Genomic DNA, 288,358 nt, shown 5'->3' on the forward strand with positions numbered 1-288,358 from the left:
TGCTCACAATGCACACAATGAAGCCCTGCACGGATCTCACAGATCCGGCCGGGATTCATTGTGTTGTGTTTTGTCAGGCAGTGTTTTACTAATCACTGCCCGACATTACGAATCACATCGACATTGGAAAATACGAATGTGGAAAACCGGGCAGCTTAGTAAATGACCGTATCAGGATTCAAAAAGTTGCAGTAAAATGCACCCGATACCATTCGAGATCAAACACCCTTAAAATCGGCAAAAACACGAATATTAGTAAATATACCCCCAGAAGAGGCCGGCGACCCTTTTTCTGCGCATCATAGAGCACGAACAAGAAATCCGTTTTCTGACCCGAGCTGTGCGTTTCACATAGATCTTCAAGGCACGCACAGCATCCAATGCCTCCGGAGGAGCAGAAGCGTCAGAACTGGATGGAACCAAATAGGTTGATTTAGGTGAAACGCTGAGACAACCTTCAGCAGGAACTGCTCTCTAGTCCTGAGCTCCGCTCTGTCCTCGTAAAAGACCAAGTAGGGACTTTTACACGATAAAGCCCCCAATTCTGAGACACGTCGAGCAGAAGCCAGGGCCAGTAACATCACTGTCTTCCATGTGAGGTACTTGTCTTCTATCGTCATCAGAGGTTCAAATCAGGAGGACTGTAGAAATGCCAACACTACATCCAAATCCCAGGGCGCCGTAGGCAGCACAAAGGGTGGTTGTATGTGGAGTACCCCTTGCAAGAAGGTCTGAACTTCTGGCAACATTGCCAATTTCTTCTGGAAGAAAATGGAGAGGGCTGAAATCTGGACCTTAGTGGAACCCAAACGTAAGCCCTTATCTACACCAGCCTGCAGGAAACGTAAGAAACATCCCAAGTGAAACTCAGCAGGTGGAAACGTGCGCTCATTGCACCAAGAGACATATTTCCTCCAGATATGAGGATAGTGTTTTGACATCACAGGTTTCCTGGCCTGAACCATGGTAGCAATAGCCTTGGAAAGTCCCTTGTGAGCTAGGATGTTCTGCTTAACCTCCACGCCGTCAAACAAAGTCGCCGTAAGTCTGGGTAGATGAACGGTCCTTGTTGAAGATTGCTTCTTAGTGGTAGAGTCCAAGGGTCTTTGATGGACATGTCCAGAAATTCCGCGTACCACGCCCTCCAAGGCCAATCCGGGGCAATCAGAATTGCCTGGACACCTTGATTCCTGATTCACTTTAGCACCCTTGGGAGCAATGGAATTGGAGGAAATAGATAGACCGGCTGGTATGGCCAAGACAATGCCAGTGCGTCCACTGCCCTCACCTGAGGGTCCCTGCTCTGTGAGCAATACCAGGGAAGTTTCTTGTTGAGATGAGAAGCTATCATGTCTATTTGTGGGCAACCCCACCGGTCGATGATCTGTTGGAACACCAGATGGTGGAGCCTTCACTCCCCCGGGTGGAGATCGTGATGACTCAAGAAGTCCGCCTCCCAGTTGTCCACACCCGGAATGAAGATCGCTGACATTGCTCTTGCATTTCTTTCCGTCCAGAGGAGTATCTTTGAAACTCTCGCATGCAGGCTCTGCTTTTTGACCCTCCTTGACGATTGATATACGCCACTGCCGTGGGGTTGTCCGACTGTACCCGGATCGCATGATCCTTGAGCAGAGGAGAGGCCTGAAGCAGAGCATTGTAGATCGCCCGAAGTTCCAGAATGTTGAGCGGAAGGAGGGCCTCATGGGCTGACCACCTGCCCTGGAACTGCACCCCTTGGGTGACAGTTCCCCATCCGCGTAGACTTGCATCAGTCGTGAGGAGGTTCCAATCCTGAATCCCGAAACTCCGGCCTTCCAGGAGATTGGAGGACCGTAGCCACCACTGGAGGGAAATCCTAGCCTGAGGTGACAGCCGAATCAGCCGGTGCATCTGTAGATGCGATCTGGACCACTTGCTCAGGAGATCCAACTGAAAGGTTCTGGCATGGAACCTCCCATACTGGATCACCTCGTATGAGGCAACCATCTTTCCCAACAATCGTATGCAAAGATGGACGGACACTATAGTAGGTCTGAGCACCATGCAGACCATCTCCTGAAGTGTATTCACCTTGTCCTCTGGTAGAAACACCTTCTGGGCCACAGTATCAAGCAACATTCCCAGGATCAGGAGCCTCTGAGTTGGTTCCAGGTGGGACTTCTGTAAGTTGAGGATCCACCCATGGGCCGACAAAAGATGGACAGTGCGGTTGATATGGAGCAACAATAGCTCCTTGGATCATGCTTTTAACAGAAGATCGTCCAGATAAGGGACAACACTGACCCCCTGGACCCGGAGTTGGAACATCATCTCTGCCATCACCTTCGTGAATACCCTTGGGGCTGTGGACAGGCCGAAGGGCAGTGACTGGAATTGGAAGTGATTGTTCAGAAGGGCAAACTGTGGCCAAATCAGAATATGGAGATAGGCGTCCTTGATCTCCAAGGAGACCATAAATTCCTGTTCTTCCAGGCCCACAATCACTGCTCGCAGGGATTTCATCTTGTACTTGAACACCTTCAAATAAGGATTCAAGGATTTTAGATTTAAAATAGGTCTGACCGAACCGTCCGGTTTCGGCACCACAAACAGGTTTGAGTAAAACTTCATGGCGCGTTGCGGTATTGGTACTGGAACAATGACATGGGACTAGACCAACTTTTGGATGGCCTGTTGCAATGTACAGTAACTTGCATATCCTCCAAAGCTGGTAAGCTTGATTTGAAAAATCGTTGGGGAGGAGTACCGTCGAACTCCAGCTTGTAGCCCTGAGAAATGAGATCTCTGACCCAGGTATCCTGGCAGGAAGTCTCCCAGACACGGCTGAAGTGATGCAGTCGAGCTCCCACCTCGAGATCCCCTCGGGGTGGGTGGGCACCGTCATGCTGAGGCCTTAGTGGATGCAGAACCGGTGGACTGTTCCTGAGAGCCGGTGCTGGCAGGTTTTCTGGACTTACCTCTGGTGCCTCTTGGAGCCATTGGGGGCACCTCTGGCCTTAGATCGAAATCTGTGAAACCAAAAGGACTGGACAGACGGTCCCGGATAGGAGCGTCTCACCGGTGGGGCCCCAGAGGGGAGAAACGTGGATTTCCCAGCCGTAACTTTGGAAATCCAGGTATCCAATTCAACCCCAAAGAGCCATTGCCCCAAAAAGGGGAGGGATTCCACACTACGTTTGGATTCCGCGTCCGCTATCCACTAACTCAACCACAAGGCCCTGCATGCCGACACTGCCATGGCAGAAGTATGAGCATTGATGTTTCCCATCTCCTTGAGAGAATCACAGAGGACACATGTAGTGTCCTGAATGTGTTTTAGGAGGGTTAACATAGTAACTAAGGGCATATCCCCCCGAGAGGCCCCCCTGAATTTGAATGGCCCAGGAATGAACGGCATGGGTCATCCAGCAACCTGCAATGACCGGCCTTTGTGATGTACCGGGTGCCGTGTATATAGGCTTTAAGGTAGTCTCTATCTTCCTATCCCCTGGATCCTTCATGGTAAAGGAGCCTGGGGCAGGCAGCACCGCCTTTTTAGACAGGCGTGAGATGGATACATTCACCCCAGGGGGTTCCTCCCAAAATTTTCGACCTTCAGTAGCAAATGGGAAAGTGCGCAAAAACTTTTTGGATACTTGGAATTTTTTGTCTGGATTTTTCCAGACCTGTTTGAATAGGTCATCTAACTCTGTAGAGTCAGGGAAAGTGACATTAGGCTTGTTTTGTACAAAGAAAATCGACTGCTGTGACGCAGTGTCCTCTAGAGGGAGCTTTTCCCGTATAGCCAGAATGAGGGGTTCAATCTGAGCAGCATCGGGATCCCCACTAACGGGATCCAGGTCATCCCCATCTTCCTGTATATCATCATCTGTATCAGAAAGTAGAGCAGGTACACCATGCTTCTGTGGATCTGCATGAGAGAGGGGGGACTGTGCATCTGCCCTAGCAGCTAAATCTGCAACAGCTTGTTGTAGTAGCGGAGTCTTCTGCACATTAGCAGTGAGCTGGGATGACATATCAGACATCATAGTCTTAAGAGACCCTAACCAGTGGGGCTCTGGACCCTCTCCCCCAGACTCTTCACTGATTTGTGAATATTGACTGCATTGTTCACGTGAAACAGAATCCGTAGATAATGGAGAGAATCTAGTGTAACATACACTGCACAGCTTGTGTTTACCCATATTCATAGTAAGCACAATAACATACACATACACACAGACAGTTATATTGCAAGCCGGCCCTACTGTATGTGAGAGGAGACGCAGAGAGAGAGAGAGAGAGAGAGAGGACACCAGCACACCTGGAGCTGCACAGCCTAAGTGAGATTGTCAGCTCCCTATATTACAGTAAACACTAACAATTCTTGTCCTAAATAGGACCCAGATAGTGTACACAAGCGGCTCTCCCCCTTTGCTACACCCTGTACCAGATATCCAGCGTGGCTGAGGACTCAGGAAGCGCTATGTGTGCTGTATATGGCTGCAGTAAGCAGAGGAAGGCGCCAAAATGCCTCAGGTCCCGCTCTGATGTAGCCCCACCCCCTCCAATGGCGCCGGAGATACACTAATAGATTATACTGGAAAAGTTCTCCTTTTTAGCTCAAAACATCAGACAGGTGCTAGTCAAGTCTTTTATGCCAGTTTCACACGGGGGATCTTTGCGGGACACCCCCCCCCACTCCATAGGAGGGTCCCGTATGCTGCGCCCGTGGTCAGCCGCACTTTGAACTGGGGGACCCCCCTAGCGGGGCCCCCGGTTTGTATTCACCACCGATGTCACCTTCAGGCAACGTTAGGGGTGTGCGGCGTGCTGCGGCTGTGACTGCCGAAGGCGCAATGCCCCGCAAAACAACAACCCCTCAGGACGGTGGTACTGCAGTGGGGAAGCGGCTCTGCACCTCGTAAGGCTGGTGACCGTTTTCCCCCTACCTCCCACGGTGCAGGCATGCTGTTGCCCAGAGAGCATACCGAAATTAACAAACAGAAAAAGAGAAATTGAAGTAAACTCTCTGGAGCTCAGAGATGTGCATCCTCTTCTGAGGGTACTTTTTTTCTAAACTGTGGGAGGGGGCATTGAGGGGAGGAGCCAGCACACCCAGTTGAAGAAATTTAAAGTGCACTGGCTCCTTTGGACCCCGTCTATACCCCATCGTACTAGATTCCCCAATATCCCTTATGGATGCTAGAGAAATTTATTTTTTCAGCATATTGTTTCCACAGACACAGATTGGAGGTCTGCTGAAATAAATTGGACACGTAAGTAGTTATGGATTAAATGTAGAATCTGCACCATGTCTGCAGAAGGATTATATAAAACTGATCTGCCGAGGATGGGACAAGTGTGCACCCAGCTTAACACCTGTGACCAAAAATAAAAGTGTGCATGAGCAGTTTAACATAAATATTTTATAATAGACAGTTTTATAAAAATTGAAACAAGCTTTAGTTACTTAGCATAATTAAGTATCTATATTTTTGCATAATTGTTGCACATATAGCTTAGATATATACTACAATATAGTGAACATAATTAACAAGAATAAAAGTATATTGTAAGAGTCAGAAGTTTTCTTTTATTTTCCAGTTCAATAGCATAGCAACAGAAAAAACAGAATAGTGCAAAAATAATTCTTCTGTTACAAAACATTATAAAACGTACTGTACAAGAAAAAAAAAAAAACACACAGAAAACCAAACTTTTGCCCAGCAAATGCATTTTACGACAAAGATTGCTCATAAATGAATATGTAATAATTATGTTTTTCTGTCCACTTATTTAGGCACATAAACAAAAGTTATATTTTAGGTAAGAGAGTGTTTTCAAATAAGGTTATTAAACTGAAAGGGTTGTTACATTCACTGTTGGCAGACAGGCAAATTGGTACAGAACTGGTAGTTTGACAAAGTCGCTATGACCACTGGTAACACAAGTCCAGTTACATCAGCGGAACAGTTTTATCAGAATGTTAAAAAACAAAAAAAGCTTGATGAAAAAGGGAGACCAATTTCTGGTGTAAGTTATTAAATAACATGCTGAACCAAACCCATTAGTGACATGTAGGTAGAAACTGTTGATTAGGATAGAGCTATCCAGCAGATTACCAGGACAAAGTATAAAGGAGCCATCAGACAGCAATATCCCTTATAGCAAGGGTCTTCAACCTGTGGCCCTCCAGCTTCTGTGGAACTGCACATCACAGCATGCCCTGCCACAGTTTTGCTATTAAGGCATGCTAAAACTGAGTAGGGCATGCTGGGATATGTAGTTCCACAACAGCTGGAGGGCCACAGGTTGAAGACCCATGCCTTATAACATACAAGCGAATATACTCTTTATTTAAATTACTGACCTGTTACACAGCTTCAAAACAAGAATGTACCAAATTTGAACAGTCTAAGAGCTTAATTCTGAAATCATGTCACATTTATTTTGTAAAAAGAATAACTGAATACCATCAAAAATAAAATTTTGGGGTGCCAAGTGCATTCTTTCCCATTTTGCTTCAATTTTCCCCCCAGTATTTATCATATTCTTTGAGTGATCTACAGTGAAAGGGGTCTTATTCTTTTTTTTTTTACCGAAATAATTGCAGAGGAAGTACAATATTTATATTAAGCTTAGATAGAAGTCTCAACAGGAACGGGATACGTTCGCTAGGTCGACACAGCTTAGGTTGACAGTCATAAGGTTGACCACTGAAGGTCGACATGCATTAGGTCGACATGTACTAGGTCGACAGGTCAAAAGGTCGACATGAGTTTTTCACCTTTTTTCTTCTTCATTTTTTTTTATTTTTCCATACTTGACGATCCACGTGGACTACGATTGGATACTTCTAGGTTCTAATGGGATCCGGTCTCTAGGTCAACAAGACTTAGGTCGACAATCTCTAGGTCGACCACTACTGGTCGACAGTAAGTAGGTCGACATGGTCTCTAAGTCGACATGTACTAGGTCAACCTGACAAAAGGTCGACATGAGCTTTTCAATTTTTATGTAATTTTTTTGAACTTTTTCATACTTTACGAACCCCGTAGAATACAATTGGGAACGGTAACCTGTGCCGAGCGCAGCGAGGCACCTTGCCCGAAGCATGACGAGCGATGAGGGGACATGGTGCACTAATTGGGGTTCCCCGTCACTTTACGAAGAAAACTACACCAAAAAAAGTCCAAAAACTCACGTCGACCTTTTCACCTGTCGACCTAATGCCAATGTCGACATAATGCCCAAGTCGACCTTCAGTGGTCGGCCTGACTGTCGACCTAAGTTGAGTCGACCCAACGACCTGTACCCACAGGTACCAGGAATCAACATTACATGATGCCCTCAAGCTTGTAACACAGAAAACAAAATTTTTTGGAATAGGATTGGATATATTACATGTCAAACTGGTTTTAAAATGAATCAAAAGAAATTCAAAGGTTTATAGCAATACCATGCTATACTGTATCGGCAACAAAAAAAACTCCAAGAGCTTTCCCTCAGTCAGTGACATATGGTTGAGATCTCCTTATTTTTTATTCATTATATACGTTGTAGCCAGGTACAAGTACATACAGAACCAAATGTAAGTGTGAGATTTGCAAAATGCAGAGGTCTCAGCAGTTTAGCACCAGAAAGATAAAGTTGCAATTTTTTACAATGGAACACCAGGTTAGTTTTGCATTGTAAAAAAATTGGTACTAAGCTTTGGGTTCTATAGCCCGCTGCATCCAATCATGTTTATGCCTGAAATGCTAAAGGGCAATGCTTTTTACTAGTGAAACATGGCTATTAAGAGCATTGTCCTTTTCAATTCTGGCCATAAACACTGCGCTTTAGAATCCGATGTTTGGTAAAAAAAAAAAAAAATCAGATAATTTAATTAAGTGCAATGCCTGCATTGCAGGACAGTGCAACGTGTGCAGTGCTGCACATACATTTGCTCAGAAATTGTGAATTTTACTGTGCATTCCTAATGGGCGATGAAAAATGTGTAATTTAGGGGCAAAATCGGGGAGGATTATGGTGCTGCCACTGGCACATCTTCCATAGCCCATAATCAAATCAACCCCTTTAGTACTAAATTGATGAAATCTCTGCACTTTGCAAATCTCTTACTTGATCACAGCTGGGACATAGTTTTTCCTGCAAAATGTTCATGATGCCACTCAATCCTAATAATCAGTTTCTGTCTCATCAATATTGGTTCAGCCAAAAGGTCTCCATGAGTTCTTTTTAACTTTTTTAGTTAATAATTGGAATGGAACTGAAAAGTAAGGTTCCCATTTGTTAGCAACCTCTTACAATGTGCTTTATATAGCATTTACAAGAGTAGCAAAATGTAAATACTACTTAGAAAACTAGGATATTTGCGCAGTCTGCATTTATTTAATTTTTATTCAGTAGGGAAATTGAGGGACAATGTCTTCTTCACAGCAAACTGTCCATACCCATGATCCTTAGCAACAGTTGCCTGACACTGAGTGCATACAATCAGATATATTTCTATGAATATACAGGAAGCCAGCATTTCCTGCCTCCATCCCCTTGGTGTTCTGAGCACAAGGTACTGGCAGCAAGGACAGGAGAGAAGCCAGCAGCCAGAACAACAGGATAAAAATGTATTGGCACTATTACGGTATTTTCCTGCTTAAGCCGGTCTTGGCAAGTGCACAACTAAACTTCTCTCATTTTCAAATTAGTCAGCCTCACAATAACAGCGGAAGCAGCACAATAATAAGATGGTGAAAAGGCAGGAAAGATGCTCGGGTCTTTTCAGAAAAATAAAAGGGAGTAGAAAACTCAAACTGAAATGTGTTCTGTTGGGAAACACCGGAGGCGGCCATTTTATTGTAAGCAAGAAAAAGATCTTATTGGCATGGTCTGTGATTGCCACAAAAGCAATATGGTGCACATTCAGGAAAACCATCAACAGAAGAGTAACAAATCTGCTAGTAAATAAAATGACTGCACAAAAGTAGAATAGATCTTCAATGTTCCAAAGAGCAAAAGAGAAAATACTTTCACATATTACCAAGTTCTACTTGGATTAAAAAAAAAAAAAAAATGCAAATATTTAAATTCACCATTTGCCTACTGCAACTCCCACCAAAATATTGCTCTGCAATACATTGTGGATATCTCTGACAATAATGGAAACAATGGCCCTCATTCCGAGTCGTTCGCTCGGTATTTTTCATCGCATCGCAGTGAAATTCCGCTTAGTACGCATGCGCAATATTCGCACTGCGACTGCGCCAAGTAATTTTACAATGGAGATAGTATTTTTACTCACGGCTTTTTCTTCGCTCTGGCGAACGTAGTGTGATTGACAGGAAATGGGTGTTACTGGGCGGAAACACGGCGTTTTCGGGGCGTGTGGATAAAAACGCTACCGTTTCCGGAAAAAACGCAGGAGTGGCCGGAGAAACGGGGGAGTGTCTGGGCGAACGCTGGGTGTGTTTATGACGTCAAACCAGGAACGACAAGCACTGAACTGAACGCAGATGCCGAGTAAGTCTGAAGCTACTCTGAAACTGCTAAGTAGTTTGTAATCGCAATATTGCGAATACATCGGTCGCAATTTTAAGAAGCTAAGATACACTCCCAGTAGGCGTAGGCTTAGCGTGAGCAACTCTGCTAAATTCGCTTGCGAGCGATCAACTCGGAATGAGGGCCAATATACTAACGGGGGAATTCAATTAGACATGAACATGTGGTCATTTACAGAAATCAAACTTTTTGCAGCTATTGCATGAAAAGTGCTGCAACAAGTGGCTTTTCGAAGGTATGCGCACTTCCGCGATACAACCTATTCCATAGGAAATGCAGGAAAACGGGATTTGTGTGATAATTCTTGCCAGCAAAAGCAGAGAAAAGAAATCTGCCTGTACCCTCCAAAAAAAACCTCATTAACTGACGATTTATTTCGCCAAAAACCGCTCCGAAATTGTCGGTTTTTATTATGAGTGAATTAGGTGAAGAACATGAATTTAACCCTATCCCAAATGATTTTAGTAAAAAAAAAAAAAAAAATGTATTTTATTTAGAAAATTTCCCCCCCCCCAAACAGCGAAACATTGATCGGGAACATTGCGGCTTCCATTTTGAAAGCTGGGACAGCCTCCAGGGGGGTTCTGGGGGTGGCTTGGGAGGGTTAATTTACACTCTCCAGCAGGGGGGGGGGGGGGATCCTGCCGTGGTGACCGATCAGCAGTGATCGGCCGCACGGCAATCAGTGGAGGAGAGTGCAGGGAGGCAGAGGGACCTTTTGGTCCCTCTGACAGCAGCGGGAAGTTTCTCATCCCTGCCGCTGCTAACAATCTCTATCTGACTGGTCGCATCCTGTGTGACCAGGTCAGATAGAGCACTTGCAGGGACCATGCCAGGCAAGTGGTTAATTTAGGAAAACAGAATAGAAGTTTATTAGTGGTCATACAGAAACAATTTTGGGTACTTAAATTGTGTCAGATGGCTTTTATATGCATTTTTAAAAAGAAATGTAAAAATTAGAGAAAGCAGGTGTTTTTCAGCAAAATAAGTGCTCACATTAAATTGGGGGTGCAAAAAATGGGTATAAGTATATATTTGGGTCATTTTAGACAGTTTAAAAAAGCTTTAAAAAAAAAGCCCCAACTCCCTCCTGCAAGCCTATAAATACTTGTCCCACCCATAAAGCACCCCAATATACCTGTCCCACACCTTGTACCCCAATTTCCATCATTTTGCACTTTTTTACCCCAAAGATGACATTTCATTATTGGTCAAATAAAAAATAATTAAAAACTTCTAAGTGCCTAATTAGTCATTTTGGCTGTGTCCCAGGGGTTCTGAACCAAATCCTGACATTTTTACCTAAATATAGGGATTCTGCATCAACTTTTTACCTGCTCAGAGGTGGGGAAAAGAAATCTGCAGTAAACCTGTGAAGACTTTATGACCGATCATTTTTTGTGGAAAACTGAATAGAAACAGCATTTCTCGGCTAATTGAACCCCCCCACCCCCCCCTCCCCCCCCCCATCCACTTCCTCCTTAAATGTTTTTGTTGGGCAAAAATATAACAAATTTCTTTTTTAATTCTACAATAGACTAAACAGCCTTATATTGGGCGCTGCAAAGTCATCAGCTCAGAGTACACTTTGTTATAAATGGGAGAAAGCCTGTAGCTCCTAAGCATATAACCAAGTAAAGAAACAACTAACAATATGCTCTTCCAGCCACCCTAAAAAGTGACATTTACCTGCAGTAAGAGAACTCGGCAAATACATAATGTCCACTTAATTCAACCAGCTTTTATTTAATGAAAATATAAACCTTATTTCACTATATAAAACAGCATCCTGTTCCTGTACTTTGCAAACGGATGACATTTGCACAAGGACTACTGTATGTATTACATGCAGCTTTATAATTACTGAAGATTTCTCTTTATTGCCTTCATTTAAAAAGATTATTATTGGTCCACTGAAAGTACAACTACCCACCATAAATTTGCAGGTAATTAATAGAATCTTAAAAATCTGTCCTATAGCTCAAGCACCGGCTGGCTCAACAGCTTCTTGTTTGCTAACGGTTACCCATTCCTGGGGTACAGAGTATACCCCACAGGATGCAGTCACTCCAAAATGTCAACTGCAAAGTGTTCTTAAAACATACAACACTGTATAAACGTTGTATGTACATATGGGAATGTGGAATTCTAAACTGGTCATTTGGACATTAAAAGAAAATTCTGGCAATATATTTTGAGGCCTGTTCCTTACTGATGGATGTATTACAAAGTTAATGAGGGTGACAGTATGCAGACTGTTAGAACCAAACACCTACAGTAAATAAGAATTTACTTACCGATAATTCTATTTCTCGTAGTCCGTAGTGGATGCTGGGGACTCCGTCAGGACCATGGGGATAGCGGGCTCCGCAGGAGACAGGGCACATCTAAAAAGCTTTTTAGGTCACATGGTGTGTACTGGCTCCTCCCCCTATGACCCTCCTCCAAGCCTCAGTTAGGTACTGTGCCCGGACGAGCGTACACAATAAGGAAGGATCTTGAATCCCGGGTAAGACTCATACCAGCCACACCAATCACACCGTACAACTTGTGATCTGAACCCAGTTAACAGTATGATAACAAAACGAAGTAGCCTCCGAAAAGATGGCTCACAACAATAGTAATAACCCGATTTTTGTAACAATAACTATGTACAAGCATTGCAGACAATCCGCACTTGGGATGGGCGCCCAGCATCCACTACGGACTACGAGAAATAGAATTATCGGTAAGTAAATTCTTATTTTCTCTAACGTCCTAGTGGATGCTGGGGACTCCGTCAGGACCATGGGGATTATACCAAAGCTCCCAAACGGGCGGGAGAGTGCGGATGACTCTGCAGCACCGAATGAGAGAACTCCAGGTCCTCCTTAGCCAGAGTATCAAAATTTGTAAAATTTTACAAACGTGTTCTCCCCTGACCACGTAGCTGCTCGGCAAAGTTGTAATGCCGAGACTCCTCGGGCAGCCGCCCAGGATGAGCCCACCTTCCTTGTGGAATGGGCATCTACATATTTCGTCTGTGGCAGGCCTGCCACAGAATGTGCAAGCTGAATTGTACTACAAATCCAGCGTGCAATAGACTGCTTAGAAGCATGAGCACCCAGCTTGTTGGGTGTATACAGTATAAACAGCAAGTCAGACTTTCTGACTCCAGCCGTCCTAACTATATATATATATATATATATATTTTTAGGGCCCTGACCACGTCTAGTAACTTGGAGTCCTCCAAGTCCCTAGTAGCCGCAGGCACCACAAGAGGTTGTTTCAGGTGAAAACGCTGACACCCCTTTATGAAGAAACTGGAGACGAGTCCCAGTTCTGTCCTGTTCAAATGGAAAATTTTAATATGGGCTTTTGTAAGACAAAGCCGCCCATTCTGACAATCGCCTGGCCGAGGCCAGGGCTAACAACATGGTCACTTCCCATGTGAGATATTTGTCAACAGCATGGTCACTTTCCATGTGAGATATTTCAAATCCACAGATTTGAGCGGTTCAAACCAATATGATTTTAAGAAATCCCAACACTATGTTGAGATCTCACGGTGCCCCTAGGGGCACAAAAAAGCTGTATATGCAATACATCCTTTACAATCTGGACTTCAGGAACTGAAGTCAATTCTTTCTGGAAGAAAATCTACAGGGCCGAAATTTAAATGTTAATGAACCCCAATTTGAGGTCCAAAACACTCCTGTTTTCAGGAAGTGTAGAAAACGACCTAGTTGAATTTCCGTCGTGGAGCCTTCCTGGCCTCACCCACGCAACATATTTTCACCACATGTGGTGATGACGTTGTGCGGTCACCTCCTTCCTGGCTTTGACCAGGGTAGGTATGACCTCTTATGGAATGCCTTTTCCCCTCAGGATCCGGCATTCAACCGCCATGCCGTCAAACGCAGCCGCGGTAAGTCTTGGAATAGACATGGTACTTGCTGAATCAAGTCCCTTCTTAGCTCCCCAGGCCCTTAGTCCTCTGTGAGCATTTCTTGAAGTTCCGGGTACCAAGTCCCTCTTGGTCAATCCGGAGCCACTAGTATAGTTCATACTCCTCTATGTCTTATAATTCTCAATACCCTGGTTATGAGAAACAGAGGAGGGAACACATACACAGACTGGTACACCCACGGTGTTACCAGAACATCCACAGCTATCGCCTGAAGGTCTCATGACCTGGCGGAATACCTGTCCCGTTTTTTGTTCGGGCGGGACGCCATCATGTCCACCTTTGGTATTTGCCAACGGTCCACAATCATGTTGAAAAACTTCCCTATGAAGTTTCCACTCTCCCGGGTGGAGGTCATGCCTGCTGAGGAAGTCTGCTTCCCAGTCGTCCACTCCCGGAAAGAACACTGCTGACAGTGCTATCACATGATTTTCCGCCTAGCGAAAAATCCTTGCAGTTTTCACTGCCCTCCTGCTTCTTGTGCCGCCCTTCTGTTTACGTGGGCGACTGCCGTGATGTTATCCCACTGGATCAATACCGGCTGACCTTGAAGCAGAGGTCTAGCTAAGTTTAGAGCATTATAAATTTGCTCTAAGCTTATTTATGCGGAGAGAATTCTCCAGACTTAATCACACTTCCCTGGAAATTTTTTCCCTGTGTGACTGTTCCCCAGCCTCTCAGGCTGGCCTCCGTGGTCACCGGCATCCAATCCTGAATGCCGAATCTGCGGCCCTCTAGAAGATGAGCACTCTGTAATCACCACAGGAGAGACACCCTTTTCCTTGGATATAGGGTTATCCGCTGATGCATCTGAGGATGCGATCCGGACCATTTGTCCAGCAGATCCCACTGAAGAGTTCTTGCGGGAAATCTGCCGAATGGAATTGCTTCGTAATAAGCCACCATTTTTACCAGGACTCTTGTGCAATGATGCACTGACACTTTTCCTGGTTTTAGGAGGATCCCGATTAGCTCGGATAACTCCCTGGTTTTCTCCACTGGGAGAAACACGTTTTTCTGGACTGTGTCCAGAATCTTCCCTAGGAACAGTAGACGTGTCGTCGGAAAAAGCTGCGATTTTGGAATATTTAGAATCCACTCGTGCTGTCGTAGAACTACTTAAGATAGTGCTACTCCGACCTCCAACTGTTCTCTGGACCTTGCCCTTATCAGGAAAGCGTCCATGTTTCTTTTAAGAAAAATCATCATTCCGGCCATTACCTTGGTAAAGACCCGGGGCGCCGTGGACAATCCAAACGGCAGCGTCTGAACTGATAGTGACAGTTCTGTACCAGGAACCTGAAGTACCCTTGGTGAGAAGGGCAAATTTGGACCTGTAGGTAAACGTCCCTGATATCCAGTGACATCATATCGTCCCCTTCTTCCTGGTTCGCTATCACTGCTCCGAGTGACTCCATCTTGATTTGAACGCTTGTATGTAAGTGTTCAAATATTTCAGATCTCACCGAGCCGGTTGGCTTCAGTACCACAATATAGTGTGGAATACTACCCCCTTCCTTGTTGTAAGAAGGGTACTTTGATTATCACCTGCTGGGAATACAGCCTGTGAATTGTGTGAGGGGGAGACGTCTCGAATTTCCAATGTACACCTGGGATATTACATGTAGGATCCCGGAGTTCCCTTGCGAGTGTTGCTGAAACTCTTGAGATGACCCCCTACCGCACCTGAGTCCGCTTGTACGGCCCCAGCGTTATGCTGCGGACTTGGCAGAAGCCGTGAGGAGCTTCTGTTCCTGGGAATGAGCTGCTTGCTGCAGTCTTCTTCCCTTTCCTCTCCCCCTGGGCAGATATGACTGGCCTTCGCCCGCCTGCCCGTATGGGGACGAAAGGACTGAGACTGAAAAGACTGTGTCCTTTTCTGCCAATATGTGACTCGGGGTAACAAAAGGTGGATTTTTCAGCTGTTGCCATGGCCACCAGGTCCAATGGACCGCCCCTTTATACGGCAATACTTCCATATGCCGTCTGGAATCTGCCTCACCTGACCACTGTCGTGTCTTCGTCTGGCAGATATGTACATCACATTTACTCTTGATGCCAGAATGCAAATATGCCTCTGCGCATCACACATATATAGAAATGCATCCTTAAAATGCTCTATAGACAATAAAATCCTGTCCCTGTCAAGGGTATCAAAATTTTCAGTCAGGAAATCCGACCAAGCCCCCTCAGCGCTGCACATCCAGGCTGAGGCGATTGCTGGTCGTAGTATAACACCAGTATGTGTGTATATACTGTTATGATATTTTCCAGCTTCCTATCAGCTGGCTCCTTGAGGGCGGCCGTATCTGGAAACGGTAACGCCATGTTTTTTATAAGCGTGTGAGCGCCTTGTCCACCCTAAGGTGTGTTTTCCAACTCGCCCTTACTACTGGCGGGAAAAAGGGTATACCGCCCATAACTTTCTGTCGGAGGAACCCCACGTATCATCACACACTTCATTTAATTTATCTGATTCAGGCAAAACTACAAGTAGTTTATTCCCACCCTACAAAATACCCTTATTTGTGGTACTTGTGGTATCAGAAATACGTAACACCTCCTTCATTGCCCTTAACATGTAACTTGTGGCCCTAAAGGAAAAATACGTTTGTTTCTTCACCGTCGACACTGGGGTCAGTGTCCGTGTCAGTGTCTGTCGACCGACTGAGGTAAATGGGCGTTTTTACAAGCCCCTGACGGTGTCTGAGACGCCTGGACCGATACTAATTTGTCCGCCGGCTGTCTCATGTCGTCAACCGGCTTGCAGCGTGTTGACATTATCACGTAATTCCATAAGTAAGCCATCCATTCTGGTGTCGACTCCCTAGAGAGTGACATCACCATTACAGGCAATTTTCTCCGTCTCCTCACCAACATTTTCCTCATACATGTCGACACACACGTACCGACCTACAGCACACACATACAGGGAATGCTCTGATAGAGGACAGGACCCACTAGCCCTTTGGGGAGACAGAGGGAGAGTTTGCCAGCACACACCAAAAGCGCCATAATGTATATAACAACCCTAGAAGGTGTTGTTTCTATATATGGGCTCTTAATATATAATTATATCGCCAATTTATGCCCCCCTTCTCTTTAACCCTGTTTCTGTAGTGCAGGGGAGAGTGGGAGCCTTCCTCACCAGCGGAGCTGGTCAGGAAAATGGCGCTGAGTGCTGAGGAGAATAAGCTCCGCCCCTTTCACGGCGGGCTTTTCTCCCGGTTATTAGGAAAACTGGCCTGGGTTAAATACATACATATAGCCTTAATGGCTATATGTGATGTATTTATTTGCCAAATAGGTATTTATATTGCTGCCCAGGGCGCCCCCAGCAGCGCCCTGCACCCTCCGTGACCGTGTCAGTGAGCCGTGTAGCAACAATGGCGCACAGCTGCAGTGCTGTGCGCTACCTCTCTGAAGACTGTGAAGTCTTCTGCCGCCTGTTTCCGGACCTCCGTTCCGCCGTCTTTCTTCAGCGTCTGTAAGGGGGATCGGCGGCGCGGCTCCGGGACGAACCCCAGGCTGACCTGTGTTCCGACTCCCTCTGGAGCTCAGTGTCCAGTAGCCTAAAACTTCAATCCTCCTGCACGCAGGTGAGTTGCAAGTCTCTCCCCTAAGTCCCTCGTTGCAGTGATCCTGTCGCCAGCAGGAATCACTGATTAGAAACCTAAAAAAAACTTTACTAAACAGCTCCTTAAGAGAGCCATCCAGTTTGCACCCTTCTCGGACGGGCACAAAAACCTAACTGAGGCTTGGAGGAGGGTCATAGGGGGAGGAGCCAGTACACACCATGTGACCTAAAAAGCTTTTTAGATGTGCCCTGTCTCCTGCGGAGCCCGCTATCCCCATGGTCCTGACGGAGTCCCCAGCATCCACTAGGACGTTAGAGAAAATAAGGTAAATTGTTAGGATAACAACATTTATAATTTCATGATAATGGAAAATATAACCAAGAGTAATGCCTTAAAACATGCTGAACTTACATGGTATCAAGCATCATTTAATATAACTTGGCATCTTGGCAACAGATGGATTTGTGATATGTATAGGAGTTTGTGTAGATAACGACACAAATTAGTTCTAAATGCAGCTATATGAATATAATGAGGAGCTGTTGGGAAATAAGTTGACAAAAAGGATAAGAATTCTTGTGATAACATAAGCAAAATGTGCCTAAAATGAAGTTTCAAAAACAGGGCTAAGAATTTAAGCAGATGCATAAATTGATGACATTCAAATGATCTATACAAATAAAACAAAACATAAAAACTTATTTTCATTGTAGTGTAGTTACATGTAGTTAAACAGATAACAGCAGTGGTAACATTCTAGGTTTCTGCAATAAAACACACTAAGGAGTAGATTTATTAAAACTTCTAAAATGGAAAGATGGGAGGTAAACCCATCAGATTACAGCTATTATTTTCTAGAGTGCACTGGATAAATGAAAGCGGTTATCTAATTGGTTGCTACTGACAACAGTTCCAATTTTCCTTGTTAAGACATTTAGTAAATCTACCCCTAAGGCTGGGTACACACTGGAGCGATGGGTATTCGTTCCGACATCAGAATGAATGCCCTTGAGCGGGGATTGCTTGTGCACATTAGAATGAGTTAATGAAGGACAGAACGATTAGGGTCCGTCCTTCATTAGCATAAACAAAGTCACATAAACCTAGCAACCGTCTCTAGCGACCACAAAATCACCCGTACACACTGAGCGATGTAGGTGATCTGTCATTACAAAACAGCACATCGTCCCATTGCTCCAGTGTGTACCCAGCTTAAGAGTTTTGTAGAGATGCTACATAAACATGATGTAGCACAAATATAAAATAATTCCTTGTAGTTTATGTTGTATTGATCTTCTGAGTCTTAGGGGTATATTTGAGCTTTTTTTTTAAGTTGAGGTGTTGCCCACAGCAACCAATCAGATCATAGCTATTATCGTCTAGAAGGTGCTAGAGATGAATAAGTAGAATCTGATTGGTTGCTATGGGTAACAGCTTCACTTCTAAAAAAAAAATACACACTTTAGTAACTATAATCCTTATTGGTTTAACATTAGGAATGCAGCAAAGTTGAAGCAAAATATAACAGCTCTTGCCTGTTGGCAACTTCCAGTGAGCCCAGACAAGCCACAAGTTGCAGCAGGCTGTGAATTACACTCATTTGAACTAGTATATTTCAAAATATATTAAACATCATAACTTAGGCTCTTCTTATTAGTTTATGACTTTGCCAGTGGAAATATCTAACTTGAAGAAACAATTTTGGAAAAGTATAGAACCTTAATGCACATGGAGTAAATTCCATTACTATAAATAGGATTATATTAACGGTTGTACACTATCTGGCAAATAGGACGCATGAGATGATACGGAAAAGGCGAATATTGTCACAAAGATATTGTGTGTAAAAACTAGGGAGATACCTACAGTAAATCCCTATTTGTATGCACTTAGTCATACCAGAGGATGTGTAAAAACTTGCCACTTCTTCTACGATCCGACAGTGCACGCCAACACTTTGTACGCTAGCGCAATATTCTCAAAGTCTCTGCAGTGATGTGACTGGCACTGAAACAAGGGGCAAACTACATTCTTAAGCGTTGATTTAGCCCACCAAATAGCCGTATTTGCTGTGTGTGGAAGACAGGCACACTTTACTATTATTTCCATGTAACCACTAGCTATACTAATTATATTAAATTATTTTAAAACAGAACACCCTTTGTGACCCTAACCAGAGAGGTATGAAACATGGCTGAGAGATACTGTAATCCTTTTTGCAATGGACAATATTTATGTGTTGCATATGACAGCTTTCTATGTATTTCTACACTAAATAAAAAATATGTGGCAGATGTATTAACCTGGAGATGGGATAAAGAAGCGACAAACCAGTGATAAGCGCAAGGTGATAACACACCAGCCAATCATTACGGATTTGAAAACTGACAGCTAAGAGCTGATTGGCTGGTGCGTTATCACCTTGTACTTATCCTGCTTCATCACTTCTTTATGCCTTCTCCAGGCTTAATACATCTGCCCCATTATTGTGTATCCAGATTTCTTTGAATGTGTTCACTGATACCCCTTTTACACCGGCAGCATGTAACACGGGTTATTGCACATGAACGTGCATAACCCGTGTTGCTGCTCAGTGTAAACGGGCAGAGTTGGAATAATCCGGATCGAGTGACCCGGTATTCCAACTCGGGTAGTTTGCGGGGTTGAACACGTGTTTAACCCGGCAAACTGTGCAGTGTAAACGGGAGCCGAATCGCGCGACCCGGCTTCCCGTTTACACTCTATGTGCAGGGGCGCCGCTTGGAGATTATGTGATCTCCAAGCACCGCCCCCATCGCATCACCGGCAACGTCACCAACGCAGCAATATGGTGGGCTGGTGACTCCGGTGTAAATGGGGGCTGAAGCAGGTCGCAGCAGGGTAGCTCCCGTGTCAGGGCTCCCAGCTGCGACCCGCTTCAGTTGGTCTAAAAGCGGTATGAATGTATTTTCGGTTTGATGAATACCAGTACCAGAAGTTAGGAGAACAGATAGCAACACATTAACATAACCACACTAGTCTCTGATGGAATGAAGCAGGTGGTCATAGCAAACACGTGTAAATATAGGTTTATGGACTAAACACAAATTTGCAGTTAGTGTTATCCCTGCAATCCACAATGTAAATAAATGGAACATTGGAATGTTGATATTAAGAAACAGTATGCTATGAAGGATTAATAACAGGCATGCTAGTGTGAAATGATAATTGTTATACTCTACAGTGTCAATATTTTACATTGGTTTTTTTAACAAAGACAAATAAAAAATAACCACAATCTAAAGGTCCATTTGTGTTTTTGTGTATCCTAAACTATCCTTTAAACTACTACCCTTGTAACTCTGTATACTTCAAAGCAGTTACGTGCTGCCATTCTCTGAACAAGTGGAACTGCAGCCTGAGTACATCTTCTGCTGGAAAAATGGAGGTTATCATACATGTCCCACATCTGTAGATAAAATATGCCCTGTCACCAAACAAGGCTGGGTACCAAGTCCTCTGCCAGCAGATCTGCTATGTGCTTTAGGGGTAGCTCTCAGAGGCTCTTTGCCATAAATTACAAAGTTAACCCTGCAAATTCAGGTCCCTTCATTTCTGTACAAAATGCAATAACTTTATTTACAAATATAAAATGTTAAGTTTGCAGGAGTCGGGGGAGAAAAAACCCAACAACTTTTCTCTGCTTAATTTTCAAATATGTATAAATATGCGTAAGAGAAGATCGTCCTATAAATATCACAATAGTTAAAGTAAAAAATATCTGGCTTATATGAGATATTCCACCAATTCCCCATCTGTAAGATCTTGGCCCAGGGGCGGAACAGGGTTTTTTCGATCCAACGTGCTGCTCTGAAAAACTGCATCTATGGAGAAAAACAGAAGTACATTTCAATATTAAAGCTAGAGATTGAGTTTTCTCATTTGCTGCTCTATATCCAATCAGGACATTTATCTAATAGTATATTTAATTATATCCTGATCTTAAGTAAAGAAAAATGGCACTTTAGTGGTTTTATCACTGCAGCCCTTAGCCAAGCTAGAAACATTTTCTGTAGAGTGTATATACAGAACTTATAGGTTCTAATGGTATCCGGTCACTAGGTCGACAAGACTTAGGTCGACAATGTCTAGGTCGACCACTATTGGTCGACAGTAAGTAGGTCGACATGGTCTCTAGGTCGACATGTACTAGGTCGACATGACAAAAGGTCGACATGAGTTTTTCACTTTAAAAAAAAAAAACTTTTTCATACTTTACGATCCATGTGGACTACAATTGGGAAAGGTAACCCGTGCCGAGCGCAGCGAGGCACTTTGCCCGTAGCACCCAATAAAGCATTTATGGAATGTGGTGGAGAGTTCCATTCGCACTCAAGATCCTGCACCTACAAATATCAGGGAGCCGTGGAAAGCTATCCAGATGGCATGTGTCAACATGTCTCCAGAGGTTCTCCGTTCACTTGTGGAATAGAAGCCACGATGAGTTGCTGTACTTCGACGCGCTAGAGGGGGTCCTGCACAATACTGGGCACCTATCCCATGAATTTTGTCACTTCAGTGTATATGAAGACATTATATTGACAATGGGAAGCATTTTGTTATGTTCTTGTTTGACAATCACACACTTAGTGAATGAGAGACGATATAGCCACATATGATGAACCTGTGTCTCAGATTTAGTAGCATGTTAAATACACTGATATCTCCCAATGACAACTGCATAAATAGGATTTAAATTACCTACCGGTAAAACCTTTTCTCGTAGTCCATAAGGGATATTGGGAAGACTTAGTACGATGGGGTATAGACTGGGTCCAAAGGAATCGGTGCACTGTAACATTTCTTCACTGGGTGTGCTGGCTCCTCCCCTCTATGCCCCCACCCACAGGCAGTTATAGGTAAAACAGTGCCCGAAGGAGAAAGGACATATATGAGAGAAGGAACATAACAACAATGAGTGGTAAGATTTATACACCAGTACACCACTGACATGCAACAACCAGTAACAACAACAACCAATATCCCTTATGGACTACGAGAAAAGGATTTACCGGTAGGTAATTAAAATCCTATTTTCTCTAGTATCCATAAGGGATATAGTGGGTCATGCCGACCCGATCGCACGCTGCACTTCTTCGCAGCTGTGCGATCGGGTCGGAACTGCGAATTGCGCACGCGCACCGTCGCCGGGCAATGACGCTGGGAACGAAGAAAGCGGTCGCAGCGGTGACCGCAAGAAGACTGACAGGAGGAAGGAGTGTCGGGGCGTCAACTGACAGTTTTCTGGGGAGTGGTCCAGCGAACGCAGGCGTGTCCAGGCGTTTTGAGGGCGGATGTCTGACGTCAAATCCAGGACCTGCGTCGCTGGATCCGTCGCAAATGGTAAGTAGGTCTAGGGCTGGTCTTGTTTTATGTGAAACTTTTTTAGCATAGCAGGGCTGCACAAGCGTCCGCAGCCCTCCTATGCTAAAATACACTCCCCCATAGGTGGTGTCAGGTTGATCGCACGAGCAGCAAAAAGTTGCTACATGCAATCAACTCAGAATGACCCCTATTGGGGAGACTTAGTCCGATGGGGACGTCTCAAAGCTTCCAGAACGTGCGGAGACTGCTGAAGCACCGCCTGCCCAAACTGGGTATCCTCTTTGGCCAGGAGATCAAACCTGTAGAACTTAACAAACGTGTTCTTTCCCGACCAGGTAGCAGCTCGGCATAATTGAAAGGCCGAGACTCCACGGGCAGCCGCCCAGGAAGAGCCCACCGATCTTGCAGAGTGGGCCTTCAGAGACTTAGGAACAGGTAAGGCTGCCGACACATAGGCCTGTTGGATAGTAAGCCTAAGCCAACGAGCAATGGACTGCTTTGAAGCAGGGCAATCTTTTTTCTGCACATCGTAGAGCGCGAACAAGGAATCCATCTTTCTGATCTGAGCTGTTCGCTTGACATAGATCTTCAAGGCTCGCACAGCATCCAATGCCTCCGGAGGAGCAGAAGTGCCAGAACTGGACGGAACCACAATAGGCTGATTCAAGTGCCTAGTCCTGAGCTCCATTCTGTCCTCGTAAAAGACCAAGTAGGGACTTTTACACGATAAGGCCCCCAATTCTGAGACACGTCTAGCAGAAGCCAGGGCCAGTAACATCACAGTCTTCCACGTGAGGTACTTGTCTTCTACCGTCATCAGAGGTTCAAACCAGTAGGATCAAACCAGGAGGACTGTAGAAATTCCAACACCACATTCAAATCCCAGGGTGCCGTAGGCGGCAAAAGAGGAGGTTGTATGTGGAGCACCCCTTGCAAGAAGGTCTGAACTTCTGGCAACACTGCCAATTTCTTCTGAAAGAAAAATGAGAGAGCTGAAATCTGGACCTTAACGGAACCCAGGTGTAAGCCCTTATCAACACTAGCCTGCAGGAAACGTAGGAAACGTCCCAAGTGGAACTCTGCAGGCGGATACGTGCGTTCCTCGCACCAAGAGACATATCTTCTCCAGATATGATTATAGTGTTTTGACGTCACAGGTTTCCGGGCCTGAACCATGGTAGCAACAACCTTCTTGGAAAGGCCCTTGTGAACTAGGATGTTCCGCTCAACCTCCATGCCGTCAAACGAAGTCGCTGTAAGTCTGGGTAGACGAACGGTCCTTGTTGAAGAAGACCTCTTCTTAGTGGTAGAGGCCAAAGGTCTTCGACGGACATGTTCAGAAGATCCGCATACCACGCCCTCAGAGGCCAGTCCGGGGGGAATCAGAATTGCCTGGACTCCCTGATTTCTGATTTGCTTGAGCACCCTTGGGAGCAACAGAATCGGAGGAAACAGGTAGACCAGCCGGTAAGGCCAAGGCGACGTCAGTGCATCTACTGCCCTTGCCTGAGGGTTCCTGGTTCGTGAGCAATACAAGTGAAGCCTCTTGTTGAGTAGAGAAACCATCATGTCTATTTGTGGGCAGCCCCACCGGTTGATGATCTTCTCAAACACCTGATGGTGGAGACCCCACTCCCCCTGGTGGAGATCGTGACGACTCAGGAAATCCGCTTCCCAGTTGTCCACTCCCGGAATTAAGATTGCTGACATTGCTCTTGCATTTCTTTCTGGCTGCAGGTAGGACTTCTGTAAATTGAGAATCCACCCATGGTATGACAGAAGTTGGATAGTGCGGTCGATATGGAGCAATAAAAGCTCCCCGGATCTTGCTTTTATCAGGAGATTGTCCAGGTAAGGGACAACATTGACCTCCTGGACCCGGAGCTGGATCATCATCTACGCCATTACCTTTGTGAATACCCTCGGAGCTGTGGACAGGCTGAAGGGTAGTGCCTGGAACTGGTAGTGATCGTCAAGTAGGGCAAACCTCAGATAAGCCTGATGAGGTGGCCACATTGGAATATGAAGGTAGGCGTCCTTGATAGCCAAGGAAACCATGAATTCCTTTCCAGGACCACAATCGCTGCTCTCAAGGATTCCATTTTGAACTTGAAAACCTTTAGGTAAGGGTTCAAGGACTTTAGATTCAGAATGGGTCTTACCGAACCGTTCAGCTTCAGTACCACAAACGGGTTGGAGTTGACAATGCTAAATTCCTTTGTCGTATAACCAACCCTTATGAAGCTAAGAACACTGTACGCTGTTTACTTAAGAAGTACCGTAATGGTACGCTATCTGCGTAGCGATCGCTCAGCCGTAGGCGAGACGCTCAAGCGTCACGTTCGCTCGCGGCCCAGTGATCACAGGACACGTTATTGGTTAAGTCTAGGGGAAAGATTCGCTGTTACGTAGTGTACGCTAGAGACCACGAGGAGGTCACCAGCGATGCAGACGCTTACAACACTTTACCTTGATATTAAACCTTATACCAATGAAACACACAGAATACCTTAATGTGAGTACAGGGTGTAAATGCAACCTTGTGTAACCTGACTACCTACAAAGCTGTTTGAGCGTCACCGACGCTCAAATGAACACTTAACACTATAGTAAATACACAAATACTGATTTAGGGTTCCAAAGCCTATTATCTGTATTATATCTAGTATACTTGTAAAAGAGTAACACAGTACAAATGATACACTACAATATAACAAAGACTTCCTAACCAAACACCTAACTAAGGGATAAACTACAATACTATCCTGGTCTAACACAATACAATACAATACTATAAAGTTTAGTCTAGGGGAGATATGAGAGAAAAGAGAAAATAGAGAGAGAGAGAGATAGACACAGAGAGAGAGAGAGGAATTGGCTCACAGAAAGACAATGATTACGGAGAGAACTTACGCACAAAGGGTATGATCGCCAGCGCCTCGATATCCAGCTCCCGATTATCAGCAGATAACCGTTGATGAGAGAGTGAGAGCTGGAAGTGGTTGGTCTGCCTATTTATGCCCCACACACAATGCAATCTCCTAGTCCCTACAATCCTACAGTTTATTGGACACAGGAATTCGGCCCTGTACTGTAACCAAAGGTCATAGGTTGATTCATACAGGTGGGCTGTGCTGATTTCCAACAGCTCAGGTGGGTGGGGAACTGGGTTTCCCGCCGCATACCTGAGTATGTGCAAATCATAGAAATGGACATAAACTTCTTATGTCCATAACTATTCGCACGAGCGATTAATACGCTCCAAACCAACACCGGAATATTGCTAATTAAATACTCTTCCGATGGGTATCAAACACTGCTGTATGACTCCTGTTAGACCCTTCGTGCAATACAAAGAGGGATTCCTCCGCTCAGGGACATTCTATCTAAACCAAACTTACAGAAACTATTGAGGGGAACATGATCTATGAAATACATTAATTGTGAATATTTGTAACGAATGAGTCGCACGCTACGATCACATAAACTCTACCGTAAATGCGCATACTGCGCGTGCGAGTGCACGCTATTGCGGGTATGCGCTTCCACGGGAGAGCGTACGCATGCGCAGCACGGACCAGTGTGCGGTGCAAATATGGCAGTGTGCATTAAGACATTTTTTCTGACTTCGACAGTCCACCCTTTGGCAGTCAATAATAACTGCCACAAAACATTTAAGGAGAAAAATGTAAGTCAGGGGTTAATTGATTTCCATGGTTGGGTAGGGGAGGAGAGAGGAGAAGGTGTGAAGAGGGTATGACCTAGTGAGAAAGTAGAAGCATGTGTGTATGAGTCCATGTTTGGGGGGGTCATGTATCATCGTGCCGTACGTGTGGTAAATCAAGCTTCGAGGTATTGCGAAGTATACATTTGAATTCCTTCTTATCCCGTACTAAGGGTCTGTGGATGGGCTGTCAAACTCTACCGAGCTCATTTCGGCTGTGGTTGCAACAAAATGGGGATGCACATTTTAGTTGATGATACATGAATGGGGGAGGTATGTGGTTGCTGATATCTGTGCCTGTATTCCCTATCGACTATGTGTGTCATTACCTGAGGGTTGTAGAGATGAAGATAAAGAACACTTATGGAAAATGCAATGATATTCTATGCCAGGGAAATGTACATTCGTCGATTGAGGTCTTGATTGGTGTCATTTGCTTGGAGTCTTCTTCTTTGTGCTTTTGCTCATAAATCGTGAGTAAAGCAATCAACGTCCATGGATTTACAAAAAAATGTTGGGCTAGCGTGATTTTAAAGTTCCTAGGGAAACTGGGGTACCCATGGCATTGTCCATCAAAATCTTGTATATCAGGTCGTCTGCTCTTCCTCTTTCCATCTTTCCGTTGTCGGCCCCTTGGCTCATCAAATCCTTCGTCTACGTGGGTCTTTGTACCTCGGAGGAAAACATAGAAATGGGTGAAAGACGGACCGTATACTCATTACATCATTACGTCATGGTTTCTAGCATTGGGTCATAAATCAAATCCAGGTTAATTACAGTTTCCTCACTCCTCAAGCTCATCACTTTCGTACTTTGTTTACACTTCGTCAAAGCCTGCCCGCATCTAAATATCAATCCAATCGATATAACGACACCCAAGATACACAGTAGAAACTTTCCAACATCCATTATGACTCCTTGAGCCCACTCTCCCAAACCGGAGAACCAATTTCGCGGGTTCAACCATGACACCCAACCAGTCAGCTCATTACCTACAGCAACAAGGGTGAGATTGTGTTTTCGACGAAATTCCCATTTTAATTGCAGAATATCATCCATCTTTTGGTCTATGACCTCTACCGGATCCTCGGTACTATTTGTGATGTACGTGCAACACTTTATGCCGTACTGTGTTGCCAATGTAACACAATATCCGCCTGTTACTGCTGTAAGGTAATTAAGAACCATCCTATGCTGAACTAGTTCCGTTTTGTAAGCTTGGAGTTCTCTTCCGGTGTATCTAAACGTGTCATCATACATTTCAGTGATATTATCTAACAAATTGGCGAGTGCGGAAATGTATTTATAATTCATCACTCCTCGAGCGGTACGAGTGAAATCTAACGCTACCAGAACCTGAATCCCGGTGGATTCATGGATAAGATCAGAGGCCGGATGCTCTAACCTTTCTGACAGGTGTCTTTTAACTCGGTGTTCGTAGTGAGTGTGAGTATAAGGAGCTTGGGCACCACGGTGTATGTCTTTCATTTTGTCATGTGTTACAGTCATCACTTCAGGCAATACTTTTCCAATATAACACAATCCTTCAGAGTTTGGGGCAAGCCACTTGTACGCCTTTCTCCCGCATATGAAATATGCATCATCGGGGAGAACATAAGGGACGGAGAAGGACATGACCATGTTACAAACCTTCCAGGTGAAATCTCCTGACCCTAATTCTTCCATCTGTCTAATGCACGTATCAGTTTGTACGATATGTGCACAGTATCCTGGTGATACCTCTCCAACTTTAGTAATCCTATTTCCTAAGGTATATCGATACCGAAAAGATTTTCCTCTACTGGCTATGTGGCGTACGAGCTCTGTATCTGTAGGCATTCTATCTGCTCTGTGTGAAAAGGTCATGGTAAGGTTGCTCCATGACACTTCCCAATTTCCCGGTTTTCTAGGATTGGAGATGTTAAAACATATGAGGGACCTATCCACATGGTATTGGTGGAGCTTCAAACTAGGAGGGCTGGAGATGTTAAACCTCCGGTCCACCGGTCTCCCACCACTTAGCTCAAGTACCTCCCCTAACGTTAAAGGAAATGGTACTAGCCCTGATTTGCTGTGACCCTGAGGTACTTGAGAGCATACCCAACAATCGGTCTTGTTTAATACGTTACCCACTAAGGAGTGATAGTCACTCAATGGATGCCGGTCCATATGGATATTAAAACTAGATTGGCATTTCTTTGTTACAGAGCCTACAGATACAACTTTCTTTTTGAACTAACATTCCTTCACAGTTGTTTACAAATAACATGGTTGTTAGATCGTGCCCGGTACTCGCCTTTGCTTGGTGATTGGGTTGCTATTGGAAATTTACACCTCCGTCTCAGTCATCAGGACCTTTCTGGATCCTTTCTCGACCTCACTGGTACTCTCACCGAAACAGACTGCTCTGGTCAACATCATGGTCAACAGGAAAATCCATATCACAGTCTCTTGGGGCAAGTCCATCTTACAGGAGGAGAAAAGAAGAAATTTGTAAAGGGGGTATAAGAAAATCAGTTTGAGGGGGAGAGAACTCGTTACGATAATAAGTTCTCTCGTTTTGTTGTTCTTCTTGTTCTGCTGTCCTCTCAAAAGGTGCTGTCTCTCAGTCTTCCAAACGAACATTCTGGCGATGCAATATTCCTTCCTAACCGGCGATCTTTCTGTAAGGAGAAAAAAAAAAATCTGGCATTACCATTGGTCCAACTGAGGGGTGACATACCATCTTTAAACCATGGAAACATGAGTGAGAAGAGAGAGAAAATAAAAAAAAACAAAAGAGATAGAGAACAATTCATGTGCATATATACATTACATAACTCGACAATAACCATCAATAAGAAAAGAGAAACAAAGCATTTTTAAACATTGTAAGAAAACATTGTTAGCATTAGAAAAACATTGTCAGACTTATTAGGCTGTCATATCTATGTATCTACTGGTCTCCTTGAGCAGTCCCTCCCCACCAGCACTTGCATTACTCCACTGTCTGTATCTGGCCAGAATACATAGTGGCGGATAGGTCATGCTGGGGTTTGGTAGACTTCTGCAAGGACCAAGTGGGTATGCAATGTGTGAATTCTTACCAATACTCGTCAGAGATGGGGATAGAGAGTGAGAAAAGAGAAAAAGATTTTCACGAATACATTTACAACTTTTCACCCGGTCATTCCTGTGTCTTCAGGGAATGACCTCCCACTTCATTAACCGTTACCTCAGGCTTACCATCAGTCCTAATGATCACCTTTCCTGACCACATATCATGGGTGTGGCCCAAAATTCTTCCTATGTGATCCCTGCTTGTAATTTGGTGTGTCATAACTTTTGCTCATTTTCATGTCTAGGGGGTTGGTATGCCTTCTGTGAATCTTTGATCATACAGTTAGATCTTTCCTAGGATCTGGGTAATCAGACATGATTGATCTCAATTCTGTCCGGGACCAGGGATGGCGCATTGCACTGTCCTTGACGGGAATGGTTCCCTGATCATCAGTCTTCCCATTGGGGACTGTGATCACCCTGACAGGACTAAACTCAATCACATCACCTTGTTTTGGTCTTACAATATGGGGTACATTTGTTTGTGCGTGATATAAAACATTGTACGTACCTGTGGACACGACCTCACCTGACCCTCCGTTAGGGGGTTTGATTATTGCCTTTACCAATTTGGTCGCGTCCACCTGGATGTCTTGTAGGATGGCTTCTGGAAGAGGTGCCGACATCGTTCTGGGCTCACTTTCTTGTTTGTATTCCTGAGGAAAGTTTAACATGGGGTGCGACTTGCATGGGTTAATAGTTGTACATTCAACAGTATTACAATAATCATTGTTACATTTATTACACTTATTCTTATAATCTATATTACAGTTGCTAAGAGCGTTTTTATTGTTCCACCTTTGTGCTTTTCTCTCCGCAATCAACCTCTCTCCTGCAATGTATGGTGGAGGAGGAGCTGTGGCAATCAGCTTCCTGACCGCCCCAGTTCCCGCCGCCAGAGCCAAACCTCTCTGTATCTCACCTTCCTGGTGCCATAACTGCAAGTAATCATGATGCTGAATTCGTCTCTTTGATGATTTTACGAGACATATCCTCCTCCTTAAATTTTGTAACACATCTGGACTGAAGCTACCTATTCTTGGGAACTTGTCCCTGTCTTGTACAGTCATTCTCTCCCATTCATCACATAAAACCTCTGTGTGACTACCGTATTTTTCACACATAATGTATCTTGCCGACCCGACTGGTCGGTTCTCCGAATCAACCTGAACCTGGGTTGATCGCCCCCTACCTGAGCAACTGGCCCCCATCGTCTGTAGGTGTTGCTTAGTCCTCCTTGGATTTTCTGTATCAAGGTTTTCAGCAAGCCTTTACAGACAACCAAATTACTCCACAGTAGGCCGGCGGTGGCGGTTTACCGAGTACCCCACTCACTCGCCCACCTCGACCAATACGACCTGATCACACCGATATGGTGCTGGCGTACTCGATACAGGGCCCCTATGGAACCTTCAGTTTACTGGAACATATGAGGGTTACCCGCAGGACACTTACTCTTTCCAGTAAAGTTGGGGTTGTTAGATAGTTCCTGAGTGACCAGCGAACTTCCCTTCCAAAAATAAAAAATTACACAAATCACGTCAGAATGTACAAGTAGCGTTTGTGACCACTTTTCTCTAATGGTATGAGGTCAGATTACTAACTACTGCACACAATTACGTGCGGTCCAATCGTTCAGTACGCGAGCACTATTTGTCATGTACTGAAAGATTAATGGAATCGATGTTTCCGGCTGCGATTCCTTCAACCAGAGCTTGTATGGCCTATATGGGTTCTGCACCAACACCCCAGGCGTTGTGCCACTGGACTTTTATAGCGGACCTTTTTACCTTATGACCTCCTGGTCTTGTTACCTTATGGTCCGCTATACTCTAATGCTCAAATATTATTTAACCAGGGATGCCTCCCTAGCCACCGTATATGTCACTTACACGTATGTCCCTTTACGAGTACCCGACTTTCCTTTTGGTTCCACCTTTAAAATTGTATAAACTTTTGTATACAAAACACACTCACTCAACACATGTACACTTTTGTTTCTATATCTATTTCTGCGCAGAAATTGTCTTCAGGCCAAGTGTGTTACCAATTAGGAGCAGGATCTGTTAAACTAAATTTCAGATTTTCCAAAAATAGATTTGCGTTATTTACCGCTTCGCGTTATTTATCGCTGTGCGTTAATTATCGCTTTGCGCTAAAATCCAACTTTATCACAACTTGAGCTACGTGGGCGTAACCAGACGCTACGTTGCGTAATGTACGCTGCGTGCGTCTGCCTTTTGGATTGCGTACGCTAGTCTTTGTTAGCGACACGTGTACGCAATGCAAAGGATCCACCGTAACACAATATATATTTTATCAATGTAGATGATCCCTGATCATCTACCGCAATCCACACTGCACCCTGGCTGCCTCGTCTCTCGGACAAGCCGTGTGTTGTTCTATACTTTAACTATTACCTCTATTATTAAATAACAGCAAATCTCCTTTTAGCCCTTTCTATCAACTATAAAAATGTGGCAAACAGGAATAGTGATATACGAAAAATGAAATACACAAGTGAAAAGAAATGCAGGTATATATGCGTGCGTATGCAAGACAAAAGAAAAAAAATAAACAGTTTTAAAAAGACACAAGCGTTTTGTTCTTACTTCCGGTTACCGGGTTCCTTCAGCACTCTTTACCTAAGCGAAGCAGACGCTTATCCCGTCAGCAACTGCGAGACAACCTCCCACCCTTTTGCTGGGGGATAAAGTCTGCTGATCTACCTAGTGCAGATGTGAAAAGGACCGGGCGAGCCCGCAATTGACAATGCTAAATTCCTTTGTCGTATAACCAACCCTTATGAAGCTAAGAACACTGTACGCTGTTTACTTAAGAAGTACCGTAATGGTACGCTATCTGCGTAGCGATCGCTCAGCCGTAGGCGAGACGCTCAAGCGTCACGTTCGCTCGCGGCCCAGTGATCACAGGACACGTTATTGGTTAAGTCTAGGGGAAAGATTCGCTGTTACGTAGTGTACGCTAGAGACCACGAGGAGGTCACCAGCGATGCAGACGCTTACAACACTTTACCTTGATATTAAACCTTATACCAATGAAACACACAGAATACCTTAATGTGAGTACAGGGTGTAAATGCAACCTTGTGTAACCTGACTACCTACAAAGCTGTTTGAGCGTCACCGACGCTCAAATGAACACTTAACACTATAGTAAATACACAAATACTGATTTAGGGTTCCAAAGCCTATTATCTGTATTATATCTAGTATACTTGTAAAAGAGTAACACAGTACAAATGATACACTACAATATAACAAAGACTTCCTAACCAAACACCTAACTAAGGGATAAACTACAATACTATCCTGGTCTAACACAATACAATACAATACTATAAAGTTTAGTCTAGGGGAGATATGAGAGAAAAGAGAAAATAGAGAGAGAGAGAGATAGACACAGAGAGAGAGAGAGGAATTGGCTCACAGAAAGACAATGATTACGGAGAGAACTTACGCACAAAGGGTATGATCGCCAGCGCCTCGATATCCAGCTCCCGATTATCAGCAGATAACCGTTGATGAGAGAGTGAGAGCTGGAAGTGGTTGGTCTGCCTATTTATGCCCCACACACAATGCAATCTCCTAGTCCCTACAATCCTACAGTTTATTGGACACAGGAATTCGGCCCTGTACTGTAACCAAAGGTCATAGGTTGATTCATACAGGTGGGCTGTGCTGATTTCCAACAGCTCAGGTGGGTGGGGAACTGGGTTTCCCGCCGCATACCTGAGTATGTGCAAATCATAGAAATGGACATAAACTTCTTATGTCCATAACTATTCGCACGAGCGATTAATACGCTCCAAACCAACACCGGAATATTGCTAATTAAATACTCTTCCGATGGGTATCAAACACTGCTGTATGACTCCTGTTAGACCCTTCGTGCAATACAAAGAGGGATTCCTCCGCTCAGGGACATTCTATCTAAACCAAACTTACAGAAACTATTGAGGGGAACATGATCTATGAAATACATTAATTGTGAATATTTGTAACGAATGAGTCGCACGCTACGATCACATAAACTCTACCGTAAATGCGCATACTGCGCGTGCGAGTGCACGCTATTGCGGGTATGCGCTTCCACGGGAGAGCGTACGCATGCGCAGCACGGACCAGTGTGCGGTGCAAATATGGCAGTGTGCATTAAGACATTTTTTCTGACTTCGACAGAGTAATAACCCTTTCCTTGTTGTGGTATTGGTACTGGAACAATGACGTGGGACTGGCCCAACTTTTGGATGGCCTGTTGCAACGTAACTTGCGTATCCTCCAAAGCTGGTAAGCTTGATTTGAAAAATCGTTGGAGAGGAGCACCGTCGAACTCCAGCTTGTAGCCCTGAGAAATGAGGTCCTTGACCCAGGTATCCTGGCAGGAACCCTACCAGACGCAGCTAAAGTGACGCAGTTGAGCTCCCACCTTGAGATCTCCTCGGGGTGGGTGGGCACCGTCATCCTGAGGACTTAGTGGAAGCAGAACTGGTGCTCGGTTCCTGAGAACCGGTGTTCGCAGGTCTTCTTGTCTTACCTCTGGTGCCTCTAGCTACATTGGAGTCACCTCTGGCCCAAGATCGAAATCTGTTAGACTGAAAAGACTGAACAGACGGCTCCGGGTAGGAACGCTAGCCGGCGGGGCTCCAGAGGTGAGAAACGTGGATTTTTCTTCAGTGATTTTGGAAATCCACGTATCCAATTCAACTCCAAAAAGCCATTCCCCAGAAAAGGGGAGAGATTCCACACTGCGCTTGGACTCTGCGTCCGCTATCCACTGACATAATCACAAGGCCCTACGCGTCGACACTGCCATGGCAGAAGTCCTAGCATTAATATTGCCCATCTCCTTGAGCGAGTCCGACAGAACGCGTGCAGTGTCCTGAATGTGCTTCAGGGGCTTCACCGTAGTGACCAGAGGCATATTCCCAGAGAGGCCCTCCTGAATTTGAGAAGCCCACGTGTGAATGGCATGGGTCATCCAGCAACCCGCTATGACCAGCCTTTGCGATACACCTGCTGCTGGGTAGATAGACGTTAGTGTAGTCTCTATTTTTCTGTCCCCATGGTTCTTTATGGTAAAGGAGCCCGGGGCAGGCAGCACCGCCTTTTTTGACAGTTGAGAGACTGATACGTCAACTACCAGGGGTTCTTCCCAGAATTTCCTACCTTCAGGAGCAAATGGGAAAGTGTGCAAAAATCTTTTCGACACTTGGTGTTTTTTGTCTGTATTTTTCCAGGCTAACTTAAATAGGTAATCTAACTCTGCAGAATCAAGGAAAGTGACATTAAGCTTGTTTTGTGTAAAGAAAAAACGACTGCTGTGACGCAGCGTACCCTAGACGGAGTTTTAACATATACATATAGCAAGACTGAGGGGTTCGATACCCTGAGCAGAAGCGGAATCCCCACTAACGGGATCCAAGTACTCCCCATCCTCCTGTATATCCTCATCTGAATCAGAGAATAAGACAGGAAAACCACTCTTTTGTGGTCCTGAGTTAGAGAGGGGGGACTGTGTAACATCTGCCCTAGCAGCTAAGTCTGCAACAGCCTGTTGTAGTAGCGGAGTTTTCTGAACATTAGCAGTGATTTGTGATGACATATCAGACATCATATTCTTAAGGGCCCCTAGCCAGGATGGCTCTGGTCCCTCTACCCCAGTCCCCTTACTGAGTTGTGAAGATTGGCTGCATTGTTCACATGAAACAGAATCAGATGATAAGGGAGAGAATCTGGTGTGGCATACACTGCATAGTTTGTGTTTACCCATGTTCACAGTAAATCACAATGACATACACATACACACAGACAGTAAAACTCATCAAGCCTGCCCTTACTGTATGTGAGAGGGAGACATACAGAGAGAGAAGACCAGCACACCCCAGCTACACAGCCCGGGTGAGGCTGTCCGCTTATAATATCACAGTGAAACACTTATGATTTCTGTCCTGTATAGGACACAGATTGTGTACAATAGCGCCTCTCCCCCTTTGCTACAACCTGTACCAGTTTTCCAGCGTTTTCTGAGTGTCAGGAGGAGCTGTGTGTGCCTGCTGCAGTTGAGGAAGGCGCTAAAATGCTGCTGGTCCCGCTCTGATGTAGCTCTGCCATGTTGCCCAAACAGCATACCGAAAATAACAAAAATGTAAAATAAACTGAAGAAAACTCTCTGGAGCTGCAGAGATGTGCATCCTCTCCTGGGGGAACTTTTTTCTAAACTGCCTGTGGGAGGGGGCATAGAGGGGAGGAGACAGCACACCCAGTGAAGAAATTTAAAGTGCACCGGTTCCTTTGGACCCCATCTATACCCCATCGTACTAAGTCTCCCCAATATCCCTTATGGATGTTAGAGAAAAACATTTTTAGGTTTTTACATTGGCATTATTGTAGTCAGACAGCTGTAAAGGTGCAGTCTGGTAAGAAACCACAACCAGCCTCCAGTGCTGAAGATTACCTGTTCTCTCAGAACTGTACATGGGGCTCGGAGTGGCCAGCCTCCCCGGGCCTGGAGATGCGCTCACTGATGGAGATTTGTTCTGTTCACTGCCTCTATCTGTTTGTGTGCAGCAGTCTTTGCTACCAGTCTTTGAATGTCCAGACAGTTGGGGTGTGGATGGAAGTACAGGTGATGGAGTGGATGAGATAGACTCTGAGCGATATTCAGTTCCTAAGAGGACTCCTACGTTTAAAATTAAACATATTGCTTTAATATACAGTACGAATTTGCAGAGTTTATTCCTCACTTATCTCAAGACAAAATATTGCCATTTTACCAGCAGAGGGTGAGGATAAGGATTATCCTTCTACTGTACACATCATCTTTCTGGCTGTGCATATGTTACTGGTGAAGATGGAGAGAAATGCTAAGCTATAAGATTGATCTTGTGGCATCATGACCTACCTAAGCTGCCTTTCCAGCTTTTGTCCTCTCGTTTCTCCTCCAGAATTGGGGTATTGCTCAGTGTAGAAGAGTGAGAGAGCAGGCCAGAGCTGGCATTGGAGATGGACATAAGCGACTTTGATGGGCGCATGGAAGATGGTTGGTCCGACTTATTGGGATCTTTGCGAGAACGTTGCTGAAGCACTTTAATCATGGCGTCCTTCTCAATTATCTGTGCATGCAGAGTCTTTATTCTGGCATTGAAAAAATATATAGATTTCAGTTACTTAAGATTACATCAAGATAAATGAGACTAGTTATTTAATTTTATAACCGATGATCTGTGTGTGTGTGTGTGTGTGTGTGTGTGTGTGTGTGTGTGTGTGTGTGTGTGTGTGTGTGTGTGTGTGTGTATATATATGGTGGCAAATAACTAACAACATCATACAAAACCTTCACTACTGTAATACTGGTAGAAGGTTTATGATGTATTCTATGGCTATGAATCACAAATCTTGTAGCCTCCTTATTCGCCATCATATAGGATAACGTGCGGCATAACTGCCACAAGGACAGTAGTGGCAGTGAGGGCGGCCTGGAGATACATGACCACTCACATGGTAGGCCCTGCTCTTAGAATGTGCTTGCTGCTACACAAGACAAGAAAAGGGAGCTTCCGGTGCTTTAAGTAAATATGCATTACTTCTGCTCTCGTCCATAAAAAACTTTACTGTGGGGCATGTGAGTTACATCAATGAACTGTACACCAAAGTAAAATACGACGTCAGAAGACAAGTTTGTTCAAACCATTCCAAGAGCCACATACCAAAGTCACAAAGAAATGCCCAAGAAGTACTGGACAGATTTCCTTGAGCCTATAGGTTCCATGTCAATTTTAGAGAGATGATCTGAACTTCTGCAGTGACTAAATAGTCAAAAAAAGGGATGAAGTTAATATCCCGGAGCTCAGGATCCAGGCGGTCAAAATCCCCACGGTAAGTACTGGGATTAGGGTTAGGGGTTAGTTTAAGGGTTAGGAACTAGGGGGAGGGCTAGGTTTTAGGTTGCGGGAGGGAACGATTGGGATTAGGGTTAAAATGCTTAAATTTTGAACGCCAGTATATTGCTGTCGGCAATCTGACCATCGGGATCCTGTGCATTGGGATATCGATACCAACAGAGTTAAAAAGGTATGATAGGTCTACTCCAAGTGAACATCAATGAATCATATGACATTAGCTTGTTCTAGAACTCACCTCCCCTCCATGTCTACACATCGTCGATTGGCCAAAAGTATCTCTTCTTCTTCCTTTTGTATACGAGCCTCTAGGGTTATATCAAAACTTGCACAAGGAGAATGGCTGATTGAGCTAGTGTCTCTGAAATGAACCATTAAAGTTGTTGTTATTATTATTGATAGTAATAGTCATAATAAATACTTATTGTTAATTACTTACATAGCATATAGATATTACACATTACTGAGAATATCAGTCCACATCAGTTCATGCCCCGGTGAAGCTTAAAATGTAAATACTTAAAAATCCATATTCTCTAACACACACACTAGGGTTAATGCAAATTATCCTCTTTCTTTGTACTAAGGTGGGAAACTGCAGCAACCAGAGGAAACCCACACACAAACATGAGCAAAACATACAAACTCCAAATAGATAGGTCCTCCCTGGTCAGAATTGAGAGTGTGGGCTGGCACCACTCACTTTTAGGCCCCATAGTGATGGCTACTAGGCCAACTTTAGTGATGCCAGCACTGTCTCTGCACTAGTGGCTAGTTGCCGCTTGCTGCACTCACCATCTACTATACCATCAGTCAGGTAGACAAGTAAAAGCCACTGTCCTTAGACACTCCTAATAAGCACCTGAGCGGATCCATATTTGGAGAAGGATACTTAGAAGCTAAATCATCATACATTTTGTAGGAAACAATGCTCCCATACCTGGAGAATAAGTAGTTAAGTAATGTGCTTACACTAGCTGTCCCAGTAACCAGATATGCGTTTTACAACTTTCAGCTCTTCAAACAGCCATGTCCCTGAAATAACTAGTAAATTCCAACACAGGCCTGGGAAGAGCATGCAGGCAGAGATAAGATAAGGAGAGAATGCAATGCACACCCATCTTGGCCAGTTTTTCCCTACATCAGCACAGCCTGGGAACCATGGGCTGAATTTCCGCACCTGACATTTTATCAAATCAACAGGGTTGGCCTCCAGTGGACAGCACCTTGCTTATGTAAAGTTGGACCACAGCCATAAGGAAGATGAAACCATGTGACGTTTGATGTTCACACACACACATTTATTAGATAGAAAGATAGACAGATAGACAGATAGATAATACACACATATCCATATCTATTCTTCCTTTGGCTTCACAATGTTTAATATGTTTCAGAGAGCATCTAACTTTAGAAAACGAACTAAGGAGCTAAGGAAATGCCACAGAGCATAAATAATAAAGTGAAAACGATGCATTCTATCTTGTTGCAAATACTGCAACACCCAATTATATTTGGATGTGGCTGACAGCACACTGGGGCAGATGTATTAACCACTTAACTGACAATTTATTTCACCGAAAACCGCTCCGAAATTGTCGGGTTTTTTTATGAGTGAATTAGGTGAAGAACATGATTTTAACCCTATCCCAAATGATTTTAGTTTAAAAGGAAAAAAAAATATTTATTTTGCTTAAAATTTTTTTTTCAAACATCGATCGGGAACATCGCGACCGTCTGGAACATCGCAGCTTTCATTTTGAAAGCCGGACAGCCTGCAGGTATACAGGGGGGGGGGGGGGGGGGGATCTGGGGGTGGCTTGGGAGGGTTCATTTACTCTCCCCAGCGGCTGACATTGTCTGCAGCTGCTGGAGGGGGGATCCTGCCGTGCTGACCGATCAGCAGTGATCGGCAGCACGGCAGACACAGGGGTAGAGTGCAGGGAGGCAGAGGGACCTTCTGGTCCCTCTGACAGCAGCAGCGGAGGGAAATTTATCTTCCCTGCCTCTGCTAACACTCTCTATCTGACTGGTTGCATCCTGTGCGACCAGGTCAGATAGAGCACTTGCAGGCATGGTCGCATCTGATGCGACCATGCCAGGCAAGTGGTTAAACCTTGAGAAGTGAGAAACCAGTAATAAGCGCAAGGCGATAATGCACCAGCCAATCATTACGGATTTGAAAAATTACAGGAGCTGACTGGCTGGTGTATTATCACCTGGCACTTATCACTGGCTTTTTCACTTCTTTATCCCTTTCTCCTGGTTTAATACATCTGCCCCACGGCTGACATTAACAGCTCCCACACAACACTGCCAACACAGTCCACCTTAGTGACCGAAGAACGAGCCAGCATTTGGCCGAAATTTATATGAGCTACTTTTTCTCTTACCCATTCTGTACAAGTGGAAGAACTACATTTATCTACATTAGTGAGGTAGGTACCTATAGGTCAGAACACCTCACCATTTTTGTCTGTTGGAGATTTAACTCCTGAAAACCTAACAGGTGATACTGTGCTGCACTGTAAGTACCATTCTCTACACTCAGGTACTCATTGCTGGGACACATATACTAAAAGGGCTAATAATCAGAATTAATTTATCTCATTAGCTTTCTATTTTCTTCAGCAGTAAAGACAACAATGTTTAAATATTTTTTAATTTGTGGTATTCATATATATTTTTATAATACTTTTATGTTTTTTTCCAACGGATGTAGGTTAATAAATTTGATGACATATGTTATATTAATCCAAGAATTTTGTAAGTTCTTGTGTAAAAAGGATAGTCACACATTGGTCTGTATTTTTTGTGACGGTTTGCACAGCTGCTATACATCGGCAGCAGCTGTGTATATGATGAAGCGCCACTAACAGCTCAATCGTTCAGATACTAATTGTAGTTTATTTTACAGAACTCTGGTCACATTTGGTAACGTGACACCAGTTTAGGCAAACACCATAACACAGATAGCCACCTACCTCTGTGCAGCCACGGTGGCAGCAGCATCCAATGCAAACTGCCTCATGACACTCTCTTCCAAGTACTTCTGCTCCCACTTGGTCATGTCTGCCTCGAGGGCCAGAACTCGCTCCTCTTTCTCTCGGAGTAGCTCCATCAGAGTAGCAGTGTTATACTCTGAAACATTGCTGGACTGCGAGTTCCCCTGGCGCTGTGACAAAGGGAGAGAGTTCACTTAAGTTTTACCTTGAACCACTACCAATCGGAGCATAAAACATCGCTGCATAAATGTGACCCAATGAGCTAACTCTCTAAACCAGACGTTGGTAACTCTAACAGGACTGCAGAAGCAACTACAGTAGAATGGTAATATCTATATAGCCATTTAATAAAGCCTACTAATTGCAACGTATAACAATAACATTAACAGATACTACTTTTATGTATAAATCTAAAGTGCATAAGGAAGCAAGTCTATTATAATATATGGTCCAGCAGGAAGCAGCAAAGGTTAACAGTATAAAGTATTAGAGAGTAGAACAATGAGGCATTGATATAGACTTCGTTAAAATTCCTCTCCACATGTGAGCAGGACACAATATACTGTGTGCTCCTCTGACAAGGCTGGTCCTGGCTCCTGAAGAAGCAGCTTGAAGGGACTTGATTAAGTTTTCATTCTGGACACAACACACAAACAAGGCGATTGTTTTGCTGGCCCTCTGCAGGAGCTGCTGACCACAGTTCACCTCTTCTAGCTTCATTCAGGACTCTTGGAAGGCTGAGGGTTTGTAATGACCTTACTGTGCAAATGCCCTGAATAATGTGCGCACACAGCACTTTGGTTGGGCCAAAGAAAGGGCTAAATTTATACTGGCTATTTCTAGGGCGTCTGCCGGAGTCTTGTATGAAGGCCAATGTATATTTAATGCGTGTGTAAGTATACTGAACACAAAGGGGACATTTGTAAATAACTGTACCAAAAGGCAATCATTCAAAAAGTGCTCACTGCACACTTATGATGGGTCTCCCCCTTGTGCCTCTACTTTAGGAGTAAAGGTGCTTCATCTACTCTATTTGTTATTTGATGCTGATCATCCCAATGACATCACATTGCTCTGCATATAATATATAGGCAAATACCACTGACTCATCACAAATTCTCCTGAACCATATAAGCTAGGAGCTTGACATTTGAAAAGTAGCCTGCTTTTGTGACCTAGGCACCTACTAGATAGGGATTTTTCAAAGTCCCCCCCCTCCCCACAAAGGGGTTAAAAGGGGTGAGATGATTCTTGGGAATTCCCCCCTCACAGAGGAGAGTTAAGACAGCCCACCCAGCCGGGGCTATAAAGAATGCAGCCATAACAAGTGGCAGAGGGGGGAAGACACACTTATCTGTTCCTGGACTTCCTTGTCAGTGGCAGTTGCAGAGCAGTCCATTATTCAAATAGGGGAGCCACATCAACTACCACCCCCAAACACTGTCAAACATCGCTGGGTGTGGCTTCCCTATTTGAATAATGGACTGCTCTAAAAGTGCCACTGGCAAGGAAGTCCAGCATTATGGTTCAGGAGATTTTGTGATGAGGCACTGGTATTTGCCTTTTATATATATATAGATCTCAGATATAAGTACTTAAATAACTTATTTCCAGTGAGGAGAGGATAGTGTCTCAATTATCTGAGGTTAACCTGTCACTTGTACTGAACATTGCCGAACCTTCTCAGAGAGCAATAGGAGACAGATATTTTGACTCTTAAATGCATTAAGGTAGTGGTTTCCAAACTTTTTTGAATCACGGCACCCTAGAATATAAGAATTTTTTTCACGGCACCCCTAGGCCAAATATTTCTAATTGAGAAATTTAGAAAGAAATATTACATTAAGTAGATCGCGTTTATATGTCATCCTTAGGGTCAGTTGTGTGGTGAGGGACAAGATTTGCTTCTGTTTGGCCACATATTTTATGACTGGCAGCCACCAGCACTGGTTTTGCCTATTATATTGACCATGAATAATTTGAATTGGTCCTGGACCACCAACCCAGGGCACCCCTGCAAGTGTCCAGAGGCACCCCAGGGAGCCACGGCACACAGTTTGGGAACCTCTGCATTAAGGGAAAGCTTCATAGTCAGCAACTGCTTATCTGCTGTGTAAAGGGTACCAACAGCTCTCCCAGAGACCTTAAGTGTTGTGCGAAAATCTTTACCCAAAGGAGAGTGAGAAGCTAAGCAAGGAGGGCCCTTTGGAATAGAGTCAGCCTATCCCTATCCCTGCAAACCTGACATATTTAACATACAGCGGGCGGAGCTTGGCCTGTCGTGCCAGCATTTACAGCACTGAGCAGGGCAGCATCAGAGGCGTGACGGGGTACAGAAGGAGGCAGATTATTCTCCTCAGCGCCAGCTTTTTGACAGCATCAATCCGGGGAAGGTCCGCCCAGAGGTGCGGTCTGACAAAGATTGTCAGCGGCGGATGTAGCATGTCCTGTTGTAAGTCTAATTGCTGATCTTCTGTGATAAACTAACCAGTTAATTTTAGGTATATACCCCGTTGTCTGGAAAATAAGACATAGAGAGTACAGATCATACGTGAAATTCCGTAGCGAATCACGGCTATTCAGCCAGTGCATTGATAAACAGGAGGTTAAACAGCAATGCGCTTTCTTGGATGACATAAAACGGAACATTAGCCATACCTGCTGCATGCGTAGAGATTCCAGTTCCCTTTCCAGCCTGGTCCGCAATCTGTGTTCCAGTTGTTCGCGCTTCTCACACGCAGCTTGCAGCTGAGCTAAAGCCTGTTGCATCTTCTCTACTTTGTCAACATACACCTGCTTCTTCTTCAGCTAGAAAATAAAGCAAGAAGATTACAGCCATTGTCTCCACTCTGCTCATTATACTTCTGTGACAGTTTGTAGAACTTTTGCATTAGATTCCCTAGTCACCTAAACAGCAGCACTCACCATGGATGCAAGAAAACTCTACATAATGTGTTAAGACGGACACATAATAGTTATAACAGGCAAAGTATCAGCGTACAAAAGAAAATTTGCTCTCAGCAGCATCACCTGTTGCACTTCTATCTCCCTGCAGAGTGAAAATGATTTCTTAATTGTAGGTGACTGATAAGAAGAGTGCAGGAGGACCGCCATAACATCCCCTTGTTATATACGGCTCTCAGCTCTCTATTGCTGTGAAATGCTGCACTATTTTCTGCTTTGATCCTATTTTACTCTCATTCTGGAGTAGATGCAGAGTATGCCCTCATGTATGTACAGGAATAGACTTTATGCAAGTATGTGTGATGCACAGCCCAAAAAATGTCATCTGCATCATGATATGAAGTCACATAACTCCACTGTAGTTGGGCGTTATCGGGCGGGATGTAATGCCGCCTAAATTCGGCGACCACGCGGGATGCTGGCTGAACTCACTCTGATAAATGTCAAATGTGCTGTTTGACGCTTACATCAAACCTCGGTATGTATGAAAGCACATAACTTACAGAAAATCACTACAGTATCTGCAAACAGCTATTGATTTTGCCGACGCCACACTATTGTACAGGTGTCATGGAAAAAATAAGAATTTACTTACCGATAATTCTATTTCTCATAGTCCGTAGTGGATGCTGGGGACTCCGTCAGGACCATGGGGAATAGCGGGCTCCGCAGGAGACAGGGCACATCTAAAAAAGCTTTTAGGTCACATGGTGCGTACTGGCACCTCCCCCTATGACCCTCCTCCAAGCCTCAGTTAGGTACTGTGCCCGGACGAGCGTACACAATAAGGAAGGATCTTGAATCCCGGGTAAGACTCATACCAGCCACACCAATCACACCATACAACTTGTGATCTGAACCCAGTTAACAGTATGATAACAAAACGAAGTAGCCTCTAAAAAGATGGCTCACAACAATAATAACCCGATTTTTGTAACAATAACTATGTACAAGTATTGCAGACAATCCGCACTTGGGATGGGCGCCCAGCATCCACTACGGACTATGAGAAATAGAATTATCGGTAAGTAAATTCTTATTTTCTCTAACGTCCTAGTGGATGCTGGGGACTCCGTCAGGACCATGGGGATTATACCAAAGCTCCCAAACGGGCGGGAGAGTGCGGATGACTCTGCAGCACCGAATGAGAAAACTCCAGGTCCTCTGTAGCCAGAGTATCAAATTTGTAAAATTTTACAAACGTGTTCTCCCCTGACCACGTAGCTGCTCGGCAAAGTTGTAATGCCGAGACTCCTCGGGCAGCCGCCCAAGATGAGCCCACCTTCCTTGTGGAGTGGGCCTTTACAGATTTAGGCTGTGGCACGCCTGCCACAGAATGTGCAAGTTGGATTGTGCTACAGATCCAACGTGCAATCGTCTGTTTAGACGCAGGAGCACCCATCTTGTTGGGTGCATACAATGTAAACAACGAGTCAGTTTTTCTGACTCCAGCTGTCCTTGAAATATATATTTTTAATGCTCTGACAACGTCCAGTAACTTGGAGTCCTCCAAGTCGCTAGTAGCCGCAGGCACCACAATAGGCTAGTTTAAGTGAAATGCCGAAACCACCTTAGGGAGAAATTGAGGACGCGTCCTCAATTCTGCCCTGTCCGAATGGAATATCAGATATGGGCTCTTGTATGACAAAGCTGCCAACTCTGAAACTCTCCTGGCAGAAGCCAGGGCCAACAGCATGGTTACCTTCCATGTAAGGTATTTTAATTCTACCGATTTTAACGGCTCAAACCAATGAGATTTGAGAAAATTTAGAACCACGTTCAAATCCCACGGTGCCACTGGAGGCACTATTGGGGGTTGTATATGTAGTACACCTTTGACAAAAGTTTGTACTTCAGGCACTGACGCCAATTCCTTCTGGAAGAAAATTGATAAGGCCGAAATTTGAACTTTAATAGACCCCAATTTTAGGCCCATAGACAATCCTGCTTGCAGGAAATGTAAGAATCGACCCAATTGAAATTCTTCCGTTGGAGCCTTCTTGGCCTCACACCACGCAACATATTTTCGCCAAATGCGGTGATAATGTTGTACAGTCACTTCCTTCCTAGCCTTAATCAAGGTAGGAATAACTTCCTCTGGAATGCCCTTTTCTTTTAGAATCCGGCGTTCAACCGCCATGCCGTCAAACGCAGACGCGGTAAGTCTTGGAACATACAAGGTCCCTGCTGAAGCAGATCCCTTCTCAGAGGTAGAGGCCACGGATCCTCCGTGAGCATCTCTTGAAGTTCCGGATACCAAGTTCTCCTTGGCCAGTCCGGAGCCACCAGTATCGTTCTTACTCCTCTTTTCCGTATAATTCTCAGCACCTTTGGTATGAGAGGCAGAGGAGGGAACACATACACTGATTGGTACACCCACGGTGTTACCAGAGCGTCCACAGCTATTGCCTGAGGGTCTCTTGACCTGGCGCAATACCTGTCCAATTTTTTGTTGAGGCGAGACGCCATCATGTCTACCTTTGGTTTTTCCCAACGGTTCACAATCATGTGGAAAACTTCTGGATGAAGTCCCCACTCTCCCGGGTGAAGGTCGTGTCTGCTGAGGAAATCTGCTTCCCAGTTGTCCACTCCCGGGATGAACACTGCTGACAGTGCTATGACATGATTCTCCGCCCAGCGCAGAATCCTTGCCGCTTCTGCCATTGCACTCCTGCTTCTCGTGCCGCCTTGTCGGTTTACGTGGGCGACTGCCGTGATGTTGTCGGACTGGATCAACACCGGCTGACCCTGAAGCAGCGGTTTTGCCAGACTTAGAGCATTGTAGATCGCTCTTAGCTCCAGTATATTTATGTGAAGAGACGTCTCCAGGCTTGACCACACGCCCTGGAAATTTCTTCCCTTTGTGACTGCTCCCCAACCTCGTAGGCTGGCATCCGTAGTCACCAGGACCCAGTCCTGTATGCCGAATCTGCGGCCCACTAACAGATGGGCAGTCTGCAGCCACCACAGGAGAGACAACCTTGTTCTTGGTGACAGTGCTATCCGCTGATGCATGTGCAGATGCGATCCGGACCATTTGTCCAGCAGATCCCACTGAAATGTCCGTGCATGGAATCTGCCGAATGGAATCGCTTCGTACGAAGCCACCATCTTTCCCAGGACTCTTGTGCATTGATGTACTGACACCGTTCCTGGTTTTAGGAGGTTCCTGACAAGTTCGGATAACTCCCTTGCTTTTTCCTCCGGGAGAAACACCTTTTTCTGAACCGTGTCCAGAATCATTCCCAGGAACAGCAGACGAGTTGTCGGGGTCAATTGAGATTTTGGAAGATTCAGAATCCACCCGTGTTGCTGGAGCACTACCTGGGTTAGTGCTACACCGACTTCCAGCTGTTCTCTGGACTTTGCCCTTATCAGGAGATCGTCCAAGTAAGGGATAATTAATACGCCTTTTCTTCGTAGAAGAACCATCATTTCGGTCATTACCTTGGTAAAGACCCGAGGGGCCGTAGACAAACCAAACGGCATCGTTTGAAACTGATAATGACAGTCTTGTATCACGAACCTGAGATACCCTTGGTGTGAGGGGTAAATTGGGACATGCAGATAAGCATCCTTTATGTCCAGGGACACCATGAAGTCCCCGTCTTCCAGATTCGCTATCACTGCTCTGAGTGACTCCATTTTGAACTTGAATTTCTGTATGTACAGGTTCAAGGATTTCAGATTTAGAATAGGTCTTACCGAACCGTCCGGCTTCGGTACCACAAATAGTGTGGAATAATACCCCTTTCCCTGTTGTAGGAGGGGTACCTTGACTATCACCTGCTGAGAATACAGCTTGTGAATGGCTTCCAAAACCGACGTCCTTTCTGAGGGAGACGTTGGTAAAGCAGACTTTAGGAACCGGCGAGGGGGAAACCTTTCGAACTCCAGCATGTAACCCTGAGATATTATCTGCAGGACCCACGGGTCCACTTGTGAGTGAGCCCATTGATTGCTGAAAATCTTGAGTCGACCCCCCACCGTTCCTGAGTCCGCTTGTAAAGCCCCAGCGTCATGCTGATGGCTTTGTAGAAGCCGGGGCGGGCTTCTGTTCCTGGGCAGGGGCTGCGTGCTGCCCTTTCTTACCCTTTCCTCTGCCTCTCGGCAGATAAGACTGTCCTTTTGGTCGCTTTTTATAGGAGCGAAAGGACTGCGGCTGAAAAGACGGTGTCTTTTTCTGTTGTGAAGGGGTCTGAGGTAAAAAGGTGGATTTGCCGGCAGTTGCCGTGGTCACCAGGTCCGAAAGACCGACCCCAAACAATTCCTCTCCTTTATATGGCAATACTTCCATATGCCTCTTGGAATCCGCATCACCTGACCACTGTCGCGTCCATAAACTTCTTCTAGCAGATATGGACATCGCGCTTACTCTTGATGCTAGAGTACAAACATCCCTCTGAGCATCTCGCATATAAAGAAAAGCATCCTTTAATTGCTCTAGAGTCAATAAAATACTGTCCCTATCCAGGGTCTCAATATTTTCAGTCAGAGAATCCAACCACACTACCCCAGCACTGCACATCCAGGCTGAGGCTATTGCCGGTCGCAGTATAACACCCGTATGTGTGTATATACTCTTCAGTGTAGTTTCCAGCCTCCTATCTGCTGGATCCTTGAGGGCGGCCGTATCAGGAGACGGCAACGCCACTTGCTTTGATAAACGTGTGAGCGCCTTATCCACCTTAGGGGGTGATTCCCAGCGCGCCCTAACCTCTGGTGGGAAAGGGTATAATGCCAACAACTTCTTTGAAATTAGCATTTTTCTATCGGGGGTAACCCACGCTTCATCACACACATCATTCAATTCCTCTGATTCTGGGAAAAATACAGGTAGTTTTTTCACCCCCCACATAATACCCCTTTTTGAGGTACCAGTAGTATCAGAGAGCTGCAAAGCCTCCTTCATTGCCGTGATCATATAACGTGTGGCCCTATTGGAAAATACGTTTACTTCCTCACCGTCGACACTAGATTCATCTGTGTCGGTACCCGTGTCGACTGACTGAGGTAAGGGACGTTTTACAGCCCCTGACGGTGTCTGAGATGCCTGAACCGGTACTAACTGGTTTGCCGGGCGTCTCATTTCGTCAACTGACTTTTGTAATGTGCTGACATTATCACGTAATTCCATAACCAAAGCCATCCATTCCGGTGTCGACTCCCTAGGGGGTGACATTACCATCATCGGCAATTGCTCTGCCTCCACACCAACTTCGTCCTCATACATGTCGACACACACGTACCGACACACACAGCAGCCACACAGTGAATGCTCTATTGAAGACAGGACCCTCCTAGCCCTTTGGGGAGACAGAGGGAGAGTTTGCCAGCACACACCAAAAGCGCTATACAGTATATAACAACCCTAGAAGGTGTTGTTTTTATATATGCGCTCTCAATATATATTTATATCGCCAATTTATGCCCCCCCTCTCTTTGTTACCCTGTTTCTGTAGTGCAGTGCAGGGGAGAGTCGTGGGAGCCTTCCTCACCAGCGGAGCCGTGCAGGAAAATGGCGCCGAGTGCTGAGGAGAATAAGCTCCGCCCCTTTTCCGGCGGGCTTTTCTCCCGGTTTTTCTAATAAACTGGCCTGGGTTAAATACACACATATAGCCTTAATGGCTATATGTGATGTATTTATTTGCCTCTAAGGTACTCTATATTGCTGCCCAGGGCGCCCCCAGCAGCGCCCTGCACCCTCCGTGACCGAGATCCGTGAGCCGTGTAGCAACAATGGCGCACAGCTGCAGTGCTGTGCGCTACCTCTATGAAGACTGAAGTCTTCTGCCGCCTGTTTCCGGACCTCCGTTCTGCCGTTCTTCAGCGTCTGTAAGGGGGATCGGCGGCGCGGCTCCGGGACGAACCCCAGGCTGACCTGTGTTCCGACTCCCTCTGGAGCTCAGTGTCCAGTAGCCTAAGACTTCAATCCTCCTGCAGGCAGGTGAGTTGCAAGTCTCTCCCCTAAGTCCCTCGTTGCAGTGCTCCTGTCGCCAGCAGGAGACACTGATTAGAAACCTAAAAAAAAAACTTTTCTAACTAGCTCTTTAAGAGAGCCACCTAGATTGCACCCTCTCGGACGGGCACAAAAACCTAACTGAGGCTTGGAGGAGGGTCATAGGGGGAGGAGCCAGTACGCACCATGTGACCTAAAAGCTTTTTTAGATGTGCCCTGTCTCCTGCGGAGCCCGCTATTCCCCATGGTCCTGACGGAGTCCCCAGCATCCACTAGGACGTTAGAGAAACAATAAGTGCACTTTTGTGACTTCTTGTTTTTTTTTTCTTCAAAAATCGGCAAGATTGCCTGCCTGTATATGTGCTTATCTGTCCATCCCCGGGGTCCAGCTGCACGCGAGATCTCACGCATGTGCAGTGGCACCGGCATTGAGGCAAGAGACAGCACATCAGCACTGTGCAGGAACAAGGGACATATTGGTTGGTCGGTCGCATGCACTGCATAATACGGCCAAATTGCAATTTAAAAAATATTGCATCGAACAAATATGCTGGACAATTCGGCATGACAGACTGATCGACATGCTTGTACCGGAAGCGCACATAGATTGTACTGGCGGATCTCCCAAATAATTGTATAATGTATGCTCAGCATGAGGTAGGTTCCCTAAGGAGATTAAGGGGCATAGGAGTCTATACATAAAGCAGTGAAAAGTGTGGAAAAGTGAGCTAGTGGAGAAGTTGCTCATGGCAACCAATCAGCGTTGAAATAACATTTAGAATTTGCATACTATAAAATTATACAGAGCAGCTGATTGGTTGCCATGGGCAACTTCTCCACTGGCTCACTTCTCTACTCTTGTCACGGCTTCATGAATAGACCCCTATATTCATTTGTCTGGGGTGGTCTTCAGTATGCCGGCTGTCGGAATCCCGACAGCCGGCATACCGACACTTATTCTCCCTCCACGAGGGAGAATAAAATAGCGTGGCCGCAGCATGGCGAGCGCAGCGAGCCCGCAAGGGGCTCATTTGCGCTCGCCACACTGTCGGTAAGCCGGCGGTCGGGCTCCCGGCGCCGGTATGCTGGTCGCCGGGAGCCCGACCGCCGGCATACCATACCCATTTGTCTGCGCTATATATTTTTGTTCCCACGGCATGATAAATTTTTACAATTGGGCAATTCAGAAATGTAATTTAGAGTACTTGGGCCAACAATTACATATCATTATTGGGGTGTTATTCTGCAAAGGGCAGAATTATTGGTTAAAAAATGTTGGACAGGTATATGGGGGTGCTGAATGGATGGGACAGGTGATTTTAAGACTACAGGTTGGGTTTACAGCTATTTTTTTTAAACAATCTTTTAAACTGGCTTCACATGACTCAAAAATCAATTTGTGAGCAATTTTAAGCACCGCAAATGTAACTACACAATTTATTTTAACACAAAAAATTGCTTTATATAATTTTTTTCACTGCTATTAAACGTATTCAAAATCAACCAATTGAAATATTTTAAAAGCACATAGGGGTATATTCAATTGGTGTCGAAAACTGCCGTCTGTCGAAAAGACGGCAGTTTTCGACTTTTTAAGGTCGAATCGTGATTCGACCTATTCAGTCCTATTCGACAAGTCGTGGAATTCGACTTGTCGAAAAGCACATGGATCGGCGGAATAGCTGCAGATCCACCTGCTTGTGTCGAAAACGGGGAGAACAGCGCTACAGCACAGCGCTGCAGCAGGATGTATCACAGCCGCGCCGCTCACGGCAGCGTCCATCCAGCTCCAGCAAGTGAGGTCACGCTTGCTGGAGCCGGGTGGACACTGCCGTGAGGTCGGGCGGCTGTGAGACATCCTGCTGCAGCGCTACTGTAACGCTGCACTCCTCCATCTGCGACTGTCCCCGCTGGTCTCCCCCCCCCCCCCCCCCCCCGCTGGTCTCCCCCCCCCCCCCCCCCCCACACACACACACACACACACACACACACACACACACACACACACCTTCTTCTCCTCTGGGTCTCTCATCTCAATTCAACTTTTTAAAAGTCAAATTGAGATGAGATTGAATAGGGGTTGTCGGATCCATTCCGACAAATGCATGTCGGAATGGATCCGACCCTAATTGAATATACCCCTAAATATTTTTATTGTGACTTATAGAAATCTATACGGTTATATTTATTTGATGTTTTTAGGGTACAGGCTGACTTTCCCACTTGTCGAAAAAAAGTTCTACGGATTTTTAAATAAACAGAATTAACCACGGCTAAAAAAAATTTTTACTGAATAACACAAGACTGCGAAAGAGATACTATATTAACTATATATTTCACCTCACACAGTAGGTGAACAGATATGCTATACAATACTATACAATATTACAGGCATAGCAGGTTCATGATCCCATCACTTGGGAAACCTGTACACGTGTGTGTATCTGGGAGGGCAAGGCAGCATTATACCAGTTTGGTCACATTTCAGAGAGCTGAGAATCATTTACATTAACCACTCCATGCCCAGTACTGGTAGCAGCAAAGCAAATAGATACTTTTAAAGGAAACATCTTTCTATGAAGTAATTTATATTATAAGAGACATATGGATAACAGATAATTGAATTTAAAAATAACATCCAGCAAAGCTGTGGGCAGAAATCCTGACAGCAGAGTTTAATTTCTAAAAAGTTGTCTGAATGGACCGAGCTGCAATTCTACTAAGCTATATGAGGCAGATCCTGAAGTGGGAGCAAAAAAATAATTAGGATTTTAGTACCTACCGGTAAATCCTTTTCTCCTAGTCCGTAGAGGATGCTGGGGACTACAAAAGGACCATGGGATATAGACGGGATCCGCAGGAGCTTGGGCACACTGAAAAGACTTTGACTGGGTGTGAACTGGCTCCTCCCTCTATGCCCCTCCTGCAGATCTCAGTTATAGGAACTGTGACCAGGAGAGACGGACATTTCGAGGAAAGGATTTTTGTTTAAACTAAGGGCTAGAACCATACCAGCCCACACCACAAACATACCGTACAACCGGAGTAACAGTAAACCAGATAACAGTATGAATTAACAACAGCAACAAGCTGAAAACAACAAATACACAACCCGTGTGTAAACTAACGTAACCAGCAGGAATACACTGCAAGTAACAGTCCGCACTGGGAGGTACTAAAATCCTATTTTCTCTTACGTCCTAGAGGATGCTGGGGACTCCAAAAGGACCATGGGGTCTATACCAAAGCTCCAACACGGGCGGGAAAGTGCGGACGACTCTGCAGCACCGATTGAGCAAACATGAGGTCCTTCTCAGCTAGGGTATCAAACTTGTAAAACTTAGCAAAGGTGTTTGAACCCGACCACATAGCTGCTCGGCAAAGCTGAAGTGCCGAGACCCCTCGGGCAGCCGCCCAAGACGAGCCCACCTCCTGGTAGAATGGGCCTTTACTGACTTCGGCACCGGTAACCCAGCCGAAGAATGAGCTTGCTGAATCGTACTACAAATCCAGCGTGCAATAGTCTGCTTCGAAGCCGGATGACCAATCTTGTTGAAAGCATACAGGACAAACAACCCCCTGTTTTCCTGGCAACAGCCGTTTTGGCAACGCAGATTTTCAAATCTCTCACAACATCAAGAGACTTTGGAACTGCCACAGCATCCGTAGCCACAGGTACCACAATAGGTTGGTTAATGTGAAACGAAGACACCACCTTCGGCAGAAATTGTTGACGAGTCCTCAATTCCGCTCTATCCGAATGGAAGATCAAGTACGGACTCTTGTGAGATAAGGCCGCCAACTCTGACACTCGCCTGGCAGACGCCAGAGCCAACAGCATGACTACCTTCCAAGTGAGAAACTTTAACTCAACCTTACGCAAAGGTTCAAACCAGGAAGACATAAGAAACTGCAAGACCACTTCAAGATCCCATGGTGCAACAGGGGGCACAAACGGAGGATGGATATGCATCACTCCCTTCACAAAAGTCTGAACCTCTGGGAGGACAGCCAATTCCTTTTGAAAGAAAATAGACAAAGCCGAAATCTGCACTTTGATGGAACCCAATTTCAGGCCTGCATCGACGCCTGCCTGCAAAAAATGGAGAAACCGACCCAAGTGAAATTCTTCCGCAGGAGCAGTTTTAGTCTCACACTACGAAACATGCTTTCTCCAAAAACGGTGATAATGTTTCGCCGTAACCTCCTTCCTAGCCTTAAGGAGAGTGGGAATGACCTCCCCGGGAATACCTTTTCGAGCTAAGATTTGGCGCTCAACTTCCATTCCGTCAAACGCAGCCGCGGTAAGTCTGGAAACACGCATGGTCCCTGCAATAACAGGTCCTATCTTAGAGGAAACGGCCAAGGATCTTCCACAAGTAATTCCTGAAGATCCGGATACCAGGCCCTTCTTGGCCAATCTGGAACGACAAGAATCGCCTGGACCCTTGCTCGTCGAATGATTCCCAGTACCTTTGGAATGAGAGGAAGCGGAGGGAACACATACACCGACTGAAACATCCACGGAGTCACCAGGGCGTCCACTGCACTGGCTTGGGGGTCCCTTGACCTGGAACAATACCTCGGAAGCTTCTTGTTGAGGCGAGACGCCATCATGTCGATCAGCGGAATTCCCCAACGCTTCGTCACTTCTGCAAATACCTCTTGGTGAAGAGCCCACTCTCCCGGATGGAGATCGTGTCTGCTGAGGAAGACTGCTTCCCAGTTGTCCACTGCCGGAAGGAAGACTGCTGACAGAGCGCTCACGTGTTGTTCTGCCCAGCAAAGGATTCTTGTGGCCTCCGCCATAGCTGCCCTGCTCCTTGTTCCGCCTTGACGGCTTATATGCGCCACCGCTGTTATGTTTTCCGACTGTATCAGGACAGGTCGACCCTGAAGAAGGCTTCTTGCTTGTAGCAGGCCGTTGTAAATGGCTCTTAACTCAAGAACATTTATGTGGAGACAAGATTCCTGGAGCGACCATTTCCCCTGGAAATTTCTTCCTTGGGTGACTGCGCCCCAGCCTCGGAGACTTGCATCTGTTGTCAGTAGGACCCAGTCCTGTATACCGAACCGGCACCCTCCTAGGAGGTGAGAACTTTGTAGCCACCACAGGAGAGAAATCCTGGCCCTGGGAGATAGACTTATCTTCCGATGCATGTGCAGGTGAGACCCGGATCATTTGCTCAGCAGATCCCACTGAAACACCAGGGCAAGAAACCTGCGAAACGGAATGGCTTCGTACGCCGCAACCATTTTTCCCCAGAATCCGAGTACATTGATGAATCGACACACTTGTCGGCCTCAGAAGCTCCCTGACCATCGTCTGCAGTTCCAGAGCTTTGTCTTCTGGAAGAAACACTCTCCGTAACTCCGTGTCCAGAATCATGCCCAGAAAGGGCAGCCGAGTGGTCGGAATCAACTGAGACTTTGGCAAATTTAGCACCCAACTGTGTTGTCGCAGAACCGACAGAGACAAATTCACATTTCTCAGCAACCGTTCCTTGGACCTCGCCTTTATCAGGAGATCGTCCAAGTACGGGATAATTGTAACCCCTTGCTTGCGAAGGAGAACCATCATTTCTACCATGACTTTGGTGAAAATCCTCGGGGCCGTGAAAAGCCCAAATGGCAACGTCTGAAATTGGTAATGATAATCCTGTATCGCAAACCTGAGGAAAGCTTGATGCGGAGGATATATCGGGACGTGTAAGTAGGCATCCTTTATGTCGACTGACGCCATAAAATCCCCCCTTCTAGGCTGGAAATCACAGCTCGAAGAGATTCCATCTTGAACTTGAAAACTTTCAAGTATGGATTGAGGGATTTTAGGTTCAGAATCGGTCTGACCGAACCGTCTGGTTTCGGTACAACAAAGAGGCTCGAGTAGAACCCCCCCCCCCCCCCCCCCCGTTGGGACGGGGGAACGGGAACAATGACCCTCTGTTGACACAACTTTTGTATTGCTGCTTTCACCACCTCCCTGTCCGGAAGGGACACTGGTAAGGCCGAAATGAAAAACCGGTGAGGGGGCACCTCCTGAAACTCCAGCTCGTATCCCTGAGATACTATATCTGGGACCCAAGGATCCAGGCCTGACAACCCAGACCTAACTGAAGATCGGACTGGTGGGGGGCCGTCTGCGGGACTCCCCCAGGGAAGCCCCAGCGTCATGCGGTGGACTTGGTAGAGGCAGAGGAGGACTTTTGGTCCTGGGTGCCTGATACTGCAGGCGACTTTCTTCCCCTTCCTCTGCCCTTTGTAGCGAGGAAGGACGAACCTTTTCCACGCTTGTATTTATTTGGACGAAAGGACTGCATCTGCTGATGTGGTGCCTTTTTCTGTTGTGTGGGAACATAAGGAAGAAAAGATGACTTACCCGCCGTCGCGGTAGACACCAGGTCAGCCAAGCCGTCACCAAACAAAACATTACCTTTGAAGGGGAGAGCTTCCATAGCTCTCTTGGAGTCGGCATCAGCATTCCATTGATGGATCCACAGCGCCCTCCTGGCCGAGATCGCCATGGCATTGGCTCTTGATCCCAAGAGACCAACATCCCTCGCCGCATCCTTCAGGTAATCTGCAGCGTCCTTGATATAACCAAGAGTCAAAAGAACATTATCTTTATCAAGAGTATCCATATCAGCAGCTAAATTCTCAGCCCATTTAGCAATAGCACTACTCACCCATACAGACGCCACAGCAAGTCTGAGCAATGCAGCCGTATTAGCGAAAATGGACTTCTGAGACGTCTCCAGCTTGCGATCCGCCGGATCCTTGAGAGCTGCCGTGTCAGGGGACGGAAGCGCCACCTTCTTAGACAAACGGGATAGAGCCTTGTCGACATTTGGAGACGACTCCCATTTTTCCCTGTCATCAGAGGGGAAAGGATACACCATGTAAATTCTCTTGGGAATCTGCCACCTCTTGTCCGGCGACTCCCAAGCCTTTTCACAAAGAGTATTCATTTCATGAGGGGGGGGAAACTTCACCTCAGGTTTTTTCCCTCTGAACAAACAAATCCTTGTTTCCTGCACCGCAGGTTCGTCAGAAATATGTAAAACATCTTTTATAGCCACAATCATGTACTGAATACTCTTAACTAACCGTGGGTGTAAAGCAGCCTCAGTGAAGTCGACATCGGAATCAGAATCCGTGTCGGTATCCGTATCTACCAACTGGGTAAACGACCGCTTTTGCGACCCTGATGGGGTCTGCACCTGAGACAAAGCATCCTCCATGGATTTTCTCCACACCTGTGTCTGAGACTCCGATTTATCTAACCTTTTAGACAAAGAGGCCACATTTGTATTAAGTGTACTTAATATTGTAAGTAAATCAGGTGTCGGCTGCGCTGACAGAGCCAACTCCAGACTCGCATCTGCGCCCCCAGCAACCTCCTCCGGGGAGTAACACTCAGCTTCAGAGATGCCGACACGTAGTACTGACACACCGACACACACACACTGCCTCAGCTAGGGGACAGACCCACAAGGAAGCCTGGATAGAGAAACACAGAGGGAGTATGCCAGCTCACACCCCAGCACCCATATATCACACCAAACAATATATGCTGAAAGCGCTGCTTGTAACAACAATAATTATGCACCAAATATCACTTCCCGGCGTGCTTCAGCCCGCTAAAATTCAAAAATGAAAATGCTGGCGGGTGTACGGAAAATGGTGCCCAGGCACCTAAAAGCCTTCTGCCAGCCTGCAAGACCCAGTAACATGCTGCCCAGGGCGCTCCCCCCCAGCGTTCTGCACCCTGTGAGTGCCGTTGGTGAAGTGTGTGGGTGCATGGAGCGCAGCGCTACCGCTGCGCTGTACCTCGTTACTGAAGTCTTCTGCCGTCACTGAAGTCTTCTGCCTTCTGCATACTCACCCGGCTTCTTTCTTCTGGCTTCTGTGAGGGGGGTGACGGCGCGGCTCCGGGAACAAGCAGCTAGGCGAACCAAGTGATCGAACCCTCTGGAGCTAATGGTGTCCAGTAGCCTAAGAAGCAGAGCCCTTAATTCAGAAGAAGTAGGTCTAACTTCTCTCCCCTCAGTCCCTCGATGCAGGGAGCCTGTAGCCAGCAGGTCTCCCTGAACATAAAAAACCTAACAAAAGTATTTTCTAGAGAAACTCTGGAGAGCTCCCCTAGTGAGTATCCAGTCAGTCCTGGGCACAAAGTCTAACTGAGGTCTGGAGGAGGGGCATAGAGGGAGGAGCCAGTTCACACCCAGTCAAAGTCTTTTCAGTGTGCCCAAGCTCCTGTGGATCCCGTCTATACCCCATGGTCCTTTTGGAGTCCCCAGCATCCTCTAGGACGTAAGAGAAAAAAAGTAACATTGTATCTTCTATAAACCATGTTGCAATGGGGTGTGGATCATTAGATTGACAGTGTCTAGGTCGACAATGTTTAGGTCGACAGTCACTAGGTCGATAGGGTTTGAAGGTCGATAGGGTTTCTAGGTCGACATGTCCTAGGTCAACATGAGTTTTTAATGTTTTTTGGTGTCGTTTTCTCCGTACAGTGACCGGGAAGCCCAATTAGTGCACCGTGTCCCCTCGCATGGCTCCCTTCGCTCGCCATGCTTCGGGCAAGGTGTCTCACTCCGCTACTGCTGTGCTCGGCACAGATTACTATTCCCAATCGTAGTCCGCGTGGATCGTTAAGTATGAAAAAGTTCAAAAAAAGAACAAAAATGTAAAAATGCATGTCGACCTTTTGACCTGTCGACCTAGAACATGTCGACCTAGAAACCCTGTCGGCCGTGAAACCGTGTCGACCTAGTGACTGTCGACCTAAACATTGTCGACCTAGACACTGTCTATCTTCAGACCAGATCCCGTTGCAATGGAAGGGGTGCAAATACATTCATTTTTTTTACATGCAGTATCATTACTGTCTGCTTTTGCATGTAGCCCACAAATGCTGGACAGCTTTATTCATACACAACAAATTAGATCTGAGCTAGGAACACCCCTCCCAAATCTTTACCTCTCTGCACATGTTACATCTGCCCCTCCTGCAGTGAAAAGTTACAGTTCTAACAGAATCTTGCTATGCGCGAACGTCCGAATCAGCCCCTATGGTATGTGCAGTTTACTTCCCCCCAGTCAGATGTCAGTGAGGGACAAGCAGTACTGTTCTCCTGAACAAAAACGTTACCAGACGTGGAACCCCCCATAGTAGTCCAAATTCTTTTTTTGGCGAAGTTATCCTTCAAAAGGGCCTTTCACCCATGCAAGCAGACAAAGGAAATAATTTCTAGCGCAGTCATGATTATTAGATTAAAGTATTAACTGTGCAAGGTATTTTAAAGCAATTAAGTTTTGGAACACTGAGCTCTTTGACAGTGAAAGGACAGAGAAGGGAAACGAGCAGTTATGTTCTGACATGATATTTTCGTGCCTTTTATGGTACCGTTCTAGTATGCAAAGAATCCAATACATCCCAACTCTTTGCCAAGCAAAGACTCTTTTGGAGTGCACTTGACAGAGCTATGAGAGGAATCCCCTGTGTTTATACTGGCTGATGAAGATACCTCTTATGGTATCAGGTTGGCCAGCAATGCCAGTCCATCAGAGAGTCATAATTGTCATAGGGCAAAATAAAATACACGAGAAGGCCAAGAATATGTCACTAAACGCTATAAGTAACTCAACTCAGGCAATGCTGAGCTTCTCTAGTGACAGGGCTGGAGGGAAATTGCAGCAAGCGAGGAATCCTTTTCATTTACCCTTCCAGTTCCATGCCACTAGCAGCAGCATGCCATGATGCTATTTGCTTTAGTGCTGAATAGGTCTCATTTATGTTCGTATAAAAGGTTATACATTCCGGTTTTAGGGCAAGTGCAAACTATTTTTGTTTTACTATACCCCTACTCTCAATAAGCAGAACTACTGGGTTTTCATTGGAGGCACTTGCCATCCTGGCATTTCAGCACTGCTTCTCCCAATGTGGATAACCCAGAAGACCAATGCAAGCATTGCTGTGTCCGCTTTTACTAAAGGAGCTGAATGGAAGTGTTGCAGCTCTGTGCAGTCAGCATGTGTTATACATATAAGGGCCCCATACACTAGGATGATAAAGGCCGATTTCGGGCATTTGGCCCTATATATCGGATGAAATTGGGCATTTTGGAGGTGTTTCTGATCCGATCCGATGCGCGTTCCCGTGAGCATCGGATCGGATCCTCCAGACTGAATGTGCAGCACATTCTGTCTGGTCCGACCCCGCAGGCATGGCTGGGGTCGGCCAGGATCGCCCAAGATACATAGTATGCAAAAGGACAGCATACGATGTATCTTGGGCGATACTGGCCTCCAGGAGGCTGCCGGGGGCGATCGCCCGCGACATGTCAGACGGACATGTCGTGGTAGTGTATGGGACCCTTAACTCAGCTTCTTAAGTAACAGGGATGAGTTAGAGGAAGACTGAAGTTCAGCTGAATGCGTTGGCTTCTGTTACAGGTCTTCTAGAATACAGTCTATTAATCTCACTCATTTACAATATTGTGTTTTATTTCAAACTCAATAAAGCTTTGCTTTAAATACGTAGAAGTGTTACCTGTCATACTGTACACTGTGCAAGGGTGAGTTACCCACTCAGTTACATTTACAGTAACATATGCAGGTTGCCAACATGTAAGCATTAATTCATTAAAACAAACAGAAGGCATATTATATATTTTGTACATATGTATGTACGTACAGATTATACCATGTTTTATTTACGTAGACCAGGGGTGGTGAACCTTTGGCCCTCCAGCTGCTGTTGAACTACACATACCAGCATGCCCTGCTACAGTTTTGCTATTTGGCCATGCTAAAACGGTTGCAGGGCATGCTGGGATGTGTAGTTCAGCACCAGCTGGAGGGCCAAAGGTTCCCCACCCCTGATATAGACAACCTGGATGCTTCTCAATATTTAGTAAATTATTATATTATCTGAAGACTTTTAAAACTCAAAGTTGCTTTGGTTTCATAATTGATGGAGATTAACACCAGTGCTTGCAATGTTTGAGAGAGAGAGAGAGAGAGAGAGGGGGGGGGGGGGGGGGGGGGGTGTCATTCAGAGTTGTTCGCTTGTTGCCGATTTTCGCTATGCTGCGATATGCTGCTAAATGCGCATGCGCATAGTACGCAGCGCGCATGCGCTAAGTTATTTAACTAAAAACTTAGTCGATTTGCTGGTGCTCGTACGACGCTTTTCAGTCGCACTGTTGTTCGGTAAATGATTGACAGGAAAGGGGCGTTTCTGGGCAGCAACTCAGCGTTTTCATGGCGTTGGCTAAAAAACGCAGGCGTGTCAGGGAAAAACGCGGGAGTGTCTGGAGAAACGGGGGAGTGGCTGGCCGAACGCAGGGCGTGTTTGTGACGTCAAACCAGGAACTAAACGGACTGAGCTGATAGCAATCTGAGTAGGTCTGGAGCTACTAAGAAACTGCAAAGAATTATTTAGTAGCTGTTCTGCTAATCTTTCGTTCGCTATTCTGCTAAGCTAAGATAAACTCCCAGAGGGCGGCGGCCTAGCGTGTGCAATGCTGCTAAAAGCAGCTAGCGAGCGAACAACTCGGAATGAGGGCCAGAGAGAGAGAGAGAGAGAGAGAGTGTGAGAGTAAGATTGGCATGTGTCTTATTACGAGAGAAAGAGAAAAAGATTATATAATCAACCATTTTAATTTCAAAATAAATGCAAAAACTTTGAAAATTGAATAAATGACAGATGAAATCTTTTTATAATTAGCCGGCCAGCACAGAGGTTTAATATAGTAATGGAAAGATGCTGGAGATATACAGGAGTGTTTCCCTGATGCTGATCTGTAACCTTCCTTCCTCCATGGAATTCTAGAAACAGCCTGATATTTTCCAGACCGTAAAACAAGAAAATAAAAAACGGTCCCATTTCCACGTACCAAGAATTCCTTTATCCCAGACATTGCCCAGACTCCAAGCAGCAGAAGTGTGAAGTACGTCCAACCTGATTTCCAAATAGACCGAGCCTAAGTTGTACCTATGTATTGTACGGCTACTGAAGCGGTTAAAGGTAAATCTGGCATTTAGCTTGTGGCTCCTTACAAGATGGGAACTGACAGGTTTGGGAATGTTGTGCCACTTACAGAAGAATAATTGGTAAAAATGTCCAGGAATGTGAAGGGTGAGAAGCTGCAGATTCTTACCGACTTGTGCATTAGTAACCAACAAAGCAACTTTACTTAGAGGATAATACTAACACAGGACCATGCAGAATGGGCTCATTTACTGAGAGGATAATACTTACACAGGACCATGCAGAATGGGCTCATTTACTGAGAGGATAATACTTACACAGGACCATGCAGAATGGGCTCATTTACTGAGAGGATAATACTTACACAGGACCATGCAGAATGGGCTCATTTACTGAGAGGATAATACTTACACAGGACCATGCAGAATGGGCTCATTTACTGAGAGGATAATACTTACACAGGACCATGCAGAATGGGCTCATTTACTGAGAGGATAATACTTACACAGGACCATGCAGAATGGGCTCATTTACTGAGAGGATAATACTTACACAGGACCATGCAGAATGGGCTTATTTACTGAGAGGATAATACTAACACAGGACCATGCAGAATGGGCTTATTTACTGAGAGGATAATATTTACACAGGACCATGCAGAATGGGCTTATTTACTGAGAGGATAATACTTACACAGGACCATGCAGAATGGGCTCATTTACTGAGAGGATAATATTTACATAGGACCATGCAGAATGGGCTCATTTACTGATAGGATAATACTTACACAGGACCATGCAGAATGGACTCATTGTAACAGTAATGTGAAAGACATGAGTTGTTGGCTCGCTGTCAGTACAGATTCTAGGTGGCTTGTACAATAAAACTTGCTCTGTCTTTACTTGTGAAAAATGATACTAGCTCCTATCTGACCTGACTGGCCTGCTAGGATTACACCATACAGAATTGTTGTTCATAAGAACACAATAATTCAATACAAAATGTTGTACTAAACTTACTCAAGCTAAAAATGTTGTGGAACTAACACCAAAGATTGACATCTATTATATCAGTGGCCCAAACTTACTTCTTCTTCCAGCTTCACCACTTTGGCCTGCGCATTGTTTAGGGCCTGGTCCCGGATCTCAATATGCCTTCTTTGGTCTTCATTCATGGAACGTAAAGAGGACAGTTCCATCTCCAGCTTCTCTTTCTCTCGCTGTATTTCTTTGTCTACACAGAAATAAGAAATTGTATTTATTTTCCAAATGCTTTATAACTCCACCCATAAAAACTCTGTATCCCAGAGTCATAGTAGCTGAGAAACGCAGCAGCAGGATAGCTGTAAATATATGGAAATATTTTTTAGACTTAATGGGTCAATTTATTAAGCGTTGGAAAGAGGTAAAGTGGATGGAGATAAAGTTCCAGCCATACCGCTCATAACTGCCATGTCAAAGGCTGTGTTTATTATTTATTTATTACCAGTTATTTTATATGGGTTGGGTATGGAATCCCAGCAGTCAGAAAACCGATGCCTGGTTCCCAGCTGCCAGAATGCCGCCAGCAGGGGCGAGCGCTAGAAAGCCCCTTGCGGGCTCGGTGGATCGCTGTGCTCACCACAGTTTTATTCCCCCTCTATGGGTGTCGTTGACACCCACTAGTGGGAATAGCCCTGGTGCAGCCGTCGGCATTTTTGGTGGCCGGATCCCGGCGTCTGTATTCTGCCCCGCAGGATCCCGACCGCTAGGATATTAACTACATCTCATTTATATAGCGCAAACATATTCCGCAGCGCTTTACAGAGAATATTTGCACGTTCTCATCAGTCCCTGCCCCAGGAGCTTACAATCTAATTCCCTTCCACACGTACACACTAGGGTTAATTTTTTTGTCCGGAGCCAATTAACCTACCAGTATATTTTTGGATTGTGGGAGGAAATCGAAGTACCCAGAGGACACCCACGCAAGTATGGGGAGAATATACAAACTCCACAACTTCACAGCGTTTCTCTCTACACTTTAACACTCTCCAAGGCTTAGTACATCTCCTCCTGTGTCTCTAGACATTTTTCTATGGTTGTTCCAAGAGAAACAAGATACGAAAAATAAAATGACCATCTGGAATTAGGAGCCCGACTCATAATAGATGGAGCTAGCAGTATGCATTAGAGCGTGTTGTCTGGTCTCTCTTAGGCAGACTGTCCATATCCTGCAACAGAGGGCACAGCTTTATTTTAAATGGCTGTCATTGTTCCTTATCCCTCTGTTAGTGCCAATCCTTTGACTCATTCAATTACAAAGTAATTATAAACAACATCATTTTAACAACTACTTATTTCCAACTACACATACCAAACATCTGGGTGTGGACCTGGGAGATGGGTGGAATTCTGTGGTAACGCTATGCCATAAACTAATGAGAGAGAAAGCTCTTGACAGGGCATGAACTGGGCAGTTTTACTAAGCCAATGTCATCATGTCATAAGTAATATACAAGAAATGGATCATGATGTTCACCTAAACATAAATATTCAGGGATTATTGTTGTTGAGTGCCAAAAAAATGAAACAATATTAATTAAACAATTAAATATCTGCTCCACCTACAGCCTACTTTTTGAGGGGGTATTGAAAAAAAACATTTCTAAAGCGAGGCAGGGTTAGTTGTGCGACATTCAGCTTCTTCAAGAAACGCTTCAGAAATTACATATGAACGATGTATATTTTTGGGAAGCTTTAGACTCTCACCCCATGCCTTAGGTTTTGTTTTGTTTTGTTCTACATTACACTGAAACATTTTACACAAGGCTTTCTTGATACCCCTTTCACACCGCAGCTATTACCCGGTAAATTGCAGTTTCTTAAGCCTTCCAAAACGGTCCTAGCTGCGGTGTGAAAGGGCCACATTGAATTTACTGGTTACAGATTACTGGTATTTTAAAAGGGTTAAAAAGCAGGGTCCTACACGGTTCAGACCCATTTCATTGTGCAATGTGAAAGGCTCTGAAACGGTATTTCCAAACCACAGAAGGTGATAGGCTGTCTCCATGCGTGATGTCACCAGGCAGAAGCAGGAAATAAACTGGAGGAAACACATGAGAGTGAAGAAGCATTTTTTTTTATACAGAATACAGTTTAAAATGGCAAATTGGAGTGATGAGGAGGTTAGGGAGCTGCTTATGATGAGAGGGGATGAAGAAATTGCTAGACAAATCACTGGGACAGTGAAGGATGCAGTAATCTACAAAAACATGGTAAAGATGCTTGAAGCTGTTGGGTTCCATCGTAAGACTAGCCAAATTATTAATAATTAATTAATAATTATTAATAATGTGTGGGCCAGAAAAGTCCATTTAAAATGACAACCACTGTTTTCTATGGGAGAAACGGGTTCAGTGTGAAAGGTACCAATACGGTAATGAAATGGTAATATACTGGTTACAACATGCGATGTGAAGGGGGTTTAACTGCTCAGACCCGTTTTAAGAACCGTTTCAAGAACCGTTTCAAAAGCAGGGTTTGCGATGTGAAAGCAGCATTAGTGTTGTGTTTTGAATAAATATTGATACATAATGACTGCATACCGGTAGATCCAGCCCTAAAGGTGTGTACACATGGTGCGATATGCACTTAACTTTTCTTACGATTTTGACTATGGGGTATATGCAATTAGCGGCGAATCGCGGCAAATTATCGCCGTTTTTTAATTCGACACAATTCGACAGGTGAATTCCGGCAGGTGGCTTCCGGAATTCACCATATTCAATGAAAAACGGATTCGACAGTCCCGCGGGCGAAAAACGGTCGATTTGCCGGATTTTGCCGCGATTTAAAAAAACGGGGGAAAACAGGAAAAAAACGAAAAAAATGGCGTGGGGTCCCCCCTCCAAAGCATAACCAGCCTCGGGCTCTTCGAGCTGGTCCTGGTTCTAAAAATGCGGGGACAAAATTGACATGGGATCCCCCGTATTTTTAAAACCAGCACCGGGCTCTGCGCCTGATGCTGGTGCAAAAAATATGGGGGACAAAAAGAGTAGGGGTCCCCCGTATTTTATACACCAGCATCGGGCTCCACTAGCTGGACAAATAATGCCACAGCCGGGGGTCACTTTTATACAGTGCCTTGCGGCCGTGGCATTAAATATCCAACTAGTCACCCCTGGCCGGGGTACCCTGGGGGAGTGGGGACCCCTTCAATCAAGGGGTCCCCGCCCCCCCAGCCACCCAAGGGCCAGGGGTGAAGCCCGAGGCTGTCCCCCCCCATCCAAGGGCTGCGGATGGGAGGCTGATAGCCTTGAGGAAAATGACAGAATATTGTTTTTTCCAGTAGTACTACAAGTCCCAGCAAGCCTCCCCCGCAAGCTGGTACTTGGAGAACCACAAGTACCAGCATGCGGGAGAAAAACGGGCCCGCTGGTACCTGTAGTACTACTGGAAAAAAAATACCCAAATAAAAACAGGAGACACACACCGTGACAAGTACAACTTTATTACACACTGCCGACACACACACATACTTACCTATGTTGACACGCCGACTGCCACAGTCTCCGACGATCCGAGGGTACCTGTGAAAAAATTATACTCACCTGCCAGTGTCCAGAGATAAATCCACGTCCAGAGATAAAATCCTCGTACTTGGTAAAATAAAAACACGCACACCCGTACCAACGGACTGAAAGGGGTCCCATGTTGACACATGGGACCCCTTTCCATGAATGCCGGGACCCCACGTGACTCCTGTCACTGAGGTCCCTTCAGCCAATCAGGAAGCGCTACTTCGTGGCGCTCACCTGATTGGCTGTCTCGCGTCTGAGGTCAGACAGCGCATCGCAAAGCCTCTCCATTACTTTCAATGGTGGGAACTTTGCCGTCAGCGGTGGGGTGACCCCACCACTAGCCGCAAAGTTCCCACCATTGAATATAATGGAGGGAGCTGTGCGATGCGCTGACAGCTCAGACGCGCACAGAGCCAATCAGCAGAGTGCAAGGACGTTGCGCTCGCTGATTGGCTTACGAGACCTTTCAGTGACAGCAGTCACGGGGGGGTCTCTCTGCATTCGGGGAAAGGGGTCTCATGTGTCAACATGGGACCCCTTTCAGTACGCTCGTCAGGTGTTCGTTTTCTTTTTTTGACAAGTACGTGGACTTATCTCTGGACCATGGTTCAGGTGAGTATAATTATCTTTTATTTTCAGGTACCCGTGGATTCTACTTGGAGAAGAGGACCGACTGCTTCGTGTCAACATAGGTAAGTATGTGTGTGTCGGCAGTGTGTAATAAAGTTGTACTTGTCACGGTGTGTGTCTCCTGTTTTTATTTGGGTATTTTTTTTCCAGTAGTACTACAGGTACCAGCGGGCCCGTTTTTCTCCCGCATGCTGGTACTTGTGGTTCTCCAAGTACCAGCTTGCGGGGGAGGCTTGCTGGGACTTGTTTTACTACTGGAAAAAACAATATTCTGTCATTTTCCTCAAGGCTATCAGCCTTCCATCGCAAGCCCTTGGATGGGGGGGGACAGCCTCGGGCTTCACCCCTGGCCCTTGGGTGGCTGGGGGGGGGGACCCCTTGATTGAAGGGGTCCCCACTCCCCCAGGGTACCCCGGCCAGGGGTGACTAGTTGGATATTTAATGCCACGGCCGCAAGGCACTGTATAAAAGTGACCCCCGGCTGTGGCATTATCTGTCCAGCTAGTGGAGCCCGATGCTGGTGTATAAAATACGGGGGACCCCTACTCTTTTTGTCCCCCGTATTTTTTGCACCAGCATCAGGCGCAGAGCCCGGTGCTGGTTTTAAAAATACGGGGGATCCCATGTCAATTTTTTCCCCGCATTTTTAGAACCAGGACCAGCTTGATGAGCCCGAGGCTGGTTATGCTTTGGAGGGGGGACCCCACGCCATTTTTTCCGGGATTTTAACATTCCATTTAAAAAATATATATATATATTATTTTAAAAAATATATAAATAATACTTGTGCCTCCAAAAAAGACAAACCAAGTACCTAATCCCTTCTAATATAAATAGATATGCTATTATCAATAAAAAAAAAACACAAAAAAAAACACAGGTTTTAAATTTTTTTTATTAGTTTCACCCACCAAAGTGTGGCGGATTGAAAATGTCGAATTTACTGTCTAAAAGCACTGTTGTCGAATTTCCAAACTTCAATTGAATACACTTTGGTCGAATTGCAGCACTTGTATCATTGCAGAAAAGTCGAATTTGACAAAAGTCGAATTTCAAAAAGTCGAATTTTGAAAGTCCGTTTTTTGGACGGAAAGCACTGAATTGCATGGACGATTTTTTTTTTTGGGCGAAAAATTCCCGAAATTCGACAATTTCGGGAATTCGACCGCAATTGCATATACCCCTATATATTCAAAATCGTAATGAAAGTTAGTGCATATTGCAGCGTGTGTACACAGCTTGTGATGCCGATGCGCGGTCCTGCGGAATCGGCATCGCAAGCAAAACTAGACTGTGCAGGCAAGTCAATTTTGACTATCTCGTGTAAAAGATAGTCAAAACTGTTACTTAGCCAAAATCAGTATCACAAGCACAGTCATCTTTGCTTGCGATAACGACCACAGTCCATGTCGCATAGTGAGAATCGGGCAAAGCCCAAATCTCCCCGTGTGTATGGAATTCTCAATTTCTAAATCCTGTTAACCCCATAGATACATTATTCATTTCATTGTCAAAGTCAGAAAAATATCTCTACACACACTGCCATATTTGCACCTCATACTGGTCCACGCTGCGCATGCGTACGCTCTCCCGTATGTGCGCATACTCACAGTCGCGGGCACCCGCAGGCGCATGGTATGCGTATTTACGGTAGAGTTTATGCGATCGTAGCGTGCGACTCATTCGTTACATATTTTCAGTAATAATGTATTTTGTAGATCATGGTCCCTTTGATAGATTCTGAAAGTTTGGTTAATATAGAATGTTCATGAACAGAGAAATCCCTCTTTGTTTGATACGAAGGGTCAGACAGGAGTAATACAGTGGTGTTTAGTATCCATCGGAAGAATATTTAATTAGAAATATTCCGGTGTTGGTTTGAAGCAGATCAATCGCTCGTGCGAATAGTTATGGACATAAGAAGTTTATGAACATTTACTTTATTTGCACTTTATTACCCATGCGGCGGGAAACCCAGTTTCCCTCCCACCTGAGCAGTTGGAAATAGTCACAGCCCACCTGTATGAATCAACCTATGACCTTTTGTTATAGTGCGAAGCCGAATTCCTGTGTCCAATGAACAATGAGATTGTAGGGACCATTGAATTGTATTGTGTGTGTGGGGCATAAATAGGCAGGCCGACCATATCCAGTTCACTCTCTTCAACGGTTCTCATTGCTGATAATCGGGAGCTGGATATCGAGGCGCATGCGATCGTTTCCCCTTGTGCGTAAGTTTTCTCCGTAATCATACTGTTTCTCTTTTGTTATTATGGGCCATATCTCTCTCTCTCTTCTCTTTCTCTCATTTTTCTCTTAAACTTAATTGTATTGTATTTCTTGTGTAGTTATCTGGTTAGGTAGTCTATGTTATATTGTAGTGTATGACTTGTATTGTGTTTAACTCTTTTGCAAGTATAGCATTCATAATATATATTTTAGGCGTTGGACCCTGAGCACGGTTTCTGTGTGTTTCTTATAGTATTAAGTATTCTCAGAGCGTCGGTGACGCTCAAACAGCTTTTAAGGTAATAAGGTTATACTGTGTTGCATTTACTCTCTAATATTACACTAAAGTTTTACTGCACAATACACTGTTTATGGTTTAGATACAAAGGTTTAATATAGTGAGCGTCAGCTCCGCTGGTGATCTCCTCGTGGTCCCGAGCGTTCGCTACGCTATAGCGAATCATTACTTAAGTCAACAGCCAATAACGTGCCTGCCTGTGATCTCTTGGCCGTGAGTGAACGTGACGCTTGAGCGTCTCGATCACGGCAAAGCGATTGTTACGCAACTAGCGTACCCTTACGGTACTTCATACATAAATAGCGTACAGTGTTCTTAGACCTCATAAAGGGTATTATATACGATAAATATTTAGCTTTATCAATTGGCGGCTCGCCCTGTCCTTCACATATCTGCACTAGGTAATTTCAGCAGACATTATCCAGCAGCAAAGGGCGGGAGATCATATTCCTCGTAGTGCTGTTTGGATAAGCGTCTGCTTCTCTTAGTAAAGGGTGCTGAAGGAATCCGGGAACCGGAGGTAAGAACAAAACAATAGTGTCTTTTTAAAACTGTTTATTTTTCTGTCTTGCGTACACACGCACGCACACATATATATCTGCATTTCCTTTTCATTGGTGTATTTTCGTATGTCACTCTCCTGTTTGCCAGTTCTATAGTTGATAAACGTATAAATTGTGTTACGGTGGATCTTTGCTTTGCGTACACGTGTCTCTAACAAAAGACTGAGACTTGCGTACGCAATCCAAGGGCCGACGCACGCAGCGTATATTACGCAACGGAGCGTACGGGTACGCCCACGTAACTCAAATCACGTTTTTTTTTTTCTCTCCTCTCAACGCGATAAGTAGCGCCACGCGGTAAATAACGCCAGGCGATAAATCGCGCAAAAATTTTTTTTTTTTAAATTCCAAATTTAAATTAATAGATCCTTCTCCTAATTTGTAACACATATGGTCTAAAGAGAAATTTCTGCGCAGAAATAGAAATAGAAACAGAAGTGTATATGCGATGAGTGAGTGTTTGTTTTTACAATTTTTAAGGTTGAACCACAAGAAAAGTCGAGTACTCGTGAGGTACATGCGTGTAAGTGACGTACATGGTGGCTAGGGAGGCATCTCTGGTTAAATATACAATTTGAGCATTAGAGTGTAGCAGACCAGGAGGTCATACTGTAACAGACCAGGAGGTCATAGCAGACCAACAGGTTCAGGTACAGCAGACAAGGAAGTCCGCTATACAGTCCACAGGCACAACACCAAGAAAGGGTTGGTGCAACACCCATATAGGCCATATAAGCTCTGGCTGAAGGAATTCGCAGCCGAAATTTTCGATTCCACTGGTCGCTCAGTACATAAGATTAGTTGCTTGTGTACTAAACGATTGTACCGCACGTAATTGTGTGCATTAGTAAACCTGACCGGTACTATTTGTGTACGAAGGTCATAAACGCTATTTGTACATTCTAACGTGATTTGTGTAACTTTTTTTATTTTAAGGGAAGTTCGCTGCTCACTCAGGAACTATCCAGCAACCAATAGTTACTGGAAAGAGTAAGTGTTCTTCGGAGCACCCTCACAGGTTCCAGTAAATAGAGGTTCAGGTCGCAGGGGCCCTAGGTCGAGTACGCCAGCACCATATCGGTGTGATCAGGTCGTATTGGTCGGCGTGGGCGAGTGAGTGGGGTACTCGGTAAACCGCCACCGTCAGCCTATTTTGGACATTTGGTTTGCGTAAGGGTTGGTTAAACAAAGCAACACCTTCGAACTATGGGGGCCACTTGTTCAGGTAGGGGGCGATCAACCTCGGTTCGGGTTGATTCAGTGAACCGACCAATTGGGTCGGCAAGGTATGTAATGTGTGAGAAATACGGAAGTCACACAGAAGCTTTATGTGATGAATGGGAGAGAATGACAGTACATGACGGGGAGAAATTCCCAAGAGTAGGTAGCTTCAGCACAGAAGTGTTAACGAATTTAAGGAGAAGGATATGTCTCATTAAATCAACAAAGAGACGAATCAAACATTACGATTATTTGCAGTTGTGGCAGCAGGAAGGTGACATACAGAGAGGATTGGCTCAGGCGGCGGGATCTGGCTCAATCAGAAAACTGATAGCCACGGCCCCACCGCTACCATACATATCAGGAGAGAAATTGGTTGCGGAGAATGACGCACTAAGGTGTAACACACAAACACTTAGCAACTGTATAGATGTTAAAGATAATGTTAACCAATTAACCAACGCAAGTATTAACCCGTGCAAGTTGTACCCCGTTTTGAACTTTCCTCAGGAGTGTGATCAAGAAGACGAATCGGCAACAATTTCAGCGCTCTCTCTAGCAGCCACCATAGCAGAGACCACAGTAGGCACAGCTCCACCCACGAGATTAGTAACAAAGGCCCCTAGCGGAGGGATAGGTGAGGTCGTGTCTACAGGTAAGTACGGCACCATACACTATGCTGAAGCCATTTCACCACAGGCTGTAGAACCCACACAGAGTGATGTTGTTAGAGTTAATCCTGTTAGGGTAATAGCTGTTCCAAATGGGAAAACTGACACAACAGGGGTCACCCCTGTGAGGAACATTGCCATGTATAGCCCATTTTCCAGAATGGAATTAAGGACCATCGTGTCTGAATTCCCTGACCCTAGAAAAGATTTAGTTGCCTGTCAAAAATACATCAGAGACTTAGGTAACACTGTAGAGCCCAACAATAAAGACTGGCAGATATTGCTGAGAGCATGTTTACCCTCCAATGTTGACGCAACTCAATTTTTAGCTGATTGCGGATTAGATCAGGATGTACCTCTTACAGATGTGTACAACAAAGACAATGTAAAAAGAATAAACTTACAGTTAAAAGAATATTTCCCAGCGGTAGTCAGATGGAACAAGATATTCTCCATTAAACAGAAGGAGTCAGAGACAGCTGCAGAGTATTTTCACAGAGCATTATCAGAAATGGCAAAATACACAGGCATAGAGGACATTAAAACAAACATAAACCATCGAGAAGTAGCAGTATCGGTACTGATGGATGGTTTAAAAGAGTCATTGAAGACTAGGGTACAGACCACACAACCATGTTGGCGAGGTCTGTCTGTGGCTACTTTGAGTGAGGCTGCTATTGATCACGATAGGAACATCACCAGACACAGGGAACAACAAAGTGATAAGTTAATGGCCGTAAGTATACAGGCCCTGACCACAAGGCAGCCTTTGTTTGTATCACCAAACCCTGTGGGTAAGTCAAGTGTGGTTACTTGTTATTCTTGTCATAAACAGGGACACATGGCACGAGATTGTAGAGTAAAGAATGTACGAAACTCATACCAACCCCCTAGACAACGACACGACACACGACATTGGGAGCAAGGTCCGCAGAAACGGAGTTATGAGCCACATGCAGGGGAAACAAAAAGATACCCCCCAAACAGAGATTGGCAAACCTCTGGTAGTTCCCAGCTAACTCCCTCACAAGGTAGTTGCTGCCAGCGGGATTCAGGGAGGTCACCATACCCAATAGGGGTGTGGCCAAACCTGTAATCTGCAGCCAGTAAAATTGATTGCAAGTCTTGGAAGTGAACCAGAAATTGCAATCAATGTAGCTGGTAAATCATTAAACTTTCTTGTAGACACAGGGGCGGCCAAATCAGTGATAAATTCGACAGTTGGCATGAGGACCACTGGTAGGACAATTCCAGCCGTGGGAGTAACAGGAGTAGTCCAGCATTACCCTGTTAGCAAACCAGCAGAGATTACAATAGGGCCTTTACATACCAAGCATTCCTTTTTGCTGGCTGCATCGGCACCGACCAATCTCCTGGGAAGAGACTTATTGTGTAAAATGGGGTGCGTCATTTATTGTACTCCTGAAGGTGTATTCTTGGACATACCTGAGAATCACGCTCAGGAAGTACGAGACATGTTAGACTCCCCGTCAAAATTAATGTCACATACCACTATGACAAATAGGACTCCCTCCCAAGTAGAAGAAATGACATCTCAGATACCAGAGTCACTTTGGACAAAAGATGGACAGGACACTGGATTAATGGCAAACGTAGCTCCGGTAGTTGTACAAGTAAAAGATGGTAGGATAGCTCCAAAAATCCCACAGTACCCTCTGAAGCCAGAGGTGGAGTTAGGAGTTTACCCAGTAATAGAGCGCTTGCTACAACAGGGCATTCTGGTAAGAACGTCCAGCACTGCTAATAGTCCCATCTTCCCTGTGAAAAAGAGTGGGGGGAGGGGTTACCGGCTAGTGCAGGATCTAAGGGGGATTAACAAAATAGTTGAGAGTCAGTTCCCCGTAGTGCCAAATCCAGCTGTCATCCTAATGCAAATCCCTCCCACTGCGAAATTTTTCACTGTTATTGACCTCTGCTCCGCTTTCTTTTCGGTACCTCTGCACCCTGACAGTCAATATTTGTTCGCATTTACATACAGAGGAGTCCAATACACATGGACTCGATTACCACAAGGATTCATAGATAGCCCAAGTATATTTTCTCAGGCTTTGCATGATTGTTTACAGTCTTTCCAACCAGTGAGTGGATCAGTATTAATACAGTACGTGGATGATCTACTACTGTGTTCTGATTCATTGGAAGCATCCCTGAAGGATACGAAACAGCTCCTGTTTCATCTTTCAGACACAGGACACAAGGTTTCCAAAGACAAGTTGCAATTATGCCAAACTAAGGTAAAATATTTGGGACACTGTTTAACACAAGGACTGAGACACCTGACCGCTGATAGAATTCAAGCAATTAGAGACATGACTCTGCCACAAACCCAGCAACAGATCAGAACATTTTTAGGAATGTGTGGGTATTGCCGTAATTGGATCCCAGGGTTTTCCATTTTAGCGTTACCTTTGCAGGAAATGGTCTCCTCAAACAAACCTGATCGGATTTCGCATACAGACGAGTCTGAGGCAGCATTTGAGAGACTTAAACAGTGCCTAACGCAGGCACCAGCATTAGGTATGCCGGACTATGGGAAACCCTTTGAACTATACGGAACAGAAAGTGCTGGTTGCGCGGCAGGCGTACTAACCCAAAAGCACGGTGATGCCAGCAGGCCAGTAGCATATTACAGCGCTCAGCTAGACACGGTAGCGCGATCCCTCCCCACATGCTTGCGAAGCGTTGCTGCGATAGCATTGCTAGTAACGAAAAGCGAAGACGTCGTGTTAGGTCACAACCTCACAATTCATACACCGCATGCAGTGTCAGCCTTGTTAAATTCTGCCCAAACCAGGCACGTCTCATCAGCGCGGTTTACAAGATGGGAATTGGCACTAATGGCCCCCGTAAACATCACCATAAGGAGATGCAGTGCATTAAATCCTGCAACATATCTCCCAAGTGTGTCTGGACAGACCCAAAGGGTGGAGGATGAGAGTACTGGGGAAGGAGGATTTAATACAAAGGAAGATACTCATGATTGTATAGAATATTTGACCCAAAATTTTACCGCAAGGCCTGACATCAGTGACAACCCACTGGAAGATGCAGAACTTACGTTCTACACGGACGGTAGTTGTCATAGACAGTCAGACTCGGGAGACTTGTGTACTGGATACGCAGTCGTAGATGACCAAGGCACCATAGAAGCGGAACCGCTAGGCCCACCTCACTCAGCCCAGGTTGCTGAACTGGTCGCCCTAACCAGAGCATGTGAATTGGCTAAGGGCAAATCAGCCAATATCTACACCGATTCTAGATACGCATTCGGGGTAGTCCATGATTTCGGAGCCCTATGGCGCCTCAGAAATTTCATGACGGCAGCTGGTACACCGGTAGCGCATGCAGCTCACATAAAAAGGCTTCTAACAGCGATACAGGAACCCGACAGAGTGGCTGTTATCAAATCTAAAGCACATACATATAGCCAAGACCCAGTATCGCTTGGTAACAGCCGAGCAGACGAAGCAGCTAAGTTAGCAGCTGCTACCCCCAGACAGACAGACACCACACAACTGATGGTATTTAATACCATCAACACACAGAAGTTGTGTGAGATGCAAAATTTGTGTTCCACACAGGAAAAGGCAGTCTGGAAGGCAAAGGGATATGGCCAGGAGTCCTCAGGACTCTGGACGGATGGACAAGGTAAACCGGTGGCCCCCAGAACATACCTTCCATGTTTGGCTGAGGCAGCTCACGGGCTGACTCATCTAGGCAAGGAAGGGATGTGCAAGTTGGTAAGAGCATATTGGTGCGCCCCAGGATTCTCCTCTCATGCGAGTAAAAGAGCCATGTCGTGCCTTACCTGTTTGAGAAAGAATATTGGAAAGGCAATACCTACAGAACCATCCCATATCCCACCTGCCGGCGGCCCTTTCCAGGTAATACAGATTGACTTCATTCAATTACCCCCTTGTCGAAATTTGAAATATGTACTTGTTTGTATAGATGTTTTCTCAAATTGGGTCGAAGCATTTCCGGCGGCCACAAATACCGCTATGTTTACTGCTAAGAAAATTGTGCAGGAATTTGTATGTAGATATGGTATCCCTAGAATTATCGAAAGTGATAGGGGTACCCATTTTACAGGTGATGTCTTTCAAGGAATGTGTAAATTGATGGGAATTGATAGCAAGCTGCACACTCCGTACCGTCCACAGGCGAGTGCGAAGGTCGAAAGAGTGAACAGCACTATTAAAAATAAATTGAGTAAAGTGATGGCAGAGACAGGATTGACATGGCCAGAAGCTTTACCCATTGTACTGTACAGCATCAGAACCACTCCCAGGTCCCCTCTTAATCTGTCCCCTTTTGAAATCTTGTTTGGTCGACAACCGCATGTCATGATTAACCCTCAGGATGATTTGAAATGTAACAATGAAGTAACTGTAAAATACTTGATTAACATGAGTAAACAGTTAAGGAATCAAAATGATAATCTGAAGTTGGTGATTCCTGATTTACCAGATAGTAATTGTCATGACATTGAACCTGGGGATTATGTAATGATACGGAATTTTCTACGCTCAGGTTGCCTTATTGACAGATGGGAAGGACCATACCAGGTCTTATTGACTAGCACTACAGCATTGAAGGTTGCTGAGAGAGAGACTTGGGTTCATTCGTCCCACTGTAAGAAGGTCGTTGATCCAGAGAAGTCCTGTGATAAGGAACAGACGGTAGAGGTTGTATCACTAGAGTGTCTGTTCCAGGAGGACTGAGGCGGCACCTGAGCAATGAAAATCACAAGACCAAAAGCAGTTGTCGATCCCCTGTTCCCTTTTATTGTTTTTCTCCAATTTCCCATCCCATCTCCCTCAATTATTTTTTTTCCCCCTCTCATTTTTCTTCGTCTCCTCCTATAAGATGGACTTGCCCCAAGAGACTGTGATCCGGATTTTCCTGTTGACCATGATGTTGACCAGAGCAGTCTGTTCCGGCGAGAGTACCATGGAGGTCGAGAGAGGTTCTGGAATGGGTTCTGATGATAAAGATGGAGGCGTAGTTTTCCGAGAACAACATAATCAACAAGCAAAGGCGAGTATCAGAAAACGATCCGATAGCATTGACCATAGAAGGAATTGTGAAGGATTGTTACCTGAAGAAAACTATCTGTAGGCTCTGTAACAATGTCATTGAGGATGGGTGCATTAAGAAATGCCAATCCAGTTTTAATATCCATATGGACCGGCATCCATTGAGTGACTATCACTCCTTAGTGGGTAATGTGTTAAACAAAACAGATTGTTGGGTATGCTCTCAAGTACCTCAGGGTCATAGCAAATCAGGGCTAGTACCATTTCCTTTAACGATAGAGGAGGTACTTGAGTTAAATGGTGGGAGACCGGTGGACCGAAGGTTTAATATCTCCAGCCCTCCTAGTTTGAAGCTCCACCAATACCATGTGGATAGGTCCCTATTATGTTTCAACATCTCCAATCCCCGAAAACCGGGAAATTGGGAAGTGTCATGGAGTAACCACACCATGACCTTTTCGCATAGAGCAGATAGAATGCCTACAGATACAGAGCTTGTACGCCACATAGCCAGTAGAGGAAAATCTTTCCGGTATAGGTATACCTTAGGAAATAGGATTACTAAAGTTGGAGAGGTATCACCAGGATACTGTGCACATATCGTACAACCTGATACGTGTACTAAGCAGATGGAAGAATTAGGGTTAGGAGATTTCACATGGAAGGTGTGTAATATGGTTATGTCCTACTCCGTCCCATATGTTCTCCCCGATGATGCATATTTCATATGCGGGAGAAAGGCGTACAAGTGGCTTGCCCCAAACTCTGAAGGGTTGTGTTATATTGGAAAAGTACTGCCTGAAGTAATGACTGTATCACATGACAAAATGAAAGACATACACCGTGGTGCCCAAGCTCCTTATACTCACACCCATTACGAGCACGTTGTTAAAAGGCACCTGATGGAGAAGACAGAGCATCCGGCCTCTGATCTGATAAGTGAATCCACCGGGATTCAATTCTTAATCGCGTTAGATTTTACCCGCACCGCTAGAGGAGTGCTGAATTATAAATACATTTCTGCGCTCGCCAATTTGTTAGATAATATCACTGAAATGTATGATGACACGTTTAGGTATACTGGAAGAGAACTTCAGGCTTACAAAACAGAACTGGTACAGCATAGAATGGTTCTCAATTACCTCACAGCAGTGACAGGCGGATATTGTGTCACACTGGCAACACAATACGGCGTGAAATGTTGCACATATATTACGAATAGCACCGAGGATCCGGTCGAGGTCATAGACCAAAAGATGGACGATATTCTCCAATTGAAGTGGGAATTTCGCAGGAGACACAATCTCACTCTTGCTGCTGTAGGTAATGAGCTGACTGGTTGGGTGTCATGGTTGAACCCGCGAAATTGGTTTTCTGGTTTAGGAGACTGGGCTCAAGGAGTCATAATGGATGTTGGGAAGTTTCTCCTATGTATCTTAGGTGTTGTCATATCGATTGGATTGATATTTAGATGCGGTCAGGCTTTAATGAAGTGCAATCATCGTACTAGGGTAATGAGTTTAAGGAGTGAGGAAACTGTAATTAACCTGGACTTGATTTATGACCCAAATGTAGAAACAATGATGTGATGAAAATGCGATTTCTACGGTCCGTTTCTTTCACCTGTTTTTCTGTTTTTCTCCAAGATAAAAAGACCCCCTTGGACGAGGAAGTTGACAAGACACTATACAGACAACGGATTGACCAAAGAAGAAGTTTTGACCACTTTAGATACGGACATTTGATGAACTTTGCCATGGATCCCCAGTTTCCCTAGAATTCTTAAACTCACGCTAGCCCAACATTTTTGTAAATCTATTGGCATTGACAAAGCTTTTTGCTCGCACCTAATGGGCAAAACAGCGCAAAGAAGACGACTTTCAACTGATACCGAACAAAACCTCAATCGACGACTGTACATTAACCTGACATAGAATACCACCGCATTTACCGTAATTATGTCTTTTCTTCATTTCTACAACCCTCAGGTAATGACACACATAGTCGATAGGGAATACAGGCACAGATATCAAGCAATCACATATCTCCCCCATTCATGTATCATCAACTAAAATGTGCTTCCCCATTTTGTTACAACCAAAACCGAAAAGAGCTCGGTAAAGTTTGACAGCCCATCCACAGACCCGTACCACGGGATAAGAAGGAATTCAAATGTATACTTCGCAATACCTCGAAGCTTGATTTACAACACGTACGGCACGATGATACATGACCCCCAAAACATGGACTCATACACACATGCTTCTGCTATCTCACTAGGTCATACCCTCTTCCCACCTACTCCTCACTCCTCCCTTACCCAACCATGGAAATGAATTAACCCCTGACATATATTTTTCTCCTTTTGAAATGTTTTAGAAGGTGGAAGTTATTATTGACTGCCAAAGGGTGGACTGTCAAAGTCAGAAAAATATCTCTACACACACTGCCATATTTGCACCTCATACTGGTCCGCGCTGCGCATGCGTACGCTCTCCCGTATGTGCGCATACTCACAGTCGCGGGCACCCGCAGGCGCATGGTATGCGTATTTACGGTAGAGTTTATGCGATCGTAGCGTGCGACTCATTCGTTACATATTTTCAGTAATAATGTATTTTGTAGATCATGGTCCCTTTGATAGATTCTGAAAGTTTGGTTAATATAGAATGTTCATGAACAGAGAAATCCCTCTTTGTTTGATACAAAGGGTCAGACAGGAGTAATACAGTGGTGTTTAGTATCCATCGGAAGAATATTTAATTAGAAATATTCCGGTGTTGGTTTGAAGCAGATCAATCGCTCGTGCGAATAGTTATGGACATAAGAAGTTTATGAACATTTACTTTATTTGCACTTTATTACCCATGCGGCGGGAAACCCAGTTTCCCTCCCACCTGAGCAGTTGGAAATAGTCACAGCCCACCTGTATGAATCAACCTATGACCTTTTGTTATAGTGCGAAGCCGAATTCCTGTGTCCAATGAACAATCAGATTGTAGGGACCATTGAATTGTATTGTGTGTGGGGCATAAATAGGCAGGCCGACCATATCCAGTTCACTCTCTTCAACGGTTCTCATTGCTGATAATCGGGAGCTGGATATCGAGGCGCATGCGATCGTTTCCCCTTGTGCGTAAGTTTTCTCCGTAATCATACTGTTTCTCTTTTGTTATTATGGGCCATATCTCTCTCTCTCTTCTCTTTCTCTCATTTTTCTCTTAAACTTAATTGTATTGTATTTCTTGTGTAGTTATCTGGTTAGGTAGTCTATGTTATATTGTAGTGTATGACTTGTATTGTGTTTAACTCTTTTGCAAGTATAGCATTCATAATATATATTTTAGGCGTTGGACCCTGAGCACGGTTTCTGTGTTTCTTATAGTATTAAGTATTCTCAGAGCGTCGGTGACGCTCAAACAGCTTTTAAGGTAATAAGGTTATACTGTGTTGCATTTACTCTCTAATATTACACTAAAGTTTTACTGCACAATACACTGTTTATGGTTTAGATACAAAGGTTTAATATAGTGAGCGTCAGCTCCGCTGGTGATCTCCTCGTGGTCCCGAGCGTTCGCTACGCTATAGCGAATCATTACTTTAGTCAACAGCCAATAACGTGCCTGCCTGTGATCTCTTGGCCGTGAGTGAACGTGACGCTTGAGCGTCTCGATCACGGCAAAGCGATTGTTACGCAACTAGCGTACCCTTACGGTACTTCATACATAAATAGCGTACAGTGTTCTTAGACCTCATAAAGGGTATTATATACGATAAATATTTAGCTTTATCATCATACAAATATATGTTCAGTTCATAAGGGATACACTAGGAATAGGAACAATAAACAGTCTCCTATGGGACTGGCCACACTTGTGGAGAGCTCCCTTGCAACAGTAAGACAGGCTCGCCATAAATGCTTACAAACTAAAGCAATGTTACCATTTCCACCTAAAAATATGGATTTCTACTTTCTATTATGAGTCGGAAAAGAAAGAAAGAATAAAGGTGCATACACACTCGGCGATAAAGTAAACGTAATTGCTAATTTTGCACTTCCTAAGCGACGTCGTTTACCATATCGACTAGTGTGTACACTTCCAAACGATGAGCGATACGTAGCACCGCAGGTCATTAACGGCCCTTGCTGTCGTCCAAAAGCTGCATGCACGGCCAGGCCGCGGCGTGACGTCACTTAGCGATATTGTTTGCATATCACTCCGTGTGTACGCACTAGCGATGAACGCCCCAGCAGGGAAAGGAACACCCTAGGCGACGTTGCTCATAGAGCACATCACCTACTGTGTACCCACCTTTAGGCTACAATAGCAAAGGTGACTTGTTATTAGACATCCAAGTTTGTACTTGAGATCCTTCACATATAACACAATCTGATGGAGATTATTTGTGAAAGAGGCATGAACTTTGAAATATGATAAACATCAAGAACCATAAGATCATGTTTGTGAACTATAATGTTCAACAACAAAAAATAAAAAAAATCACAAAAACAAGGACGATTAAACAAATAGGCAGAGTTATTTTTGCAAGACATTGACTTCTGTACAGAGCACCGGATGGGAAACGGTCACTCCACCCTAGAACCGAAGCAGGGCACCCCTAATGGAATATGCAAATTCAGGAAAGCAAACATAATAAGCAATCACATCTTCTAGAACAATTGACTGGTATATGTTTAGAAGGTTCAAGCATCAATGAATTATACAAACATTAAAAATATAAAATCTATAGATATCGTGCAAGAGGATGGAAATATGAGCAGACAGTGATACGGAATAGAAATAAGTCAAAACAGAAGTATGAAGAGTACGCCACAATTTATCACTTCATAAATGAACTTCAGTCTCTAACAGGATTCTGAAAAGTGACAGGATTTGCGAGATTACAGACATTACTTCATGAATACAAAAGTCAACAGCAACAATAACTAAACAGAAAACCCATAACACGAGTCCCAGTAGTCATTAACACCCAGGTCTGATAGACCGGTACATCTGCATTCCGGCAGCAAGTCAGTGGGAGGATGGTGAATCAGGGCAAAGGATTACATGTGAACAAGACTGAACTAAAGCCTACCACTTGTAATGATCTTTACAAAAAGGCTTTCATCTTTCTGTACCCACCAGGAAGCCAAATAGTAGGTGAAATGCTCACCACTTGACAAGAGTTTGGTAACGTGCTTGCACATACAATGTTAAAAGCACAAAAGAAAAAAGAGATGTAGTCTTTATTGTGTACATGAGCAAAAACAAAAGCATATTTAATAGCAAACAGCCAAGAGTGTTGAAACTCATAGCAAAGTGATTGAACGGTTTGTCACGATGTCAGACACGATGTGTCACAAGAATTTCCAGGTAATAGAGGACAATTTGTAATACAAGTTAAAGCTATGTATGTACTGTACCTGAACTAGATTGTAGCTGTAAATGAAAAAGAAACTTGCTGTAATGCAATGACATTTGTCAGTAGTCACCTGTATCTATTATGCTGTTTTGTTAATAACAATGTAGGGGTTTCACGCAAGTATGACATGTGTCACCTGTGTCAGTAGGTGTAACAGCATTAAAAGGTTTGGAAACCACTGCTACAACAGAAGGCAACCACATGAAAACAGCTTTGGATAGGAATGGTTACTATTGGGGGTATATAATTAGCTCTCAATTTTTTTTGTACGCGAAGATGGGGGTTTTCGCTATTTTCTTACATTAGCACAGATTATTTTTTTTTTACGCTCTCTCCAATTATTCCCCCTTTTTTCAGACAAAAAAGTTCTATTTTCAGCTGAAAACAAAAAGGATCCAGGATTAAGTTCCCAGACCTATGTGTTTTCACACAAAAAATGGGGCTCTACGGCCGAATTACGTGAAACAAAACTGCCGGCATCAGGGCTAACTGGATAGCCCCAGGGGAGTTAATTAGGCCTGGTAACTTACCACGGCTATTTGGATACCAGCCTACGTATTAAAATGTATTTGGAATTATTTCATAAAATAGCTCAACTAGAGCACATGTGCGGTTACCTTTAGCAGTCAATCATATATCATACTCTGCAGAAAGTGTTTGGTTGCTATTGGTGACGTTATACTGCACCACTGCTCTTTACACTGTGTTATTTAAGAAATCATAAATGTATATTTCTTTACTCCATGCCTAATGCAGGCCATACATCTATGAGTCGATTCCCCAGTCTGCCAATGCCAAGTCAATGATTGCAAAATCCTACATGTTCAAAATTTCTGACTCGCCGATTCCAATCTTTTTTGGGTTGGAATTGGCGAATCGAGAACTTCCAACATGTTGGATTTTGTATATGACCCGACCCAGTCTTCAGCAAAACCGGGAATTACCCCGATACTTGCCTTTAGTGACCCATTCTTTGACTAGGACAACACTGATAACTAAAAAATAATTATTAATAATAATAGTAATAATTTTGCAGATAATTTTGAGGATGTTACATACCAAGACTTTCATTAATAGAATGGCTGTTTCATTGCTTGCTGCAAAATGCTTCAACAGTTATGGAATTCTCAAAGTTGAACTTTTAATTACTGTAATTGAATAATGACTGCTGCTGCAGTGAGAGTGGAATAACTAGAGCGATAAATAATAGCGTCTTGCTCAATAATGTGAAGTCAAAATAACAAAAGACAACACAGGTAGAAAAATATGTTTTCTATCTCGTAAGACACATCTGATATAATTGTATATCTTTAGTGTTCCTTTAGTATCTACATGTTTCTGTATTTTATGAAAAGCTTTTCTGTACTTCATTATTTTCTGTAATATATTATGCTACGTATCTGGTAAGCACCTTGAGTCCTATTGGAGAAAGAGCGCTATATAAATAAAATGATTATTATTATTATTATTAGTGGTAGTATTCAATTCCAGAACTGGCGAATAATGTCTCGGAATTCAAGTATCAGTATCATTTGATGTCACACTATTAAGAGAATACTGGGCCTAATTCAGACTTACACGTTAACCCGATGGTTAGCGTACAAGTCGGATGGTGGGCACACTGTGCATGTGCAGAACGGGTTCTGAGTCCTCACACGCACTGTCTCCTAAGCCCCAGCCTAATTGACAGGCTCACGGCGTATGGAGGCATGGAAGGGCACGGTGACTGGAAGCGTGTCGCTACAGTTATGTACTGTAGGAGTGCTGAGGTCAGTGTCTGGCGACGCAGAATTTTGGACCTCAGCTGCGGACCAGAGATGGAAATTGAAGTAACCTGCAGGTTACTCAGATGACAGATGATCACGCAGAGTGAACCGATGGTGTGTCTTGAGTCAGTGGATCACAGAAGCAGTCACAAGGCGTCTATTTTCATTAGACGCCTCCTGCTGCATTAGCATATGAGTTGTACAATAGTGTACAACTCTGAATCAGGCCCATTAGACTTTTCCAAATACACAACATACAGTACTAGCTGTTGGAGAAAGATAAGATGATTTTGTGTGTCCCAACAGGAATAGGGAAAGTGCAGCCACAATACCTAGCCTAAATTTCCAAACATTTAAAAGCCAATGAAGTACTGTATAATTTGTATTACGAAAGGCAACACCTGCAGAAAATGTGACTTTGAAAGAGAAATGTGGCAACTCCCACAGAAAATATGTAAACACGTTTAATTTACTCAAACAACGAGTTGTGTTTAAAACAAGACTGTCTGCTTTACATTAGCGAGAATTCTTTCAGGGCTTTTTTTTTGTAAAGCTTGGCTGTATAAGGGAACCACATCACATCACCCCTCCTTCAACGGGTGGGAAAATATGAGATCAAAGTCTTAGAGAAAAAAAAACAGCAACATCAAACAAAAGGAATCCAAATAAAAAGACAAATCAAACCACAGTTTCAGACATCAGCACTAATCATTTTAAAACACTCTGTTTCTACAGATTTTAGAAGACAGCCCAAATCATCACATAATGCTGTTTAAAACGATACTTGCATATAGACTAATCCTCCGTCTACCACTAACAACTGCTTAGTACTTTTGGTTTTACTTCAAATACTGTACGGAAGGAGTCTATTTCCACCATCACAGCTGAACTCTATGGTCGCTTACTTCCCAAAGCAGATTCCATGGAGGCGCCAGTTCATGAATGCATATGTGAAAACAAGCTTAAGGCTGGGTACACACTGGGCAACCTCCCCTAGTTAGCAAGCAGCGCTATATTGCTGATTGCTGATTAGGGGAGATCACCAGTGCATACACACTGAACGATATTGTTCAGTGACATCATCCCCCGGGGTGTAGTATGGTATGTCGGCGGCCGGGCTCCCGGAAACCAGCATACCGGCGCCGGGATCCCGACCGCCGGCATACCGAGCGCAAATGAGCCCCTTGCGGGCTCGCTGCGCTCGCCACGCTGCGGTCACGGTGGTGCGCTACGCTATTTATTCTCCCTCCAGGGGGGTCGTGGACCCCCAAGAGGGAGAAAAAGTGTTGGTATGCCGGCTGTCGGGATTTCGGCGCCGGGATCCCGATAGCCGGCAAACTGAAGACCACCCCATCCCCCGTACTCCCCGGACATGCAGCTCAACAGTACAGTTAACATTGAGCTGCATGTTCTGTATATCATGGATGAACGAGAATGACACGCGGGTGCACACATCGTTCACCCACACACACTGGATGATATGAGCGATAGATCTTGCAATAAAGATTGTTATCATTCATATCGTCCTGTGCTTTCGCCCAGTGTGTACGGGGCTTAAGGGTTACAGGCAGTTGCAGCTCCAGAGGGGAGCCACCCCAAACGCTGCCAAACATCGCTGGCTGGGACTCACTGGCAGTTGGTGTGGCTCCCCTATTTGAGTTTTGGATTGTGCTGCAGCCCCACCACTGGAGCTGCCACAGGTTAGCTAAAGGTTTCACTAGTGCTAAACTACTTAGGCTACTGTATGATTGATTGGATTGATTAGCACACACAGTAAAGGGGGGTACTCACGGAGCAATATTCTAAGCAATCGGACTAGATTGCTTCGAATTTAAGCATCATCACTCCGTGTGTACCCCCTACAGCGATAGCGATGCGCAGCCCCGCACATCGCTATCGCTGCTGCTAGACTGGCCAATCTAGCGGGTCGCTCTCTTCACCCACTGGGTGAAATGAGCGCCCCCCCCGTTTCCCCCCGCACGCTCAGCACACATCGCGCTGTCCTGAGCGGCGGGAGAGATGTGTGCTGAGCGGTTCGCTCAGCACACATCTCTCCCACATCGGCCCGTCTATATGGGCCTTAAAAGTCAGTGCTACCCCCAAGCCAAACAGTGTACAATGCATTTCTCAGGAAAGGAATTTAAGTTTTTAAGATTAATGCAAATACAGTCATGCGGTTTTCATTTGTCATATAAATAACATTTGCTTACAATGTGAATGAATATCATACATGGATAAACAATGTAAACATATACTGGTTCAAAATCTAATTTGTACATTGTAACGTCAGAACAGCGCAATTACAATAAAAGCCTCTGTAGCGCCAACAAAATAAAGAGACACCTTGAAGTTAGCGATTTACTTTTTTCTGTAGTTCTTTTTTAATATCTTGTGACCATAACAATATGTAAGACTAGCACTTACAGTATGTGTCCCAGATGAACAATGATGGCTACTATCTAGTTATGTAAAAGGAACATGCTATGTGAACTGACGTATCCAATACACAAAGCGTATAAATTGCTTCTTCTGCCTTTCAAAATGTACAAAAAGGCATAAACTGTGAGAGTCAACTATGCATGAAACTACTTTTTTATGCTACGTGTAAGACCTCCAAACAACCCAGCAGAACACATGGAAAATGCAAAAAAAACAAAAACACAGCCACAAACCACTTACTCTGTGCTAGAAGTTGAGATATGGTCTTTCTGTTGTCTTCGGATCCTTCAAACTCCTTTGCGGCAAGCTGTTTATTTGCGGTTTCCATCCGCTCTAAAAAATAAAATTTAAAAATGTAAAGAAAACCCCTAAAATTGCTAACTAATGTTTGGTATCTGCTACATGAAAGATGTTTGCAAAGGTTAGTAACTGCCAAAACAAAACACCAGGCTGCAGGCAGAGAGCTTTCAGTGGTCTCATAACTGTAAAATAACTCTGTCCCTGTATCAGAATAAAGGCAGGTTATAAAATAAATGAGTTGTAATAGTGTACTATACATATACAGTGGGCACAAACATTTGTGGACTGAACCAACCTTCTGAAAATACCTTAGAAACTAGTGATAGTCACGTCCCAAGTAATTGCTAGGCTAAATATTGGATTATCCCACAGCTGGGTCCACTGTTTGTAGGTGATAGATCCACTTAATTATTGAATATATAAGGCTGCGATGTCTTTGTTGTATATGCCTGCTCCTTTTAATGGATGACATTGCTTCATATAATAAAAATAATAATAATAAAAATGTAGTCAACAGTCAAGTTATCATATTAAGGGGCATATTTACTAAGCCTTGGAGAGAGCTGAAGTTTAGAGAGATAACATACTAGCTAATCAGCTCCTAAATACCACATTACAGGCTGAATTTGAAAAATGACATACTGTATGCCCCTGAGTAATAATGCTTTATGCAGGGGTTTCATACAAAGAGAACTTAAATATACACAAGAGTTTATGATGCACACAAAGGTATGGTTACTGTACCCATTACTATGTAATGTTTAAAACAAAAAAGAACATTGTGTAACCAGAGTCTGGAGGCGAGGTGAACAGCATATGTGGAGGAGCCTAAGATTAAAAGGCTGATGAGTCTTCATTTTGTGGGAGAGTTGGAATGTAGTGACAATACACGTGGGAAAAAATATCTTGCTGAAGGGAGGGCCTCGAATTCAAGAAACGCCCAAACAACTTGAAGAGCAAAATGCTGCTTCAAAATACCTGAATTATAGTGTCATGTGAACACAGCCTCTTAATATCACCACTTCCGAAAGCAATTCATGCTATAATCGGCAAGGGTGACATTCACACCTGAGAGATAAAGTGGTGACACAAGTTTTGAAAATATGTTCCACAGAACTTTACATGTTCTATGAATTGTAAACTATGACTTTTGAAGGACAAATGAGTGATACAATCGGACGTGGCAGGTCCAACATATTGGTGGTACATGGGCGGAGTATAATTTGGCACACCTCTAGAATAAGGGAGTGTTACACAGGTGCTATAAACACTAGTAGTTCTTAAACTAGAATACACCATCTTTCCCAAGGGCTCAATAACTACCATGACGTCAGGCTGAAGTAAAGAACTTACCCAGAATTTAAAGGGTAACTTCACTCCAAAATTACTTTGCCACACAGTTGTGTATTATCTTACTAGAACTACCGATTCTTAAAACATGACTTCTACCTGAAAAAGCCTTATTAAACTGTTGCTGCAATGTGACAGATGTTCTGAGTAAGTGACCTTCCTCAGGAACAGTGAGAACTATGGAAATCATCAACTTCACCAATACCCCTTTCACAAAGAGATTTTGACCTGGGATATTGTCGGGGTAAGCTAGGTCAACCCGTGCCCTTTCTCTGTGTGAGAGGGTCTACCTGGGTCCAAATTGCCATGGCCTTGACACTGGTCACTACCAGTGTTATTCCGGATCTGACCAGTGTTGCCTGATTATGAAAGGTGCCACCCACATTTTCTGACCTGGGTTACCTTTCAAAGTTGCTCATTGGCTGTGTATCTGGAGGACTGCCTCAAGGGAGCGTCTAAAGTGACCCGAAGGGCAGAAACGGCTGCAGACATGGGTTCAGTGTGAAAGGGATTGACCCGGGAATAACCCAGAACCAAGGTGCAGTGTGAAAGGGTGATAGGAGCTGTGACCCGGGTCCAATCAGTGTTAAATAACCCAGGGCAAAGCAGGGTCGAAGCCCCAGCTTTGGTCTGAAAGTGGAATACACTGTTGCTAAGGAAGCTAATTTATTCATACATATATGTAAAAATGTAGCAAGTGTATAATAAGGCTTCAATTAACAATTTAATGCATAAATCCCATTTCAAGAGTCAGGAGCTATTTTGATCTGTTGAAGTATTCTGCATAAAGAATTTCATCAGGGAAATGTTTCAGAGTAGTTACATTTTAATCATTTCCATGTGATGGGAAAAATATTCCTCTTTCACTACATTCTATCCCCATAAGAGTTACCAAGCCCTTATGACACGGCAGATTTTTTTAAGTTTACTAAGAGATAACATTTAAAATGTACGTACAAGTGACATCATTGCAAGGAAGTGTTGTCATTTTTATTTATTTTTTTACTTCAAATAGTACTACATTTTGATTTTAGATGAACCTACTAAACATACTACTAAAATAATATAACAAATGCAAATAAATAATATCAAATTTGAAATTTAAGTCTTCTTCTAATTTGCAACCACTAAAAAGCTCTTTCAAAATGGGATTCATGTGAATTATTCTTGGAAGACTGTCTAGCAAATGCAGCCAATTAATTCAGCAATGTTAAATCATTATTCAATTTATTTCATATTAAAATACTGGAATAAAAAAAAATTGCAATAGCAACAAATTAGCAGTGATTCCAGAGAAACACATCATGGGCATTTCACGCATACTGCTTGCTATCAACCAATTAGCAATTAGTCTTGGGAGCTGCGAGATCAGCATGCTCCTGCTAAACTAATAACCATACTATGAAGTGACATATCATGGGAGCACAGCGACCCTGCAGCTTCCAAAACTAATTCTAAATCTGTGTTTCTAAGTCAGGTGTTTCTTTGAAATCACTGCTAATTTACGATTATACCAAAGGTTTTACTTTTTTTCTTTAATCTAAAATAAATTGATTTACGGACGCTGGAGGAATTTGTTTCACTAGGCAGACACAGCATACCAAAGGAATCATTCATAGAAATAAGGTTTAATCTTACCTTTCCTACCTGTTTTTGAGCTCACCAAAATAGGGTTGTATCACGCAGTCTATAAACAGGCTATTCATCTTTACACAGTGTACACTATATACAGATTGAGTATCCCATATCCAAATATTCCGAAATACGGAATATTCCGAAATACGGACTTTTTTGAGTGAGAGTGAGATAGTGAAACCTTTGTTTTTTGATGGCTCAATGTACACAAACTTTGTTTAATACACAAAGTTATTAAAATATTGTATTAAATGACCTTCAGGCTGTGTGTATAAGGTGTATATGAAACATAAATGAATTGTGTGAATGTAGACACACTTTGTTTAATGCACAAAGTTATAAAAAATATTGGCTAAAATTACCTTCAGGCTGTGTGTATAAGGTGTATATGTAACATAAATGCATTCTGTGCTTAGATTTAGGTCCCATCCCCATGATATCTCATTATGGTATGCAATTATTCCAAAATACGGAAAAATCCCATATCCAAAATACCTCTGGTCCCAAGCATTTTGGATAAGGGAGACTCAACCTGTATATGTATTTATCTTTGTACACTTGTGGCATAAGAGGTATTTATTCAATTAATGACTTATATTTAGTCTTCACTTTAGGTATACTTTAACCATAATTAGGAGTTATGTACCTCTAAGGTCTCTGTTAAAATCATGGATCCTCCGGATCTCACCCTCCAGTTTTGTTCTCATAGCTTTCTCCAAAGTTTCTCTCTTGGATGAAGATTTTACGAGGTTTTCATACGCTTCAGAGACTCTCTGGATTTCCATCTCCATCTGAAACATGCCAAATGAATATCACGAGGCAAATGGCTAACTACACACTCCCTTTGTAATGACACACTGCACCTGTTTCCTCCCTACCCAAGTCTGGAGATATTAGAGCTACAGTTATATAAAAAGAATGAGAACATACAGAAAGTATGTTTACAAATATATAGCACAAATATAGCTAACTGCAAAGCTTTATTTTATTTTTTTAGATCTGTACACATTGCCTTGAAAGGTTGGGTACGGCTGACCAGCGGTCGGGATCCCAGTGGTCAGCATACCGAGGCTGGGATTCCAGCCGCTAGAATGCCGACAGGGGACGAGCGCAAATAGCCCCTTGCAGGCTCGCCACACTGCGGGCTCGCCACAGGTTCTTTTCCCACTCTATGAGTGTTGTGGACACCCACAGAGTGGGAATAGTCCTGAGCCCCCTGCCGGCATTCTGACGGCCGGGATCCTGAAGTCGATATGCTAACCGCCGGGATCATAACTACATCCCCATGGGACATACAGTAAGCATAGGCTAAGGATTCTATTACAGTTTAGTCAGATGGGCACCAAAATGTGCCTAAATAAAGGTATAGGATAAAAGTTTGGTTTGTAACACCTCTGACCACCTGCAGAAAGTATATTTTTTTTAAAACAAGAGGAGAAGGCTCATGCCCATCAATAAAGTTGGAAAGGTCTTCCTAAATGAGCCTTCTCCACCCCCACCAACACAATGAGCCTCAGAGGTCATTCAGATTACTATTTAAACAATATGCTGCAGTATGACGTATTGTTCAGCCACAAAATGGTTTCCTGCTCTGTGACTGGCTGATGGGAACAATTGTACTTCCAAAGGTGTGTAAATATTAAAAATGAAATGAACTGTCTACTTAAACAATGGTTATGATAAAGTTGATAAAGAAGCACAAGCAACATGTAAGTCTGCGGACGGTGCTCCCACCACAAGTAGCGTATGGCAATAGATGGTGACTATCTACTGCTTTTATTCCTGATGCATTTCTTTAAAAATACTAACAATATCATCAGAGGTACCTCTGAAACAACAAATATGCTGACACTTTATGCCGGGTTCACAACACATATCCCTCATATTGACATGCTAGTGTGCGCACATACATACTCCTGTACAGAGTAGGTCTCCTATATGGGATTTGGACATATTTATCTGCACCGAGTAGTGGGAATTATGTTGCATGTTTATCCTCTAAAATTACTATCTTTGTAAAGCCTGTGTACTACAAATAGGAGCACATGTAATATACTACGGCTCATAAAATAAGAATCAGGTCCTGATTATATGGTTAAAATATTTAGTAAGGTGTTATGGTTTTATCTTATAAGATGTAATATATATTTATCTAAATTGATCTCTGGAAATTGTAATTATTTTCTAGTTTTTGTATTTGAGTTCATATATTTTTTTTATCATTTATTAAAACAGTAATTTAGAGCATTAATACACTATTTAACTAGGGGACACTTGTGTTGTATATGTTGATTTGTGTTTTAGTTCTTGTAATTAATCTGCAGTCTTTAATAAGAGGTCCTATAATAATATGGTCTTAAACTCTTCATTCAACACTTTGCAATTCTTACTTTCTGAAACCTTGCCACTTTGTCATAGCATCCTTCCAGCTCCTGGCGCAGAGACCTGTTCTCCTCTGACAGAACAGCAACCATTTGTTGTGCACGAGAAACAATAGCAAATGGGTCACTCTGTATCTGGGAATATGGTGAGGGCAACGGAGGAGGTCTTGACAAACCAGGGTCCATCTGTGGTTGCTGCTGCTGCTGCTGGTGCTGTTGCTGCTGTCCAAAGTATGACTGAGACAAGCGATAAAAGTCTCCATGATGAAACTGGCTGGACATTTGCTGAGGCCGGGGTGTTCCAGGAAAGAATTCCCCATGGCTTGGGGATGGAAGCTGCTGTTGAGATGGTGACATGGCTAAAGGGGACTGTAGTAGGCTCATAGATCCGAGGGAAGTAAGAGAGGAGGTGGGACTGTGGTAGTGCAGTGATCTCTGTTGGTGTTGCTGCTGTACATCTTGATTTTGCCTGTTGAGGACAAAAGTTGATTAAATGTTTTTTTTTATTTTCCCATCCATCACTAGGATAAAATAAAAGATTCAACCTCTACCTAGTGCACATTAGATATAGCATCCATACTTCTATTAACACCAGTATGTTGGCCCATTCAGTCAACATGTCTCTCCCTCAACTGTTCCGCACTTACGGTTTAACAACTGACCGCAGCATCTCATCCACCAGTGAAGGACTGCCCAGTACGTATTTCCTTCTCTATATCCCTGTTCCATTGTAGCAATGGGAGCTGTTTGGGAGAGCTCAGGCTCCTAAAGCGCTTGATAGAGACTGGAAATCTATTCAGGATTATATTATACAGTACACTCTCATTAGAACCCAGCTTCTCCATTACCCTGATGAGGGTCTTTTTTTGGTCACTGCAACTAGCTAAATGTATTCAAATGTCTAAAAGAGAGCATGTATATACGCAAAAGCTTTATAATAAAAAGGGTTAAGTAATGTTTACAGCTCTTTTAAAGGCTGGCCATACATCTAAAGACTTATTGTTCAATCTGGCTGGTTGGAACAAAAATCTGGTAATGTGTGGAAGCAAATGACAATTGAAAATATGCTCCGAAATGCCGGAAAAGTGACAAAAATGGTCAGAACGACAAATTGGTTAAATCCATTTGATTTAACCAATTTGTCTGAATGTACCTGGCATACATATACTGTAGATAGGGAAAGCTAGGTAACATGGACCACCCAATTTCTGTTTCTGCTACAAACAAATAAACGGCATACATTGGAACCTGTTCCCCTAAATGCACATCAACTAAATCTTAAAAAGAGCTGTAAACATTACTTAACCCTTTTTACTTTAATGGATTTGAGTATACACATACACTCATTTTCAAGCACTCTATTTTATATATTTATAATCTTTTAACAGAGCTGCTCTATATCCATCTCTCTCTATATATATATATATATATATATATATATATATATATATATATATATATATATATATATATATATATATATATATATTATATAAACCCCATTAGCATAGTTCTTATTAATTCACATATTAAAATGTCTATTGGAACCAAAACACACAGCTGTAGACAGCGCGGTGGATTCAGAGTAAGGAGCAAAGCAAAAAAACTAAATCCACAACTTTGCACCTAGACAAATCATGTTGCAATGCAAGGGGTGCAATTTTTGAATTATTTTTTTGTATGCGCTGTAAATACTGGCTGCTTCTGCATGTAGCACACTATTTTCACGCTGCAATACAGAGTACAGCTAAGACATGCCCCTCCCAACTCTAAATCACCTACAGTGCAACCCAGTGGTGCAAGTACAATTTTTTTCTTAGTGGTACCGATAGTAAAAATGGATGTGGCCACGTGTCATGAGGGACGTGGTCACATGAAACTAGGGGATTGGCTACATGACAATAGGGGCATGGCCCCATTATGTCACACACCGTAATGCCCCTTACACATTATGCCACACACCGTAATGCTTATTACACATTATGCCAAACACTGTAATGCTTATTACACAGTATGCCAGACACCGTAATGCCCATTACACATTATGCCACACACCATAATGCCCATTAAACATTATGCCACACACTGTAATGCCTTACATATTATACCACAAGCCAGAATGCCTATTACATATTATGCCACACACAGTTATGCCACTGACACCATTTTATGTCCCACACACAAAAATGCCCCTTATAAATGATGGCCCAGCTGTGAGCTGGTGGTACTGAGTACCACCACCATATTTCTTAATGGTACTCCGTACCACCCTACTTTCAGCATTGCTGTTTTGCCAATGTGCAAATCTGCTTCTTTTTTGTTTGCTTTGTTCCCAGTTCTAAAGCAGCCTAACGTGTCTAGTGTATACTCATTCCTAGGCAGCCTATCACCTTCCTAGGAAGCAATTATGTCACTGAGCCATGGACACTCCAAGATCATAAAATGGCTGCCACTACTATGTGTAGGATACCGGTATACAATAATGAAAATAGCATATAACTAAAATCAAGGAAAATCAAAACTATAATATAGGGAGATTCAAATAACTTTACCATTCCACTGTAAATGTTCTTTGAAAACTTATTGAATATACTACACTGCATAGAACTCCACTCTAATATTAAAAAAGTATATTACAATTAGAATAATTAAACACTATTACTAGTAGAAAAGACTGCTTTGTTACAAAACTGTTATACAAAAGATTCATAGCATACCCATATTAAATATATTTGATTTAACTATCGTTTTACTTTGGGTATATTATGTTACAGTAATAAAAACCTAACTATAATAAAAAGGAATGTAAATCAAGAATAAAGAGTGACATTACTCTGCACATACATGAAAAGCAGGCACACAGCCTAAATATACACCAGAGATCTCACAAGTTATCCAGCTTCAATATTTGTGGCGACCCCTCCCTTCTTGGCATCTTCTAGGAGGTATGAACTGCGTTTTCAGGAACTGCCATCCCAAGCATCCCCATTTTCTGTCGCTGGAGCAGACCAGAGTGCAAGTCCAGGTAACACCTCCGACAGAGGCACATCTGCTGTTACTGCAACTAGTGTAGTCTCTGAAACCTTCTCACACCACATGCATTTCTCACCCACAGAACTAGGAGCACATTGGGAACTCCCGATAGCAGCAAGCCTTTTGATGTTGTGTATTTTCTGAGCCACTGGGACCGGTCACAGTATCATTGCTTCTGCCCACATAAAAAAGGTGGATCTTCGTTTGTGTATGTCATTAAGAGGAATGTAGGTCACATCCATCACACTCTCCATTCAGAGCTGTAATTTATCAGACATCATGAGTGTACAGGACTGGTTTCTCTGCCTAATTTCACTACCTCCCTCTTAAACACTAATGTAGACACACACTTATTAAGAGATCAGGTTCTTATACAAACTATTTCATTGGCTGTGGCCATACAGTGTTCACATGTCAGATGGGATTGAATAAATGACCAGCGTCTACAAGCTGGATGTGTACAAAAGACACAGGTGTACGTTAAAGAGGAGGTAAATTGGCGTGTTACATACTATATAAGAACCATCACCTTTACACTTCAGTTTCAAGACACTTCTGTGGTGGTAAACTTGAGGTAAAAACGTTAAGATATTTGCAAATATGGAAATAATGGCCCTCATTCCGAGTTGTTCGCTCGTTATTTTTCATCGCATCGCAGCGATTTTCCGCAAACTGCGCATGCGCAATGTTCGCACTGCGGCTGCGCCAAGTAAATTTGCCTTGAAGTTTGGTATTTTACTCACGGCATTACGAGGTTTTTTCTTCGTTCTGGTGATCGGAGTGTGATTGACAGGAAGTGGGTGTTTCTGGGCGGAAACTGACCGTTTTATGGGTGTGTGTGAAAAAACGCTGCCGTTTCTGGGAAAAACGCGGGAGTGGCTGGAGAAACGGGGGAGTGTCTGGGCGAACGCTGGGTGTGTTTGTGACGTCAAACCAGGAACGAAACTGACTGAACTGATCGCAGTGGCAGAGTAAGTGTCGAGCTACTCAGAAACGGCTAAGAAATTTCTATTCGCAATTTTGAGAATCTTTCGTTCGCAATTCTGCTAAGCTAAGATTCACTCCCAGTAGGCGGCGGCTTAGCGTGTGCAATGCTGCTAAAAGAAGCTTGCGAGCGAACAACTCGGAATGAGGGCCAATGTATTATCAATTTCCTTTGTTTTAAGAGCATGTCCTATAATAATTATTTGCTTTCATATTGTGAAATTTTTATTCTGTAACAAAATGCATTCCAGTCTCAAAGCATACAAAAAGGAATAACATAAGGGTTGCTATTTTTTAGCAGCCTTTTACGAAATAGTATAATATATTTATTGGAATATTTTTGTATATGAAAGGCATTTAGGCGCTATTCAATTCCAAGTGATATGCGTTCACTCGGAATTACAATAACGCAACATTACTCATTTACATGCACAACCCTATTGGGATACAAGGTTGCAGTCAGCAATGTTGCAGTCGCCATGTGCAACTGTTGAGCATCCTCACGTCGTTTTGCTGGCACACAGTGGCTAATTCAGGCTGGATCGCAAATCGTGATCCAATCGGAATTATTGCATTCGCCCCGCGAATGCATGCGCAGCGCCCGTCCTTTGCCCCGCAGTTTCTGCGTGTGCCCGGCAGAAAATGCAAACGCCTCTGCCTGTAAATCAGGCAGAGGCGTTTGCGAGGCAGGGAGGGCGGTATTGCCCCGTTTCCTAGGCAGAAATTAAGCTTTGCGGGGTCGTAGCTTGGAAACAGGGGGGATGCCGGCGCAAATGGGGGCGTGAAGGGTGCGTAATTGCGGTGGCTGCGTGATGTCACACACAGACACCGTGATTGGAAAGATGGCGGCGGGTCTCCTGCGTGCGCAGCTAAGCTGTGCCAGCAGGAGGCAACCCTAATTTTTGCTAACAAGCAGAAATTGCGATGCGATCGCAATTTCTGCTTGTTGAAGGGGGAGAGGGGGGGGGTGGACGACCGACAGCTTACAATGGGCGGCTCCCAGCATACTAACAAAAGGATTGCAAATTCTGCTGATTAGCAGAATTTGCATTCCTTACGGATTTAGGCCCATAGGGGTGTATTCAATGAGCGGCCAAGTACCTGGGGAGACACCGCTCATACCCCGTGCTGTCACCTATTTCTGACCCTCTAATGCTGAGCGCCGGTGTCCTGTCCGTGCTGCTGCTGCCCCGGTGTTTCCCATCACTGACCCGCTACTCTCCTCACCAGTCCCCAATCGCCCTCATGACGTGTCCCCGCTCCCCTGTCTCATCTCCCCTGTTGGAAAACCTGTAGGATTTGGCCGTGTAACACGTGGATCTGTGGCTAATCCGCCGATCCACGTGTTTTGCGACAAGTCAGAATTGCCGACTTGTCGGAAAGGACTGAATAAGTCGGAACAGTTTCCGTCCTAAAAAAGTCGGAAACTGCTGTCTTTCCGACAAGACGGCAGTTTCCGACTACAATTGAATACCCCTCATAGGGGTATATTCAATTGCGGTCGAATTCATGAAAATGTCGAAAAACGGGTCATTTTTCGACACAAAAAACCTGTCGAATTGGATTCGACAATTCAATACAGTACTTTGACAAAAAACCTGCCGTTTCATTTTCGACTTTTTGCAATTCGACATGTCTGCAATGTTAAAAATGCGGCTTTTCGACAAAAGTATATTCAATTGAAGAATGTCGATTCGACAACAGTGCTTTTCGACAGTCATTTAGTCAATTTCATTCCGCCTCATTTTTCTGTCGTGAGCTGATAAAAATTTTTAATAACATGTATTTTTTGGTGCTTTTTTTGATTGCTAATAGCATATCTATTTATATTTGAAGGGATTATCTACTTGGTTTGCCTATTTATGAGTCACAAGTATTATTTAAATCGATTTTTTTTTAAAATATTATTTTTTTTACCGACTACAATAATGGAGAGTTCAGTGCATGTTTTTCAGTTGGAAGGGGTGTTGAAAGTGTTAAAAATCCTGAAAAAAATTGCGTGTGGTCCTCCCTCCTAAGCATAACCAGCCTCGGGCTCTTTGAGCCGGTCCGGGTTGTAAAAATACAGGGAAAAACTTGACAGGGGTTCCCCCATATTTTAACAACCAGCACCGGGCTCTGCGTCTGGTCCTGGTGCAAAAAGACGTAGGGGTCCCCCGTATTTTTAACACCAGCACCGGGCTCCACTAGTCAGAGAGATAATGTCACAGCCGGGGGACACTTTAATATAGGTCCCTGCGGACCTGGCATTAAATCACCAACTAGTCACCCCTGGCCGGGGTACCCTGGAGGAGTGGGGACCCCTTAAATCAAGGGGTTTCCCCCCTCCAGCCACCAAAGGGCCAGGGGTGAAGCCCGAGGCTGTCCGCCCCATCCAACGGCGGCGGATGGGGGGCTGATAGCCTTTTGTGTCAAAAAAAGAATATTGTTTTTTGCAGCAGAACTACAAGTCCCAGCAAGCCTCCCACGCAAGCTGGTACTTGGAGAACCACAAGTACCAGCATGCGGGGAAATAACGGGCCCGCTGGTACCTGTAGTTCTACTACATAAAAATACCCCCCAAAAAAACACAACGCACACACCGTGAAAGTACAACTATATTACATATATGCACACATACTTACCTATGTTGACACAAAGCAGTCGGTCCTCTTCTCCAGTATAATCCAGGGGTACCTGTAAATAAAATTATACTCACAAACAATCCAGTGTAGATCGGTCCTCTTCTTTAAGTTTGTAATCCAGGGACTTGGTAAAATAAAAAAAAACGAAAAACCCTAACCACGCACTGAAAGGGGTCCCATGTTTACACATGGGACCCCTTTCCCCGACTGGCAGGACCCCCTCGTGACTGCTGTCAAAGAGGGTCCCTTCAGCCAATCAGGGAGCGCCACATCATGGCACTCTCCTGACTGGCTGTGCGCGCCTGAACTGTCACTCAGGCGGCGAACTGGAGATGCAATGGAGCACATAGGCGCTCCATTGTATCCAATGGTGGGAACTTCGCGGTCTGCGGTAGACCGCGAGGTTAAGTGGGGTCACTCTTGTGGTTGGCCCCGCTTAACCTCGCGGTCTACCGCTGACCGCAAAGTTCCCACCATTGGATACAATGGAGCGCCTATGTGCTACATTGTATCTTCAGTGCGCCGCCTGAGTGACAGTTCAGGCATGCACAGCCAATCAGGAGAGTGCCATGACGTGGCACTCCCTGATTGGCTGAAGGGACCCTCTTTGACAGCAGTCACGGGGGGTCCCGCCAGTCGGGGAAAGGGGTCCCATGTGTAAACATGGGACCCCTTTCAGTGCGTGGTTCAGGTTTTTCGTTTTTTTTTATTTTACCAAGTCCCTGGATTACAAACTTAAGAAGAGGACCGATCTACACTGGATTGTTTGTGAGTATAATTTTATTTACAGGTACCCCTGGATTCTACTGGAGAAGAGGACCGACTGCTTCGTGTCAACATAGGTAAGTATGTGTGTATGTAGGTGTGCATGTATGTAATAAAGTTGTACTTTCACGGTGACTGTGTGTTGTTTTTATTTGGGTATTTTTTTTGTAGTAGAACTACAGGTACCAGCGGGTCCGTTTTCCCCCCCGCATGCTGGTGCTTGTGGTTCTGCTGCAAAAAACAATATTTTTTTTTACACAAAAGGCTATCAGCCCCCCATCCGCCGCCCTTGGATGGGGGGGGGGGGGGGGGGGGGGACAGCCTCGGGCTTCACCCCTGGCCTTTAGGTGGCTGGAGGGGGGACCCCTTGATTTAAGGGGTCCCCACCCCTCCAGGGTACCCCGGCCAGGGGTGACTAGTTGGTGATTTAATGCCAGGGCCGCAGGGACCTATATAAAAGTGTCCCTCGGCTGTGGCATTATCTCTCTGACTAGTGGAGCCTGGTGGTGGTGTTAAAAATACGGGGGACCCCTACGTCTTTTGTCCCCCCGTATTTTTTGCACCAGGACCAGGCGCAGAGCCCGGTGCTGGTTGTTAAAATATGGGTGAACCCCTGTAAATTTCCCCCTCGTATTTTTACAAACAGGACCGGCTCAAAAGAGCCCGAGGCTGGTTATGCTTAGGAGGGGGGACCCCACGCAATTTTTTTCAGGATTTATTCATCACTTTTGTGATGTCCATGAAGTCGAATCCAGTCCGCCCACTATTCGTCAATTGGTCCGTTTTTCGACAAGGGGACTATCGAATCCGTTATTAATTGAATATGTCGAATTCTGGTCCCGGGTGGAGGGTTTCGCCTGACGAATTGTGTCGAATCCAAACACTGTCGAATTCACGCCGGAATTCAACCGCAATTGAATATACCCCATAGTCTGCAATACTCTGAACTAAAATGCCCCCTAGAATCAAGGAGTTTATATAATCAAAGTTTTCCCTTCCATTCTGTGTAAAAATTGCCTGGGGTAAAACAAAATAAGGTACAACTGCTCAAACATTTTAGCAATTAATTCCCACATCATGAAAACCATTCCTATTGTACTTAATAGTAGGATAACATTTCCCTAGCAGAAAGATTTGTCTATTACTCTACCTCATGTCAGGAGTTTATATTTTAAAGAATTGACCTCAGGATACTGATGCTGCCAATGTTTTGCCATGTAATGGCGGTCACATCACACGTTAAGCCTCCCTTTTAAAGTGGACCTATCATCTACTCACAGTTTTGGGCTGAGACAGTATTTTGAGAATGCAGCTTGGAACTACACTTAGAGTATGTCACTAGTTGACAATCGTTAATTGGCTGAATATTGGTTCAGTCAACAAAATGGCTGCATCTACCTTAAAATTACGGCACTGATTAATCAAGTTGGGCAAATGAAGCAGATAGAAGGAGAACACAAAAGTAAAAATTCTGAAGTACCCTCACAATTCTGTTTGAAGAGCAGGAGACACTCATGTGGCCCAACAGTCTGCAGGACTGGGAAGAGAAACATTACCTTTAAGTACTAAATTCAAGACATCAATCCTGTATGGTTATAACAGTGCAATCTACACGTGAGAGTTATTCCACTGGTAAAATAAAATAAAAACTCCCAGCTTAGACCCACACTGTATATGCAGACAATTGTGCTTGTGCAATCACAGTCATCTTTATAGACAGTGGGACAGTCCGGCATTCTTATAAACCTTACGGGATACTTACCCCATTTGTATATGTCATTATATAAATACAATGTGAACTATGCGATACTAGAAGAAAAGCAATACTGAAAATGAGGTAATTTACCATGCAGATAGCATGGCTTGCTTATCTTGTAAAATGAGTCATTTGTGTCAAATTCACCTAAACAAAGAAACTTTCTAGTTTCTTTGTCTGATCAGATGAAAGACTTGGCCCATCAGAATGCAGAAGTTACTGTATGGAATGTTCTCCATTCTCCACGGAAATATCCAACAGGTGAGCATACCCCTGAGACAAAGGGCTTTATTGAAGAAGAGGGAAAAGCAGAAGTGTGCGCTTCCTCCTAGACCAGTAATCCGCACCTGCCATTAAATCCTTCCAAAGCGCTGCACAACTGCTTATAGGTAATGTTCAGAAATGGAGTGGATCTGTGTCACATACAATGCAGCAAAATACCAATTATATTCATACATTGGTACTAATTTGGTGCATGTGATTAATCCACTAACATCCCAATGCAGATGAGACAGACACATTCTACTCTCCATTAATGAGGCAACATAAACAGATTATTTAGTATGTACATAATTAGATCATCCTCTGGCTGTCATTATGCAGAGAACTTTCTTCTGCTAGAACCTGCCAAGTGCCATCACATCATAAACCGTCACACACAAAAGGAAATGGCCTTAATTCTACATCTCCATCACACAGGCAGCATCGGTCATCTAGTCACCTTTAATCCCTATGTATTCTAATCTACAATAGTCTCTCTCTGCTGCAATATAGATGACACTGCCTCTAGTATTTCTTAAACTATCCCCAGGTTTAAACAGGTCAGCATCTAAACAGAATTGGCTGTTCCCAAGAAAACAACTCATTAGAAACTCTTGTACTGTTCCTGTACTTGTACACAAAGTACTGAGAAAATCAAGAAATAAAAGGTTTATTGTTTTCACATGAGAGATTAGGAGATCATTACTATTAATACGTAAATAAAGAGTTCAGACTAGAGCAATCTATAAATGGTTTCTAAAGGCCCAGAAACGTGTTGGCTGCATACCCTGGCACAATAGATTAGATTGTGTTGTTAAAGGGGGTACACAGGGGAGATGTGTACTGAGTGAAGTCTTGTCAATGAGGACAGATATATCTGTGCTATGGATTTAACTGTATACTGTAATTAATGTTGTACATATCAAAATTTGTTTCTGAAATTTTTTCAAGCTACTTTCAATCAAGCACCTTTATATACAGATGTGTCCCTTTACGTTGCGGCTGAGATACACTCCCGGCATAACGTTGCGTACGCTACGCTGGCTTCTGAATGGGAGTCGATGGTCACATGTGTATGCACGCTCCCGGCGCCCATTCATTATAACGGGAGCCATCTAGCGATGTGTTTGCAGCAGCATGCCACGGTGCCAACGCATCGCAATCCTGCTACAGTACGCTATTATAAGCGGCAAGGCTGCGGGACACATCTAATCAACATTACTCAAAACCAGGGTTCAAAATACCCCAAAATAAAACTGTTTTTTTTTTTAAACTATTATTTTTTTAAATGAATTATTTGGCTTAAACCATTTTTTTTGCATTAATATTTTAACGGTGTTTTAATACTTTTTAGCCCTTACAATCTAAAGTTATTAGGCTTTGATAGGATTTATTTTACATCTTTCAATAAAAACAATTTTTTGCTACTTATTATTCTTGCATATTAAAAACATACAAAGTACACTCAGAGATAGATGAAATTGAAAATAAGAACAAGTTACTGTTAAGCATCAGTCCTACTTATTACTTATAATTAATAATAATAATATTTATATAGCACTTTTCTCCTAATAGGACTCAAAGGCCCAAATGTATTAAGCCTTAAAAAGTGATAAAGTGGAGATGGATAAAGAGTGATAAATGACCAGCCAATCAGCTTCTTAACTGTCATGTAACAGCCTGTGTTTGAAAAATGACAGTTAGGAGCTGGTTGGCTGGTCATTTATTACTCCACATCCGTCTCCACTATCACTTTTTAAGGCTTAATACATTTGGCCAAAGTGCTTTAAAATTGTCTTTACAGCTCAAAATACAAAACAAACTTAACAGTAGATATTAGTGAAATGCTTCAGTAAATAGGTAAGTCTATTTTTGAAGGATTCTAGAGGAAGCTTTTTGCTCTGTGCGGGGAAGAGAGTTCCATAGAGGCGGAGCCACAAAGTGGAAAGCTCAACCCCCAGATGAAATCAGAGAGATTATGGGTACTGTTAGTAGTCCTTCATCTACAGATCGTAGTAATCGAGTGGGACAGTAGGGATTCAGAAGCGAATTCAAGTACCTTGGGCCCCGGTCATGAAAGAGAGTAAGCCAATCTTGAAAACGATTCACCATTTCACAAGTAGCCAGTGAAGGGCATAGAGAATGGGTGTTATGTGGCTGGAACGGGGCTGGTTGGTTAATAGTCTTGCAGCTGCATTTTGTACCATCAGCAGGCGGTGCGATTCTAAGGTAGAGGGCATTGCAGTAATCTAGGTGTGATGATACAAATGCATGTATGACTTTAGGCAGGTCTTCTGAGGGAATTAAGTGCTTGATTCTGGCTATGTTCCCGAGATGAAAGAATGAGGAATTGATTGTGGCTTACACCTGATGTTTAAGTGTCAGGCCACTATCTAGGACAAAAACCCAGATTCTTCACATGTTCCGTGTTTTTGTATTTCTAAACCCCCAAGTGTAAGTCCTGTCAGTTGGCTATGCTGCAGTCTTTTCCCGTGACCTATCATCAGGACATCAGCCAACTGGCACTCATCCACTCCTGAAGCTCAGCTAGGCAGCCATTTAGGGTTGTTATTGGGTTATTAGCACCTGGAGCAAAGGACAGGTACAGGTGTGTATCATCTGCATAGCAGTGGTAGACCAGGCCATGACATCTAATTATTTCAGTCAGTGGTAGCATGTATACTGCAAAAAGCATGAGAGATAGTATAGAACCCTGTGGAACACTACAAGTCAATGGCACTGGTGGCGAAGAGTATGCTCCAGACAAAAAACTCTGTGACCTGCCAGTGAGAAATCATTTAAACCAGCTAAGGACTGTGCCACCTTGACCACAGAAATTCTTCAGGCGCTCGATTAGAATCCCAAGTGTGAATAGTAAAACAAAATGGAAAATGCAAAAGTACTTTTCAGAAAAAAAACACACACACACACACGAGGAGGAGTTAAGCATTAGCACTGGGTATGCCACTGGCATTAAACATTTTGAATACAAATACTTGTTTTTTTAGTATGATTGGCTTTTTTAAGAAGTCATGTCACCGTGCCTGTAGTCACAGCATAAAAAACAAAACAGAGTGTGTTTTTCTCTTATTAAAAAAACCAAAACATTTGGTTTAAACCATTGTTTAAAACAAGGTGATTTAAACCAGCCAACCCTGCTCAGAACATATACAATTTGACCATTCTTGAAATGAAGATCAAGCCTAAAATATTTGCATCTTCCAGTGTGGTTTTGCAAGGAGCCACTGCTCGGTTTGTATGGCTACCTGATCAGAAAACCCACAAAGTGGTCTGTAATCTACTGGTTCGAAAAAAAAAAAAAAATGTGGCTTGGTGAGTTCTTTTCCTGCTATAAAATTCAAGTTTTGAAAAAGTGCAAAAAGACACATACTAAATAAAATTTTGTAAAAAAAAATGCACTTGGTACATCCCTCCCCCACCTTAGTTATATGAGCATCTGGCTGCATTCTTTCATGTGTTACTTTGAAGTGCTAGTCAGATGAGTATATACATGAATGAAGCTTTGTTATTGGCTAGTTGTTTTAAAATATGTACATTTTAGAAAGAGCCTACCTGGATGATCCATATTCTGGAGGAGGCTGGTAGCGGACCATAGGCCCATCTGAACGGTTCTGCTGGCTGCCTCTGTGATCCCCATAATGGTGCCCCATGTCCTTTGGTTTCCCTTGTAAAGGGAGAGTGGAAATATTTTTGAACGGGTAGTCAGGCGGAGGTCCCCTATGTTCCATTACTTTTTGACCTCCACTTTGTGAATGATTTTTGTATAGTTCACTGGATCCGCCGGAGGTTTTATAGAAGTCGCCTGGTTGTGGGGAAAGCGGGGCACTGGTGACAGGAGCATGGGCCTTTACTCCACTTGTAGCTAGTGACAGCTGCATTAGTCTCTCACTAAGGGACCGCACATGGCCCTGTTTTAGGTCCTTCAAACCATCATCCTGATGAACTTTCCCTTGGCTAACCCTCTGAACTGTGGGACGACCCTCAGTCCTCATTTTCTGATTGGTCACCCCAGTTACATAGAAAGCTGCACCAACACTGGCATGAGGCTGTCCACGAAAGTACTGTGACTGAACTTTGGCCTCCTCATAAGTAGGGAGGTCTTCACTGTTCTGAGCTCTCAGTGGTATCTGCTTCTCCATCATATTCTCCACCTGGATTTCCTGCCCTTGAGGCTCTTGGCGGGCAGCATGTGGAACTAACTGGGAGTCCTGAGAACTCAGTCCCTCGTTCTGAGACACTTGTCCGCCACCGTAAGGGGGAATGTTCCCTGTGGCTTGTTGATGCAAGGCCAGCAAGTTACGGTTGTCATTAGGATTCCCGTAACGTAACTGCTCTTGCAGCAGTCTCTGCAACACTGTGGTGGCTGCTTGCTCTTCTGAAGTCCTCATCTCCAATGGCAGCGCCTCGAAATTGGAATTCGAGTGACCTGCAAAGGCAGAAATATTAGGGTTTTAGACTAAACCAATGTTAGGGCTTTCCAGAAACTGCAACATTGGAAAGGGATAGACTTTATAGCTGGAGTAAACTGAAATTTGCTCACAAGGCAGGAAAAATTAATGATTAATTCTTGTGAAATATCATAAAACATGTTTAAAATGGGATTATTATTTTTTTACTAATGCTTTAGTCTTGAGGTATTATCTACGTTATGTAACAAAAAACAATAATTATTATTAGTAATAATAATACTAATAATAATATTACCTATTTCTGACTTGTCTCTGTCCCTGTCCACCAGTGTTGCAAAGCGTTTCTGCTCATGGGGGTGTCTGTGGTCCAATAAGGAATGCTTCTTAGGCGGCTCTCTTCTTTAGTCTGAAAATACAGTTATATAGAAAAAAAATGTAAATTAAAAATTTGTATTCATAAATTGAAAGCCCAATATATAGAATATTATATAGCACAATATTTTCTAGAGCAAAACATCAGCTGAGACAGGAGGTTTGGAGATTTTGGTTGTGTATAGGTCCAAACAGATCAGTAAACTCAATCAACAGCTACAAGATATAAGCAAGATGTCCAAAAGAACAGACAGAAAATATGGTTGGGCAAGAGCTTCATTAGATATTAATTATCGACTCTGCTTATTTCTCCCAACAGATGCTAAAGGCTCAGGCCAATGCTTCAACCACATATTAGGAGGGCATCTGGTCAGGATCCCGGCAGTCAGAATACAGACAACAGAATCCTGACATTATTCGGAATGCCAACACCGGCTTCCCGAATAAGGTCTCCAGCCCACACAGGAATCCAGACAGCCGGAATTGCTGCGCCGGAGAGGTAAGCCGAGGAAGGGGGGGAATGTTAGGTTTAGGCTTCGGGAAAGTGGAGGGTTAGGTTTAGGCACCACTGGGGAGTGTTAGGGTTAGGCTGCATGGGTAGGGATAGGGGGCCAGGGGGAAAGATAAGTATACTGTCCCCTGTTGGGTTTCTGATCATCAGGATGCCGGGGTAATTATTCTAATCGTCGGCATCACGACCACCAGCAATTATATACCGAACCCACGAGGAAAACTGGACAAGGATCTTATAATTGTGGTGCACATACAGAAATCTCAGTGGATTTCATTGCTTTTTAAACAATAGCACACAAGCAAAAATAACTGAAAATTGAAACAGGAGCTACTGTAATTCAAAAGCAGTGAGCATGGTACTTCACGCTGGCTACATACACCATGGATCCTGTCATTATGACACACTGTACCTTTCACAAAACTTCTATATACATTTTATATATACATTAAGAATTGCACCTTGTTTGACAGAAACAAAAAAATAAAAATAAAAAACAAACAACCAACCCACCACTAAAGATCTGTATTACCATAAGGAAGCAAGTTTACAGGGCGAGTAGTAAACACCCAGTCTACATTCCTTGTGGATTGCTAACAAGGACTGAGAGGAAGTGACAAGCAGGAAAGAATTACAGCACATAATTAACAGGTGGAAATCGCCTATCTAAGCTATTGAGACAATAGGCTGAATTAAAAGAGGTAAAAAGGATTACAGATCCAATTTTCTAATTAAGGTAATTTCTTAACAAATATTTTTGTGAATAGAAACCCTAATACTTATTACTACCATAGTGACGTACCCAAAACATGGTAATAATTAGGTGAAAAAAACATGGGGGGTAATTCCAAGTTGATCGCAGCAGGATTTTTGATAGCAATTGGGCAAAACCATGTGCACTGCAGGGGAAGCAGATATAACATATGCAGAGAGAGTTAGATTTGGGTGGGTTATTTTGTTTCTGTGCAGGGTAAATACAGGCTGCTTTATTTTTACACTGCAAATTAGATTGCAGATTGAACACACCCCACCCAAATCTAACTCTCTCTGCACATGTTTTATCTACCCCTCCTGCAGTGCTCATGGTTTTGCCCAATTGCTAACTTTCTTGCTGCTGCGATCAACTCAGAATGAGGGCCATGGACATTTAGTTAAAAAAAAACAAAAAACAACACCTGCAGTTTTGAAATCACAAGAACATAAAATGACACTTACAGATAATTAGGACTACAAATAAATAATAAATCTAATAAATCTTAACCAGATATTTTGTGTGTGTGTGTGTGTGTGTGTGTGTGTGTGTGTGTGTGTGTGTCCAGAATTTCCTGAGAAACTGTTGCCCCTTATTCAGTGCTTGGTTTGCACGTGTGTGTTACTACAATGCAGTGTGTATGACTACACTGGCCCTCATTCAGAGTTGATCGCTCGCTAGCTGCTTTTAGCAGCAGTGCAAACGCTAGGCCGCCGCCCTCTGGGAGTGTATCTTAGCTTAGCAGACGTGCGAACGAAAGGTTAGCATAACTGCTCGTAAAAATTTTCATGCAGTTTCTGAGAAGCTCCAAACCTACTCCTACCTTGTGATCACTTCAATCAGTTTAGTTCCTGCTTTGACGTCACAAACACGCCCTGCGTTCGGTCAGCCACTCCCCCGTTTCCCCAGGCACGCCTGCGTTTTTACCGGACACGCCTGCGTTTTTTAGCACACTCCCTGAAAACGGCCAGTTACCACCTGGAAACACCCACTTCCTGTCAATCACTCACCGATCAACAGAGCGACAGAAAAGCATCACTCGCCCTTGTGTAAAACTGCATAGTTTTGTGTGAAAGTACTTTGCGCGTGCGTACTGCGGCCCGTACGCATGCGCAGAACAGCTGATTTTTAGCCTGATCGCTGTGCTGCGAACAACGGCAGCTAGCAATCAACTCGGAATGAGGGCCATTGTCCACAGAGCTTGCTGTTCAGTCACTGTGCTGTTCCAATGCTGCAGCCTATGTACTGTCAATTTAACTTTATAAGGTTTACTTTTTACCAGCATTCAAAAAACTGCATTAATAAATGGTATCTTAGGTAATATGGTTTTTCAACATTAGTACACGCATGCAGTAGTTAAAGAGACCTATGCACACCATACAAGAAGTCATTCCAGTTCAGGTTGTATATGAATAGGTTTCTAAAACACACTGATCATGACAATACATCTATAGACTTATAAATAAAATACAAAGGGGCCAATTCAATTTGCCAACAGTTTAATAGCGCCGTGAATTAGCTCCCGTCGCTATTCAATTCTGGTCATGTTAAGTCGGCGAATGCCCGTTCTCCCATACTTAACAGGTTGATTTGTCGGGAGAACAGGCATTCTCCGACTTAACTGCCCGGCACGATCCAGATTCCCGACAGAATCAGCCTCGCGACGGCCGCGTGCCAGCACTTTTGTCTGATTTCCGTTCGCACCCCCCAGGGGTGCGGGAGGAATTCACGACAATTAAGTGTCACATGGCGCTGTTTTGAATAGCGCCGGGAGCTAATTCCCGGCGGTATTCAACTGTCGGCAAATTGAACTGACCCCAATATGTCTAAACATAAGCAACAGTGACAACGGTCCTAATACTTGAGAAGAGTAATATTTCTTATTTAGCGTGTGGAAGGCAGTGTATTAGTGACGTGCGGTGAAGTGAGGCAGACCTATTCCTGTCAAACTAACACATGGGTTGGGATTGATTTGCCGGCGGTCAGAATACCGCCTGTGGCATTCCAATAGTTAGAATCCTGACAGTGGAAGGAAACTTTACTTACCTTCCCCCCCTGGCCCCCTAACCCGAACACCCCACTTCCCGGAGCCTAACTCTCTCTGTGGGTTGCCTAAACCTAACCACCCCCCTCCCCGTAGCTTAAACTGCACCTCCTCGGGGCGCAGCCTAAACCTAATCTCTCACCAGGGTTGTCATTCCCAATAGTGTCGGGATTTAGACTGCCGGGATCCTGAACACTAGGATCCTGACCGGATCCCCTAAACCTAAACCCCACTTCCCGCAGCCTAGCCCCAACCCAACCCCCCCCCCTCCCTTTTCCAGAGCCTAACCCTAACTTTCCCTGGGGGAAGGGGGCCTCCTGGTGCTAGCCAGTGCCTCCATTTACCTCACCGCACGTCCCTGCAATGTATAGCCCCATGCGTGAAGCCAAGACCATACATGCATATTGGCATGTCTTTGATAAAAGGCACCCAGTGCAGTTTATGTTTTTGAGAGAGAAGTGCATATATGTCATATGTCACGTGGCCGTATACGTAACCTGACAAAACTTTCCCGCTTCAGTAAGTGATCTATGGCACGCATGCACACAATATAATAAAATAAGCCTTTTACATGGAGATACCGTTTTATGTAGTCCCAGAACTCCACATGATGTTTTCAGGTTTAAAAGATTAAATTGAGGCTTTGTGCTTGCCATTTATCACATGCTACTACCATACATAACACTTTCTTTATCACCTGTCACCTGAACATGTGTATACCAGTCTTTGAAAGGTAATTTTACACGTCTTTCATTTTATTAGTAAGATAGCAAATGATTACCTTGATTTGTAAATATAAATGTATTTGACACACATTTCCTTTGAAGCTCACCCTCCGGACAGCACAAGAACTCCCAGTCTGTTAACTCTTTATTAAACAGAGAGTTACACGTCTTGACACTAAATTACAATCAGAGGACACAAACTGGATCATTTCAAAGCAACACTTTTCAATCCTTTTTACTCGGATTACACAAGAAAATAGCAAAAACCATATCAGGTTTAACCTCTCACCTCTCCATTTCACAAGACTCTGTGTGTTGTTTAATATCACAATGACCTTTACGCATGTTGTAAGGTGACCATGATGAATTAGACACTTATAGACAAGATTCTTGAGCCAAGGATAAAACTACACACAGCACTGCTGCAACTATGGGAAGCTATGCACTAAACAACTGTGATATTTATAATAGAATCTCTCAATTTTACTGACTGTGGGGGTAATTCTGAGTTGATCGCAGCAGGATTTTTGTTAGCAGTTGGGCAAAACCATGTGCACTGCAGGGGAGGCAGATATAACATGTGCAGAGAGAGAGTTAGATTTGGGTGGGTTATTTTGTTTCTGTGCAGGGTAAATACTGGCTGCTTAATTTAGATTGCAGATTGAACACACCACACCCAAATCTAACTCTCTCTGCACATGTTATATCTGCCTCCCCTGCAGTGCACATGGGCTCTCATTCCGAGTTGTTCGCTCGGTAATTTTCTTCGCATCGCAGCGATTTTCCGCTAATTGCGCATGCGCAATATTCGCACTGCGACTGCGCCAAGTAAATTTGCTAAGAAGTTTGGTATTTTACTCACGGCATTACAAGGTTTTTTCTTCGTTCTGGTGATCGTAATGTGATTGACAGGAAGTGGGTGTTTCTGGGCGGAAACTGGCCGTTTTATGGGAGTGTGTGAAAAAACGCTGCCGTTTCTGGGGAAAACGCAGGAGTGGCTGGAGAAACGGGGGAGTGCCTGGGCGAACGCTGGGTGTGTCTGTGACGTCAAACCAGGAACGAAACTGACTGAACTGATCGCAGTAGCAGAGTAAGTCTCGAGCTACTCAGAAACTGCAAAGAAATTTCTAATCGCAATTTAGAGAATCTTTCGTTCGCAATTTTGCTAAGCTAAGATTCACTCCCAGTAGGCGGCGGCTTAGCGTGTGCAATGCTGCTAAAAGCAGCTTGCGAGCGAACAACTCGGAATGAGGGCCCTGGTTTTGCCCAACTGCTAACAAAAATCCTGCTGCGATCAACTCAGAATTACCCCCTGTGTACAAAGGCTTTTCTAGACTGGGCCGACATGGCAATAAAATGCCTGAGTACACCAGACAGTAATACGGGATGAGTCTCCCATATCTAAAATGCTTGGGACCAGAAGTATTTGGGATATTGGATTTTTCCGTATTTTAGAATATTTGCATACCATTATGAGATATCAAGGCGATGGGACCCAAATCTAAACAGAATTAATTTATATTTTAGATATACCTTATATAATAATAATAATAATTTTAATTATATAGCGCTCTTTCTCCAATAGAACTCAAGGCGCTTAACAGATACATAGCATAATATAGTACAGAAAATAATGATGTACATTTTCATAAATTACAGAAGCATGAAGATACTAAAAGGGACATTATGGAAATGCTTGAGTAAACAGGAAAGTCTTGAGTCTACTTTTGAAGGATTCTATAGTTGGGGCCTCTCGCACTGTGCGGGGAAGTGAGTTCCATAGAGTCGGAGCCACATGACTAAAAGCTCGACCCCCAGATGAATTACGGGAGATTCTAGGTACTGCTAAAAGTCCTTCATCTACAGTTCGCAGTAATCGAGTGGGGCAGTATGGGGTCAGAAGCTGCTTCAGGTACCTTGGATCCTGGTCATGTAGTGCTTTGAAACTCAGTAAGCCAATCTTGAAGAGGATTCGCCATCTTACAGGCAGCCAGTGAAGGGAGTAGAGGTTGGGTGTTATGTGGCTAGAACGGGGCTGGTTGGTTAACAGCCTGGCAGCTGTGTTTTGCACCAGCTGTAAGCGGTGCAATTCTTTTGCTGGGAGACCAAGGTAGAGGGCATTACAGTAGTCTAATCGAGATGATACAAATGCGTTGACGACTTTTGGCAGATCATCTGAGGGAATTTAGTGCTTGATTCTGGCTATGTTCCTCAGGTGAAAGAATGAGGATTTGATTGTGGCTGATATCTGATGTTTAAGTGTCAAGCCACCATCCAGGACAACGCCAAGATTCCGCACATGATCAGTGGTCTGTAATTCTGAATCCCCGAGAGTAAGTCCAGTTGGTTGGCTATGCTGCAGTCTTGTCCTTTGATGTTGCGGTCCTATCATAAGGACCTCTGTTTTATACAAGCAGCCTGAAGGTCATTTTATATAATATTTTTTAATAATTTTGTGCATTAAACAAAGTTTGCGAACACTGAACTATTAGAAAGCAAAAGTGTCACCATCTCAGTTGTGCCCGAAAAATTCTGTATTTCGGAATTCTGGATATGGGAGACTCAACCTGTATTTCATTACACCCGCGTATTCAGGACATCAATTGTAATATTAAAATAGAAAGTAGTGCATTTGCACATCAGTAAAACATCAGCAAAATGATGATGGGTGATCAAACAACTTGCTTTGCAATGCAGATAACAATGATTAATATCTTAATAAATAAATTTTATAATTCACTTTGGAATCCTCTAGGGTTGATTTCCGTGGAGGACTGAATGGTATATAGAATAATCAGACACCCTAATCTCCATACAAGAGGATGTAGCGGAACAGCTGGAAGAGGTCATTGGAAGAAAGGGGCATAATGGGTTCCCACGGGTAGCTGGCATGTCTACAGATTAGCAGAAAATAAATGGGTACTATCTACACTTCTGACCTTAATGCCCCTCAAATATCACTGAGTAGTGGAAGAAGTTGCCTGACCACTTGCCCTCCAAGCAACTAGTTTTGGAAATCACATGGAGCAAGTTAGGTATCCTGACCAAGCTACTTGGAAATGTTGATGTTGGTACCATACCATGTATGGAAGCAATATCACTGAGTAGTGGAAGAAGTTGCCTGAGCTACTTGGATATGTTGATGTTGGTACCATACCATGTACCATCTATGAGGTATACCCTGGATCAAATGTTGTCTCTCCTTCACTGAAAGATGGAAAGTGGCAGTTCCCGTGGGATATCTTCTAAATATCCCTGTTTTTGTGAAGTGGTTGCATCATCATGTTTAAAGAGACATTGAAGTATTGGATTTATATGGTAATACAGAGTCTGCACTACTACTGTCAAACAATGGCATTCCGCAATGTAGCAACCACCAAGTACCATATTAGAAGAAGTAGAATTCTGCATTCTGGGAATTGACAATTTCTTGAATTAAATAATTAGCAGCTGGTTTCCATTTCAGTGCTGGACCACATTGTGTATAGTCCACAGTACAACAGGTTTAGGGATTAAACCAATGAATCATAGAGGAGTTACCAGATTAGCAGGCGAAAGAAGAGTCCGTACTCAAGGGTAAATACTGATGTCACACTGACAACTCTGTAGATCATGATATGAGACTAAATAGCGTGGGGGTGGGATGTACTAAGCATCGCATCCGTGATGCAATACTTTCCGCGACTTATCTGGTACATACTGCCAGAAATAACGTGACGCGTGGACTGAGGTGGCTGTTGGGATTGATCCTATTGGATCCCTATCAGGGGACATGCCAAAAGAAGCCCATAGGCTTCTATTTGGTAAGCCACACAAAAGTTGGCGTTACTCATTGAGTCCAAGTTCCGGAATGTATTGCATTCCGGAGTGCGGTACATATGGAAATGCAGCCAAAATGGAATTTTTCAGAGTTTTGGGTGCATTTGTGGTTTTAGTACATGCCACCCTGGATCTCAGTCGGGGGTTAAATAGAATGGACCGCAGGTTCTCAAACTCTGTCCTCAGTACACCACATAGTTCATTTTTTCCAGGTCACCTGTGACCTTTTAAAATGTGACAGTTGGTGACACACAGTGCACCTGGAAAACATGAACTGTTTGGGGTCCTGGAGTACAGAGTTTGAGAACCACTGGACTGGACCATTTGAATATGGTACCAACTGTTATGTAAGAGGTCACATGACAACAAATCCAAATCCTCGAAAATACGGCACGTCCATAGCTGCTAGAGCACAGGTTCTCAAACTTGGTCCTCAGGACCCCACACGGTTCATGTTTTGCAAGTCACCTGCAGATTTTTAAAATGTGACAGTTGGTGATACACAGTGCAGCTGCTGTGTGACATGGAAAACGTGAACCGTGTGGGGTCCTGAGGACCGAGTTTGAGAACCACTGTGCTAGAGTATATAGAGCGTGATGACAAAATAGAAGCAGGAGACACTGCAGCAGCACAGAAAATAGACCAGGTTTTGCCAGACCCTGTAAAAGGTACACTGGATTCCAGTGGTGTGTGGCTTATTACCCTTCAAGCAGCACCTGTTACTCATGAAGAGTGGAGGAAGCTATGTCATGGACTGAACCACAGTTCAAGAGAAAGTCATGAAGCGTCTCAGCCAAGTCACTGAAATGACAGGCAGCCGGACAAAATACTCATTAGGTGAACTGATAAAGTGCATTCTTATGAATCAATACAATATATTCCAGAGTTGCCTGCATTCTTTCTGCAATGCAGGGTGTGGTGAGAAGCAGGTGTATGGAGATGAGCCAGCTCCGGCTATCCATACCACAGGGGCTGAGTCACAGAAGCACAATCAGGATCAACCCTTAGACGCAGAGAAAATTAGGTAATCCTTTGTGTACTCATTCAACTCTTTTCCATCTCCCAGAAAGTCTTATACTTACTGCAGGGAATTTCAAAATTGGTCAAAGTCTGCAAGCAAGCTTCTACTAAATAATACAGCTTCTGGTACAGAGCCTTACAGGTAAACCAAGGGTCTGACCACCTATTTGTATATGTACAAAGAAGCGTCATCACACTTGAAGTTTCTCCTCTGTATTTGCATTTATTATTTTTAGCACCAGGTTTCAATAATAAATTTCCTGGGAACTACAGTTGAGTTGGCCAACATGACTTTCCCTCAAGCATGTGCTCAAAACCAAATCTTGCTAAAAACCTTTAGGCATCATAGACACTGGTCTTATACTTGTGTTTCTTATTCCAACTATAGTGCCAGGCAGAAGAAGATTGAATACTAGACAGTCCTCAGACTCTTGTCAAACACACATGAAAAATCATTTGATAACAGTGATTCAACTACGATGCAGATGTTGCATGGAAATGTATTTCAGCCTGATGACTCCACTAGCTGGTCTGGCAGTAGCAGAAGGAATGTTTAAATGTTGCAGGAATTGCACCCAGTCATATACTCCAAACACCAGCAGTTATGCTGGCATGAGTCCAGCTAGAAGTTATGTATGCATATACAACAGCCTAGTAAGAAACAGTGATCTGGCCTTTCAGCTTTATTATTACTGTGGATGGAAATCTGTTTGCTGGCAGATTCCAGAGAGAGACAGAATAATATAAAACCGCAGAATGCAGAACAAAGGCCAGAATTGGGCGGTAATCTGAGTCATTTCAATGCTCTGCATACACTTAACAAGGGGACACCGATCAAAGGACAACTGATACTTTTGATTTACCAAGGCTACAGGAAACCACCTAGAGGTAAGGCTATTCAGCTCAAAGACAAAAAGGCATGGTTACCTTTGTACTCCGGGAAGATGTTAGTTAACCCACCTGCTGCCAAAAGGCACATACAGGGATCAATCCTGTATGACCAGAAAATGATTGGGGTCCATGTAAGAACAAGTAAAGGACATAACGAAAGCAAAAACAAGTAAAGAACGTAACTAAAGCCATAAAAGGCCCAGGAACCGTTATGAAGCCTAGACATTCCAGTCAAAAATGTTGCCCCAGTGGCCTCCTAATTCTAGAATCAGATTTATTTACTTAGGCAGAGATTAAATTAAGGCAGCATTGAGGACAGATAGCAGCTACACCTGTGTAACACAACTTAAGGTGTTCTTTTCTGTATTGTTACATATACACGGCTTTGTTACTTTCACAATTTTGACCTGAGTAAAGTTGTCCACACGTTAATATACAGTCAGTCTCATCGCGGTACCCAATCAGGCCACACGAGCAGTAAAACTGGGATTCAGCAGTCATTGGCCAATGACCACGCACTCACCTAGAGATGACATTTTACATGGAAATTATTTAAGCCCAGAAAGATTTCAATTGCTCTTATCTATCAGCAGATTTTCACACACTGATGCGGATTCAGAGTTTTCTGCATACAAATAGCGAGTTTTAGCAGGGAGCACATGTACATTTACGCATCTTTGCAAAATCTCGCTTTGCATGAAATGGTATTAAAATGTTCTGTCTAGTGGGAGTCTCATGAGAGTGCCGCAGAACTGAGTGGTAATGGGTCGTTCATATGTAGGGAATGTTACAGGGCGTACGGGGACTAGCGGATTGTGCCGAGTTGTACACACAGAGGTCTATCTGCAATTATGCGGACAAATATATGCATGAAATTCTGCAAATGGGGAAATATCTGCATTTAATGCTGTGCGAGTGCAATTCCACCCAACTTGCACGCAACTTTCAACCCATAACCCGGGAAACAGTATAATCAACCCAACCCCCTTGTTAGGTAAACACTTAGCATATATATTTTTATGCACAATTTGAATAATTGTATTTATACACAGTCAAAAGTCTACACATCCATTTTATGATTATTAAAGTTTGCCTCAATTATACATATAGAATTTTATATCTATATGTGTACGTGTTTGATGAACATGCATATAGTCAAACACACATATGAAAAGAAATTCCTTTGACTCCATCCCCCACCAGAAAGCACGGGGAGAGGCCCTGGTGATGCTGATGTAACTGGCTGTGAGCGGCTGCCTCCTCACTGATGAGAATCATGTGAGACTACGGAATTTTGGCACGTCCAGTCCCCCAGTCAAGCACTCTGTAAATTCCTATAAACCTCAAGAAATCTTAGCACTGTGATTTGCAATTTCTAGGATAATTCTGTTCTTCAGATGAGAATTAAGGATCTGTACAGGCAGATTAAGATATAGATAATATGACCAGTTTGTCTCCATGGGATCTATAAAGCAATCTGTACTTTGCCCTAGTAAGCTAGGAATTGGGAGAGGTTGCATTTCCTTTGTCCGTTTCTCTTATGTCATTGTATTCAGCAAGAATTTTCACTTACAATACCCGTCTCCTCCCTTTTATTGGCTGGCTGATAAGCACAGAGTGCATTAATGTCAATAGAGAAGAGGATTGTTCAGTTTCCTCTCCAAAGTAGGAAAATCGTTTATCATTTATTGACACAAAAGTCCATTAAGAGGTGTCAATGCCAGGTCTCCTTTTACCATCACAATGTGACCATACGCCAGAACTATTTTCTAACAAGGTTCTGAATGGGGAAACGTACAGAGCAGACGATTTACAAACGTCTAGTCTGAAGTGACACAACTCACATGGCTACAGCCAATTTGTCACTAGTTAATCAGCGTATCTAAACAATATAGCTGACTCAATGCAATCAGCCATTTAGCTGCCATAGGAACAAAACAAGCAAAAAAGCTGAGGACGCTTTGATAAGATGGTAATATAGAGAAGTGAAAGCTGTTAAGGGTTAATGGGAAAACTTCAAATATACTTATGTGCTTTGTAAAAGCAGAGTATACTGTACATCAGTGATTTTCAACCTTTTTCAACTCGCGGCACACCGACAAGACTTTAAAATTGCCAAGGCACACCATCAGTGCCCCACGGGGGAAAAAACATACAAAAAAACACACATATATTGGCCCCACAGTAATTAAACAAACAACTGGCCCCCACAGTAATACAAACACATTGACCTCCAGTACTTTCACCTCCAACTTAACCTGGTCAGTATTTACTCCTTATATACAGTTTCACTCACTGCCCCCCCATGGTAATTCTAGTAATTCTACACACCCAATAGTAATGCCACACACCTGCCCCCCATAGTGATTCCACACGCCTGCCCCCATAGTGATTCCACACTCCTGCCCCCCCATAGTTATTACATACACATGCCTCCATAGTAATTCCACATACCTGCCCCTACCAACTGTAATTACACTTCTTAATAATGGGTGTTCTTTTTTTGTATACCTGAAAATAATCTTTCCCTCTCAGCAGAGGCGTAAGTTCATGTCATGCGCCCGGAGGCGATATGGATGGCGGTGCCCCCCCCCCAGCATTGGTTACCCCCATATACTGCAGATAGCACTTGTGGCACATAATATAGTAATATAATAATATTAGATATGCTCAGTATATAAAGAGTGGATGTCAGTCAGGGAATATTTTTTTAATGTTTAATAACATACCTCCCTATGCTGGCTGCTGGCTTGGAAGCTGCCGCTGGCTCCGGTGGGACTCCAGACACAGACTTCCGCGATCGAATGCCGATCCTCCTCCCAGCCTCCCGCGCGGACAGCAGAGCAGAAGAGAGAGAGGGAGAGGGACAGCTGCAACGCCCCCTCCCTTCTGTCACTTGGACCAATGCCAGCGCAGCGATAAGACAGGCACCCGGGACTCGGCTTTGACAGCTTTGAGACGTGATCAGGCAGCATGGAGCAGCAGTGGGCGGGTACTGCAGGCGGGAATGGGACGTGCGGTCCGTGACCTATGAGTCATCATAGGTCACTGGAGGGCTCTCGCAGAAGTACAGGGCTGCCCGAGCTGGTCACCGCTGGCGGCGCCAGCTGGGCAGGCATCCCTGGCTGATGGCGGCGGGTCTCTTTGGTGGGTGGCAGCGCATCTCTGGCTGGCGACGGCGGCACACCTGGCAGCTGCTTGCGGCACACTAGTGTGCCGCGGCACACAGGTTGAAAAACGCTGCTGTACATGTTACATGGAAATAATGGGCACTGGTACGGGTGTGCTATGGAGTGTCAACAGTAACTAGGTCGACAGTGTCTAGGTCGACCACTATTTGTCGACAGTAATTAAGTTGACAGGGATTCTATGTCGACAGGGTCTAGGTCGACAGGTCAAAAGGACGATACGAGTTTTATATGTTTTTTTGGTGTCGTTTTTCTCCGTACAGTGACCGGGAACCCCAATTAGTGCACCGTGTCCCCTCGCATGGCTCGCTTCACTCGCCATGCTTTGGGCAAGGTGCCTCGCTCCACTACCGCTGCACTCGGCACAGGTTACTATTCCCAATCGTAGTCCGCGTGGATCGTTAAGTATGAAAAAGTAAAAAAAATGTGAAACACTCATGTCAACCTTTTGACCTGTCGACCTAGAAACCCTGTCGACCTAGTTACTGTCGACCAATAGTGGTCGACCTAGACACTGTCAACCTAGTTACTGGATACCGGTAATTCTATAAACAGCATTTCAATGCTTTAATAATTATGGTCATGCACAACTTCTGGTACATTGTCCAATGAAATCATCTGGACATACCATGGGGGTAATTCCAAGTTGATCGCAGCAGGAATTTTTTTTAGCAATTGGGCAAAACCATGTACACTGCGGGGGGGGGGGGGGGGGGGGGAGATATAACATTTGCAGAGAGAGTTAGATTTGGGTGGGTTATTTTGTTTCTGTGCAGGGTAAATACTGGCTGCTTTATTTTTACACTGCAAATTAGATTGCAGATTGAACACACCCCACCCAAATCTAACTCTCTCTGCACATGTTATATCTGCCTCCCCTGCAGTGCACATGGTTTTGCCCAACTGCTAAAAAAATTCCTGCTGCGATCAACTTGGAATTACCCCCCATGTGTTTTCATTTTTCTTGTAATTGCCAGATGGTCCATTCATGCACTATAACATGTAAAAAAAAAAAAATGTACTAACAATTACGTAAGGGGGTGGTCTTCAGTATGCCGGCTGTCGGGATCCCGGCGCACAGTATACCGGCGCCGGGATCCCGACAGCCGCCATACCGACACTTATTCTCCCTCGTGGGGGTCCACGACCCCCCTGGAGGAAGAATAAAATAGTGTGGCGCGCGTGGCAAGCGCAGCGAGCCCGCAAGGGGCTCATTTGCACTCGCCACACTGTCGGTAAGCCGGCGGTCGGCCTCCTGGCACCGGTATGCTGGTCGCCGGGAGCCCGACCGCCGGCAAACCGTACTACACCCACGTAAGGCAGAGGGTATGAGTATGACTGTATTGTCCTAGCAAACTAAGGACCCTATTCAGGTTGGATCGCAAAATTTGAGATTCGCAATCTTACCAATTAGCGTTTTTTCTCTATTTCTGGGCGGCAATTATTTGATCACAGCAACTGCTTTACAGCAAGATTAGCGATCCAACCTGAATAAATTCCTAAGCTCTGATCAGTACTCCCAGCCAGAACACCTAAAACCATGTACTGTGTCCTTGTTCTTTTTGGGTGTTTGTAAACTACAAATAAAGATATTGTTATATACTGTAGTATTAAGCTACTTGTCAAGAGTAATTTCACTGTCATATACGGGACATTTGTACAAGTTTTAACATATCAATTTTTGTTATAACTTAATACAAGGAAATATTTTTTTAAGATGGATAATAAGAATTTACTTACCGATAATTCTATTTCTCGTAGTCTGTAGTGGATGCTGGGGACTCCGTCAGGACCATGGGGAATAGCGGCTCCGCAGGAGACAGGGCACAAAAGCAAGCTTTTAGGATCACATGGTGTGTACTGGCTCCTCCCCCTATGACCCTCCTCCAAGCCTCAGTTAGGTACTGTGCCCGGACGAGCGTACACAATAAGGAAGGATCTTGAATCCCGGGTAAGACTCATACCAGCCACACCAATCACACCGTACAACTTGTGATCTGAACCCAGTTAACAGTATGATAACAAAGAAGTAGCCTCTTAAAAAAGATGGCTCACAACAATAATAACCCGATTTTTGTAACAATAACTATGTACAAGTAATGCAGACAATCCGCACTTGGGATGGGCGCCCAGCATCCACTACGGACTACGAGAAATAGAATTATCGGTAAGTAAATTCTTATTTTCTCTAACGTCCTAGTGGATGCTGGGGACTCCGTCAGGACCATGGGGATTATACCAAAGCTCCCAAACGGGCGGGAGAGTGCGGATGACTCTGCAGCACCGAATGAGAGAACTCCAAGTCCTCTTTAGCCAGAGTATCAAATTTGTAAAATTTTACAAACGTGTTCTCCCCTGACCACGTAGCTGCTCGGCAAAGTTGTAATGCCGAGACCCCTCGGGCAGCCGCCCAAGATGAGCCCACCTTCCTTGTGGAGTGGGCTTTTACAGTTTTAGGCTGTGGCAGGCCTGCCACAGAATGTGCAAGTTGAATTGTGCTACAGATCCAACGAGCAATCGTCTGCTTAGACGCAGGAGCACCCATCTTGTTGGGTGCATACAAGATAAACAACGAGTCAGATTTTCTGACTCCAGCTGTCCTTGAAATATATATTTTCAATGCTCTGACAACGTCCAGTAACTTGGAGTCCTCCAAGTCGCTAGTAGCCGCAGGCACCACAATAGGCTGGTTCAAGTGAAAAGCCGAAACCACCTTAGGGAGAAAATGAGGACGTGTCCGCAGTTCTGCCCTGTCCGAATGGAAAATCAGATATGGGCTTTTGTACGATAAAGCCGCCAACTCTGAAACTCTCCTGGCTGAAGCCAGGGCCAATAGCATGGTTACTTTCCATGTAAGATACTTCAAATCTACCGATTTGAGAGGCTCAAACCAATGAGATTTGAGAAAATCCAAAACTACGTTTAGATCCCACGGTGCCACTGGAGGCACAATTGGGGGTTGTATATGTAGTACACCCTTGACAAAAGTTTGTACTTCAGGCACTGAAGCCAATTCTTTCTGGAAGAAGATTGATAAGGCCGAAATTTGAACTTTAATAGACCCCAATTTGAGGCCCATAGACAATCCTGCCTGCAGGAAATGTAGGAATCGACCCAATTGAAATTCTTCCGTTGGGGCCTTCTTGGCCTCACACCACGCAACATATTTTCTCCAAATGCGGTGATAATGTTGTGCGGTCACTTCCTTCCTAGCTTTAATCAAAGTAGGAATAACTTCCTCTGGAATGCCCTTTTCTTTTAGAATCCGGCGTTCAACCGCCATGCCGTCAAACGCAGTCGCAGTAAGTCTTGGAACATACAAGGTCCCTGCTGAAGCAGATCCCTTCTTAGAGGTAGAGGCCACGGATCTTCCGTGAGCATCTCTTGAAGTTCCGGATACCAAGTTCTTCTTGGCCAATCCGGAGCCACTAGTATTGTTCTTACTCCCCTTTTCCGTATAATTCTCAGTACCTTTGGTATGAGAGGCAGAGGAGGAAAAACATACACTGACTGGTACACCCACGGTGTTACCAGAGCGTCCACAGCTATTGCCTGAGGGTCTCTTGACCTGGCAAAATATCTGTCCAGTTTTTTGTTGAGGCGAGACGCCATCATGTCCACCTTTGGTTTTTCCCAATGGTTCACAATCATGTGGAAAACTTCCGGATGAAGTCCCCACTCTCCCGGGTGAAGGTCGTGTCTGCTGAGGAAGTCTGCTTCCCAGTTGTCCACTCCCGGGATGAACACTGCTGACAGTGCTATGACATGATTTTCCGCCCAGCGAAGAATCCTTGCAGCTTCTGTCATTGCTCTTCTGCTTCTCGTGCCGCCTTGTCTGTTTACGTGGGCGACTGCCGTGATGTTGTCCGACTGGATCAACACCGGCTGACCCTGAAGCAGCGGTTTCGCCAAGCTTAGAGCATTGTAGATCGCTCTTAGCTCTAGTATATTTATGTGAAGAGACGTCTCCAGGTTTGACCATACACCCTGGAAGTTTCTTCCCTGTGTGACTGCTCCCCAGCCCCGTAGGCTGGCATCCGTAGTCACCAGGACCCAGTCCTGTATGCCGAACCTGCGGCCCTCTAACAGATGGGCACTCTGCAACCACCACAGGAGAGACAACCTTGTCCTTGGTGACAGTGTTATCCGCTGATGCATGTGCAGATGCGATCCGGACCATTTGTCCAGCAGATCCCACTGAAATATTCGTGCATGGAATCTGCCGAATGGAATTGCTTCGTAAGAAGCCACCATCTTTCCCAGGACTCTTGTGCATTGATGTACTGACACATTTCCTGGTTTTAGGAGGTTCCTGACAAGTTCGGATAACTCCCTTGCTTTCTCCTCCGGGAGAAACACCTTTTTCTGAACCGTGTCCAGAATCATTCCCAGGAACAGCAGACGTGTTGTCGGGGACAATTGAGATTTTGGAAGATTCAGAATCCACCCGTGTTGTTGAAGCACTACTTGGGTTAGTGCTACACCGACTTCCAGCTGTTCTCTGGACTTTGCCCTTATCAGGAGATCGTCCAAGTAAGGGATAATTAATACGCCTTTTCTTCGTAGAAGAACCATCATTTCGGTCATTACCTTGGTAAAGACCCGAGGTGCCGTGGACAAACCAAACGGCAGCGTTTGAAACTGATAATGACAGTCTTGTATCACGAACCTGAGATACCCTTGGTGTGAGGGGTAAATTGGGACATGCAGATAAGCATCTTTTATGTCCAGGGACACCATGAAGTCCCCTTCTTCCAGATTCGCTATCACTGCTCTTAGTGACTCCATCTTGAACTTGAATTTCTGTATGTACAGGTTCAAGGATTTCAGATTTAGAATAGGTCTTACCGAACCGTCCGGCTTCGGTACCACAAATAGTGTGGAATAATACCCCTTTCCCTGTTGTAGGAGGGGTACCTTGACTATCACCTGCTGAGAATACAGCTTGTGAATGGCTTCCAATACCGTCGCCCTTTCTGAGGGAGACGTTGGTAAAGCAGACTTTAGGAAACGGCGAGGGGGAGATCTTTCGAATTCCAACATGTAACCCTGAGATACTATCTGCAGGATCCACGGGTCCACCTGTGAGCGAGCCCACTGATTGCTGAAAATCTTTAGTCGACCCCCCACCGCTCCTGAGTCCGCTTGTAAAGCCCCAGCGTCATGCTGAAGGCTTTGTAGAACCCGGGGCGGGCTTCTGGTCCTGGGCAGGGGCTGCTTGCTGCCCTCTCTTACCCTTTCCTCTGCCTCGTGGCAGATAAGACTGTCCTTTTGCCCGCTTGTTTTTATAGGAGCGAAAGGACTGCGGCTGAAAAGACGGTGTCTTTTTCTGTTGGGAGGGGGTCTGAGGTAAAAAAGTGGATTTGCCGGCAGTTGCCGTGGCCACCAGATCCGATAGACCAACCCCAAATAATTCCTCTCCTTTATATGGCAATACTTCCATATGCCTTTTGGAATCCGCATCACCTGACCACTGTCGCGTCCATAAACTTCTTCTGGCAGATATGGACATCGCACTTACTCTCGATGCCAGAGTGCAAACATCCCTCTGAGCATCTCGCATATAAAGAAACGCATCCTTTAATTGCTCTAGAGTCAATAAAATACTGTCCCTATCCAGGGTATCAATATTTTCAGTCAGGGAATCCAACCACACTACCCCAGCACTGCACATCCAGGCTGAGGCTATTGCTGGTCGGAGTATAACACCAGTATGCGTGTATATACTCTTCAGGGTAGTTTCCAGCCTCCTATCTGCTGGATCCTTGAGGGCGGCCGTATCTGGAGACGGCAACGCCACTTGTTTTGATAAACGTGTGAGCGCTTTATCCACCCTAGGGGGTGTTTCCCAGCGCGCCCTAACCTCTGGTGGGAAAGGGTATAATGCCAATAACTTCTTAAAAATTAGCAGTTTTCTATCTGGGTTAACCCACGCTTCATCACACACGTCATTCAATTCCTCTGATTCTGGAAAAGCTACAGGTAGTTTTTTCACCCCCCACATAATACCCCTTTTTGAGGTACCTGCAGTATCAGAGATCTGCAAAGCCTCCTTCATTGCCGTGATCATATAACGTGTGGCCCTATTGGAAAATACGTTTGTTTCTTCACCGTCGATACTAGATTCATCTGTGTCGGTACCTGTGTCGACTGACTGAGGTAAGGGACGTTTTACAGCCCCTGACGGTGTCTGAGACGCCTGAGCAGGTACTAACTGGTTTTCCGGCCGTCTCATTTCGTCAACTGACTTTTGTAATGTACTAACATTATCACGTAATTCCATAATTAAAGCCATCCATTCCGGTGTCGACTCCCTAGGGGGTGACATCACCATTACCGGCAATTGCTCCGCCTCCACACCAACATCGTCCTCATACATGTCGACACACACGTACCGACACACAGCAGACACACAGGGAATGCTCTTATCGAAGACAGGACCCCACTAGCCCTTTGGGGAGATAGAGGGAGAGTTTGCCAGCACACACCAAAAGCGCTATAAAATGTATATAAACAACCCTAAAAGGTGTTGTTTTTGTTATATGCGCTTTAAATATATAAATATCGCCAAAATATGCCCCCCTTCTCTTTGTTACCCTGTTTCTGTAGTGCAGTGCAGGGGAGAGTCCTGGGAGCCTTCCTCACAGCGGAGCTGAGCAGGAAAATGGCGCTGTGTGCTGAGGAGAATAAGCCCCGCCCCCTTTTCGGCGGGCTTTTCTCCCGGGTTTTGAGATATCTGGCCTGGGTTAAATACATACATATAGCCTCAATGGCTATATGTGGTGTATTCTTTGCCATCAAAGGTATTAAATATTGCTGCCCAGGGCGCCCCCAGCAGCGCCCTGCACCCTCCGTGACCGTTCAGTGTGAAGTGTGTAGCAACAATGGCGCACAGCTGCAGTGCTGTGCGCTACCTTCATGAAGGCTGAAGAGCCTTCTGCCGCCTGTTTCCGGACCCTCGATCTTCAGCATCTGTAAGGGGGATCGGCGGCGCGGCTCCGGGACGAACCCCAGGGTGACCTGTGTTCCGACTCCCTCTGAAGCTATGTCCAGTAGCCTAAGACTCCAATCCATCCTGCACGCAGGTGAGTTGAAAATCTCTCCCCTAAGTCCCTCGATGCAGTGAGCCTGTTGCCAGCAGGACTCACTGAAAATAATAAACCTAAAAACTTTTTCTAAGCAGCTCTTTAGGAGAGCCACCTAGATTGCACCCTGCTCGGACGGGCACAAAAACCTAACTGGGGCTTGGAGGAGGGTCATAGGGGGAGGAGCCAGTACACACCATGTGATCCTAAAAGCTTGCTTTTGTGCCCTGTCTCCTGCGGAGCCGCTATTCCCCATGGTCCTGACGGAGTCCCCAGCATCCACTAGGACGTTAGAGAAATAATATTTGTTTCAGTAGAAAACATTTTTGTTTTCTCTGTTATAGTCAACAAAATGGTGGTCATTCCGAGCTGTTCGCTCGCTAGCCGCTTTTAGCAGACGTGCAAACGCTAAGCCGCCGCCCTTTGGGAGTGTATCATAGCTTAGCAGAAGTGCGAACGAAAGGATCGCACAGCGGCTACAAAATAATTGTGTGCAGCTTCAGAGTAGCTCCAGACCTACTCCTAGCAAGCGATCACTGCAGACTATTTAGTTCCTGTTCTGACGTCACGAACACGCCCTGCGTTTGTTCGCCCAGCCACGCCTACGTTTCCCCAGCCACTCCTGCGTTTTTATCTGACACTCCTGCGTTTTTACACACACTCCCTGAAAACGGTCAGTTACCTCCCAGAAACACCCACTTCCTGTCAATCACTCTGCGGCCAGCAATGCGATTGAAAAGTGTCGCTAGACCAGAGACGTATCTAGGGTAGGGCGAGTGGGGTACGTGCCCTGGGCACCTTGGCAGGCCCAGGAGAGGGGGGGCGCCGCCGACGGCCAGGGCATCAGGCCCCACTCGCCCCCGTAAACCCTAAATGTGAGGGGAGGAGAGCGCAGCGTCTCTCCCTCCCCTCACCGCCGCTGCCAGCAGCGCTGCTGTGTCCGGTCTCCGGCGTTAGCCAATCAGAGCTTGCGGACCGGCTCCTGATTGGCTGCCGGTCCGCGAGCTCCGATTGGCTAGCGAACCGGCGCCAGACACAGCCGCCGGAGACGGGACGGGAGACCTGGTCGGAGCGGTGAGGGGAAGGAGAGGCGGTGAGGGGAAGGAGAGGTGCTGCGCTGCGCTCTCCTCCCCTCACATAAGCGGCCGGTGAGTGAACGGGGGGGGGGGGGGGGGGCACGGGCACAGGCACAGTGGGGCATGTATCTGGCACCAAATGGGGCATGTAACTGGCACTGAGTGGGGCCTGGCACTGTGGGGCATGTAACTGACACTGTGGGGCATGTAACTGGCACTGTGGGGCAATGTAACTGACACAGTGGGGCAATGTAACTGACACAGTGGGGCAATGTAACTGGCACTGTGGGGCAATGTAACTGGCACTGTGGGGCAATGTAACTGGCACTGTGGGGCATGTATCCGGCACTGTGGGGCAATGTAACTGGCACTGTGGGGCAATGTAACTGGCACAGTGGGGCAATGTAACTGGCACAGTGGGGCAATGTATCCGGCACTGTGGGGCATGTATCCGGCACTGTGGGGCAATGTAACTGGCACTGCGGGGCAATGTAACTGGCACTGCGGGGCAATGTAACTGGCACTGCGGGGCAATGTAACTGGCACTGCGGGGCAATGTATCCGGCACTGCGGGGCAATGTATCCGGCACTGCGGGGCATGTATCCGGCACTGTGGGGCATTGTATCTGACACTGTGGGGCAATGTAACTGGCACTGTGGGCCATTTTCAGTGGCCACACCCCTTCTGGAGAGTGGCCACACCCCTTCTGGTGTGTGGCCACGCCCATTTTACATCTTGCCCTGGGCTCCAAAAACCCTGGTTACGCCTCTGCACTAGACCTTATGTGAAACTGCATCGGCTTTTGTGAAAGTACGTCGCGCGTGTGCATTGCGCCCCATACGCATGCGCAGAAGTGCCTTTTTTTGCCTGATTGGTGCGCTGCGAACGAAAGCAGCTAGCGAACAACTCGGAATAACCACCAAAATGAAGTTGTCGCGCACAGGACAAGCCAGGTACAGCACCATTTTGTAAAGGAAAAATCTACTATGATAATTCCCCTCAGCTCTAAATTAAGAGCCTGTGTTTTGTTTTGTTTTTTGTTTTTTTAATGAAAACCTGAGAACGAGCTTTAATTTAACTTTTCAACCTACAGGTATGCTGACAGCTCAAAAGATACTCAGCTACAGAGGGTTTTTTGTTTTTTTTTGTCACATATGGGATATTTTTACTCATTTTCATGGAATGGCCCAAAACCGAATATGGACGCTAGGTTTAATTAGTGGCAGGCTTAAAGTAACCTTGAAGTACAGTAGGATGAATAAAGCAGCCCTAGATCTCTATTACTTGTCTCTACTACAGATCTTTGTAGATGAAAGTGTCACACACAACACAAATCATCACTGGACTAATCTATATAATAGTCAGCCGGGAAGTGGTTAAAATACCGCTAGTCGGGATCCCAGCAGCCACAAAGCTGATGCCGTAATCCCGACTACCGGGAAATGCAGTCGCCGGACTACCGGCACTACAGTCTATTCTTCCTCTGTGGGTGCCTGAGAATAGAACCTGCGTGGCGGGCGCAGCAAGCCCGCAAGGGGCTATCTAGCGCTCGCCCTGCTGCCAGCATTACGGCGGACGGGATCATGACAGCCGGGATCCCGTCCGCCGGCATTTCATACTGATCCCAGTCAGCCATGGCCTGTCCTGAGATAGTCATATGTAGTGGGAGCGGGGCGGTAGTTTACCCCATTTCTCCCCCCCCCGATAACGGCTCTCAATGCAGTGGACAGAGATAAGGGAGTCGTTACTGTATGCAGTGTAAGTCTAGAGCCAGGAAAAGGGAAAGGAGTCAACGTAGCATCGCTGGGTCCAGTATACTAGCAGTTATATAATACACCAGTGAATCTCCTATGTATATAATAGCCTATGTATCTAACTTCTGCAAATAATATATGTATAACCAGTGAGTTCTGATGCCTGGACTTCCATTAAGAAGCCTTGTGTATTAAAAGGAATATCGCACCCTCTACAATAAATTATTGCAGAAATTAGACTTGAAGATCTGTGACACGTATATGGTTACAGAACTAATTGGTGACCTATAATGCAGGCACTCCCCGATGTAAGCTATATGGATAGTACAAGTTACGGATTAGTCCTATGAGTAATGCTAGGTACATACTAGACGACAGAGTGGACAATGTGCCCGATTACGACACATCGTTCACGATATTGTCTGGTGAACGCGCGTCATCAGAAACTTCCCCCGCCGAATACGCACGTATGGCCGACGGGTGATATCGCCAGTGAGGACCATGCTGCTGAATGCAGCATGACCCCGCTCCTCCCCCTTGCCACCATCGGCAAGTGTGTATGCCCTTGCAGATGTCAGCACTCCCGTCGCCACCGATATCGCCAGGCACACACATCGTCTAGTGTGTACCCGGCTTTAGACTGTAGGCAAAGTGGCTTTATACAGATCACGAAAATCAAGTGGTGACTTCTAATATTATATTTGTACTCAGGAGGTAAATTGTTTCTTATCATACAGAAGGTCAGTCAATGAACACTAAAGTGCGTCACTGTAGCTCCACCTCCACTGAGTAGCAGGGTTCTGGGCTGCAATGGTTAGATTTTCAGCACCATAAACAACATCTTGACATATATAAATATTACATTCTGATGTTACGCTTCAGTGTTCAGTAGGAAAAGTAGTGTACAATAAGGAATGCTTAATGTGAATTATTACAGGTATTACAAGTCACCTTGATTTCCAAACGCTCAGCTTCTAATATCCTTAGAATCTACCTTAGGCAGCACTATATATCATCCGTATTATACAGAACACATTAATAATGTCCTTTGTCTGATTCTCTTATGTCTGATATTATGTATTAATATATTATGTATTAATAATAACGTATAAACCATATTTACCTACTTCCTGGCTGCCCCCTCTGGGGGCGGGGTCACTTGAAAGTGGGTAGAACAGTGGGAGTGATGACGTGATTGCATCATCATGGCCCCACCCACCACTGCACAAGGGGGCAGTTTCAATTGTTTTGGGTGTCTAATTTTCCTGTCTAAACGGGACTGTTTAGACGCACAAACATTTGTCACAACTCAATTGATGTTTGGGGGCACATGTATATCGCGCATGTCGCGCCCAAATAGACAGGGTTTAGTTGCATAAAATGGCTAAACCCGTCATAAGTTCTGCTTTGGGTGTCCAAACTCCCGTTCGGACGTCCAAACTGCCGACTTAGCACACAGTTCTTCATGCCCCACAGGAGGCTGTGAGAAGAAATGTCATCATTGTGGCTGCCAGGTGTTTAAAAGGAGCAACAATTAAATTGCTCCTTTTGCACCCCCTAGTGGTAGTCACAGGGTAAAACAACTGCAACGGTCCCACTATCATTATTACCGGCATAGTGAAGTGGGGGGAGCCTCGATGATGAATTTCAGTATGGTGTAAACATGTGGCAACTTTACTCTGCACACCTTTATGTGAAATGGGGTTAAGAACCTTAAGTACCAACTATCTAGGGCAGGGGTGGGCGCCCTGATCTAGGGTGTTCATGAGCATTAACCATACTTTACGTATTTACCATGAATTAGAACAAAGAGCTAAATACATCTTTACAGAGATGTACGGAAACTATAATCACACATGCTCTTCAAAAGCACCTCCGCCTGTTGTGTTTTATTTGTTGCGTTTGAATAATAATAATCATTTTATTTATATAGCGCTTTTCTCCAGCAGTCACTGTACAGACATCAAAAACATAGGGGGTAATTCCAAGTTGATCGCAGCAGGATTTTTGTTAGCAATTGGGCAAAACCATGTGCACTGCAGGGGAGGCAGATATAACATGTGCAGAGAGAGTTAGATTTGGGTGTGGTGTGTTCAATCTGCAATCTAATTTGCAGTGTAAAAATAAAGCAGCCAGTATTTACCCTGCACAGAAATAAAATAACCCACCCAAATCTAACTCTTTCTGCACATGTTATATCTGCCTCCCCTGCAGTGCACATGGTTTTGCCCAATTGCTATCAAAAATCCTGCTGCGATCAACTTGGAATTACCCCCATCAAAAACATAATACACTGTAGAAAGGCATTAAAAGTACAGAAGGTAGAAAACCACACAGAACTAACTAAAAACAACAAAAGTCCAGCAAGCACAATAAGTATAATGCTGGGTTTGTGAAGACATTTTTGGTAATAACTTCCATGGGTTGTCCATTCCACCCATAAAGGTACCAGTTGAGGCAGCCATCTTGGGCGCACTACGTAGGATTACCTTAGGTGGGATAGGGAGCACCTAGAACAGATGACACAAAAAGTGTGATTGCAGCATCTTATCGCAAGGTGTAGGGGCCCAACATGACTGCCAGGTCAATGTATTTGTCATCCCATTCAGGAGCACACCAGGTGAGGCAGCCATTTTGGGCACACTACATACTGTAGGTTACAGTAGGTGGGATAAGTAAACCATAGCAGCAACATGCAGTGGGAGATTGTTGAATCAATGAATCAGCAGTAAAGAGAGAATGGGAGGTGGCAGCAAGTTAGAATATAATGGAAATAAATTATTGTTCTTAACTACAATGAGAAAGCAACAGCTAATAGTGATATCATGCCAAACCCAGAATTTACATTTCATCAACAAAAATATTTTACAAAATCTGCATTCACATCAGAGATATGGATGATTTTTTTAGACTAACGAAATAAATAAACCAACCAGTAAAACGCAGTACTGTAGGTAAATGGAAGGCATATGACAAAACACATACAAACAAACTCATTGCACATAATTAGTCAAGGCTTGAACCAATAAACAAAGAAAGAACAATCAGTGTGACTGTTAACTGTATAAATCTGGAGTTTGTCTCATGTACCTAACTTTCTTTTTGAGATTTGCTGTAACGATGTGCCTCGTTTGTTAGGTCATGCAGCAATGAAAGGGTTAAAATGTCTGAAACCAGGATGCCTCCCAGCCCTCTGGAGTGGGGCCACTGAAACGGAAACTCTGCACTCAGTGGCCAGGGACAGACAAGGAAGGATCAGCAAAAAAAATCCTAGTTAGCAGGAAATCTGTCAGCGTGAAGGAATCCGTGTGTGCATAAACTGTAATCACTTACACACCGACCTCTCCTGGACTCCAACCTCTAAAGTATCTTAAACTGCTGCAATAATGAGACATTAGAAATCAAATCACAAAATACAGAGCAGTATGATTAAAAGCTAGATAAGCTGCAGGTTTCAAAACTTGCAAGTAGACTTATATGTCAAACTCAAGCATGTACTTCTAACAGGCAATAATAGAATTTTAGTACCTACCGGTAAATCCTTTTCTCCTAGTCCGTAGAGGATACTGGGGACTCCAAAAGGACCATGGGGTATAGACGGGATCCGCAGGAGCTTGGGCACACTGAAAAGACTTTGACTGGGTGTGAACTGGCTCCTCCCTCTATGCTCCTCCTCCAGACCTCAGTTATAGGAACTGTGCCCAGGAGAGACGGACATTTCGAGGAAAGGATTTTTGTTTAAACTAAGGCGAGAAACAACCAGCCCACACCACAAACATACCGTACAACCGGAGTATCAGGAAACCAGATAACAGTATGAATTAACAACAGCAACAAGCTGAATATAACTAATACACAACCCGCGTGTAAACAAATTTAACCAGTAATAATACACTGCAAGTAACAGTCCGCACTGGGAAGGGCGCCCAGCATCCTCTACGGACTAGGAGAAAAGGAATTACCGGTAGGTACTAAAATCCTATTTTCTCTTATGTCCTAGAGGATGCTGGGGACTCCAAAAGGACCATGGGGTCTATATCAAAGCTCCAGAACAGGCAGGAGAGTGCGGACGACTCTGCAGCACCGACTGTGCAAACATGAGGTCCTCCTCAGCCAGGGTATCAAACTTGTAAAACTTAGCAAAGGTGTTTGAACCCGACCACGTAGCTGCTCGGCAAAGCTGAAGTGCCGAGACCCCTCGGGCAGCTGCCCAAGACGAGCCCACTTTTCTGGTAGAATGGGCCTTTACTGATTTCGGCAACGGTAGCCCCGCCGAAGAATGAGCTTACTGAATCGTACTACAAATCCATAGTGCAATAGTTTGCTTAGAAGCAGGATTCCCAATCTTATTGGAAGCATACAGGACAAACAAGGCCTCTGTTTTCCTGGTAAAAGCCGTTCTGGCGATGTAAATTTTCAAAGCTCTTACAACATCAAGAGACCTTGGAACTGCCACAGCATCCGTAGCCACAGGCACCACAATAGGTTGGTTAATGTGAAACAAAGAAACCACCTTCGGCAGAAATTGTTGACGAGTCCTCAATTCTGCTCTATCTGAATGGAAGATCAAATAAGGACTCTTGTGAGATAAGGCCGCCAACTCTGACACTCGCCTGGCAGACGCCAGAGCCAAAAGCATGACTACCTTCCAAGTGAGAAACTTCAACTCCACCTTACGTAAAGGTTCAAACCAGGGAGACAAAATAAACTGCAACACCACTTCAAGATCCCACGGCGCCACAGGCGGCACAAACGGAGGATGGATATGCAGCACTCCCTTCACAAAAGTCTGAACCTCTGGAAGGACTGCCAATTCCTTTTGAAAAAAAATGGATAAAGCCGAAATCTGCACTTTGATGGAACCCAATTTCAGGCCTGCATCGTGAGAAACTTCAACTCCACCTTACGTAAAGGTTCAAACCAGGGAGACAAAATAAACTGCAACACCACTTCAAGATCCCACGGCGCCACAGGCGGCACAAACTGAGGATGGATATGCATCACTCCCTTCACAAAAGTCTGAACCTCTGGGAGGACAGCCAATTCCTTTTGAAAAAAAATGGATAAAGCCGAAATCTGCACTTTGATGGAACCCAATTTCAGGCCTGCATCGACGCCTGCCTGCAAAAAATGGAGAAACCGACCCAAGTGAAACTCCTCCGCAGGAGCAGTTTTGGTTTCACACCACAAAATACATTTTCTCCAAATACGGTGATAATGTTTCGCCGTAACCTCCTTCCTAGCCTTAAGGAGAGTGGGGATGACCTCCCCAAGAATACCTTTTCGAGCTAAGATCTGGCGCTCAACTTCCATGCCGTCAAACGCAGCCGCGGTAAGTCTGGAAACACGCATCGCCCCTGCAGTAACAGGTCCTCTCTTAGAGGAAGCGGCCAAGGATCTTCCACCAATAATTCCTGAAGATCCGGATACCAGGCCCTGCGCGGCCAATTAGGACCTACGAGAATCGCCCGAACCTTTGCTCGTCGTATAATTCCCAGCACCTTTGGAATGAGAAGAAGTGGAGGGAACACATACACCGACTGAAACACCCACGGAGTCACCAGGGTGTCCACTGCACTGGCTTGAGGGTCCCTTGACCTGGAACAATACCTCGGAAGCTTCTTGTTGAGGCGAGACGCCATCACGTCAATCAGAGGAATTCCCCAACGCTTCGTTAATTCTGCAAATACCTCTTGGTGAAGAGCCCACTCGCCCGGATGGAGATCGTGTCTGCTGAGGAAGTCTGCTTCCCAGTTGTCCACTCCCGGGAGGAAAACTGCTGACAGAGCGCTCACGTGCTGTTCCGCCCAGCGAAGGATTCTTGTGGCCTCCACCATAGCCGCCCTGCTTCTTGTTCCGCCTTGACGGTTTACATGCGCCACCGCTGTTATGTTGTCCGACTGGATCAGGACAGGTCGACCCTGAAGAAGGCTCTTTGCTTGGAGCAGGCCGTTGTAAATGGCTCTTAACTCGAGGACATTTATGTGGAGACAAGATTCCTGGTCTGACCATTTCCCCTGGAAATTTCTTCCTTGGGTGACTGCGCCCCATCCTCGGAGACTTGCATCTGTTGTCAGTAGGACCCAGTCCTGGATTCCTAATCGGCACCATTCTAGAAGGTGAGAACTTTGCAGCCACCACAGGAGAGAAATCCTGGCCCTGGAAGATAGGCATATTTTCCGGTGCATGTGCAGGTGAGACCCGGACCATTTTGCTCAGCAGATCCCACTGAAACACCCGGGCATGAAACCTGCCAAACGGAATGGCTTCGTACGCCGCTACCATTTTCCCCAGAACTCGAGTACACTGATGAATCGACACACTTGTCGGCCTCAGAAGCTCCCTGACCATTGTCTGTAGTTCCAGAGCCTTGTCTTCCGGAAGAAACACTCTCTGTAACTCCGTATCCAGAATCATGCCCAGAAAGGGCAGCCGAGTGGACGGAATCAACTGAGACTTCGGTAAATTTAGAACCCAACCGTGTTGTCACAGATCCGACAGAGACAATTCCCCATTTCTTAACAATTTTTCCTTGGACCTCGCCTTTATCAGGAGATCGTCCAAGTACGGGATAATTGTAACCCCTTGTTTGCGAAGGAGAACCATCATTTCCGCCATGACTTTGGTGAAAATCCTCGGGCCGTGGAAAGCCCAAACGGCAACGTCTGAAATTGGAAATAACAATCCTGTATCGTAAACCTGAGGAAAGCTTGATGCGGAGGATAAATCGGGACGTGTAAGTAGGCATCCTTTATAACTACTGACGCCATAAAATCCCCCCCTTCTAGGCTGGAACTCACAGCCCGAAGAGATACCATCTTGAACTTGAAAACTTTCAAGTAAGGATTGAGGGATTTTAGGTTCAGAAGAGGTCTGACCGAACCGTCCGGCTTCAGAACAACAAAGAGGCTCGAGTAGAACCCCTCCCCCCGTTGGGACGGGGGAACGGAAACAATGACCCTCTGTTGACACAACTTTTGTATTGCTGCCTTCACGACCACCCTGTCCGGAAGGGACATTGGCAAGGCCGAAATGAAAAAGCGGTGAGGGGGCATCTCCTGAAACTCCAGCCTGTATCCCTGAGACACTATTTCTAGAACCCAAGGATCCAGGCCTGATTGAACCCAGACCTGACTGAAGAGCTGCAGACGGCCCCCCACCGGTCCGGACTCCCCCAGGGGAGCCCCAGCGTCATGCGGTGGACTTGGTAGAGGCGGGGGAGGACTCTTGGTCCTGTGCGCCTGATACTGCAGGCGACTTTCTTCCCCGTCCTCTACCCTTGGAAGCGAGGAAGGACGAACCTTTACCCTGCTTGTATTTATGTGGACGAAAGGACTGCATTTGTTGATGGGGTGCCTTTTTCTGCTGTGTAGGAACATAAGGAAGAAAAGATGACTTACCCGTAGTCGCGGTAGACACCAGGTCAGCCAAGCCGTCATCAAACAAGACACTACCTTTGAAAGGGAGAGCTTCCATAGCTTTCTTGGAGTCGGCATCAGCATTCCATTGATGGATCCACAGCGCCCTCCTAGCCGAGATCGCCATTGCATCGCCGCATCCTTCAGGTAATCTGCAGCGTCCTTGATATAAAGAAGAGTCAAAAGAATATTATCTTTATCAAGGGTATCCATATCAGAAGCTAAATTCTCATCCCATTTAGCAATAGCACTACTCACCCATACCGTAGCCACAGCAGGTCCGAGCAATGCACCCGTATTAGCGAAAATGGCCTTCAGAGACGTCTCCAGCTTGCGATCCGCCGGATCCTTGAGAGCTGCCGTGTCAGGAGACGGAAGCGCCACCTTCTTAGACAACCGGGAAAGAGCCTTGTCGACATTCGGAGACGACTCCCATTTGTCCCTGTCATCAGAGGGGAAAGGATACGCCATGAAAATTATTTTGGGAATCTGCCACCTCTTGTCCGGCAACTCCCAAGCCTTTTCACAAAGAGTATTCATTTCATGAGAGGGGGTAAACTTCACCTCAGGTTTTTTCCCTTTAAATAAACAAATCCTTGTTTCCTGCACCGCAGGTTCCTCAGAGATACGTAAAACATCTTTAATAGCCACAATCATGTACTGAATACTCTTAACTAGCCTTGGGTGTAAGGTAGCCTCAGTGAAGTCGACATCGGAATCAGAATCTGTGTCGGTATCCGTATCTACCATCTGGGTAAACGAACGCTTTTGCGCCCCTGAAGGGGCCTGCACCTGAGACAAAGCATCCTCCATGGATTTTCTCCACACTTGTGTCAGAGATTCCGATTTATCCAATCTCTTAGACAATGAGGCCACATTTGTATTAAGAGCACTTAACATCGTAAGCAAATCAGGTGTCGGCTGCGCCGACAGAGCCATCTCCAGACCCGTATCTGCGCCCCCAGCCACCTCCTCCGGGGAGTAACACTCAGCTTCTGACATGCCGACACGGAGTACCGACACACCAACACACACACACACTGTCTCAGCTAGGGGACAGACCTACAAGGAAGCCCGGATAGAGAAAACACAGAGGGAGTATACCAGCCCACAACCCAGCCCCCATATATCCCACCAAACGATATATGTGGAAAGAGCTGCTGTTATCAATATATATATGCACCAAATATCTGTGCCGCCCCCCCCCCCCCGATTTGCTACCTTTTACTTGAATTGGAGCTTGGAGGTCCCGGGCCAGCGTCTCATGCAGCGGCTGTGGATGAGAGAAAATGGCGCTGCTGAGCTGTGCGGCTAAGCCCTGCCCCTTCCCGGCGCGCTTCAGACCCGCTAAAATTTGAAATTGAAATGCTGGCGGGGGTATGGAAAACGGTGCGCTGCTACCTCGTTACTGAAGTCTTCTGCCGTCTGATGTCTTCGGATCTTCACATACTCACCCGGCTTCTTTCTTCTGGCTTCTGTGAGGGGGGTGACGGCGCAGCTCCGGAAACGAGCAGCTAGGCGCACCAAGTGATCGAACCCTCTGGAGCTAATGGTGTCCAGTAGCCTAAGAAGCAGGGCCCTTAACTAAATAGAAGTAGGTCTGCTTCTCTCCCCTCACTCCCACGCTGCAGGGAGCCTGTAGCCAGCACGTCTCCCTGAAAATAAAAAACCTAACAAAAGTATTTTCTAGAGAAACTCAGTAGAGCTCCCCTAGTGACTGTCCAGTCTCTCCTGGGCACAAAGTCTAACTGAGGTCTGGAGGAGGGGCATAGAGGGAGGAGCCAGTTCACACCCAGTCAAAGTCTTTTCAGTGTGCCCAAGCTCCTGCGGATCCCGTCTATACCCCATGGTCCTTTTGGAGTCCCCAGCATCCTCTAGTACGTAAGAGAAATATTGAAATAGAATTCCCACTTTTGATAATAAGAGCAAAGGGTTAATAAGTAACCATTTAACGACAATAGAAGACATTAGTTCTAGTGCTACCAAACCTACTGATTATGGGCTTAATTCAGACCTGATCGCTGTGCTGCAAATTTGCAGAGGTCCGTTATCAGATAGCCGCCGCCCGGGGAGAGTGAAGACCCGCCCCTATGCAAGTGTGTGAATACATATGTACACCATGCGAAAATTCCGCCAGACAGCGGACAACTTCAAATCCGTTCGCAACTCACTCACCATCGAATGATTTTTCCAGTCTGTTCATAGCATAGGACTTACTCCTACAGTGTGATACAAACAGGCTGATCGGGGCTGGAGCTAATGTCACACACGCACTGAAAACGCTTGGGAATGCCTGCGTTTTTCCTGATGCTCCCTGAAAACGGCCAGTTACCACCCACAAACGTCCTCTTCCAGTCAATAACCTTGTGAACGCCTTGCGATCTAAATTTTCGCACCATCCTGTTGCTGTTTGGTGACACGCGTGCGCATTGCGGTGCATACGCAGTCATTCGATAATCATCCGCTGTGCGAATTCACACAACAGCGAACAGGTCTCAATCGGGCCCTATGGTACTGTAGTGGAACACTACAGAGAACTGTACATTCCTTGTAAAAATGCATTTAACAATGAATATCAAACACATTGCTTTAAAATGAAAATACAATCTTAGTTGTATGAGGCCCCTGGGTGTGTTTTTGCTTTGTGGCACATTTTCTTTTTGTCCTGCACCATAAAACTGCACTAAAAGCTCGTAAAAAAACATGCATTATTAATTCTTACACTTTGTTTCACATTGTGGGGGTCATTCCGACCCGTTCGCTCGCTGCAGTTTCTCACAGCGCAGCGATCGGGTCGGAACTGCGCATGCGCCGGCACCGCAGTGCACCGACACCGCTGTGCGCCGGCACATGCCATACGTCATTGCCTAGCGAACGCCTCTGAGGCAGAGGCGGTAGCTGGGCGGGAGGGGGCTGGATAGCGGCGTTAAGCCGCCATTTAGGGGGCGCAATCCGGCCAACGCAGGTGTGGCCAGACCGTAGGGGGGGCGGGCAGCGGTGGCTGTGTGACGTCACCTGCAGCTGCTGCGGGCAGGGGAGCGACGAGTAGCTCCCGGCCAGCACGCTAAAGCTGCACTGGTCGGGAGCTACTCTTGAAGTGCAAAGGCATTGCTGCTGTGCGATGCCTTTGCACTTCTGCAGGGGGAGGGGCGGCACTGACATGCGGGGCAGACTAGCCCTGTGCTGGGCGTCCCCCCGCATGTCAGTGTGAATGATCGGAGCTGTGCTATATTTAGCACAGCTACGATCAACTCGGAATGACCCCCCGACTCTGCACCAAAAATGCTAAGTGCAGCACTTGGCTTCTCACTGACATTTAAATAATTTTATTATTGCAATGTCAGAATGATTTGAACATAGCTTGGCAGTGACCCTAGCGCTTAAACCCACCAGGATGTCGGCGGTCGGTGTTCCGACGTCGGGATTCCGAGTGGTGCCGGGATTCCGGCGTCTGTCACATGACCACCAGGATACTAACCGCATCCCGTTTATACTATAGGATCACTCCTTATGCAATTTGATTCAACACAAATTTAAATAGGTGAAGACCAAGCTACGCAAATTCCACAATAAAGCAGAGAAAGTTAGCATATCTATAAAAGAAATAAGTCGTCATGTTCTTTTAAAGGAGTATAAATATAAAATAGTTATAATGCTAGTTAAACAAATAAATACATCTGATACAGTCACCACTAGCATAAATTACAATTTTATTAGGGCTCTGCTGATTGTTATTATGATTTAAACAGATTACTTATGTGTTTCCATAGGAACTCCATCTCATTAATGTACAATTACTGTGATGTACTCGTAGATATGTCTGCTACAGTTCTGGAGTTGCAAGAGAGGGTGAGAAAAATCCCACAAAGCTCTGGCCAGAAAGGGTCAAATATTCCCTTTAATCCAAAGATTCTTTCACATTTGATAGGCTTTAATCCCCTGACCTGGTAACCTCACATTCCTTGGTATCTCTGTCACAAATGGACCATTCAGAGGATGAAATTGCAGCTCTGTTAGACAACTGCTACAGCAGCACAAGTCATGCTGTTCCCATCTATGCGTAACATTTAACATCTTCAAAATGCTTAAACCCTTGTAGAATTGCAGGTGTAGGCGCACTAGAAACATTGTTTTCTTATTACCCAACAGGTAATACTATGCATTGTATAATTTACAGTGTACTAAACTTTTTTTTAAATAATGTTAACATAAATGTTGCCAGTAATAACAATTAACAACTGGATAATTCAATTTGTTGCATATACAAAACTACACATTCCCCTTCTATTTCACTCAGGTAGAGCCACAAACTATATATGCTCAATGGCTGTTTAGGAATCCAACACTGCAAGATGGGCACGTTTCGCCATTATATGGAATGGCAAATCGCATCCATATAAACTGCAAGTTTTGCCTTGCATCCCATGGAATTTGAGTTACTATTCCCGACAGTACATTGCCAGCAATGGAAATCCCATCTAAGAGTCTCCTGTGTAGAGCTGAATGTGTAGAGATTTTGTTGCATTTTGCTCTTACGGATCCTTGCTTTTAGAGATGATGTAAGGCGGATGGAGGAGGCTTGCAAGTATTGCCCTAGTATAGCAGGGGTGTCATTCACATCAAAGGCACTTATGCACTTCTCAGGATGTGTATGATAATTAGTTGTTTCTTACTGGCCGTGTGTAACTTGATCCCTCCCACCGACTATTACTATTATTAGATATTATTATACTACTACTATTATTTATTTGATATTTGCAATTGGTCCATGGCACGAAAGCAGATTCCCATTTGATGTTTTCAAAAGAACGGCTATGCATGTTTGTATTGGACTGTATATAAATGGAATTTACTTGTTCATCTATATTTGGACTGTATATAGCTGGAATTTAATTATTCATATATATTAGCATTATACATGGTAAATACAATTTAACATTATTAATAACTAAGGGCCGGATTCACAGATGTACACAAATGCATTCGCAGCTGCAATTTTGTATGCAGCAGCTGTGCATAAATATGCAAATTACGCTGCCATCTGGATTTATACTGAGACACCCACCGCGGGTGTAGTATGTTATGCCGGCGGTCGGGCTCCCGGCAGCCAGCATAATCCTGACAGCCGGCATACCGAGAGCTTGGCGAGCACAAATGAGCCCATTGCGGCCTCGCTGCGGCCACGCTATCTACTCTCCCTCCAGGGGGGTCGTGTACCCCCAAGAGGGAGAAAAGCTGTTGGTATGTCGGCGGTCGTGATTCCGGCGCCGGTATGCTGGTCATCAGGAGCCCGGACGCTGGCAAACTGAAGACCACCCCCCACCACATATAAGGTAGCAGCATCTGAAACAGAGCAGTCGATTATCAAAGTTATGAGGGCGCAGGACACATTGCAGCTGCATATGGGATTGCATTTACAGCTTCAAATACAGTATGCTGCAAACTTCAACCACATCTGAATCAGGCCCTACATTAGGTACTGTAACATTTCATACCAACACTGTCCAGCCACACCCCCTGGTATAGTAGAAACTAGACACATACTATATTATTTGTTTCTTGGTGTAAACCTGATGCACATACCTTCTGCAAGCGTAAGCTGTTTTTCCATACGTTTTTTTTTTTTTCTCTTTGCCACCAAATGGCTTAGAAGGCAGACCTGGCTACTGGATGGACAGCACAATTACAGTGGGGATGCAGTTAATTTGCCGGCTGCAGGGTTCCCGGCGGTCAGGATACTGACACCGGAATCTGGACAGTAGACAATGCAGACAACTGAAATACCGGCGCACAGGGGCTGTTCCCACTCATGGGTGGCTACGACACCTGTGGCGACTGCCTCTTTGCACTTGCCCCGCTGCCAGTATTCTGGCGGGCAGGATGCCACTCTGGGGATACTGACAGCCAGCATTCCGTCTGCCGGAAACACATATGTATTCCTTACAGTGCTACTATGCCATAACCCTCTAATATTTATATCAGTAGTGAATCAAATAACAGAGGCTATTTATCACACCGTGGAACGCTGAAACGATTACAACTATCCAAGCAACATTTCTGAAGGATATGGACATGAAATATAACATTTGTTTTCTAAGAACCAGCTGCTCTAAAGAGCTTAGAAAGAAGTTTGTGGAAGTGAGGACTATAGTCAGGGGAAACAATCGTCTTCTCTTTTTTATCCTCAGGATAAACCTGCAAATATCAACAATATAATCCTAACCAAACTTAGCTTTACATAGTTATGTCTCCTATGGGCGGAAATACTTCTTACAAATGGAGAAATTAGACAAATTTTGTTGAGGGGAAAAACAAAAAAAACAAACCCAAAACAAATGATCCTTTAGCCCAGCGAGTTGTGCAGCCATACTGCATCCGAGTGGTTGCCTAGTGACTGCAGCTGGAGTATCAGTGTGTTACTCCCTGGACACTTGTAAGGCAGGGAGGGGGGGATCTCATGGAGGGAGAATGTGGTACTGCGGTTTCCTGGAGACAGGAATCTCATGCTCTCAGCCCAGGTCTCCAGCCACGTAGGAACCCTCCCTGCCAAACTCAACTCCTCCCTTCCCTGGAAAGAGTGGCCAAGGAGGGATGAGTGACAGGGGGAGGAAACGGAGAGGTAGGACACTATAGAACAGGTGGCGGATCTCACAGGTAGACAGGTACTTCAAATGAACAAGCATCCTTGCAATGCAAATGTATAATATCAGCTGACATGCTAAGCACATCTGTTGTACATTCAGGTACATAGCAATGTTACACCTACAGCAAAACGTAGGCATAAGTATAATGCAGAATCAGTCCAGCAACACCTCTTGTACTCAATCTATATTGGAAAAAGTAATAAAGGTTTGTCAATGTCATCCTTCAAATGAAACCCAACAACATATGAAAAAGTTAGTCACCCATGGGCACACATACGTGTGATGTATGAAATATCAGACTCAAATATAAATCCAGTCAGACCCACAGATTTGACAGCTGAACATTCACATGGATGGTGCAGGAAAGAGGAGACCAAGCAGTGCACGCTGGCAGGGTTACCTGGAGGAGGGTGACCCCCACTACTAGAGTGACATGCTCCATAGCATCTTCACACCTATGGTACACATAGAGAACTATGCTGGACAGCCAATTGTAATATTATATATATATATATATATATATATATATATATATATATATATATACATACACATATACACACACACACATACATACATACATACATACATACATACACTCACATTTACACTAGTATCAGACAGTGTGCAGATAGTACGGCAGAATAGCTTATACTGTAGCAGAGCAGATGGAAAGTCTACAATGGGCCGATCCTATAAAGGAGGACAGGAAAACTGTGACAACCAACAAAGCGGCCGGAGCGCCTGCAGAACGCTGCTGCGAGAAGTACGGAAAGTAGAGCTATAACCGGCAGAGAGAGGAAACTGGCCGCAGGACATCGGCACAAGCCCTGACAGCAGTAGTAATAGGAGAGTCATCGCTGGTACTGACCATGTGGGCTTCCCTAGTCCCTGCTCCAGTCCCGCTGCAGAGCGCCCGTCCCCCGGCACAGTCACAGCTCACTCTGCTGCTCTGCTCAGCGCCGGGACTCAGCGGTCAGGAAAACGCTCGGCAGCTGCTCTAGCTCCGCCCCCATGCTGGGATTGGACAGTAAATAAACCACTAGTCACCTCATAGGGTCTCAGGGCTGCCGATCAGATGCACACAGGAGCCTATTGTGCTCCCAAGGTTTATTCGGGCCAAGGCAAGATTTGGTAACCCGTGCTGTGCTGTGCGACATGCAGCCTGCTGTGCGCTGTGCATTGCAGGGATACCGCTACTGCCACGGGGCTCACGGGAGTCATACATGCAGCACATACTGTAGGATGCACTTTTACTATATGTAACATCTGCTGCTGAATGCAGCATGTACAGCTCCGGATAGCATTGTATGCATATTATATTATAGACAGTTCATAGCTCAACTTTGGCATTATATTGGATAGGCTGATGGTTCGATCGATTGATCGATAATTCACTACATAGCATGTATAGTATAACATGCCATGTATAGTATTTTTACTATACATGTAATACTGTGTATGAGCTTTATGTAAAATTAGTACACACGACTAACTTGAACCATACTTGCCTACCTGACCCTCTCCGTGAGGGAGAAAATGCTCTGTTCCTGGACTTTCCTGGTAATGTATGATTGCCATCACCTGTGGTGAGCTAGTTAATTGATAAGAAAGGTGTTTCACCACAGGTGATGGCAACAGTAGCGGATCTTGCCACAGGCAAGCAGTACTTTTGCCCGGGGCGCCGCCTTCCGGAGGGCGCCGCACCAGGGCAAGATCCGCTACTGGTGTGTGCTGCCCGCTGCCCCCGGCCGCTACCGCTGGGAAGGGAAACTAGACGCGTACGCGTCTAGTTTCCCTTCCTGGAGAGGTCCTTTACTGTGCGGTGCGCGATGACGTCATCGCGCAACGCACAGCAAAGGTCCTCTCCACGAAGGGAACTAGACGCTACGCGTCTAGCTTCCCTTCGTGGAGAGGACCTTTGCTGTGCGGTGCGCGATGACGTCATCGCGCACCGCACATCAATTCAGCTGTACAGGGGGCGTAAATGACCACGCCCCCTGTACAAAGCCACGCCCCCTAAAGCCGCCCGGGGCGCCACAAGCCCCGGAGCCGGCCCTGGATGGCAATCATACATTACCAGGAAAGTCCAGGAATAGAGCATTTTCTCCCTCATGGAAAGGGTCAGGTAGGCAAGTATGACTTGAACTGTGTATTAAAGGTTGTACATGCACTTATTAAACCATTTAGAACACGTTTTCTCTGACGTCCTAGTGGATGCTGGGAACTCCGAAAGGACCATGGGGAATAGCGGGCTCCGAAGGAGGCTGGGCACTCTAGAAAGATTTAGGACCACCTGGTGTGCACTGGCTCCTCCCACTATGACCCCCCTCCAAGCCTCAGTTAGATTTTGTGCCCGGCCGAGGTTTGAAGCACACTAGGGGCTCTCCTGAGCTCTTAGAAGAAAGATAGTCTTAGGTTTATTATTTTCAGTGAGACCTGCTGGCAACAGGCTCACTGCAGCGAGGGACTAAGGGGAGAAGAAGCGAACTCGCCTGCTTGCAGCCGGATTAGGCTTCTTTGGCTACTGGACACCATTAGCTCCAGAGGGATCGACCGCAGGCCCAGCCTTGATGTTCGGTCCCAGAACCGCGCCGCCGTCCCCCTTACAGAGCCAGAAGCAAGAAGATGGTCCGGAAAATCGGCGGCATGAAGACATCAGTCTTCACCAAGGTAGCGCACAGCACTGCAGCTGTGCGCCATTGCTCCTCTCACACTTCACACTCCGGTCACTGAGGGTGCAGGGCGCTGGGGGGGGGCGCCCTGAGGCAGCAATAAAAACACCTTGGCTGGCAAAAATACCTCAATATATAGCCCCAGGGGCTATATATGAGGTAAATACCCCTGCCAGATTCCATAAAAAAGCGGGAGAATAGGCCGCGGAAAAGGGGCGGAGCTATCTCCCTCAGCACACTGGGCGCCATTTTCCCTCACAGTTCCGCTGGAAGGAAGCTCCCTGGCTCTCCCCTGCAGACTACTCTACAGAAAAGGGTAAAAAAGAGAGAGGGGGGGCATTTAATTTGGCGCAGTATATAGTTTATATTAAAAAGCAGCTATAAGGGACATAACTCAGTTAGTCCCTGCATTATATAGCGCTCTGGTGTGTGCTGGCATACTCTCACTCTGTCCCCTCAAAGGGCTTTTGTGGGTCCTGTCCTCTATATAGAGCATTCCCTGTGTGTGTGGAGTGTGTCGGTACGGCTGTGTCGACATGTTTGATGAGGATAATGAGGTGGAGGCGGAGCAGATGCCTTTAGAAGGGATGTCACCCCCTGGGGGGCAGACACCTGAGTGGATGTGCTTATGGAAAGAAATGAGTGCACGTATAGACTCATTACATAAGAAATTTGATGACATGCCGACTGCGGGACAGCCGAGTTCTCAGCTCGTGCCTGTCCAGGTGTCTCAAAAGTCATCAGGGGCTCTGAAACGCCCGCTATCTCAGATGGCACAAGTAGATGTCGACACGGATACTGACACCAGTGTCGACGACGATGAGTCAAATTTAATGCCCATTAAGGCCATTCACTGCATGATTGAGGCAATGAAAGAGGTGTTAAATATCTCTGATTTACATCCAGGTACCACAAAAAAGGGTATTATGTTTGGGGAGAAAAAACTACCTGTAGTTTTTCCCCCGTCAGATTAATTAAATGAAGTGTGTGAAGAAGCGTGGGCTTCCCCTGATAAGAAATTGGTAATTCCTAAGAAGGTACTAATGGCGTTCCCTTTCCCGCCAGAGGATAGGTTACGTTGGGAAACACCTCCTAGGGTGGATAAAGCGCTCACACGTTTGTCTAAAAAGGTGGCACTACCGTCTCAGGATACGGCCGCCCTTAAGGAACCTGCTGATAGAAAGCAGGAGGCGATACTGAAGTCTGTATATACACACTCAGGCATTATACTTAGACCAGCTATTGCGTCAGCATGGATGTGCAGTGCTGCCGCTGCGTTGTCGGATAAACTGTCAGAAAATATTGACAAGTCCGCCGCATGACGGTGGGGCTCCACAGGCGGAGCCAGGTACGGTGGGGGCCCGCCTCATGAATTTCAACGATCAGTGGGCTCGCTCACAGGTGGATCCCTGGATCCTTCAAATAGTATCTCAGGGGTACAAGCTGGAATTCGAGGCGGCTCCACCCCACCGGTTCCTAAAATCTGCCTTGCCGATTGCTCCCTCAGACAGGGAGGCGGTGCTAGCAGCGATTCACAAGCTGTATTCCCAGCAGGTGATAATCAAGGTACCCCTACTTCAACAAGGCCGGGGTTACTATTCCACACTATTTGTGGTGCCGAAACCGGACGGTTCGGTGAGACCCATTTTAAATTTGAAATCCTTGAACACATAAAAAAATTCAAGTTCAAGATGGAATCGCTCAGGGCGGTTATTGCAAGCCTGGAGGAGGGGGATTACATGGTATCCCTGGACATCAAGGATGCTTACCTGCATGTCCCCATTTACCATCCTCACCAGGAGTACCTCAGATTAGTGGTACAGGATTGCCATTACCAATTCCAGACGCGGCCGTTTGGACTCTCCACGGCACCGAGGGTATTTACCAAGGTTATGGCGGAAATGATGATACTCCTTCGAAAAAAGGGAGTTTTAATTATCCCATACTTGGACGATCTCCTAATAAAGGCACGATCCAAGGAACAGTTGTTAGTGGGAGTAGCACTATCTCAGGAAGTGCTGCGCCAGCACGGCTGGATTCTGAATATCCCAAAGTCACAGCTGGTCCCGACGACACGTCTAATGTTCCTGGGAATGATTCTGGACACAGTCCAGAAAAAAGTGTTTCTCCCGGAGGAGAAAGCCAGGGAGTTGTCTTCTCTAGTCAGAGACCTCCTAAAACCAAAACAGGTATCGGTGCATCACTGCACGCGGGTCCTGGGAAAGATGGTAGCTTCTTACGAAGCAATTCCATTCGGCAGGTTCCATGCCAGGATTTTTCAGTGGTACCTGTTGGACAAGTGGTCCGGATCGCATCTTCAGATGCATCGCTTGATAACCCTGTCCCCAAGAACCAGGGTGTCTCTTCTGTGGTGGCTGCAGAGTGCTCATCTTTTGGAGGGCCGCAGATTCGGCATACAGGACTGGGTCCTGGTGACCACGGATGCCAGCCTACGAGGCTGGGGGGCAGTCACAAAGGGAAGAAACTTCCAAGGACTATGGTCAAGTCAGGAGACTTCCCTTCACATAAATATTCTGGAACTAAGGGCCATTTACAATGCCCTAAGTCAAGCAAAATCCCTGCTCCTACACCAGCCGGTGCTGATCCAGTCAGACAACATCACGGCAGTCGCCCATGTGAATCGACAGGGCGGCACAAGAAGCAGGATAGCAATGGCAGAAGCCACAAGGATTCTCAGATGGGCAGAAAATCATGTACTAGCACTGTCAGCAGTGTTCATCCCGGGAGCGACCTCCACCCGGGAGAGTGGGGACTTCATCCAGAAGTCTTCCAAATGATTGTAAATCAGTGGGGTCGTCCACAGGTGGACATGATGGCGTCCCGCCTAAACAAAAAACTAGAGAGGTATTGCGCCAGGTCAAGAGACCCTCAGGCGATAGCTGTGGACGCTCTAGTGACACCGTGGGTGTACCAGTCAGTTTATGTGTTCCCTCCTCTACCTCTCATACCAAAGGTATTGAGAATAATAAGAAAGCGAGGTGTAAACACAATTCTCGTGGTTCCGGATTGGCCAAGAAGAGCGTGGTACCCGGAACTTCAAGAGATGATCTCAGAGGACCCGTGGTCTCTGCCGCTCAGACAAGACCTGCTACAGCAGGGGCCCTGTCTGTTCCAAGACTTACCGCGGCTGCGTTTGACGGCATGGCGGTTGAACGCCGGATCCTGAAGGAAAAGGGCATGCCGGAGGAAGTCATTCCTACGCTTATTAAAGCTAGGAAAGAGGTTACAGCAAATCATTATCACCACATATGGCGGAAGTATGCTGCATGGTGTGAGGCCGAAAAGGCCCCAACAGAGGAATTTCAACTAGGTCGATTTCTGCATTTCCTGCAAGCAGGAGTTAATATGGGCCTAAAACTAGGCTCCATTAAAGTACAGATCTCGGCTCTGTCGATTTTCTTTCAAAACTTGGGATCTCAACGTGATGTTGAGTTTCTTAAAATCACATTGGTTTGAGCCACTAAAAACCGTGGATCTGAAATATCTCACGTGGAAAGTGGTCATGTTATTGGCTTTGGCTTCAGCCAGGCGTGTGTCAGAATTGGCGGCTTTATCATGTAAAAGCCCTTATCTGATTTTCCATATGGATAGGGCAGAATTGAGGACTCGTCCCCAATTTCTCCCAAAGGTGGTGTCAGCGTTTCACCTGAACCAGCCTATTGTGGTGCCTGCGGCTACTAGGGACTTGGAGGACTCCAAGTTGCTAGACGTTGTCAGGGCCCTGAAAATATATGTTTCCAGGACGGCTGGAGTCAGAAAATCTGACTCGCTGTTTATCCTGTATGCACCCAACAAGCTGGGTGCTCCTGCTTCTAAGCAGACTATTGCTCGCTGGATTTGTAGTACAATTTAGCTTGCTCATTCTGTGGCAGGCCTGCCACAGCCAAAATCTGTAAATGGCCATTCCACTAGGAAGGTGGGCTCATCTTGGGCGGCTGCCCGAGGGGTCTCGGCTTTACAACTTTGCCGAGCAGCTACTTGGTCAGGGGCAAACACGTTTGCAAAATTCTACAAATTTGATACCCTGGCTAAGGAGGACCTGGAGTTCTCTCATTCGGTGCTGCAGAGTCATCCGCACTCTCCCGCCCGTTTGGGAGCTTTGGTATAATCCCCATGGTCCTTTCGGAGTTCCCAGCATCCACTAGGACGTCAGAGAAAATAAGAATTTACTCACCGGTAATTCTATTTCTCGTAGTCCGTAGTGGATGCTGGGCGCCCATCCCAAGTGCGGTTTATCTGCAATACTTGTACATAGTTATTGTTAACTAAATCGGGTTATTGTTGAGCCATCTGTTGAGAGGCTCAGTTGTTTCATACTGTTAACTGGGTTTCATATCACGAGTTGTACGGTGTGATTGGTGTGGCTGGTATGAGTCTTACCCGGGATTCAAAATCCTTCCTTATTGTGTACGCTCGTCCGGGCACAGTGTCCTAACTGAGGCTTGGAGGAGGGTCATAGTGGGAGGAGCCAGTGCACACCAGGTAGTCCTAAATCTTTCTAGAGTGCCCAGCCTCCTTCGGAGCCCGCTATTCCCCATGGTCCTTTCGGAGTTCCCAGCATCCACTACGGACTACGAGAAATAGAATTACCGGTGAGTAAATTCTTATTTTTACATGATGAATGGGAAATTCATAGATCTGTTATTAAGATTGCGTCACCTGCCAGGGATGGCCAAATGTAGACTCTTTTATTTGAAGCACCTGGGCAGAGTTGATGAATGATGCTGGTTGGGTGCACATGGCGTTATACCACCCATGGCCAGACTAGGGTATACCTCCTGCTGTCCCTCCCAAGGGCCCCAGTGTCCTGCAGAAGGCGGGAGCAGTTGGGTGGCCCCCTGTCACTCGCTGCTCTGCGGGCTGGTCTGGTATTCTGACAGCAGCCCTCAGATATTTAATGAATAATGTTAAGTGCCCCCCCCCCCCAGCTGAAATAATTGCCCACCCCTGTCCTACAGTAAGGCTTCTAATTACTTTCAAATGACCTGCTCGTTGCCAGGGGTTTCATGCCCTGGGTGTCATGCTCATTGCCAGGGGTTTTATGCTCTGGGTGACATGCTCATTGCCAGGGTTGTAATGCTCATTGCCCGGGGGTTCATGTGCTGGGATTCATGCTCGTTGTCAGGGGTTTAGCACATTACCAGGGGTTTCTTGCTCTGTGTGTCATGCTCGTTGCCACTGCGAGGGGCGTTTAATGCTTGTTGCCAGTGGTTTCATGTGCCGGGTGTCATCCTCCAGTGGCTCCTCAAGTCCCTGCTATTCATTTTACACATAAAATAGGCTAGAACTAACTCCAAAATAGTAGGCGTCAAATATCTAGCATTAACAATTTAAGGCAGTAGGCATTTTAAAGCCACAAATGTAGTAAACTGGTGGGCTATGACTTCAGCAGGAAGTCTGAGCTGTTTCTGCTGTTTATTACATGTTCTAAGGAGGTGGACACATAAGTTAAGTACCAGAAGTAGCCGTGTACTTCTGGGTCAGGAAGGAGAGGGAGTAAGCAAGTGAGAGTGATGTTAGGCGTGGGAGGTGAGCGGCCCTACAGGGGCAAGAGCAGATAAGAGCAGATCAGCACACATAAACCTGTCCTGCTCAGAACAGTTTCAAGTGATGGGGTAGCGGTAGACATGCCCTCCAACTGTACCTTTTTCCAGGTACAGTACCTTTTTTTTATGGTCTGTACCGATTTTTGGCTCTCCAAGCTTCCATTGAAAGTATAGGAAAAGGGGGGTCCTTTTACCCGTGCCCCCCCCTTTTTCGAGTTTGTACTGATTTTTATGTGTAAAATGTTGAAGGGTATGGGTAGATTGTCAATGCATCGTTTATAGTGATTATTATGTATTTTTGGCTATTTAAAAAAAAAAAAAGTGCAAGAAAAGAATAATACTAGATAATGATGTTAAAGATGCCACATTCTCTCCACTGCCTTGTGTCATGCTTTGGTGGGAGAGGGCCCACTAGTGTCCCTGCCTAAGGTCAAGTATGAAAATCTATAGTAGAGTATATATTAAATATATGGATGCATCAGGACTCTTCATTAGTTAATACACATCTGGTCTGTAAACTACAGTGCACAAATGTATTATTAATAATTTGAAATGTATTATACTCCTTAGGGCACTACCCCCTCTTGCAGTTTTCCATTTTATACAATTGACACATTTTCTTTGTAAGGACTCGGAGCTGTTTATGTGAGTGGAGACCAAATAATGACACATTTGATTGTACCTCTCAGAATGTCCACATCGATCAAAGATCTCACAGGTCTGGGGGACATGTGCTAAGCCTCGGGGAGCGATAATGTAGAGAGAGATAAAGTGGCAGTTAATCAGCTCCGCCATGTTACAGGCTGTGCTAGAAAATGACAGTCAGGAGCTGATTGGTTGGTAGTTTAACTCTCTCCACTTTATTTTAACTCTATCTCAAAGGCTTAGTATATCTGCCCCAAGATGAGCTAATACCCATTTTACACCGCCATGATAACCCAGGTTGGCAGGGCAACCCGGATCACAGCTCACTATCCGAAAAAAGAACCTGGGTCCAATGAATCAGGATTCCAACCCCGTAGTGAGCATGGTTGGATAAAGGAATGTCCTGGGTAATGGGCAGTGTAAATGGGTGACCCGGGCTGCCATTTACAGCATAGGAAAAGATGGATAACCGACACTTGTATATGATGTCATCTCCAAGTGCCAGCAGAACGTTAACATGTACCCATGTGCAGTGTAAACGGGGCTGACCTGGGAATAACCCGGCTCAAAGCGCCAGTTCAAAATCCTGTGTTGGACCTGGGTTTTTAGTGTAAAAGGGGTATAAATTATGACGTCATTTGGATAATTTAGTGTTGTATATATATTGTGTACACAACGCTAACACTATATAAAGGAGGTTGTTCCTCCTGCACAACTTTGATAACGTGTAGTGAATTTAAGGTGAAGCTATGTAAAAGATATATAAATAGATTAGCAGAACATACAGTTACTGCAAGATTTCTCTTTTGTTATGGGGACATCTTGCTGAAAAGCCGTAGCACTCAGTAGTGGCTGGTGCAGAGCTGACAGTACATCGACAAACATTATTGAGAGAATGTGCACATAAATGAGATTGTTTCTCCACACATATCTAGAACTGCACACATTTCAAGAAGCGTTTTCCATATATGGGCTGGGGGACACTACGTGCCCGGTCACTACCACGATAACACCCACAGCCCTCTTTCAAATAACATGGCTTCCAACTAGCTATTGTGTGGTCATCACCTGTGATCATTAGTATAGACTACATTTGCATATGGGCAAGAGGGCACTATGGGGGTTATTCAGGCTCAGTAGCAGTTTTGCTAAAAAGGCTACTTATAAAATCACATGCTGGGGGCCGCCCAGCACAGGGCTAGGCCATCCAGCATGTGTAGCGTGGCCCTGTGGTTACAATTCAATTTTGATCGCATCGCAGAAGTCGAGAAATAGAAATAGACCCCTGCATGCACAGCCAGGCAGCATATGCAAGCGCAGTGTCGCCATGTTTTCCATTGCAGGAGATGCAGGCGACATCATCCAGCCATCCCGAAAACGGGCATGACACACCTGCGATTCTTGCACCACTCCCCACTAATGCCGCCCTCGACTGCCCGCATTGCATTATGAACAACCGCGAACTTCCACGATTGCACCTATTGGGGCACCCACGTATGAAACCGTTTCAATAATCAGTTATACAAACAGATCGTGAAAAAAAACCAAATTGTTTGTATGAACTCTGTTTCATATTAGCAGGTTTTAATAGCATTAGTTCATAACAGGGCAGCTGCAGGACGATAAGTCACACTGGCTTGGCCTGTCCGTAGTATGTGACTTTATAATGTTTAAAATGAGGTGGCAAAACTACTGGGACCACCAAGAGGATGAACGCCTGGAGCATCCTAACAATGTTCTGTGGTGGCTCCCCCTGCTGTTGGGGAATCCTACGTCTTCCACTGTCTAACTACCAATCTGGGTCTTCAGCCTCTCCTCCCATTCCCCTGCTCACATCATAACTCTGTCCATGCCATTTGCCATTATGTCCTTACTTAGGCATCATACCCGATGCTGTGTTATAACGCCAATAGACATGCATAGCAAACATGTTTTATATGCAGTTTAACTAGCATTTCAGATCGCTGTATGCTTCCCAAGGAATTAAAATGCAGTACATTGGACAAGTACAAACACATGGGGTAACTATTATTAAACTCATTATCCTGGTATCCACAGACCTGGGACACCAGGAGGGACCCAAGGCTACAGTACTTTGCAATGAGCCAGGCATCCCTAGGTGTGGGTGACTGAACACCTAGTGGTGCAATGACCCCCACTTCTGGGGGCCAGGACTGATTGTAAGTAGCAGAGCCTGTCAGTGAAGGAAAATAGGGATTTCTGGTACTAAACCATATGTAGTTTGGGTTTAACAGTATGCAATGTAGGAATTTAGAAATCACGGCACATCACTAAACATTACCCGCATCCGCATCAAAACTAACAACAAATTGAATGTTTGATGCATTTAACCTGAATTCCGATTGAATAGCTCACCTCCTTTCATTACAATCTACATCACATCGTATTAAGGGGGTCATTCTGACCCGTTCGCTCGCTGCTTTTTGTCGCAGCCAAGCGAACGGGTCCCTACTGCGCATGTGCCGGAGTGCACCGGCGCATGCCAGACAGCCAAGAGCCGTTGCAGGGCTGCGATCGCCTCTGCCTGATTGACAAGCAGAGGTGATCGCTGGGCAGGAGTGGGTGGAACGGCGGCATTTGGACGCCGTTTTGTGGGAGCGGTCTGGCCAATGCAGGCGTGGTCAGACCGAAAGGGGGGCGGGCCACAGCGGCTGCGTGACGTCACACGCAGCCACTGCAGGCCGGGGAGCGATGAGTAGCTCCCAGCCAGCACTGCGCTGGCCGGGAGCTACCCTTGGGTGGTCATTCTGAGTTGATCGCAGCCAGCAACTTTGTGCTGCTGCTGCGATCAACTAGTACACGCCTATGGGGGAGTGTATTTTAGCTTAGCAGGAATGCGATCGCTTGTGCAGCCCTGCTAAGCTAAAAAAAATGTCTAGCAAAAGAAGATTAGGCCTATACCTACTTACCCTGTGCGACGATCCCTGCGATGCTGGAGCCGGCTTTGACGTCAGACATCCGCCCTCCATTCTCCTGGACACGCCTGCGTTTTCTTTACCACACACACCATTGCACTCATCCAGTGATCGGTGACCCACAACGAGCTCTTCCGTGACTCCAGTCATCTGATCGCCAGCTTCCAGCTCTGTGATCCTGTCATCAGATGTCTGCTGTAAATTGAAGTAAGCGATCAGATGACCAGAGTCACGTAGGAGCTCACTGGGTCACCGATCAGCCTGTGGTCTTATACGACACACATGGCTGATCACAGGCGCCGGATCCCGACCCTGCTCTGCCAGTCAGAGTGGAGAAGGAGCTGGGGAACTGGAGGGAGCTGTGGATAATGCTATCTCAAGATAGCATTATTATCACAGGGCTCTCTCCGGTGTTTATTCACAAGTTATTTTTAGCAAATCTGACCATATCGCATTTCCTATTACAAGTATGGGAAATGTGATCTGCTTACTAGGAGAAAAAAAAAAAGCGAATTAGAGGGCTTGGAGTAGTTTTTGCCGAAAACTGCTTCAAAAGCCCTTTAACCACTTGCTTGGTAGCATGTGATGCGACTGAAGCCAGGAGTCCATTTCCTGGCTTGGTCACATTACATGTGACCCGCTGCCCCCGGCGTCTGCAGCTGCTGCCGTCTGCTGTACCCTCTGTGTTCCCAGACCCAGCAGTAATGCTGCGCTTCCTGACTGCTGACATTCCTGCCGCAATTGCGCCCCGGAATGCTGTGTGGCCGGCATTCTGGAGCACATGCACAGTGCGGGGAGGGGAACTTAGTTCCTCTCCCTGCACAATTAGGCTGATCTCTGTGTGTGCAGAGATCAGCTGCAGCAGGAGACACTGATCATCAGTCCTCCTGCACACATTCCGCTGCGCTCTGTATGGGGAAGGGGGGGGGGTACAAGCCTATGGGCGGTGGGGGTAAGCCCCAGGAGGGAAGTTTCAACCTGTGGGGGTGGGGGAGGGGGAGATAAAGATAAATATTTAAACTATGCTGGATGGTGGGTAAAATAATAATGAAAAAATACCTTGGTCAAAGGGTATTGGGGTGGAAGGGAGAGTACAGAAAAAGGGGCTGGTTTAAAACATGGTTTGTTTGTTTTTACTACTAAGGGGGTATGGGATGGTAGCATTATTAGAATTTTAGACTACTGGGGTGCTATTGCCAGTGTGGGGTTGGGAAGTTATTATATAATGGAGGCCTATGGACAGGGCCGGCAATAGAAATCTTGGGGCCCAGTACAGTGATATGTCTGAGACCCCCTCAAATTACTTATCTATTTGCTGCATTCCCAGCTCCCACAACCCATCCCAAAGCCCTCTACCCCCTCCACCAAGCCACTCTTACCCCAGGGAGAGACTCACCTGTGCTCACCTGTAAACATGTGCAGAAGCCACACTGCATGTGCGCACACAGTGAGATGCGACGGCATCTCACATATGCGAATGCCTCTGTATGATTGATGGGCAGAGGTGTTCATGGGCGGGAGGGGGCGTCAATGCGGCGTTTAGGGGGTGGCATTGCTGCACTGGGGTGCACTGTCCAGACAATACAGGCATGTCTGGACCATTTGCGGGGCAGGCCACAGCGGCTGCGTGACATCACGCGCAGCCGCTGCTACCCAATAGATGGCGGCCCTCCCTACGCGGCTTCCTTTATCATGCAAGCGCTTGGCTGCTTAGCGAAGCATTCGCATATTAGCAGGGGACGACAACCCGGCATGCGGGGCAGACTTGGCCTGTGCTGGGCATCCCTCTACATGTCAGTGTAAAGGGTTGTAGTTGTTCGATTTTTGGTCACCCAGGGCACCTGTCTCACTCGCACTCCCTTTGTTACGCCACTGCCGTGGGAAGTGGAATTTCAGCTAACCAGCTATACTGGCTGCTTATAGTAAGTGGGCTCTAAACTAACCAGCTATACTGGCTGCCTATAGTAAGTGGGCTCTCAACTAACCAGCTATACTGGCTGCCTATAGTAAGTGGGCTCTCAACTAACCAGCTATACTGGCTGCCTATAGTAAGTGGGCTCTCAACTTACCAGCTATACTGGCTGCCAGCAGTAAGTGGACTCTCAGCTTACAAGCTATACTGGCTGCCAGCAGTAAGTGGACTCTCAGCTAACCAGTGATACTGGCTTCCCATGGCAAGTGGTCTCTTAGCTTACCAGTGATACTGGATGCCCACAGGAATTGGACTCTCAGCTAACCAGCTACATGTATACTGTCTGGCTGCTATAAGTGGACGCTCAACTAACCAGCAATACTGGCTGCCCGTGGAAGTGGACTCTTAGCTAACTAGTTATACTGGCTGCCCACTGGAATTGGACTCTCAGCTAACCAGCTACATGTATACTGTCTGGCTGCTATTAGTGGACGCTCAACTAACCAGCAATACTGGCTGCCCGTGGAAGTGGACTCTCATCTAACCAGCTATACTGTCTGCCTGCAGGAAGTGGTCTCTCAGCTAACCAGTGATCCTGGCTGCCCATGATAAGTGAGCTCTTAGCTAACCAGCTATACTGATTGCCCACATTAAGTGGGCTCTCAATTAATCATCTATACTGACTGGGTGCGATAAGTGGACTCTCAGCTAACCAGCGATACTGGCTGCCCGTGGAAGTGGACTCTTAGCTAACTAGTTATACTGGCTGCCCACTGGAATTGGACTCTCATCTAACCAGCTATACTGGCTGCCTGCAGGAATTGGACTCTCATCTAACCAGCTATACTGGCTGCCTGCAGGAATTGGACTCTCAGTTAACCAGCGATACTGGCTGCCCGCGGGAAGTGGGATCTCAGCTAACCAGGTACTGTATACTGGCAGGCTGTGGTAAGTGGGCTCTCAGCTAACCATCTATACTGGCTGCCAGCGGTAAGTGGACCCTCAGCTAACCAGGTACTGTATACTGGCAAGCTGTGGTAAGTGGGCTCCCAGCTAACCATCTATACTGGCTGCCCGCGGTAAGTGGACCCTCAGATAACCAGGTACTGTATACTGGCAGACTGTGGTAAGTGGGCTCCCAGCTAACCATCTATACTGGCTGCACTCTCAGCTAACCACCTATGGGTTATTATAATTCAGAGTTGATCGCAGCAGCAAATTTGTTAGCAGTTGGGCAAAACCATGTGCACTGCAGGGGAGGCAGATATAACATGTGCAGAGAGAGTTAGATTTGGGTGGGTTATTTTGTTTCTGTGTAGGGTAAATACTGGCTGCTTTAATTTTACACTGCAATTTAGATTTCAGATTGAACACACCCCACCCAAATCCAAAGGTGCATACACGCGATGATATTCGGGTGTAACACCGATTCTCACTATGTGACAGGGGCTAGGTCGGCATCGCAAGCACATAATGAGTGTGCTTGCGATACTGACTATGTGCGATTTTGGCTAAGTGTCAATTTTGACTATCTTTTATACTAGATAGTCAAAATTGACTTGCCTGCACAGTCTATCTATGCTTGCAATGCCGACTGCGCGGGACCGCGCATTGGCATCGAATCGGGATCACAAGGTGACTTTCACCTTGCGATCTGCACTAACTTTTCTGACGATTTTGACTATATAGTCAAAATTGTAAGAAAATATCTCACTGTGTGTACACGCCATAACACTCTCTGCACATATTATATCTGCCCCCCTGCAGTGCACATAGGGGGTCATTCCGAGTTGTTCGCTCGGTAAAAATCTTCGCATCGCAGCGATTTTCCGCTTAATGCGCATGCGCAATGTCCGCACTGCGACTGCGCCAAGTAAATTTGCTATGCAGTTTGGTATTTTACTCACGGCTTTTTCATCGTTCTGGCGATCGTAATGTGATTGACAGGAAATGGGTGTTACTGGGCGGAAACAGGCCGTTTTATGGGCGTGTGGGAAAAAACGCTACCGTTTCCGGAAAAAACGCAGGAGTGGCTGGAGAAACGGAGGAGTGTCTGGGCGAACGCTGGGTGTGTTTGTGACGTCAAACCAGGAACGACAAGCACTGAAATGATCGCAGATGCCGAGTAAGTTTGAAGCTACTCAGAAACTGCTACGAGGTGTGTAATCGCAATATTGCGAATACATCGTTCGCAATTTTAAGATGCTAAGATTCACTCCCAGTAGGCGGCGGCTTAGCATGAGCAAATCTGCTAAAATCCGCTTGCGAGCGAACAACTCGGAATGACCCCCATGGTTTTGCCCAACTGCTAACAAATTTGCTGCTGCGATCAGATCTGAATTAGGCCCTAAATTGGCTGCCCATGGGAATTGGACGCTCAGCTTACCAGCTATTCTGACTGCCTGCAGTAAGTGGACTCTCAGCTAACCAGCTATACTGGCTGCCAGCAGTAAGTGGACTCTCAGCCAGTCACTGCTCTCAGCTAACCAGCGATACTGTTGGTCTGTGGTAAGAAGACTCTGCAAGCCAGCCCCAGAGGCCTTTGGACGTGCATAACCAAGCTCTACTGGTTCACACATGTTCCTTGGACTGGACGCATGGACTTGGGCTTCCAGCTGCACTTTCAATAAAATAAAAAAAATTGTGGACATTTTTTTTTTTTTTTTTAAATAAATTATTATTTTAATATGTTCAACATAGAAAATGTTGTTTTCATGAGTAGACCCGTCAGACTGTTAAAATAGTGTAACATACTAAAGAATATTACTGTCAACTAAGTGACCGACTGCTATATGGCCAATTTCCCAAAAGCTCAGGTGTGAAATTATATGGTACTATTTACAGAGGTGCCTATAGAGAGGAGGCTCAGATTGGGCCCCCTTCTCTCTGGCGGTGCACTAGTAGCACAGTGCCAGAGTCTACAGTGCATGCACAGATCTCTGGGAACATGGCGTCTTGTGCCCGGGAACATCTCTACTGGTATGCGTGAATCATTCGTTTTTTCAGCTCTGCAGCCATCGCCAGGCCGATGTAGTAATTATATGGGTGCAGGGTGGCCGGTGTGTGGGCACCTATTTTAGATATGCCAGTGGGTATTTCATTATATTGCTTATTTATACTCATACTTAAATATTGATTATTGATGGATTTCTTCCTTTTTTTCTTGCAATTATAGAAATCTAGTGATTGCATTCTTGTCATACATGTTGGTAAGTGCAGTCTGAAGCTGACCACCATTGGCCTATGTGAGATCTTCTGCAATAACAGGCTTTTTCAGGTAGCTCATCTGAAAGGGCAGGACAGCCAGATCTTGGGGGTCATTCCGACCCGATCGCATGCTGCATTTGCTTGCAGCGGTCCGATTGGGTCAGAACTGCGCATGCCAGATGGCCGAAGGCCATCGTCGCCTAGCGATCGCCTCTGCCTGATTGACAGAGGCGGTCGCTGGGCGGAAGGGGGCTGGACGGCGGCATCAAGCCGCCGTTTAGGGGGTGCAGTCCGGCCAACGCAGGCAAGGCCGGACCATTGGGGGGGGGGGGGGGGGCGTGGCGGTTGCGTGATGTCACACACAGCTGCTGCGACCCGGGCAGCGAAGAGGTTCCCCCGGCCAGCCGCAGGAGCTGCACTGGCTTGAGGTACACCTGAAATGCAAAAGCATTGCGGCTGTGCGATCCTTTTGCACTTCTGCGGGGAAGGGGGGAGGGGGCGGCACTGACGTGTGGGGCGGACTAGCCCTGTGCTGGGCGTCCCCCCGCATGCCTGAGTGCCTAATCGTAGCTGTGCTAAATTTAGCACAGCTACAATCAACTCGGAATGACCACCCTTATCCCCTTCGCTAACCTATATCTGTGGCCAAGTAAGAGACTGATGCTGTCACTTTGTACTCCCACCAAAGAGCATGTAGATTACGGGAAACCGCCTATATCAATGAAAACACTTGTTTTAAAATTTCATGTATCGTGGAGGCAAACACAGTACAGTATTTAGTAATGACATAACACCAATGTAGTCTCAGCATTTGACTGGAAACTCCCATGATAGTGTTATCCTGGGCCATCCACAGATATAAATGGTGTATTTATACACTAAACTTCAGAACACAGTTCCAATAGGGCACCAAGGTACATAGGGGGTAATTCTGAGTTGATCGCAGCAGGATTTTTGTTAGCAGTTGGGCAAAACCAGGGCCCTCATTCCGAGTTGTTCGCTCGTTGACGATTTTCTCTATATTGCGATTAGTCGCTTACTGCGCATGCACAAGGTTCGCAGAGCCTTATTATTATTATTATTATTTTACTCAACAGTTAGGTATTTTACTCACGGCATAACGAGGATTTTTCTTCGTTCTGGTGATCGGAGTGTGATTGACAGGAAGTGGGTGTTTCTGGGCGGAAACTGGCCGTTTTATGGGTGTGTGTGAAAATACGCTGCCGTTTCTGGGAAAAACGTGGGAGTGGCTGGAGAAACAGGGGAGTGCCTGGGCGAACGCTGGGTGTGTTTGTGACGTCAAACCAGGAACGAAACTGACTGAACTGATCGCAATGGCTGAGTAAGTCTGGAGCTACTCAGAAACTGCTAAGAAATTTCTATTCGCAATTTTGCGAATATTTCGTTCGCAACTCTGCTAAGCTAAGATTCACTCCCAGAGGGCGGCGGCTTAGCGTGTGCAATGCTGATAAAAGCAGCTAGCGAGCGAACAACTCGGAATGAGGGCCCATGTGCACTGCAGGAGAGGCAGATATAACATTTGCAGAGATAGTTAGATTTGGGTGTGGTGTGTTCAATCTGCAATCTAAATTGCAATTCGGAGGTGCATGCAATGTTGATGTTGGACGCAGTGGAGCGATTGTTTCCCACTGCAAATGCGCTGGCTAGCGGTAGCACTCGCACAGAGGAATTATTTGCACAGTAAGGGACAAGTAGTCAGCATTTGGGTAAGGTATCAGGTGGTACGTGGCTAAAGAAGTGCTGGTGTGTTGGCACCATTTTCAGCCACTTCGAATTTGTTTGCAGCTGGAGAGGCCCTGGTGTCTTTGGAGATATATATACATTTGAAAAAGCTGCAGGCTATACACAGCGAAACACGTCAAGTGCTGCTTATCTGGTCAGGACGTTTTACAACTTTGCAGCCGAACCAGCCCTTGGTAATTATCATCTCACCAAAAGAGACCCAGAGAGGACTCCGGTTTACTACGGACACTGTACTGCATGAGGAACTTATCCCTAAAGCGGGACACACTAAAGCTGCAATTACCTCGGACTGTGAATCGACCATTGTATTGTCTACTGGACTCTCTCCACATGTAAGAGACTCTTGCTACAATCTTACTTAATACCAAACAAGGGTATACCTTTGGAACGGACTCCTGCAATGAAATACTGATATATTTCCTGACCCAACATTCAGGGTAATTTATACCTCTTTTTAATATAGTACATGAACTCATGTTATTCCAAGTGTTTTATATGCATAATATATTTTGTGGTTTTTATTACATTGTTATTCTTTTCAAAACAAATTTTCTTGTTAAGAGCCACTATTGTCTAGATCAGGCATGTCCAAACTGCGGCCCTCCAGCTGTTGAGAAACTACACATCCCAGCATGCCCTGACACAGCTTTAGCATTCTCTGACAGCAAAACTGTGTCAGAGCATGCTGGGATATGTAGTTTCACAACAGCTGGAGGGCCGCAGTTTGGACATGCCTGTCTAGATATATTAGAGCGCAGCCTCATTCTGCTTTACTTTGTATTACTGTGGGAGTGACTTTCCCTTATCTATTTTTGGCTGCAGCTTAGTAAAGAATCTCATACACCCAGCGCCCGAATATACCTTGGTATAACCTTTTTTGCATGTCTTAGGAGAGCCATTCATTGTGAGACAGCATAGGGTTGTACAGAGGTCCGATGGTGCGAACGATGTGTGTCCGATGTTCCTGCTTATGTACACAAACAGCATATATATGGGTATAGTATGGTATGCCGGCGGCCGGCCTCCCTGCGACCAGCATACCGGCGCCGGGATCCTGACCGCCTGCATACTGACAGTGTGGCGAGCGCAAATGAGCCCCTTGCGGGCACGGTGGCACGCCACGTTATTTATTCTCCCTCTAGGGCGGTCGTGGACCCCCAAGAGGGAGAAAAAGTGTTGGTATGTCGGCTGTCGAGATTCCGGACCACCCATATATATGACTTTCACCTATTTATTTTTTCTAGAATAACCAATAGCATCTCATTTAATTTTATAGAGAAGTGAAGTTTTCATCTGAAATATATGTTAAGTTAAACCTATAACAAGAAGTAACATTAATGCAAACAAAGAAACAGAGTATGTCTGCATACTGTAAAAGTGCTGCAATTATTTTACCTGATGAGATAGATTTTCTTCTCTGTAGCCATAAATAGCTAGTTGCGGCCGGTGATAAAGTACCAGCTTCCTCTGACTTCCTGCACTGAGTGTCCGGCTCACACGCATCCTGTCCGCATTCTTTACCCTACACTCAGGATAAGGGTGTTGGAGAATGTGCAAGCATACTTCTGCCAATAGAGGCCATCTAAGCGTGATGATGGATAGATATATTACTGGAGTCAGCTCTTTTATTGTCCTAAGGTCCATCCATATGCTCGAAATAGCACGTCTATACAGGGACGTGCAGTCAGGGGAGGCAGTGCCTCCCCTGTCATTAATGATTCAAATAATACAAAGAAGACATTTATGACACGTATTCTGTGTCATAAGTATCTCCTTTATATTAATTTGATCAATACCGCAGTGTAAATGTGTTTGGGAGGCACCAATCGTGGTGCCTCCTGTTGTCAAATGGGACAGTAGCAGGAACGGAGGGCGGACGGGGGCGAGATCATGCCGCAGGCTGTAAAAGCCAGTTGAAAATAAACTGAAAAGCGGCACCATTAGAAGTGCCGATGTGAAAGCACGCCCCTGTCAGTGAGGCCAGAGTGATTGGCCAGCAGATCTGTCACTGGATCCGTTGTCATCCCTATGTGGGCGCGGTGGAGGTGCGGTTGTTAGTGGTGGCAGGATGCGGCGGAGGTGCGGTTGTCAGTGGTGGTGGGATGCGGCGGAGGTGATCTGCAGAGTTTGGCAGCGGAGCGGTACCAGTTTCAAAAATGGCGCCTCAGCGTCATTTTTTAAATTCAAGATGGCGACCGCTCGCCACGTTATCACCCCGCCCCCTCAGGCTGACTTATATAAGGAGGAGGAGCAGTGAAGAGCTCCTGAAGAAAAGACGCCGTGGAAGTCCTGGTTGGGCGGCGGCCATGAAAAAGAGCTTGAAGGCCGCAGCCCACCAGGTGAAGACGCCGGAAGCCCTGGGGAGGCAGTGGCCATGAAAAAGAGCTTAAAGGCCGCCGCCTCCAGGTGAAGACCCTGAATAATAAAACTTTTTTTTGCAAACGTGTGGTGTTTTTATTTTAATATTTTCTTTACAGGTGGACTACAGGTGCCAATGGGCCCTTTATATCCGGGCATGCTGGCACTTGTGGTTCTCCAAGTGCCGGCATGCTGGGGCAGGCATGCTGGGACCTGTAGGCCACCTGTAAAGAACAGTATTAGCATACAATGAACCCCGCACCCACCGCCACCAGGGGTGCGGGGCATAGCAATGGGCCATCAGCCCAGTGCTGGTTGTTGTTCGGGAGGAGGGACCCCATTTTTATTTTTTGGGGTCCCCACTTTCCGAGGAATTCCAGCTCTGTGCTGACTGGTTAGGGGGCGGTTTCAGTCTGGTGCTGGTTTTAGTGATGTATGGGGGACTACACTTTATTTATTTTTTTAAGGTTGGGGGGGAGGGGTAATTAGCTGCCAGTGCCTCCCCAGCCACTAACCTCACCGCACGTCACTGGTCTATATATTGTCAGGTAAGTGCTGGCACTTAGTCTTTCAATGTAATATATTCATGTGCTTCCCATTCTACTATAGCAGGGGTAGGCAACCTGCAGCTCGCCAGCTGCTGTGGAACTACACATCCCAGCATGCCCTGACACAGTTTTAGATCATCCTAACAGCAAACCTGTGGTAGGGCATGCTGGGATGTGTAGTTCCACAGCAGCTGGAGAGCCACAGGTTACGTACCCCTGTACTAGAGTATTTAGGGGTCCATTTATCATTGTATATTTGCTGCTTAATCCCCCTGAAAACACCCGTCCCCTGAATGTATGAAGGAGGGACCACAGCAGATATCTCCGATACCTTCTGCGATCCCTCCATTCCCGCAGGTGGCCGCATCACCCAGAGTTTTCTATGGTCAATGCGATGCTGCCCGATTTACTCACCTGCTCATATAAGTTCAGGAGGTTTGTGTGATTTTGCAGAAAAAGCTGCACCACCTCCTGATCATAGAGGGAGTCCGGGCCCATCCAAAATCTATAGGTTTGTCTGGTACATACCCTAATGGGACGCTGGATCCAGTGATGCTCCTGTACTGCTCCTCAGTAGTAAGGAGCCCAGACATGAACAGATCATGAGAAGCTTTGCCATTACTACACCAACACAGGTGAAATTAGGATAGGAGTGGTTTACGTTGGGGTTTGCTTAGTGTCAATGGGCATCTTGTGTGTTAATAGGCCTCAGATGCTGATTTACATTAAGCTCACAGGTTGAATTTACCATCCTGGGAAGAGTCTATTATTTCACAAGTTTATTTATGCAAGTGCTGTGCAAGTACATGACTTGTAACCTATTATATCATATGATTTTTGCATGATTTCAAAACTCACATTTTTGGGGGGGGGGGGGGAGACTCGTGCGTATTAAAAATCACAACTTATTACATTTAGCCCATAAAGTTATTCTGCCAGACACTGAGCAATTTGATGACCTCCAACTGAACCTCCCCCCCCCCCCCCCTCCCAGCTTGCATGCCCCATATTTCACTTCTCTTTTCCCCCTCCAATTTCATCTCCTTTTCTTTTACTAAATCAGGCATTCCCAACCTCGCTCCTTAAGGCACTCTAACAGTCCAGGTTTTAGTGATATCCATACTTGAGCACGAGTGATGTGACTTATAGGCCCTACACACTGGCCGATTTTTTAGAAAGATATGAACGATCTCGTTCATAAATGAACGAGAACTCGTTCATATCTTTCAGTGTGGAGGCTCCAGCGATGAACGATGCATGTCCCCGCTCTAGTTCATCGCTGGTCCCCCGTCGGCTGTACATGCAGGCCAATATGGACGATCTCGTCCATATTTGCCTGCACTTCAATGCAGCCGGGTGACGGGGGGAGTGAAGAAACTTCGCTCCCCCCCGTCACTGCCCCCCCCCCCCTCCGCCGGGTCGCTCGTCAGCCATATTCGCCGTCGGGCAGCTCGGCGGCGGGTCGGCCAGTGTGTAGGGCCCTTTAGAGACTAATTCAGACCTGATCGTAGCAGCAAATTTGTTAGCAGATGGGCAAAACCATGGTGGTCATTCCGAATTGTTCGCTCGTTGACGATTTTCGCTATGCTGAGATTTGTTGCTAAATGCGCATGGTACGCAGCGCGCATGCGCTAAGTTATTTAACACAAAACTTAGTAGATTTGCTGGTGTTCGTGCAACGCTTTTCAGTCGCACTGCTGATCGGTGAATGATTGACAGGAAAGGGGCGTTTCTGGGTGGTAACTGAGTATTTTCCAGGAGTGTGCTAAAAAACGCAGGCTTGTCAGGGAAAAATGCAGGAGTGTCTGGAGAAATGAGGGAGTGGCTGGCTGAACGCAGGGCGTGTTTGTGACGTCAAACCAGGAACTAAATGGACTGAGCTGATCGCAATCTAGGAGTAGGTCTGGAGCTACTCAGAAACTGCAAAGTTTAATTTGGTAGCAGATCTGCTAATCTTTCGTTCGCTATTCTGCTAAATTAAGATAAACTCCCAGAGGGCGGCAGCCTAGCATTTGCAATGCTGCTAAAAGCAGCTAGCGAGCGAACAACTCGGAATGATGGCCCATGTGCACTGCAGGGAGGGCAAATATAACATTTGCAGAGAGTTAGATTTGGGTGGGTTATATTGTTTCTGTGCAGAGTAAATACTGGATGCTTTATTTTTACACTGCAATTTAGATTTCAATTTGAACACACCCCACCCAAATCTCTATCTGCACGTTATATCTGCCCCCCCCCCCCCCCCATAGTGCACATGGCTTTGCCCAACTGCAAACAAATTTGCTGCTGTGATCAACTCTGAATTACCACCTTAATTAGTACCTCAGTTATTCTGATTTAACCATCTGCGCTGAAGCCTGGATATCAGTAAAACCTGGACTCTTAAACTGGATACACACTAGGACGACGGATTGGCCATTAATCTGGTTAGCCAATCTATCTGACAATCGGTAAGTGCATACACACTTTTTGACACAACTGGGCAGGCATTAAACATGTGCCCAACCAGCTTTTCCGTCAGTCACCGGCGGCCTCTGCAGCAAGTGTATGGGCCGTCGGACAAACAGCACAGTGCACCAATATATCTGCAGCTATATCAGCCATCGGCTGTGCTGTAAACCCGATGCGATATGCCTGTGAACAATATCCTTCACAGACATACTAGGGGGTACACACCCACGATGGGCTCACAATATATTGGCCATTAAATTGAATGTATGATACATTGGGCATTGTATACCCAGTGACTTGTGTATACAAAATTATATATATATATATATATATATATATATATATATATATATGTGTGACTTGGGGGCTGAGGTTGGGAATGCCTGTACTAAATGACACCTCTATGATTCACCCCCACCCCACTTTTTTCACTATTATTTTTCCTTTGCCTATGTAAACAATATCTTATCTATATTATGTATATAGCTCAGAGAGAAACATTTATTTACAGTACAAAGGATTAATACATCCTTTTCAGAAACAAATTGGTCAGTTTTCCTGGCATCTATAGCCAGCAGACATTAAAACTCATTCTCTCCAGTACTCTCTAGTTTCCCTGGCTGCAAGACTGAAGAAAATAGGGAAGGGGACTACTCTATCAATAACTGGTTTCAGGAATTCCCCTGAATTTTATACAGAGGAGGAACCTGGCAGAGGGCCAGGCTTTCCTACATTTTGCACTAAATTGATCCTGTTCCAAAATCTATCTTCCTTCCCATTTAACATTTTTGGAAGCCAAACTTTCCTTTCAGTTTCCGATCAAAACTTGACTAAATATGGAACTAACAATTAGGATTTCCGTTATTATGAAGACTCTAAGCAGTGTTAGGAGACCTCTGGTTTTCTGGCTGTTGTGGAACTAGGATATGCTGGAACACTGGCTCCCTATCATTGATCTAGACCAGTGGTTCTCAAACTCGGTCCTCAGGACCCCACACAGTGCATGTTTTGCAGGTAACTCAACAGGTGCACAGGTGTATTAATTACTCACTGACACATTTTAAAAGGTCCACAGGTGGAGCTAATTATTTCACTTGTGATTCTGTGAGGAGACCTGCAAAACATGCACTGTGTGGGGTCCTGAGGACCGAGTTTGAGAACCTGTGATCTAGACCATAGGTTCTCAAACTCGGTCCTCAGGACCCCACACGGTGCATGTTTTGCAGGTTTCCTCACAGAATCGCAAGTGAAATAATTAGCTCCACCTGTGGACCTTTTAAAATGGGTCAGTGAGTAATTAATACACCTGTGCACTTGCTGGGTTACCTGCAAAACATGTACTGTGTGGGGTCCTGAGGACCGAGTTTGAGAACCCCTGATCTAGACCAATGTATTCCTGAATATGGCCCAAGAAAAAAGTCTATCTTAACTTACTATCATTGCTGTAGAGAGATACATGAGTTAATGTGATCACTAGTGTAAATAATAGGGATATGAGAAGTTCTGTGACCACATAAAGTATAGACATAGGCTGTAGCCAGTGCTTTTATGCAGATCAGAAAAAATATCTATTATCATTTGCAGTGAGGCTACATACTGACTGATATTTTACCTGTGCTTTCAACTGTAGAAAAAGTTAGTAACTAGTAATGTGTTTTTAGCATTTTAGAACTCACTGTAGGATTCCCAATGAATATACACGTCTTCAAACAAAAAATATGGGCCAAGTACATACTTGCCTACATTAAAAATCTCCTCTTCATGTATACTGTGGGGATGTAGTTAATTTGCTGGCTGTCGGGATCCTGACGGTCAGGATGCCAATACTGGAATGCCGACAGCCAGAATCCCGGTGCACAGGGGCTATTCCCACTTGTCCACGACACCCATAGAGTGGGAATAGAACCTGTGGTGAATGCAGCGAGCCACTGAGCCCACAAGGGGACCCTTGCGCTCACCCAGGTGCCAGCATTGTCGCTGTCAGGATACTGACAGCCGGCATCCTATCCGCCATGTATTCCATACTGTGGTGTCGCTGGTACGGTCTGCAACTCCCAAGTGACGTCTCTGGGTAATATTACTTACTGGAACGTCGGAGTACCATGGCTCTGACCCAGAAGTGATGGTCACAGGACTTCTGGGACCCATCAGGAGCAGGTAAGTTACTGCTGGGCCACCAGGGACAATATTTCGACATTCTAACATATTAATATTTCATCATGTATTATGCCTGGAGAAGTGATAAAGCGATGAGAAGTGCAAGGTGATAACACACCAGCCAGTCAGCTCATAACTCTCAATTTACATATTGGAGCTGATTGGCTGGTGCGTTATCACCTTATGCTTATCACTGCTTTATCACTTCTCCAGGCTTCATACATCTGTCCTCCTGAAAGATAATCATTCAATCCAGTCATTTAGTTGTCTGGTTTGCATGATTATTGTGAGTGTATGGCCGGCTTGATATATTGGGCCAGATTCAGAGATTTACGCAAACTCGATGGTTTGCGTACCTGTCTAAATTTTACAGTTATGCCCATGCGCTGGATATGTATTATGCTTGTACAAATCTTGCCTGCAACAACAGCCACACTGCCTCCTATGTTGCAGCATGACTGACATCCTGTGACTGGAGGCATCAGTGAACAGGTGGAAATGGCCATCGCTCCAGAAAATGGGATGTGTCAGCCTTATTTTGTAAGTGTGGTGAAGGCAGCGGCTGCACTCTTGCAAGCAGATTAACTGGCTCCGACAGCGTGAAAATCAGGTACTAAGCAATTGGAAGTTTACTTAGTTCTTACTCACCTACTGAAGCGCAGTCTTCTTCCTCCAGATCGCGAAAGGCTGGTCTTCCTGCAGCAGCGTGTGTGTGACCCCATCAGATGTGTAACACACGTATGTCCAGAGGCAGCAGCAGGGAGAACTACATCTTCCAGCATCCGCCACCACACAAACACCTAATATATATATATATATATATATATATATATATATATATATATATATATACACACACACATATATACAAATACATATAATTATTATAATTTTTTTTCCCCTTGTATTTGATACCATGGGTACCAGGAGCGCACATACTTGCAGTTACATGCAGTGGTCCAAAATTTGTGGTCAAAACCTTGCACCTAATTGGATTACCCCCACCCCCCGCTGCTGCATTCTCCTCTGCGCAGTTCTACAGCATTCCATGGCTGTAAAATATAGCAGACAGGAAGAAGGAAGAGCAGGGTGTTGATGCAGTCTCTCCATCTGCTGGTGAAGTCCGGCCCAGTCTGCAGCCAAAGGTCTCTGATTCATATTGTGAATGTGAAGCATTTTGCGTCAGGGATCATCAGCACCTGAGGGCTGCCAGGTCAGTCTAGGTCCCTTACAACTGTACCACCCCCCTCCCCCCCTGATGGTTGCGCTAGCCAAGGTACAGCCTGCAAGTCTTTTTTATAATGAATCTACAAGTTCTTATTTACCCTTTGTAATTGTAATGTATATTTTTTGGTCAGAGAACTCTTCTCATAATGTTACTCTAGTTCAGTGGTTCTCAAATCCAGTTTCAAAGAAACCCTCTTTTTAGCAGGAAATTATTTACATTTGGAAAACAGCCTCTAGAAATCTGCGGTTGCCCCTGTGAAATACAAACAGGTCATGTTTTGTGGATTTCTTTATTCCTGCACATGTTAGGAAAACTATTTAGCAAGGTTGGTTAGTAATTATCTCACCTGCTTCCATAGGTAGCAGTCCTCAAAACATTTCACTGAGGAATGATTAAACCTTTTTAAACTGCAATAGCACCCCCTGCTGGGCAAACAGTACTGCATAAGAAAGAAGCCTAATTCAGGAATAAACACTTTTCTGCTGGACAGGGCACCTATGAAATATTGCCAGACATTTCTGTACTACAAATCCTACAGTATATTACCTATATACATATAGTTACTATTTATTATAGTTGATGGATATAAAAAATACAATAAAAAAAAGGGACATTTTAGGACTGACAAGATATTAAACACTAGATACATCTAGGCAAGACCGTATACAGCATACAAAAGGAGCTGTGAACACACTGTACATACATAGCTTTTATGTAGCGTGTCATGGATCTTTTTTTGTGTGCTGTATACAGTTTTGCATAGATGCATGTATTACCCAATAGCTATCAAACATAAATTGGTAAGTATGGAAACTCTTTTCTCGCTAAGCCATTTATTACCAGACAGCAATGCACTGAGGATGCCAAGTGATTACACTAATGCACAGGTTCTCAAACTCGGTCCTCAGGACCCCACACAGTGCATGTTTTGCAGGTATCCTCACAGTTCACAAGTGAAGTAATTAGCTCCACCTGTGGACCTTTTAAAATGTGTCAGTGAGTAATTAATACACCTGTGCACCTGCTGGGTTACCTGCAAAACATGCACTGTGTGGGGTCCTGAGGACCGAGTTTGAGAACCACTGCACTAATGCATTATGCAGCCACTTAATAGTGGAAGTTTTGATTCAAGCACTTGTGGCTGTAGCTGGGTTTCAACTTCTTTGTTTATTTCCCAGGACCATGATCCAAACTCCCACTCATGTTCATCACTTCGTAAAATGAAAACAGCTGTAGGTTCCTTCAAATAAAATCAGTTTTAGTTATGATCTAGGACAGTTGCTGTTAACTCCAGTCCTCAAGTACCCCCCAACAGGTCATGTTTCTGGTTGTGGAAACAGGAGGGATAATTACTGACGCAAGAACATAGAGTAGCTCACCTGTGCATGATTAAAGAGATCCACAAAACATGACCTATTGGCAGAGCCGGGTCTACCATTAGGCAGCTGCCTAGGGCACCAGGATATGGGGGGCACCACTGAGTCTGCCTGTCACAAAAATAGGGATGTCTCTGAAAGAAACATCCTTGTTATACTTAATGCAAGTGCTGCCTGTAGAACTTAAGTCACACTTGCATCTGAAGGACTGGGAAGTGGGTGTTGGTTGGGGGTAGTAGGCTGATGTTTTGTCTAGGGCAGTGGTTCTCAAATTCGGTCCTCAGGACCCCACACAGTGCATGTTTTGCAGGTAACCCAGCAGGTGCACAGGTGTATTTATTAATCACTGACACATTTTAAAAGGTCCACAGGTGGAGTTAATTATGTCACTTGTGATTCTGTGAGGAGACCTGCAAAACATGCACCGCGTGGGGTCCTGAGGACCTGTGGTCTATGGTGCCAAGAAAACTTGCACCGGCCCTGCCTGTTGGAGGTACTAGGGGGCAACAGTTGAGAACCATAGATCTAGGATAAATTGACACTTTATTTTTTTAATAAAATGTTAGACCCAATATCAGGCCTGACCAGATGTGGCCCCGCTGCCTCCGTTAAGTGATCACATATTGGGGTTTGGGCATACCTCCCAACATGACCCTCTCCAGGAAGGACAGAATGCTCTGCTCCTGGACTTCTCTTAATTTATGATTGCCATCACCTGTGCTGAAACACCTCTTATCCATGAACCTGTTCAACACAGGTGCAGACAATCAAATTAAAAGGGAAGTCCAGAAGCAGAGCATTCTGTCCCTCCTGGAGAGGGTCATGTTGGGAGGTATGTTTGGGTCACACGGGACCTGGCCAATAGGGCATCCCCTCTTACAGTCAGTTACTGAGCAGTGGGCAGTTATGTCACGGGCGCATATTTTACTGTTCGCGCTGGAGCCAAATTGTCTAGAAATGGCCCTGATGGGACTTTACAGGGGTGCTGGCCCAGGAGGGGGTGGTGCCACCCTCGGCAAGGTGGTGGAATCCATTAGTAGTGGGAGTACCTGTGCTGGAGACTTGCACAGCAGGGAGCAGCCACTGTTATAGGTGCCGCTGTCTGGCCCCCTGCAATGCACTACAGCAGAGGTGGGGAACCTGCAGTTCTCCAGCTGTTGTTGAACTACACATCCCAGCATGTCCTGCAACAGTTTCAGCATGGCAAAATAGCAAAACTGTAGCAGGGCATGCTGGTATGTCTAGTTCAGCAACAGCTGGATGGCCAAAGGTTCCCCACCCCTGCACTACAGTGAAGAAATGGAAAATAAACTACAGCTCCCAGCACCCTTGTGTGGAGTTGCAATCTATGTTGCTTTCGTTTGTAGGGAGCTCCCGACAGCAAGGGCTGCTGAGAGCTGTAGTTTGGCTATGTGCTTGGGAAGGTGGTTGTGCTATGGCTATGTGCTTGGGAAGGTGGTTGTGCTATGGCTATATGCTGGGAGGGGGACTATGGCTATGTGCTTGGGAAGGTGGGGGGTGCTATGGATATATACTTGGAAAGGTGCTATGGCTTTGTGTTTGGGAAGGTGGGGGGTGCTATGGCTATGTTCTGGGAGGGAGACACAATTCCTAAAACAGTCTTTTAACATACTGGCTCCAGGGATGTAGAGAGCTGTGGGGGGCCAGGTACGAGTTCGGGAGGGGCATGGCCGTGCTGCTGCAGATTTGGGGGGTGCTATCGTGCCCCTCAGCCAGAGGCAAAACCAGAGAGGTAGGTGTGTGTGTGTGTGGGGGGTGATCAGTGTAATCGCTCCGCCCCTCGCACAGGCAGAAAAGATTGCTGCTGCTAAGTGGCAGCAACCTTCCTGCACCCACCACAGCCTTCAACCTGAGGCCCTCCAGCTGTTGTGGAACTTAACATCCCAGCATGCCCCGCTCGGGTTTAGCATGCCTTAATAGCAAAACTGTGGCAGGGCATGCTGGGATGTGCAGTTCTACAGAAACTGGAGGCCCGCGGGTTAAAGACCCATGGCCTAGCCAGTACAAAGCAGTGTGTGCTGGCTTTTGGAACAAATGTACTGCTGCTGCTGACAGGTACAGGGGATAGACAGCGTCAGACCCGGGCCTCTGTTATCAGGACCGGGTAAATTAATACCCCCACCCCCTTCCTCTCAGCGGCAGTGACAGTCTCTTTTGCTAATGTAAATATAACTTGAATTTCAATTTCATTCAGATTTATTGGACACTTTAAATAGAAAAATGCACAAGCCCATCTGGAGGACAGATTAAAAAAAAAGTACTTAACTAATAGACACCTATCCCCTTGCTGTAGCTAGGTCACTTACTATATTATTTGATAGGTGATAGCATCCAATGAACTGTTTCCAAATGTCACTACCTAAATGCATTTTCACCTTCCAAATACATTTAAACATGTCTTAGATAAATACATTTTAAAAGTACAATTCTACAAATGTACATGGAGCACTATATAGAACAGGTTAAAAAATATACTTTATGGTAACGGTATTTTTCCTAAGTCCACGGGTTCCACAGGATAACATTGGGATATGATGAAACGACACCAGATTTGCACCAATCGGTCAAAGCTTTTCGCCCACCCAGCATGCAACGGGCATGTCCATATATCCCTGCCTCCTGGCTCAGGCAAATCAATTGTATTCCCAAAGCTCAGGGCAAGAGCATCAGAGACAGCCCTAATCAGGCGAGAATAACACACATGCACACCCTTCCGTACAAGAAGGAAGACATTAGTGAGTAAAAGGATCCTCAAATCAGGTCCGTCAGGGTGGGATCCCTGTGGAACCTGTGGACTTACGAGAAATACCGTTATCAATGGTAAGTTCTTACCATAATGTATATTTCTCCGGTAGGGTCCACAGGTTATCCACAGGATAACATTGGGATTTCCCAAAGCAATTTAGTGGTGGGGACGCTCCTGATTGGACAGGAGAATCCTTTGCCCGAATTCAGTGTGATGAGAGGCAAAGGAATCCATGGCATAATGTCTAATGAATGTGCTAATGGAAGACCATGTGGCTGCCTTACATATCTGTTCTTCTGAAGCACCTACCTTGCGAATAAAGTGAGCAGAGACATTAGCCGAAACAGGGAGATCAGCTTGGGAATATGCTTCTGAAATAGTCATCCGAAGCCACCTTGCCAGTGTCTGCTTATCAGCAGGCCATCCTCTCTTGTGAAATCCGTAGAGAATGAAGAGAGAATCTGTCTTTCTAATGGCACTGGTATGATCCACATAGATCCTTAAGGCACGGAGTACATCCAGCAATGCATCTACCGCAGAAAGGCCCGGTACCTGGAAAGCTGGGACTACAATTTCTTAATTAAGGTGGAATTTAGACACCACCTTGGAAAGATACCCAGATCTAGTTCTGATAACTGCTTTACCTGGATAAAAAAAAAAAAACAGAAATGGGAAACGACATGACAATCCCCCTAAATCTGACACTCTTCTAGTTGACGCCATGGCCAGTAGAAAGAGAACTTTAGCTGTCAACCCTTTAAGATCCACTTTATTAAGTGGTTCAAATGGGTCAACTTGAAGGGCCTTTAGGACTAAATTTAAGTCCCAAGGCACTGTAGGAGGAACAAAAGGAGGTTGAATGTGCAGCATTCCCTGGAAAAAAAGTCTGCACATCCTGTAAATTTTCTTTTGGAACCATACAGTCAATGCTGACACTTGCACTCTCAAAGGAAGCCACCTTCAAACCTTTATCCATTGCTGCTTGACCCTGGAAACGCTGAAAGACTTAGGGTCCATTTTCCATTCACTGCACCAATGAATATAGGTTTGTCATGTTCGGTGATAAATGCGAGCGGAGGAAGGTTTCCTTACTCTGAGCATTGTTTGAATTACCTGTTGTGAGAATCCTCTTGACTTCAGGATAGAGGTTTCAAGAGCCACGCCGTCAAAGACATTCGATCCAGATGTCTGTGATAACAAGGACCCTGCATCAGTAGATCTGGACCTTGAGGGAGCAGGAGTGGAGCATCCATCAACATTCTCTGCAGATCTGTGTACCAATGCCTTCTGGGCCAAGCCGGAGCTATTAGTATCACGGCACTCTTTCCTTGCTTTATCTTTCTCACCACCCTGGGTAATAAGGTGATTGGAAAAAACACATAAGCCAGATGAAAGTCCCATCTCACAGACAGAGCATCCACAAATATCACTCTGGGATTCTTTCTTCTTGACACTTATGCAAGAACTTTGTTGTTCTGACGGAACGCTATAAGATCTATCTCTGGCAACCGACACTTGTCTGCTAGAGTCTGGAAAATCTTCGGGTGTAGAGCCCATTCGCTTGCCTGAATGGCGTGTCGACTGAGAAAATCTGCTTCCGGAACAAACACTGCGGACAAGGCTGGATGATGAAGTTCTGCCCACTTTAGTATGCGACTTACCTCCATCGCTTTTCGTCTGCGAGTTCCTCCCTGATGGTTGAGGTACGCTACTGTCGTCGCATTGTCCGAACAGATCTGAACTGGTTTTCCCCGAAGAATGTCCTTTGCCTGAATCAGTGCCATGTATATGGCCTAAAGTTCCAATATATTTATTGGCAGGCAACCTTCTTCCTTGGTCCATTTCCCCTGGAAACACAACCTTTCTGACACTGCTCCCCAGCCCTGGAGACTGGCATCTGTTGGCAGAATTTCAATAAGGTAAAGGAAAGGATTGTCTCTTGGTTGACGCACTATAGGAAAAGACATCATCTAAAATATAACTTTTATTTTAATATGTTAAAATGCCTTGTGATGTGAAAATGTTTTGGTCAAAATTAATTGAATAAAAATATATATATTTACATCAATATGATTACGCTCACTGTGTCTTATTCTATTAAAAATTATGATTGCTTTCATATGCGTGTACACACAAATTATTAGGTGGGGCCAGGTACTTAGTGAACACTTCTCTGTGAATATTGCCAGTAAATTATTTACTGTAACTAATGGGTTAGAGGTCTTTAAAAATTATTATGTTCCAGTTGCACCATGTGGATATTAAAGAAGTAGTACAGTGGGGATAGAAAGTTTGGGCACCCCAGCCGAAATTCATTTTAATGTGCAAAAAGAAGCCAAGAAAAGATGGAAAAATCTCCAAAAGGCATCAAATTACAGATTAGACATTCTTATAACATGTCAAAAAAAAGTTTAATTTTATTTCCATCATTTACACTATCAAAATAACAGAAAACAAAAAATGGTGTCTGCAAAAGTTTGGGCACCCTGCAGAGTTAACACCTTGTACTGCCCCCTTTGGACAGCTGAGACCTGGCAGTGTCATGGATTGTTCTCAATCATAGTCTGGAAAGACCAGGTGATGTCAATCTCAAAGGTTTTAAAAGCCCAGACTCATCTGACCTTGCTCCAACAATCAGCACCATGGGTTCCTCTAAGTCATAGGTCTTCAACCTGCCGCCCTCCAGCTGCTGTGGAACTACACATCCCAGCATGCCCTGCCTCAGTTTTAGCATACCTTAATAGCAAAACTGTGGCAGGGCATGCTGGGATGTGTAGTTTCACAGCAGCTGGAGGGCCACAGGTTGAAGACCCATGCTCTAAGTAGTTGTGTAGAACACTGAAACTGAGAATAGTTGACGCTCAAAAAATAAGAATTTACTCACCGGTAATTCTATTTCTCGTAGTCAGTAGTCGATGCTGGGTACTCCGTAAGGACCATGGGGAATAGCGGGCTCCGCAGGAGACTGGGCACTCTAAAAGAAAGATTAGGTACTATCTGGTGTGCACTGGCTCTTCCCTCTATGCCCCTCCTCCAGACCTCAGTTAGGGAAACTGTGCCCGGAAGAGCTGACATTACTAGGAAAGGATTTGGAATCCAGGGTAAGACTCATACCAGCCACACCAATCACACCGTACAACTTGTGATAACTATACCGAGTTAACAGTATGAAAACAATAATGAGCCTCATTAACAGATGGCTCATAACAAAACCCTTTAGTTACGCAATAACTATATACATGTATTGCAGAGAGTCCGCACTTGGGACGGGCTCCCAGCATCCACTACGGACTACGAGAAATAGAATTACCGGTGAGTAAATTCTTATTTTCTCTGACGTCCTAGTGGATGCTGGGTACCCCGTAAGGACCATGGGGATTATACCAAAGCTCCCAAACGGGCGGGAGAGTGCGGATGACTCTGCAGCACCGAATGAGCAAACTCAAGGTCCTCCTCAGCCAGGGTATCAAACTTGTAGAATTTTACAAATGTGTTTGAACCCGACCAAGTAGCAGCTCGGCAAAGTTGTAAAGCCGAGACCCCTCGGGCAGCCGCCCAAGAAGAGCCCACCTTCCTCGTGGAATGGGCTTTTACAGATTTAGGATGCGGCAGTCCAGCCGCATAATGTGCAAGTTGAATCGTGCTACAGAACCAGCGAGCAATAGTCTGCTTTGAAGCAGGAGCACCCAGCTTGTTGGGTGCATACAGGATAAATAGCGAGTCAGTTTTCCTGACTCTAGCCGTCCTGGAAACCTAGATTTTCAGGGACCTGACTATGTCCAGGAACTTGGAATCCTCCAAGTCCCGAGTAGCCGCAGGCACCACAATAGGTTGGTTCAAATGAAACGCTGATACCACCTTAGGAAGAAATTGGGGACGAGTCCTCAATTCTGCCCTATCCATATGGAAAATCAGATAAGGGCTTTTACATGACAAAGCCGCCAATTCTGACACACGCCTGGCCGAAGCCAAGGCCAACAGCATGACCACTTTCCACGTGAGATATTTTAGCTCCACGGTTTTAAGTGGCTCAAACCAATGCGATTTTAGGAAATCCAACACCACGTTGAGATCCCAAGGTGCCACTGGAGGCACGAAAGGGGGCTGAATATGCAGCACTCCTTTAACAAATGTCTGAACTTCAGGCAGTGAAGCCAGTTCTTTTTGGAAGAAAATCAACAGAGCCGAAATCTGGACCTTAATGGAACCCAATTTGAGGCCCATAGTCACCCCTGACTGTAGGAAGTGCAGAAATCGACCCAGCTGAAATTCCTCCGTTGGGGCCTTCCTGGCCTCACACCAAGCAACATATTTCCGCCATATGCGGTGATAATGTTTTGCGGTCACATCCTTCCTAGCTTTAATCAGCGTAGGAATGACTTCCTCCGGAATGCCCTTTTCCTTTAGGATCCGGTGTTCAACCGCCATGCCGTCAAACGTAGCCGCGGTAAGTCTTGGAACAGACAGGCCCCTGCTACAGCAGGTCCTGTCTGAGCGGCAGAGGCCATGGGTCCTCTGAGATCATTTCTAGAAGTTCTGGGTACCAAGCTCTTCTTGGCCAATCCGGAACAATGAGTATAGCTCTTACTCCTCTCCTTCTCATTATCATTATCCTCAGTACCTTGGGTATGAGAGGAAGAGGAGGGAACACATAAACCGACTGGTACACCCACGGTGTCACTACAGCGTCCACAACTATCGCCTGAGGGTCCCTTGACCTGGCGCAATATCTTTTTAGCTTTTTGTTGAGGCGGGACACCATCATGTCCACCTGTGGCCGTTCCCAACGGTTCACAATCAGCTGGAAGACTTCTGGATGAAGTCCCCACTCTCCCGGGTGGAGGTCGTGCCTGCTGAGGAAGTCTGCTTCCCAGTTGTCCACTCCCGGAATGAACACTGCTGACAGTGCTATCACGTGATTCTCCGATCATCGAAGAATCCTTGTGGCTTCTGCCATTGCCACCCTGCTTCTTCTGTCGCCCTGGCGGGTTACATGGGCGACCGCTGTGATGTTGTCTGACTGAATCAGAACCGGTTGGTTTTGAAGCAGGGGTTTTGCTTGACTCAGGGCGTTGTAAATGGCCCTTAGTTCCAGAATATTTATGTGTAGGGAAGTTTCCTGACTCGACCATTGTCCTTGGAAGTTTCTTCCCTTGGTGACTGCCCCCCAACCTCGGAGGCTTGCATCCGTGGTCACCAGGACCCAGTCCTGTATGCCGAATCTGCGGCCTTCGAGCAGATGAGCACTCTGCAGCCACCACAGCAGAGACACCCTGGCCCTCGGGGACAGGGTTATTAACCGATGCATCTGGAGATGCGATCCGGACCACTTGTCCAACAGATCCCACTGGAAGATCCTTGCATGAAATCTGCCGAAGGGAATTGCTTCGTAAGAAGCTACCATCTTTCCCAGGACTTGCGTGCAGTGATGCACCGACACCTGCTTTGGTTTCAGGAGGTCCCTGACCAGAGATGATAATTCCTGGGCCTTTTCCTCCGGGAGAAATATCTTCTTCTGTTCTGTGTCCAGAATCATGCCCAAGAACAGCAGACGCGTCGCAGGAATCAGCTGCGACTTTGGGATATTCAGAATCCAGCCGTGCTGATGCAGCACTTCCTGAGATAGTGCTACGCTGACTAGCAACTGCTCTTTGGACCTCGCCTTTATAAGGAGATCGTCCAAGTACGGAATAATCATGACTCCCTTCTTTCGGAGGAGCATCATCATTTCGGACATTACCTTGGTAAATACCCGCGGTGCCGTGGACAGACCAAACGGCAACGTCTGGAATTGGTAATGACATTCCTTGATGTCCAATGACACCATAAAATCCATCTTGAACTTGAACTTTTTTATATAAATGTTCAAGGATTTTAAATTTAGAATGGGTCTCACCGAACCGTCTGGTTTCGGTACCACAAACATTATGGAATAGTAACCCCGTCCTTGTTGAAGGAGGGGTACCTTGATTATCTCCTGCTGAAGATACAGCTTGTGAATTGCCGCCAGTACTACCTCCCTTTCTCCGAGGGCAGCAGGCAAGGCAGATTTGAGGTAACGGCGAGGGGGAGTCGCCTCGAACTCCACCTTGTATTCCTGTGATACTACTTGCAGAACCCAGGGATCCACCTGTGAGCGAGCCCACTGGTCGCTGAAGTTCCGGAGACGCGCCCCCACCGCACCAGGCTCCGCCTGTGGAGCCCCAGCGTCATGCGGTGGACTTAGAGGAAGCGGGGGAAGATTTTTGATCCTGGGAACTGGCTGTCTGGTGCAGCTTTTTCCCTCTTCCCTTGCCTCTGGGCAGAAAGGAAGCGCCTTTGACCCGCTTGCTTTTCTGAGGCCGAAAGGACTGTACCTGATAATACGGTGCTTTCTTAGGCTGTGAGGGAATCTGCGGTAAAAACGTCGACTTCCCAGCTGTTGCTGTGGATACGAGGTCCGAGAGACCATCCCCAAACAATTCCTCACCCTTATAAGGCAGAACCTCAATGTGCCTTTTAGAATCAGCATCACCTGTCCACTGCCGGGTCCATAATACCCTCCTGGCAGAAATGGACATTGCATTAATTCTGGATGCCAGCCGGCAAATATCCCTCTGTGCATCTCTCATATATAAGACGACGTGTTTATGCTCTATGGTTAGCAAAATAGTATCCCTGTCGAGGGTATCAATATTATCTGACAGGGTATCAGACCACGCTGCAGCAGCACTACACCTCCATGCTGAGGCAATTGCGGGTCTCAGTATAGTACCCGAGTGTGTATATACATTTAGGATCGCCTCCTGCTTTCTATCAGCAGGCTCCTTCAAGGCGGCCGTATCCTGAGACGGCAGTGCCACCTTTTTGACAAGCGTGTGAGCGCCTTATCCATCCTAGGGGATATCTCCCAACGTGACCTATCCTCTGGCGGGAAAGGGTACGCCATCAGTAACTTTTTAGAAATTACCAGTTTCTTATCGGGGGAAGCCCACGCTTCTTCACACACTTCATTCAACTCATTTGATGGAGGAAAGAACACTGGCTGCTTTTTCTCCCCAAACATAATACCCTTTTTAGTGGTACTTGGGTTAATGTCAGAAATGTGTAACACATTTTTCATTGCCGTAATCATGCAACGGATGCCCCTAGTGGATTGTGTATATGTCTCATCGTCGTCAACACTGGAGTCAGACTCCGTGTCGACATCTGTGTCTGCCATCTGAGGTAGCGGGCGTTTTTGAGCCCCTGATGGCCTTTGAGACGCCTGGGCAGGCACGGGCTGAGAAGCCGGCTGTCCCACGGCTGTTACGTCATCCAGCCTTTTATGTAAGGAGTTGACACTGTCGGTTAATACCTTCCACATATCCAACCACTCTGGTGTTGACCCCGCAGGGGGTGACATCACATTTATCGGCACCTGCTCAGCCTCCACATAAACTTCCTCATCAATCATGTCGACACAGCCGTACCGACACACCGCACACGCACAGGGAATGCTCTGACTGAGGACAGTACCCCACAAAGTCCTTTGGGGAGACAGAGAGAGAGTATGCCAGCACACACCACAGTGCTATTTAATCAGGGATTTACACTAACAGAAAGTGATTTATCCCTATAGCTGCTTTTTATATACAGTTTGCGCCTAAATTTAGTGCCCCCCCTCTTTTTTTAACCCTTTGAGCCTGGAAACTGCAGGGGAGAGCCTGGGGAGCTGTCTTCCAGCTGCACTGTGAAGAGAAAATGGCGCCAGTGTGCTGAGGGAGATAGCCCCGCCCCTTTTTCGGCAGACTTCTCCCGCTCTTATATTTATATTATGGCAGGGGATTTTTGCACATATATAGCTTATTAGGCTATATTATGTGCCATTTGCCAAGGTAAGGTACTCTAATTGCAGCCCAGGGCGCCCCCCAGCGCCCTGCACCCATCAGTGACCGGAGTATGTGGTGTGCATAGGGAGCAATGGAGCACACCTGCAGTGCTGTGCGCTACCTTAATGAAGACCGAAGTCTTCAGCCGCCGATTTCCAGGATGTTCTTCTTGCTTCTGGCTCTGTAAGGGGGACGGCGGCGCGGCTCCGGGACCGGACGACCGAGGCTGGGCCTGTGTTCGATCCCTCTGGAGCTAATGGTGTCCAGTAGCCTAAGAAGCCCAAGCTAGCTGCAAGCAGGTAGGTTCGCTTCTTCTCCCCTTAGGCCCTCGTAGCAGTGAGTCTGTTGCCAGCAGATCTCACTGAAAATAAAAAACCTAACAAATACTTTCCTTACTAGGAGCTCAGGAGAGCCCCCAGTGTGCAACCAGCTCGGGCCGGGCACAGATTCTAACTGAGGTCTGGAGGAGGGGCATAGAGGGAGGAGCCAGTGCACACCAGATAGTACCTAATCTTTCTTTTAGAGTGCACAGTCTCCTGCGGAGCCCGCTATTCCCCATGGTCCTTACGGAGTACCCAGCATCCACTAGGACATCAGAGAGAGCAGGAGAAGGCTATAAGAAGATAACAAAGCGTTATCAGATGCCCATATCCTCTGTTCGGAATGTAATTAAGAAATGGCAGTCATCAGGAACAGTGGAAGTTAAAGCAAAATCTGGAAGACCAAGAAAAATATCAGGCAGAACAGCTTGCAGGATTGTGAGAAAAGCAAGTCAAAATCCACGTTTGACTGCACGATCCCTCCAGGAAGATCTGCTAGACACTGGAGTTGTGGTACACTATTCCACTATAAAGAGATACTTGTACAAATATAGTCTTCATGGAAGAGTCATCAGAAGAAAACCTCTTCTACATCCTCACCACAAAAAAATCAGCATTTGAAGTTTGCAAATGAACATATAGACAAGCCGGATGCATTTTGGAATAAAGTTCTGTGGACCGATGAGGTTAAAATATAACTTTTTGGCCGGAATGAGCAAAGGTACGTTTGGAGAAGGAAGGGCACAGAATTTAATGAAAAGAACCCCTGTCCAACTGTTAAGCATGGTGGTGGATCAATCATGCTTTGGGGTTGTATTGCAGCCAGTGGCACAGGGAACATTTCACAAGTAGAAGGAAAAATGGATTCAATAAGATTCCAGCAAATTTTGGATGCTAACTTGATGCCATCTGTGAAAAAGCTGAGAGGCTGGCTTCTACAAATGGATAATGATCCTAAACACACCTCAAAATCCACGGTTGATTTACATCAAGAGGCGTAAACTGAAGGTTTTGCCATGGCCTTCACAATCTCCTGACCTCAACATAATTGAAAATCTATGGATAGACCTTAAAAGAGCAGTGCGTCACAGACAGTCCAGGAATCTCAAAGAACTGGAATACTTTTGTAAGGAAGAATGGGCGAAGATACCTCAAACAAGAATTGAAAGACTCTTGGCTGGCTACAAAAAGAGTTTACAAGCTGTGATACTTGCCAAAGGGGGCAGTACAAGGTGTTAACTCTGCAGGGTGCCCAAACTTTTGCAGACGCCATTTTTTGTTTTCTGTTATTTTGATAGTGTAAATGATGGAAATAAAATCAAAACTTTTTTTGACATATTATAAGAATGTCTAATCTGTAAATTATTTATTTTATTATTTATTATCAGTTATTTATATAGCGCACACATATTCCGCAGCGCTTTACAGAGAATATTTGGCCATTGACATCAGTCCCTGCCCCAGTGGAGCTTACAATCTATATTCCCTATCACATGTACACGCACACACATTCATGCTAGGGTTAATTTTGTTGGGAGCCAATTAACCTCCTAGTATATTTTTGGATTGTGGGAGGAAACCGGAGTACCCGGAGGAAACCCACGCAAGTACGGGGAGAATATACAAACTCCCCACAGTTAGGGCCATGGTGGGAATCGAACCCATGACCTCAGTGCTGTGAGGCAGTAATGCTAACCATTACACCATCCGTACTGCCCAATTTGATGCCTTTGGAGATTTTTCCATCTTTCCTTGGCTTCTTTTCGCACATTAAAATTAATTTTTGCCTGGGGTGCCCAAACTTTGGATCCCCACTGTATCTACTCAGTGGCGTAAGTTTGTTCCAGTGGCCCGGAGGCAAGAAAAATATTGGTGCCCCCCCCCCCCCCCCCCCCCCCCACACACACACACACACACACACACACTGATCCACTGATTACAACATTGTTCAAAACCTTTATATGTACTTCTCCCTAAATTGTTGGAATTATATGATCTCATATACACTTAGAAGTGGGATCCCAAAATACATATGTACATATATTTGCTCTATTAATCTACGCTGCAGGCAGTGGCGGATTCAGGGGGGGGGGGGCACACAGGCACGTGCCCCCCCTGTCGTCATGATCAGGCTGCCCTGACTGCAGTGCCAGCCGTATAGATAGGCAAACTACACGGCTGAGTACGGCGCCGCACATAGAGGGCGCTCTGGCCGTGAACTGCTATAGAGAGCTGGCAGCCTGTCTCACGTATTCACTGAGCTACTGCAGACGCTGCTTTCCCCCTCCGTGTAGTGCCTCATCATGCACATGTAATGAGTGGCGGAGCGGCATGATGTCACGCCGCTCATTACATATGCACAAACTGGGCTGGGGCAGGATGACCGCTAATTTCGCATGGAGCCTCAAGCGGGGGAGACATGTTTGAGCGGGTGACCCTCAGCCCGCCTTTCTGCTGCCACGCTCAAGCTCCCAGAAGAGTACGTTCTTTTCATTTAGTTATTAATGAGTTTGTTCTTATTTAGGTATTTATTTCTGTTGCTGGGCCTGGCAGACAGTCAGGACCCAGGAGTCACTGTCTGCAGTCATTTCTTGGATTTTTAAGCCAGCCAGCAGGGATACATTTAAAATTATTATTTAATACTGTGCCCACTGTATTATAAGCCAGCCAGTGGAGATAAGTTCAACATTAATATTATACAATATGGTGCCCTCTTTAATAAAGGATGTAACAGTTTAGTTTTATTTATATTTCACTTCATGCTTTTAAGCTTTTGTGTGGGTATAATACAATTTATTTCACTATACATGGGAAGGGGGGGGGGGGCAAAATCTATATTTGCTTTTCAAAAAATGTAGGCTTGGGCCAGCCCTGTGGGAGGCACTGTGGGGACATGTGTATCTGCACTGGGGGCATATCTGGCACTGTGGGGACATGTGTATCTGCACTGGGGGCATATCTGGCACTGTGGGGACATGTGTATCTGCACTGGGGGCATATCTGGCACTGTGGGGACATGTGTATCTGCACTGGGGGCATATCTGGCACTGTGGGGACATGTGTATCTGCACTGGGGGCATATCTGGCATTGTGGGGATATGTGTATCTGCACTGGGGGCATATCTGGCACTGTGGGGGCATGTGTATCTGCACTGGGGGCATATCTGGCACTGTGGGGGCATGTGTATCTGCACTGGGGGCATATCTGGCACTGAGGGGGCATGTGTATCTGCACTGGGGGCATATCTGGCACTGTGGGGGCATGTGTATCTGCACTGTGGGCATATCTGGCACTGAGGGGGCATGTGTATCTGCACTGGGGGCATATCTGGCACTGTGGGGATACGTGTATCTGCACTGGGGGCATATCTGGCACTGTGGGGACATGTGTATCTGCACTGGGGGCATATCTGGCACTGTGGGGACATGTGTATCTGCACTGGGGGCATATCTGGCACTGTGGGGACATGTGTATCTGCACTGGGGGCATATCTGGCACTGTGGGGACATGTGTATCTGCACTAGGGGCATATCTGGCACTGTGGGGACATGTGTATCTGCACTGGGGGCATATCTGGCACTGTGGGGATATGTGTATCTGCACTGGGGGCATATCTGGCACTGTGGGGGCATGTGTATCTGCACTGGGGGCATATCTGGCACTGTGGGGGCATGTGTATCTGCACTGGGGGCATATCTGGCACTGAGGGGGCATGTGTATCTGCACTGGGGGCATATCTGGCACTGTGGGGGCATGTGTATCTGCACTGTGGGCATATCTGGCACTGAGGGGGCATGTGTATCTGCACTGGGGGCATATCTGGCACTGTGGGGATACGTGTATCTGGCACTGTGGGGGCATATCTGGCACTGTGGGGGCATGTGTATCTGCACTGGGGGCATATCTGGCACTGTGGGGGCATGTGTATCTGCACTGGGGGGCATATCTGGCACTGTGGGGATATGTGTATCTGCACTGGGGGCATATCTGGCACTGTGGGGGCATGTGTATCTGCACTGGGGGCATATCTGGCACTGTGAGGGCATGTGTAGCAGCACTGGGGGCATATCTGGCACTGTGGGGGCATGTGTATCTGGCACTGGGGGCATGTGTATCTGGCACTGGGGGCATGTGTATCTGGCACTATGTGGACATGTGTATCTGGCACTGGGGGCATATCTGGCACTGTAGGGACATGTGTATCTGCACTGGGGGCATATCTGGCACTGGGGGCATATCTGGCACTGTGAGGGCATGTGTAGCAGCACTGGGGGCATATCTGGCACTGTGGGGACATGTGTATCTGTACTGGCGGCATATCTGGCACTGTGGGGATGTGTGTATCTGCATTGGGGATATAGCTGGCGCTGTGGGGACATGTGTATCTAGCACTGGGGACTTCAGTCATCCACTATCTCAATGTCACCCTGCCTCAGTCACCCATTATCTCCCTGTCACCCCTGCCTCACCAGTAACCTATTATCTCCCTGTCACGCACTATCACCCTGTACCACGGGGAGTACAATTGTGTAGCCACACCACTTTCTTATAAGACCACACCCCTTTTATCCCATCAAGGGGCGCCAAAAATAGATTTTTGCTTACTAAAAAAAATAAGTTCGGGCCGGCCCTGCCTAACTGACATCGACCACAGCTGGTACAGGCAGCGGCGGGACCCGGCCACAGTAGACCGGGCTGAGGGGGAAGTAGAAGTCGCGCCCACAAATCAAGCCGCCGCCACGCTACTCCGCTCCGGCCAGCCCTGCTTCCTGGTGACACGTTATATTCATAATACAGTAGCTGCATGGGCTGTGGGGACCGCATGCAACCTGCGGTCCCCACAGCCCATGCAGCTAATGTATTATGACTATAACGTGTCACCATGAAGCAGGGCTGGCCGGAGCAGAGTAGCGTGGCAGCGGCCGTGATTTGGGGGCACTGCTTCTACTTCCCCTCAGCCCGGTCTACTGTGGCCGGGTCCCGCCGCTGCCTGTACCCGCTGTCAGTCAGGGCAGCCTGATCATGGCGATGCCTTTGTGTGTACGGGCGCTGCGCCTCTCCGGGGCCGCCCGGCTCCTACTCTTTCCCCGTGTACAGAAGCTCCACACCAGCCCCACTCTGGCATCCAAGGCGCCAGTGTCCACCGCAACGGGTCATGACGACCAAGAGGATGATATGACCAACTCCAATGCCAGGGTAAGACCCCCCTTATATACCTATAGTGTCATTGCCCATATGTGCTGCATGTCATACCCCCTATATCCTATAAACTGTGCCATGTGTACTGAGGTCACTCCCCCTGTATACCTGTCCATACTATTCCTATATACTGTGTGCCCTGTATGAGGTGCCCTGTATGGAGGTGATGCCCCTTATGTACACACTCACTCCATCCCCTACCAGACCTGTACCCGCACACTCACCCTGTCCCCTACCAGACCTGTCCCTGCACACTCACCCTGTCCCCTACCAGACTTGTCCCTGCACACTCACCCTGTCCCCTACCAGACCTGTCCCCACACACTCACCTTGTCCCCTACCAGACCTGTCCCTACACACTCACCCTGTCCCCTACCAGACCTGTCCCCACACACTCACCTTGTCCCCTACCAGACTTGTCCCTGCACACTCACCCTGTCCCCTACCAGACCTGTCCCCACACACTCACCTTGTCCCCTACCAGACTTGTCCCTGCACACTCACCCTGTCCCCTACCAGACCTGTCCCCACACACTCACCTTGTCCCCTACCAGACCTGTCCCCACACACTCACCCTGTCCCCTACCAGACCTGTCCCCACACACTCACCTTGTCCCCTACCAGACTTGTCCCTGCACACTCACCCTGTCCCCTACCAGACCTGTCCCCACACACTCACCTTGTCCCCTACCAGACTTGTCCCTGCACACTCACCTTGTCCCCTACCAGACTTGTCCCTGCACACTCACCTTGTCCCCTACCAGACCTGTCCTTGTATACTCACCCTGTCACCCACCAGACCTGTCCTTGTATACTCACCCTGTCACCCACCAGACCTGTACTCCATACCCACAGCGTGATAAAAATGAGGTTGTGGCTCGTTGGTATGGCACTGTGACGCCACAACCCTTGTTACGAGACCACACCCACCTGCCCAGGAGCGTGCGCAAAAGCCCCCCTGTCATTTTGTGTATCCACCCCTGGCTGCAGGTGCACTGGTTTAGTCAGTACCTCTGTCCCTCATAAATATCCCGCACTGCTATTTCTTTTTATATATATATATATATATATATATATATATATTTATATATATATTTATTTATTTTTTATTGAAGCAATGTATATATCAGCAAACAGAATACAAGTATCATTAGGGAAGTTGTACATATTATTTGCTTATCACAATAAACTATTAACCATTAATACCATCTAGTTAACTTTGGTTTGTGTAGTCCGAGACAAATAAATACAAACACTACAGATATTATACTTAATCTCCGTAGCACAGTGGAGTGTCAACACAACAGTACAGTAAAACAGTTGTTTCTGTAAAGTGACTGGATTACCCAAGATCTACAACAATCCAAAAGAAAAAAAAAAAGGAATAAAAATCAGAAAAAAATAGCGTCCGCACCAGTCCGTTCCCCCCACCCCCTATAGGGCAGAAAGAAGGGCACTATAGGGCAGAAAGAAGGGCACTATAGGGCAATGGGAGGGGTCCCCCCCCCCCCCAAATAAGACTTTGAATGGGTGTGAACTGGCTCCTCCCTCTATGCCCCTCCTGCAGACTCCAGTTATAGGAACTGTACCCAGGGAGACGGACATTTCGAGGAAAAGTATTTATTTAATTATTTTAAACTAAACTAAGGTGAGATACACACCAGCTCACACCTCCAACACGCCATACAACATGGCATTCAACAAACAAAGCATGCAACGGCAAGACCAACAACAGTCACAGATTGACTGAACTTAACGCAACATGAGCGTAACAATAACCAAACTGCAGATACAGCCCGCACTGGGACGGGCGCCCAGCATCCTCTACGGACTAAGAGAAAAGGATTTACCGTAGGTATTAAAATCCAATTTTCTCATACGTCCTAGAGCAGGCTTTTTCAACCAGTGTGCCGTGGCACACTAGTGTGCCGCGACCACTTGCAAGGTGTGCCGCGGAGCCAGAGCAGCTTCCTGCACCTTCAGAGTGAACTGTTGGCCCAGGCTCTTCTTAGAGCAGGCATGTCCAAACTGCGGCCCTCCAGCTGTTGAGAAACTACACATCCCAGCTTGCCCGCACACAACTTTAGCATTCTCTGACAGCAATACTGTGTCAGGGCATGCTGGGATATGTAGTTACACAACAGCTGGAGGGCCGCAGTTTGGACATGCCTGTCTTAGAGGATCAGTCGTGCTTCGACCATAACCTATGCCTATCACCACCCAGCCAGCCCACCCACCTACATACACATCTTCCAGTTTCCGCCTGCATCCACAGCTTTCCTTGCCCACCCACATCCACACCTGCGTGACCTCCCGCTCAGTATTCGCAGCAATCCATTATGAACAACCTCCGCCACTGAGGGACAGGGAGGAGGACAGCTGACTGGTAGGGGCTAATATTTGTTATTTGAGTTCTCCTGTGGGGAACAATAGGATTTATATATTTATGGGGGAACAATGTGATTAATTCATGTGGGGAGTAATAGGATTTATGAGGGGAGAAATGTGATTTATTTATGTAGGGAGCAACAGGATTTATGTAAGGAGCAACTTAATTTATGTGGGGAGCAATGTGATTGTTTTTTCTGTGTAGGCCGATGTATGTGTGGATTTTTTATTACTGTGAGGGCCAATGTGTGTTTTTAAGGTTTTTTTCTGTGGGGAATGGATGGTGTGCCTTGGCAATTTTAGAATATTGTTCGGTGTGCCGCGAGTGAAAAAAGGTTGAAAATCACTGTCCTAGGGGATGCTTCAAGAACCATGGGGTTTATACCAAAGCTCTAGAACGGGCGGGAGCGTGCGGATGACTCTGCAGCACCGATTGACCAAACAAGAGGCCCTCCTCAGCCAGGGTATCAAACTTGTAAAACTTCGCAAAGGTGTTTGATCCCGACCAAGTAGCAGCTCGGCAAAGTTGTAACGCCGAGACTACACGGGCAGCCGCCCAGGAGGAGCCCACCTTTCTGGTAGAATGGGCTTTCACCGATTTCGGTAACGGCAATCCTGCCATAGAATGAGCCTGCTGAATTGTATTACAAATCCAGCGTGCAATAGTCTGCTTAGAAGCAGGAGCCTAAATCTTGTTGGGAGCCCACGGTACAAACAGAGCCTCTGTTTTCCTAATCTGAGCCGTTCTGGTGACATAGATCTTCAAAGCTCTGATCACATCGAGAGACTTTGAATTCGCCAAGGCATCAGTAGCCACTGGCACCACAAAAGGCTGGTTCACGTGAAATGATGAAACCACTTTCGGTAGAAATTGCTGACGAGTTCTCAACTTCGCTCTATCAGCATGGAAATTTAAATAGGGGCTTTTGTGAGATAAAGCCGCCAACTCAGAAACTCACCTTGTGGACGCCAAGGCCAACAACATGACTACTTTCCAAGTAAGGAATTTTAACTGAACCTTGCGCAAAGGTTCAAACCAATGCGATTGCAGGAACTGCACCACCACATTAAGATCCCACAGTGCCACAGGAGGCACAAATGGAGGTTGGGTGTGTAGCACGCCTTTCACAAAGGTCTGAACTTCTGGAAGGGAGGCCAATTCTTTCTGAAAAAAATCTGTACTTTATTAGAGCCTAACTTTAGGCCCGCATCCACACCTGCTTGTAGAAAATGGAGCAAACGCCCCAGGTGAAATTCTTCCGTAGGAGCCTTCTTGGATTCACACCAAGACATATTTTCTCCAAATACGGTGGTAATGCTTAGCAGTTACTTCTTTCCTAGCCTGAAGAAGTGGGGTAATGACTTCACTGGGAATACCCTTCCGGGCTAGGATCTGGCGTTCTACCGCCACGCCGTCATACGCAGCCGCGGTAAGTCCTGATACACGCACGGCCCCTGTTGCAACAGGTCCTCCCGAAGAGGAAGAGGCCAGGAATCTTCTATGAGCAACTCCAGAAAAAGATCTGGATACCAGGCCCTTCTTGGGCAATCCGGAACAATGAGTATCGCCTGAACCCTTGTTCTTCTTAAAATTTATCATCATCTTTGGAATGAGTGGAAGTGGAGGGAACACATATACAGACGGAAACACCCACGGTGTCACTAGGGCGTCCACTGCTATCGCTTGAGGGTCCCTTGCCCTGGAACAATATCTCTGAAGTTTCTTGCTGAGGCGGGACGCCATCATGTCTACTTGAGGAACTCCCCAACAACTTGTCACTTCTGCAAAGACCTCTCAATGAAGACCCCACTCTCCTGGATGGAGATCGTGTCTGCTGAGGAAGACTGCTTCCCAGTTGTCCACTCCTGGAATGAAGACTGCTGACAGAACGCTGGCACGTCTTTCCGCCCAGCGAAGAATCTTCGTGGCCTCGGCCATCGCCGCTCTGCTCTTTGTTCCGCCCTGGCGGTTTATGTACGCCACTGCTGTCACGTTGTCTGACTGAATCAAGACAGGCAGACCTCGAAGCAGATGTTCTGCTAGCAGGATGCCGTTGTAAATGGCCCTTAATTCCAGAATGTTTATGTGTAGACAAGCTTCCTGGCTTGACCACTTTCCCTGAAAGTTTCTCCCCTGTGTGACTGCTCCCCAGCCTCAGAGGCTTGCATCTGTGGTCACCAGGATCCAATCCTGAATCCTGAACCTGCGTCCCTCCAGAAGGTGAGAACTGTGCAGCCATCACGGAAGGGAGATTCTGGTCCTGGGAGATAGAATTATTTTCCGGTGCATGTCCAGGTGAGACCCGGACCACTTGTCCAACAGGTCCCACTGAAACACCCTGGCATGGAACCTGCCATACGGAATGGCCTCGTAGGCCGCCACCATCTTCCACAGCAATTGAGTGCATTGAAGAACAGACACCCTTGCTGGTTTCAGAATGTGTTTTACCATGTTCTGTATTTCCAGAGCTTTTTCCACTGGAAGATTAACTCTCTGATTCTGTATCCAGAATCATACCCAGGAACGACAGCCGTGTCGTCGGATCCAACTGTGATTTTGGCAAATTTAGGAGCCAACAATGTTGTTGCAGAATCGTAAGTGAAAGGGCAAAATTTTTCAGCAATTGCTCCTTGGATCTCGCCTTTACGAGGAGATCGTCCAAGTACAGGATAATTGTGATTCCCTGTTTGCGCAGGAGAACCATCATCTCCGCCATTACTTTGGTGAAGATCCTCGGAGCCGTGGACAGACCAAACGGCAACGTCTGAAATTGGTAATGACAATCCTGAACAGCAAATCTCAGGTAAGCCTGATGTGGAGGATATATGGGGACATGTAAGTAGGCATCCTTTATGTCAACCAACACCATAAAATCCCCCTCCTCCAGACTGGAGATCACTGCTCGGAGAGATTCCATCTTGAATTTGAATTTTTTTTAGAAAGAAATTGAGAGATTTTAGGTTCAGAATCAGTCTGACTGAGCCATCTGGCTTCGGGACCACGAACAGGCTAGAATAAAAGCCTTCCCCCTGTTGGGACGGGGGCACTGTGACAATTACTTAATTTTTGACACAACTTTAGTATCGCAGTGCTTACTACCTCCCTTTCTAGAAGAGAAGCTGGCAAGGCCGTTTAAAAAAAAAAATCGGTGAGGGGGCACGTCTTGAAACTCTAACCTGTATCCTTGGGTTACTATTTCTACTATTCAAGGATCCAGGTTCGAGTGCACCCAGACCTGACTGAAGAGTTGGAGACGCGCCCCCACCAGTGCGGACTCCCACAGAGGAGCCCCAGCATCATGCGGTGGATTTGGTAGAAGCCAGAGAGGACTTCTGCTCTTGGGAACTTGCCACAGCCTGTGACCTTTTTCCCCTTCCTCTTCCCCTCACAGCAAGGAAGGAGGACCCACGTCCTTGAATTTATTGGGCCGAAAGGACTGCATCTGATAGTGAGGCGATTTCTTCTGCTGTGCAGGAACATAAGGTAAAAATGAAGACTTACCCGCGGTAGCCGTAGACACCAGGGCAGTGAGGCAGTCACCAAACAAGACCATACCGTTAAACGGTAGAGATTCCATCACCTTCTTAGAGTCAGCATTAGCATTCCATTGATGAATCCACAATGCTCTTCTTGCTGAGACTGCCATGGCATTGGCCCTTGATCCCAAAAGGCCAATATCCCTTACAGCTTCTTTTAAATATGCTGCAGTGTCCCTGATATGACCCAGAGTCAAAAGCACGCTATCCCTGTCTAGGGTATCTACCTCAGATGACAAGTTATCTGCCCACTTTTCAATACCGCTACTCACCCATGCCGAAGCAACGGTAGGCCTGAGTAGCGACCCTGTAGTGACATAAATGAAATTTAATGTATTTTCCTGCTTACGATCCGCAGGATCTTTTAGGGCTGCAGTGTCAGGAGATGGAAGCGCCACCTTTTTGGATAGACGCGATAACGCTTTGTCTACCGTGGGGGTGGACTCCCACCTTTCCCTGTCCCCAGAGTGGAACGGATATGCCACTGGAATTCTTTTGGGAACCTGTACCTTCTTGTCAGGATTTTCCCAAGCCTTTTTCAAAAAGAGCGTTCAGTTCATGAGAGGGAGGAAACGTTACCTCAGGTTTCTTTCCTTTAAACATACAGACCCTTGTATCAGGAACAGCAGGGTCTTCTGTTATATGCAACACTTCTTTTATCGCCACAATCATGTACTGAATACTCTTAGCCAGTTTTGGATTTAATCTGGCATCACTATAGTCGACACTGGAATCAGAGTCCGTGTCGGTATCTGTATCATCTATCTGGGTAAATGTACGTTTCTGTGACCCCGAGGGGGTCTGGGCTTGTGACAAAGCATCCTCCATGGATTTCCTCCATGTCTGATTCTTAGACTCAGATTTATCAAATCTCTTAGTCAACCGAGTCACATTTGCATTTAAAACACTCAACATATTTACCAAGTCATCCGTCGGCGGTGCCGACAGTCACTCACAGTATTTTCTATCCCCACTCCAGAGCACTCAGCCATGGTCGACACACACGTACCGACACCCACAATCACACTGGGGCTATAGGAGACAGACCCACAACAAAACCTGTAAGAGAGACACAGAGGGAGTTCTGCCAGCTCACAACCCAGCGCCTATCCCGGTACTGAAGAGAGTAAAAAGACTGCCCAGACCTGTTAGCGCTATATATATATATTAGTGCTGGGCACGATAACGCGTTATTAACGCGTTAACGCCATAAGGCAATAACGGCGATAATATTGTTAACGCCGTTAATGCTGCTGCGCCGGAAGAAGCGGCCGGAAGCAGTTATTCATCTGACCCCTTGATGGAGAAGCCGCTGGATGCCGCCGGAGAAGAGGAAGCCACCGGATGCCGCCGGAGAGGAGGAAGCCGCCAACCGCCATAACCTCTTGAGACTGAGACATCTTCACAATATCTCTGTGAGTACTGGTTTTTATACGGAGCCTAAGCTCGAAGAGTTCTAAGCTAGAACACAAGCGGTGGGACTGGGTGAGTGGGATCCCGTATCGCGCGGCTGGGTTGCAGAGAGCAGGGCTGCCCTTCTCTTCTCTGGCGGCTGCCGCTGTGGGACTGGATGAGAATGGTTTATGTACATTGGGGCTTATATTGCTTATATTAACAGGAGAGTTAGTGGAAGTTTGGGCCTCCTTCGTTCATTAAGGTCTCCTTGCTGAGCTATTATACTCCCTTTTATTGCTGGGGTGCCTAATCTGCTATAAACAAAAAATACAGTTTTTTTTTTATTTTTTATAAATTTTATTTTATTTATTTAAAAATGTTTTCACAGAAAATGGAGAAAGGAACCGAAATCTTACATGGACATTTTCATTTTAAATCTCTACCAGATGGCACAGTTGATAAAACCAAAGTTATTTGTAATGGCAGTACGGATGGTGTAATGGTTAGCATTACTGCCTCACAGCACTGAGGTCATGGGTTCAATTCCCACCATGGCCCTAACTGTGTGGAGTTTGTATATTCTCCCCGTACTTGCGTGGGTTTCCTCCGGGTACTCCGGTTTCCTCCCACAATCCAAAAATATACTGGTAGGTTAATTGGCTCTCAACAAAAAATTAACCATAGTGTGAATGTGTGTGTACATGTGATAGGAAATATAGATTGTAAGCTCCACTGGGGCAGGGACTGATGTGAATGGCTAAAATATTCTCTGTAAAGCGCTGCGGAATATGTGTGCGCTATATAAATAACTGGTAATAAATAATAATAATAAATAAACACTGCAAAGCTGAATTTTCTTATCACCGGAGTACTTCGAGTCTGAAGTATCACTTAAATGCAATACACACCCTTGATGCCAGCAACTCACCCACTCAAACAAACAGTGGAGGGAAGCTTCGGCAGACTACATTGGATACAGCGTATGGGAAAAGTATAGATAAACAAAAGCAAGAAAAGCTAACAAATAACATAGCGAAGTGGATAGCTACAAACTGCAGGCCAATTAGTATTGTCGAAGATGTCGGTCTGAGGAATGTTCTTAGGATCGCAACGAATGACAGCACGTATGAGCCTCCCTCAAGACGCACCATTACAAGAAGAATACACGACTTGTATGAAAAGGAGAGTACTACAAAAGCGATGGCGTTACAATTAGAGATGAGCGGGTTCGGTTCCTCGGAATCCGTACCCCCCCCGAACTTCAGCCTTTTTACACGGGTCCGAGGCAGACTCGGATCTTCCCGCCTTGCTCGGTTAACCCGAGCGTGCCCGAACGTCATCATCCCGCTGTCGGATTCTCACGAGGCTCGGATTCTATCGCGAGACTCGGATTCTATATAAGGAGCCGCGCGTCGCCGCCATTTTCACACGTGCATTGAGATTGATAGGGAGAGGACGTGGCTGGCGTCCTCTCCGTTAGAATAGATAGAGACACGAGTTGATTTACTACTAACTTAGTAATTTTGGGGAGCATTAGGAGTACTCAGAGTGCAGAGTTTTGCTGATAGTTACTAGTGACCACCACCAGTTTTATTTATTATTTAATATAATCCGTTCTCTGCCTGAAAAAAAACGATACACAGTCACATACCATATCTGTGCTCAGCCTCAGTGTGCTGCATGATATTATCATCTATGTATATCTGACTGTGCTGAGTGCTCACTGCTCACACAGCTGAATTGTGGGGGAGACTGGGGTGCAGTTATAGCAGGAGTACAGTGCACACTTTTGCTGCCAGTGTGACTGACCAGTGACCACCAGTATATTGTCTGCCTGAAAAAGTTACACTCCTGTGGTGTTTTTTTTTTTAATTCTATAAACGCATTCTGCTGACAGTGTCCAGCAGGTCCGTCATTCATTATATTATATAAATATTTACCTGCAGTAGTGTTATATTTTTTTTGTTCATCTCTATCATCTTTATCATCTCTATATTAGCAGACGCAGTACGGTAGTCCACGGCTGTGGCTACCTCTGTGTCGTCAGTGCTCGTCCATAATTGTATACCTACCTGGTCTTCTTCATACTAGTAGTTTAGGAGTCTGCTGACAGTGTCCAGCAGGTCCGTCATTATATTATATATACCTGCAGTAGTGATATATATATATATATTTTTTATATCATTATCATCTCTATACTAGCAGACGCAGTACGGTAGTCCACGGCTGTAGCTACCTCTGTGTCGTCAGTCACTCGTCATCCATAAGTATACTAGTATCCATCCATCTCCATTGTTTACCTGAGGTGCCTTTTAGTTGTGCCTATTAAAATATGGAGAACAAAAATGTTGAGGTTCCAAAAATAGGGAAAGATCAAGATCCACTTCCACCTCGTGCTGAAGCTGCTGCCACTAGTCATGGCCGAGACGATGAAATTCCATCAACGTCGTCTGCCAAGGCCGATGCCCAATGTCATAGTACAGAGCATGTAAAATCCAAAACACAAAATATCAGTAAAAAAAGGACTCAAAAATCTAAAATAAAATCGTCGTCGGAGAAGCGTAAACTTGCCAATATGCCATTTACCACACGGAGTGGCAAGGAACGGCTGAGGCCCATGCCTATGTTCATGGCTAGTGGTTCAGCTTCACATGAGGATGGAAGCACTCAGCCTCTCGCTAGAAAAATGAAAAGACTTAAGCTGGCAAAAGCACAGCAAAGAACTGTGCGTTCTTCGAAATCACAAATCCACAAGGAGAGTCCAATTGTGTCGGTTGCGATGCCTGACCTTCCCAACACTGGACGTGAAGAGCATGCGCCTTCCACCATTTGCACGCCCCCTGCAAGTGCTGGAAGGAGCACCCGCAGTCCAGTTCCTGATAGTCAGATTGAAGATGTCAGTGTTGAAGTACACCAGGATGAGGAGGATATGGGTGTTGCTGGCGCTGGGGAGGAAATTGACAAGGAGGATTCTGATGGTGAGGTGGTTTGTTTAAGTCAGGCACCCGGGGAGACACCTGTTGTCCGTGGGAGGAATATGGCCATTGACATGCCTGGTGAAAATACCAAAAAAATCAGCTCTTCGGTGTGGAAGTATTTCAACAGAAATGCGGACAACAGGTGTCAAGCCGTATGTTGCCTTTGTCAAGCTGTAATAAGTAGGGGTAAGGACGTTAACCACCTCGGAACATCCTCCCTTATACGTCACCTGCAGCGCATTCATCATAAGTCAGTGACAAGTTCAAAAACTTTGGGCGACAGCGGAAGCAGTCCACTGACCAGTAAATCCCTTCCTCTTGTAACCAAGCTCACGCAAACCACCCCACCAACTCCCTCAGTGTCAATTTCCTCCTTCCCCAGGAATGCCAATAGTCCTGAAGGCCATGTCACTGGCAATTCTGACGAGTCCTCTCCTGCCTGGGATTCCTCCGATGCATCCCTGAGTGTAACGCCTACTGCTGCTGGCGCTGCTGTTGTTGCTGCTGGGAGTCGATGGTCATCCCAGAGGGGAAGTCGTAAGACCACTTTTACTACTTCCACCAAGCAATTGACTGTCCAACAGAAGATGAAATATCACAGCAGTCATCCTGCTGCAAAGCGGATAACTGAGGCCTTGGCATCCTGGGCGGTAAGAAACGTGGTTCCGGTATCCATCATTACTGCAGAGCCAACTATAGACTTGTTTGAGGTACTGTGTCCCCGGTACCAAATACCATCTAGGTTCCATTTCTCTAGGCAGGCGATACCGAAAATGTACACAGACCTCAGAAAAAGACTCACCAGTGTCCTAAAAAATGCAGTTGTACCCAATGTCCACTTAACCACGGACATGTGGACAAGTGGAGCAGGGCAGACTCAGGACTATATGACTGTGACAGCCCACTGGGTAGATGTATTGACTCCCGCCGCAAGAACAGCAGCGGCGGCACCAGTAGCAGCATCTCGCAAACACCAACTCTTTCCTAGGCAGGCTACGCTTTGCATCACCGCTTTCCAGAATACGCACACAGCTGAAAACCTCTTACGGCAACTGAGGAAGATCATCGCAGAATGGCTTACCCCAATTGGACTCTCCTGTGGATTTGTGGCATCGGACAACGCCAGCAATATTGTGTGTGCATTAAATCTGGGCAAATTCCAGCACGTCCCATGTTTTGCACATACCTTGAATTTGGTGGTGCAGAATTATTTAAAAAACGACAGGGGCGTGCAAGAGATGCTGTCGGTGGCCAGAAGAATTGCGGGACACTTTCGGCGTACAGGCACCACGTACAGAAGACTGGAGCAACACCAAAAACGCCTGAACCTGCCCTGCCATCATCTGAAGCAAGAAGTGGTAACGAGGTGGAATTCAACCCTCTATATGCTTCAGAGGTTGGAGGAGCAGCAAAAGGCCATTCAAGCCTATACAACTGACCACGATATAGGAGGTGGAATGCACCTGTCTCAAGCGCAGTGGAGAATGATTTCAACGTTGTGCAAGGTTCTGCAACCTTTTGAACTTGCCACACGTGAAGTCAGTTCAGACACTGCCAGCCTGAGTCAGGTCATTCCCCTCATCAGGCTTTTGCAGAAGAAGCTGGAGACATTGAAGGAGGAGCTAACACTGAGCGATTCCGCTAGGCATGTGGGACTTGTGGATGGAGCCCTTAATTCGCTTAACAAGGATTCACAGGTGGTCAATCTGTTGAAATCAGAGCACTACATTTTGGCCACCGTGCTCGATCCTAGATTTAAAACCTTCGTTGTATCTCTCTTTCCGGCAGACACAAGTCTGCAGGGGTTCAAAGAACTGCTGGTGAGAAAATTGTCAAGTCAAGCGGAATGCGACCTGTCAACATCTCCTCCTTCACATTCTCCCGCAACTGGGGGTGCGAGGAAAAGGCTCAGAATTCCGAGCCCACCCGCTGGCGGTGATGCAGGGCAGTCTGGAGCGACTGCTGATGCTGACATCTGGTCCGGACTGAAGGACCTGCCAACGATTACGGACATGTCGTCTACTGTCACTGCATATGATCTAGTGATGAGCGGATTCGGTTTTACTCGGTTTTACTCGGTTCTCAAAACGGCATCTTATTGGCTCACGGATGTCACGTGTTTTGGATAGCCAATAAGATGCCGTTTTGAGAACCGAGTAAAACCGAGTAAAACCGAACCTCGCTCATGATCCTCTCACCATTGAAAGAATGGTGGAGGATTATATGAGTGACCGCATCCAAGTAGGCACGTCAGACAGTCCGTACGTATACTGGCAGGAAAAAGAGGCAATTTGGAGGCCCTTGCACAAACTGGCTTTATTCTACCTAAGTTGCCCTCCCACAAGTGTGTACTCCGAAAGAGTGTTTAGTGCCGCCGCTCACCTTGTCAGCAATCGGCGTACGAGGTTACTTCCAGAAAATGTGGAGAAGATGATGTTCATTAAAATGAATTATAATCAATTCCTCCATGGAGACATACACCAGCAGCAATTGCCTCCACAAAGTACACAGGGAGCTGTGATGGTGGATTCCAGTGGGGACGAATTGATAATCTGTGAGGAGGGGGATGTACACGGTGATGAATCGGAGGATGATGATGAGGTGGACATCTTGCCTCTGTAGAGCCAGTTTGTGCAAGGAGAGATTAATTGCTTCTTTTTTGGTGGGGGTCCAAACCAACCCGTCATTTCAGTCACAGTCGTGTGGCAGACCCTGTCACTGAAATGATGGGTTTGTTAAAGTGTGCATGTCCTGTTTATACAACATAAGGGTGGGTGGGAGGGCCCAAGGACAATTCCATCTTGCACCTCTTTTTTCTTTCATTTTTCTTTGTGTCATGTGCTGTTTGGGGAGTGTTTTTTGGAAGGGCCATCCTGCGTGACACTGCAGTGCCACTCCTAGATGGGCCAGGTGTTTGTCGGCCACTAGGGTCGCTTAGTTTACTCACACAGCTACCTCATTGCGCCTCTTTTTTGTCTTTGCGTCATGTGCTGTTTGGGGGGTGTTTTTTTGGAAGGGCCATCCTGCGTGACACTGCAGTGCCACTCCTAGATGGGCCAGGTGTTTGTGTCGGCCACTTGGGTCGCTGAGCTCAGTCATCCAGCGACCTCGGTGCAAATTTTAGGACTAAAAATAATATTGTGAGGTGTGAGGTGTTCAGAATAGACTGAAAATGAGTGGAAATTATGGTTATTGAGGTTAATAATACTTTGGGATCAAAATGACCCCCAAATTCTATGATTTAAGCTGTTTTTTAGGGTTTTTTGAAAAAAACACCCGAATCCAAAACACACCCGAATCCGACAAAAAAAATTCGGTGAGGTTTTGCCAAAACGCGTTCGAACCCAAAACACGGCCACGGAACCGAACCCAAAACCCGAAAAATTTCCGGTGCACATCTCTAGTTACAATGTGTACCACATGTTGCTCTCACTGGAGATTACTGGACATCGCTGGGTAACCATAATTACCTCGGAGTTACAGTGCATTATATTGATGAACACTGGGAGCTACATTCACATGCTCTGACTGTAATGAAAACAGAAGAGAGACATTTTGCTGAAACATGCGCTGAACATTTTATTCATGTTGCACAGGAGTGGAACATTTCAGATAAAGTCGGCACACTTAGCACAGATAGTGCAAGAAATAGGATTGCTGCTGCAAGACACCTGCCTTTTGAACATGTCCCCTGCACTGCGCACAGTCTCCAGCGTTCTGTCACAGTATCTCTGCAGAACAGTGCGTTTGACAATGTCCTGGCCAAATGCAGAAAAGTTGTAGGCCACTTTAAACACAGTCCAGCAAGTGCTGCAGAATTACAACAACAATTTCAACATAGACAAAATAAGGAGTCACTTATACAAGATATTCCAACCAGATGGAATTCGTCTCTGGACATGATAAAAAGTGTCTGTAGAAATGAACAGCCACTGAGGGATGTCCTCACCACACACAACACCAAGATTGCCATGCCAACTACAGCTGAAATGGACAAACTGCAGAGGTTGGAAACGCTACTGGAGCCCTGCAGGTATATTTTACATACTTCATATATTTCATTTTTCCACTGTCCTGTCTGTAAAAAATATAGCATGAATGGGATGTAGTTAGGTAGGTTTAGGCACTTACTGGTGGTGGGTAGGAAGCAGGGAGGGTTAGTAGGGAGCAGGGAGGGTTAGGGTTAGTAGGGAGCAGGGAGGGTTAGGGTTAGTAGGGAGCAGGGAGGGTTAGTATACTTACCGGGGACTTTTGGGTATCTGGATTCCAGGATGCCGCTGTCGGTCTTCTGACCACCAACATTCTCCCGTACCCAAAGAAATGGGTTTGATATTTTTTTTTACTGTTGCAGGTATGTGACTGAACTTCTGGGAGGAGAAAAGTATGTTTCATGCTCTGTGGTTCTGCCTGCTTTTTGCCATCTCTCTCGGGTCATGGAGAGTTCAGATGATGACCCAGCCTACGTGGTCAAATTTAAGTCTACATTCAGAACAGACCTGGAGACACGCAAAGAAAATGCCAACATTGCATATCTGAAGATTGCTACCGCATTGGACCCTAGATTCAAGGACCTCAAGTGTATGCTGAGAGGGGTGAGGTGTGGGCCTTAGTCACCAACTTACTAAAGGAACAGAGGTTTGTTGCAGAGAAACCTGTGGAAGCAACAACATCAGAGCCACCAAATAAAAAGTTAGCCCTATTGGCTGCTTCATCAGAGTCTGATTCTGAACAGGAGGAAGATTCAGTTGAGAACAGTGTTCGTCGATTCAGAGCGGAGCCCACCATCAGTACAGGCAGGGCCGGCTCCAGGCATGTTCGACTAGAGCGGCCGCGCGGGGCGCCACTCTTACAGGGCGCCGCACGCTGCGGCCGCCATATTCCTGCCTGGAGCCAGCCTCTGTGTGTCCCACTCCCGGCCGCTTGTGTGCGCTATGCAGCGCGCTGTGCGGCACCGGCGTCTGACGTTGGACGCCGGCGCCGCGCAGCGTGCATAGCGTGCAGACAGTTTCGATCCTCCGTCCTCGGCCCGCCCGCGCCCACAGCAGTATTCCCGGCTCCCAGCAGCACCGCAGTGTCAGTGACAGGTAAGTTAAAATCTGTCTGGCACTGTGTGGGGCCGTTTATGTTTCTGGCACTGTGGGGGCATTATTTTTCCGGCACTGTGGGGGCATTATTTTTCCGGCACTGTGGGGGCATTATTTTTCTGGCACTGTGGGGGCATATCTGCACTGTGGGGGCATTATTTTTCTGGCACTGTGGGGGCATATCTGCACTGTGGGGGCATTATTTTTCTGGCACTGTGGGGGCATTATTTTTCTGGCACTGTGGGGGCATATCTGCACTGTGGGGGCATTATTTTTCTGGCACTGTGGGGGCATATCTGCACTGTGGGGGCATTATTTTTCTGGCACTGTGGGGGCATATCTGCACTGTGGGGGCATATCTGCACTGTGGGGGCATTATTTTTCTGGCACTGTGGGGGCATATCTGCACTGTGGGGGCATTATTTTTCTGGCACTGTGGGGGCATATCTGCACTGTGGGGGCATTATTTTTCTGGCACTGTGGGGGCATATCTGCACTGTGGGGGCATTATTTTTCTGGCACTGTGGGGGCATATCTGCACTGTGGGGGCATTATTTTTCTGGCACTGTGGGGGCATATCTGCACTGTGGGGGCATTATTTTTCTGGTACTGTGGGGGCATATCTGCACTGTGGGGGCATTATGTTTCTGGCACAGTGGGGGCATTATGTTTCTGGCACTGTGGGGGCATATCTGCACTGTGGGGGCATTTATGTTTCTGGCACTGTGGGGGCATTTATGTTTCTGGCACTGGGGGCATTTATGTTTCTGGCACTGTGGGGGCATATCTGCACTGTGGGGGCTTTTATGTTTTGTGGCACGGCGGGCATTTATTTATCTGGCACTGTGGGGGCATTTATGTTTTGTGGCACTGGGGGCATTTATGGATCTGGCACTTATGTATCTGGCACTGTGGGGTCATTGATGCATCTGGCACTGTGGGGGCACTTATGTATCTGGCATTGTGTGGTCATTTATGTATCTGGCATTGTGGGGGCATTTATGTATCTGGCACTGGGGGCATATCTGCACTGTGTGGCCATTTATGTATCTGGCACTGCTGGGGGGCATGTCACGTGTAGCTGGCACTGCTGGGGGTATGTCACGTGTAGCTGGCACTGCTGGGGGGCATGTCACATGTAGCTGGCACTGCTGGGGGGCATATCATGTAGTGTATCTACTAGGCGTCTGTGGCTAGGCAATGTGTCTATCGTGCGCTGCCTGGCGCAAAGTGTCTATCGTGCGCTGCCTGGCGCAAAGTGTCTATCGTGCTCTGCCTGGCGCAAAGTGTCTAACGTGCTCTGCCTGGCGCAAAGTGTATAGGAGGTTCTACCTGGTGCAAAGTGTATTAGCTGCACTACTATGTGGTGTAATGCGAATTGCCACTATTCTGTGGTCATGCACCTTCCCCACGAAGCAACGCCCCTAAATTTTTGCTGCGCGCCTTCGGCGCGCACTGTCCCTGCTTCAGCATGTGGGTGGAGGAGCACCAAGCATTACAGTATGTACATCATTTTGCCCTCCTTACTTAAAAATGTGCCCTCCTTGTGATCAGCACCCTGCCCTAAAACGTGAACACTATCATGTGTAGTTGGCACTGCTGGGGGTCTATTGTGTGTAGCTGGCACTGCTGCGGGGCATGTCATGTGTAGCTGGCACTGCTGCGGGGCATGTCATGTGTTGCTGGCACTGCTGCGGGGCATGTCATGTGTAGCTGGCACTACACTGGAGACATTGTGTGTAAGGAACACTACTGTGGCTGTTCTGCATAAGGCTGCTAATTGTGTGCATAGAGGGGGTGTGAAAAAATATATTTATTTATAGTTTAATAATATGAAGTTACGAGGCCACACCCACTTTCCCAGGAGGCCACGCCCACTTTTCCCGAAGCGCGCGCGCCTTCGGCGCGCGCATAGGGGTTGGGGGGCGCTTTTACATTTTCTCGCTCAGGGTGCTAGTATGCCTGGAGCCGGCCCGGAGTACAGAGTCCTGTCCATTAGAGTGGTGGTCCAAACATGCAGGCTCACACCGCAGGCTGGCCTCCATTGCAGAGAAGTACTTGGCCACACCTGCAACATCAGTACCCTGTGAAAGGTTGTTTTCTCTTGCTGGTCATATTGTACAGAAGAAGAGAGTTTTTTTATCATCTGAAAATGTAAATAACCTTGTGTGTCTAAGCAACTGGCTTGGTGCAGAGGAGTAACTAGGTTACACACCTAAAATATATCTGTCCAATCTGGTGGGAAGAAAAATCTGGGTAAGAAAACAGATTTAGATTCTCAGAAAACATATTTTATTTTTTTATTTTAATTTTTAACGTTTTTTTAAATGCTACTGTGTTAAGGGAAAATTGCAAACCAAATGTTTTTGCAGTGTTGTTTAATGTTATTGCACTGTTGTTCATATAGAAGTAGTAAAAGTGCGCAATACACCACTTTTGAATTCATTATTGACTTTAGTCTGCTAACAATACGATTAATCGCTATTAATCGCATGAAATCCTGCGATTAAAAATTGTAATCGTTGCCCAGCACTATATATATATATATATATATATATATATATATATATATATATATATATATATATATATCTCAATTTGGACCAAATCACTTGTGTGCCCCCCCCCCCCCCCCTGTTTTGCACCCTGTTACTTGTACAGCAGTGTGGAGGTCAGGGCCAGCGTCTCTGCAGTTTCTGTGAAGAGAAAATGGTGCTGGTCAGAGCTGTGTGGGCTAAGCCACACCCACTACATGGCACACTTCAGTCCCGCTTAAATTTATATTTATACTGGCGGGGGTCCCTTGACTAGTGCCTAGGCACTGTTTTCACCTATGCCAGTGCCGTTTGAGGTTCCCATGCTGCCCAGGGCACCCCCCCTGGGCCCTGCAGTGCAGTGTTATGTGTGGGAGCATGGCGCGCAGCGCTACCGCCGTGCGGTACCTCAAACGCCGTCTTCTGCAATCACTGAAGTCTTCGGATCTTCTCATACTCACCCGGCTTCTTTCTTCTGGTTCTGTGAGGGGGGTGACGGCGCAGTTCCGGGAACAAGCAGCTAGGCGCACCAAGTGATCGAACCCTCTGGAGCTAATGGTGTCCAGTAGCCTAAGAAGCAGAGCCTTTTAACTCCGAGAAGTAGGTCTGCTTCTCTCCCCTCAGTCCCACGATGCAGGGAGCTTGTTGCCAGCAGGTCTCCCTGAAAATAATAAACCTAACAAAAGTATTTTTCTGAGAAACTCTGGAGAGCTCCTCAGTGTGCATCCAGTCTCACTGGGCACAGAATCTAACTGGAGTCTGAAGGAGGGGCATAGAGGGAGGAGCCAGTTCACACCCATTCAAAGTCTTATAGTGTGCCCATGTCTCCTACGGCTCCCGTCTATACCCCATGGTTCTTGAAGCATCCCCAGCATCCTCTAGGACGTATGAGAAAAAATGTTAGCCGTGCTAGACACCTTTACTGGCACTACAATTTTTTTTTTTTTTTAAGACATTTAATAGCTGTTGCATCTATTTGCTGGATACTATGGCTGGATTCAGATGTAGAAAAACAGTTGTGTTGGCGATAGAGTAGGGGTTCTCAACCAGTCATCAAGGCAAACTAACAGTCCAGGTTTCAAGGGTAGGCCTAGTATCAGTTATTTATTTTTTTTAAACTCTTTATTTATACCAGGAGAAACAAAGAAATATACAATACAGAATCAATTGCATAATAAAATGTGAAAATCAATCTCCATGGAAATATTTTTCAAATAATTTTGTGCACATTTAGACAAGCATACAAAGATGTCTCCCAAGCGGGAATCATATACATAAAGAAAAAAGAACAACGAGGAATAATGAGAGAGGAAAAAGGGGGGAACGAGGAGAGTAAGGGGAAAGAGATAGAAAGAAAAAAGAACAACCGGGCCGATCTATGCCATGAGAGGAAATTAACCCCCAATGTAGCTATGAACAGTGCATACTCTGTACAATGTATATATAGACATGCGGGCTATGTATCGTTAAATAGCAAATAGGGACCTGGGAGGGCAAGATGGTGCCCGGAGGGAGGGTCCAGGTGCAGTATGGCCATAAATTCAAAAGACGGGGAGAAGAGAACGGTTTGAACATCATAGTGGGGGGGGGGGGGGGGAGACATCACAAGCAACCAGGGGCCCCAACAGAGTTCAAATTCGTGGGGACAGTCATGTAGATAAGTGATTTTTTTCCATATTAGCAACGAACCAGATATAATTATTCAAAGCTGGGATAGTAGGAGCAGCGGAGGTTTTCCAATTTTTAGCTATTAAAGATTTAGCAGCCACTAGTATATGGGAAAACAATTTGTTCAACAGGGGGTCAAGATCTGGATGTGGACGGGCCAATAAAAACATCCACGGGTCCAGTTCAAGCGCTAATCCAGATAAGGAGTTCAGTATATCGAGTATCTTATTCCAGAAGTTAACAATACGTGGACAGGTCCACCAAATATGGAAGAGAGTTCCACGTTGACCGCATCCCCGCCAGCACACCGGGGTGGCAGAGGGGAACATCCGAGATAGTTTGTCCGGGGTATAATACCACCGATAATACAGTTTATAGGATGTCTCCTTGAGTCGGGTAGAGATAGAACTTTTAGCAATACCCTCACGTACTTCCTCCCAGCAGGCTTCGTCTGGTGGGGGGCCTAGGTCCCTCTCCCACTCCCGCTCATGGCGAGTCTGCGGCCCCGAGAAAACTCCAACCAATATAGAATAGATTTGCGAGATTAGCCCTCTACATATGGGTTTTGTGGTACATAGAGACTCAAAAGTAGTAAGATCCCACAGAGCGTCGGCTTGAGGAAGGGAGAGAAGGAAATGGCGGAGCTGAAAATATTAAAAAAAAAGGAGGGGATAGTGAGGAAAACTTACATTTGATATCGTCTATTGACATCCAATGGCCTTGTAGAGAGATATCATGTACCACAAGGATCCGGGCGTTAAACCAGGATGTGAACTGGTAGGGTGAGACCCCAGCGGGGAAATCAGGATTGTCCCAGAGGGGTGTGAGAGGGGAGTGTGAGGAGGACAGATTATATTTCGTAACAGATTTATGCCAAATAGAAAGATGGAATTTAAGGGAGTGGGAGATGTTCGTTAGTGTTAGTTGATGTGGTTTGCCCAGACCCCATAGCGAAGCCAGTGAACGAAGCCCCAAAGAAAGTGCAGCAAAATCGACCCAGGCAATAGAGCCATGGGGCGCATAGGAGGCCACCATTTGACTGAGATGACTAGCCAAATAACAAAATTTGACATCAGGAAATCCTCGGCCCCCCTCCAAGCGATGGGAGCCGGAGCACAGTAAAGGCTATCCGTGGGGGTTTGTCGTTCCAGACAAACTTCACGAATGAGGCCTGGGCATCCCTAAGGACCCTCTCCGGAACACTCACAGGTAAAGTTTGAAAAAGGTAAAGAAGTTGTGGTATAACGGTCATTTTAAGGGCAATAATCCTACCCAGCCAGGATATAATATGTGTTCTCCATCTTGCTAAGTCAGATTTGATCTTGGTCAATAACCGTGGTAAATTTTCAGAGTACAGAGCATTATAATGAGAAGTAATATAAACACAGAGGTATTTAATCTTAGTGGCCTGCCAACGAAGGTCATATGAGGACTGCAGGGAGCGTTTGAGATCTCCAGGTACATGTAATAACATGGCTACAAATTTAGTAAAATTAATTTTATAGCCCGACAGGGAACCATATTCCTCTATAATCTGATAAAAGGCGGAGAGAGAAGACTGCGGCTGAGTAAGAGACAGCAGTACATCGTCGGCAAATAGCGAAATCTTAAACTCCTGCGAGCCTGCCCTCACTCCCCGAATTCCACCAGAGTTTCTTATCATAGCGGCTAGGGGTTCAATGACCATGGCAAACACCAGGGGGGAAAGAGGACACCCCTGTCTGGTGCCATTGGATAGCGGGAAGGCAGGGGATAAAATTCCATTTGTGAGGACCTTAGCTATGGGGGAGGAGTAGAGGGCAGAGACCCCTGTCAAAAATTCCGCCGATATCCCAAATGCCTGCAGAGTCTGAAATAAGAAAGGCCATGAAATACGATCAAACGCCTTTTCGGCGTCGAGAGAGAGGATTATAGATGGGGTTTGCCTGCAATTCAACAAATGGATAATGTCAATCGCTCTCCTAGTGTTGTCCTTGGCCTGATGTCCAGGGATGAATCCCACCTGGTCATAATGTATCAGACCGGGGAGCATACCATTGAGGCGAGTAGCCAAATTTTTTGCGTAAATTTTAATATCCAGATTTAATAAGGATATCGGCCGATAGTTAGCGCAATTTCGTGGATCTCTGCCCTCCTTGTGGATAACTAACTCTAGCCTCCAGCATATTGCTTGGGAATGGGGTGCCATGTAGTACAGCATTGAACAGTACCCTGAGATTGGGGACCAAAAAAGGGGGCAAATTTTTTATAGTAAGAAGCCATCAGGGCCCAGAGCTTTAGAAGATTTAAGATTCCTCAGAACGGCAGTTATTTCTTCATCAGCGATATCTTTATTCAGCCCCGAAGAGTCGAAGTCAGATAGCAGAGGTAGATTGGCCAGAAGCAAGAATTCTGAGATTAAGGCATCAGGGGGGCCGGGATCTGAGTTAGTTGAGTTTAAGTTAGAGTTTAGTATAATAGTCCCGGAACACCCTGTTTATACCCCCTGGGGCATAAGTGACCTCACCAGATTCGGCGTGCACCGCCAGAATATTATTACGTGACCGTTGTGCTCTAAGGCGGGAAGCCAGGAATCTATCAGCTTTGTCGCCCTTCTCATAGAAGGTCTGATTAAGCCTCTGGAGAGTCTTCGCCGTACGTTCTGACAGAGAGCGACATTGCCGATCTTGCTTCCAGCAGGGACTCTAGGTTAGATGGGGTAGGGGAGAGTTTTTTGGCTCTCAAGGGCCTGGAGTTTAGTAGAAAGGGAAATATACGTTATGGTAAGAACTTACCGTTGATAACGTGATTTCTCTTATGTCCACAGGATAACATTGGGATATTGTCGAGCGACAGCGAAAATGGCACCAACACGGTCACGAGCTTTCTGGCCTCCCAGGATGCATTGGGGCCTCCACTATATAGTCCCGCCCACTGACTCAGTCAGATCAGTTCTTTCCACAGCTTTTTTAGGCAGAGACCTGTACAGGCGATAAGAACACGCATGCACACCCTTCCATACAAGAAGGAAGAGGTTTTAGTGATTGTCTAGATCATGGGTCTTCAACCTGTGGCCCTCCAGATGCTGTGGAACTACACATCTCAGCATGCACTGCTTCTGTTTTAGCATGCCTTAATAGCAAAACTGTGGCAGGGCATGCTGGGATGTGTAGTTCCACAGCATCTGGAGGGCCACAGGTTGAAGACCTATGGTCTAGATCCTCAAATCAGATGCGCCATGGTGGTATCCCTGTGGACATAAGAGAAATCACGTTATCAACGGTAAGTTCTTACCATAACGTATATTTATCTGGCTGGGTCCACAGGATTATCCACAGGATAACATTGGGATTCCCAAAGCCATTTTAGTGGTGGGGACGCTCCTGATTGCACAGGAGGACCTTACGCCCGAAGTCTGCGTCATGAGAGGCAAAAGTGTCCAAGGCATAATGTCTGATGAATGTGTTTATGGAAGACCATGTGGCTGCCCTACATATCTGTTCTGCTGAAGCACCCTGCTGTGCTGCCCAAGAAGGACCTACCTTACGTGTAGAGTGTGCAGAGACATTAGCCGGAATAGGGAGATCTGCATTAGAATAAGCTTCTGATATTACCATTCGGAGCCATCTCGCCAGCGTCTGTTTACTAGCAGGCCATCCTCTTCTATGGAATCCATAGAGGATCAAGAGAGAATCTGTTTTCCTGATGGCACTAGTACGATCTATGTAGATTCTTAAAGCCCGGACCACGTCCAGCGACACTTCTCCCGCAGATAGTACCAATACCTGAAAAGCTGGGACTACAATCTCTTCATTCAGGTGAAACTTTGATACCACCTTTGGAAGAGAACTAGATCTCGTTCTGAGAACTGCTCTGTCTGGAAAAAAAACTTAGGAAAGGAGACTTACATGATAATGCTCCTAAATCGGACACTCTTCTGGCTGACGCCATTGCCTGTAAAAAAAAAAGAACTTTAACCGTTAACCACTTAAGATCTGCTCTCTCAAGTGGTTCAAACAGAGGACCCTGGAGAAATTTAAGAACTAAATTCAAATCCCAGGGAGCTGCAGGAGGAACAAATGGAGGTTGAATATGTACTGCTCCTTGGAAAAACGTACGTACATCCTGTAGGTCAGCAATCTTCTGCTGAAACCATACAGTCAACGCCGAGACTTGCACCCTCAAGGAAGCAACTTTCAACCCTTTATCCAATCCTGCCTGAAGGAAATCCAAAATCCTAGCTACTTTAAAAGATCTCGGATTGACATTTTTTCCAGTACACCAGTGAATGGCTTGCCATATTCTATGATACACACGGGCCGAAGAAGGCTTTCTTGCTCTAGGCATAGTTTCGATTACTTGTTTAGAAAATCCTTTAGCCCCTAGGATAGAGGTTTCAACAGCCACGCCGTCAAAGATAGGCAATCCAGATGACTGTGACAAGGACCCTGCATTAGCAGATCTGGACGTTGAGGGAGCAGTATCGGTGCTTCCATGGACATTCTCAACAGATCTGTGTACCAATGCCTTATTGGCCAAGCTGGAGCTATTAGAATAATTGCTCCTTTTGGCTGTTTTATCTTTCTCTGTACTCTGGGAAACAGAGATATTGGAGGGAACAGATATGCCAGCTGAAACCTCCATTCTACCAGGACCGCTCCTGGGTCCCTTGTTCTTGATTCGTACCTCGGAACTTTGTTGTTTAGACGAGACGCCATAAGGTCTATCTCCGGTAGACCCCATCTGTTTACCAGTGTCTCAAATACTTCTGGGTGTAGTGCCCATTCGGTTTCCTAAATGGTGTGCAGACTGAGAAAATCCGCTTCCCAATTTAATACACCCGGGACAAATACTGCTGACAATGCCGGGAGATGGAGTTCTGCCCATTTTAGAATGGGAGTTACTTCCTCCATCAGACTCTTGCTGTGAGTTCCTCCTTAATGATTGAGGTATGCTACTGCCGTCGCATTGTCTGAGCGGATCTGGACTGGTCTTCCTTGTAGATTGTCCTTTGCCTGAACTAGAGCCAAATAAACGTCCCTTATCTCCAACAGATTTATCGGCAGGCGACTTTCCCTTGCGGTCCATTTTCCCTGGAACCATAGGCTTCAGAGTACCGCCCCCCAGCCTTGCAGGCTGGCATCTGTTGTCAGGACTTGCCACTCTTTTATCCAAAAGGGTCTCCCCTTGTTTAAATGGTCTGTCTGTAGCCACCACGCTAGAGACCTTTTTACATTTACTGGAATCTTTATCATCTGCTTCTTTATCGTTTGATGATTTCCGTTCCATTTGGTCAAAATAAGGGGCTGCAACGGTCTGGAGAGAAATTGCGCATATTCCACCATGTCGAAGGTTGATACCATCAGACCCAACAGTCGCATTGCTGCATGGACTGACATTGTCTGGGCTTGCAACGCTTCCTGAGCCATGACCTGCACTTTGACTATCTTTTTCTCTGGCAAGAGAACTTTCTGTAGATCTGATTCCAATATGGCTCCCAAATGAACCATCCGCTGTGACGGATTCAGGGACGACTTCTCCCAATTTATGAGCCACCCGTGTCTCTGTAAACAAACTATCGTCTGTTGGAGATGGCTCAACAGTAAATCTTGCGACTGTGCTAAGATTAACAGGTCGTCGAGGTATGGGAATATTCTTATGCCTTGTTTGCGCAGTCAAGCTGCCATAACCACCATGATCTTGGTAAACACCCTGGGTGCTGTAGCTAGCCCGAAAGGCAGAGCTTGGAACTGGAAATGTTCCTGGAGGATGGCAAACCTTAGGTAACACTGATGTGATAGTGCTATAGGCACATGTAGGTAAGCATCCCGTACATCCAGAGATACCTTGTAAATCTCCCGGTTCCATAGCCAACATTATGGAGCGTAACGTCTCCATGTGGAACTTCGGGATCCATATGTATTTGTTCAACATTTTCAGATTTAGAATTGGTCGATATGACCCATTTGGTTTCTGGATTAGAAATAGATTGGAGTAAAACCCCTGTCCCCTTTGTGATGGAGGTACTGGGACAATCACACCTGACTGCAGTAATTTTTGGACTGCTTCTTGCAGGGCATTGGCCTTCGACTCTATACGAGACGGGCTGGGGCAAAAAAATTTTTTTGAGGAGGCTGCCTCCTGAGATACTACCTTCTGCACTCAGGCAACTGCTCTTGACTGTTGCCATATGTCTGCAAATTGAAGGAGTCGGCCCCCAACCCTGGAATCCTCCAGGCGGAGGCCCGTCTCTTCAGGCTGAGGGTTTCTGTTCAGGTTTGGAAGCTGGCTTTTTGCTAGCCCACTGCTTCCTACCCCTGGATTTAAACTGGGGTTGTTTAGGCTCCTCTTTTGCTTTTGCTTTGCCAACGAAAAGAGCGAAAATTTTAAACCCTTGGACTTAGGGTTATAGGTAGCCGGAAATCTGACCTTTTTCGATTCAGCCTCTGATTCTAGGATATCCGATAAATGTTTTCCAAATAATATATTACCTACAAAAGGCAATGCTTCCAATTCTTTCTTGGATTCCGCATCTGCCTTCCAGGTACGTAGCCAAATTGCTCTGCGAGCGACTACTGTCAAGACTGAAGCTTTAGAAGCAACTGTACCTACATCAATTGCTGCTTCTTCCAAATACTGGGCAGATTGTCTTAAACGGCAAAAACGATCCTCTTTCTCCCCCGTAGGAGAAGGGATGCTGTTCTCTAGTTCCTCTATCCATTCGCCCATAGCCTTTGCTACCCAGGCCGAAGACATAGCAGGTCTTACCACTGCTCCTACTAGAGAAAAAATATTTTTCTTCAATAGGCCCTCTACCCTTCTGTCTGTGACATCATTCAATGAGGTAGATGACAGTGGTAAAGCAGATTTATGCACGAGTCGCAGAACATGTGCATCTACTTTTGGAGGAACTTCTCTCTTCGAACAATCCCCAGCAGGAAATGGATAATAAGAATCCCATCTCCTAGGGATCTTATACTTTTTACTGGGCGCTGCCCAAGACTCATCCATCATTTCCGTCAACTCATCTCACGCTGGAAATTCAGCTTTCACTGATTTTGATCGTTTAAATACAGGTGCTTTTGCTGGCTCTTCCAAAGAAAGTACAGCCTTCACGGCATTAATAAGTTCAGCTACATCTTCTGAACTAAAGCTCTGCAACTGATAATACGGAGTTGAATCTATTGTTTCCTCATCATCATCCGATGTATCATCTTGTGTAGTCTGCCACACAGACATATCTGTCTTAGTCTTGCCTACCCCTTGGTTGCTTGTAGAGGCTACTGGAACCAAACCATAGGAAGGGAGCTGCATGTATGGGTTCATAGTGTAACCTAACCCTTGAGGTTGTGCTACCGGAGCTAACCTGTCCGCTATTGAAGACCGAGTCTTTGCGAACATATTCCATGGTGGCTCTGTTGGTGGTTGAACTAACTCCTGTTTTTTACTTCGCTGAAAAGTTAAATAGTTTGCACACAAACCCTCATAAGTGACCAATTGATTCATATCAATTACCCCATAATTACAAGATAAGCATGTTAAGGCTATAGGAGTGCTTGATAAATTCTCCTCATCACTTTTGCCGCTCACAGACATGGTATTAACCTGTTATCGACTACACAATTTGTGACTGACGAACACCCTATATGTCAGTATATAGAGGTGAGATCAATCTGACCACAGTGCACCTGATTTGAGGGTCAGAACAGGACTGACATTACATAGAAAAGTCAGCACACATACTAGCAGTCAGTCACCTGTTAAAGCATTAGACATTGTCATATGAGAATACAACCTCCATAACAACTTATACATAAGTAGGAAAATTGTACTTCTGTTTTAACTGGTTCTATTTTCAAGATAACATGCAGAAAACACAGTAATATACAAGTCTCATATGCAATAGGTACTAAAAATTAACAATGCATACTAAGAAGTAGAGAGAATTTCTAGTACTGTATACCCTGCCTCCAGAGAGCGAGATACAGGGAGACTCACCACACTTCCATATCCAAGCAAATACGCTCGTAAGACGCAGAGTGGATTCAGACGCTACTGGTGTACACTGCCGCTCTTGAGAACTGATAACGGACGCTCACCAACGGACACTGAGCGACTTCCACGTGTATGCAGACGCTAAGGCCTGCGACTCGGTCTGGGCGGGTTTATATCCAGTGTACACAACCGCAGCGTCTAAGCTGCGACCGAGAACCCTCGTGGTAGCGTCTGAGCCGGAAGCGAAGTCATTCAGTTCATGAAACGAGAGACACGCGGGAACTGGCCAGGAACTCGGAGGAGGGACGGCCAGGAGAGCGTCTGAATCCCCCCGTTGACTTAAACTCCCAGGATCGCGGCCTCTACCTAGTCCTATGATCCCCGGAGCGTAGCGCTGTCACACTCGAGATGTTCGGCGCATCAACACACTGTTTGTAGTCTCCACCAAATCAGTGTAGCTGTGTCCTGACCCCTCTAGTAAGAGGAAGTCCATAGACTCACCGTCTCCCCATGCTCCGGCCACAGCCTGGTTACATCTGCTGGACCTGCTAGAACATCCGACACAGACGTCCGTCGAGACAGCCCTGATACCCGAAGGTAAGCGTTGTTGCGACCCGGTGGGGAGTTGTTGGAGCGACTCTTTCTAATATGCGTTTAAGACGCTGTAAAGAGAAGTCGCTCTAAAAAACATTATAGTAAGTCTATAAAAATAAAGTAATGAAAACTTGAGGCTGCTCTCACAGCACCCCTGTGACCATGCAGCTTCCTGCCGCACCAAGCAAAAAACTGATCTGACTGAGTCAGTGTGCAGGACTATATAGTGGAGGCCCCAATGCATCCTGGGAGGCCAGAAAGCTTGTGACCGTGTTGGTGCCATTTTCGCTGTCGCTCGACAATATCCCAATGTTATCCTGTGGATAATCCTGTGGACCCAGCCAGAGAAAGAAAGTTAGTTTCTCAGGACTTTAAGCCTAGATGCCTGACTAGTCAAGTGACCGCGTAAAACTGCTTTATGTGCCTCCCATAGAGTGATAGGTGAAGTCCCCGGGAGGTCGTTAAGGAGAAAATAGTCAGCGAGGCAGTTTTTAATCTGGTTAGTAACTTCCTGACTATGCAATAGGGAATTGTTCAAACGCCAGGAGGTAGGAGGGGGACGTGGGGCAATGGATTGGAGATCGGCAGTGATCGGACAGTGGTCGGACCAAATCATAGGGAGTATGCTAGTAGATTTAAGTTTAGAAGACAGATCCCGGCTGAGTAGGATCATGTCGATCCTAGAGTAGGACTTATGTACAGAGGGAAAAAACAAAAACAAAAGTATAGTCCCTAGTCAGAGGGTCAGTTATTCTGAAAGAGTCAAATAGCAACTGGAGTTTCAGAAGATCTAGCAGAGCAAGAGATGCAGAGGACGGGCGGGGATGGGTAGAAGAGCGAGGAGAAGGAGGGGAGGACCTAACCAACGAAGCGTCAAGCACCTCATTAAAATCGCCTGCAACGATGACCTCCCCTCTGCAGAGTCTGGTCAAACGTGCACTCAACCTCCTAAAAAATGTAGCCTGGTTTTGGTTCGGTACGTAGACATTAACAAGGGTGCATAGGATATCATTTAGCTTCCCAATAAGAATAAGCCATCTACCCGATTTATCCACATGACTGTGCAACAATTCAAACGTAAGGTGGGCAGCTATCAAAATGGAGACCCCCTTTTTCTTGTGTGTAGCATCACTGGCATGAAATGTAAGAGGGTAGGCTTTAGATTTTAAATCAGGATGGAGGGATTTCTTAAAGAGGGTTTCTTGTAGGAAAACCAAATCACCTTTGGCCTGTTTAAGGGAGAGGAAAAGCTTGGTGCGTTTGTTAGGACTGTTCAAACCTTTAAACATTATGTGAATAGATTTTAAGAGCCATGGCCAACTAGTTTTCGGAACGCCTCATCGCCTCCCTCCGGACACCACAACCCTATAGCAATCCAGAGCAGAAACATTGTGAATATACATGGCAATCGGCGGACAACCTTACATATTTGAACAAGAAAAAGAAAAGAACACAGAAACAGGGGGAGCAAAACACGGGAAAAATAGGGAAGAGGGGAAGATTGGAGACCAGAAGGAACATCTGGTCTATCGTGACGGTCAGGGGACAACAAAAAGGGGTCCCTAAGTGACAACAACCGGACTCTGGTATAAGACCCAACTGTGAGGACGCGGCCCGGCCGGGCCAGGTGCATGAAGAGCAGCGGACACTTACCATTGTGTCCCGAGTCTAGGGACCAGTGTTAAGGGGATAAAGGAGTAAACAGTTCCCAATCCCTAATACCACATAGGGTAGCTAGTAATGTAAAAGTGGCTATCCAAAGCCGAGACAAATATTACCATAAGCGGAGGATAGCACTAACAAACAGTAAAACAAAAGGTGTCAGTTCCAGCACAGAGGGATACATTTCCCATAAGGGGAGCCTCAGCCCTATACTCTCCCTGTATACATGGCTATGGTGGTAAAAGCTAATTGGCTAATTAGTTATGCCAGGTATAAGGGTAGCCGGGCCAGTGGTGGAACGGAAACAAAGTGAAATTACATCTCCACAAAATAAGCATACGTAGAAGTAACAAAATACATAAATGAAACAGTATTTAAACATGTAAGGCATCAAGCGTTAGGGCCAGCAGAGGCGGATTTCCGTGCCGAGGGCACTCGCGACCAGTCTCGGTTCAGGGAGCGTCTCGGAGTGCCAGTCAACTCTACAGAAGAGCCTCGCACCTCCGCTGTGGAGATTCAGGCAGGGTCGGAGGTGGGGAAATACCCAGGTTACGCAAGAGTCCTTTAGCTTCGGCTAGATCCCTAGCCGAGTGGAGGCGGTTATGATGCCATACAAGAATGCGAAAGGGGAAGCCCCATCTTATAACGAATGCCACCGTCTCGAAGAGCCAAGGTAATGGGTCGGAATTCTTTCCTTTTAAGCAGGGTGCTAGGAGCAATATCTTGGAATATTTGAAGATAGTGTCCCAGGAAATCAAGCTTGGAAAGCTTCCTAGCCTCCCTAAGCAAGTTTTCTTTAGACGAATAATAATGGCATCGCAGAATAACATCTCTGGGTTGATCCTGAACCTGAGAGCGAGGGCGGAGAGCCCTGTGGGCCCTATCCAACAAAAATCGGTCTGTCAGAGTTGAAGGAGACAGGTGCACAAACAGTTTCTTGAGGTAGTCGTGCAGGGATGTCATAGCAACGTCTTCAGGGATACCCCGGATGCGGAGATTATTCCGGCGCGCCCTATTATCTTGGTCTTCTTGGCGTTCTAAGAGTAAGTGCATTTCCTGCCTTAGGCCTTGGATTTCATCGTCTGCTCCCTGTTGAAAAGCGACCACTTCATCCAGTTTAGACTCTAAGTGATCCGTCCTGACTCCAAGGTCGGTAACGTCAGCTTTAAGAGAGGCAATGGCCGTATGTACCTCCGCCTGCACAGATTTCCTAGTCTCCTGAATTTTGCGGAAAAGCAGATAGAGATCTTTCCGGGTCAACGGAGAATGGTCTGAGTCTTCCGAGTCTGAGACGTCAGGTTGCAAGGGAGTCCCCTGTCCCAGAGATGCAGTATTTGAGTATGCATATTTTTTCAGGCTCTGTCTGTGCCGTGTTGCTTTTTGTTACCTCTAGGCATGGTGGAACATACGTGTAGGACAATGAGAGATAATCACTGCATCACTGTGCTAGAAAAGTCCCGGTAGCAGGGATAGGACAGTGCAATTATTATGACATAGCCAGTCCCGAGACTCAGGGCAGGTTCCAATGAGTCTCATTATGAGGAAAGCAGGTTCCCACAAGCAGCCGAAATCAAACAGTAAAGCTACCAGCAGAGGGGGCTCCAGCCTCAAATATCATAGATGAAGCAAGAAATAGAACAGAGATAGCAGAGGCCTTCGCAAAATGTAAAGAAACGGGCCCAAGGGGTCCCCCTTGGTCACAATTGCGGCAGCCCCACAGTGGTAGGGTGACGTGGTGCAGATAGACAGTATCAGGGCAGAATGCAGTACGAACGCAGGCACATACCGAGACTACCCTCCTATACAGCAATATTGGAGCATGGTGGGGGCAATAGGCAGGATCTAGTAGGTGGTGACCCCCAGCCACGGACCAGCCAGTGGCCAGGCCCCCCCCCCCCCCTACCTCCAGCTTCTGAGAGTGGCCGGAGCGTCCCGGATTCCGGATCCAATATGCCCGCCATCAGCCAAGGGAGCTCCACAAGCTCCTGGTGCAGGACTCCCTGGGCGTCCAATATCAAGAAGCAGGCGGCCTCAGTGCGGCAGAGGAAAGCCGCTTCCAGCACAATCTACCCGGCGGAACGGCCGGCCGCCGGCTTCCAGGGACCCGCGGAGGTCGCCCCGGCAACCACGAGTTCCGTCTCGCCAGACGGAAGCAGGCCCCATGCGCACCAGGTCCCCCGCCTCGCCGGGCAGACACGGAGCACCTCCCGGCGCACACGGAGGCCGCAGGCGGGACTCTGATGAGGAAACCGGGAGCAGTGCAAGGCGAGGGTCGCTCTGCTGGGCCAGTCAGCTCATGTACACCACGGCCGGGTCTCAATGTAAATCCAGCCCCCGGCTTCTGCTAGGCGCGCAGGCCCCAACCCGCAAGGAGGCAGGAGGCCTCCCCCGACTCCGGGACCTGACACACCGGGTGCAGGGGAAACTGGGGCAATAATCAGAGGGCACGTAGGCAGTGAGAAGGGCTGGAATAAGGGCCAAAGAAGGAACTTAACACGCTGGCATGTCCGTCCAGCTTGCCGGCCAGGCCACGCCCCCAGTATCAGTTATTTTGATTTAAACATCTGTGCTCAAGCATGGAAATCACTAAAACCTGAAATGTTAGTGTGACATAAGAACCAAGGTTGGGTGACATTGGGGTTAGAGGAGAATATTAGTATTAATAACAATTGAACCTTAAGCTGCTGGCCAGTGGGACACAGCAGTGCATGCAAAAGCTTTGTTACATCAAACAGAATAAGGCCTCCTGGATCAGTACTGTACCACAACCATCTTCTTGGAACATCAGTCTGTATAATAAAGTCTTTATTCTTATTTGGGACTCAATACAGGAGCTGTAACTAGGGCCAGTTTCAACAACTGGAATGCTAGCTTACAAGCAGGTGTCCAAGGTACCACTTGCAGAACCATTAAATACTGATGGGATCTATTAAGGACTTGGCTGCTGAAGTCAGGAACAATTGGTATGTAGTATCCTGCAACCCTGAATGGGAAAATCATGAATTGCCTCTAAATTAATTCCACTATACCAGTTTCCCAAGCTCGGCTCTCAAGGCGCACTACCAGTCCAGGTTTTAGCGATATCCATAATTGAGCACAGATAAATAAAAAATAGCAGATAAACAGATATACTGATTAAGTCACCTGTGCTCATGTATGGATATCCTTAAAACCTGGACTGTTAGTGTGCCTTGAGGACCGAGGTTAGAAACTCATGCGCTACATGTTGCCAGAGGTGCTGTACTTCTTAGGTGCCCATTTGCCATTTGTCTGACTGGCTAGTAAGCACTTTGTAGGACTCTCCCACACACCCAAAAACAAGTTATTTTATCTATACCGTCTACTGCTGGCCAGACAGCCACATTACAGTGCATCCGGAAAGTATTCACAGCGCTTCACTTTTTTCCATATTTTGTTATATTACAGCCTTATTCCAAAATGGAATAAACTAAATTTTTCCCCCTCAAAATTCTACACACAATACCCCATAATAACAAGGTGAAAAGTTTTGCGTGATTTTTGCAAATTTATTAAAAATTAAAAAAAATAAGAAATCCCATGTACATAAGCAGTCACAGCCTTTGCCATGTAGCTCAAAATTGAGTTCAGGTGCATCCTGTGTCTACTGATCATCCTTGAGATGATCCTACAGCTCAATTGGAGTCCACCTGTGATAAATTCAGTTGATTGGACATTTGGAAAGGCACACAACTGTCTATATAAGGTCCCACACTTGACAGTGAATGTCTGAGCACAAACCAAGCATGAAGTCAAAAGGAATTGTCTGTAGACCTCAGAGACAGAATTGTCTTGAGGCACAAATCTGGGGAAGGGTACAGAAAAATATCTGCTGCTTTGAAGGTCCCAATGAGCAGAGTAGACTCCAGCATGACCACTTTCCACGTGAGATATTTTAACTCCACCATTTTAAGTGGTTCAAACCAGTGTGATTTCAGGAAACTTAACACCACTTTAAGATCCCACGGTGCCACTGGAGGAACAAAAGGAGGCTGAATATGCAGCACTCCCTTACAAACGTCTGAACTTCTGGTAGAGAAGCCAACTCTTTTCGAAAGAAAATGGATAGGGCCGAAATCTGGACCTTAATGGAACCCAATTTTAGGCTCAAATTCACTCCTGACTGTAGGAAGTGAAGGAAACGACCCAGCTGGAATTCCTCTGTAGAAGCATTCCTGGCCTCACACCAAGAAACATATTTTCGCCATATATGGTGATAATGTTTAGGTGTCACGTCCTTCCTAGCCTTTATCCGCGTAGGAATGACGTAGTCCGGAATGCCCTTTTCTGCTAGGATCCGGCGTTCAACCGCTATGCCGTCAAACGCAGCCGCGGTAAGTCTTGGAACAGACAGGGCCCCTGTTGCAACAGGTCCTGTCTTAGAGGCCATGGGTTCTCTGTGAGCATTTCTTGCAGATCTGGATACCAGGTCCTTCGTGGCCAATCTGGAACAATGAGGATTGTTCTCACTCCTCTTTTTCTTATTATCCTCAGCACCTTGGGTATGAGAGGAAGAGGAGGAAATAAATAGACCGACTGGAACACCCACGGTGTCACCAGTGCGTCCACAGCTATCGCCTGAGGGTCCCATGACCTGGCGCAATACCTCTGTAGCTTTTTGTTGAGACGGGATGCCATCATATCCACCTGTGGCAGTTCCCACCGACTTGCAATCTGCGTGAAGACTTCTTGATGAAGTCCCCACTCTCCCGGGTGGAGGTCGTGCCTGCTGAGGAAATCTACTTCCCAGTTGTCCACTCCCGGGATGAACACTCTCTCTGCCCAGCAAAGAATTCTGGTGGCTTCTGACCGAATCAGAACCGGTTGGTCGCGAACCAGGGTCTCCGCTTCACGTAGGGCGTTGTATACGGCCCTTAGTTCCAGGATGTTGATGTGAAGGCAAGTCTCCTGACTTACCTACAGAGCTTGGAACTTTTTTCCCTGTGTGATTGCTCCCCACCCTCGGAGGCTTGCATCCGTGGTCACCAGGATCCAGTCCTGAGTGCCGAATCTGCGGCCCTCGAGAAGATGAGCACTCTGCAGCCACCACAGGAAAGAGACCCTGGCCCTGGGGGATAGGGTGATCAACTGATGCATCTGAAGATGTGATCCGGACCACTTGTCCAGCAATTCCCATTGAAAGGTGCTCGCATGGAACCTGCCGAAGGGAATGGCCTTGTATGATGCCACACTCCTTCCCAGTACTCGAGTGCAGTGATGCACTGACACCTGTTTTGGTTTTAATAGGTTCCTGACCAGTGTCATGAGCTCCTGAGCTCTCTTTATCTGGAGATAAACCCTTTTGTCTAGAATAGGGGTGGGCAAAATACGGCCCGCGAACCGATCCTGCCCGGCCCGCTGCCTCTCACCTGCATGCAATGACAAGCGGCCCGACAGGGCCGCTTGTCATTGTCCCGGCCAACTTCCAGCCCACCAGCAGCGGCTACGAGCTGATGCCTGCGGCAGCGCGGCTCTGTTGCCGCAGCTGGCACTATGCGATCTCTCCCCCTTCTCCCTGTCAGCGCAGCTCCTCCTCCCCCTGCTATTCTCACTCACCCAGCCAGGCGAAGCTCCGCCTCTGAGACAGGGGGAAGGACTGCTTTGCCGTGCGGAGAATGGTGGGCTCTCAGTAGCAGGGGTCTCTCGGGGCATGTGTCCTGGGCCCCCCTCCTTTAATGGGAAATCCCTGATTATCAGAAAGAAGAAAGGAGGAAGTAGTGTCCCTGCAGGGGGCGGGGCTATCCAGCACGGAGCACAGCCCTGATGCTCCTGCACGTTATTATGAATGGCAGGTAGGATGATGGGCTTCCAAAGAAGTCAAAGTTTTCATGCAGTGACAGTCTTTCATTTAAGGTATGAGGGACCATAAATTATATTATGTCTGTGTAACTGTAAATGATAATGTGCCTGTAACTCTGTATGTGTCTGTATATGTATATGTCTCTGTGTAACTCTATATGTGTCTATAGCTCTGTATATGTGTCTGTAGCTCTATATGTGTCTGTAGCTCTATATGTGTCTGTAGCTTTGTATATGTGTCTGTAGCTCTGTATATGTGTCTGTAGCTCTGTATGTGTCTGTAGCTCTGTATGTGTCTGTAGCTCTGTATATGTGTCACTCTATGTATACTGTATGTCTGTAACTCTGTATATGTGTCTGTGTAACTATGTATATGTAACTCTGTATATGTAGCTCTGTGTATGTGTTGGATCAGTATGATTCACCGCAACTTGGGATCCCGTCGTTCAAAATACCAACGCTGGGATCCCGATATCTCGAAACTGACAGGGGTGAGTAAGGGGTGTTCTCCCTTCTTCCCAACGCCCTAACCCTCCCTCCCCGCAACCTAACCCTAACCTCCTCCCTTGGTGCCTAACCCTAACCACCCCCCATGGCTGCCTAAACCTAGGGCCCTTCCCCCAGTAGCCTAACCCTAACCCTCCGAGGGCAGTACCCAACCCTAACCTCCACTCCTCGCAGCCTAACCCAAATCCTCCCCCACCCACAGTGTGTAAAAGAGAGCTCTACCTGCTGTAATGTAAAAGGGGCTCTACCTGGTGTAATGTGTGTAAGTGACGCTACTGTGTGGCATCATTTAAATAATGGAGACTATTGTGCAGCCTAATATGAATCTGTATGATTTTTTTGGCCACGCCCCTTCCACACAAGCCACATACCTATATTTTTGGCGCATGGGGGGGGGGCTGCTATTTTGTGTGCGGCCCTCGAATACTGACAGGAAAGTGTCAAGTGGCCCCTCAGTTGAAATAATTGCCAACCCCTGGTCTAGAATCATGCCTAGGAAAGGCAGATGAGCTGTAGGAACCAACTGCGACTTTGGCATATTTAGAATCCAGCCGTGTTGTCGTTACACTTCCAGAGAAAGTGATACACTGTTCAGCAACTGCTCTCTTGATCCCGCTTTTATAAGGAGATCGTCCCAGTACGGGATAATTGTGATACCTTGCTTCCGCAGGAGCACCATCATTTCCGCCATTACCTTGGTGAAGATTCTCTGGGCCGTGGAGAGACCAAATGGCAACGTCTGAAATTGGTAATGACAATCCTGTACCGCAAATCTGAGGTACGCCTGATGAGGTGGATAATAGGATTTTGGTACTTACCAGGTAAATCCTTTTCTTTGAATCCATAGGGGGCACTGGAGTACTCTTGGGATATGGACGGCTTCCGCAGGAAACAGGGCACTGAATATTTAAATTTAGAACACTCCACCCCTCCATATCCCAGAGTACCTCAGTGTTTTTTACGGAGCCGAACAGGAGCTATAGAGAGGTTGACAATGGAGTATTACATATAACATAACGGACAACAATGAAGTTGACACATAACGTTACTGACAACTAAACAGTTGACACCATAACCAGCACTTGATAATTTGAACCAGTCGGTGAGAGTGTGTTACCATAAGATCCCCTGAACTTACCACAAACCAGGTAAAACTGCTCTGGGTGGGCGTCCAGTGCCCCCTATGGATTCAAAGAAAAGGATTTACCTGGTAAGTACCAAAACCCTATTTTCTTTTTCATCCACTAAGGATCACTGGAGTACTCTTGGCACGTACCAAAGCTTCCCCCGTGGGCGGGAAAGCTGTTTGGCACCTGTAACACTAGGCGGCCAAAGCTAGATGCTGATGCCGTAAACTTGTAAAAGCGCACAAACGTGTGCACGGAAGACCATGTAGCCGCACGGCAAAGCTGCATCGTAGAAGCTCCACGACCAGCTGCCCATGAAGTTCCCACAGAACGTGTGGAATGAGCTGTTACTGATGTAGGCGGCTGTAACCTAGCATGAAGGTAAGCCTGACGTATGGTCAGTTTTATCCATCTGGATAAGGTCTGCTTAGACGCTGGCCAACCGATCTTGGCAGCATCATAGAGAACAACCAACGTATCCGTCTTACGAACTGTAGACGTTCGGGATACATAAACGCGTAAAGCGCGTACCACATCCAGAGTTCCAGAATGTGCTGTTAACACAGGAACTACTATTGGTTGATTGATGTGAAAAGATGACCCTACCTTCGGTAAGAAAGCGGGATTCGTCCAAAGTTCCGCTCTGTCATCATGAAACACCAAATACGGTGGCTTGCATGACAAGTCACCCAAATCTGAAACACGCCTTGCCGAAGCTAAGGCTAGAAGAAAAATTGTTTTCCAAGTGAGAAACTTTATATCCACTTGCTGTAAGGGTTCAAAATATGAAGACTAAGAAATCTAAAACCAGACTCAAGTCCCATGGCGCTGTAGGTGGAATGAATGGAGGCTGTACTCTGAGGACACCTTGCAGAAAGGTGTATATAGACGGCAATAGAGCCAATCTTCTTTGAAAGTAAATTGACAAAGCAGATACCTGCACCTTTAGTGTAGATAAACGCAGTCCTCCATCTAACCCCGTTTGTAGAAATAACAAAAGACGGGATAACTTGAAAGATGATGTCGGAAACTTCGGAGTTTCACACCAACCTATATAGGCACGCCAAATTCTGTAATAATGAGCTGCCGTAACTGGCTTCCTAGCTCGTAACATGGTTGGTATAACAGATTCTGGAATGCCCTCTCTTCTTAAGAGAGCGGTCTCAACAGCCACCCCGTCAAACGCAGCCGCACTAAATCGTGGTAAAGGAATGGACCCTGTTGTAACAAGTCCGGACGTAGTGGGAGCGGCCAAGGATCGTCTGCGAGTAGACCATTGAGATCCGAGAACCAAGCTCTCCGAGGCCAATGAGGTGCCACTAGTATGACTGTGACAGACTCTCTTTTGATCCATTTTAGCACCAGAGGGTGCAGCGGAAACGGTGGAAACATACACTAGGCTGTACGGCCAAGCGATTGTGAGAGCGTCCACCGCCGCCTTTGGATCTCTCGTTCTGGACACATACTGAAGCGTTTGGTGATTGTGGCGAGACGCCAATAGGTCCACCTGAGGGTAACCCCACCGCTGAACCAACATGTGAAACACTTCTGGATTTAATGCCCATTCTCCTGGATGAAAATCCCGACGGCTGAGATAATCCGCCTCCCAGTTGTCCACTCCCAGAACGAACACTGCCGACAATATCACCTGGTGGTATTCTGCCCAATTGAGGATTCGAGCTACTTCCCGCATTGCCATGCGGCTTCTCGTTCCTCCTTGTTTGTTGATGTATGCGACTGCCGTTGCGTTGTCTGACTGCACTTGGACAGTCTGAGAGCGAAGCATGTGCACTGCTTGTCATAGTGCATTGTAAATTGCGCTGAGTTCCAGGACATTTATAGACAGCAATCTTTCGTGATCCGCCCAGAGACCCTGGAGCTGACAATTTTGAACTACAGCTCTCCAACCTCCGAGACTCGCGTCCGTCGTTAGAATTATCCAATTCCATCCGCCGAACAGTTTCCCTGTGGTTAAATTGTGTACATTGAGCCACCAGAGTAGAGACACCCTTGCCCTTGGCGACAACCTCACCCTGTGGTGAATCTGCAGATGCGAGCCCGACCACTGTGCGAGCACATCCAGTTGAAAAGGACGCGAGTGAAATTTTCCGAACTGAAGCGCTTCAAAAGCCGCCACCATTGTTCCTAAGAGGCGAATGCTCAAATGTACAGAGACTGTGCGTGGCTTGAGCACTAATTGTACTAGATGGCGAATGATCTGTACTTTCTGTTGTGGTAGGTAAATTCTTTGATTTAGCGCATCGAAAATCATACCTAGGAATTGAAGGCGTTGAGATGGAATGAGATGTGATTTCTTGAAGTTGACAATCCAACCGTGGTGAACTAGTACATTGTACGTTAGTAGCGCATGTTGGAGAAGCATCTGTTGAGACGGGGCTTTGATGAGCAGATAGTCTAAATACAGAACTATTGTCACTCCCAGGGATCAGAGATGAGCCATCATCACAGACATCACTTTGGTGAATACCCGAGGTGCTGACGATAGGCCAAACGGTAGAGCCTGAAACTGGTAATGGTTTTGGCGTATTGCAAACCGCAAGTACCTCTGATGAGGCTGCCAAATCGGAATGTGTAAGTACGCATCCTTGAGATCTAGCGCAATCATGAATTCCTTTGGCTCTAAATTTGCAATCACTGAGCGCAGAGATTCCATCTTGTATCTGTAGTAAGTTACGTACCGATTGAGACCCTTTAAGTTCAATATTGGCCTGACTGAGCCACTCGCCTTCGATACCACAAACAGACTGGAATAATAACCCTGACCCTGTTGGTGTACAGGGACCGGAATCAAAACTGCTGAATAGAGTAGGGACTGAATGGCAATTTGCAGAACCGCCCTCTTGTCGGCCGACAGAGGCAGTCCTGTCTTGAAAAACTGCAGTGGCGGAAGACAGTCGAACTCTATTTTGTAACCTCTTAACACTAAATTGCGGATCCACCCATCCGCGGATGTCTGGAACCACGCTAAATGGAACGTCTGAAGGCGTGCTCCCACAATCGGAGAACAGAGACGGGCTGGTAGCCCGTCATGCCACTGGCTTGTCGGTGACCTTAGCGTCCTGACGACTTGTGTTGGTTTGTATGAAACCACGTCCACGTCTACCAGGCGTGGCTGTTCATCTGCCACGTCTGTGAAAGGACTGAGGTCTAAAGGATTTGAACGCAGGTCCAGAGTACCTTCATTTTGGTACCGGTGGAGGCACTGGTAAGAAAACCGAATTTCCTCCCGTAGCCTCAGAAATCCATGTGTCCAATTCAGGACCAAACAACTTCTTGCCACCATAAGGTAACGCCTCTATACCTCGTTTGACCTCTGCCTCCGCTTGCCAAGAACGCAGCCAGAGTGCTCATCCGGCCGTAGCTAGCGACGATGAAAGGCGAGAAGTGAGCTGACAGACATCAGTAGAAGCTGTACATAGATACTCCGCAGCCTCACACATTTGATCAGCCAGAAGTATAAGGTGTTCGTCATGTAGGGCAGACTTGAGTTCTGTTATCCATACTATGAGCGCCTTAGGTGACCCAGATGCCAACCAAGCCAGGTCTCAGCAACACTCCTGCTGCTACATACATGGACTTTAGCATAGTTTCTATTTTGCAATCTGAAGGGTCTTTAAGCATAGTAGCAGCTGACACTGGTATGGTTAATTTCTTTGTAAGTTTCGACACTGACGAATCAACTATTGGTGGATTCTCCCATGTACATGTCACAGAGTCTGGAAACGGGTAACTAGACTTAAATCTGCGAGGTATAGAAAACCGTTTATCTGCAGTCTGTCGGGTTTCTACTAACATCTTATTAAAAGACTCCGAAACAGGAAAACACATTGGAGCTCTCTGTCGTTTAGTAAATACGACCTGATCATTTGTCAGAGGCTCCTCAGTTTCTGTAAACTTCAGAGACTGACGTACCGCTCTCTGAGCTGTTAAAATCCTCACTATCTGACTCCACTTCGCCCTCCTCACCCTCATCTTGTGCCGTAAGGTCTGGCATGGAATCGTCTGAATGCAACATAGCAGAAACTGGCAAATTATAAGACATATGTAATTTATCCCGTCTACCCAAAATTAATTTGGACCTTTCGCAAGGCTGAGACGTCTCCGGTAGTTCTGGCGGTTTCACCCTAGACTCAGATCTTGCCGCTTCCCGCTCTTGTCGAGCGGCGGTCAATTCTGATTGCAACTCAGCCAGTACATTGGTTAGCATTTCCCATGGAGGGTCCAGGGAGGAAATTGGCTTTAAAACCGGAGCAGAATTTGTATTCGGAACCGAATCCACAAAACATACTGTACATGTGGTAGATCCATCCGGTAACACACTGCTACAGACTTTGCAGTGATGCTTTTTAATTTTTGCTGGTGCCTTACTCATTATGGAGACAGACAATACACAAAAAACAGACACTTGCACGACTCAGTAAAATAGTACGAAGGTGTCTCTCTCTCTCTCATATATATAATAAGATTTTACTCACCGGTAAATCTATTTCTCGTAGTCCGTAGTGGATGCTGGGAACTCAGTAAGGACCATGGGGAATAGCGGCTCCGCAGGAGACTGGGCACAACTAAAGAAAGCTTTAGGACTACCTGGTGTGCACTGGCTCCTCCCACTATGACCCTCCTCCAGACCTCAGTTAGGATACTGTGCCCGGAAGAGCTGACACAATAAGGAAGGATTTTGAATCCCGGGTAAGACTCATACCAGCCACACCAATCACACCGTATAACTCGTGATCCTATACCCAGTTAACAGTATGAACTATAACTGAGCCTCTCAACAAATGGCTCATAACAATAACCCTTTAGTTAGGCAATAGCTATATACAAGTATTGCAGACAATCCGCACTTGGGATGGGCGCCCAGGATCCACTACGGACTACGAGAAATAGATTTACCGGTGAGTAAAATCTTATTTTCTCTGACGTCCTAGTGGATGCTGGGAACTCCGTAAGGACCATGGGGATTATACCAAAGCTCCCAAACGGGCGGGAGAGTGCGGATGATTTTGCAAACGTGTTTGCCCCTGACCAAGTAGCAGCTCGGCAAAGTTGTAAAGCAGAGACCCCTCGGGCAGCCGCCCAAGAAGAGCCCACCTTCCTTGTGGAATGGGCTTTTACAGATTTAGGATGCGGCAGTCCAGCCGCAGAATGCGCCAGCTGAATTGTGCTACAAATCCAGCGAGCAATAGTCTGCTTAGAAGCAGGAGCACCCAGCCTGTTGGGTGCATACAGGATAAATAGCGAGTCAGTTTTCCTGACTCCAGCCGTCCTGGAAACATAAATTTTCAAGGCCCTGACTACGTCCAGTAACTTGGAATCCTCCAAGTCCCTAGTAGCCGCAGGCACCACAATAGGTTGGTTCAAATGAAAAGCTGATACCACCTTCGGGAGAAACTGGGGACGAGTCCTCAATTCTGCCCTATCCATATGGAAAATCAGATAAGGGCTTTTACACGACAAAGCCGCCAATTCTGACACACGCCTGGCCGAAGCCAAGGCCAACAGCATGACCACCTTCCACGTGAGATATTTTAAGTCCACGGTTTTAAGTGGTTCAAACCAATGTGATTTTAGGAAATCCAACACCACGTTGAGATCCCAAGGTGCCACTGGAGGCACAAAAGGGGGCTGAATATGCAGCACTCCCTTTACAAAAGTCTGAACTTCAGGCAGTGAAGCCAGTTCTTTCTGGAAGAAAAAATCGACAGAGCCGAAATCTGGACCTTAATGGAACCCAATTTTAGACCCATAGTCACTCCTGACTGTAGGAAGTGCAGAAATCGACCCAGCTGAAATTCCTCTGTTAGGGCCTTCCTGGCCTCACACCACGCAACATATTTTCGCCAAATACGGTGATAATGGTTTGCGGTTACTTCTTTCCTAGCTTTAATCAGCGTAGGAATGACTTCCCCCGGAATACCCTTTTCTTTTAGGATCCGGTGTTCAACCGCCATGCCGTCAAACGCAGCCGCGGTAAGTCTTGGAACAGACAGGGCCCCTGCTGTAGCAGATCCTGTCTGAGCGGCAGAGGCCATGGGTCCCCCGATATAATTTCTTGAAGTTCTGGGTACCAAGCTCTTCTTGGCCAATCCGGAACCACGAGTATCATTCTTACTCCTAGTCTTCTTATTATTCTCAGTACCTTTGGTATGAGAGGCAGAGGAGGGAACACATAAACCGACTGGTACACCCACGGTGTCACTAGAGCGTCTACAGCTATCGCCTGAGGGTCCCTTGACCTGGCGCAATATCTTTGTAACTTTTTGTTGAGGCGAGACGCCATCATGTCCACCTGTGGCCTTTCCCAACGGTTTATGCCTGCTGAGGAAGTCTGCTTCCCAGTTGTCCACTCCCGGAATGAACACTGCTGACAGTGCTAACACGTGATTTTCCGCCCATCTGAGAATCTTTGTGGCTTCTGCCATCGCCATCCTGCTTCTTGTGCCGCCCTGTCGATTTACATGGGCAACTGCCGTGATGTTGTCTGATTGAATCAGTACCGGCTGGTTTTGAAGCAGGGGTTTTGCTTGACTTAGGGCATTGTAAATGGCCCTTAGTTCCAGAATATTTATGTGTAGGGAAATCTCCTGGTTTGACCATAGTCCCTGGAAGTTTCTTCCCTGTGTGACTGCCCCCCAGCCTCGAAGGCTGGCATCCGTGGTCACCAGGACCCAGTCCTGTATGCCGAATCTGCGGCCCTCTTGAAGATGAGCACTCTGCAGCCACCACAGCAGAGATACCCTGGTCCTTGGAGACAGGGTTATCAGCCGATGCATCTGAAGATGCGATCCGGACCACTTGTCCAACAGGTCCCACTGAAAAGTTCTTGCATGGAACCTGCCGAATGGAATTGCTTCGTAGGAAACTACCATTTTTCCCAGGACTCGCGTACAGTGATGCACCGATACCTGTTTTGGTTTCAGGAGGCCTCTGACTAGAGATGACAGCTCCTTGGCTTTCTCCTCCGGGAGAAATACTTTTTTCTGGTCTGTGTCCAGAACCATCCCCAGGAACAGTAGACGTGTCGTAGGAACCAACTGTGACTTTGGAATGTTTAGAATCCAACCGTGCTGTTGTAGCACTTCCCGAGATAGTGCTACCCCGACCAACAACTGCTCCTTGGACCTCGCCTTTATCAGGAGATCGTCCAAGTACGGGATAATTAAAACTCCCTTTTTTCGAAGGAGTATCATCATTTCGGCCATTACCTTGGTAAATACCCTCGGTGCCGTGGACAGCCCAAACGGCAGCGTCTGGAATTGGTAATGACAATCCTGTACCACAAATCTGAGGTACTCCTGGTGAGGATAGTAAACGGGGACATGCAGGTAAGCATCCTTGATGTCCAGGGATACCATGTAATCCCCCTCGTCCAGGCTTGCAATAACCGCCCTGAGCGATTCCATCTTGAACTTGAATTTTTTTTATATATGTGTTCATGGATTTCAAATTTAAAATGGGTCTCACCGAGCCGTCTGGTTTCGGTACCACAAACATTGTGGAATAGTAACCCCGTCCTTGTTGAAGTAGGGGCACCTTGACGATCACCTGCTGGGAATACAGCTTGTGAATTGCCTCTAGCACAGCCTCCCTGCCTGAGGGAGTTGTCGGCAAGGCAGATTTGAGGAAACGGCGGGGGGGGGGGGGGGGGGAGACGTCTCGAATTCCAGCTTGTACCCCCTGAGATACTATTTGAAGGAGCCAGGGATCCACCTGTGAGCGAGCCCACTGATCGCTGAAATTTTTGAGGCGGCCCCCCACCGTACCTGGCTCCGCCTGTGGAGCCCCACCGTCATGCGACGGACTTGGAGGAAGCAGGGGAGGACCTTTGCTCCTGGGAACCGGCTGTTTGTTGCAGCTTTTTTCCCCTACCTCTGGGCAGAAAGGACCCACCTTTTCCCCGCCTGCTTTTCTGGGGCTGAAAGGACTGTACCTGATAATACTGTGCTTTCTTAGGCTGTGAGGGAACATGGGGCAAAAATGCTGACTTCCCAGCTGTTGCTGTGGAAACCAGGTCTGAGAGACCATCCCCGAATAACTCCTCACCCTTATAAGGCAAAACTTACATGTGCCTTTTAGAATCTGCATCCCCCTGTCCACTGCCGAGTCCATAAGCCTCTCCTGGCAGAAATGGACATTGCACTTATTTTAGATGCCAGCCGGCAGAGATCCCTCTGTGCATCTCTCATGTATAAGACCATCCATGCTGAAGCAATAGCTGGTCTCAATATAATGCCTGAGTGTGTATATACAGACTTCAGGATAGCCTCCTGCTTTCTATCAGCAGGCTCCTTTAGGGCGGCCGTATCCGGAGACGGTAGTGCCACCTTCTTTGACAAGCGTGTGAGCGCTTTATCCACCCTAGGGGGTGTCTCCCAACGTGACCTATCCTCTGGCAGTAAAGGGTACGCCATTAGTAACCTTTTAGAAATTACCGATTTTTTATCGGGGAAAGCCCACGCTTCTTCACACACTTCATTTAATTCTTCAGAAGGGGGAAAAACCACTGGTAGTTTTTTCTCCCCAAACATAATACCCTTTTTTGTGGTACCTGGGGTAATATCAGAAATGTGTAATACATTTTTCATTGCCTCAATCATGTAACAAGTGACCCTATTGGACATTACATTAGTCTCTTCGTCGTCGACACTGGTATCAGTATCCGTGTCGACATCTGTGTCTGCCATCTGAGGTAGCGGGCGTTTTAGAGCCCCTGATGGCCTTTGAGACGGGCAGGCACGAGCTGAGAAGCCGGCTGTCCCGCATTTGGCATGTCGTCAAATTTTTTATGTTAGGAGTCGACACTTTCACGTAATTCCTTCCACAAGTCCATCCACTCAGGTGTCCGCCCCGCAGGGGGTGACATCACATTTATAGGCATCTGCTCCGCCTCCACATAAGCCTCCTCATCAAACATGTCGACACAGCCGTACCGACACACCGCACACACACAGGGAATGCTCTGACAGAGGACAGGACCCCACAAAGCCCTTTGGGGAGACAGAGTATGCCAGCACACACCAGAGCGCTATATAATACAGGGACTGACTGAATTATATCCCCTTATAGCTGCGCGCTATATATATTATATATATATATATATATATATATACATATATATATATATACACACACACACACACACACACACACACACACACACACACACACATATATATATATATACACTGCACCTAAATTTAGTGCCCCCCCTCTCTTTTTTACCCTTCTGTAGCCTGTATACTGCAGGGGAGAGCCAGGGAGCTTCCTTCCAGCGGAGCCGTGAGGGAGAAATGGCGCCAGTGTGCTGAGGGAGATTGCCGAAAAAGGGGCGGGGCTGACTTCTCCCGCGTTTTTGAAACTCTGGCAGGGGTATTAATTTACACCTATATAGCCTCTGGGACTATATATGGTGTAGATTTGCCAGCCAAGGTGTGTAATATTGCCCTCAGGGCGCCCCCCCCCCCAGCACCCATCAGTGACCGGAGTGTGAGGTGTACATGAGGAGCAATGGCGCACAGCTGCAGTGCTGTGCACTACCTTGGTGAAGACCGAAGTCTTCTGCCGCCGATTTTCCGGACCATCTTCATGCTTCTGGCTCTGTAAGGGGGACGGCGGCGCGGCTCCGGGAACGAACATCAAGGTCGGGTCCTGCGGTCGATCCCTCTGGAGCTAATGGTGTCCAGTAGCCTAAGAAGCCCAAACTACCACCAGTTAGGTAGGTTCGCTTCTTCTCCCCTTAGTCCCTCGCTGCAGTGAGTCTGTTGCCAGCAGATCTCACTGTAAAATAAAAAACCTAAATATACTTTCTTTCTAGGAGCTCAGGAGAGCCCCTAGTGTGCATCCAGCTCAGCCGGGCACAAGATTCTAACTGAGGTCTGGAGGAGAGTCATAGTGGGAGGAGCCAGTGCACACCAGGTAGTCCTAAAGCTTTCTTTAGTTGTGCCCAGTCTCCTGCGGAGCCGCTATTCCCCATGGTCCTTACGGAGTCCCCAGCATCCACTAGGACGTCAGAGAAAATTATATATATATATATATATATATTACACATATACATACACATATATATACACACACACACAGAGTAAAAACCACAGCACTCACCGCACCAGAAGCGGGGCACAGCTATGCACTTACCACTCACAGGGTGGGGTGCATGTAACTCTGCACTCTCCACCACAGAAGCGGGGTACACAGCTGTACTTACCACTCACAGGGCGGGGTGCATGTAGCCCATGACCACATCGCTCTAATAAATACAAACAGTGAACCCAGCACTCACCAAAGTAAACTCACTTATCCTCAACAATTCAATAAATAAATGATGGTGGTTTAGTTGGTGGATTGGCCAATGCACGGAAGCCTGTATACCGATTCAAGGTACCCCACCTTCATACAGGTCCTACACTATCACAGAGTCTTAAAACCTGACTACCACACTGCTGCATCATCTGCCTGCTAGATGTAATGTGTACCTGCCACAGACTTTATGGCTTTTAAAGGCACACTAGTCACCTATTGCACTGGCTCAAAGATGATTGCTAAAAAACAGCTGAGACCGGTTCAGGATAATAAAGTCCACACAGGGGTGCATGAGAAAGCTAGTGGCCACGGTTAATAAGAGCTAACCATAGATTAACCCCTTCATATACACACAGAGTAAAAACCACAGCACTCACCGCACCAGAAGCGGGGCACAGCTATGCACTTACCACTCACAGGGTGGGGTGCATGTAACACTGCACTCTCCACCACAGAAGCGGGGTACACAGCTGTACTTACCACTCACAGGGCGGGGTGCATGTAGCCCATGACCACATCGCTCTAATAAATACAAACAGAGAACCCAGCACTCACCAAAGTAAACTCACTTATCCTCAACAATTCAATAAATAAATGATGGGGGTTTAGTTGGTGGATTGGCCAATGCACGGAAGCCTGTATACCGATTCAAGGTACCCCACCTTCATACAGGTCCTACACTATCACAGAGTCTTAAAACCTGACTACCACACTGCTGCATCATCTGCCTGCTAGATGTAATGTGTACCTGCCACAGACTTTATGCCTTTAAAAGCCATAAAGTCTGTGGCAGGTACACATTACATCTAGCAGGCAGATGATGCAGCAGTGTGGTAGTCAGGTTTTAAGACTCTGTGATAGTGTAGGACCTGTATGAAGGTGGGGTACCTTGAATCGGTATACAGGCTTCCGTGCATTGGCCAATCCACCAACTAAACCCCCATCATTTATTTATTGAATTGTTGAGGATAAGTGAGTTTACTTTGGTGAGTGCTGGGTTCTCTGTTTGTATATATCTATATATATATCTCTATCTATCTATCCAAGTGCAGTACATGTGGCCATTACTATGAAAGGTGATCCCAAATTCCCACTAACACCCCTGCGCCTCCGGTGGAGTAGAGATGTAGTACTGGAACGTTCTGGAATCACAGCAGGAATACACAGGAAGCATGGTTAAAATGGCTGCCATGCTTAAAATCATAGTCACAGTACAGATTAAAAGCATATAAACTAATATATAACTCTGTATGAAAATCCTGTGTAATCATGGCTGCAGCCTAGCATACTGCTGTTTCTGCAGTTTATTCCCCCTCGTGCTGCTGATTGTACCCCTTGCAGTCTGTAATGCCCCCCCCCCCCCTGTATGCTCCGTTGCGGATGCAGTATGCGGGGCGGGCAGCGTGTGGGGCCGCCAGCGGGAGCCGGGTAGTGGGACGCGCTGGAACAGACAGCGGGGAGAGCGTTCTGGAGCGCTCTGAGCAGCGGTGGCGGCCGGAGCAGCGGCGGCGGGCAGGCGGACTGTAGAGGGATCTCCAGCGCCATCAGCTTTAAAGAAAACTTTCTCCCCACACAGCGCTGCCGCCCCGACCAACATACCTTGACTCCTGCTGCTGTGGTGAGGCTCCGACGGGGCTTCTCTGCAAGCACTGGCCAGCCTGACTGCAGGAGGTCTGTATGGCTGTGAGGGTGCTCATTTATTGAGGACCGACACGCCACAGCTGCTTGTAGCAGCTTGCACTATCCCTGACCCTGCCTTATGGAAGGGGGAAAGGGACGTGTATGAAAAAGAAAAAATATTAACTTAAAAAAATCAAATAATATTCAAAAGAATTGTGGACCAAGCCACAGAACCTGTTGCAACTTCGAGCACAGAAAAAACACTGAGGTACTCTGGGATATGGAGGGGTGGAGTGTTCTAAATTTAAATATTCAGTGCCCTGTTTCCTGCGGAAGCCATCCATATCCCAAGAGTACTCCAGGGACCCCTAGCAGATGAAAAAGAAAGACGGGGACATGAAGGTATGCATCCTTTATGTCCAGAGACACCATAAAATCTCCCCCTTTCAGGCTTGCTATGACCGCTCTTAGCGATTCCATTTTGAACTTGAACCCTTTCAGGTATATGTTCAGGGATTTTAAATTCAATATGAGTCTGACCGAACCGTCCGGTTTCGGGACTACATGGTCGAATAATAACCCCCTCCTTGTTGGAGGGGAACCTTGACCACCACCTGTTGAAGATACAATTTGTGAATTGCAGTTAACACTATTTCCCTCTCGTGGGGGGAAGCCGGCAGGACCGTCGGTGAGGGGGCATCTCCTCAAAGTCCAGCTTGTATCCCTGAGACACAATATTGCCCAGGGATCCAACAGGGAGTGAACCCACTTGTGGCTGAAATTACGAAGACGTGCCCCCACCGGGCCTAGCTCCGCCTGTGGAGCCCCAGCGACATGCGGTGGATTTTGTAGAGGTCGGGGAGGACTTCTGTTCCTGGGAACTAGCCGTGTTGTCCAGCTTCTTTCCTCTGCCCCTGCCAAGAAAGGACGTACCTCGGACTTCCTTGTTTCTTTGTGATCGAAAGGCTGCATTTGATAATGTCGTGCTTTCCTAGGCTGTGCAGGAATATAAGGCAAAAGATCAGAATTACCAGCCATAGCTGTGGAGATCAGGTCCGAGATCCCTTCTCCACACAATCCTCAGCCTTCCATATGCCTCTTAAGACGGCATCACCTGTCCATTGCATATTACTACAGGACACGTAAAAGCAGAAATCGACATAGCGTTGACTCTAGAACCCAGTAGACTAATGCCCTTTTGGGCATGTTTTTTTATCTATCTATCTATCTAAAGACTATATATATATATATATATATATATATATATATATATATATATATATATATATATATATATATATATATATATATATATATATATATATAATAATATATATATATATATAATAATATATATATATATATATATATATATATAATAATATATATATATATATATATAATTATATATATATATATACACATATATATATATATATATATATATATATATATATATATATATATATATATATACACACACACACACACACACACACACACACACACATACATACATATACACACACACACATACATACATTACACACACATACATACATACCATACATACACACTGCTGATAAGGTACCTGTCCACGCTGCTACAGCGCTATAAACCCATGCCGACACAATCGCTGGTCTGAGTAGTGTACCAGAATGTGCACGCTATCTGCAGGATCCCTGAGGATAGCTGTTAAGTCAGGGCTACCTTTTGGGCAAACGTGACACCCTAGGGGAAGATTCCCATCGTATCCTGGCCCTAGTAGGGAAAGGATACTCCATGAGAATTCTTTGTGGGAAACTGCAGTCTCTTGTCTGGAGATTCCCACTCTTTTTCATCATGAGAGGAGGGAAATTTACCTCAGCTTTCTTTCCCTTAAACATGTGTACCCTTGTGTCAGGGACAGATGAGTCATCAGTGATATGCAAATCATTTTTTATTACAATAATAATATATTGAATACTTTCCTGCCATTTTGGCTGTAACTTTGCATTATCGTAGTCGACACTGGAGTCAGACTCCGTGTCGATATCCGTGTCTATTATTTTGGATAGTGAGCATTAAGAGACTCTGAAGGTCTCTGCGACATAGGGACAGACATGGGTAGATTCCCTGTCTGTTCTCTAATCTTTTGTGCAATAAATTCACCTTAGCACTTAATTACACATATCCAAACACAGAGAGAGAGAGAGAGAGAGAGAGAGAGAGAGAGAGAGCGAGAGCGAGAGAGAATGCCAGCACACACCCCAGCGCTATTAACCCAGGAATAACACAGTAACTTAATGTTAACCCAGTAGCTACTGTTTATAATGATTTTTGCGCCTAATTATGTGCCCCCCCCCCCCCTCTCTTTTTACCCTTTTCTACCGTATTTCTGCAGGGGAGAGGCTGGGGAGCTTCCTCTCAGCGGTGCTGTGGAGAAAAACATGGCGCTGGCGAGTGCTGAGGAAAATGCCCCGCCCCCTCGACGGCAGGCTTCTGTCCCGCTTAAATATAAATTTTCTTGGCGGGGGCTCATACATATATACAGTGCCCAACTGTATATATGCTAAACATTTGCCAAAGAGGTCCCAATTGCTGCCCAGGGCACCCCCCCCTGCACCCTTACAGTGACCGGAGTATGTGAGGTGTGTGTGGGAGCAATGGCGCACAGCTGCAGTGCTGTGCGCTACCTCAGTGAAGACTGGAGTCTTCTGCCGCCGATTTTGAAGTCTTCTTGCTTCTTATGCTCACCCGGCTTCTGTCTTCCGGCTCCGCGAGGGGGGACGGCGGCGCGGCTCTGGGATCGGACGACGAGGGCGAGATCCTGTGTACGATCCCTCTGGAGCTAATGGTGTCCAGTAGCCTAAGAAGCAGGACCTATCTTCAGAGAGTAGGGCTGCTTCTCTCCCCTCTGTCCCACGATGCAGGGAGTCTGTTGCCAGCAGAGCTCCCTGAAAATAAAAAACCTAACAAAATACTTTCTTACAGCAAGCTCAGGAGAGCTCACTGAACAGCACCCAGCTCGTCCGGGCACAGATTAAAACCGAGGTCTGGAGGAGGGACATAGAGGGAGGAGCCAGAGCACACCAGAATCTAAATTCTTTCTTAAAGTGCCCATGTCTCCTGCGGGGCCCGTCTATTCCCCATGGTCCTTACGGAGTCCCCAGCATCCACTAGGACGTTAGAGAAAAACAGGATTTTTATACCTACTGGTAAATCCTATTCTCCTAGTCCGTGGAGGATGCTGGGGTCCACTTTAGTACCATGGGGTATAGACTGTTCCGCAGGAGCCATGGGCACTTTAAGACTTTTTCAGAGTGTGAACTGGCTCCTCCCTCTACACCCCTCCTCCAGACCTCAGTGTAGGAACTGTGCCCAGGGAGACTGACAATTCGAGAAAAGGATTTACTTTTAAAGTTAATGGTGAGATTCACACCAGCTCACACTTCAACCATGCTGCACAACATGGCACTCAACCTAACCAGCATAAATATTACAGCAACGAGCTGAAAGTAAATTTTAATACAACACCTGTGTAAAACTATAACAAATTAACTACTGCAGGTAAAGTACGCACTGGGTTGGGTGCCCAGCATCCTCTACGGCCTAGGAGAAAAGGAATTACCGGTAGGTATAAAAATCCTGTTTTCTCATACGTCCTAGAGGATGCAGGGGTCCACTTTAGTACCATGGGGTTATACCAAAGCTCCAGTACGGGCGGAAGAGTGCGGATGTCCCTGCAGGACCGATTGACCAAAACTTTAGGTCATCAGCGGCCAAGGTGTCAAACTTGTAAAACTTAGCAAACGTGTTTGGCCCGAACTGCTCGGCAAAGTTGTAATGCAGAGACCCCCCAGGCAGCCGCCCAAGATGAGCCCACCTTTCTTGTAGAATGGGCATTCACCCAATCTTGTTGGGAGCATACAGGACAAACAGTGCCTCTGTTTTCCGTATCCAAGCTGTTCTTGCGACAAATTCTCAAAGCTCTGACCACATCCAGGGACTTCGAACCAGCAAAGGTGTCAGTAGCCACTGGCACCACAATAGGTTGGTTTACATGGAAAGAAGACACCACCTTTTGAAGAAATTGCTGGCGAGTTCTTAGCTCAGCCCCATCTTCACGGAATATCAAGTAAGAGCTCTTGTGAGACAAGGCCCCTAACTCAGACACCCTCCTTGCGGATGCCAAGGCCAACAGCATGACCACTTTCCTAGTGAGAAACTTAAACTCTACCTCCTGGAGAGGTTCAAACCAATCTGATTGAAGGAACTGCAATACCACGTTAAGATCCCACGGTGCCGTAGGAGGCACAAATGGAGGTTGGTGTGCAGAACCCCTTTTACGAACATCTGATGTTCTGGAAGGGAGGCCAATTGTTTCTGAAAGAAAACAGACAAGGCCAAAATCTGGACCTTGATTGAACCCAATCGTAGACCAGCATCCACACCCGCCTTTAGAAAATGGAGAAAACGTCCTAACTGAAAACCTTCCGTTGGAGCCCTCTTGGTTTCACACCAAGACACATTTTCTCCAAATACGGTGGTAATGCCTAGACGTTACTCCTTTCCTGGCCTGAATAAGAGTGAGGATGACTTCTTTGGGAATACCCTTTCGGGCTAGGATCCGGCGATCAGCAGCCATGCCGTCAAACGTAGCCGCGGTAAGTCTTGATACACGCACAGCCCCTGCTGCAGCAGGTCCTCGCGAAGAGGAAGAGGCAGAGGATCTTCTATGAGAAACTCCTGAAGATCTGGATACCAAGCCCTCCTTGGCCAGTCTGGGACAATGAGGATCGCTGGAAACCCTGTTGTGCTGATGATTGAGAACTTTTGGTATCAGTGGAAGTGGAGGGAAGACATACACCGACCGAAACACCCACTAGGTCACTAGTGCATCCACTGCTATTGCTTGAGGGTCTCTCGACCTGGAATAATATCTCTGAAGCTTCTTGTTGAGACGAGATGCCATCATGTCTACTTGAGGAACTCCCCAAAGACCAGTCACCTCCACGAAGACTTCTTGGTGGAGGCCCCATTCTCCTGGATGGAGATCGCGTCTGCTGAGGAAGTCCGCTTCCCAGTTGTCCACTCCTGGAATGAAAATTGCCGACAGAGCTCTTGCATGTCTTTCTGCCCAGAGGAGGATCTTTGTCACCTCTGCCACTGCAGCTCTGCTTTTCGTTCCGCCTTGACGGTTTATGTACGCTACTGCTGTTACATTGTCCGACTGCATCTGTATGGGTTGATCTTTAAGAAGATGCACCGCTTGTAGAAGGCTGTTGTAAATGCTTCTCAACTCCAGAACGTTTATGTGAAGACAGGCTTCTTGACTCTACCATCTTCCTTGGAAGCTTTCCCCCTGTGTGACTGCTCCCCAGCCTCGGAGACTTGCATCCGTGGTTACTAGGACCCAGTCCTGAATCCCGAACCTGCATCCTTCCAGGAGGTAAGAACTGTGCAACCACCACAGGAGCGAAATTCTGGCTTTGGATGACAGGATTATCCTCTGATGCATGTGTAGATGGGATCCGGACCACTTGTCCAATAGGTCCCACTGGAATACTCTGGCACGGAATCGGCCAAACTGTATGGCGTCGTAGGCCGCTACCATCTTCCCCAACAACAGAATGCATTGATGAATCGACACTCTTGTTGGTTTCAGAATTTGTTTGACCAGTCTCTGGATTTTCAGAGCCTTTTCTACTGGAAGAACTACCCTCTGTACTTCTGCGTCCAGTATCATCCCCAGAAACTATAATCTTGTCGCCGGTTCCAACTGTGACTTTGGAAAATTTATGATCCAACCGTGTTGTTGAAGTACTGTCAGGGAGAGTGCAATGTTCTGCACCAACCTTTCCCTGGACCTCGTTTTTATCAGATCGTCCAGGTAAGGAATTATATGGACTCCTTGCTGTCGAAGGAGGACCATCATCTCCACCATCACCTTGGTGAACACCCTCGGAGCCGTGGAAAGTCCGAACGGCAACGTCTGAAACTGGTAATGACAATCCTGCACTGCAAGTCTCAGATAACCTTGATGTGGAGGATAGATAGGAACATGTAAAGTAGGCATCTTTTATGTCCACTGACAGCATGAAGTCCCTTTCCTCCAGACTGGAAATCACTGCCCTCAGAGATTCCATCTTGAATTTGAACCTTTGCAGGTAGAGATTGTGTTTTCAGATTTAGAATCTGTCTGACCGAGCCGTCCAGCTTCGGAACTACGAAAAGGCTTGAATAAAACCCTTCTCCTTGTTGCGGTAAGGGAACCAGGACAAATCACTTGATCCTGACACAATTTTTGTATTGCTGCTGATACCACCTCCCTATCTGGGATAGAAGCTGGCAAGGCAGATTTGAAAAATCGTCATGGGGGAAATGTCTTGAAACTCCAGCTTGTACCCGTGGGACACTATATGTAAGACCCACGAGTCCAGGCCAGATTGAACCCAAATCTGACTGAAGAGTTTCAGACGAGCCCCCACTTTAGCGGACTCCCGCAAGGGAGCCCCAGCGTCATGCTGACGATTTGGTAAAAGCAGAGGTTGATTTCTGCTCCTGTGATCCAGGAGACGCTGTTTCTTTTGTTTGGTTTTTTGGATAGAGTATTTTTATTCAACAAGAATGGAAGTGTTACAGACATTTCAGTGTACACTGGGAAATCCAGGTGATGTTATACAACATACACAATTATATAGCCCCATCAAACCATATACACAGAGGTTAAGCATGACCGGCAGACATAGGGCCACTTAATGTCAACCCACAAAAACAATTTTTCTGAAGTCTGAAATTGAATGTCAAAACACTCGCGGAACATTTTCAAATTTCTCCCCAAACTAACTCAATAAACCCCCCCAACTATGAGGCCCGCTGTGGATTTTTTACCTTTTCCCCTTCCTTTACCAGCAAAGAAAGGGGAACCTTATCCATTTTTGTATTTATTGGCCCGAAAGGACTGCATCTGAGTGTGATGTGTCTTTTTTGCCGGCGGATTAGGCAAAAATGTGGATTTACCTGCGGAAGCCGCAGAAACTAAGGCATCCAGCCCATCCCCAAACAAGGCCTTGCCTTTATATGGGAGAGCCTCCATATTCCTTTTGGAATCTGCGTCAGCATTCCATTGGCAAATCCACAACGCCCTACATGCTGAGATCGCCATGGTAGCGGCTCTTGATCCCAAGAGACCAATATCTTTCATGGCTGCATCTATGCAGCAGCGTCTTTGATTTGACCCAACGTTCGGAGTGTCTCGTCTCTATCTATTGTGTCAATGTCTGATGACAAGTTTTCTGGCCACTTTCCAATAGCACTACTCACCCACACACAGGCAATGGTAGGCCTGAGTAGTGTCCCATTGGTCACAAATAGATTTCAACGTAAATACACAGATAACAGCGCTTATTAAAAAGATATGTACCTTTATTAATACAATTTAAAAAAAATTCAATTGTTGTTAATAACAAATCTCATCTTACGTGCCGGCAGTCCTGCAGAGCATTGAACACAAATGCAGTTTTAACTCCAAGCCTTATTAGTATGGTTAGTATATAGGCTTTTCAAGCTCAGCTGATTAATTAGTCTCTTGACTCTAGAACATTAGTAATAATTAGCGGTGCGGTAATTAGTGTCACTGATCTTGGCTGGTTAGTTGCAACAGACGTCAGGGTTAGTGTTAGTAATTAGTACAGCATGCTGTTTCCTTTAGCCTTGAAACAATGACAATAGTCCACACTAATTTGTAAGATAAAAACCTGTTTTGACCTCCGATTCCATATAGCGGTGTCTCCCGGCTCCTGGTGCTTTAATTATCCCATTATATGTGCCATATCTGGAGTAGCCAAGCAATGGAAAAGGTGCCTGCAGGTAATTGCAAAGTCGGACCGGTACCGGACGAGTATTGAAGGTCTCTTACGCGTTTCTCTGCCTTTCGTGCATTCAGCGGCTTCCTCAGAGAAGTATATATTTGTGTAAGATTTCAACGTAGTCTCTAACTTGCGGTCGGCCGGCTCCTTTAGTGAAGCCATTCCAGGCACAGGGAGAATCCCCTTTTTTGTTAACCGTGACAGGGCACTGTCTAAAATGGGGGGCGACTCCCACCCTTTCCTGTCCTCTGCAGGGAAAGGGTAAGCTGCCTGAATTCTTTTGGGAGTCTGGACAAACCCTGAAAAGAAATTTCAGACTCCCTCAAAGAGACTGTTCAGCTCATGAGATGGAGAGAAAGTTACATTAATTTTCTTCTCTTTAATAAGTAAGCCTTCTCCTGTGGTAAAAGGAGGGGGCTCCGTAATTTCTAACACCTCCTTTATAGCCACAATCACGTATTGAATGTTTTTTGCTAATTTTGGATCTATTCCCCTGGAATCACTAGTGTCGACACAGGAATCAGAGTCCGTGTCAGTATCAGTTTGTACTATTTATGCAAATGACCTTTTATGTGACCCAGAGGGATCCCCTGTGGATGAAAAAGCAAAACTACTAAAAAAAAAAAAAATCACATGTTCCACGGATTTTCTCCAAGTTTCTGCATGAGACTTAGACTTATCCAATCGCTTAGTGATATGATTCACACTATCACGTAATTCTTTCACCCATTCAGGCTCATGGTGTGCCAGCAGTGCCACCACATTACAACTCTGTGTCCCTAAAATGGCTCCCTCAGGGGAAAAGCTCCCTGCCTCAGACATGTCACACGTGCACAATCACACCACAGACACACTGGGGCTTACTGGGCACAGACCCACAGTAAAATCTGTCAGGACAGAGAACAGGATTTTGTCATGTACCATGTACACAGAGACCTTAAGCGCTTATATAATGCCAATAACATGACTGAGCAGCCAAATTACACACTCTCTCTCCCCCGCCCCCTTTTGCACCCCGATACTTGATTCAGAAGTGGAGAGGAGGATCAGCGGTTCTTCCCCTGCAGCAGGTGGGAGAAAAATGGCGCTGAACAGTGTGCTGGCTGCCTGAGGAAGAAGCGCTGCCCCCTGTAATGGCGCATTTCCCCTCAGAGCTAATTTCTAATCTTTATACTGGTGGGGGAGTAGGACTGTGCAACCACATCATATGCTACCTTTTGCCAGTGAGAGTAGGTTTCATGCTGCCCAGGGCACCCCCCACCGCGCCCTGCTGGGCTCTGTGTTATGGATAGCATGCTAGCTGCGCGGTACCTTAAGCAGTCACAATGACCAGAGGTACCTCTCTGCAGATCTCCGGTAACACTACTCACCAGTCTTCTGACTTCTGGCGCTGTTAGGGGGGTGACGGCGTGCTGTGGGAGTGAGCGCATAGCCGCAGCTAGTGTTCAGTACCCTTCAGGAGCTAATTGTGTCCTGTCAGCAGAAGCAGAGCCATGAAACTATTTAGGACGTCCCACAAAGCAGGGAGACTGTTGCCAGCAGTCTCCCTGTAAAATAAAAAACCTAAAGTCTTTCAGTAGAGCTCCACCAGAGTGCGACCAGTCTGCCTGGGCACATTTTCTAAACTGAGGTCTGGAGGAGGGGCATAGAGGGAGGAGCCAGCTCACTCTGAAAATGTCTTAAAGTGCCCATGGCTCCTGCAGAACTGTCTATACCCCATGGTACTAAAGTGAATCCCAGCATCCTCTAGGACGTATGAGAAATTAATTTATTCCAGTTTGGAATAAGGCTGTAACATACCAGCTGTAACTATTTCCAGCAAAATAAAAAATAAAAATTGTTCATTACCTGTTCCTGCATCTGGGCAGAAGCTTCATCTGGCCATGAATTGCTGCAGTCAAGAATGAAACTCCTCTATGGGGGATATGTTCTGGGCCAGGGGCGGATCCAAAAGTCAACATGATAGGGGGACAACATGATAGGGGAACGGTAATAGTTATATTTACATGCACCTAAGGCATGCGTGCTCCCAGTTAAGGGGTGTGGTATCACAGGGGGCGTGGCCTCACAATACGCCATCAGGTAATGATTGGTTGTAGGAGCGCATCCTGGTTTATTGCCATTGTTTCACCCCGATTAAAAGGCTGATTGGGCCTTGAAATGTTGGTCACCTGTTCCATTAGTTATGGGAGCCTGGAAGGCACCCCAGCACAATATAATTATTAAAGTTTTAGTTGGTGGTGGCAGGTGCAGCATACCTTGCTTTCGGCACTGCACTGAGACTTAGACTGCAGGACACAAACTGCACATCTTTGATAAGCAGAAGCAGCCAGCTGGATCTCCAACAAGCAGCATAAGACATCTGCAGTACAGCCTTGTCACAATCACACGGGCCGTCTTCTCAAAGCTAAGGCTGAGTTTGACTGCACCTAGCATGATGGAGGAGGAAGTGCTGGGAAACTCTGTGGTGCAGTGAGGGCTAATGAAGCCTTCTGCGCAGTCATAAGTAACAGTCTTACTCAATGCTGGCATTTGAACCCTGCACCTGGGCTGGCAGCGGGGGAGGTAGGTTGCGGTGTGAGCATTGGTTACCAAACAGACTTGCTGTTCGAGCAGCGGAGGGTCCTAGTGCTTATCAAATCTGACCGACGTAGCAGTAGTACTGCTGCTGTTCTCCTTTGAAAAAAATAAGTCAGAAACGACAGGGGGGGGGGGGGGGGGGGCACGGGGCTGAGTGCCCCTTCCCTGGATAGGCCTATGTTCTGGGCCATTACATTTTAGCAAAGCATCCTTTACCGCACCATAGTACCCAGGGGCCTGTGTCCTAATAGGTCTTCAATTCTCACTCCTGCATTGTGCCTCTTATGCTGCGTACACACTAGCCGATATATTGTGGGTCCGACGGCCAGTGTGTACGAACAATATGTCTGAACGCCAGAGTTTACAGACAGATCACATCGGCCCTGCAGCACAGCCGATGACCAGTATAGCTACCGATCTATTGGTGCATCGTAGTGTGTGTACAGGCTGCAGCTTGTACACAAGCTGCAGCAGCCGGCTGTGATTAACGGCTGAACTGGGCTGGTGCATGTAAACGCAAGCCCAGTTGTTGACGTCAGTCCTGATGGATCAGGCAGTGTGTATGTGCAACACACTGCCCGATCAGGCTATAGATATATCTGCAGATCAGTTGATCTGCAGATATATCTATAGGTGCGTACCCAGCATTAAGCATTTCACTACTAAAGTGGAGCATTAATATCTCTAACACTGTAGTTACAAATGGGATATTGTAGGTACTCATTACTAATACACATTTGCAGGTCAGGGCACCATCTCATAGTTCTACACCTAGACAAACATCAGCGCCATTTCTACCAAAACCTCATGATGAAAGCTGTTTTTTTTTTTTTAGAACATAAGCAAAGTCCTGATTATGTGCTAAAGGAGCTGGTTGATACTGCAGGTCTAGCTCTGGGTGCTGCTCGACTGTCACCTAGGGACCAGCTGCTGCCAGTGCTCTCCTTTAGGTGACCCAACTGCCCGGAAATGCATCTCCTTTTGTTCATGTATATAGGAACTCCATGCCTATTTTCCATCCTTATCTCTCCCCAAGACATTCTTTGCACCCCACACACAATCTTAGTGTTAAAACTAGTTAGCAGCAACTAGTCACAAAATGCCACTGCCAGTCGGAAGAGGGCAATTGCTGCCACCAGGCTCTTTCACTGGCACCACAAATACAGTTCCTGGACAACATGTAGCTGCAGCAATACCCAATCTATCGCTTGTATGATTCCTTCCTGTTCACTTTGGCAGTGGATAATGCCTGCTGGATGCTAGAACAGTTTCTGTAACACTGTGCTCAACACGACAGCGAAGAGGTGCTCCAAGTTATTATTTAGCTGATTACAGCACTGCAGTATGCAGGGATAGCAGTTGTTTTGACTAGAATAAAAAAAAAAAAAAAAAAACTTTTGTAAGAGCTGCACAAAAGTTCATTCAAATTTGTAACTACATATAAAACTACAACGTGATACGGTCATAGGTCGACATGCGTTTTTCAAATTTTTGTAACTTTTTTTTTTATAATTACGATCCACGTGGACTATTATTGGGAATAGCAACCCGTGTCGAGCGCAGCGAGGCACCTTGCCCAAAGCATGGCGAGTGAAGCGAGCCATGAGGGGACACTGCACTAATTGGGACTCCATCACTTTACAAAGAAAGAGTCAAAAGATGAAACAAAAATCTCAGATCGACCTTTCCATGTCAACCTAGTCACTGTTGACCAATAGTGGTCGACCTAATGACCCATACACAACAATGTAGCTAATTACATGTACCAAGGGTTTGGTTTACAAATAAAAAATATACCAAAAAAATAAAACCACCACTACGTTTGGCTACCTACAGATCTGTAGCCAACAACAAGGGTCAGTCTAGTAGACATTATAAACTATAAAACAAACAAACTAATATGAAGTGGAAGTGTGATGTAAATCAGACCATAGAAGGCACCTAACTACAATACTTGTCATCTATTGAAACAAAATAGCCTTTTAAAAGGCTACTCAGAATAAATACACATATACACATTTTGATCACTTTCAAACTACTGTAAAGTAGCGAGGAGGTACTACAGCTACACCAATGGTCTTGAATTTAGGCTGAAGTGTTTATGGAACACGATTTGTTGATAACACACAAACCAGAGAAAAATCAGGGTGTGTAATTCTGGGAAAACATTAGTAGTCAAAGTCAGTGGCTACACTTATACCTCACAACTGTGGGCTTTATTTTAAAAGGTCTTCAATTAGACAGGCAATGTTTAAAACAAGAAGTTAAACCATTTTTGTGTCAGCACTACTTGGTGGTCTTCGTCTCTGCTTGTGAACAGTAGCACACACACACACACACACACACACACTACACCAGGAGACCATCTCTCCTTATTGGTAAACTAGGAGGATCTTGCTGCAGGAAGCATTCTATAACAATGTAAAAATACAAGGCTGTAGAAATCTAAAAAAAACAAAACAAAATAATCACGACCTCAAATGTCTGTGGTATTGTACAGTAGGGGTACGTTTTTCATGCTAGTTACACTACGGTCAAGTAAAAACCATCGTCTGCATGGTGCGATTATCCTTGAAACGTGTTTATTTGACCAACTGTTCTTAAGACAACTGGGTGTAAACAGGATTAAAATTTTTTTTTTTTGTTAACTCAAATATAAAAAAGGAATTATGTATCCTTTACTCTAAACCAGTGGTTATCAACATTAACCCTCAACTTTTCCCACCAGATCTTGTTGAAGTAGGTGGGATAATTACTGATCCAACAAAAGATAATTCACCTGTGCATGATTAAATTAATCCACAAAACATGACCTGGTAGAGGTACTTGAGGACTGGAGTTAAGAACCCCTGCTCTTATAGGCCCTACACACATTAGGCGATTTCAATGAACGTTCTCGTTCATTAATGAACGAGAACACGTTCATATCGTTCAGTGTAGAGGCACCAACGATAAGCGGCCCCTCTCTCTCTACACATACATATATTTATTTTTACGAACAATGTTACATTGCCTCTTAGAATACACAAGACAAAAACTAAAATTAAGGAAATTGCAATCTCATATTCAGCCGCGTTTTACCTCTATGGACAGTCTGCTGGTCATGTATCAACATTCACATATACACACACAATTAATGATATAAATAATTAGAACAGCCTGGATCTAATGTATGGTACATTTTTATTATTTTGAGTGCTGGATTTTAACTGGAGAGCCCATGTGTCTGGTAAACCGTTGAACATTTAGAATTTTGTGAATTAACATAGACCCCACAAAGAAACATCTACAGGGCAATATATACATCTAGGAGCAACAGCAGCACATCACACACAGGAGCCTTGAACACGCTGCAAGACACTCTGTCCGTACATGATGTTCCCTGGGCAATAGGGAAATTATTTTTTAACCCCTATTATTACCAATGACACTAACAAAGCAATGGACAGAGGTTGCCAAGTGATTGATCTAACCACATTATAGGTCCAGATAAGAACTGTGGGATATTTGGGTAAAGTGCTTGTGGGTGTATCTGGGTTTAAACTTCAGTGTCCTTTCTCCAGGACTGTGACCCAAGCTGCGAACACTCAATATCACTAATGTATCCCAAGAAACCGCTTACACGTTACTGAGGGCATCAACTCCAGGTAGAACTTTACCTGTAATGGTGTAAAAGATAAAATAAAGTTATATTATGTAGCAATTAAGTACATTGTCAATACAATATATGCGGCTTAAGAAATTTTACTGCAAAACCATCAAAGCTCACACAAAAAATGCGTGCAATGATACAATTAACTAATACAAGGACCTCCATTGCAAGACATAAAAGTAGGCTGTAACGTGTGTTAGTGTGATGGAATTTTAAAAAGCATTATGGAAATATGCCAGAGATCCTTCAACTGATGTGACCCCCCCTCTCTCTGCTTGACTTCCACATGTAAATTGGATTCATACTCCCAGCAACTCTGCATCTGCTATATGCCTTTTCTCTTAGGTAAATTGGATTTTATATTCGTAACACTCAGTCTGTAGTTAGACAGGGAATCATTGTGTATTGGTGGTCGTGTACTTGACTCTGTTCACACTCTGCTATAAACCTTTTGCTTTGGGCAGTCTTCTGGGGGTGGGGGCTTTCAATTAGACCTCTACTCAGCTCTGCAGGTTAATCAGTATAGTGTAGGCTGTGAAGCCATGTTAGTGTAAAGCGTGATGAAATTTTATAATTACGGAGATATGTCGGAGATAAACCAGGACAATGCACCTGGGTCATTCCATGGTAAACGTTACATTTTGAAATATATTTATTGTGAAATATATTTTTTTGAGCATGTGTTTTGAATATTTTGTGCAAAATAAAATGTGTGGTACTTGATATGATTTAAATTTTGATGCAAAGCTAGTCATGAAAACTGGTAAAACACGTTACATAAAAAAGAACAATTTTCATGGAATGACCCACCTGCTTCCATAACACCACCAAACAGACTGCTTTCAACAAACAGTGCATCAAATAACTCACCACCTCCAACACCTGCTGAATGCACAACCTGGACACCCCTCACAGAGCTCCCTGTCTATAAACCTCAATGATCACAATCATTGCTTTCTATTCTTCAAAATATCACTATCTACTGTGTCACAATTTCAGCTTGCTGTTATGCCCCACAAAATCCCGTATGCACTGCCTTTGCTTTTAGTACACCTACTGTTAACTTTTGCTATATTTTTGTAAGTATTTTCACCCTCTCCATTCTCACAATCTTCCTCTGACCACTACTAATGTATTCTACCGGAGATATGGCTCTTAGACCCTGTCCCATACCAATCCATTCTGCCAGCTCTCACCCCACCCCCACATACCCACAATCCAGCCAACCTGAACCACATCTCCCTTGTCCCTTCCTTCCCCCTTCTCTTGTGCACTCCGGAATGCCAGAATAATCTGCAACAAAATGGCCACTATCCACGACCTCTTCATCTCCCACTCTCTTACCCATTTCGCTATTACCGAAACCTGGCTCACCTCCTCTGACTCCATCTCCCCTGCTGCCCTCTCTTATGGGGCTACTCCTTCACCCACTATGTCAGACTTGACAACCGCCAATCCTCCTCTCCCTAAACTGCACCTTTTGCACCATCCCACCTGAACCCTCCCTCATTTTCTCCACCTTTGAGGTCCACTCTATCCTCCTCTTCTACCCCATTCACCTCCATGTGGCAGTCATCTACCAACCTCCCAGCCCCTCCTCCTCATTCCTCAACAATTTTGCTGCCCGACTTTCCCCACTACCATCCTCGGTGACTTTAACATCCCTGTTGACATCACTAAACCAGCATCTACTAATCTACTTGTCCTCCCTTTCTCCTTTGGCCAATTTCAAATGGACTTCTACACCAACTCAGTCTCGGCCACTCTCTGGACCTCGTCTTCACCCACCGGAGTGATCCGACTTCTCCAGCTCTCCATTCCCCCTCTCCGACCATCATCTACTCTCCTTTACCCTCTCATCTCTCTCCTCTTCTTCCCACTAGCAGACCCACCATCACCAGACGCAATCTCTGGTCTCTTGACTACGCTGTTCTATCCTCCCTTGATACACTTTTGTCCTCCAGCCACCATGGCTTACCCCAACCAGGCAGCCTCCTTCTATAATGCCACTCACCTCCGCACTCGATTCTGTTGCCCCCATCTCATCTGTCCCCCTAAGCCATTATAAACCCCAACCCTGGCACTCCAAACTGACGTTTCCTGCAAAAATGCTCATGCACTGTCGAGCGTCTCTGGAGGAAATCTTGCTCTCTGGCGGATTTCCTCCATTTCAAGTTTATTTTCTCTGTCCTTTCCCTCGCCAAGCAATCCTTTATCCAATCCCGCATCTCACTCCTCCAGTCCCCGCCACCTCTGATACTTTAAAGAAATACTCTCCGACTAACCCCCCCTCCCATCCTCCCTCACTGCCGCCGACTGCCTCCTTCTCCTCCAAAATTGAAGCAATCCGTCATTAAATCTTCTCCCATCTCCCCTTGTTAGCCCCCACCATTCCACCTCGTGTTCCTTCCAACCCACTACAGACAAGGAAGTCCACTCCATCTTATCCTCTCCCCTGGACTCCCTACCTTCCCACCTCATTCGCTCCCTCTCCCCCACCTTGCTCATCCTTTTTCTTTTCTTTTTTTGAAGCATGAATAAAAATAAGATTTTACTTACCGATAAATCTATTTCTCATAGTCCGTAGTGGATGCTGGGGACTCCGTCAGGACCATGGGGAATAGCGGCTCCGCAGGAGACAGGGCACAAAAGCAAGCTTTTAGGATCACATGGTGTGTACTGGCTCCTCCCCCTATGACCCTCCTCCAAGCCTCAGTTGGGTACTGTGCCCGGACGAGCGTACACAATAAGGAAGGATCTTGAATCCCGGGTAAGACTCATACCAGCCACACCAATCACACCGTACAACTTGTGATTTGAACCCAGTTAACAGTATGATAACAATGAAGTAGCCTCTAAAAAAGATGGCTCACAACAATAATAACCCGATTTTTTTGTAACAATAACTATGTACAAGTAATGCAGACAATCCGCACTTGGGATGGGCGCCCAGCATCCACTACGGACTATGAGAAATAGATTTATCGGTAAGTAAAATCTTATTTTCTCTAACGTCCTAGTGGATGCTGGGGACTCCGTCAGGACCATGGGGATTATACCAAAGCTCCCAAACGGGCGGGAGAGTGCGGATGACTCTGCAGCACCGAATGAGAGAACTCCAGGTCCTCCTCAGCCAGGGTATCAAATTTGTAGAATTCAGCAAACGTGTTTGCCCCTGACCAAGTAGCTGCTCGGCAAAGTTGTAAAGCCGAGACCCCTCGGGCAGCCGCCCAAGATGAGCCCACCTTCCTTGTGGAATGGGCATTTACAGATTTTGGCTGTGGCAGGCCTGCCACAGAATGTGCAAGCTGAATTGTACTACAAATCCAACGAGCAATAGTCTGCTTAGAAGCAGGAGCACCCAGCTTTTTGGGTGCCTACAATATAAACAGCAAGTCAGACTTTCTGACTCCAGCCGTCCTGGAATTTTATATATATATATATTTTCAGGGCCCTGACAACGTCTAGCAACTTGGAGTCCTCCAAGTCCCTAGTAGCCGCAGGCACCACAATAGGTTGTTTCAGGTGAAACGCTGACACCACCTTAGGAAGAAACTGGGGACGAGTCCGCAGTTCTGCCCTGTCCGAATGGAAAATCAAATATGGGCTTTTGTAAGACAAAACCGCCAATTTTGACAATCGCCTGGCCGAGGCCAGGGCCAACAGCATGGTCACTTTCCATGTGAGATATTTCAAATCCACAGATTTGAGTGGTTCAAACCAATATGATTTGAGGAATCCCAACACTACGTTGAGATCCCACGGTGCCACTGGAGGCACACAAGGGCTGTATATGCAATACTCCCTTGACAAACGTCTGGACTTCAGGAACTAAAGCCAATTCTTTCTGGAAGAAAATCTATAAGGCCGAAACTTGAACCTTAATGGACCCCAATTTGAGGCTCATAGACACTCCTGTTTGCAGGAAGTGCAGAAATCGACCTAGTTGAAATTTTTTCGTGGGGCCCTCCTGGCCTCACTCACGCAACATATTTTTACCACATGTGGTGATAACGTTGTGCGGTCACCTCCTTCCTGGCTTTGACCAGGGTAGGTATGACCTCTTCCGGAATGCCTTTTCCCTTAGGATCCGGCGTTCAAACCGCCATGCCGTCAAACGCAGTCGCGGTAAGTCTTGGAACAGACAAGGTCCCTGCTGGAGCAGGTCCTTTCTTAAAGGCCGATGCCACGGTTCCTCTTGGAACAGACATGGTACTTGCTGAAAGCAAATCCCTTCTTAGCTCCCGAGGCCATTAGTCCTCTGTGAGCATCTCTTGAAGTTCCGGTTACCAAGTCCCTCTTGGCCAATCCGGAGCCACGAGTATAGTTCTTACTCCTCTATGTCTTATAATTCTCAATACCTTGGTTATGAGAAGCAGAGAAGGGAACACATACACCGACTGTTACACCCACGGTGTTACCAGGACGTCCACAGCTATCGCTTGAAGGTCTCGTGACCTGGCGCAATACCTGTCCCATTTTTTTGTTCGGGCGGGACGCCATCATGTCCACCTTTGGTCTTTCCCAACGGTTCACAATCATGCGGAAAACTTCCCGATGAAGTTCCCACTCTCCCGGGTGGAGGTCGTGCCTGCTGAGGAAGTCTGCTTCCCAGTCGTCCACTCCCGGAATGAACACTGCTGACAGTGCTATCACATGATTTTCCGCCTAGCGAAAAATCCTTGCAGTTTTGCCACTGCCCTCCTGCTTCTTGTGCCGCCCTTTCTGTTTACGTGGGCGACTGCCGTGATGTTATCCCACTGGATCAATACCGGCTGACCTTGAAGCAGAGGTCTTGCTAAGCTTAGAGCATTATAAATTTGCTCTTAGCTCCAGTATATTTATGTGGAGAGAATTCTCCAGACTTGATCACACTCCTTGTGTGACTGCTCCCCAGCCTCTCAGGCTGGCCTCCGTGGTCACGAGCATCCAATCCTGAATGCCGAATCTGCGGCCCTCTAGAAGATGAGCACTCTGTAATCACCACAGGAGAGACACCCTTGTCCTTGGATATAGGGTTATCCGCTGATGCATCTGAAGATGCGATCCGGACCATTTGTCCAGCAGATCCCACTGAAGAGTTCTTGCGTGAAATCTGCCGAATGGAAGCGCTTCGTAATAAGCCACCATTTTTACCAGGACTCTTGTGCAATGATGCACCGACACTTTTCCTGGTTTTAGGAGGATCCCGATTAGCTCGGATAACTCCCTGGCTTTCTCCTCTGGGAGAAACACCTTTTCCTGGACTGTGTCCAGAATCATCCCTAGGACCAGCAGACGTGTCGTCGGAACAACTGCGGTTTTGGAATATTTAGAATCCACCCGTGCTGTCGTAGAACTACTTGAGATAGTGCTACTCCGACCTCCAACTGTTCTCTGGACCTTGTTCTTATCAGGAGGTCGTCCATTTTCTTTGAAGACGAATCCTCCTTTCGGTCATTACCTTGGTAAGGACCCGGGGTGCCTTGGACAATCCAACGGCATTGTCTTGAAACTGAGTGACAGTTCTGTACCACGAACCTGAGGTACCCTTGGTGAGAAAAGGCAAATTTTGGGACATGGAGGTAAGCATCCCTGATGTCCCGGGACACCATATAGTCCCCTTGTTCTTTGCTATCACTGCTCTGAGTGACTCCATCTGGATTTGAACCCTTGTAAGTGTTCAAATTTTTCAGATTTAGAATAGGTCTCACCTAGCCTTCAGTACCACCATATAGTGTGGAGTAATACCCCTTTCCTTGTTGTCGGAGGGGTAAATTTATTATCACCTGCTGGGAATACAGCTTGTGAATTGTTTTCAATACTGCCTCCCTGTCGGAGGGAGACATTGGTACAGCAGACTACAGGAACCTGCGAGGGGGGAAAGCTCTCGACATTCCAATCTGTACCCCTTGGATACTACTTGTAGGATCCAGGGGTCCTGTACGGTCCCAGCGTCATGCTGAGAACTTGGTAGAAGCGGTGGAGGGCTTCTGTTCCTGGGAATGGGCTGCCTGCTGCAGTCTTCTTCCCTTTCCTCTATCCCTGGGCAGATATGACTCTTATAGGGACGAAAGGACTGAGGCTGAAAAGACGGTGTCTTTTTCTGCAGAGATGTGACTTAGGGTAAAAAACGGTGGATTTTCCAGCAGTTGCCCTGGCCACCAGGTCCCATGGACCGACCCCAAATAACTCCTCCCCTTTATACGGCAATACATCTTTGTGCCGTTTGGAATCTGCATCACCTGACCACTGTCGTGTCCATAAACATCTTCTTGCAGATATGGACATCGCATTTACTCTTGATGCCAGAGTGCAAATATCCCTCTGCGCATCTCGCATATATAGAAATGCATCCTTTAAATGCTCTATAGTCAATAAAATACTGTCCCTGTCAAAGGTATCAATATTTTTAGTCAGGGAATCCGACCAAGCCACCTCAGCTCTGCACATCCAGGCTGAGGCGATCGCTGGTCGTAGTATAACACCAGCATGTGTGTGTATACTTTTTAGGATATTTTTCAGCCTCCTATCAGCTGGCTCCTTAAGTACGGCCCTATCCGTAGATGGTACCGCCACTTGTTCTGATAAGCGTGTGAGCGCCTTATCCACCCTGAGGGGTGTTTCCCACCGCGCCTTAACTTCTGGCGGGAAAGGGTATACCGCCAATAATTTTCTATCGGGGGAAACCCACGCATCATCACACACTTCATTTAATTTATCTGATTCAGGAAAAACTACAGGTAGTTTTTTCACCTCACACATAATACCCTTTTTTGTGGTACTTGGAGTATCAGAAATATGTAACACCTCCTTCATTGCCCTTAACGTGTGGCCCTAAAAGAAAATACGTTTGTTTCTTCACTGTCGACACTGAAATCAGTGTACGTGTCTGGGTCTGTGTCGACCGACTGAGGTAAATGGGCATTTTACAGCCCCTGACGGTGTTTGAGACGCCTGGACAGATACTAATTTGTTCGCCGGCCCTCTCATGTCGTCAACCGGCTTGCAGCGTGTTGACATTGTCACGTAATTTCCATAAATAAGCCATCCATTCCGGTGTCGACTCCCTAGAGAGTGACATCACCATTACAGGCAATTTGCTCCGCCTCCTCACCAATATTTTCCTCATACATGTCGACACACACGTACCGACATACAGCACACACATAGGGAATGCTCTGATAGAGGACAGGACCCACTAGCCCTTTGGGGAGACAGAGGGAGAGTTTGCCAGCACACACCAAAACGCTATAATTATCCAGGGACAACCTTTATATAAAAGTGTTCCATCCTTATAGCATTTTAATAAATATACATATCGCCAAATCAGTGCCCCCCCTCTCTGTTTTAACCCTGTTTCTGTAGTGCAGTGCAGGGGAGAGCATGGGAGCCTTCCCACCAGCCTTTCTGTGAGGGAAAATGGCGCTGTGTGCTGAGGAGAATAGGCCCCGCCCCCTTTTCGGCGGGCTTCTTCTCCGGAGTTTTAGATATCTGGCAGGGGTTAAATACATCCATATAGCCTCAAGGGCTGTATGTGATGTATTTTTCGCCATACAGGTATTATACATTGCTGCCCAGGGCGCCCCCCCCCAGCGCCCTGCACCCTCCGTGACCGCTGTGTGAAGTGTGCTGACAACAATGGCGCACAGCTGCAGTGCTGTGCGCTACCTGATGAAGACTGAGTCTTCTGCCGCCTGGTTCCGGACCTCTTCATCTTCAGCGTCTGCAAGGGGGGTCGGCGGCGCGGCTCCGGGACGAACCCCAGGGCGAGCCCTGTGTTCCGACTCCCTCTGGAGCTATGTCCAGTAGCCTAAGAATCCAATCCATCCTGCACGCAGGTGAGTTGAAAATCTCTCCCCTAAGTCCCTCGATGCAGTGAGCCTGTTGCCAGCAGGACTCACTGAAAATAAAGAACCTAAAAACTTTTTCTAAGTAACTCTTTAAGAGAGCCACCTAGATTGCACCCTTCTCGACCGGGCACAAAAACCTAACTGAGGCTTGGAGGAGGGTCATAGGGGGAGGAGCCAGTACACACCATGTGATCCTAAAAGCTTGCTTTTGTGCCCTGTCTCCTGCGGAGCCGCTATTCCCCATGGTCCTGACGGAGTCCCCAGCATCCACTAGGACGTTAGAGAAAATACATTATTCACAAGATGTTTTTGTACAAAATGAGTGCATTAAAGCATTGACGTGACAAACGATACCTTGTAGCATCATTATCAACCATTAACAAAAAGAGTAAGGAAATGGAATGTAATAAACATAGTATGAAGTACATAAGTTCAATTCAAAACCTCAGTAGTTTGCTTATCTTTTCAACCGATCACTCTCTACCGGCATCTTTCCCTCACCATTCAAACATGCTAATGTCTCCTATTCTTAGAAAACCCAACCTTGACCCTTCCTCACCTGCTAGCTACCGTCCCATCTCTCTGCTCCCATTTACTTGAGGCTGGTGTACATCCAGATCACCAGCTACCTCTCGGACAAGTCAGTCTCTTCTCTCTGCTAATTCTCCTGGACCTCTGTGGCCTTTTACATTATAGATCATACTCTCCTCCACACCCTCCAGACCGTTGGCCTCTCCAGCACTGTTCTTACCTGGTTCACCCCTTACATCAGTAACCGCTCCTTCTGTCTTCGGTTCCGCAACACCCCCTTCCATATTCCCCGCCGGTGTCCCACATGGCTCTGTCCTGGGCTCCCTTCTCTTCTCCCTGTACACCTCTTCCCCGGATGTGCTCATAAGCCCCTTCGGCTTTTAATACCACCTCTATGCAGACGATACGCAACAATAACTCTCCTCTCCTAACCTCTCACTTGGTCTTCTCTCGGGTACCCAGCTGCCTCTCCGCCATCTCCTCCTGGATGTTGTACGCACTCCCTGAAGCTCAACATGGACAAAACCAAACGCAATCACCTTTCCCCTCATCCAGGGTCTCCACCCTCACTAATATCTGTCACTGTTCTCAACACCATCATCCTTCCTGTTCCCAAACTCCGCTGCTTGGGTGTCACTCTTGATCCTTCCTCTCCTTCACCCACCACGTTTAGTCTCTGTCTCAATCCTGTTGGTTCCAGCTACACAACATCGATCGGATCAGGCTGTTCCTCTCCCAGAGTCAGGCTAAATTTATAATCCCCTCACTGGTCATCTCACGGCTCTACTATTGCAACATTGTCCTTACTGGACTCCCATGCTCCTATCTCACCCCCACTCCGATCTGTTCTAAACTCCGCAGCTCAACTTCTATTCCTCTCCAACCGCTCTACATCTGCCACTCTTCAACAAAACCTGCACTGCATTCATATTTCCCTACAGAATCCTCTCCAAACGCCTCACCCTCATGTACAAGGCCCTCTCCAACTCCACTGCTCCCTACATCTCCAACCTCATCTAACTACATTATATTTCCCTATAGATTGTAAGCTTGCGAGCAGGGCCTTCCTACCTCTATGTCTGTCTGTTTTTACCCAGTTTTGTTCTATTACTGTTCTAATTGTAAAGCGCAACAGAATATGCTGCGCTATATAAGAAACTGTTAATAAATAAAAAAACTACATAACTCCCTCTTGTCCACTCTGGTTGACCATCGGCCATCGCCATTTGACATCACAAAAACTTGTTTGGGTGGGCACTTCATGACACCCCAAGATATCTGGTACGCACTTCTGCCAGACGGTGGACTGGATGTTTTGCCGTTTATGCAAATTACTCTTTTTAAACAAATATTTTCTTAAATAAAAATTGTGCCTTACTATATACCCTCTTTAATTTTGGGTTGGTAACGAGACCACAACCACATTTTGAAGGAAAGACATTTAAACCACCAAGAGAGGACGTGGATAGACCTGCTGGTTATAATCTATGGTGAATTGAGACTTCAGAGACTGTTTCTCCAGTGACTTATTGGACATTAAGTATTTGTTTCCTAGATCACAGAGGGTGCGCGCATCTGCAAAATTATGTTTTTGTACAGTTGAAATCTTGGAGGTGGTGGGGACCATCTTGGCATTTGCTGCTGCACTTTTGAGTTGGAACGCTGGTTTTATTTTCTTGTTTTAAAGCAGTTTAACTTGTCTGAACTACCATTTTTGCCCATTTTCCAGCATTTGGGTGCAAACAGGCAATGGTTATTTCATTACATACATTACCAGATTCTTGTTAAAGCCAGCCAAGTAGTTATCTGGTTGGAAAGATAACCTTGAGATGTTTGGCCCTATTAAGCCTTTGTATTAAAGTTGGGAGGACAGATTTAAAAACAAAATAAAATAGGCACTTTATGTAACACCATGCAGAGGAGAGTACTGCACTACTACAGATGTAGCCATGTTAATTTTATCTGCGATGTGGCATGCTGCATGGCATGCCGGGCTGAGACTATTCGCAGCTGATCGCTCCATTAATTCCTAATGGACTTAATAGAGCAAATGCTGGCTGTGAATAGTACAGTCCGGCGCACCATACCACACCGCAGCAAAGAAACATGCATCTGTATACAGGCTGCGTGTACCACCCAAATGCAGAAAGGGGTAGAGCGGCTAGTGTCAGCAGACGAAGAAGCCTAATTTACTACCTTATGCTAATGCCAGAATCCATATGCCTAATATAGGGGTTTGTGCATCAGCAAGATGCACCGCACACTGATTTTATGCCAACAGTCATCATTCGTATCTGCTCTAGCACTATGCTTGGTGCAAGAGATCTGGCAGAAACAGGCTACCCTACCTGTACCCACCACTCAGAACCACACTGAGGTTTAGATACACTCCGGTAGAAACAAGGCACGGTGGTTCCATGCACAGTCAAAACCCTCAAACGCCCAATTTCACAGAAAGACAGAGGTGGCCAAGTTCTATCTAACTCCGAATAGGACGGACATATGCCAAAAAAAAATAAAAATTTTTTTTTTGCATTTGCACGTAAAGACTTGCCTGCATACACAGAAATCTGATTCAGACCCCAAGTGTGCTCACAAGAACGTTAAGGATAAACTAATACCATAGGGGAGCAGGGTGCACATAATCAAGTACCCAATATGCAGGCAACAAAGAACATGGTTCGAGAAGAGGTCATGCATATTCTCTCTCCTGGAGTCTTGTTACAATTTACCACACAATTATCCCTTTATAGGAGAGTGCCTATCCACTATCTTAATTCTGTTACCTTCAAGAAGTTCCAGGCTAGCGCCCCCTCCAGTGCTAACGTGGCTGACTTTATCTTCAGTGTCCCATTTGGCACAGCACGTAGCCGTATCTCCTCCACCTGTGGGCAGGGTAAGAGTCAGACTAGTCACATATCAGCAAACAGTAGACTGCATGGTAAACTACAGTATATAAACAGCCATGACTAGGTCATAGACTGCAATACTAGTATAGTACACAAAATCCAAACAGATTATGGGGTATATGCAATTGCGGTCGAATTCACGAAATTGTCGAAAAACGGGACTTTCGCCAAAAAAAAATAAAATAGTCAATGCAATTCCAGTACTTTCCGTCAAAAAAAAACGGACTTTCAAAATTCGACTTGTCAAATTCGACTTTTCTGCAACGATACAAATGCTGCAATTCGACAAAAGTATATTCAATTGAAGTTTGGAAATTCGACAACAGTGCTTTTAGACAGTAAATTCGTAATTTTCAATCCGCCACTCTTTGGTGGGTGAAACTAATAAAAAAAATGGAAAAATGTATTTTTTGGTGTTTTTTTTTTTATTGGCAATAGCATATCTATTTATATTAGAAGGGATTAGGTACTTGGTTTGTCTTATTTGGAGGCACAAGTATTATTATATATATATATATATATATATATATATATATATATATATATATATATATATATATATATATATATATATATATATATATATATATATATATATATATATATATATATATATATATATACACATACACATACACACACACACACACACATACATACCATAGTTCCCAATGCTTACCCTGAAAGGGTTTAGTCAAAAGGAGACCAGCACACCACCATATGAAAAAATATGAAAAGCATTTAATGAATCAGTAGCATTATCAGGCCTTTTGAAAAAAATTTTTAGTACTCATCATGAGGCTTTCAGCAGTATTCAAGCAGAACAGCCATCCCAACGGCCCGTTTCGGTTGTCACACCTTCATCATGGGGTCAGCTACAGTAGCTTACCTTTCAGGGTAAGCATTGGGAACTATGGTATCAATAACAATTGACACGGCACCCTTCTAACATCCTTTAAGTGTGTGCGCTTCACCTCTGGATATATATATATATATATATATATATATATATATATATATATATATATATATATATATTTATTATTATTTATTTATTTTTTATTTATTTATTTATTTATTTTTTATATATATATTTTTTTTAAGATGGAATGGTAAAATCCCGGAAAAAAATGGCGTGGGGTCCCCCCTCCAAAGCATAACCAGCCTCGGGCTCTTCGAGCTGGTCCTGGTTCTAAAAATCCAGGGGGAAAATGGACAGGGGATCCCCCGTATTTTTAAAACCAGCACCGGGCTCTGCACCTGGTGCAAAAAATACGGGGGACAAAAAAAAAAAAAAAAAAAGGGAGTAGGGGTCCCCCGTATTTTTAACACAAGCATCGGGCTCAATCAATGGGTTCCCCCCCCAGCCACCCAAGGGCCAGGGGTGAAGCCCGAGGCTGTCCCCCCCCCAATCAAGGGCTGCGGATGGGGGGCTGATAGCCTTGAGAAAAGTGTAAGAATATTGTTTTTTCCAGTAGTACTACAAGTCCCAGCAAGCCTCCCCCGCAAGCTAGTACTTGGAGAACCACAAGTACCAGCATGCGGGAGAAAAAAAAAAATGGGCCCGCTGGTACCTGTAGTACTACTGGGGAAAAAATACCCAAATAAAAACAGGAGACACACCTTGAGTGTAAAACTTTATTTCACACCTGCCGACACACACACATACTTACCTATGTTGACACGCCGACTGGCACGTCTCGTCTCCAACGATCCGGGGTACCTGTGAATAAAATTATACTCCCCTCAATCCAGTGTCCAGAGATAAATCCTCGTACTTGGCAAAAAAACAAAACGAACACCCGAACCAGCGGACTGAAAGGTGTCCCATGTTTACACATGGAACCCCTTTACCCGAATGCAGAGAGACCCCCCCCGTGACTGCTGTCACAGAAAGGTCTCTTAAGCCAATCAGCGAGCGCAACGTCCTTGCACTGTGCGGATTGGCTGCGCATCTGAGCTGTCAGACAGCGCATCGCAAAGCCTCTCCATTAAATTCAATGGTGGGAACTTTGCGGTTACCGGTGGGGTTACCCGCGGTAGCCCCACCGCTGACGGTAAAGTTCCCACCATTGAAAGTAATGGAGGGAGCTGTGCGATGCGCTGTCTGAGCTCAGACGCGCACAGCCAATCAGGTGAGCGCCACGATGTAGCGCTTCCTGATTGGCTGAAGGGACCTCTGTGACAGGAGTCACGTGGGGTCCCGGCATTCGGGGAAAGGGGTCCCATGTGTAAACATGGGACCCCTTTCAGTCCGGCTTGGTCGGGTGTTCGTTTTGTTTTTTTGCCAAGTACGAGGATTTATCTCTGGACACTGGATTGAGGAGAGTATAATTTTATTCACAGGTACCCCGGATCAGGAGACGTGGCAGTCGACGGGTCAACATAGGTAAGTATGTGTGTGTCGGCAGGTGTGAAATAAAAGTTTTACTTTCAAGGTGCGTGTCTCCTGTTTTTATTTGGGTATTTCTCTATCGTCCTAAGTGGATGCTGGGGTTCCTGAAAGGACCATGGGGAATAGCGGCTCCGCAGGAGACAGGGCACAAAAAAGTAAAGCTTTTACCAGATCAGGTGGTGTGCACTGGCTCCTCCCCCTATGACCCTCCTCCAGACTCCAGTTAGATTTTTGTGCCCGGCCGAGAAGGGTGCAATCTAGGTGGCTCTCCTAAAGAGCTGCTTAGAGAAAGTTTAGCTAGGTTTTTTATGTTACAGTGATTCCTGCTGGCAACAGGATCACTGCAGCGAGGGACTGAGGGGAGAAGGAGTCAACTCACCTGCGTGCAGGATGGATTGGCTTCTTGGCTACTGGACATCAAGCTCCAGAGGGACGATCACAGGTACAGCCTGGATGGTCACCGGAGCCGCGCCGCCGGCCCCCTTGCAGATGCTGAAGACAGAAGAGGTCCAGAATCGGCGGCTGAAGACTCCTGCAGTCTTCTAAAGGTAGCGCACAGCACTGCAGCTGTGCGCCATTTTCCTCTCAGCACACTTCACACAACAGTCACTGAGGGTGCAGAGCGCTGGGGGGGGCGCTCTGAGAGGCAAATAAAAACCTTATTAGAGGCAAAAAATACCTCACATATAGCCCACAGAGGCTATATGGAGATATTTAACCCCTGCCTAACTTCAAAAATAGCGGGAGACGAGCCCGCCGAAAAAGGGGCGGGGCCTATCTCCTCAGCACACAGCGCCATTTTCTCTCACAGAAAAGCTGGAGAGAAGGCTCCCAGGCTCTCCCCTGCACTGCACTACAGAAACAGGGTTAAAACAGAGAGGGGGGGCACTGATTTTGGCGATATTGTATATATATAAAAGATGCTATAAGGGAGAAACACTTATATAAGGTTGTCCCTATATAATTATAGCGTTTTTGGTGTGTGCTGGCAGACTCTCCCTCTGTCTCCCCAAAGGGCTAGTGGGTCCTGTCCTCTGTCAGAGCATTCCCGGTGTGTGTGCTGTGTGTCGGTACGTGTGTGTCGACATGTATGAGGACGATGTTGGTGAGGAGGCGGAGAAATTGCCTGTAATGGTGATGTCACTCTCTAGGGAGTCGACACCGGAATGGATGGCTTATTTAGAGAATTACGTGAGAATGTCAACACGCTGCAAGGTCGGTTGACGACATGAGACGGCCGACAATCTATTAGGACCGGTCCAGGCGTCTCAGAAACACCGTCAGGGGTTTTAAAAACGCCCATTTACCTCAGTCGGTCGACACAGACACAGACACTGAATACAGTGTCGACGGTGAATAAACAAACGTATTTCTCATTAGGGCCACACGTTAAGGGCAATGAAGGAGGTGTTACGTGTTTCTGATACTACAAGTACCACAAGAAAGGGTATTATGTGGGAGTGAAAAAACTACCTGTAGTTTTTCCTGAATCAGATAAAATAAAATGAAGTGTGTGATGATGCGTAGGGTTACCCCGATAGCAAATATTGGCGTTATACCCTTTCCCGCCAGAAATTAGGGTACGTTGGGAAACACCCCTTAGGGTGATAAGGCGCTCACACGCTTATCAAGTGGCGTTACCGTCTCCAGATACGGCCGCCCTCAAGGAGCCAGCTGATAGGAAGCTGGAAAAATATCCTAAAAAGTATATACACACATACGGTGGTTATACTGCGACCAGCGATCGCCATCAGCCTGGAGATGCAGTGCTGGGTTGGCTTGGTCGGATTCCCTGACTGAAAATATTTTATTCATGTAGAGCATTTAATAGGATGCATTCTATATATATGTATGTGAGATGCACAGAGGGATATTTGCTCTCTGGCATCAAGATAAGTGCGTTGTCCATATCTCCCAGAAGATGTCAGGGACACGACAGTGGTCAGGTGATACAGATCCCATACGGCAGATGGAAGTATTGCTGTATAAAGGGAAGGAGTTATTTGGGGGTCGGTCCATCGGACCTGGGGACCACAGCAACAGCTGGGAAATCCAACCTTTTTTACCCCAAGTTACATCTCAGCTAAAAAAGACACCGTCTTTTCAGCCTCAATCTTTCCTTTCCCATGAGGGCATGCAGGCAAAAGGCCAGTCATATCTGCCCAGACATAGAGGTAAGGGAAGTAGACTGCAGCAGGCAGCCCTTTCCCAGGAAAAGAAGCCCTCCACCGCGTCTGCCAAGTCCTCAGCATGACGCTGGGGCCGTGCAAGCGGACTCAAGGTGGGGGGGTAGTCTCAAGAGTCTCAGGGCGCAGTGGGATCACTCGCAAGTTGACCCCTAGATCGTACGAGTATTATCCCAGGGGTAAAGATTGGAGAGTCGAGACATCTTCTCCTCGCAGGTTCCTGAAGTCTGCTTTACCAACGGCTCCCTCCGACAGGGAGGCAGCATTGGAAACAATTCACAAGCTGTATATCCAGCAGGTGATAATCAAAGTACCCCTCCTACGACAAGGAAAAGGGTATTATTTTTCCACACTATATTGTGGTACTGAAGCCAGACGGCTTGGTGACACATAGTCTAAATCTAAAATGTTTTGAACACTTACATAAAAGGTTCAAATCGAGATAAAGTCACTCAGAGCAGTGATAGCGAACCGGAAAAAAAGGGGACTATATGGTGTCCCTGGACATCAAGGATTACCTCCATGTCCAAATTTTGTCCTTCTCATCAAGGGTACCTCTGGTTCGTGGTACAGAACTGTCAATATCAGTTTCAGACGATGCCGTTTGAATTATCCACGGCACCCCGGGCCTTTTTACCAAGGTAATGGCCGAAAAGATGTTTCTTCAAAGAAAAAAGGCATCTAAATTATCCCTTACTTGCACGACCTAAAAAGGGCAAGTTCCAGAGAACAGTTGGAGGTCGGAAGAGCACTATCTAAAGTAGTTCTTCGACGGCACGACTGGATTCTAAATATTCCAAGAATCGCAGCTGTTTTCCGACGATACGTCTGCTGTTCCTAGGGATGATTCTGGACACGGTTCAGAAAAAGGTTTTTCTTCCCGAGGAAAAAGCCAAGGAGTTATCCGACCTGTCAGGAACCTCCTAAAACCAGGAAAGGTGTCTGTACATCAATGCACAAGAGTCCTGGGAAAAATGGTGGCTTTTTACGAAGCAATTCCATTAGGCAGATTCCATGCAAGAATTTTCCAAAGGGATCTGTTGGACAAATGGTCAGGGTCGCATCCTCAGATGCACCTGCGAATAACCCTGTCGCCAAGGACAAGGGTATATCTTCTGTGGTGGTTGCAAAAGGCTCATCTATTGGAGGGCCGCAGATTCGGCATACAGGATTTGATCCTGGTGACCACGGACGCCAGCCTGAGAGGTTGGGGAGCAGTCACACAAGGAAGAAACTTCCAGGGGGTATGGACGAACCTGGAAAAGTCTCTTCACATAAACATTCTGGTACTAAGAGCAATCTAAAATGCTCTAAGCCAGGCGGAACCACTCCTGCAAGGAAAACCGGTGTTGATTCAGTCGGACAACATCACGGCGGTCGCCCATGTAAACAGACAGGGCGGCACAAGAAGCAGGAGTGCAATGGCAGAAGCTGCCAAGATTCTTCGCTGGGCGGAGAATCACGTAATAGCACTGTCAGCAGTGTTCTTCCCGGGCGTGGACAACTGGGAAGCAGACTTCCTCAGCAGACACGATATTCACCCGGGAGAGGGGGGTCTTCATCCAGAAGTCTTCCACATGCTAATAAACTGTTGGGAAAGACCAATGGTAGACATGATGGCGTCTCGCCTCCACAAGAAACTGGACAAGTATTGCGCCAGGTCAAGAGATCCACAGGCAATAGCTGTGGACGCACTGGTAACACCTTGGGTGTACAAATCAGTATATGTGTTTCCTCCTCTGCCTCTCATACCAACGGTATTGAAGATTATACGGTGAAGAGGAGTAAGAACAATACTAGTGGCTCCGGATTGGCCAAGAAGGACTTGGTACCCGGAACTTCAAGAGTTGGTCACGGACGACCCGTGCCCTCTACTTCTGAGAAGGGACCTGCTACAACAGGGTCCCTGTCTCTTTCAAGACTTACCGCGGCTGCGTTTGACGGCATGGCGGTTGAACGCCAGATCCTAAAAGGGAAAGGCATTCCAGAAGAAGTCATTCCTACCTTGATTAAGGCAAGGAAGGAAGTCACCGCGAAACATTATCACCGCATTTGGCGAAAATATGTCGCGTGGTGCGAGGATCGGAGTGTTCCGACGGAGGAATTTCAACTGGGTCGTTTCCTACATTTCCTACAATCAGGATTGTCTATGGGTCTCAAATTGAGATCTATTAAGGTTCAAATTTCGGCCCTGTCAATATTCTTCCAAAAAGAATTGGCCTCAGTTCCTGAGGTACAGACTTTTGTTAAAGGAGTACTGCATATACAGCCTCCTGTGGTGCCTCCGGTGGCACCGTGGGATCTAAATGTAGTTTTAGATTTCCTCAAATCCCATTGGTTTGAACCATTGAATAAGGTGGATTTTAAATATCTCACATGGAAAGTGACTATGTTACTGGCCCTGGCTTCCGCCAGGAAAGTATCTGAATTGGCGGCTTTATCTTATAAAAGCCCTTATCTAATCTTCCATTCGGATAGGGCAGAACTGAGGACTCGTCCGCATTTTCTCCCTAAGGTGGTATCAGCGTTTCACCTGAACCAACCTATTGTGGTGCCTGCGGCCACTGGCGACTTGGAGGACTCCAAGTTGTTGGACGTTGTCAGAGCCTTAAAAATATACATTTCAAGGACGGCTGAAGTCAGAAAATCTGACTCGCTGTTGATACTATATGCACCCAACAAGTTGGGTGCCCCTGCTTCTAAGCAGACGATTGCTCGTTGGATTTGTAACACAATTCAACTTGCTCATTCTGTGGCAGGCCTGCCACAGCCTAAATCTGTTAAGGCCCATTCCACAAGGAAGGTGGGCTCATCTTGGGCGGCTGCCCGAGGGGTCTCGGCATTACAATTCTGCCGAGCAGCTACGTGGTCGGGGGAAAACACGTTTGTAAAATTCTACAAATTTGATACCCTGGCAAAAGAGGACTTGGAATTCTCTCATTCGGTGCTGCAGAGTCATCCGCACTCTCCCGCCCGTTTGGGAGCTTTGGTATAATCCCCATGGTCCTTTCAGGAACCCCAGCATCCACTTAGGACGATAGAGAAAATAAGAATTTACTTACCGATAATTCTATTTCTCGGAGTCCGTAGTGGATGCTGGGCGCCCATCCCAAGTGCGGATTATCTGCAATACTGTACATAGTTATTGTTAACAAATTCGGGTTATATTGTTAAGGAGCCATCTTTAAGAGGCTCTTTCTGTTATCATACTGTTAACTGGGTTTAGATCACAAGTTGTACGGTGTGATTGGTGTGGCTGGTATGAGTCTTACCCGGGATTCAAATTGCCTCCCTTATTGTGTACGCTCGTCCGGGCACAGTACCTAACTGGAGTCTGGAGGAGGGTCATAGGGGGAGGAGCCAGTGCACACCACCTGATCTGGTAAAAGCTTTACTTTTTTGTGCCCTGTCTCCTGCGGAGCCGCTATTCCCCATGGTCCTTTCAGGAACCCCAGCATCCACTACGGACTCCGAGAATAGAATTATCGGTAAGTAAATTCTTATTTTTTTTTCCCCAGTAGTACTACAGGTACCAGCGGGCCAGTTTTTCTCCCGCATGCTGGTACTTGTGGTTCTCCAAGTACCAGCTTGCGGGGGAGGCTTGCTGGGACTTGTAGTACTACAGGAAAAAACAATATTCTTGACATTTTCTCAAGGCTATCAGCCTCCCATCCGCAGCCTTTGGGGGGGGGGGGGGGGGGACGACAGCCTCGGGCTTCACCCCTGGCCCTTGGGAGGCTGGGGGGGGGGGGGGGGGGGGGACGACTCCTTGATTGAAGGGGTCCCCACTCCCTCAGGGTACCCCGGCCGGGGGTGACTAGTTGGTTATTTAATGCCACGGCCGCTGTATAAAAGTGACCCCCGGCTGTGGCATTATCTGTCCAGCTAGTGGAGCCCGATGCTGGTGTAAAAAATACGGGGGACCCCTTCTTTGTCCCCCGTATTTTTTGCACCAGGCGCAGAGCCCGGTGCTGGTTTTAAAAATACGGGGGATCCCCTGTCCATTTTCCCCCCGGATTTTTAGAACCAGGACCAGCTCGAAGAGCCCGAGGCTGGTTATGCTTTGGAGGGGGGGACCCCAAGCAATTTTTTTTTCTGTTTTTTTTAAAAATCGGAAAAATCTGTCAAATCGGACGTTTTTTGTCAGCGGGACTGTCGAATCCGTTTTTTACTGAATATGGTCAATTTCGGCACCCACTTGCCGAAATTAGACGGTCGAATTGTGTCGAATTAAAAAATGGCTGCAAAATTGCAGCGATTCGCCGCTAATTGCATATACCCCTATAAATGCAACATTTTTATGAATCGGTTTCCATGAAGTCACACTACATTAAACAGCTAATCAAAAATCTAACATGTGGAAGCATATAAGCTATGTAAATATGAACGACTAGCCTGCATGCTGCACCACACGGCCACTTACCTATGATTGTGATACAGCCCTTGCCTGTGACTTCCACCACCTTGTCCATAACAGCTTTAGTTCCTTTAGCAAACTTGTCCCACTCAAACACACCAACCGGACCATTCCAAACAATCTGCTTGGCTCTTCCTACAGCTTCTACAAACAGCTTAATACTTTCTGGCCCACAGTCAAGACCCTGTTCCGAAAAAAAGAAATGCACACAAGCCACGGAGTTTAGCACAAAAAGCAGTATAGCACTTATTTTAAAACTAAGCGCATATTTCAAATAGGCGCAAGTTGGCCAAAAATTGTTTCATTCTGCAAAACCATTTTTTTCTAAAAAACCCCATAACACATGGCCACAATAAAGTTAATATTTGTCTCAGTGGGAGTTTACGTGGATTGTGTTTGGAAAATAAACCATCCACATAGAAGAGTTTAATTTTAATTTAAAATAAATGCTTCCCTAACCAAATACCTAAAATACACTTGTAAAAGTAACATTGGCGATTGTTTTGTTCTAAATCTCTAAATGCCACAGCTATCAAATTAATATCTGCACTGAAAAACAGCAATAAGATGAGGAATGTTATCTATAGATTGTGGGAATAAAACAATCAGAATTTCAGTTAGTAAACTATGATATGGTCTGTCACATTTCAGGCAGTGTATGGTACTATATTTTTGATTTTTAACTTCCCGACCACCTTTTGTGCAGACTCACCATCCACCCTTCTGGGATTCCAGTGGAGACGCTGGCCTGCCCAGTGTTGGCACCCTCATCGAACTTGTCAGCGGTTGTGAAGTCCACAGGCAGGGTAATTCTCACACTATTCTTCTCAGCTTTAGCCATCAGGTCCTTTACAATTTTTGCCCCCTCTTCATCATACAAAGATGTGCCAATCTAACAAAAAAAACAAATACAACACTGTCAACACACAAACACTTAGAAACGGTCTTTTTTTTTTTTTTTTAGGATTGATGACCGAAACTACCCATATCACCCTGATTAAGGCTTTCTACTAATTTACCTATCATCTGCAATTGTGATTACTATACTAACAGTATTGTGATTACTATATTACAGTGGCATGAAAGTTTTTGCCCCTTCCACATCTCTTCTATATTTGCATATGTGTCACACGCATTTCGGATCTTCAACCATGTTTCGTTGTTGTCTCAATAGCCATCCTGTCAAAGCGTATGCCAATATCCGGATGAAGACATGGATCATAAGACAGGAGATCTGGGCACAGAGGAAAGCCATTCCGGAGCAACCAGGCGCAGGGTCATTGAGATGGCAGAAAGCCCAATTCCCTTAAGTAGTTGAGCTGCCATGACTTTGGTTTGCGCTTTGCTGGCCTCTCTCTTTGTCCAGTAGCTGCTGGACTGAGGTAGTGACCTGCGCCTGTACACTTTGTGTAAAAGCATGCATCCACGTAGGCTGCGTCATAGCCAGTGGGGTCATTTGGGCTGGGGGGGGGGGGGGGCGGAAATGAGGTGTGGGTGCAGCCTGAAGGACAGACGCTGGGGCTGCCAGTCTGTCAACCAATTAGGCCATTACTTGTAATAAGGTCGTAGCCCTAGCCGGTTCCTGAGAGGACAGCACAGCAGCAGGGTTGTCCCTCTGAGTAGGAGGAGCAACTGACAGAGTACATTGTTGTCCGATTCCTGTGGAGTGTGTTAACACAGACTCTACAAGTGCGTGGAACAGGAGCGCTTGCCTCCTTAGCAACTCTATTTATGGACATTGTTAATGTAGACTGACTACAGCAGATTTATGTACTAAGACTAGATATGTGGAGCCACCACAGAAGTACAGGCTCAGGGGGTCCCCACAGTGACCAGGTACCACAGGACACGGAGTGCATTTGTGAGGATATTATTACAGACACACAATGCAGTAATAAGTGGGCAGAAATACTCAACAATCCAGCCAGGTTATAGCAGGAAGGAGTTCTGTGCAAAACCAGGCAGCAGAGAGCAAGGCATGCAGGAGATAGGAGCCCAAGCTTCTCTCCTTGTGAATGCTCAGGCAGCAATGTGCTCTAAAATGGCTGCCCAATGTCCTGGAGGTGGGAAGGGAGGAGAAATAAGCCGGAGGCGTGCTATCAACTATGTTGGAAGCAGGTTCAGGGTTGGGGCCAAAAGGACCAGTCTGCCTCCCCCATTATGAGAAATAAGCCCCAGGGACCAGCGATTTCACCACTGCTGTAAATCGCTGCTCCCGTTTAAAGATTCCCTGGTGGACCAGTGTGCGGACACACCAGCCTGCCAACACTGTCCCCCACACCGCTGGTGGTCTCCTGCATGCAGGGAAAGCCACTCAAACCTATCCCTGCGTCCGGCTGCAGTGGTAAATCCAGAAGTTGCATCCTCAGTTCTGGAATTCCACAGTGGAAGTCACCAACTCAGTCACTGCTGGAGTGTCGGTATAGGCGTCCAATAGGACACCCAACAGAGCACTCTTTTTAAATCTCAATTTAACCAAAGATGATATGTAACAAACCAGTATTTGCGCAGTAAAAAAGGACCAGCTTCCTAGGTACACCTCTGAGGGGAGAAAAAACACTATTTCTCTACAAGTGAAATGCTAGATATATGGTACTGTTTGAGTTGTTTACTTAGAATCATCCTTAAAAAAGGCCAAGCGCCAGGGGTACCCTCTACAAACATCTAATAAATCTCAATTTAAAAAAAAGTTAATTACGTAACCTGGGGGCCACTTAAGAGCAGCCCCCTTAACAAGGTACACGATCCTACCGGCAACAAACTTAACTGGCTGGACGGTGTCATAGTATGCTTGAGCGCCTCAGCATGCTGAGAAATATTTTGTAACTGTTTGGTGACCGTGGGGTAAATGTATGACGCAGTGAATAGAGTGGAGAAGTTGCCCATGGCAACCAACCAATCAGCATTGAACTAACATTTATAATTTGCATACTATAAAGTTATACAGAGCATCTGATTAATTTTAATCAGTTGCTCTGTATAATTTTATAGTATGCAAATTATAAATGTTACTTCAATGCCGATTGGTTGCCATGGGCAACTTCTCCACTCTATTCACTGCATCATACATTTACCTCCAAGACCTCTTCTCCAGGCATTATCCAATGTACCCTGTGCCCCCTAGTGGATGGTAGAAGAAAAATAAGAATTTACTCACCGGTAATTCTATTTCTCGCAGTCCGTAGTGGATGCAGGGGACTCCGTAAGGACCATGGGGAATAGATGGGCTCCGCAGGAGACTGGGCAATCTAAAGAAAGATTCAGTACTATCTGGTGTGCACTGGCTCCTCCCTCTATGCCCCTCCTCCAGACCTCAGTTAAGGAAACTGTGCCCGGAAGAGCTGACATTACAAGGAAAGGATTTTGGAATCCAGGGTAAAGACTCATACCAGCCACACCAATCACACTGTACAACTTGTGATAAACTTACCCAGTTAACAGCATGAACAACAACAGAGCATCACTCAACCGATGCCACATAAACATAACCCTTTGTTAAGCATTAACTATATATACACACACGTATTGCAGAAAGTCCGCACTTGGGACGGGCGCCCAGCATCCACTACGGACTACGAGAAATAGAATTACCGGTGAGTAAATTCTTATTTTCTCTAACGTCCTAGTGGATGCTGGGGACTCCGTAAGGACCATGGGGATTATACCAAAGCTCCCAAATGGGCGGGAGAGTGCGGATGACTCTGCAGCACCGAATGGGCAAACACAAGGTCCTCCTCAGCCAGGGTATCAAACTTGTAGAATTTTGCAAAAGTGTTTGAACCCGACCAAGTAGCAGCTCGGCAAAGCTGTAATGCCGAGACCCCTCGGGCAGCCGCCCAAGAAGAGCCCACTTTCCTTGTGGAATGGGCTTTCACCGATTTCGGCTGCGGCAATCCTGCCGCAGAATGAGCCTGCTGAACCGTGTTACAAATCCAACGAGCAATAGTTTGCTTTGAAGCAGGAGCACCCAGCTTGTTGGATGCATGCAGGATAAACAGAGGGTCAGTCTTCCTGACTCCAGCCGTTCTGGTTACATAAATCTTCAAAGCCCGGACTACGTCCAGCAACTTGGAATCCTCCAAGTCACGAGTAGCCGCCGGCACCACAATAGGTTGGTTCAAATAAAAAGATGACACCACCTTTGACAGAAACTGCGGACGAGTCCGCAATTCTGCCCTGTCCATATGGAAAACCAGATAGGGGCTTTTACATGACAAAGCCGCCAATTCAGATACACGCCTAGCTGAAGCCAAAGCCAACAGCATGACCACTTTCCACGTGAGATATTTTAAATCCACGGTTTTAAGTGGCTCAAACCAGTGAGATTTCAGGAAATCCAACACCACGTTAAGATCCCAAGGTGCCACAAAAGGGGGCTAAATATGCAGCACTCCCTTAACAAACGTCTGAACCTCAGGCAGTGAAGCCAATTCCTTTTGAAAGAAAATGGATAGGGACGAAATCTGGACCTTTATGGATCCTAATTTTAGGCCCATAGTCACTCCTGACTGTAGGAAGTGCAGGAATCGACCCAGTTGGAATTCCTCTGTAGGGGCCTTCCTGGCCTCACACCAAGCAACATATTTTCGCCATATACGGTAATAATGTTTTGCGGTCACGTCTTTCCTAGCCTTTATCAGCGTAGGAATAACTTCATCCGGAATGCCCTTTTCCGCTAGGATCCAGCGTTCGACCGCCATGCCGCCAAACGCAGCAAGTCTTGGAACAGACAGGGCCCTTGATGTAACGGGTCCTGTCTGAGAGGCAGAGGCCACGGGTCCTCTGAGCATTTCTTGCAGTTCCGGATACCAAGTCCTTCTTGGCCAATCCGGAGCAATTAATATTGTTCTCACTCCTCTTTTTCTTACAATTCTCAGCACCTTGGGAATGAGAGGAAGAGGAGGAAACACAGACCGACTGGAACACCCATGGTGTTACCAGTGCGTCCACAGCTATCGCCTGAGGGTCCCTTGACCTGGTGCAATATCTTTTTAGTTTTTTGTTGAGGCGGGACGTCATGTCCACCTGTGGCAGTTCCCACCGCTGTGCCATCAGCATGTAGACCTCTTGATGAAGTCCCCCCACTCCCGGGTGGAGATCATGTCTGCTGAGGAAGTTGCTCCCCAGTTGTCCACTCCCGGAATGAACACTGCTCACCGTGCTTGCACGTGATTCTCTGCCCAACAAAGAATCCTGGTGGCTTCCGCCATCGCCACTCTGCTTCTTGTGCCGCCCTGGCAGTTTACATGAGCCACTGCTGTGATGTTGTCTGACTGAATCGGCACCGGTCGGTTGCGAAGCAGAGGCTCCGCTTGACTCAGGGCGTTGTATATGGCCCTTAGTTCCAGGATATTTATGTGCAGACAAGCCTCCCGACTTGACCACAACCCTTGGAAGTTTCTTCCCTGTGTGACTGCCATTCAACCTCGGAGGCTCGCATCCGTGGTCACCAGGACCCAGTCCTGTATGCCGAACCTGCGGCCCTCGAGAAGGTGAGCACTCTGCAGCCACCACAGAAGAGACACCCTGGCCCTCTGGGACAGGGTGATCAGCCGATGCATCTGAAGATGCGATCCGGACCACTTGTCCAACAGATCCCACTGAAAGATCCCCGCGTGGAACCTGCCGAAGGGAATGGCTTCGTATGATGCCACCATCTTTCCCAGGACTTGCGTGCAGTGATGCACCGACACCTGTTTCGGTTTTAAGAGGCCTCTGACTAGAGTTACGAGCTCCTGAGTCTTCTCCTTCGGGAGAAACACCTTCTGGCCTGTATCCAGAATCATGCCCAGGAAGGGCAGACGCTTCGTAGGAATCAGCTGTGACTTTGGAATATTCAGAATCCAGCCGTGCTGTTGCAACACTTCCTGAGAGTGTGCTACGCTGATCAACAACTGCTCTCTGGACCTCACCTTTATGAGGAGATCGTCCAAGTATGGGATAATTGTGACTCCTTGCTTTCTCAGGAGCACCATCATTTCCACCATTACCTTGGTAAATATTCTCGGTGCCGTGGAGAGCCCAAACGGCAAAGTCTGGAAATGGTAATGACAGTCCTGAACCACAAATCCGAGGTACTCCTGATGAGGTGGATAAATGGGGACATGCAAGTAAGCATCCTTGATGTCCAGAGACACCATAAAATCCCCCTCTTCCAGGCTTGCAATGACCACTCTGAGCGATTCCATTTTGAACTTGAATGTCCTCAGATAAATGTTCAGGGATTTTAAATTCAAGATGGGTCAAACCGAACCGTCCGGTTTCGGTACTACAAACATAGTGGAATAGTAACCCCTTCCCTGTTGAAGGAAAGGAACCTTCACAACCACCTGCTGGAGGTATAGCTTGTGAATTGCTGCCAGCACTACCTCCCGTTCCATGGGGGAAGCTGGCAAGGCCGATTTTAGGTAACGGTGAGGGCGAGTCACCTCGAATTCCAGCTTGTATCCCCTGAAACAACTTGTATAGCCCAAGGATCCACCCGTGAGCGAACCCACTGGTGGCTGAAATGTCGGAGACGCGCCCCCACCGCTCCTGGCTCCGCCTGTGGAGCCCCAGCGTCATGCGGTGGGATTTAGAGGAAGCAGGGGAGGACTTTTGTTCCTGGGAACTAGCTGCGTGGTGCAGCCTATTTCCTTTACCCCTACCTCTGGCAAGAAAGGATGCACCTCTGACTTTCTTGCTCTTTTGCGAACGAAAGGACTGCATTTGGTAATACGGTGCTTTCTTAGGCTGTGGAGGGACATAAGGCAAGAAATTTGACTTCCCAGCCGTAGCTGTGGAAACTAGGTCTGATAGACCGTCCCCAAACAATTCCTCACCCTTATACGGTAAAACCTCCATGTGTTTTTTTGTTTTTTTTTAGAGTCGGCATCCCCTGTCCATTGCCGAGTCCATAAGACCCTTCTGGCAGAAATGGACATTGCGTTTATTCTAGAGCCCAGCAGGCAAATGTCCCTCTGGGCATCCCGCATATACAGGACCGCGTCCTTGATATGTGCCAGGGTCATTAGAACGGAGTCCCTGTCCAGGGTATCTAACTCCTCAGACAGAGTATCCGTCCATGCTGCTTCCGCACTACACATCCAGGCCGAAGCAATTGCTGGCCTCAGCAGCGTACCAGAATGTGTGTAAACAGACTTCAGGATAGCTTCCTGCTTTCTATCCGCAGGATCCTTTAGGGTGGCCGTATCCTGAGACGGCAGGGCCACCTTTTTAGACAAGCGCGTCAACGCCTTGTCTACCCTAGGGGAGGATTCCCAGCGTAACCTGTCCGTTGGCAGGAAAGGATACGCCATTAGTAATCTTTTGGAAATAACTTGCTTCCTATCAGGGGAATCCCATGCTTTTTCACATAATTCATTTAATTCATGTGACGGGGGAAAAGTCACTTCTTGCTTTTTCTCCCCATACATATAAAACCTCTGGTCAGGGACAGGATTTTCCTCAGAAATGTGTAATACATCCTTCATTGCCACAATCATGTAGCGGATAGCTTTAGTCATTTTAGGCTGCAACTTTGCATCATCGTCGTCGACACTGGAATCAGATTCCGTGTCGACATCTGTGTCAACTAACTGGGATATTGGGCGCTTTTGAGACCCTGACGGCCTCTGCGCTGTGGGAGCAGGCATGGGTTGAGACCCCGACTGTCCCAAGGCTACAGCTTTATCCAATCCGTTATGTAAGAAGCTTACATTATCATTTAACACCTTCCACATATCCATCCAATCAGGTGTCGGCCCCGTCGGGGGCGACACCACATCTGTTTGCACTTGTTCTGCCTCCACGTATCCTTCCTCATCAAACATGTCGACACAGGCGTACCGACACCGCACACATACAGGTTATGCTCTGACCGAGGACAGGACCCCACAAAGGCTTTTGGGGAGACAGCGAGAGTGTATGCCAGCACACACCCCAGCGCTACATAACCCAGGGATTACACAGTACCTTAGTGTTTACCCAGTAGCTGCTGATAGATAGATAATAAATTATATATATATATATATATATATATATATATATATATATATATATATATATATATATATATATATATATATATATATATATATATATCTATATATATATCTATATCTATATATATTTTATCTATATCTATATATAAATATAAATAACAGTCCACTGTAGGCGGCACACTGGTCACAAAAGGTACAAAACAGCAGGTTGCAGCAACAACGTTTCGAAGTTTATTCTTCGTCCTCAGGTTACAAAATAACAGAGAGAGACATACCTTTTTATTCCCCCCACACATGTGCAGTGAGCTCCAGAGTGGTTCTGGCATTCTGACGCCCATTAGTGACATCATCCAGCCTCCCCGCCTACCAGAAGCATCACATTGAGATAGTATCAAAATACTATCAAGTAGTATAGTGAAAATGACTCACCTTACATTTAAAAACATTTCAGGACTCACAGTTAAAAACAACACATAAGACAGAGACAAATGCGGTGTATATACAAAACAACATGTGCAGTCACCATCTAAACTCCACAGCTACCCCCACAGGTGCTGATGATCGTCAAAGACTTGCTCATTAACTCATTCAATGCTGCACATGGATACTCACTACATGGGCTATAAGAAACTATGTAAACCCAGAGATTCATTAAGCCCTTTAGGTGCTAGGGTCTGCAACTCATAAATCCATTTAGATTCTTTTTGCAACAAACGTAAAGATCTATTGCCCCCTCTTAATCTAGCTGGTTCATGATCAATAATCATATATTTTAGGCAGGCTATGCTGTGCCTAGCCTGCATAAAATGACGAGCGACCGGCTGGTCACTTGTACCATGTTGAATTGCATTCCTGATGGCCATTTTATGATTAGCCATACGCTCCCTCAATGTACGGTCGGTTTTACCGACATAATGAAGTCCGCAAGGACAACTGATCAGATAGATGATAAATTTAGTAGTACATGTGACTCTATAATTAATACTATATTTCCTACCACTAAACGGATGATTAAAGGTATTGCCAGTCAGAAGAGACCTACAAGTGATGCAATTTAAAACATCTAAAACAACCCTTGCGCAGGGACAAAAAACATATTTTGTTCACTTTGACTGGATTGTAACCCCGTTACATCTGTTTTGACTACCCAATCCCTTAAATTTCTTCCTCTCGTATAAGTGGGCATGATAGTGATATCCGTCAGATTTAGATCTTTGTCGGTCTGTACAATTGGCCACAACGCTTTCGCTGTACGGGCAATTGATGTACTATCAGTGTTGAAATGATTAACCCATGGTAAGCGTTTAGAAACAGGTTTCGTTTTCTTAGATAGCAACAGGGAATGTCTATCCTGCATAAGGGCTTTCCCTTTGGCTGCTACCAATTCTTTCAAAGGATATCCCCTCTGTCTAAATTTTACTATCAGATCATCAATTTGAGAGATAGCATCCTGTTTGTTACTACAAATCCTCACCGCCCTCAAAAACTGAGAATAAGGCAGGCCTAATTTAGAGGAATGAGGATGAAAACTCTCAAAATGAAGTAAGGTGTTGCGATCAGTGCTTTTATGATATAAACTCGTAGTCAATATACCATCAATACACTTAATCTGAACATCCAAAAAATTCACACTTTCCTTGCTGGTATTAAAGGTGAACTTAATAGGGTGTTCAGACAAATTGTGAGTGTTGACAAAAGAACAGAATTCCTCCTCTGTATGAGACCAAATAATCAACACGTCATCTATGTAACGTAAGTACAAAAAAATTGCATCAGATACAGCTATATCATTGAAGAAAATTTCTTGTTCTGCTGTAAACATGTATGCATTGGCGTACGACGGGGCCACAGGGGACCCCATCGCACAACCAGCAGTCTGCAGGTAAAACCTGCCATCAAATACAAAGTAGTTGTGTGTCAAGGTCATATTCAAAAGATCCAACACAAAATCAATATCAGGACCGGAGTACAAGCAATTATCCTGAATTAATTTGCGAACTGCCAATAAGCCAGCTTCATTGGGGATTACCGTATATAAACTAGCAATATCAACACTACATAAAATGCTACCCACAGGAATATTCTTCAAGGATTGTAGATGATTAATCAATGAAGTAGTGTCTAAAAGATATCTATCACGGTTGACAATACACGGTTGCAACAATGAATCCAAATAAGTTGCCACATTTTGAAATAAGCCCTTGCGGGCAGCAATAATAGGGCGACCGGGTGGATTGTCAAGCAGTTTATGAATCTTAGGTAGTGAATATAACACTGGGACTACCGGATGTTCCACAATCAATGCCTTCATAAGTGTATTAGAGATAATCCCCGACTTTACTGCCATCTCTAATTTATCATGTAACGCCTCGGCATACCTAGTGGTGGGGTCACCTTCTAAAGCTCTATACACAGATGTATCACTTAATTGCCGGTACAATTCATCTTTATAAGTACCCAAGTCCTGTATCACAATACCCCCACCCTTGTCGGCTGGGCGTATTGTGATATCTGTATACGATGACAAATCTCTCAAAGCATCATACTCAACTTTGCCAAGATTATTATAACCTTTGATGTTCAAATGGGAATTCACATCAGTAGATACATTATGATCGAGTAAGCGTCCATAGGTTTTAATAGCAGCATTATAATGATACTGGATCAAATTTGCTGCGATTTTGTAAACGAGACAATTGGACAGGTAATACTTCAGTCACAGTAGGGCTCTGACTCGACCTTGCCCCATTGAAATGTTCATGTAACTTCAATTGTCTGTTCAGCTTATACTTCTCAATTTCCCATTGTAATGGTTTAAATTTAACTGTAGGGACAAATGACAATCCCTTGCTCAAAACCTGTAATTCAATAGATGTAAGAACATAAGATAGATTAAACACTTTCTTCCGGAATAGAGGGGGTCGACCCACTCTGCCGCGACCTCGACCTTTTCCACTGGCCGCCACGGCGCGTCCACCGCCTTTGTCGTTGGCAACATCTTGGGTGCGCACCCCCAAAGGGGAATGAGAGGAAGATGGAACATTATCAGAAGGAATATCGGAATCACTGTTGGTATTTCTCTCTGCTGACGAATCAGATTGCCACATCTGTTTATAGTTGCGTTGGCGATAGTAATGTTGGCGTTCATTGCGGGTCCCACTCGCCCAGGTATATACACGGTTCTGTTCATAATCAGAATTCACTTTCGCTAATTTCTTGCGTTTAAACTGGATCAAATCTTTACGGTACGTAGAAATTTGATTCTCCAATTTTTCCAGCCAATTACATCTGGTATCACTGGTGATAATGTCTTTATATTTGGTCTCAAACACGGAGATCTTATCTCTTGAAACAGCCAGTTCACGTGTCGACTCTTCAATAACCAGCAAGAGGAGATCAAAGCTGCACTTATTGAGTACCGCTATCCAGCGCTTACAAAATGTGGTGTTAAACCGGCCAATAGTCGGTGCGTTTCTAATTCTGAATCCCCGCGGTATACGTTTTTCTTTATAATAATCACTGAGGGTAATACCGTGATAGAGGTAATCCACCTCTTTTTGTTTCAGTTTGAGCCAATCTCTGTATAGCAACTCAACAGATTGTATATCAGAATCATCAGCTAGACCTTGATCACGTAATATTGCCTCAGCCTCTGAAAAGGTGTGTAGACCCCCGAGTCAGCAATGAAAGATTGACATGGTCGACCGCATCTGTGACCCCAGACACTTCACTTCAGCCATGATAGACTGACAGAAAAGAGGTACAGTGTGAGACAAACGTTTTCACAATTGGGTGCTTAAGCCATAGATACCTTGTTTCCTGCAAACACCGGTATCCACATGTACAAACGACTTTTGGCAGCACTCCCAGGTACAAATAACTCAGTCCCGGTGCCCTCCTTATCCCGCAGAGCCACGGGTCAATACAACAGTCCACTGTAGGCGGCACACTGGTCACAAAAAGGTACAAAACAGCAGGTTGCAGCAACAACGTTTCGAAGTTTATTCTTCGTCCTCAGGTTACAAAATAACAGAGAAAGACATACCTTTTTATTCCCCCCACACATGTGCAGTGAGCTCCAGAGTGGTTCTGGCATTCTGACGCCCATTAGTGACATCATCCCGCCTACCAGAAGCATCACATTGAGATAGTATCAAAATACTATCAAGTAGTATAGTGAAAATGACTCGCCTTACATTTAAAAACATTTCAGGACTCACAGTTAAAAACAACACATAAGACAGACAGATGCGGTGTATATACAAAACAGCATGTGCAGTCACCATCTAAACTCCACAGCTACCCCCACAGGCGCTGATGATCGTCAAAGACTTGCTCATAAGAGGGGGCAATAGATCTTTACGTTTGTTGCAAAAAGAATCTAAATGGATTTATGAGTTGCAGACCCTAGCACCTAAAGGGCTTAATGAATCTCTGGGTTTACATAGTTTCTTATAGCCCATGTAGTGAGTATCCATCATGTGCAGCATTGAATGAGTTAATGAGCAAGTCTTTGACGATCATCAGCACCTGTGGGGGTAGCTGTGGAGTTTAGATGGTGACTGCACATGTTGTTTTGTATATACACCGCATTTGTCTCTGTCTTATGTGTTGTTTTTAACTGTGAGTCCTGAAATGTTTTTAAATGTAAGGCGAGTCATTTTCACTATACTACTTGATAGTATTTTGATACTATCTCAATGTGATGCTTCTGGTAGGCGGGGAGGCTGGATGATGTCACTAATGGGCGTCAGAATGCCAGAACCACTCTGGAGCTCACTGCACATGTGTGGGGGGAATAAAAAGGTATGTCTCTCTCTGTTATTTTGTAACCCGAGGACGAAGAATAAACTTCGAAACGTTGTTGCTGCAACCTGCTGTTTTGTACCTTTTGTGACCAGTGTGCCGCCTACAGTGGACTGTTGTATTGACCCGTGGCTCTGTGGGTCTAGGAGGGCACCGGGACTGAGTTATTTGTGTGTGTATGTATAATTATATATATATGTGTTTTTGTTATTGTTTATAGGGCTCCCGGCGCGTTGCCACGGGGACCGGCTGACGTGATCGCGTCACTTCCGGCCGGGCCGTGCTGCCGAAACCGGAAGTGCGGGACATGGGACGCCGGACACTCCGTGGTTCACGCAGCTGAGAGTCATGATCATGGGGGTAAGTGGGATTTATGCTTCTATTTAAACACCATTTATGCACTGTGTTGTTGTCTGAGGAAGGGGATACGTCCCCGAAACGTCACCTGTTTGTTTCAATAAAGTCTCCACGGCGTGGAGATCGTTTTTCACCATTTACAAGACTGAGTGCCACCTGTTTTTTCCTATTGCATGTGGGTGGACCAGCATGTCCACAAGGAAGGGCACCTCAGCAAGGTAATAGGAGGAGTGCCGGGGCAAAACTTTGGATGGATACATACATACATACATACATATACTAGGCGATTCATCGCGCCCTGCGGGCGCTCTTCACACCGTCGTTAGGGGCTTCACCCCGTTAACCTCTGCACGGCTTTGCCGCGGGTGGGGGAGGGGGCAGTTAGCCGGGGTGGTGCGGTTGGGGGTGGGTGGGTGTGAGGGTGCTATGGTTGCAGGGGTGGGTGGGGGTGGTGCTGCAGGTAGGAGAGGGGTGGGGGTGCGGGAGCAGGGGTGCTGTGCGTAGTGGAGGGTCAGGGTGCCATGGGTGGGGAGTTGGGAGCAGGGGTGATGTGGGTTTGGGAGGGCTGTGGGAGAAGCTGGTGTGGGAGTGCCGTGGGTAGGGGAGGGGGGGGGGGGTTTCTGGGCGTGGGGGCGTTGCGCCATGGGTGGGGGGACAGGTGTGGGGGGGGCAGTGGTGGTGCGGATGGGGGGTGGAAGGTGGCTGCGGGGGTTCTGAGGGTTGGGGGTGTGGCGTGGGTGGGGGTGCAGGAGCAGGGGTGTGGCGGATGCGAGAGGGGTGGGTGGAGGAGGGGCAGATGCGGTGGTGGTGCGGGTGGAGTGGAGGATGCAGGGGTGTAGCGGGGGGAGAGGTGGGTATGGGAAAGGGAGCGGTTTGCCGGTGTGGTGGGTTTGAGGGTGCCACGGTTGCAGGGGCAGGTGCTACAGGTAGGGGAGGGGTCGGGGTGCGGGAGCAGGGGTGCTGTGCGTAGGAGAGGGGTGGGGGTGCCATGGGTGGGGGGTTGGGAGCAGGGGTGATGTGGGTGTGGGTGAAGCTGGGGTGGGAGTGCTGTGGATGGGGGAGGGGGGTGCTGGGGGCGTGGTGCCATGGGTGGGGGCTGGAGCAGTGGTGGTGCTGTTGGGTGGTGGGAGGCAGCTGCTGGGGTTCCGAGGGTTGGGGGGGGTGCAGGAGGGGCAGATGCGGTGGTGGTGCGGGTTGGGTGAAGGGTGCAGCGGGGGGGGGGGGGGGGGGGGGGGGGGGGGAGGAGAGGTGGGTATGAGGGAGGGGTGCTGCAGGTGTGGGAGCTACGGGTGGGGGCGGATGTGGGGGATGCGTTGAGTGCCGCAGGGGGTGGCAGCGGGTGTTGGTGCTGTGGGTGGGGGTTGAGTGCCACGGGTGGTGCGGGTGTTGGTGCTGCGGGTGGGGGTTGAGTGCCACGGGTGGTGGGTGGATGCCGCGGGTGTTGGTGCTGCGGGTGGGGGAGGGGAGGGGGGTGGGGGAGTGCCGCGGGCGGGGTGCAAATGCGGTTGGTTGCCGCGGGTGTTGGTGCTACGGGTTGGGGGAGGGAGTTCTGCGGGTGGGTGGCGCTGGTGTTTGTGCTCTGGGTGGGTGAGGGGACGGGAGTGCCGCGGGTGGTGGGTGGATGCCGCGGGTGTTGGTGCTGCGGGTGGGGGAGGGGGTGGAGTGCCACGGGTGGTGGGTGGATGCTGCGGGTAGGTGGCGCGGGTGTTGGTGCTGCGGGTGGGAGTGCAGCGAGTGGGGGCGAATGCGGTGGGTGCCGCGGGTGTTGGTGCTGCGGGTGGGGGAGAGGGTGGGAGTGCCGCGGGCGGGGTGCGAATGCGGTTGGTTGCCGCGGGTGTTGGTGCTACGGGTTGGGGGAGGGGGCGGGAGTTCCGCGGGTGGGTTGCGTGGGTGTTTGTGCTCTGGGTGGGGGAGGGGACGGGAGTGCCGCGGGTGGTGGGTGGAGACGGTGGGTGTTTGTGCTACGGGTGGGGGAGGGGGCAGGAGCAGTGGCGCCACAACGTGGGTGTGGGCCGCACCTGGGTGTTACCCTCTGAGGGGTGACACCAAAGTGCCGGCTCCTGTCACAGCGCAGAAGCCAGCACTGCAGATTCAGCAGTGTCCCCCGAACCACAACGTGCCGAAAACGGGGGTCGGGACGCGAAGCCACGCCCCCTTCCGCGAAGTCATGCCCCCTTTTCACCCGCAATCGCAGCGGGTGTTAGAAAAGTGAAGACTCTGGGCGGGAGTGCTGTGGATGTTGGTGCTGCGGGAGGGGGAGGGGAAGGGAGTGCCGCGGGAGGGGGGCAGATGCGGGTGGTTGCCGCGGGCGGGAGGGAGGCGAGTCACTGTTCAGCATGTCTCCCTGGCAGCCGCAAGACTGAGCTTGTGAGGCGGGTAATGCGAGTTCCGCTCACAGTCAGCGGCTGCGGTTTCACCACTCACCAGGGGCAGTACGGGGAGAAGGGAGACAGGGGACTGGGCGGAGATCGGGAGGGGACTGTTCCTGGCCAGATCTGTGCCCGTGACTCCGCCCAGCACAGAGTCACAGACTTGGGCTAATAATAGATATAGATATAGATATAGATATAGATATAGATATAGATATAGATATAGATATAGATATAGATATAGATATAGATATACATACATACACACATACACATACATACATACTTTTGCCATAAGGTATCTTAATTGCTGCCCAGAGCGCCCCCCCTGCGCCCTGCACTGACCGGAGTGTGTGGGTGTGCTGCGGGAGCAATGGCGCACAGCTGCACACTACCTTTAGTGAAGACAGGAGTCTTCTGCCGCCGATTTCGATGTCTTCATGCTTCTGAACTTCTGGCTCTGCGAGGGGGACGGCGGCGCGGCTCCGGACGATCAAGGTTAGGTTCCTGTGTTCGATCCCTCTGGAGCTAATGGTGTCCAGTAGCCTAAGCAGCGCAACCTAGCCACAGTTAATAGGTTTGCTTCTCTCCCCTCAGTCCCACGTAGCACAGAGTCTGTTGCCAGCAGAAGCTCTCTGAAAATAAAAAACCTAACTAAAATACTTTCTTTCTTAGTAAGCTCAGGAGAGCCCACTAGGAGCACCCAGCTCTGGCCGGGCACAGATTCTAACTGAGGAGGGGCATAGAGGGAGGAGCCAGTGCACACCAGATGGTACTAAATCTTTCTTTAGAGTGCCCAGTCTCCTGCGGAGCCAGTCTATTCTCCATGGTCCTTACGGAGTCCCCAGCATCCACTAGGACTTTAGAGAAAGATCACAAACTGTATTGCATGTTTATTCATGTTGTCTTTGTCTTGTACTCAATTTTTTTTAAACAATTGTGACAAATATGCAAATATAGAAGAAATCAGGAAGGGGCAAAAACATTCGCACCACTATAACTTTATACCAATTACATTAAATTCTTGTGTGGAAATAATGCTCCTCATTTATACAGAGCTGTCAAATAGCATGGATTAGAGGGTGGTTTACATCTCCCCTAATTGCAGCAGTATTACCTGACGACACACTTTGCACATACATTAGCAACTATAATTCACACATGCAGAGGTGGGTGACTAGAGGCCGATCTTATGGTCGGTATCCGGACTCTAGGTCGACCACACTTAGGTTGACAATGTCTAGGTCGACATGAGTTTTTCACAATTATTTTTACTTTTTTTGAACTTTCATACTCAACGATCCACATGGACTACAACTGGGAATAGTAACCTCAAGTAGCGGAGCGAGGAACCTTGCCCGAAGCATGGCGAGCGAACACTGTGCACTAATTGGGGTTCCCGGTCATTTTTTTTTTTTTTAAAGAAAAACAAAGAAAAAAAACAAACTTATTTCTACCTTTTGACCTAGAATTCCTGTCGACCCAAGTGTGGTTGACCTTCCGTACCCCCACCTTATGAGCATCTAATTAGATTTAATA

General features: G+C 46.1%; 2 protein-coding genes across 2 annotated transcripts in view; both read right to left on the reverse strand.

Moving 5' to 3' along the window:
• Positions 1 to 20,658: 20,658 nt before the first annotated feature.
• On the reverse strand, positions 20,659 to 143,801 carry AMOT (angiomotin). Its single transcript, XM_063937329.1, has 13 exons — positions 143,656 to 143,801; positions 105,781 to 105,891; positions 104,629 to 105,502; positions 91,642 to 92,101; positions 89,898 to 90,042; positions 86,207 to 86,299; positions 62,192 to 62,337; positions 42,839 to 42,988; positions 40,160 to 40,350; positions 37,414 to 37,536; positions 36,179 to 36,411; positions 35,732 to 35,956; positions 20,659 to 20,930 (listed from the first exon to the last, which is right to left on the reverse strand). Exons 3-13 carry the CDS (start codon positions 105,462 to 105,464, stop codon positions 20,833 to 20,835), a joined length of 2,700 nt encoding a protein of 899 aa, XP_063793399.1. The 5' UTR covers positions 105,465 to 105,502; positions 105,781 to 105,891; positions 143,656 to 143,801; the 3' UTR covers positions 20,659 to 20,832.
• Positions 143,802 to 250,549: 106,748 nt separating this feature from the next.
• Positions 250,550 to 288,358, reverse strand: part of LOC134949004 (phosphoglycerate kinase) — a 99,188-nt gene continuing 61,379 nt past the window's right edge. The window contains exons 8-11 of the mRNA XM_063937330.1: positions 272,018 to 272,197; positions 271,312 to 271,489; positions 262,185 to 262,283; positions 250,550 to 251,042 (exon numbers count right to left, since the gene is read on the reverse strand). Coding sequence (XP_063793400.1) covers positions 251,002 to 251,042; positions 262,185 to 262,283; positions 271,312 to 271,489; positions 272,018 to 272,197 — 498 coding nt within the window. The 3' untranslated portion in view covers positions 250,550 to 251,001. The remainder of the gene's footprint in view (positions 251,043 to 262,184; positions 262,284 to 271,311; positions 271,490 to 272,017; positions 272,198 to 288,358) is intronic.

This window comes from Pseudophryne corroboree, chromosome 8 (assembly GCF_028390025.1).
Source record: "Pseudophryne corroboree isolate aPseCor3 chromosome 8, aPseCor3.hap2, whole genome shotgun sequence".
In the NCBI taxonomy this organism is placed as follows: Eukaryota; Metazoa; Chordata; class Amphibia; order Anura; family Myobatrachidae; genus Pseudophryne; species Pseudophryne corroboree.

Bases quoted from the DNA above. Each gene is read 5' to 3' on its own strand.
- AMOT (XM_063937329.1), bottom strand. From the start codon at position 105,464: ATGAGGACTTCAGAAGAGCAAGCAGCCACCACAGTGTTGCAGAGACTG. The intron at 86,300-89,897 runs GTACATAACTCC...TTTATTTTTTAG, and splicing joins TTTTAACAGAGACCTTAGAG to AGCGGATGGAAACCGCAAAT. The intron at 42,989-62,191 runs GTAAGTTTGGGC...TTTATTTTCTAG, and splicing joins TGGTGAAGCTGGAAGAAGAA to CTGAAGAAGAAGCAGGTGTA.